The following is a 288,358-nucleotide window of genomic DNA, read 5'->3' on the forward strand; positions in this document are numbered from 1 at the left end:
GAAGCTACAGTCTATTTATGAAGAGGAAGGGAAAAAGAAATGCCTGCGGTGGAAACAAGAGAACTATGACCAGATGAAGAGCGATGGAAAAGCAAGATACACAGCCCTTTTATCCAAAAAACCTCTCCAGACTGTATAGTGGGTAGGTCACAGGCCTTATGTGCGCCTGACCCGAGTTTGATCCTCAGCACCTGCTATGGTCCCCCCAGCCTACCAGGAATGATCCCCGAGCGTGAAGCAACAGTAAGGAAGCCCTGTTACGTGTGGGCCCACACGCCCCAACTGCCGAAAAAACAAAACCAAAAACAAACAAAAAACCTCTCCAGTGCTGGGGAAAGGTGGTGTGGTGAAGACGTCTGCCTTGCATGCAGCTGACTTCAGTTATGGTCCCCCAAGCATTTCCAGGAGCAAGCCTTGAGCAGAGTCAGATGGAGAAACACCCCATCCAACCCTCCCAGGATCTCAGTTCCAGCCTCTCGAAAGGACAAAGGATCCAAATATTCCTCGCCTGCTACCATTTTGGAGATTAAGATTCTTCTATCTGAAGGTATCCATAAAACCCCCTAATTTGGGGCCTGAGCGGTAGAACAGCGAGTAAGGCACTTGCCTTGCAAGCGGCTGACCTGGGTTTGCACCACATATGGCTGAGTCGGACTAGGAGCAGAGCTGGCAGCAGGTCCCCAGCACTACTGGTTGTGACCCTGCAAACCAAACCGAAACAGTGGAAGCCTCTAATTCTCCCCATCCCCCTATTTTTCAGACTGTAAATGACACTACCGATCCCTTCCCGGCTGTCCTTTTCCTGACTTGCAGTACTCTCGACCACTGAGCTGCCTTTTAATTATGCCCGGCCCACTAGAGTTCTTAGCTGAGTATCTGAGGCATTCTTGGCGAACACAAAACTAACTTCCTGGGAAGAAATGCTGCTTCTGCATCAAGTCGTTATTATGCCAGATCTTCCCCCTCCCCCCAATAAAAATTAAAAAAAAAAAACTATCAGGGCAAGGACCTTATCTACTTGGCAATTTTTGAGGATGAATCTGGGTGAAAGAAGCTGGTAAGAATCAGCCCAATTCATTCAACACACAAAGTTGCTGACATACACCTTTACTTGTATAACCATCAAGATTAGAGGGCTCGGGCCTATCCAATAAAGAAAAACGCCTATCTGTTGTCTATTAGTAAACAGAATTTCATAAAATGTAGGCGTCTTGAAAAGTACTGTCCCTCTAAGAAAGACAACAGACTGGTTTTACATGTACAGGAGTGGCAGAAACGAAATTTAGAATGGGAGGAAGGGTGGGAGGGAGGGAGAGAGAGAGGGATCTGGGGAAGGGGCCTAGGGAGGGGAGCTGGGGGGCAGGATAGACAGGACACAGAAGCTTCTCCTGGAAATGTGTCCCAATTCTCAAGTTTAGAGCAATGAATTCCCAGGTGTTCATTACTTTGTTTATGGTATGCCTCAAATTTAACATGAATGATTCATCGCTTGTCAACTTACCAGAATTGACTATACCCTGACCACCCCCTTCTCTCTTTGGTTACCTGGTCATGGAATGAACTTCTAAGAGGCTGGTGAACTAGAAATGATTTAATGAACAAATGCTATCCCCCTTGAGACCCAAGAGAGACTTCTCATTCACCCAAGGGAAGAGACCAAAGCAGGGAGATGAGTTACTGCAACAAGTACTTACTGAGCACCTATTATTTAATCAAGCATTTCAATGTGGGTAAACCAGTGTTACTGACCTTGATTAGTTAAATCTAGGAAAGGAACTGGAATCTCATAGGTGGACATGAAGGTGAGAATAAGATTTATTTTCTAAAGAAATGGCTATCATCTCAGAAACAATAAAGGACAATATAGGTTGTAAGAAATCTAGGCCTTCTAAAGCCTTACGTCGACCACGTGGTCTTTCCCAGAATGATCAGTACTAAAATCGTTGTTACAAAAAAAGGACCTGCAAGTTCTATTTCCGAGCAGGTGTTCTGAAGAAACTGTACCCAAATGCCCCTTGGGATAGAGTAGGCAGAAGACAGAAGCCCTGGAGCAAAGCTGAAGAGGAGAAAGAAAGAACAGAGGCGCAGGTGAAGACTAGGGTCTCAAAGGAAACTTGTGGTTAAGCAGATGCTCCTCTCCCGCAGAACCATCTCCCTGTTTCTAGCTGCACAATTTCCAGTGGTGAAATAAGATATAATTTATAATTATAAATTTGGTCAACTATAAAGTTGGCCAAAAGAGAAGAGACACCCAAGAGTCTATTAATAAAAAAAAAAAAGAGAGAGAATTTCCTTAGGACTCCTCTGCTGTTCCCTGTCTTACGCTTTCCAGTTGGAAATTTCCTGAATAAATGGACCTTGAAATTGATCTTTCAGTCTGATACTCTGGGATGTTTCCCTGCGGGACAGATAGGAAACTTTGTCGCCACTCCCACAATACAGAGCGGATGGGAAGAGCCAAAGCAAAAAAAAAAAAAAAAAAATCTGGGCCAAATAAGAAACAAAGTATCGTGTGTGCGGCGGTTGGTCTGGGGGGGGGGGGGTAAATCCCGAAAAGAGATCGGTTCCCCCCAGCCCGCCAGAAGGCGCATCTCCAGACAGGCCCTAAGAAGGCATGAGGTTTGGATCCCCGTTGATGGGGGAGGCAGCAGCCTGGGCCGCTGTCCAGGAAGATGCCCCGGCGGAGGGTCGCGGGAGCCGGCCAAAGCCCACAGGCGCCCGCGGGAGGGAGGCCCGACGAAAATGGCGTCGGCTCCACCCCGATGGACCCGAACTTCCCAGCTCCGCTCCCGAGCCCGGCGCGGCGATCGCCCGGCGCCGTGGCCGCCAGGCCAGGAGGAAAATAAAGGTCAGTGCGGCCGGGCCGCGGGCAGGATCGGGGAGGCCCAGCCTGCGAGCCGGGAAGCGAGCGGAGCCGCAGCCCCCGGCGCCCCGAGACGTTACCTTTATTCTTGGGCATGGCGGTTGCGGCAGCGGCGGCCTCGCGGCGTGTCTGCTCTTCACTCGCGGAACGGCGGAAACGGCGGCCTGTCCAAGAGGCGCGAGCGACCAAGCACGCGACCACGCGTAACCCAGCAGCGGCGGAGGGACAGCTCGCGTGCGCGGGAGCGTCTGAAGCCCCAGCTCTTCCCAGACCTGCCTCCACTCACGCTCGGCCGGAGGAAATGGCGTCGCGGCTGCTTACGTCACCTTGCCCCGCCTTCCCCTTCCTCTAGCCCGCCCCCTGCCCCGAAGGCGCAGGCGTGGCCGGCCACCGGCCTATGAATGGGGCCAAGGAAGACGCGTTCCTCGCAATTCGCCGGCGTCGGCGCGGGGCGGGGCTTGAGCTGGGCGGAGGGCGGGCGGAGGCGGCGGGCGGGGCCTCTGCGTCAGAGCCCGGCGCTGATTCATCTGAAGTTGGGAACGCCGGCTGCTGTGCGCCGCTGGTGAACGAACCCGCGTCTCAGGCTCCTGCGCTGCATCCTCCTTGACTCAGCTCGCAGCGAACTTTGTTTGGTTTTGAATTTTAACTTTCTTTCTAGACGCTGAGATTTACAATATTGTTGTTACGGTTTCATGTATAAAACGTTCCAGCACTACACCCTCCCCCAAAGTGTTCCCAGGGTGTGCATTTCATTTCGTCATTGTCCCAGTATCCCCCCCCCCCCAACGCCCCACATGGTAAACTTCCTACTGAAGGCCAGTTGTGTTTGTTGCCTTTGGACATTTATCTCCTTACGATTTTTTTTATCCCACCTATGAGGGCGATAACGTAGTCAATCGTTATCGTTTAAATTCGGTCTTTTCTTTCTCGCAGCCACGTTGGGGGTCTGAGGCTTTCTTATAATGTCTTACCAAAGCATAATATTTGTATAATACTTTTCCTTTATGATATTCATCTTCCCTGCCTCACCATAAACTACTAAGCAAAGAATCTATTATTACCAACACTCACAACCCAGTGCCTGACTCTTAGTGACTCAAAAATAGGAAGGGAAGGAGAGGGAAAGACATAACTCAAGTGGCATGGACTGAATCATGTCCTTCCATTTCTTTTCTTCTTTTTTTTTTGCTTTTTGGGTCACACCCGGCGATGCACAGGGGTCACTCCCGGCTCATGCACACAGGAATCACCCCTGGCGGTGCTATCGCTCCAGCACCCCCCATTTCATATTTGAATCTTTTCAGCCCCAGTACATCACAATGTGACTGCATGAGAACACAGGGTCTTTAAAGAAGTAATCAAGGGGCTGGAGAGATAGCACAGCGGGTAGGGCGTTTGCCTTGCACGCGGCCGACCCGGGTTCAAATCCCAGCATCCCATATGGTCCCCTGAGCATGACCATGGGTAATTCCTGAGTGCAAAGCCAGGAGTAACCCCTGTGCATTGCCAGGTGTGACCCAAAAAGCAAAAAAAATAAAATAAAATAAAATAAAGAAGTAATCAAGTTGGAAGGGGGTCCAGTCCATAGGGTGGACCCTAGTTCCAATAGAACAGGTGACCTTTTATAGGGGAAGTCAACTGGTGGAGAGGGGTGCCAGGCAAACATTTCATGTAATGGGTCACTTCAATTTTGCCCACTGAAAAGGTAGCATTGTAGCACTGTCGTCCTGTTGTCCTGTTGTTCATCGATTTGCTTGAGTGGGCACCAGTGATATCTCCACTGTGAGACTTGTTACTGTTTTTGGCATATCGAATACGCCACGGGGAGCTTGCCAGGTCTGCCGTACGGGCGGGATACTCTCGGTAGCTTGCCGGGCTCTCCAAGAGGGAGCTGAAAGGTGTCATATCTCGTCATATTAGATAATGGGTCTTTTGTGGGTGGGAGGAAATAGGAGATAAAAGGCAGGTCCTCAAGCAGGGAACTTCTCTGTCCCCTCACCTATACCGGATGGACAGCACAGCAGCAGAGCTTCACACCCATGTGCACCTGATCATGACCAGAGACTGAAGAAGCGAAAGGAGCTGGGAACTGCTGGCACACAGGCCTAGAAAAGCCCAGTGACAGATCAGAGCAGTCATCCCCAGCAATGGTGACAGGATTCAGGGTTCCAGCTACAGATTTTAAATCAGGAACGTGTACAATCCAGGATTGAGGTTGGTGCATGGACAAGACCAGGCCATCGTGCACTTGAGGTGGGCAGACAGATGGCGGTCCAGGGATAAGATCATGACATCCGAATCTGGACCGGGCCTGGGGGATAGGATGTCATACATGGGTTAAATGAGAGGCCTGGACATTGGGGAGGGATCTGGACCCCTCTACTGAAAACTGTACAATAAACTTGCACTTCTCTGGCAACTGAGTTATGTATGAAAATCTTCATAAAATCCTCAAGGACTTTGAAGCCCAGGAATATCCACCTTTTTTTTTCTTTTTGGGTCACACCCGGCGATGCACAGGGGTTACTCCTGGCTCATGCACTCAGGAATCACTCCTGGCGGTGCTCAGGGGATCATATGGGATGCTGGGAATCGAACCTGGGTCGACCGCGTGCAAGGCAAACGCCCTACCCGCTGTGCTATTGCTCCAGCTCCAGGAATATCCACTTTTGTGGCAACATCCCTGTAAGGAGAGATTAGGGCACACGCGCACCTGGCTTGGGCAAGCAGGTGGCTCTCTACCAGCCAAGGTGAGCCCTATGCAGAAACACTCGGACACCTTGAGCTCAGACCTCTAGCCTCCGGAACTGCAAGAAAATTTATGTTGTTCGAGTCACACTGTGGTATTATGGCAGCCCTTGCAAAGGCATATGGGGACTATGCAGGATGACTTCACCGTTCACAATTTTTTATGGTCTTGTTCTCATATTTATTTTTATTGAGGTTCTGCGATTTATAATACCGCTGTTTCTCATGCACAAAATTCCAATACCACATCCATCACCAGTGCACCCCTCCCTCCCTCCCTCAAGGACCCCAATGCGCCCATCCTTTTCGACATCCCCTCAGTGTCTGCAGGCATCTGTGTTGGAGTGCGAGGGTCTGATTTGGAACTCCCATGCATATCACATGCACCAAGACTGCTTCTGACAGATCTTCTGTCTGGGACCCTGGGGGACATCACTGAGTGTGCCACTTTCAGCACACTGTCGCGTGTGCACGAGCACTCTAAGGTGTGTGAACCCTGGTGAGAGCAATACAAAAATGTCAACAATTTTCTTAAATTTTCTTTTACGGAAATGTTTTTTGGTCATTCTGTCAGTCAATTAGTTGCAACAAGCACTATAAAATAAGTTATTCTGGGCCTGCTATGGAGGCAGGCTTGGAAGGTGGCTGGGAAAATGGAGACAATGGCAGAGGGAAGGTGACAGTGGTGGTGGTATTGGTGTTGGAATATTGAATGCCTATAACGAATCTTCACGAACAGCTTTGTAAATCAGTGTTGCGTGAACGTTCTGCAATCGGAGGCGCTGAGATAGGAACGCGGAAGAAATATTCACTGATTGGAGGACTAAGGCTCGCTCTGGCTCTTAGCAAAGGCAGAGGGCCTCGTGGACCTCCTTTTATTGATCATGGTACTTCTAAAGGGCGCAATATAGTGACGTCACCAAAGGCATCAAAAAATGTTACAGGGAGAACATTGAGACAATGGAAACATATTGTTTCCTTGTATGGGTAGGCCTATAGCCTCGGGAAAAGAATACAGAACTGAGAAGGAAAAGATACAAAACCGAAACTGAAACCTTCTACAGGCACCTGGATTTACATCCCAAAGACAAAGCTGGGCCTGCACCTGAAATCTACAATTTACAATATCAAAGGTCAGGCCTGGCTAACGCCATCTGCATGTCAAAGACCAGCCAGGCTTCTGTGAGAGAAGGAAAAACTGCTCTTTTCAGTATTCTGAAATTATTTTTCTGAAGGCAGCTTGAAAGGGGGAAAATGTTCAGCTTCATCCAAACCAGTCAGGACACACGAGAAATCTCGCCCATTTTCATGGGTCCCTATGTTCCTGTCTGTAGTACGGTACAGTATACATGGGCTCGCCCTGATAGCTCAGTCCAGCCCCAACAAATCAGAGTTTAAATAAAATGGGAAAAAGAAAAAAAATGTGAGCACTGCAGTCAGGAGCATGACCCCTGGAAAGCACAACAAATTTTATTTCATTCCAATAACAGTAAGAAAGGTAAGGAAGAGGGTAAAATTTAAAAAATCTAAAGAGGATAGGGTGTGTAACTCAGTGATATGTCACTTGCCTTCTGTTAGGTTCTGGGTTTGATTCCCTGCACTGCAAAAATAAATAAGTTTACAATGATCTTAAAGTCCCGGGGTTCTCCTATTTGCAGTTTACCCACTTGAGGATGCTAATATAACTGTAGCACTGTACCACTGTCGTCTAGTTCATCGATTTGCTTGAGCAAGCACCAGTAACGTCTCCATTGTGAGACTGTTACTGTCTTTGGCATATCAAATATGCCATGGGTAGCTTGCCAGGCTCTGCCGTGCGGGTGGGATATTCTCAGTAGCTTGCCAGGATCTCCAAAAGGGATGGAGGAATCGAACCCGGGTCATAAAATTTATCTAAATGTTGTTCCAAGGCCAAATGATGATGAACTTGGGCTTTGGGATTAGAGGTATGATTTCAAATTTAATTCTGCAGCAACTTATTTTATTCATTTGGAGAAGTTAGTTAGCCTTTTTTATTAGTCTCAGTTTTCTCATCTGTGAGTTGGAAGTAGAAATAGTACGTAGCACAATGGGTTCTTGCAACAATTAAATTGACCCAATGCCTTAACTGTTCATGGCTCGTGCCTATTATAGGGTAAGCAGACTCCAAATGTTTGTAAGTTCAAATATTTAAAAATCAAAAGCCTCTGTCAAAGGAACGCAACTCAGTGAGCACCTTAGCCAGGCATTTGTGATTGTCGGTCATCCCAACACCAACAACAAACAAGGGAAGGGCAGTGGGTGGGGTGGGAATGATAAAACCAGTAAAGCCCCAGTCAACTACTCAATATAACTCCCAAAGGAGAAAAGACATTGCGTTTTATTTTTCTGTTATCTGATGGATCCCAGGTCTGATGATCAAACTCACTTGGAAGAAAGTAAGTCATGGAATCATACCCAGGCAAAGGGAACAACAACAAGGACCAAGACTGTTAGTGATAGAAACTTGGCATATCCAAGGAACGGCAAGAATGCCACGCAGACAACAGTGCAGCGAGCTGGGGCCAGGGGTGTTCAGGAAGATGAGCTCGGAGAGGTAAGGAAATCCGATTATTTGTTACAATCCTTAGTGGGTTTTGATCCCTCAGGTTTATGCATAGTCTACAGGTGGGTCGAGAGAAAGAATAGAGGTGAGGGGCTGGAGCGATAGCACAGCGGGTAGGGCGTTTGCCTTGCACGTGGCCGACCCGGGTTCGAATCCCAGCATCCCATATGGTCCCCTGAGCACCGCCAGGAGTAACTCCTGAGTGCAGAGCCAGGAGTAACCCCTGTGCATCGCCAGGTGTGTCCCCCCCCCCAAAAAAAAAGAAAAGAAAGAATAGAGGTGAATTCGCTTGCTTTACCTATGGTGGACCCCAGTTTAATCTCGAGCAATAGTTTTCCAGAGTGACACCCCACAAGCGCTGCCAATATGGTTCAAATAAACCAACTAAAAAAAAACTTTGTAGAACTGCAAACACAAGGATGGTAATAGACACCATGCAGTAGTCCACGCAAGATAATGGTGGTCTGGACTAGCATCCAAGGGATAGAACCTCTGATTATTGCTCTGAGAGTGTAAATATTTGGGGCTGGAGAGATAGTACAGGGTTAAGGCACTTGCTTTGCATCCTGCTGACCCTGGTTCAAACCCTGGCATAGTTCCCTGAGCACCACCAAGAGTAGACCCTGAGCACAGCCAGGTGTGACCCCAAAGCCAAAATGTACCTTTAAGAGGGAGAAAAAGGGCATTTTGGAATTAAGTCTAGTTATCGTCTCAAAGATTGTTTCCCTTGTGTCTGGTGATTGCCTTTTGAATCATGAAATTTGGAATTAAGGGTCAGAGAAACTATTTATTTGTTTTTTGGGGCGGTCACACCCGGCAATGCTCAGGCAATGCTCCTGGCTCTGCACTCAGGAATTACTCGGGGCATTGCTGGGGGGACCATGTGGGATGCTAGGGAGTCAACCAGGTCAGCTGTGTGCAGGGCAAACACCCTCCCTGCTGTACCATCACTCCAGACCCCAGAGAAACAGGTGAAGGGCTAATTTTGCATGCCTGGGGCTGAGGTTCAATGCAGGAACTGCCATGTTTTCTCTCTATCCTCACTGCACCAGGAGTGACCCCTGAACTGTCATATGTGGCCCCCAAACAAGTGGATGAGAGAAATAGTACAGCTGGCAGAGCATTTGCTTCGCACATGGCCAACATGGGTTTGATCGCTGGCACTCCATATGGTCCTCTGAGCTGTACCAGGAGTGATCCCTGAGTGCAGACAGGGATCTGAGCACTGTTGGTTGTGGCCCCCAAACAAATGAAAAATCCCCCAAACAGGCATCAGGTGGGATTTGATTAAATTTTACTTGACAGACTCTTTGGGTTACCAGGACTGCACAGAAAAATTATTTTTGCAATTCTTATTAACTTGGGAACATTTTTGTTTTAGCTCTATCAATTGAACTTGATAAACTTATACTTTGCATAAGATGATTTAATAATGGCTAATCATATAATCAAAATAATCTGATAAAGGGACATACATGCATTTATTTGAAACTTTATTATATAAATTTTTGTTTCTTTTAAAGATTACAAAACCTGTTCTTTGACAGGAATACAAGCAATATTGTTCCAGGATTATTCATGGATACATCTGAAAGAGCTTATACATTAATAGTATGATTTGAAAACTTCCCAGATTAGACTCTGAAGGAAAACAATTTAAAGTATTCAGTGATATTTGATCCTTTACAAGCACTTTATAATTATGGCGCAATGCCAAGCATCTGATGCAATTTAACCATCAATAAAAGGTACAATACATATTAACTCATAATATGGTACCTTGGGCTTCTGGCATGCCTTACTACAAAGAAACTAATATAAAGTAAGATCATATATAATAGTAGAAAAATATTTGTGATTTTTTTTCTTTTTTAAAAACAGATTAAGTAGATACCCACCCCATTCCCACCCATGGCCAAAAATGTAAAATAATTACATCCCTTCCTTGTATACCTCCCCTTTTGTTTAGGGTAAGAATTAAGATAAAACTAACACACATACATAATTTTAAGAGTTAAAAACTCACCACCCATAATTATTAAGAATGCTAAGGAATGGCAATACCTTGAAGCTCTTTTAAAATTAAAAAACAAAGCTTTAGATGGTAAACTGCACTTAGAGAAGAACAAACCAAATCCTTTATCCTTATTCCCTTGCTTTGTATCTCAAAGTTCTACTTTAAATACTTGTTTGAAAAAACTCAGTATACAGTTCATTCAGTACTATAGTGATAATAGGAGTAAAGATTTTTCACTTCCATTAGATATTGAACTAATCTACTTAGAGAGGACTATTACAGAGACTCTCTTCTTACATACGTCTACATATATTGTACTCAAGTGGTACATGCTCTAAAAAGAATTTCTTGAGGCTTGCCACCTCTGAACTTAGTCTCTAAAGTTCCTTTCCACTAATCTCTATTCAATGTCATATACTTCACTAGTTGCTCTGGGAGAAGTCATGGACATTTAACAGCTTATCATGCACTTCAAGGTTATATGGCAAAATAATGAGGAAAGTGCCTTAAGAGGTAGGAAGTAGGCTCTCATTCCAACCCTTGGATGCCCTGTTACAAACAGTTTAAAGACTGGAATCAAAGTGGTAAATGTGAGACAAGGCTTAAGAAAATTAAGTGGACTTAGTTACTATAATTCTTTGCGAACACTCAATCACATTAGAACCAGTTACAAGTCACTCGATCACACAGAATACAGCAGTGTCAAAAATACATAAAGCGCACTGTAGATACAAATTCTTCTTGGCCATCCATATTTAGGTATTATCATTCTGTAGATTCTTCACTAGAAAAAGTGGTTAAGAATGGCTCTGTAGAATACCACAGTCCCAAGCAAGTGAAATCTCATTCCTTCATTAACTGGTCTCCACCAATAATCACTTGGGGAGACCAGCAAAATGTAAGCAATCTGGAGGTGAAAAGAGGACTATTTTCATTAATTAAAGTAGAAATACTAAGTGAACTTATCTGTGATTTAAATAAGACTCAAAGTATACATCCAGTTTAAGCTAAGCGACATGAAATTAGACCTTTCAGAGGACAGAACTCTTAAGACTAGATCTAATCTCGCCTGGTTTAAGCACCAAGGGTCAGCCATGGAACTCATTATATTTTGTTAATCACAGACAACAGACCTTTTCTGACCCTTTACATTCCTGAGATATCTGTCCTAAATGCCTCCAGAAATCTCAATGTTCCATTCTAGCATACTATAGAATTATCTCTATAAAATATAAGCAAATGGGTTGCCAAATTTTGGTTATCCATAAAGGCCAGTGAGTAAACTAGCAAAGCCCCGTTGAGATGTATACTGCTTGCTGGCTTTCATGCGGATGAAGCACATCTGTACGGAATCCCCTGATCGTGAATGTTTTTTTCATCCCAGGACGGAGTTACCCCAGCTCCTTTCCTACCCAATCCATTCCAGCCTTTTCGTTTAACCTCTCCCCCTCCTCTCTCCCTCTCCAAGTCTCTTATGCCTGTAAGTACAGGGCAAAGACAACAGACCACCCCCATCTCCCTTGATGGCCCCTAGCCCCAATAGCAACCACTCCCTAAAAAGCCCATGGGAAATGGTTGATCCTGTCCACTCTCTGCAGCGCACCACATTTCAAATGTGGACTCTTGAGCGCATACCTACTCCAGGGTAATTCGCTAAGTAACTTTCCCTATGAGCCAACCGCATAACATCTCAACAATATGCTTTAGAAAACCCACATTTTTGGACTTGGGTGTGAAGAAGTGAATCCATATTCAGTCTGTTCAAATCAAAGGTCTCTTGTAGTTAGAAAGATGACATCTCTATATAAACTAGAAGGAACTTACATGATTTCTATAAAAATATCACAAGGACAAAAAAAACTTACCTTAAGTCAACATAAGCACTTGAAAAGAAGAGAGGATACAGATGGTAGCTTAATCCTTACTTTGCAAGATGTGCTCGGTAATGTTAAATGCAATCTACCGTTTGGGATATTATTTCCAGATTATAAACCAGGAGGTTTGTAAAAGTAAACTGATGTGTTAGTGCTCTCACATGCAAATATCTTTATGACCGAACCGAAACCTCCTGGTAGAAGTCCTGGTAAGCAGCAGCATGGAGAAAGGCCTCACTACCACAACTATGGGGGTCTGGAAGAACGGGATTTAAGAAATCAATAGAAGGTCCTGCTGCACAAGCATTATGTTCAGAGCACACTATTTGCCAAGTTTGTCCACTGGTAAGTCAATGGCAGTAGGAACATTAAGACCACAGATGGAATAAATTATGCTCATGAGGTGCATTTTAGGCCGATAATCTTCAGTTCTCTGAAGAATGAATAATTATAGATTTTCTTCATTGGAACTGGCAGGTGAACTAGACAAAGGAGGCAATTTCTTGGATAGCAATACATTTCGCATTCATATACCAGTAGAGGTACAGGACTGCCCCCAAGAAACAATGCAGGTTTCAAATAACTCAGTTCCTTGTCAGGTGATAATATGAAGGGAAGGCAGCATGGTGTTATATGGAAGGAAAACGGAATGAGAAGCATTTTAGTCTATGTTTTGGATGTCAGGTACTTTATGTGCAGTATGAGAACTGTCCCGGATAGTTTATGAGGATTGAAAGATTACCTCTGGTTCTAAAAGACTGATAGACAATACACTCAAGCAATTATGGATTAACATCGGTGTCCAAACTCTAAAAAGAAATCATTTTTTCTGCCCAAAATTACATTAGTATTTTAAAAGAGACAAATAATTCGTATGGCCAAGGTTTGAAACACTGAAAAGAGAGAAAGGAAATAGCAGCTTTCTTTCCAGGCAGTGGAAAGCAGCTTTGTGGTTAGCATCCATATACTCATGAAGTTACAAAAAAAACTTTCCTTCACCCTAGGTATTCTGAAATCACTCCTTTGATACATTTTATTTAGAAGATAAATTTACATTTGATTTCTATGTAATAATCATTTTTTGTCACAGGCAAAAGTAATGTTATAGATTTCCCCCTCTTTAATTGCACAGAGGAGAAATTAAGGAATAACAAGAGGCTCTAAGAAATTCAGATAAACCATATTCTCTTGGTTTTGTACTTCCAGAGATATCCAGAGCTTATAAAAGGAAAAAAAAAGATTTCTGATGTAAATGGCTTAGTGATAACAGATACATAAAAATTTATTTAATAAAATTGTTTAAGCTACCAAATTATATCTAGATAATGAATACTATAATTTCAGCAGACCTAGTTCCCATCATGAAAATGGATCATTTCTAAAGTTAAAGGAAGCATTATGACTATAAATCATCAACAGGGATTCATAAAACACTCAATACTAGATATTCACTTAGCCTACATTAGCTATGATTTCAGGTTAGAAGAGATTTTATCTGATCAATGCTGTGTTCCCTAGAATAAGATAATTTAAGTCCAATTTTGTATAGCGGCTCATGGCCTTTATTGCATTCAAATTAGAGTTTAATATAGAGCACTGTAAAGAGATAAAATTCATGGTTTACTTTGTTCCCCAGAAGAGCACCCTTTTCTTGAACTATTATTCATAGGCTAAATTATTTTGATCTACTTAAACATAAAATAATCAATGAGACCTCAATGACCAGTTGCTAATTTCGTTCACCAATGACTTCACTATGACTCGTAAAGTCCTTTAAAGCATATTGGTAAAATCCCAATGTATGTGCCAAATACTAAATATAGATACAATTTATGATTAAAAGTGCAAGGACTACTTCCTTAAAGAAAAAGAAACCCGAAGGAGTTGCAAAGTATATGGACTAACTTCACAGGTGTAGTACTCTTGATGTCATGCCACACACATGAACCTTTCTTTGCCAAAACAGCTCTCTAGGGAAGTCTGACAGAGCACCTGACTTTAAGCAACAGACAACAAACCAGTGAAAGAGACATGGGGAAAGATATATACATTTTGGAGGAATTACATTCAACAGCTGTTCCACTATCTGACCACTTTCACGGCTGTCCAACAATACTGTTAATCCAGGTGAACTATTGAACCAGATTTAATCGTCAATTGATTAATAGTAATAGATTGCAAGTTTAAACAAGGCATGTATACATTAAAGAAAGCAGTACAGAAATGTACTGTATATGAACTGTTTACAAAAACATACAAAATGTTGGATGGCACAAGGGATACAGTGCTAATATAAACGGATCGTTTAAGCTAAGTGCTTAACATAAACTGTCCATCCCTATAACTAACAAAGAATATCTCAGGGACATGAAATAGTTCCTATAAAAATAATGCTATATGGTGTAGAGTACTTTATTCAGTGTATTTTAGGTGGTATTCATGTGTTCATTATTTTTCTCATTGATTCAGTGAATACATCTTCATCTTGTTTCCATTTCCGTTTCATCCGAAGCTCCGGGAAAATCTAACTTGCTAACAATCATTTAAAGCGAGAAGAGACGAAAGCGGGAGCAGCAGCAGGAGCAGCAGCATTATGGGTACCAGCTGGGACAGTGTGTGCTTGCAGGTGTCTCTCAGAATGTGCTACCTGTCGCCAGAACTTGTGCTATCAGCTTACACCATGGTACCAATGATCTCACTGAGGTCACTTCACAGGGCTGTGGAGGTGATTTTCTTAATACCTCTTCGCTGAGCAAGAGTCGAGCGGCCGACTGGTTCCAAAACTGGTGACTGATTACGGTTCAAAGCAGAGTAGGTAGCTGCCATGGCACCCTGATGACAGAAAAGGAAGGTCACACAGAAATGACAATGGGTGGACAGTTCCATGCACAAAGAATACAAACTGAAAACCCACCCCCCCCTAATTTGCTCCTTGCCAAATGTATATCGATTTTATTAGATTTATAATGAAAAGAACTGCACTGCTCAAATGCTCTGATTTAACTAACCCTGCAGATGACAATAGGAGAGGCTGAATCACATACAAGAGACAGGGATAGACTCCTAATAAGCAATCCTTGTTTTTTTCCCCACCCAGGAATTTTCCCCCGTGTCAATTCTTTTTTAAAAAAATTTTTGGGGGGTCAATCAATGCTCAGGTGTTACTCTTGGCTCTGCAACCAGGAATTACTCCAGGCAGTGCTTGGGGAACCATATAGGATGCTGGGGATTGAACCCGGGTCAGCCACATGCAAGGCAAATGCCCTACCTGCTGTGCTATTGCTCCGCCCCCGCCACGTCAATCTCTTAATGTGAGACTGCAGGGCTGTGTGCTCTTTGCAAGCCTGTGTTTGGCCACTGCAGATAACCTCTGAGTTGGTTTTATTTGGGGGGTGGGGTTATATGTAAGAAAGAAGAGTGGGAATGAGAAGGAAGCGCCCGGAGACAATCCGACTGAGAAGGGCGGCTCACCTTGACTAGATGCGGGGCATCCTGTCTGTTCAGTTGGTATTGCGGCAGTTGGTCCCAGTGGACAATCCAAGGGTGTCTGAGCACGAGGGCAGCGGTCAGTCTCTGATGCGGGTCCACATGAAGCATCTTGGACACCAGGTCCTGTAATAGGAAAAAGAGTAAGACCAGCTTAACCCTTGGCGGGTTCTTGGTTTTTCTTGTCTTCGGGGTGCTGGGGAGCAAGCCCTGTCCTCCTGCCAGCAAGGCATGCACCAGGAGTCACAGCTCGAGCCCACTAAACCTTTCCATTGATTCCACTGGCTGCATCTTCTACAGCACTCCATACTGTTGGGCGTTCTTTGTTCCTCAGACACAACCCCCACCCTTTGGACTCACAGAAATATTATCCATATGACAATTTATCCAAACAACCCCAACCTTTTCTTTCTCCCTGAGGAACAATATTTTTGGTGTATTGCAAAGATTAAAGTTACCACGTATTATGCATCTGTAAGGACTGTGGCGCTTCCCCCCTTGAATATTCTGGTTTCTATTCATTTCTTTTACCAGCTTGTTTCAAAGTCAATTTTTAATATGCAAGGCTTTTTTTGTGCTGCTGGTTGAAATGCAGAGCCCAATAGCAGGAATTTACTTGGAGAACAGGAGACATAGTGCAAGGTATATGGGGTTTAAGAAGCTTGCCTTGCATCCTTTGACTCTGGTGCAAATCCCCAGTGCCACACAGGACCCCCCCCCCTCCCCGCACATTCCTGAGCACAGTTAGGAATAGCCCCTGAGCAAAATGTAGGAAGGAAGGAAAGAGGGAAGGAAAGAGGGAAGGAAGGAAGGAAGGAAGGAAGGAAGGAAGGAAGGAAGGAAGGAAGGAAGGAAGGAAGGAAGGAAGGAAGGAAGGAAGGAAGGAAAAGAGAAGAGAGAGGGAAAGGGAGAGGGAGAGGGAGAGGGAGAGGGAGAGGGAGAGGGAGAGGGAGAGGGAGAGGGAGGGAGAGGGAGAGGGAGAGGGAGAGGGAGAGGGAGAGGGAGAGGGAGAGGGAGAGGGAGAGGGAGAGGGAGAGGGAGAGGGAGAGGGAGAGGGAGAGGGAGAGGGAGAGGGAGAGGGAGAGGGAGAGGGAGAGGGAGAGGGAGAGGGAGAGGGAGAGGGAGAGGGAGAGGGAGAGGGAGAGGGAGAGGGAGAGGGAGAGGGAGAGGGAGAGGGAGAGGGAGAGGGAGAGGGAGAGGGAGAGGGAGAGGGAGAGGGAGAGGGAGAGGGAGAGGGAGAGGGAGAGGGAGAGGGAGAGGGAGAGGGAGAGGGAGAGGGAGAGGGAGAGGGAGAGGGAGAGGGAGAGGGAGAGGGAGAGGGAGAGGGAGAGGGAGAGGGAGAGGAGAGCAGAGGAGAGCAGAGGAGAGCAGAGAAGTGAAGTTAGTTGGAGGGGCCAGAGACACAATATAGGGTTACTGTGGCCAACCCTCAACCCTGTTCAATCTCGGGTACTGATCGTCCCCTCCCACCTCCTCTCTGGCACTGTGGGCCCTCAGTGCTGGGGTGGCCTGGGGTATGTCCAAGAGCTGCAGGCCCGAGCACTGAGCAGCCTCTCATCCCCCTCCGGCTCCAGCACTGCAGCATGGCTTTGCCGGCCCAGTATCCAGAGGCTCCTGTACTCCTGAACAAGCTTGGGACACTGCCGCCCCCCCAGTCATTTACTTGGCTCAAAGGGACTTCCCCCAATATTAAAGGGTTTGTTTTATTATTATTTTTTAAAACTTAAACAGGGACTCGCAGGTGTCTTAGAAAAATTGAAATACAGAAAAGCTAAAGAATATTCATAATCCGGGGGCTGGAGCGATAGCACAGCGGGTGGGGCGTTTGCCTTGCACGCGGCCGACCCGGGTTCAAATCCCAGCATCCCATATGGTCCCCTGAGCACCGCCAGGAGTAATTCCTGAGTGCAGAGCCAGGAGTAACCCCTGTGCATCGCCAGGTGTGACCCAAAAACCAAAAAAAAAAAAAGAATATTCATAATCCTACTCTTCCAGAGACAAATTCTTCCCTGTGTATGGAATCGAAGATGCCTTAAACTGCTGCACGGTTTTTCACTCTTCTGAACAACACAAATTCAATTTATAAGAGCAACTGGCCACCGACTATTCATTCTAAACCTACGAGCATCCATTAAAGGTCATATTCTGCTAGGTAAAGGGATTTAGTAATGACCAAGACAGCAATGAACTCTGAGCTCAGGAAGCACCCGTCCTACTGAAGAATTTCTAATTACCCAAAGAATTTCTAATTGTCCCAAGTTAACAGGAAGTTCACTGAGGAGCTGAATAAACTCGAGGCAGAGTTGAACAATACAAACACCTGATGTGAGCAGGGCAGAGTGGCTGCCTCTGCTCACATAAGAAGGTGACTCTGAAGGATAAACAAGAGTTGGATCAAAGGAAGAAAGAATGTTTGGGGGAAAGTGTAAGGGAACCCAGGCACAATTCAGGAACTGAAAGGACAACTGCAAGGAGACCGTGGGAGCAGATAAAGTGCCGGAGGTGAGACGGGAGCAGACCAATATGGATTTACTCCGGAGGTGATAAAACACTTAAAGCAATGGCGACAGGTAGGCTACGTTGTATACTTTAGAGAGATCATACTATGTAGAGAAAATGCATTACATGGAGAAAGCCTGGAGACTCAAACTTCCTGGAGACTAGCAAAGCATCAGTACAAGAGCTGGGGCAAGAGGAGCGGGTGTAAGAAAGTGGGCAATATAGGTGGAATGGAGGTATTTGAGAGAAAGAATCAACAGTACCCGATGGCTGAACTGGGGAGATGCTGTAGCTTTATATTTCCTTAGTTTTAGTCATCCCTAAGAGCTAAGAAGAGAATACTTACTGGTACAGAATTAGAAGTTTAAGCCTTTCTAAATTCTGAAAGTAGACCAACGTGCTTGAAATGCATGGAGAGTTGCAAAACTAATGTCTATCATAATTTTAATCTAATCGGTGTGTAAGCACGGCATTTCTACACGAGTCACTCACTTATCACCACTTCCCCTCCTGCTACTACCTTTCAAATAGGCGCTTGGAAGCTTTCTCCTTAAAAGGCTGGTGATCCCTTGAATTCCTCCTCCTGTTCTTTAATCACTGCTAGATAAGCGCCTTCATGCTCATCTCTTAACTTACCAGTGATGATGACAACTCTGAAATGTACCGTCTACCCCAATGACAGTTGGAAGGCAGAGATTAAAGAGAAACCTGACCAGCAAATGCTTGGGGGTACTGATGAGGCAGATTAAGTAAAGGAAAAGTTGGCTGGAAAGATAGGACAGGGGTTAAGGCGCTTGTCTTGTACATGGCCAACCCTGGTTCAATCTCTGATACCACATATAGTATCCCAGAAATGCCAGGAGTTACCTCAAGCACAAAGCCAAGAGTAAGCCCTGAGGACTACTGGGTATGGTTCCAAACCCTAACACTCAACAAAACAGAAACAAGCAAACTAAAGGTGGAGAAAAGAACCAGAGTTCCTCAGTTACTCTCCTTTTCGAGGACTCAAAGCCTTTTGCACCAGAGTAAAATGGTCATAAAGAGGAGAAAAATAGTTTTCAGTACTCCTTGATAAGGATTTTGTAAACTAGAATCCATTGGTGAAACCTTGAAAATTGATTATAAGGAGATGAGAGAACATAAGTTGGAATATCGAGCAGATATTATCTGAATAAATTTTATTAACTTTACCTGAATATTTTATGAGAATGGATACTATATCTGGCTTGAAAATCACTTCCTCCACCAACTAGAATTGTGATTCAAAATCTAACAGAAACTTCAAGAAGGAACACAGGAGCTGAGGAATTAAGGATAAACGTTTGTAGGAAAGCTGGTGTGTCTGAATGGGCTTTATGTGAAGTGGATGCATCTCTTCCATTTGACTGGCTTTTGGGGGACAAACACTGCACCCATAGAATCTAGTACTGTGAAATGCCATGAAAATGTGCCCTTATGCAACACTAATTGAACATATTAAGTGGAAACCAGTCAGACTGGGGCTACTACCACCTATTTTATAGGATTAGGAGGATTAAAGATAACTTAGGAAAAGTACAGTGGGAGACAGTAGACATACAAATCATGAAGACTATTATTCATCATGCTCATTGATCAGAAACATTAGATGTATGGATCATAGGGCCAAATAAGTATCTTCTGGAAAAGGAACAAATTAACTGGCTCATTTCTAAACTAAAGTTAATAACTTCCATTTCAAAGTACCACTTTATTTTGGAGGCCACAACTGGCTGTGCACTCAGGGATCACTCCTGGCGGTGCCAGGGGACTGCATGCGGTGCCAGAATTGAACATGGGTTGGCCACATACAAGGCCACATACAACCCACTGTATTATCTCTCCGGCCCTGCAAAATACTACTTAAAAATTATAATCTTGACATTTATAAAGGAAGTCAGACTTACTTTTGCTTTGTCGGAAACGGAATTCCAGTAACCACCACTGAGTGAGAATTTCCCGCTGCCTATCCGTGCCAGTATTTCCTCTGGGGTATCATCAGGTCCATTTGCAAATGGAGTGTAACTAGTTTATAACAGAATGAAAATACAAATTAGTGACATTTCTTTTTTTGGCTAGTTATCTTTATTTGCAGTGTCAAAAAACCCTATAATTCAGTTAATGTAATACTTCACTGAAATCCATGAAAGTGAGATATGAAGCTAAATATGAAGCTACACAAAGTACTAGATCAAGATAAAACTTATTAAATATTATTTACATGTAACTAATACTAGATTTATTATTATAATAAATTTAAAAATATAGATATTTTAACACGATACATTACAGGATAAAATATTTTAAAGTAAGTGTTCACACCACAGAATGAAGCGCTCATCAAAAACAACCACCAGTATTGGCAAGGATCTGGGGAGAAAGGGACCGTCATTCACTGCTCCTGGGAATGTCCAACTGTCCAGGCTTTTTGAAAGATAATACAGATATTCCTCAAAAAAAAACTAGGAATTGAGCTCACATATGACCCAGAAATTACACTCCTGGGAATATATTCCAAGGGTTCAAAAGCACAATGCAGAAAAGATACCTACACTCCTCCTACGTTCACTGCAACACTACATACAATATCCAAAATATGGTCATAACCCAAATGCCCATAGACAGATGACTGGACAAGGAAACCACGATAGGGGCCGGAGCAACAGTAAAGCGGGTAGGGCATTGCCCACAGCCGACCTGGGTTCAATCCTTGGCATCCCATATGGTCCCCCAAGCACTGCCAGGAGGAACTCCTGAGTGTAGAGCCAGGAGTAACCCCTTGAGCATCACTGGGTGTGAGTCCTCCACAAAAAAGTAAAAAAAAAAAAAAAAGAAAGAAAAAGAAACCAGGATACAGATACACAGTGGAATCCTACTCTGCTCTAAGAGGAAATAAAGTTATGCAATTTGCCAGAATGTGGATTGATCTGGACAGCATCATGTCAAGAGACATGAGCCAGGGGAGAGGAACAGACTCAGAATGATCTCTTTCATATGTGGATATAAAGAAACTTCCTAGGGCAAAGTGAAATGCCAAAAGGCAGTAGAGAGGAAGAGCAGGGAGCTTGCGCTAGGGCAGGAGTGGGATGGGGGAATAAGTTAAGGAAGGAAACACTAGGACAACAGCGGAGGGGCAAAGTGCCTGCCACAGAGGCAGCCTGAGAGTGGGAGGGATACTGGGGACACTGATTGGGTTAGTGGGTACTGGTGAAGGACAGGAATTGGAACAGTGTGCCCCTGAAACTCAATCATTAATATCTCTGTCACTTTGTAATTCACAGTGATTCAATAAATGGTTAAGTATTCATTCCACAGTAATAGTACAAAACCGGTAGGGGAAAAATCGATTTGAGAGAATAAGTAAAATTGTACAATATAAAAGTCCGTACTGATACAGTTATAAATATAGTATTGTAAGATCCTATACATAACATGTAGAAATAATTAAAGAGGAAACAAATTAAAAAAAAACCCTCAAATAATTTAAATAAATACCGATGATTGCATGCTGTGGTCTGCACTCACCCAGTAAGCATTGTATACAGGAGGACACCAAGACTCCATATATCGCAAGCAGCGTCATAGCCTTGTCGTTTTAAAACCTAGGAAGAAAGCTTAGTGTTACCACACCATTGTTTATTAAGGATATAGGAGTAAGCTGTGAACGGAATGATAGTTACCATTATCGGGTTGATAAGACCAACTTCAACAAGACATGATTAAGAAAGAAAATATCAATCCTATTCTAGAGCTTTCTACTATTAATTCACATACCTATTTTAATTTTGGTATCTGATGCATTATTTCTTAAGTGCTACTATGGCACTAAATAGTAGGTTACAAAATAAATCGAATGTACTCAGTACTTTTAGTATCGCTGGGAGAAAAGATATAAGTGTTACTTTTTAAAAATATTATTTTACAGGGTTGGAGCAATAGCACAGCAGGTAGGAGTTTGCCTTGTGCCCGGCCGACCCGGGTTCGATTCCCAGCTTTCCATATGGTCCCCTGAGCACCGCCAGGGGTGATTCCTGAGTGCAGAGCCAGGAGTAACCCCTGTGCATCACCAGGTGTGACCCAAAAAGCAAAAAAAAAAAATTAAAAAATTATTTTATGGGCCAGAGAGATAGTACAGTAGAGCACTTGCCTCATACATGGTGGCTGATCCAGGTTCAATCCCCGGGACCACTTATGGTCCCACCAAGCCCAGTCAGGAGTAAAAGAGCACAGGGCCAGGAGTAAGCCCTGGGCACAATGGAGTGTGGCCCAAAATACAAATAAATAAATAAATACGCATACATATTTAATTTTGGACTGGAGCGATAGCACAGTAGGTAGGGCGTTGCATGTGGCTGAGCTGGGCTCGATTCCTCTGCCCCTCTCAGAGAGCCTGGCAAGCTCCCCGTGGCATATTCAATATGCCAAAAAGAGTAACAATAAGTCTCACACTGAAGACGTTACTGGTGCCCACTCGAGCAAATCAATGAACAATGGGACGACAGTGCTACAGTGGTACAATATATTTACTTTTATAATAAAACGTAAAAAAATTGAGAAGAATCTGAGCAAAGAGGTAGTGGGAATGCAATGTTACAATCCTTTGCTTTATCACTGTGAGTGAAGTCAGTCAGGAGAGCGCTGGGTACAAAATGATCTCTCTCCTTGTGGGACTTAAAGATACACAGCAAGGTAACACCAAAGGGACAATGCCAAGATAATGGGGTGCCGGGATCAAACCCGATAGCCCCAGCTGTACTCTCTGTCCGGCCCTTAGGGGGCATGTAATCTGACTTTTCTTTTATAAAATGTGCTTCAAAGGACAACTGTTAGTTTCTCAGGAAAAAAGCAGCTTGACCAATGTAGTCCTTGAGGATGCCTGGGCCAAGGACCAAGACATTTTAGTTTAGGCGAAACCTGAAAGGTGGTAGGCAAGAAACCAGCAAAGGATAAGGGACCACAGAAACAAGGCAAATACACTAGTTTCAATTTGATTCCACACACCAACAAGCACGATTGTTTCTACAGAAAGACAGAGGTAAAGGCATGAAAAGGATTATGAGTTGTAGTGGACTAATGAGAGAAGAAAATGCCAACATAAGAAAAAATAAGGACACTTTAACTACTTGTCAGTAAGTCTTTAATTAAACAACTATGAGTTATTCAATTAAGCACAGCAAAAGATTTCTAAAACATGCTGAAATACTGCACACAAACTCTAAAACGTACCTCTGGTGCAACAAAATTTGCAGTGTAACAAGGAGTCATGAGAAGACCGTTTTCAGCTCTGAGTTGTTTGGCAAAGCCAAAATCACAGATTCGAATTGATTCTGGATTGCCAGATTCATCCACATAAAGAATGTTGCTAGGTTTCAAGTCTCTGTGAACCACCTAATTGAAACACAAATTAAAGAGTTGCATTAGCAATACATTTCCATTACAGAAAATTTTTTTTTATTCAACAGCTGTCAAGCAATGCACTTAGGAAGATGAGGAGTACTGACCTTTTAATTATCCTACCATTGTAAAATGCTGTTAATATGAGCTTAACTCTAATACCACAGACCTGGAGGACTGAGAGAAGGAAGAAAGAACAGGGTTTCCCTCTGTCCAACAGAGGAAGTGGGTGCAATTAGCAGTAAAATCTGTCTCCAGGATACTCATTCATTCAACAAATATTTAGTGAACACCTGTCATGAGCCAGAGTAATATAGAAGAAGCTGCATTATATGATGTGATGAACAAGTTCCTAAGGTCCTCGGCTTTATATGTTAGGGGCTTACACTGCAGTTGAGAAAGGCAGAGCTCTAACAGGCAAGAGATAATGTGTAAGGGGGGAGAAGGGGGGAGTTCAGGGGACTCTTAGAGAACTCTGATATACGAACCAGGACACAGAGAACACTGAGCAAGTATGAACAGTTGGGTGGGGGGCATCCTAAGTGAAGGAAATGGCATACACAAGATCCAAGACAAGTGCTGACAGGCTCCATGAAACAGGGAAGGGTGTAGAAGATGTAAAACTCTAGACTTTAGGTATTACTGTCTGATATCCAAGTGACAATCTCTCTCTCTCTGCCACACACATTCTTTTGGAGTTACATATTATTTTCTGTTTTTAATCATCTATTTGAATACTTTATCATAACCCTTGTCAACCTTCCCCATTAGACTTAGGTGCTTCTTCCAGCAGCTGCTGAGTCTGTATTCTAATCAGTCACCTCAGCATTAGTCTCTGCTCTTCTTTGCTCCTCCCCACCCAACATTTGCTCCTCGGTCCTATTGCCCTCAGAGACTTGCCTTCATTAAAACCTTTGTTTTGTTCTATTAGTATTTTTCCCTTTCTTTGCAATCTTAATTTTAATTTTTTTGCTTTTTGGGTCACACCCAGTGATGCACAGGGGTTACTCCTGGCTCTTCACTCAGAATTACTCCTGGTGGCGCTTGGGGGACCATGTGGGATGCCAGGGATTGAACCTGGGTCAACTGCGTGCAAGGCAAAAGTGCTACCCGCTATACTATCACTCTGGCCCCCATTGAAGGATTTTCTTTTATATCCAAATACAACTCCAGTCTCTCTGGTTCTGGTTCTGCGCTTGAAACGGGCCCAACTCTCAGCACCAGGGGTGGTTTACCACAAACAGCGCTGCCTTCTGTGTCAGAAGACTTCCCTTCCATTTTTGGTAGAAAATAGAGGAATTTAATTTAAGCAACCTAGAACCTCAGAGCCTGGCAATCTAACTGTGGCGTATTGGACATGCCAAACACAGAAAGAACAAGTCTCACAATGGAGACGTTGCTGGTGCCCACTCAAGCAAATCGATGAACAAGGGGATGACAGTGCTACAGTCTGCTACAGAACGTCAAAGTAGCACCTGAAGCTCAATGGGTATTTATGTAATGGAAGAACGGAAGAAAACTTTTGCTAGTATTTCCCGTTCTCTGTATACAGCAACTTCTGTCATTGTAATTTCATCTCAAACATTAAGGGAAAAGAGGTAAGAAAAAAGGTACGCAGGTAGCATTCTGTATAAATATGTATGTTTATGTATAAAACGTCAAAAAGAACTTACCCCTTGTGCATGAAGATATTCAACGGTTTTAGTTATAGTGAACAGGACAGCACTGGCCTCTCGTTCAGAGAAAAATTTCTGTCTAAGAATTTTATCCAGCAGTTCACCCCCTTTCATAAGTTCTGTCACAACATACACGTATTTTCCATCGTCATACACCTATATAATTCAACACCAAGATGTAAAAAATTATTTGAAATTTTACATATGCCCAGAACAAGGTTTAGTATACTGAACAGAAATTAACCCTCTTTTTGGTTTGTTTTTGAGCACCACACCTGGCTGTGCTCAGAGCTTACACCTGGCTTGATGCTCAAACATCACTCCTGGCAGGGATGGGGTGGGGGGCAGCATCTGTGGTACTGGGGATCATGCAAGGCAAACACCTGAACCCCTGCGCTGTCTCTCCAGTCCAATGAAGAAAAATTAACTCCTTTTATATTCAAGGAATTTTTTACTTATCACAACAAATGGAGATCACTGTCACTGTCATCCCTTTGCTCATCAATTTGCTCGAGTGGGCACCAGTAGCGTGTCCATTGTGAGACTTGTTGTTACTGTTTTTGGAAGATCGAATAGGACACGGGTAGCTTGCCAGGCTTGCCGTGCGGGTGAGATACTCTCGGTAGCTTGCCGGGCTCTCTGAGAGGGGCAGAGGAATCAAACCCAGGTTGGCCTCGTGCAAGGCAAGAGCCCTACCCACTGTGCTATCGCTCTAGCCCAATGGAGGTCAAAAAATTTAAAATAACCATAGACACATAAGATTATTAAAATAGGAACTGATGAGACTTGGTATCAAATATATCCTGCAATTTTCTTCTGTGAAACTTAATTCATGATAATAAAATTCACCATGGACACTGTATATGAAGAGGCATTAAACTTTTGCCCTTAAGTTTTGTTCTTCTTGATCTCGTTTCTATCTATTGATTTTCCTTGCAATTCCAATCACGGAAGTTCTATATTTAAACACATGGTTGAAAAATGGAGTATTCTGTTTTTCATTAAACTGAAAGACAAATTACAGTGTGGGAAGATTAAGTATCAGAGAAAAATTCCATCCCACCACACAGAAGTATACCAGTGAACTCCTAAAGTAGGAATAGAAAACTACAATTTGGAATTGTACTCCAGGCAATTTTGAACTGAAATAACTCCTTTATTAAAGATTAGTCCTTTAAAAAACATTCCAACATCATAGAACTACTGTATACTTTTCTTTAATTTCAAAAGAGGTAGGCAAATTCTGGGGCCCTAAATGAGGAGAAAGCAAGATACACGCCATCCAAGTTTTTATTCTAGCAGGGAGAAACAGACATGGAAATAAGAGGTGAAAGTGTTGGGGATGTTGTACTAAAGTTGTGGAAAATTTTGGAATTTGAAAAGAAGGGGCAAAGTTCTGAAACTAATAGTTAAAATCTTGGCAAGTTTCCAAGTCAAGTCTGAGAAAATGTATTTTATATGCTTCTTTTTTTCATTTACTTGGTTCGAGTTGTTAAAGCATCACTTCAAGTAAGCAGCTTAATGTTTTAATGGGACTAACATTTTCCTTCTAACAACGTACAATGATAAATTCTTCTGTGGGAACTTAAGTTGTGGCTAGGAAGGAGGAGGATAAATTAGGGAATTCGTAAAATGTCGGAGGTATTTGGAAGTTCTCTGGCTTAGCCATAAGATTGCGTGATCTCTCTGGTCTACAGCACCCAGGTAAGGTCTGTGAGCACCATCAACAAGCGACTGAATGCTGCCTGGTGGAGCTGACACCCTCTACCAAGAGCTCTGTTACAATGAAAGCCATGGAGAGCAGAGAGCTGCCAAGACACTCTGTCCCTAGAATGGAGATAGGAAGTGCAGGCTTTGTGGTGTAACAATGTCTCAGTCAAGGCGAGATGTGAGGCAGTTATCCAGGCCAAGGCACTCTACTGAGCTGCATTAGGGAAATTAAGCGTGCCAAGAAACTACGGACATGCTGGAGCATAGTTGGTGCACAGGGTATGTGAAAAAGTGTGACAACTACTATGGCAGAAGGCAGGGACAAGAAGTGTCATGGTTAGGTAAGAGTGTGAGTGCTCCTTGGCAGTACCATAGAAGATGCTTTGGGGAATCCTGGTTATTCCACAATTACTCGTACCCAAATGTTCAAGTACAAATGGACATTAAATATAACGTCTTCAATATATTTTTTTCTTGAGGCAGAAGTGGAAAAAAAATAACACGTAAGCCTATTTTTTTTTTTTTGGTTTGGGGGCCACACCCAGCTGGGCCCAGGGATTACTCCTTGCTCTGTACTCAGGGATCACTCCTGATGGGCTTGAGGGACTATATGGGGTGCTGGGGAACTGAACCCGAGCCAGCCACGCGCAGGGAAAGTGCCCTTCCTTCTGTACTATTGCTCTGCTCTACAACACCTTTTCTTTATAAGTGGAATAATTCTACCTATGTTGGCCTGCTATTTTCTTTTTTGGGCAGAGGGTGTCGCACCATTTCTGGTGGCGCTGAAGCGTAACTCCTGGGTCTGTGCTCTGAGATCACTCCTAATAGTGTTCGGGGAACTATGTTCAGTGGCAGGGATCAAACCAAGCGGGCCATGTGCAATGCAAGTTACCTCTGTACTATCTTCCCAGCCTCCTTTCAATATAATTTTTAATGTAACCATGTCTGCTTCTTTCTACTACCTGATATTTGAACACATTTCAAATATCATGATATTTGAACGGAGTCAAATGGTTAACAATAAAGAATATACTTACATCCTTTAAGGTAATAATGTTTGGGTGCTGTCCATAACGAAGAAGAATTTCAATTTCTTCTGTTGGATCTCTCTTGCTTTTATCAATAATCTAAAAAGAAAATAATTTTTACAAAAATCTCATGAGTTTTAGTATTTAGAGTTCCAGATACTAGCGTTTTCTTTTTGTTTTCTGGGCCACTCCCAGATGTGCTCAGGGCTTATTCCCTGCTCTGCATTCAGGGATCACTCCCCCAGGGCTTGGGTCCCAGGGATGGAAATAGGGTTGGCCATGTGCAAGGCAAGCACCTTACCCACTTCTCTATCTCTCCAGCCCCAACAGGTATTATATTACGTTCATATTGTGTATGTAAGCCATTTATCAACCGGTCTTATTCAAATAGTTGGTGAAATTCAGTCAACTTTAATCCCTATCAAGAGCTAGAATATCACCACCAGCATTTTTTTTATTTAATTAACTTTAATCTCTTTACTAAAATGCTTCAATAGAATATCCCACTAGTACTACTTAGCACTGTCCTCACGTTGTTCATCGATTTGCTTGAGCGGGCACCAGTAACGTCTCCATGGTGAGACTTGTTGCTATTGTTTTTGGCACATAGACTAAGCCACAGGGAGCTTGCCAGGCTCTGCTGTGCAGTCGGGATACTCTCGGTAGTTTGCCAGGCTCTCCGAGAGGGACGGAGGAATCAAATCCGGGTAAATCGCATGCAAGGCAAACGCCCTACTTTCTGTCTTATCGCTCCAATCCACAAGTAGTACTTACTTATAAGAAATTAACCATTAAGTAAAACAAGATTAGTTTATTTTTTTTTGCTTTTTAGGTTACACCTGGCAATGCACAGGGGTTACTCCTGGCTCTGCACTCAGGAATTACTCCTGGCGGTGTTCAGGGGACCATATGGGATGCTGGGAATCGAACCTGGGTCGGCCGCGTGCAAGGCAAATGCTCTACCCACTGTGCTATTGCTCCAGCCCCAAAATAAGATTAATTTTTAAGCTTCACAAAAAGTTTTACGGAGTGGAGTGATAGCATAGTGGGTAGGGCGTTTGGTTGGCATGCTGCCGACACGGGTTTGATTCCTCCGTCCCTCTAAGAGAACCCGGCAAGCTACCGAGAGTATCCCGCCCAGATGGCAGAGCCTGGCAAGCTACCCGTGGCATATTCCATATGCCACAAACAGTAAGAAGTCTCACAATGGAGACGTTACTGGTGCCCGCTTGAGCAAATCAATGAACAATGGCATGAATGGGATGACAGTGCTACAAAAAGCTATACAGAAAACCACACTTAGAATTAAGTTTAACCATTATAATAAAACACGTAAAATACTACTGTAGCTTTCCAATGCCATTTTTTTCTTTTGGGGTCATACTTGGCTGGGTTAAGGCCCACTCATGACTCTGTGTTCAGAGATCACACATAGTGATGGTCAAGGTACCGTACATGGTACCAGGGTCAAATCAGGATGGGATCTGACACCTCCAGCTCTTCTTTCTACATCTGTTGCTTCTTAAAAATACATAATACTTTAATGTGTAAAGCAGGATATTTTTTGATGATAACAAATTTTGCTTTAATTTCATAATAAGGGGAGTCTGAAACAAATTTTGTGACTGTCATATTTTCAATTTAAATTGTAATTACTGTCTGTATGTAATGAGTACCCAAATGTTCCAGCAACCTATGAAAGACCTGGCAACTTTCAATAAGAACCAAATATACTATACAAAATCAATTTATTTGTGAAACAGTTCTGATTTTGAAGAGCAGAGGTAAACAAACATAGGTGTCCAGTGTAATCAACTGCAGATGACAGCATATAATTATCTAAATGGCAGAGGAAATGAATAAACACTTCTCAGGAAAGACAGGAGGATGGCCAATAGGCACATAAAAAAATGCTCGGTATCACTTATCACAGGCGAAATCCAAATCCCAGAGAAATCCAAATCAAGACAACAATGAGATACCATCTCACATCAGTGAGAATGGTGCATATCAAAATTAGTGTTGGCAGGGATGTGGTGAAAAATGAACTCTCATTCACTGCTGATGAAAACGCTCTTTGGACAAACCCTTTGGAAAACTTAGACAAACCCTTCAGTAAACTTAGAATTGAAATGTCATTATGACCCAGCAATTTCACTTTTGGGCATCTACCCCAGAGTATAAAGACACTCTCAGAAGAACATATGCACACCATTACTCATTGTTGCACTCAGTAAAATTCAACCTTGGTGTCTAATGACAGGTGAATGGATTATGAAGATGTGGTATATATACACAAGGGAGTACTATGCAACTGCAAGGAATGAAGCAATAATGCAATTTTCTGCAGCCCGGTTGGAACTGGAAGATATCATGTTGTGTGAAGTAAGCAGAAGAAGAAAGAAAAAAACAGTGATATTACTTATCTGTGATATAGAATATGGCATGAGGAAACAAAGTTGATATGCCTAAATCACCCTCGAACTCAGTGTTTAGAGAGGAGAAGGACAGAGAAGGGAAGAAATAAAGGAGCGGGGGAGAGAAGAGAATGGGAAGTAATGGGAGAACAGGCATCAGGGCTTCAGTTATACTGATGATATAAGTGAGTGATGTAGTTATTTTTCCAAAACACGGACTCAACAAAACTGGAAAAATAAGATCTAAGCTGCAACCACTGAACTCTGCAAATGGCCTGCCAAGCTGACAGGTGGGAGATGGGGTGGGAACTGGGGGAGGGAGGGAATATGGGAACCCTGGTGGAGGGAGTTGATACTGGTGGTGGGACTGGCGTTGAACCATTATATGCCTAAAACTCAACTACCTGGGCTGGATAGAACAGCAGGTAGGGCATTTGCTTTGCCTGGGTTCAATCCCTGAGCACCGCCAGGAGTAATTTCTGAGTGCAGAGCCAGGAGCAACCCATGAGCATCGCCAGGTATGACCCAAAAAGCAAAAAAAAACCCAAACCCAAACCCAAATCCCCTTCAACTACCAACTATTTTATAAATTACAGTTCTTTAATACAAATTTTTAAAAAATCCAAAACAAAAAAATAGGAAAATGGGTGATTAAGAGGAAATATAGAAGACGTGAATTCAAGAGAGATGATCAGGGCCCTAGTCATCTGAGAGTCAGAAGAGGGTTTCAACAGGGGCTATTATTTTTGGCAACATTCTCTCTCTGATCTGCTAATCTGTGCACAGGTTACATTATAAGCACATTTGTGCTTACAGATGTTAGATCTATAGTAATTTCAGCATAATCCTGTTGTGCTAGAACCGATCTAATGAATCCACTTTAAGTCACAAGAGTTTACAAATGGCTTTAAGATATTCTCAAGGGTTTGGTGTCTGTAGTTCAGAGGGGACCTCAGGATACTCCTGCTTTGGTCTGATACACTGAGGCAAGACACATCCTTAAACCGCCTTCATCATTTTATCTTCTTTCATGCAAATAATCTGACAATTTCTATGGACCCCCAGATTTCAGTATAAACAATGAGTAAAAGAGTAAATATAAAAATACATTTCTATGGCTCGTCCGTACAACAGAAAGCCTGTCAAGACACTCATGATTTCTTAACTAAATTAACATCCAAGTTTAAATCAGCAAGAACATTTGTGTGGATATCTTCCTTAATATTTCCTGTGAAAAGATGACATTTTAGATTTATTTTTATTTTGTGGGAGGTCACACCTGGAAGTGAACATGCTCAGGGGTCTATGGTGTTCTAGGGTCACCAGCGAGCCACACCCAGTAGTACTGGGAGGGGATGTGGCACTAGGGATGGAACCTACAGCTTGAGTCACATCCAAACTCCCACATCTACATACACACACAAAAAATTTAAAATAGGGGTTACACTTAGCAGTGCTCAAGGGCCACTAGGGCTATTCCTTGGCCATATTTGGAGGAGCGGAGCAATGCCAGTAATTGCCCTCAAGGACTCCATTTGAGCCATATTCCTGGTCAAATTTTTACACAGTGAAATCATACTAGATCTAGGTATATGACGAGTTAGATGGATGCCATCCTAACTAAACATGAGTTAGCCCTACTTATAAGCTAAGTTTGCTTGCAATGGGAGGTCAGAGGCCACCAATCTAACAGGAAAGACAAAGAACTGAATGAAGTATTCGTTCACATACAACTAAAGATCTGCAAACTGAACTTTATCATATTGTCAGGTGCCTCGGTTTTGTGCCTAGAAAAACTTGCTGTATCTTAGGACATTTGATGAAATGGAAAGAGCTTATGATAAAAAAATATTATAACAGTGGTTCTTTTCTCTTACTGGTTCACAGACCCTTTTATTTATTTATTTTTTAATTGTTTTGGTTCTTGGGCCATATCCAGCAGTCCATGGGGGCTAACCCAGCTTGGTGCTTGGTACACTATGTGGATGCCAGGGACCAAACCTGGGTCTCCTGTATACAAAGCCTGTCCTCAGGCCACTGAGCTCTCTCTCTGGCCCTCAAAGATCCTTACAATATGAAAAATGAATAAACACTATCAGAAAAATGAAAATGTACAAAATCTGGCATATATTTTGAGAAATTCTCAAAGTGAGGAACTTTTTTTTTTTGCTTTTTGGGTCACACCCAGCGATGCTCAGGGGTTACTCCTGGCTTTGCACTCAGGAATTGCTCCTGGCAGTGCTTGGGGGACCATATGGGATGCCAGGGATCGATCGAACCCTGGTCAGCCGAGTGCAAGGCAAACGCCCTACCCGCTGTGCTATCGCTCCGGCCCCAAAGTGAGGAACTTTTTGAGAGCAAAAGTGGCGCTACCATAACTAAAGACAGGCATAAAGTGAAAATGTGAAAAGGGCATGCGTGCTTACAGGGAAATCCAAACTCTATTAGATCCCCAGAGATCACTAGCCAGATATCTGAATTTACCTTGCCTTTTATCACACAGGGCACATTCATCAAGGGGAAAAGATTGCAATTTTGGGGCTAACTCCTGGCTTTGTGCTCAGAAATCACTCCTGGTGGTACTCGGAGGAACATGCGGTGCCAGGGATTGAATCCATGTCTGTTGCATGCGTGATAATTACCGTATCTACTGTACAATCTCTCCAGTCTGAAAGATTGCAATTTTTAACTGGTAATACAAGTTTGAGGAAGAGCTGTTAAACGAAGGATTGTTAGGAAAAAAAGTTTGGAAAAAAACATTTACCTTCACTGCAAACTCCATGTTTGTGGCTTTATGTATACATCTCTTGCACACAGAATAAGACCCAACTCCAATATCTTCTTTGACTTCATATCCATCAGTAAACTGGATGCTGTTTCTGTGCAGCTGCTGTAAATACAAATACAAAGTGAGGAAGAGCTCCATAATTGCGTTGCTGTATTTCAGAATATGGGAATGCACCGAATGCATTCAGCATGCATTCTTATTTTATCTATAAATATAAATGCCTATCAGTAAAAATTGAATATATTAATACTGATTTTCTTTTCTTTTTCTTTGGTGTTGCAGCATTAAATCCAGGTTGCATGCATGCAAAACACGTGCTTTGCTCCTGTGCACATCCTTGGCCCACTGCACACATTCCTCTAGGACAACAGTTATGAATTTTAATAATACATAGCAATCTACATTTTAAAAGCTAATTTCAAAAAAGGAAAAACTGGGTATTTACAACAAATAATGTAGAACTACTTGATAAGGGGCCTGAAGCTTGAAACCTCTGGGGTCGAAGAAAAGACAGAATAAAAACCTGTCTCAGATATACCATTGGTTGGCTATGTAATCTTGAACCTGCATTTCTCACAGGGCCATGGTGAGGATCAAATAAAATCACATATTTGAAGGTGACCTACGTTAACGTTATTTTGGATTATTGAGTAGCTATATCCTCTTGTCTCCACTCTGAAGTCACAGCTTTGACACAACTTCTGCTAAAGAAGCTATTAATGGGTTAAGGACTCATAACATGGAGTCGGACAATGAACACGAAACCAATTCCATAATCAGGCTGAGAGAAACTGTGCTGTCCGTGGCCCTGTTGATAAGTATACTTCTTCTTTTTTTTTTTTTTTGCTTTTTGGGTCACACCCGGCAATGCTCAGGGGTTACTCCTGGCTTTGCACTCAGGAATTACTCCTGGCGGTGCTCAGGGGACCAATGGGATGCTGGGAATCGAACCCGGGTTGGCCTCGTGCAAGGCAAACGCCCTCCCCGCTGTGCTATCGCTCCAGCCCCCTGAGACCCCCATATACTTCTGATTCACCATTCAAACCTGTGTTTGAATTGGTTTTCTGGAAAGCGCAAAGCAAGACGGCTGACTGATGAAAATAAACTTTAGAACACAAGCAGCCGAATTATGAAGCAAAATCAAACACTAATTATACATTAAAAATGATTCACTACTTTGGAAAATATATCTTGTTTCTGACCACTTTTCCTAAAGGCAAAGAATGACACAAGACTTGGAAACTTTGTGATTTGTATTCATTTTGATTTCTTGTTTCTTTTTATGGCAGAGATGACCTGTGGGCAAAAGCTGGTTTAGTACTTGTTGTTCTAAACAAAGTTTTTGTTTTTGTTTGGTTTTATGGGTCATACCTGGCAACACTCAGGGCTTACTCCTGGCTCTGCACTTAGGGATCACTCCTGAAGGTGCTCAGAGGACCATATAGGGTGCCAGGGATCGAACCCGGAGTGTTGCATGCAAGGCAAAGCCTGACCCACTGTACTATCATTCTGGTGCCTCTAAACAAAGTTTTATCAGCACAAGCCACATCCCTTTATTTATACATTATCTATGCTAGCTTTGGTGCTACAGAGGTCAGTTGAATCAAAACAGATATGACATAGTCTACAAGGCCTCAAATATTTAAAAAATAAAACCAGCTCTGAGTGCAGAGCCAGGACTAACCCCTGAGCATTGCCTGGTGTGTCCCAAAAAGCCAAAAAAAAAAAAAAAAAGATCTTACATTGAAGCCTGATACATATCCAAGACTCTGGTGCATGCAACCTTTTTTTTTTTTGTTTTTGTTTTTTTGTTTTTTTGTGTCACACCTGGCGATGCACAGGGGTTACTCCTGGCTCTGCACTCAGGAATTACCCCTGGCCATGCTCAGGGGACCATATGGGATGCTGGGATTTGAACCCGGGTCGGCCGCGTGCAAGGCAAACGCCCTACCCGCTGTGCTATCTCTCCAGCCCATGCAACCTTTTTAAAGCTACTTTAACTAAGCAAACAAATCTACTCTATAATCTCCTCATACTTCGTAAGCAATATTGCACATTTTAAATTTGACTTTCACTCACCTGAACAATTGAATGCACACCCACGGTCTGCATAGCTTGGTTTTCATCATCTGAGGTAATAGCAACAAAACTAAACCCCCGAAAAAGCTGATGTGCATTAGCACTCGGTGGAATGCCAGGTGAATCTGAAAAGAAAGAGCGATTATTAAGAAGGTAATTGCTTTGAAAGGTAATTAAGGGGAAAAAATTAAGGGGAACCATGCGTAACTCTTGTTTCCAGGATACGTCAGTGAGGCACTTAATCAGATTAAATCCTAGCCCCTGAGAGCTCAGAAAATTGCCAACTCATTTGAAGACTATAATAAATCAATGGATTACTGGGTTAGTGTATCTCAGAGATCGAATCCAGGACCTCACACATACAAAATGGTACATCATATTAAATAGTTACGTATGGCAATTTTGGACACAATTTGACTACCATTTTGAATGGTACGCCTAAATAGGAGACTAACAAAGTGATGGTTTTAGGCTGGGGAAAAATAAAGGTCGATCTAAAGAAATTCAGTTTCTGGTGGTCTTCTACTTGATGTCAGAACCTTGAATTATAGATCCCAAGTTAAAAATTATCACATATACATCACATATATTTGATGAACAAAAGTAATTGCCTGAATAAACACAATATGTAATTCTTAAAATATATTTTAGGACATGATATGTATTGTTACTGTAATTCTGTGTTGTCTATTAGCATTAACGAAGACATGCTCTGGCGATATAGTTCATCTTCATTATGAAAGTAACAAAAAATGTTATTAATCAATAGAAACATACAATTAACCATAAAATATTTAAAACATACTATTATAAAGACTAAGAGCAGACAAAAACAAATACTATATGGAAACATCAACTGTAAACTTAAAAATATCAGCTTATTATTTTCAGTACTATATATGTAGAAGTATTATGATTAAGGTTTCTGCTAGAAGAACCTATATGGGCAGAATGCAGTATAAAACCATACGAAATTTTCCCTTGACGAGGCCAAAGAGTAGCATGACTGTACATTTTCAATTTTTTTTTTCTTTTTGGGTCACACCCGGCGATACGAAAGGGTTACTCCTGGCTCTGCACTCAGGAATTACCCCTGGTGGTGCTCAGGGGAACATATGGGATGCTGGGAATCAAACCTGGGTCGGCTGCATGCAAGGCAAACGCCCTACCCGCTGTGCTATTGCTCCAGCCCCACATTTTCAATTTTATGCATATTTCTTCACCCATTGATCTTTGAAAGTTCTAAAATATGAATACCCATTACCATAGATACGGAGTGAGGGATCTGTGTGTGGTGCTTTTCAAGGAGTGCTAGGGGTCTGGAGGTTCCGCCCAGAGACAGATACTCCCTCTGGCTATGTGTTCTGGGCTACCTTTTTGAGCTATTTCTCTGATCTTTGCAGGGACTGTTTGGGGTTATTCTGGACTGCACTTTGGGGGTGCCAGGGATCACTTCTGGTGGGGCACCAAGGCACCATATGAGGTACAGGGATTAAATTCAGTTCGGCCTAGTGCAAAGCAAGCGCCTACCTCTCTGCATAGGCTCTTCCCAAAGCCCCTGGGGAGTTTTAACAGCAAGGCTGCCCTCCACCCAGGATGGCGCCATGCCGGGGATCTAACCAGTGTGTCTCAAGCAAGGTAAGGCCTTCAGAAGCCCTTACTATCTCTCAGGTGCTACAGCAAGTTATCAATGCTTTTTCATATGGAACCCTATGCAAGTACACTTTCTTTTTATTTTACTGAATGCCAAGCCTGATGTATAGTACACCTGAATGAGAGTGTTTGTGACAGTGTGATTTGTAAACTAAGTTTATATTTAATCATTTAGATGATCAGCTACCCAAACCTTTGGAATTTCCTGAGGGTCGTGATAAAGGAGTCTTTACTATGTTAATGAGGTCGTTTTGGGGGGAGGAGGCTCACTTAATGAGGAAATGGTTGCTGGGGAACCATCCCCTTTGGTTAAAAGGTAGAAACCTTTCAGTCCCAAACAACAGAGGATGATTTAGTCAATCATGCCTTTTTAATGATGCCTTCATAAACACCCAAAAGGACAGGGTTCAGAGAGCTGAAGACTTGAGCACTGCACACAAAGCCCAAAGCTTTTCTTACTCTATGCATGTCTTCCACCGGGAGGCCATTTGCATCCTTCACCTCATCCGTTTATAATAAACTGGAAGTCCAGTAAGTAAAATGCTTCTGAGCCCTGCACACAGTTCTAGCAAATTCAATGAAACTAAAGAGGAGGACATGGGAACCTCTGGTTTACGACTGGTCTGAAGCAAAGCAACAAGCGGGAGTCTGAGTCTGTATGTATGCGTGTGTGTAACTGAGTCCTTAGCCTGTGGGTTCTGCATAGTGGGAGAACCAAATTGTATTGTAAGAAACCCAGTCGGTGTTCTGAATGTTGCAGGAGGTGCAGGAAACTGCCCTACCCTCATTGAATTTGGGTACAGAGAACACCTCTCTGAAGTGTTAGAAAAGTGTAATTTTCTACCATGCACCCGGCTGATGAAAGCTTGTGATCAGCAAAGACAAAGGACAAAAGGGTAGGGAATAAGGAACCTTTGCTTCGTGTGTAGTCACATGACCTACCACTCATGGTTTGGATTAGCAGCTGTGCCATGCTCTCAGCTATTAATGGAACAGTCCCAAATGGACTTTAGAGATGGATACTTAAGGAAATGCAAGCTGAAAACAAGATTAACTATGACAGCCAAACTATAAAAGATGTTTGGTTGGACCTTCAAGCAAAAGCATATCAGATTTTTTTTTTTTTGCTTTTTGGGTCACACCCAGCGATGCTCAGGGGTTACTCCTGGCTTTGCACACAGGAATTACTCCTGGCAGTGCTTGGGGGACCATATGGGATGCCGGGGATCGAACCCGGGTCGGCCGCGTGCAAAGCGAAGCCCTATCCTCTGTGCTATCACTCCGGCCCCGAAAGCATATCAGATTTGAGAAGTTTGAGCTTAAGCCACTCGTCTCAAAGCTGCCCTTTACGGTTAAAATTGATCAGGGACAAGAGTAAGGACCATTAAGACTCCTGCTGATCAAGAAAGTGTGTAGGGGAAGGTCACAATCAAGAAACCAATAAATCAGAACGTACAGTGTGTCGGAGGCCCATGTGGGACGCCAGGGATTAAACCTGGGTTGGTTGTGTACAAAGCAAGACCCTCCCCACTGTGCTACTGCTCTGGCCCAAGACTTGTTCTGTTTTGTAGGCTGCCTGGTGAAACGTCACTGAGATGGAAGGGGAATGGCCCATTTGGCAACTGCTTCAGATTTGAATGTTGCAGCGTGGAAGACTACGATTATCGGCCCATAGCTCAGATGGTTGGTTGGACCCAGATACAAAAAGTTCCTGAGGGAATGGCCAGCCTGGTGGACTGGATGAAAGTCACTGTAAGGTTGGTTTACTCGGAGAGGAACAACCCAGAATAATCAGCTGAAGTGCCTTTGTATTCATGCCGCCTGGGACTGGTTTTCTGACAAAACTGTGAATATGTACAACCCGCCAGGTGGTGAGAGATATTGTGGTGACCCATTTCATACGAACACCTTAACCTTAGTGCTACAAAACCAAAAGACTCCCTTAATTTGCTCTTTCAGCTTCCACTCATGGATCCTACAGACACTAAAAAAATATTCTGAGCTAATTAACAAGAGAAAGGGGGGAGACCTTGCCAGGCTCAACTGCCAGACTGAGTTTTCCACGGGACCCTGGAGAAGGGTGGGTGAGCCCAGCACCTGCCCAAATAGAGCCCCGGCAGTCAAAACCCTCCACACCCCACAATCCCCATCATGCTCAAGGCCGGACTCCACTACTCGGGATGAGCCTCATCCAGAAAATGATCTGGTGAAGATCTCAGGTATGCGGGTTTTGTGACTGAAATCTCCAGAATCTCACGGGATCAGGGATGGGCAACCCCGTCGCATCTCCTTGTTCTTCTGGAAGCCTGGGAGTCACGTCCATGAACTGCCTTTGGCGCCAAATAAGTTCCTTAACTGGCCAAGATCCAGAGACTCAACTAAATCTCAAAAGAGATCCGACAAGTTGCAGAGATGCTTCTGGACCCTGTGCCAGGCTCTGTCACCTGAGACACCTAAAGTCACCATCCAGTTAAAAACGTAACATTTGGGGCTGGAGCAACAGCACAGCGGGTAGGGCGTTTGCCTTGCACGCAGCCGACCTGGGTTCGATCCCCAGCATCCCATATGGTCCCCTGTGCATCGCCAGGTGAGACCCAAAAAGAAAAAAAGTAACATTCAAAATTTTTGAATTCCTGGAGTGCATGAGCGCATTTTCAGCTGTGCAACACCTCAAACTCTACACCACTGATAAGCCAGGAGTAGCACACTACATTGAATGGGATGTAAAGTAGAAGGCAACCAATCTCGATTGAGAAAATATAAATAAACAAGGCTTAACCTGTAACAACACGTAAGTAATCTCTTCTACCAGGGCTTAATGACTCCATGCTCAGATACAACAATATTCACACACTTCCTTCTAAGGAAATATTTTTTGATAATTTTAGTGAATTATTCAGGGCCTGTTATAGTGGCAGGCTTGAGGGATCTTTGGGAAAAATGGGAATAATGGTGGGAAGGTGCAATGGTGGTGGGACTGGTATTGGAATACTGAATGTAATAAAGCATGAACTACTTTATAAAAATAAATAAATGCTCATGTTAAGCGAAATGAGTCTGAAAGAGAGGGACACACATAGAAAGAATGCACTCATTTGTGGAATATAAAGTAACAGAATGGGAGACTAACACTCAGGAATAGTAGAGATAAGTAGCAGGAGGATTACTCCACAGCTTAGAAGCTTAGAAGCCGGTCTCGCATGCTGGGGGAAAAGGCAGCTCAGATAGAGAAGGGAACACCAAGTAAAGGGTGCTAGGAGGGCCTGCTTGGGATGGGAGATGAGTGCTCAAAGTAGACTACAAACCGAACACAATGGCCACTCAATACCTCTATTGCAAACCACAACACCCAAAAGGAGAGAGAGAGAGCAAAAGGGACTGCCCTGCCACAGAGGCAGGTTGGGGTGGGGGCGACTGGGTGGGGGTGGTGGGAAGGATGCTGGGACCATTGGTGGTGGAAAATAGGCACTGGTGGAGGGATGGATACCTGATCACTGTATGACTGAAATGCAAGCATGAAAGTTTGTTAAGTCTGTAACTGTACCTCACGGTGATTCACTAATAAAAATTTAAATAAATAAATGAATAAATAAATAAATGCATTTTTAAATAAAGAGAAAGGAGGAGAGACTGATGGGAGTGTTCAGAAAGAACACGGTCACTGATGAGGTTAAAACACAAAGTTTTATAGTGATATAGTACTACTTAAGACTGAGTGGGCCAAAGGGACTTCCTGTTGGTCTACCAACATCAAAGGGACCCCCCAAAAGAATACTCTATTCACCCCTTGCTATAGGATACCTGTGAATAACAAACCTAAAGCTTTATTGATAAATCCCTGACTCTGAGCACAATTACACTAAGAGAATGCTACAATGTAATAGCTCATCGGATTAAAAAATAACTGGAACACTCAAAAACGTATTATAAAAAGAAGTTAAATTTCCTTTGCCTGAAGTTTTATTTAGCATGTATATGTATGTATGTGCATTTATCTCTGTGCTTTCCCATGCATAATTGTCTCATGTGACTGAACCTTTAAACTGTTCTCTCTGGATGCGTGTCATAATTTAGCTAAATTGCAAGATACTCAGCAGTGTCCAGGGTGGACACTGGAGGTGTCCACCTATAGCTGGTGAGGGCTATTCCCTCAAATTAGACACTAGTACTAGAACCTCTTCAGTATTAAAGTATGAGACAGATCATTGTGTGTGTGTGTGTGTTATGCTAATGGTGAAATATACCTTACCATTTCAAAGAACACTTCTCTGTAGTAGTCACTGTTAATGCAATTTTAGACTAACACATAACATAAGCTATGAACAATTTTAAAATTATCACACTTCATATAAAATTTTGGTTATGGGGCTGGAGAGATAGCACAGCAGGTAGGGCGTTTGCCTTGCACGCGGCCAACCCGGGTTCGATTCCCAGCATCCCATATGGTCCCCCGAGCACCGCCGGGAGTAATTGCTGAGAGTATGAGCCAGGAGTAACTCCTGTGCATCGCCGGATGTGACCCAAAATGCAAAAAAAAAAATTCCGGTTATGTTTAGGATTCAAACTTTACAAGTCATTCCAGATCATTATCTAGTATTAGAGTTGTAAAAAGCATTTTTATGTTGAGATTATTTCATGTAATAATAGCTACAGGTAAATAAATGCACAATTAAATTTTCCCAGTTAAATATTATCAAAGTTTCAGACACAATGTAATTTGCTAGAAGATTTTACAAGGATCTTAACTGCTATAAACTGCTGAAAAGTATTTACTAACAAATTACTGTGCCAGGCAGTAGAGACATAAGGCAGCATGGAAGCATGGATATAACTGGAAAAGATTTTATGATAATAAAAAAAATCAGTTTTATATTTGGATTTTCCTATTTTCTCCTTACCTTTGGGAGTTTTTGCAGTAAACTCAGGATCAAAATAGAAAGTATCTTCAGGCCTGCCAGTTGCAGGTTTAAAAGGTGGATGAATTTCTCGTCTGTACAGTTTCTGGAGGTTAAAAAAAAAGAGACTTACACATGTGTAAATCATTGAAAAATAGCCTCCCAAGTAGGTTCTAATACTATACTCACATTCCAGTCTATTGTTGAGAAAAATAAGTGTCTTTTTATTTCTTCAACTCCATCTGGTCCTGCACCTATTAAAATGAAAGATAATGATTAAATGGTCATTTTATTTCAAGGGGAAACATTTATTCTTTGCTTTCAATACATGACTTAATATTTCATAATCCCACAACACAAACATATACATCTTCCCCCCCAAAAAAAAATAAACTGCAAAGCACACAAGAAACAAATTCATTAAAAATTTTTACCTAATCTGTTGGCAGGATTTCGCTTGAAAAGCATCCGTAAAAGACTCTGGGCTTCAGGACTCAAAAACTGAGGCATCCCAAGTTTGGCTCTAAGTAATAAATTCACATAACAGCATTTTACTTTTTAGAGGCATCTACTTTAATTTAAAATTTCAATTAAACTTTACTTGGAGAAGAAGTGTAGACTAACTCCAGTTTAGGTGACGATACAGAGATTCTGCACAGCCTCTGCTTAGTTTCCCAGGTAACAGCAACTCACAGAACTCGAATACAGTATCACAACCAGGACGCAGGTATTGAGACAACCCACCCAGCTTATTATTCAGATGTTCCCCGGTCTTAATCCCACTATTTATATGTATGTGTTTTCTGAGGGGTACTTTTTGGGCCATACCTGGCAATGCTCAGGGGTCACTCCGACTGGGGCTCTGGGGACCACAGACAGTGCCAGAATTCGAAACCTGCTCAGCTGCAAGGTGCAAAGTAAGCACACTACCTGCTGGACTGTCTCTCCAGCACCATGAGGGTATGTATACCTTTATGTGATTTCAATTTTATACGGAAGCTCCTGTATTCAAAAGCTCAGTAAATGCACGTTATGGTTTATCTCGACTGGGATCCCTAACACTGCCCCCTTTATTACTCTTTCCATCTCCCTCCTTGCCTTTGGTCCTAAACAACTCATCTAGTTTTCATTTCTAAAATTTGTTATTTTAAGAGTTTTTCAAAAATTCAACGTATTCATACTATTACCTTCTTTCACTCAGCATAAGTACCACGAGTCACGTAAGTTGTGTATATCAAAGTTGATTTTTAATTGCAAATTTATTTTGCAATCAATTAATTGTAATTCTTACGGTATCACTGTCATCTTGTTGTTCGCGATTTATTCAAGTGGGCACCAGTAACGTCTCCATTAGTCCCAGCCCCGAGATTTTAGCAGCCTCTCCTTACCCGTCTTTCCCAACGATTGGAGGCTCTTTCAAGGGTCAGGGGAATGAGACCTATTATTGTTACTGGTTTTGGCATATCGAATACGCCACAGGGAGCTTGTCAGCCTCTGCCGTGCGGGAATTCTTACTGTACTACAGTTAATTCGTTTATCTGCTGAAGGACATCTAGGCTGAATCCAAATGCGGGCTGCTATGAATAAAGCCGCTCCAATATTTAGCGGCTGACTGTCATGGGGCTGGAGAGAGTACAGTAGGTAGGCTGCCTGCCTTGCCTGTGGCTGGCCAGGTTAAATCCCTGGCATGGTTCCCTGTGGGCATAGAGGAAGGTGAAAACCTTGAGCATGCCTGGATGTAGCTCCCAAAACTAAACAAAACTAAAAAGGACTTTCTGATGAGGGGTTGAGTCAACGGCTGAGTACCCCTTTTCACTTCCTAGAAAGGGCAATCAGGCCAATGACGCCTTGGTGGAATTCCTTTTTTTTTTTCAAAGGCGAATTTAGAAATCCAACATTTAAAACTGTTGAAAGAAAATGTGCTGCATAAGCCTAATTTCTGCTCTTATTCTCTTTAACAGTCCTGCAGGGAAGAACTGGTGAGAAATAGGCCTGGGGAACACCTCAGGCTCTGTGACACACAGTATGGAATCCATTGGCCTAGATGAGCTTAGAGGTCTGTTTCAGCTCTTAATATATAATTTAATTTTTCCCCAGTCTACAAATTAAGGAAATTAAACATTCCGTAAATATGAAAATGAAAACACTGCTGGGAAAAATGACCAGCTGAGAAATTTCTACTTCAAAAATGCATCCATTTATTATTCAGTGTGTTGTTATTGAGGTACACATTGCTTAGTGCTGAGTTGACAGGTAAAGATAACCCTAGTCCATGGCCAAGATGGATATAGGCAATTTTAGTAAAATAATAGACACATTCAGATACATGGAAAAAGTGCTAATGAAAGACATATGGGTAGCTTACTTAACACAAGAGACTGTGAATGGCCTTAAATATAATTTAAAGGTTCAGAATTCATTCTTTTTTGTTTTTTGGCTTTTTGGGTCACACCCGGCAATGCGCAGGGCTGACTCCTCACTCTGTACTCAGGAATCACCCCTGGCGGTGCTCAGGGGACCATATGGGATGCTGGGAATCGAACCCGGGTCAGCCACGTGCAAGGCAAACGCCCTACCCGCTGTGCTATCACTCCAGCAGCCAGAATTCATTCATTTGAATAGTACTCCTCCCAAATTTTATTGAATAACATTAATTTCACTAGGTATTTGCAAGAACAAAAAGTATTTCATGTTCTAACATTTTGACATTGGATTTTAGGCAATTTTTGGCAGATATGTGGAATGTTAAATATTATACGCCCCCTCCCCCATATTCTCTACAGTGACATAGCTTACTACATTACATATACAAGGCTGGGAAGGAAATCTGCACTGCACTGTGGCACTGTCGTCCCGTGGTTCATCGATTTGTTGGAGCGGGCACCAGTAACGTCTCCATTGTGAGACTTGTTGTTACTGTTTTTGGCATATCGAATACTCCACGGGTCGCTTCCCAGGCTCTGCTGTGGGGGTGAGATACTCTCGGTAGCTTGCCAGGCTCTCTGAGAAGGAAATAAGTATTTTTCATATAATTTTTAATTTTTTTGATTGAATCATAGTGGGATACACAGTTACAGAGTTGTTCATGATTGGATTCCAGTCATATCATGTTCCAACACCCATCCTTTCACTGGTGTACATGTCCCACCACCAATGCTCCCAATCTCCCTCCTGTCTGTCGCCCCACCCCCGTCTCTCTGGCAGGAACTTTTCTCTTCTTTTTCTCCACCTGGCCCCCCGCCTGGAAATCAGTATTTTTTAAACATTTATTTTTGATGCTCACATTTCAGAGAATATCTAAAAAACAATGTAAAAACCTAGTGTTTTGGTGAACAAACCCGGAGAAACAGCATTGTTAGGCAACAGGACATAGCAGAAGTCTGTGAACAGTGAGCTAACATGATCAAAGCTATTTTGAGATGGTAACTCCAAGCGTAGCACAAAATAACTTGGAATGGGAAGAAATGACAGGCAGCAGATGTTTCACTTAGGAGCAAGCGTGGGTAGGAGGTCAGCAAGGTTTCAGATCTGTAAGCAGATCCCTGCAGAGGAAAGGCTGGAACACTCGAGTACTTCTGAGGATGAATTTGGTGAATATATGCATATGCAGGAGAGAGCAAGAAATCAAGAATGATTTCGTTTCCCTGATGAGGGAAATAAGGTACATAAAAATGCCACTTCCAGAGAAGTAAGATGAAAAATAGACGAGCAAACAGAGATGTATTTACTTTAAAGATGTCCATCCATGCTTGTCATGGACAGCCATACAGATGAGTAGGCAGAAGTACAGGTCTGGCTTTTGATGTTAAAAGAAACCATTACAATTTTGAGAGTAGATATAGGAAATACTGAGGTCAGCCCAGAAACTGAATGGGAATGGGAAAAAAAGATGCCAGAGATGGAACTCTGGGAAACAAGAACATTTCTAAGGCGGTGAAAAAAATCCTCAACAGGGCCAGAGAGATAATCCAGCAGGAGGGTGCTTGTCTTGCATGCAGCCAACCTAGGTTTGATCCCCCGAATCCCATATGGTTCCCCAAGCACCACTAGGAGTAACTTCTGAATGCAGAGCCAGGAGTAGCCCCAGAGGACTGCCAGGTGTGGCCTACAAACAAACAAACAAACGAACAAACAAACAAACAAAACCTCAGCAAACTGGGCACTGATATAATGAATGCAATTGGCTGAATTATACTGATGATCAAATCCCACGAGCCTTTTTTTGTTTGTTTTTGGCTTTTTGGGTCACACCTGGCGATGCACAGGGGTTACTCTTGGCTCATGCACTCAGGAATTACTCCTGGTGGTGCTCGGGGGACCATATGGGATGCTGGGAATCGAACCCGAGTCGGCTGTGTGCAATGCAAACCCACTGTGCTATTGCTCCAGCCCAAATCCCATGAGTTTTTAATAGTAAAAAAATAACAGTAAAAATGAACACTAAAACCCAACTCACTGGACAACAATGCCACTGGCAGTAATTAAAGTTCTGGCAATGGGAAATAATTTAGAAAAGAAGTAAGCATTTATTAAATTTTTCTTGTTGGAATCTTATTCCAAGGTAACTAAATACTCCTAGGGTAGATGATGGGAAGTTCATTGTTCGGAAAACACCAGCTAATCAATGAGGAAAGAAAATAGCAATTTGAAAATCACAATTTAAAGATCCCTTTTAAAAATGGAATGTCTGTAATAATGATTTTCAATGAATGAAACCATTAGAAGTAAGCCTGAGAGGGAACTTTCTAAGGGAGGATTAGCTGTAACCACAGGAACTCGTCACTGAATGTGCCGCAAGCCTCACGAGCTGATGCAACAGGGCGCAAGGGCATAAGCTCTGAAAGAATCCTGCCAAAAAGTTAACTCAAAACTGGGGAAGGGAGCGAATTCAACAACATCACAAAGACAATAAAGAAGTTTCCACATTCCCAGGGAAAACCTCATTACTATTGCAACCACAGGGACGAGTCACCCAAACTATTTTCTCTCCACTCAGTCGCTGATCAAAGGCAACTTCCCCGTGAGCATACTTGCGCAAACCAGCCAGGAACTGCTGTCCGGCCACGGAGGTCGGGAAACAAGAACAGACTGACTCCCTCGTGCTCGAGTGCTCACCGGGGAGCGCCAGTTCCAGCCAAGAGACTGCATCCACTCTTACAGACGGTGGCAGCTCACCCGAGGCGTTGAAAAGCAGACTTTTCACCTGCACCCTTCCTCCAAACCCTGGATTACTTAAGATCAGTAGTCTACTCCGCTTGGAGTAATAAGCAGGAAAGGCAGAGAAGCAGAAAAAATAATTACGTGCTAGGGAGAGGAGGAGCGTCAGCAAGAATCAAATATTTCCCAGAGACAGCTTCCTTGTTGGTGAGGGGGCTCCCCAGAGGTGACACGCACCCAAGTGGGTTGGAGGAGCAGGAGACCGAATCCAGAGCCCTGTCGACGCCAGTCCTGCACTCCAATCTGTCGAGCTACCTGCCCAGCCCCGGGAAACTGTCTAGAACTGTCCCGTATAAAATGACTCCTGTGCCCTACCGCTTCCTTCACACCTCAGGAGCATGCCATTTCTTCCTTTCCTCATCATATTACTATCTGAAATTAAACTTATTCATATCAATATTAGTTCCTCACCTCCACCGCCTTGTGTGCCCCCCTCCCCCAAGAATGAAAGCTTGGCAATGCCAGAGACTTTGCCAGTCTTTTTCCATGCTCCATACTAAGATGTTCATCATTTGTTGAAGAAATTGTGTGAACAAATGGTCCAGTCACCTTTCTGATACGCTGCCACCGATTTTAGCAACCAGAAGATCACTGATGAGCAAAATAGTAGCAGTTTCCATAGAGTGATGGGGAGGAAAGACAATCAGCCTTGGAATAAAAGCAACCAAATAAATAATAACAGAAAGCAGATTCTTCTTGAAAGTAACTTTGTGTTAGAAAGACACAGGAAGATGGCAAAGAAACATGAAAGGAAGCTGAGTCAAAGAAAGGTTTTTCTCTCTTTGTCCCACTGAGTGACAGATGCCGCTGGCACAGTGCCAGGGCAAGGATGCAATCCAGGGGGTTTTCTCTCAGCACCAGCTACCAAATCCTGGCCCCACTGCCTGGAGGAGGACCTGTGAAAGTGCTAAGGCATTATTGTCTTTGGTGAGAGAGTATCAGTTGAAATGAAGAACTAGAAGGAGATGTGGTGACGAAGGTTCAGTAAATATTAGTTTACGGAGCAAATTATTATGATGAAAAATAAAAAGCCAAATGAAACTCAAAATCCCCCAAACTCAAAACCAAGAAATGATTTACCAAAAAAAGCGAAGCGAAACCTTGCCAAGAAATACATCGCTGCCAGAACCCCTCATCTAATGTAATCACTTTCCCCTTATGTCGCTTCAGGTTTTTGCCATCTAAAAATGGATCCTAGAAACTATGCTTCAGCTTGTCTAATTTTAAACTTTTATATATAGAACCATGTAGTTTTTATTACTCTGTACTGCCTTTGCTCAACATTCTTTTAAGATTTATTCAAGTGGTTGCATATAACTGGTGATTAAAAAAAAATTCTATGACATACTATACCTACGGGCCAAAGGCCTATTCTTTATTATTTTTTTTCTGGGTCACACTCAGTGGTGCTCAGAACGTAATTCTGCTCAGTGCTCAGGTTTTACTTCTGACAGGGCGTAGGGGAACCATGTATGGAGCCAGGGACTGAATCCTGGTCAGTTGCGTGCAAGGCAAGCCCCCTACCCATTGTACTCTCTCTCCAGCCTTCTTATACTGCTCTTAAATTAAGAACTTTCTTGTGTTTAAGGTGCTAGAAATAAGCAAAAAGACTGAGTCCATGTACGGCCCACAAGTCCCAAAGTATTTATAGACAGTTTATCAACCCTTATTGCAATACACTGAATACAGAATAAAGTAATAATCCACTTTACCCATCAGTTTCCAGTTTTAGGTGATTATGAACAACGCTCTTATGAATATCTATGTATTTTTTAAATTTGTTTTGGAGTCACAGCCAGCAGTGCTCAGGGATTACTCCGGCTGAGTTCAGGGATCACTCCTGGCAGGGATACTGGGTGCTGGGGATTGAAGACAGGTCAGCTGTGTGCAAGACAGGTGCCCTACCCGCTGTACTATCACTCTGGCTCCATACTTGTTTCTTTATGTATTTGCGCATAAGTAAGGACTTAGATACAAATAACTTGGGTGCCTAGAAGAGGGAACTATTGGGTGAGCATGTATGTATATACGTATGTATGAAAATGTATATACATATAAAATATAGGTGATCTCCAAAGATAATGCCAAAGGTAATGCCTTTCAAGGTGTGTGTACTTCTTTCAGCTATGTATGCAAGTTGAAATGCTCTACATCCGGAGAGCAACTCCAACTGTCAGACTTTCTACTTTGTGCCGCTATGGTTACTGTGTCACTGTAGTGTTTATGGTACTGGGGATCACACACAGGGTCTGACGAAGGCGAGGCAGGAGCTTTAGCACTGAATCACATTCCCGGCCCCTACTGCATGCTCGTTTTCAGTTTCTGGTGCCCAGAATCAACCTGATGCTTGTGCTCTACCTCTGAGCTACATTTAGTGCTTCCACTGAACTATTTGTGATTTTAATGTGGAATTTCCAATTAATGAGAGCAAATGCCTTTTTGTGTCTACTGGTCATTGGCTATCTTCTTTTGCGGTGTTTTGGTCACTGGCTAGCCTCTTCCGGGAAGTCTCTACATTTCCAACCCGTGTTTCTATTGGTCTTTCTTTAGCTCATTAATTTTTGATATACCTGATATCTAATTCATACAAATTGGCTCCATGCATTAAAAGTAATTTTCTTTCCTGTGTTCTGGGCCACACTTGCCGGTGCTCAGAGGCTACTCCCAGCAGTGCTGGGAGGTGGGGCGGCACACGGTGCTGGGGATTACACCCAGGACTCCCACATGCTAAAGATGCACTCTTGTGCCTATGTGCTGCAAATTTCTAATCGTTGCTCTTAATCGAATCTGTAGACAAGAACGAGTTACTAATTTTTGACCTATTAATAATGTATATTTTCCTTGATGACTAGTGCTTTGTGTCAAAAAGACTACTTTTTCAACTTCACAGTTGAAACTTTTTTTGTCCTTTTACATATATCTATATTACTTAGAAAAGCGTTTTGTGTATAGTGTGAGACAGGATGTTTTGTTTCCTCTGTATGAATAGAGGAGTAGAGGGTGGGGTACCTTAAACACGGTCGACCCGGATTTGAACCCTGGAATCCCATATGGTCCTCTAAGCCCTGCCAGGAGTGATCCCCAAGCGAAGAGCCAGGAGTAAGCTTGAATACAGCCGGGTTGTCTGTACTCGTTCTTATTCCCATCTCTGTGCTCAAGGGCTCCGGGGACCAGATGGGGCAGCAAGCATGGAACCCATTGTGTTGTGTGCAAGGTAAGTCTTACCTGCTCTACTCTCTCTCCAGCCCCCTACTGTAAACAGTATCTTTTAAAAAATCCATTTTGGGGGCTGGAGTGATAGCACAGTGGGTAGGGTGTTTGCCTTGCACGCGGCTGACCTGGGTTCGATTCCCAGCATCCCATATGGTTCCCTGAGCACTGCCAGGAGTGATTCATGAGTGTATGAGCCAGAAGTAACCTCTGTGTGTTGCCGGGTGTGACCCAAAAAGGAAAAAACAAGAAATCCATTTTGGAGCTAGGCATCTCATGGCCTCTGAGCAGCGCTGGGAGCATTACCCAGAGAAGCCCCTAAGAACAGCAAGGTGTGGTCCCGGGAAACCCCACGCCCCAACCAAAGCATACACATAGAACATGAGAGTCTACATAGTGCTCTTTTACTTAGCAACTTTGCTAAGCTCTTGTTTCAAGTATTTATATGAAAATTTTGATTTTCATGGACATAATTATTTTATGCAAACAATGACAATTTTATTTCCCTTTATTCACCTAAATCCTTTTTTGGTGTTTCAATAACGCCCCGTGGTACTCGGCCCCTACTACTCGTGCTGTGCTTGGGGAACCATTTGGGGTTGGCGCTGTGCAAGGCAAGTGCTTCACATGCTGTACTCAATGGTCAGCCCAACCGCAAATACTGTCTGCTTTCCTCAGTCTGCTTGTTAGCACTCCAGGATAATGAGAGTAACAGTAGAATGGGCATCTTGTCATTCCAAATCTCAAAGTAGTAGGTTAAAATGTTTCACTGATAGTATGAAGATAATATATACTCGACATCTATGAAGTTTCTTAGAAGTATTCAAACCACATGTTAATGAATTTCTCCATATTTCTTACATGGAAGCTGACACATAAAACCTAAGTTTTTATTTTGAAGCACTTATTAATTAGTGTCTTTATATTTTAGGTATTGTGGGCATACCAGCATTAATATTTACGGTAGTAAAATAAAAAGTTATTGCACCCCCCCCCCGCCAAAGTCCCTATGTTCCTTCTGGTAAGTTTATTTTCAACTGTCATCACAACATATTCACTAGAGTGTACTTACTTAAGGATCATAGTCATTGTTTCTTTTCTATCTTTTCCCTGGAAAGGCAGTGTACCAGTGAGCATCTCAAACTACAAAAGAGGAAAAATAATCAAAAACCTTAGTCAGATACGTTTAATCTCAAGATTTAAGGTAAGAAAAACATCACCTGAACAAATCTTTAAAAATTGCCATATAAACATACAAGTGATTAATATTTCTACTGGTTCATTACTGAAATTCGTAAAAAAGCACCGCAAACCTTACCATCAACACACCAAAAGACCACCAGTCTGCACTCTGAGTATGACCTCGCCGATTAACTACTTCTGGAGCCATGTACTCCACAGTTCCACAAAAAGAATATGCCTTCTTTTCATGGTCAATAGACTCTTTACTTAGGCCAAAATCTGCAAAGCAACATTGATTTTAGAAATGTACTATAATCATCTGCACACATGAAGCTTAAATTTGAGTCCCAACAATTAATAATGCTGGGGTTTGAACTCGGGGCCTTACACATGTGAAGATATCTCCCTGACCATTTATGTGAACACAATATGCTAATTGGTATCTGTACCATGATTGGTCTTTTCTCCAGGAGTGGGGGAAGTTGGTATCCTACCCAGTGGTGCTCAGGAAATCACTCTCACAGTAGTGCTCGCCAGAACCTGCAGTGCTAGGGATGAAACCCAGGGCTCCGCGCTGCAGAGCACGTACCCCACCCACTGAGTGATCTCCCAGCCCCACCCTCAATCTTAAATGACAGAATAATTTAATGAAATGTGGTGTTTTACCTGTCAACTTGATGTGACCTTCTTCATCAAGAAGTATGCTGAAAGAAGAGTTAGAAATCTTTTCAAACAACTAGAAATTTAAAAATTCTAAAACTGAAATTAGGGTAAAGCATCTGATCACATTTATTCTAAAATATTGCCTTATATTATGATAAAAGAAAAAGCAAAAGAGGAAAACTTTCTGGGGGCTGGGGAGAGTGCTATAGGTGCTCAGGACTTATTCCTGGCTCTGCACTCAGGGATCACTCCTGGCTGGCTTGGGGAACCATATGGGATGCCGCAGATCCATTCCGGGTCAGCGACATTCAAAACAAATGCCTAACCCACTGTACTATCGCCCTGGCCCCGCAAAATTCAGTTTTGCATACACAAATAATATATCCTAAAGACAAAGCCATAAAGTTGTGTAAATGAGAACTGTTAGAAAAAAGAATGAAAACCTATATTCTTCTCAGTTGCTCTTTCAACGCCTTTCTGTAGGTGTGACGCCGCAGGAGACAGAGGGGCCATATAAGTCAGTCAAGCGGATTAGCGCTAGCTCCATCTTGTCCTTTTCAAGGCACCTGGCCCTTTCCTACTGCTTTCGGACATGACCCAAACAATCCTCTTAGCCAAGCACCCCTCCCCTTGCTGTTCCGCCCGGCCTTCACTGCCTGCTGTCTTCCGTCTTTCCGAAAGCAGTGATCCACTACAGCCAAGTTTCCTCACCCTTACTCAGACTGCAGCCTCCCGCGGACCTTATTTCCTTCCTGTAGCCCCACCCTAGAGTTGGACCCCAAGTCGTGATTTTTAGTTGTGGCTCCTTAGACTGCCCCGGGGGGCCCACAAGGGTTTCCATACTACCCCTTTTGGGGGGCCATCTGGGCCACACACAGTGGTGCTCAGGGCATACTCCTGGCGCTGCTTTCAGGGTTCACTCCTGGCAGGCTCTCGGAACAATTTGGGGTTCCAGCAATCAAACTTGGGTCGGCAAGTGCCCCGTCCGCTGTACTATCACTTTGCTCCTGCTTCCCCTGAGAAACACCATATGAGAGTGTGTGGAGAATACAAAAAAGAAATCTATGATGAATGAATCAGGCCTGTCTAAAAGGGGCCAACAAGACATTCTAAATAGTTTAGGTGTCTTTTCCAGGGCAGGAAAGATCATAAGGATTTCTGGAAAACACTGTAGAGGGAAACATAAAGGGTTTTTAGTGATTTTCTTTAGTCCTGTTGCCAGTACATACAAAGCATGTGCTCCAACACCGAGCTACAGGCTCACTGCTGATGGCTTATTAGCTATCAAGAAGGGCAAAGGGAAAAGGCAGCAGGTTTGACTTTAGCAGTTGCCTGGGAGTAATGTCATTAAGGAGTGGGAGAGAAGAGTATTAAGCTGTAAAACAATAACTATTTCTGGATAGGTAATCTAGTATACCGAATCCAAAGTTAGTATTCTGAATTCAAAGTTGAAATAATAAATAATTTCCAAAGCTATACCATAATATAAGCACTTCCTCTGAAATTTTTTTGTTTTGTTTTTGGGCCACAAGTGCTGGGTGCAGGGGACCATCTGGGGTGTCAGGGACTGAAGCTGGGTCACCTGTGTGCAAAGAATTACCCACTATACTTACTCTCTCTCTAGCCCTACATTTCCTTTGAATTTTTTTTTGCTTTTTGGGTCACACCCGGCAATGCACAGGGGTTACTCCTGGCTCTGCACTCAGGAATTACTCCTGGCGGTGCTCAGGGGACCAGATGGTATGCTGGGAATCGAACCCGAGCCGGCCGCGTGCAGGCAAATGCCCTCCCCACTGTGCTTTCGCTCCAGCCCCCACTTCCTTTGAATTTTAACTTAAAAATATAAAAGCCAAATTTTGCTACAATAAAATTTTACTAGGTCAAAAAATACTTCCCAACCCAATCTTTCTTCCATCACTAACCCAACTATGATAACAATAAAGTTCACCACTGAGAGTAATTCAGTAGGGCATATGTTTCAAATGTCTTTTATAATAAGGGACTTACAAAACAAAGATGCTCATCTTGATTATGTTTGATATGAAATGGCGAAACACGCTAAGGGAGTTCTAAATACGGAAAAAAAAACCCAAAGTGCCAACAAACCAAACTGCAAGTCACTTTTGGTAAATCTGAGTAAGGCAAATGCACTGGGGGAGGGTCTTCTAAGCGGTCCTCTGGAGGCTGGGGTCACTGCCAGCAATACGTGAGATCAATATAGGCAATCAACGTGAAAGCCTGGTGATGCAGTGCTGTATGGACCCCGTGGCGCTGGGGGACATCAGTGCCACACTCAGTGGTGCTCACAGGACCATGTAGTGCCAGGGATGGAACCTGGTGCCTTGTGCAATGAAAGGCACGCCTCCCTGACCTCTGAGCTATGTCCCTGGATCCACACATTAACTTTACTGAAAAATTGTTTTTCTTTTAAGGAATATGTGCCTGAATACTTATTCTCATAAAGACTGTATCGTTCTGGGTGATAAGCTAAGTTGGAAAAATGATGAAAAATATCAGAAGTTAATTTGGAAAATACAGAACCATATGAAACTAATCTGAAAACAAAATGTATGAAAAACAATGGCAAACAAAGTCTAAGAATTTCTACATGTGACTTAACAAGATTCAAAAAATGTATTTCTGCTTTCTGCTGTAAGCTATAAGCAAAAATTTGCATATAAACATAATTTCAAATTCTTAATAAAACAACGGTTGCACAGCTATTAATAACAAAAAATCCCCCATTGAAGGGTGCATCTTGTTATTTATTGGGGTTCTGGGTCACATCTCGTGCTGCTCACGTGCACCTTCCAGCTTTGTGCTCAGGAATTGCTCCTGACGGTGCTCAAGGGACCGTATGTGGTAAAGGGGATTGAACCCAAACCTTTTGCATGCAAAACATGCACTCAATTTACTGAACTATCTCTCCACCCTTGAGTTGTACTCTTTTTTTTTTTGCCTTTTTGGGTCACACCTGGGGATACACAGAGATTACTCCTGGCTCATGCACTCAGGCAGGAATTACTCCTGGTGGTGTTCAGGGGTCCATATGGAATGCTGAGAACCGAACCCGGGTCGGCTATGTGCAGGGAAACACCCTACCTGCTGTGCTACCACTCCAGCCCCGAGCTGTGCATTTTAAAGGCTAAAATCTCCGGCATGGTATGTGAATTACATTTCAATTATGTATTAGAACAATTTTCGGGAGAGCAAGGCTTTTGTCTGTATCATTCAAAACAGAAAAACACCACCTAGCACTGAGCAGCAGCACCTCAGACACTGACTCTCAGTGCAGTGCTCGTCCCACCCCCTGCCCAAGAGCACTGCTAGGCAAGCCACAAAAATTCCAAAAGCATAACAACAACAACAACAAAACAGAAAAGGAAATCAACGTCTTGTTCATAGTGAAAGAGAGGAAGCAAAAACAAAGTAAATCACAGAGGTACATCCAATCTAAGTAATACTAATTTCCTGATAATTGCAATGGGCTATTCATTCACCTCACATGTAAAATTTAAAATTCGATGGAGGAGAGAATTTTGTTTCCTCCCAACCTGAAAAAAATTATTTAGAAAGAATAGACAGAAGGGGAAAGAGGCAGAAAATGATAGGAGGAAAACATTAGCTTTATACCATCTCTTATACCCCCCGCAAAAAAAAAAACACCTATAGATTAGAGCAGGAGACAGTCCAGTGGTTAGGGTGCTTAACTTGGAAGCAGCCATCTTGGCTTGAATCCCAGTCCCTATAATGGTACCCCAAGCTGCGCCAGGACTGAGCCCTAACCCTAGAGCCAGGAGTAATAAATGAGTCCTGTGTGACCCAAATACAAAAAAATGAAAGGAAGAAAGGAAAAAGGGATTGAAAAAGTCATTCTAGGAAAAAAAGCCAATGAAGAAATTACAAATGATTAGCAGAGCTAGTGAAGAGAAAAAAATACTTATGTAGGTTCAAGTAACAAATAAAAGATACACTACAAAAATTGATTTGCAATATGTATTAGTTTTCTTCTTAATTTGTAAATATCCCTTACAAATCAAAGTGAATAGAAAAATATACCCAAACCCTATATACCTATGGACATAAATCACAACCCCAATAAAAAAATCAAACCATGCAAATGAAGGAAAACATCATTTTAAAAATTAATAAATTTAAAAGTATGAGAACACAGGCCCTCTAATCCAATGCTTGTGGTATTTCTTCTATGAAGTCATTTTATTTTCTATTAATTTCTAGATAATTATATCATACTATATTCAACTTAGTAGCACAATTTCTTACTTTTCTGGTTTTAAGTCTCTATAGATTATTCCCAGGCTATGGAGATGGTCTAAAGCAAGTGCAAGTTCAGCCAAGTAGAACTTGACATCTTCTTCTGTGAACATCACCTAAAATAAAACAATAATTTTTCTGATTTTATTTTCTTTTAGTGCTGGCGATTTTTACTTTTCAAGTTTTACCCTGGAGTTTAAACAGTAAAAAAAATCCATAAATCTGCTAATTTATATGGTGTTTTAGACAGTTTCCTTGTGAAAGAGATTTGTAAAAATCACCTAATCAGCCAACATAACTATACATTTGCTAAATGTGAATATGCACTGTGTAGGAACTATATTAAGATTTTATCATCATTGCCCCACCATAGTAACGTCTTAAAAATAAAAGTTATTTAAAAAATGCATGCTGAATTTCCATGCTAATTGTTTAAGCGCATCTCATTGAAACATTATTGCTTCTATATAAGCTATAAGCTAAAGAAGCAGGATGGAAGACAAAAACCATTTACCAATGGAAAGTACAATTTTCAGAATAAAATTTAAAAAGAAATCTTTTTGGATCTGATTCTTTAATATACACCTTATGCCACTAGAGAAAATACAACAAACATAATATTGAAATAACATGAAGCTTTAGTTGAAACAGGATGCATATAAAAAGAGTTAAAATAGAGATAAATTATATACCTCTTTGGATAAGCGTGTAAACAAATCTCCTCCCCTGAGAAAATCCAAAATAAGATACAGCTTCCCTTCAGTTTGAAAAGCTGAATGAAGAAACAGAAATTTCCATTTAGATGATCACAGTTTGCTTCTTTAAGCTCACAGGAGGTCTACTAATTCACAAGTGAACATTTTCAGTAAATTAATGATCATATCAAAGATCAACATTGATTTTTACTAATTAGATAGCCACTGATTTCTCTTTCTTTTTCGTGTGGAAATGTAAATGTATTGTTTCTTATTATGGAACCATTACAACGTTTGTTAGACTTCTCTCTTCAGGCAATGGTCTCTCAGGATGTAGTTGTTTTAAAACAAGACCAGAATAATTCCCATCAGAAAAGGGACTTATTTAACCATGAGACAAAATACAAAAACTCTTTCACTTAGCTACACAAAAATTTAGGCTGTTCAACTTCAATTATACATGGTAAGAATCAGTATACCTTTACACACTAAAAATACAGCACAAGTGGCTTTGAGAAAAGGAAGGTGATGAAAATGCCAGAAATCTGGCATAAGGTGCGTCCTTGTTTTGAAGTTGGGCTAACACGATAAAATGCTGCCATATTATTACAAAAGCCATTGGTTATTGTTAACAGTTTATATGGCTGACTCAGAAACGACAACGTTTAAAAGAAACAAAATCTAATGCAAACAAAGCTTCCAAAGTTTGTCTAAGAAGTAATAGCTTTATTTCCATGATTTTATATGTATTTGCTAAACACATACAGACACACAAATATACGTTTCTATATAATAGTATATCTAAATGAACTCAGGAAAGCAGAGGATGAGGTGGGAGGAAGTACACTACTTACCATAATGCAACTTGACAATAAAAGGATGATTAACTTCTACCAAGATATCACGCTCCATTTTTGTCCGAACACGGTCTCGAACTACAGAAAAATGAGAATATGGTTACAATGAGATAATTTTCAGAGACAATTTTAAAACAAAATCATTTTTGGCATCTTTTACTTTTTCCAAACAAGGCATCTCAATAAAATACAAAAGCATTAAATGGTAGAATGGTTTTCTACCATTTCTACTCCTATGAACTCAAGTTGAACAACATTCATTAGATGTATAGGAAATGTGTAGATTTCGTGAAGGACATAAACTAAAGAGTTTATTCTGACAGGAAAAGGAAGGGAAAAAAAAGAAGATACTGTGATATAACTGAACAAACAGATTTTTTTGGGAGTTAAATCTAGATTCATACCTTTGTAATCTTGAGCAAGTGACTTATTTAAATTTTCTCATCATCTCTTAACTCTCATCTATAAAACAGGGATAACATCTCTGTACTTTTGGGGACTGTGTGATCAGATCTGGGATAAGGTTTGCATATCCCGAAACTGGTATATGTTGAATGAGATATCCAACAAAATGGTAACCACAGCACGACAAAATTATGTAGTAGAGAATAATTCCGTTTTACTTGTAGAGGAAGGCCAGTGAGAAGAGGTAGCAGTAGGGTACACATTTAAGAATTTTAGAATGGAATTTAGAAGGCTCAGTGGGAAGAGTGGAGCCTACAGAGTCAAGTTGAGGTATAAAGTATTAGCGCAGGAAAGAACATGGAGGGGGGGCATGTATGACTAGTCGGAAGGAACCAGAGCGTGGAAACAGGTTTACTACCAGGAGTAGAAGAAGTGAAGACCCAGATTCTTGAAAAATTAAAATACCAGGATGAATTTTTTGACCTGATAGGCAAAGCTCTCTTTTACCATTCTCTGAACAATTTTTAAAAATTAATTATTTTGGTTTGGGGGCGCATGGGGTGGTGCTTAGGTGTTATTTTTGCCTCTGTACTCAGGAGTCACTCCCGGGAGCATTCGGGGGACAATATGTGATGCCACAGATAGAATATCAATTGGCCATGTGCAAGGCAAGCACCTTACCCACTGTACTATTGCTCCAACCCCTCTCTAAACAAATTCTATTTGTGAGGCATTAAAGAGATTTTTAAAAAGTGTGTTTTTTTTTCAAGAAGCTCAATCAGGGGGCTGGAGTGATAGCACAGTGGGTAGGGTGTTTTGTTCCTGAGTACATGAGCCAGGAGTAACCCCTGTGCATCGCCGGGTGTGACCCAAAAAGAAAAAAAGAAAAAAAAAGAAGCTCAATCAGGTGGGAATGACAGCAAAGAAATGAGTAGAATATATTCGGATAGTCTTGACTACCTCAATGGATTCACCTCTAAAGGGGAATGGCCATTATTTTTCTTCTTTTGCATAATATAAAAGTTAAATCATAAATGACTTCTATTTTTCTGGCTAGAGTGACTGAATAGCTGTGCCAAAAGTGAAACAGAAAGAATAGGTTGGGGGTGGGGACACAGAAAGATGAGTTCATTTTCTTTTCAATTTTAGGTGACCACAGATTTTAAAAAGACAGAAATAGGACCTCTGGGGGGAATAATTTTTAAAAAGATACAATTCCAGTTCTTTTCCATTCTACTACTTTTCTACCTCTAACTGGATGTGTATTTTGTGCCAGTAACTGAAAATGGGCAAATGAGGAATAGGAACTGATTGCTCTTGATGTCTATGCAGCTGCTCTTTTGACTACTTGCCCAGCTGGTATATTAAATTCAGTATCAATCTCAGATTTCATTATCTTATCCCATCACTACAACTCTGGTGTCTTATATCAAACAGGCCTTTTCTATTATTTATGTGAATAAGGTTCATCATTAGGCCTACTGAAAATTCTGTTCCAGTCTAGCCCAGATCTGCTCTTTCCTCAGTATATACTATTTTGAAATAGGTACCTATTGTCATAAACCTAGATTCCAAATGCCTACTTCTTTCAATAATTTCAAAGCTGACCAAGTTTGTTATTTAAATAACATTCCTCTGCTTAGTAAGCAGCAAAACTATCAATTTATTTACTCTTTTTCTTTTATTATCTTACTGCAATAAGCAAATTCTTTCTTGACTCTTGGAAGTGAAGAACTATAGTTTAATGGTCGTCCAAATAACTGGCTGAATTACTGTTGATCACATTTTTTTCAAAGCTTAGCGATGTCCTGCTTCCTTCTTTATAAAATAAGGGGCCAGAACAAGATGATTTTAAAAATTATTATCTTGTGAGATAGCTTCCTCATCTTATATATAGGTAAGATCTTATTTAGTTGAAAATAAATACTAAGATTCCCTCAAAAAGAAAACCTTCATGTTGTCTAAGGGGGGACTTTGTAGTAATTCTAATATGGTTTATTTTGCTTATGTAAGTATCAGGGGAAAAATATAAATTAGCCCACATTCAGAAATTTAGTTAAGGATAGAATGGTTCAGAAGAAGGAATATATTTTTTTTAAAGTTTATTTATTTCTTTATTTGCTTTTTGGGTCATAGCCAATGATGCACAGGGGTCATCCTGGCTCTGCACTCAGGAACTGCCCCTGGCGGTGCTCAGGGGACCATATGGGATGCTGGGAATCGAACTTGGGTCGGCTGAGTGCAAGGCAAACGCCCTACCCGCTGTGCTATCGCTCCAGCCCCAGAAGAAGGAATATTTTTATTGGCTGAATTATAAAGTTTAAGTAGGATTTGTTAATATGACTAATGCTGGCAAAGGAACTACATTCCTCTGAAATTTCTTATACAGTAATCACTATTTTTTATTTTTGGGGTCACACCCGGCGATGCATGCCCTACCCACTGTGCTATCACTCCAGCCCCAATAATCGCTAAATTTTTAAATCCTCCTTTATTTGAACACGAGACAGAACAAGAAAAAATACTATCAATGTTACCAGGATGATTATTAGACAACTTTTAAGCGATGGCTTACTTTTAGGTCCATAGAACACGTAGGACAAATGTTCTCATAAACTCAATGCAATGCTGTCGACTTCTATTTGACTCTACTTATTACAGAATTTTTAAATGGAAAAAAAACCCTAGTTAAATATGAATGCTTCACCTATTTTCTTTCAAAATCCCATTGAAATTTTTAGAAACAATTATACATAAACTCACGATGACAAAGGATAGGAGAAAAAGAAGACAAGTGATTCACACAGCAGATCAGAGAAACTAAAATCTAAGCTTCGGGGAAATAAGACAATGAGAAAAAAGCAAAGTCGTGCCATACAACCCTTTCCAACCGGATTTTTGGTATTTTACTATTAAACCCAGGAAAAATATAAAAATCCACAAGCATCTGAAGAATGGCTCTAAACATAATCAGTTATAAAAATAAACAGAAAAAGGAATAGATGGAATATAAACAGAAGAAAACTTAAAAATCCAACCACACAATTTAAATCTACTGAGATAGAAAAAGATAATATGCCAATCATGAAATAAGCAACATTAAAAGCAGTGGGGTGGATGGAAGCAGTATCTCCAAATAGTAAACAGCAAACATAAAATGAAAGGAATTAGAGACAGGTAACTAAGAGATAAAAAGGAAAAGCCAATGGCAAAACGTACATTTATATGAATCCTGATTTAATAGCTGCAAAACAAAAAAATCAAGATACAAAAATAGGGACAAAAGAAAATTTGAACACTATATAGCATTTTAAGGCAAAACATAAAGTGTGCTACTTCTGTTAGGATTCTGTAAGAGCTACGTTCTAAACTAGTTATGGAAGAAATTATAAAATGCCTAGGGTTTGCTTCAATATAACACCACAAGGGAAGAAGAATAATTAATGAAAAAGGCATGGTCTTTGGCTGAACAATGGTGAAGCGGAGATTAGTGATGTACAATGCTGAAGCAAACATAAGTGATGTGGGATTTCTCTCTATTCTGTTTCTTTCTGTAAATGTCTGATATTTTCCATTAAAAATAAGCATTTTATGTATACATACAAATATACATTTATATATAGAAATAAAAACTCAGGTCCGTTGTATGCAAGGGAAGTGCTCTACCCACTGCTCTAATGCTGTGGCCCCTATTAAAATTTTTTAACATAGAAAGATTAGGGACAAGAAAAATATAAGAAAATACAAAATATTGTAAAAAGTTCAAAATTCAGTAGAATAACTAGGTAACGGTTAAGGACATTTCTTAGAAAATATTAAAATTAAAGAATAGGGGCCTGAGCGATAGCACAGCGGGTAGGACGAGTTCGCCTTGCACGCGGCTGACCCGGGTTCAATCCCCGGCATCCCATGTGGTCCCCCAAGCACTGCAAGGAGTAATTCCTGAGTGCAGAGCCAGGAGTAACCCCTGAGCATTGCTGGGTGTGACCCCCAAAAAGCAAAAAAAAAAACACCAAATAAAATTAAAGAATAATCTAGAATATATTCAAAGAGTAGCCACTAGAGGATAGAGAAGAAATGTAAAAGACTTTTCCCAAAGTTTTTTGAAGTGTTTTCAGTTGAACTGAGTTTCTAGATTAACAGAGGTTACTTCATATGTAGTGTGATGCATTTTAAAACCTCCAACTAAAGACACACCACGAATAAATTTAAGAGCCCTAGGGATCCAGAATAGAGAGAAAGACTTTCAAAGAGGAAAGCCACTTACACGCAAAAGACTGGGAATCAGAATGGTAATAAACTTGGTAATTGCAACACAAAAAAACAAAAGACAGTGGAAACAATGCATTTAAATATCAGACGGAATTATTTCTGACCTAGAATTTTATGCTTAGCCAAATTACAGGGGAGGCAGAATAAAGGCAATTTCAGATATGCAAGCTGACAAAAAAAATAGCCATCTGTTCATTACTTCTGAGGTAGCTACTGGATTGGTTCCTTCAAAATCAGAAAAGTTAAATGAAGAAAAGGTATATTGTCTCAAATCCAAGAAGCGTAATAGCAACTTCTTTTATAATTAGGCAACTCATAACCTTACTAGTCATGCGATTTCTAGTAGTAAAAATTCACTTTAAAAAAGTTCAAAGTGAGCTGGGGAAATGGCTCAGTTGTAGAGCACTTGCCTTGCGTGCGTGAGGCCCGGCTTTCAATTCCAAGCCCCACCAGAAAACAGTCCAACTTCATAGACAGTAATAGGAACATATTCAGAATATAAGTAGTCAGCCTGAGGCTCTCCAGAGATCTACTGAGACTTTGCAGCGTGTTTATACTACACGAACATTAAACAGCAGCAGCACTTACCTTTCAAAGTGGCCTTCTTCAACACTTTCATGGCATAAAGCTGTCTAGCATCAGAGCCGGAGATTTTTTTGACTAAGAAAACCTGCATTTCAAAAAACACAGTTTACACGGTGTCACCCACCCACTACCCCAGTATTCCATGGCCCCGGCCATTATATCATTTCCTAGCAGAAAGCTCTGGGTGACGAGACAGTTCAACGGACGGGAGCACGCGCTGCGCAGGCCCGAGGCTTCGGTTTCCAAGCGGGTCTGACACGTCCCCCTGAGCAGCCCAGACAAGGGTAACCCGCGAGCAGTGTATGGGGAAGAGTCCCTGAGCATCCACACTGCTAGCTGCTGTTTTCAAGAAATGCCGGTTTTGGAGAGTGGTGTAAAAAACAGCCAAACTGGCCTTATTTCTGGTTCTCTAGTAGGTAACACCAGTTCCCTCATCTAGCCATCCAGATGGCAATTTTCCCCTTTGCCTAAAATACTCATCATCTATTTTCCGGTCACTCGTCAGAATTTTATGATCACAGAAAAAACTCAATTTTTTTCCCAAGGATTACGATACCTAATGAATGGAAACGGTACTTAATTTTAGCAATAAAAATTCGAGGGCCCAAGGGGAGCAAAGAGACAGTACAGAGGGTATGGTCTTTGCCTTGCACACGGCCCACCCAGGGCTCATCCCCAGAGCCTCATATGGTCCCCTGAGTCTGCCAGGAGTCAGCCCTGAATATTGCTGGGTGTAAACCCAACACTCAAACCACTCAGGGATCAAATGGGTAAGCATCTTGCCAAGCTTTCACTGGTTAGAGAGAGAGAGAGAAAGAGAGAGAGAGAGGGAGGGAGAGAGAGAAAACTGGGAATAAAACCACAAAATTTGTAACTACAAGAGATGATGCTTTTAACAGTAATGCCACCCTTTTGTCTTAAAAATGATTTCTTATTAATCTGAACATTGCAAAACTTTTGGGATATAGCTTTATACCTCATTATGTGAACCCCACCACTTCCGGTGCAATCCTACCATCTAAAATACATCTCTACCCCTTCCGTCCACCCATCCTTCCCTCTCCCTCCAATAATCAGAGTTGTCACCAAGTCAGGGTGGGAGCGAGTTTTATTGACTTCTGGGAGTCTGTTCGCATGACTTACATTCTACATACGAAAAAAAAAACATTTGATAATTGTGTTGATTTAGTTACTTCATATATAATCACAAGTTCATCATTTTACAGCAGAATAGTATTCTATTTAGCATATACACCACAGCTTTTTCATTCAGTGATCTTTACATGATTATTTAGTTTGATTTCATGTTTTGGCTATTTTATGTAAAGCTGCTATAAACATAGGGGTGCAAATATACTTTCAAGTTATTTGTTTTCATGGCTTTCAGATAAATGCCTAAGAAGTATTATTGCTGGGTCACAGGATTTTCCAATTTTATGTCTTAAGGTAGGCTGGAGCGATAGCACAGTGGGTAGGGCATTTGCTTTGCACAAAGCTGACTCGGGTTTGATTCCTCCTTTCCTCTCAGAGAGCCCTGCAAGATACTGAGAGTATCTGGCCTGCATGGCAGAGCTTGGCAAACCACCCGTGGCATATTTGATATGCCAAAAACAGTAACAACAAGTCTCACAATGGAGACATTACTGGTGCCCACTCGAACAAATAGATGAGCAGTGGGATGGCAGTGACAGTGATGTTTTAAGGAATCTCCATAGTGATTTCCATAGAGGCTGCATTCAGTTACATTCCCACACCTCCCTTTGTATATATGCCTGGGTAGTAATAATTATTTACCAGTAAGATTTTGAGATACACAGTATATTGTATTTTCCTCCTAATGGATCAAACTATAATTATAAGCAGGGTTGTAACTGGGTGTCAATGAATGAATTATATATTTTTCTTTTTGTTGTTTGCCTTTTCCAAAAGACCAAAAAATATACAAAACAGAAATAAAAACCTTTAAGCTATTTAGCAATTAAAGAAAAGTCTAACATGTTTAACATTTATCATGACTTAGTCACATCCCTGCCACTTCACCCTTTTCCACATCATATTACCGTCTACCTAAGTATGAAGAGCACAATTCTTAGGTATGTTATTAAGCATCCCGATTTTCCAAATACCTTTAATTGCTTTCAAAATATTTTACGGGATTTACGCAAAAAGGAATAAAAACTTGCTCTGTATAATTAACGGTCATGTTACAATATGGCTAATATAAAACTATCAATAAATCCTCTCTATTCATTTTTGACCATTAATTTCATGATCTTTGCAATCAAACCTTTGGACAGACTTGCTAAATGAACCTGAATTTCAACCTTTTGTCTTCTCCATTCTTTCTCAAAAGTATTATTAGTGGCCACAAATGGGAAGAAGAAATGCAATTATCATAAAGAATTAACTTTAGGGTCAGTTTGCAATTATCTGCATTAGTGTGCAAGCTATTAGTACAAAATCAAAACATAATTCATCCAACTGATTCTAGGGCAAGGCAGAGATGCTCATTTTAAGAAATGATGCCAAAGGTAATGGAAAACGACATCGAGTGCAAAACTCCAGAACTTCTGCAAAGATCCTAAATATTTGCTAAATTTCCTAAAATTGCTCCCCCTCACCCACCTGCCTTTGCAGCACCTTTTGGTTATTTTTCCAGTTAGTAGCAGGGAGTCAAACTATGTAGAGAAATTGGTTTTTTTTGGGGGGGGGTTGGGTCACACCCGGAGATGCACAGGGGTTACTCCTGGCTCACGCACTCAGACATTACTCCTGGCGGTGCTCGGGGGACCATATGGGATGCTGGGATTCGAACCCGGGTCGGCCGCGTGCAAGGCAAACGCCCCACCTGCTGTGCTATTGCTCCAGCCCAGAGAGAAACCATTGTTAATCAGGGTGGCTTGTTATAAGGCAGAATGATGCTCAAACATTAAAGGTAATCAAAGATTATTACGATGTTTTTTGAACAGAAATAAGTTTTAAAATGGCAGAGATAATTAGGATTCCCTATCAAGCTTCTTTCTGACATTCTACAAAAAAATTCTCCCGGTGAATTCCAAACTTTCTTCATCCATCTTTGAAAGCACTTTAGCACCTTTTTAGCACTTCCCCAAGTATTTGTAATAGATCAAAGATTATTTCGGAGGTAGACTTACATAAAAAAAAAGGTTTATGGCTACCTAAACTAGGGCGTTTGAGAGCTTAAATAATTTGCTTGACTCACGGTGGAGGTATTAGGACTAATATTGAGAGGCACCCAATCCTCTGCTTCTGCTCAGGTTACTTTAAAAAGTTTTTTTTTAAAAAATGATTGGAGACTTTGTGTTTTGCAATACTGGTAATATTGGTTTGTCATGCACGTAGCTCCAAACCACACCTAGTTCCAGTGTACCGACCTCCCTATCCCAAGGACCCCAAGGACCATTTGCCTGTCGTCTCACCCTTGGCCCGTTGTTGCTTCCTTGCTGTAGATCTTATTAAAGTCCCACATATGAGAGATCTTTCTGTAGCCATCTCCTTCCTTCTGTGACCGACTCCTTTCCCTGGGTAATGTCCAATGTATTTATTTAATAATTTTATGACTGAGGTAACAGTGGTTTACAGGAATGGAAATGTTTTCAAATTTTGTTTTGAGAGCCTTCCAAGTGGAACTCTGGGGGACCAGGGTCCACTCCCAGTTCAGGAGATCATTTATAAGTTTTACAAGCACCATGTTCCTCACCACACCCACTATCAAATTGCTAATACCACTCCACCAGTGTCCATAGGACCCTGCCTATTTATCCCCCAACGTTCCATGGTAACCTCTGTTCTGTCAGCGGAGGCTGAGAGTTAGTTTTTAATAGATATTGACTAGTCCTTTGCTTGCTTGCTTTATGTATGACATCTGGGTGAAATCATCTTGTATTTTCCTTACTTCTTTTAACTTATTTGGCTTAACAAGATCATCCTCAAGATACCACCCGTGTTATAGCAAAATTTAAGATTTCATCTTTTCTTAAAGTTGGGAGTATTCCATTGTATATGTACGCCATTTCTTTGTCCATTCATATCTTGCTGGGCACGAGGTTATTTCCAGTTTGGGGCTATTGTAATTGTTGCTTAATATTGATTTGCCCTTGCTCCTCCCACATGGAGCTTAGGTTTACTGAGTTACTTTCACAACAGTGCTCCTGAGGCACACCCAATTCGATCAGGCACTAATAATCCTATATTGCTTTTTTCCTTCATTTTTGTCCTTTGCATGTTTAGCAATGTTCTTTTTGTATAGACACAGGAAGACAGTTGATGCTATGCTTTTGTAACATGAGAGTTAATTGACTCCGAAGAATATTTACTCCTGGGCAACTATTATATTTACTTGACTTAAGCTTCAGTTTCCCTTACTTCCTAACTCCAAACAATAATAGTGAGTTTTTTGTTGAAATATTGAATGTAATCAAAGTAAAGTGAAAGTAAAGTGAAATTTATCAGTTACATAGGCAGGGTGGAGGATTGGGGAGGTGGGGGGGAGGTATACTGTGATTCTTGGTGGTGGAATATGTACACTGGTGAAGGGATGGGTGTTTGAGCATTGTATAACTGAGACTTAAACCTGAAAGCTTTGTGAGTTTCCACATGGTGATTCAATAAAAACATAAATTAAAAAAAAATAAAAATAAAAAAATTTTTAAAAATGAAAAAAAAAAAAGAAATATAATGGTAGGAGCACGGTCATGGAACAAACTTTGTCATGCCCCAAAAAGAAGTAACTGAGTTAAGGACTCTCCTAGGGTTAGGATAGACTAACCTGGTCAGACGACTGTCGTCTGGGATGTATAGTGAGATATCCCCAGGCGGGAGAAGCAAATCTTTAAGTTTACTGTGTTCATACAAAATGTGTACCCCAACCTTCACAATTTCTATATAACTATACTGTAAGGAGAGGAAAGGAAAAATATCTATACTGTGAGAGGAGTAGGAGAGAGAATGAGGGGAAGAAACAACTACGCTCTAGGAGAATGAAGGGATGAGGATGAGGATGAAAGAAAAGGTCACTGATTACCAGTCTGGGGCCCTGTTTCTGTTTCCCCATTCCTCCATTCCTTTGTCCTTCTGTTGCCGTGGGCCAGCTGGAGGGACGGTTCTCGGCCACCCAACGTATGTGCCCCGCACACCCATGCTTTTTGAACTTACAGTAGTAACACTCAATAAACATGGGTGTGGATACATCTTTTCGAGTCAGTGTTGAGGTCTGGGGATAGACTTCTGTCAATGGAACTGCTCAACCACACAGGAGAGGTAGTTCTACTGTGGTGCTGTCCAGAAAGACTGAATTCAGTGAGTGAGGACTCCCTTTTCTCTTCTTCCCTGCGAGCAGTTGTTTCTGGTCTTTTTTATGTAGGACATTCTCACTGGTGGAGGTGACACTGGAGTGTAGTTTTGATTTACATTTCTCAGGGCACTCTTAATCTGTTCCCTAGGCTGGGCACCAGCCTAGGAGGAGCAGAAGCAGGCGCAGATGTTGGATGTGACCCCACGAGAGCATGTGCCCTTTCGAACTCCCCCATGCAGCTATTCTAGGCTCTGACAGGTCACTCCTGCTTCCCTGGCTTAGAGTGGCGTTTGAGGATGAGTAAGAGAGGAGACGCCCTATTTTTAATGTTTGCTATTTATAGTAAAGTATTTAAGTTACATTTAAAGAAACAAAGGAAGAAGCATGTGAACTTAGGGGAACTAAAATATTATTTTTCCTGAAAGTCTAACACATAGCAAGCAAACATTTGTTTGACTTATGAATAATATTCTGTACTAAACTACAATCTCATCACAGATATATTTGACTAATGTCACTTGCTTCTCAATACTTTCCTATGATTATTTACTCATTCTTTTTTTAAATAATACGCGAGGAATAATATATACAGAACAGGTATAATTCTACCTACAGTCTGTAATTTATATAGGTAGAATAATATGCTAGAATAATATACTAATTGTTCAATGCTAAGACACGGTACAATTCATGGTCCCTGCACTCAAGGAACATTAGTGACAGGAATGAACAATAAATAATTATACAATAAAAAATAAAATGGTGTTGTTATGAATATGGGCACACATGTTCTAAGAGAGTACAGAGGAGAGATGTAATCTAGTTGGGATTTCAGGGAAGACTTAACTTTGAGAGTCTAAGTTAAAAAAAAAGACAAAACAACAACAATAAAAGAAAGGAGCTACCTCTATGAGGAAGGAGTGGTGGTGGGTGGAGTGATTCAAATAGAGGGATTCTGGTGGGAGGGAGACAGGTGCTTAAGGACGGAAAAAGAATACTAACATATCCAGAACATAGGTAGTGAAAAGTATAGAAAATACTGCTGTTGAGGTAGCTAGGGGTTGGAATGAGGTCCTCCTCCTCTTAAAAATTTTCTTTTAGCTAAATCACAGTGAGATTTCCCCTTACAATGCTGTTCATGACTAGGTTTCAGTCGTAGTGTTCCAACACCCATCCTTCCACCAGTGCACACTTCCCAGCACCAGTGTCCCCAATTTCCCTCCTGTCACTGCCCATCCCACCCCTATGGCAGGCCTCTCTCTCTCTTTTTTTTTCTCTCACTCCCCTGCCCCTCCTCCCTCCCTCCTTCCCCTTTTGGGCACTGTGATTTGCAATTCAGGTACTGAAAGGTTGTAGTGTATATGCTTTTGCCTACTTTTAACACTCAGTTCTGGTCCAGCGTGATCATTTCCAACTATTATTGTCATACTGGTTTCTTTTCTATCTTACCTACCCCTCTGCCCCATACACACTTGTGGTAGATTCCTACCACTGACCAGTCCTCCTTGCCCTTGTTTATATCTTAAGAGATTTTTTATCCAAAAAGCAAAGGTAGGCTATTAAAGAGTAAAGAGGCAAAAGGATAAAATGAACAAGAATTGGCTATCATGCAAATACTTGAGGCGACAATAAATTTGTTAAGCCTGAAGGAGCAGCCTCCTTCACCAGGTGGTGACACGAACTGGAGGAGTGGCAGGGGAGAAGAGGACAGGGAGGATTTGAGATTCCTTTACTAAGTCCACAAGATCTGCTGACGGATCAGATAGATTGGCGGCAGATGGTGGAGGAGGAGAAAAAGCTGGGGACTGGAGGCTATGTCAAGAATGCCTTCCAATTTTTTCGCTTATTTTAACTGGTGCTAGTCATAGTAATAGGGAAAAATTCATTAGGGCAGGTTTGGGGGTAAGGGAGTCATCCTGACTTTGGTCTTACCCATCTTAGACTTTAAAGATAAAATATTTTTAAGAATCTAATTTTAAGATGTGCCGTTGAAGCATACCACATGAACAAAATATAAGAGGCTATACATAGAATTCAAAACTCAGAAGCACAATCTAGATTGGAGATAGAAATCTGTTATGTCAGTTGTATGTGGGTTATAATTAAGAGAGTGGGTACGGAAAAAACAATTAATAGGGAATAGAGAGAGAGACAGAGAAAGCAAGCAGGTTAGAATGGAACCTTGAAGAACTTTAACACTTAGGCATTAGAGAAAAGGAAAACATGGGGCTACAAAGGCTGAGAATGAGCACAAGCACATGTGTTAAGTAAACAGAAATGGAATCTTTGTCTGGTGACCTAAAGTCTAAACTTATAACCATTATTTTCGTTGGCTGTTTCATCTATATTTGGGTCAAAGTATAACCTGGGGTTTGAAAGGGGTCAACAGCTGGAACTATTAACTAAGAACTGCTAAATAGTCCCCTTAACACATAAGAGTGCTAAACTTAGGTTTTAAGGGGACTATTTAAGGGATAGTGTTTTGAAGCCTGTAAAAGCATTACGTCTTTTGATGATTCCTCACTGACAGGTGGTAAGGAAGAATTTGTAATGTGAAAAGCTGAAGGCAGGCTGAATTTTTCACTTGATGAGAAATGGACCAAGTAGATTTGTTTTAGTTTGGGACACTTTTGAAACTAAAATAAATATGAACATCACTGACTAAAATACAAGCAGTGCACTCATTTTAAAGACATGTTATATGTTCCCAAACTTTCATTCTCATTAGAAGGTACATACTACCCTCCGTAGTTCCTTGGGAGTACCCATGCACATTCAGCTGGATTAGGGACCCTATGGAGGACTGAGATATGCTGCTAGATCCCCCTCCAGTTCTTCGTGGAGACTCAAAGTGACCAAGCTCATCAAGAGCATATCTTCTGATTCTTCTGATTTTTAATCACTCAACATGTGCACTTTTAAAGAAGTCCTAGGTCATGGAGATAGTATGAATACTGTAACATTTAAAAGGTTTCAATGTACTCTCAGTGATTTTATTCACTTTCTCACGCTTACTTTTTTTTTTTCTTTTTGGATCACACCCGGCGTGTTCAGGGGTTACTCCTGGCTCTGCACTCAGAAATTACTCCTGGCGGTGCTCAGGGGACCATATGGGATGCTGGGAATCGAACCTGGGTTGGCCATGTGCAAGGCAAATGCCCTCCCCCTGTGCTATCGCTCCGGCCCCATTTCCTTTAGTGTTTGGTACTACATTTTTGCTGATGGACTCATTTGAAATAACACCCCAGAACTGAAGTAAATGCTTACTGATAGAAAAGTAAAAACACAGAAAACCAACCATTAGTAGCATTTCATAAAATAGTTCTGTTTCTCATGTGCATGAAATATACATACACACAAATTTCCAAAACAAATATTTTGAAAAGCATGTGTTCATGACTTACCTTACCAAATGATCCCTGCCCCAACACTTTTAAAAGTTCAAACTGGGAAGGATCTGCCTTTTCATGTCCTTCCTTCACATGATGTGTGATTGCAATTTCTTTGATACTGCCTTCTTCCTATTAGGCAAATATAAGGCAGAAAAGAGTTAGAGGCATGTTCTCTCACAACCAAGCAATATAAATTTAGCATATCATATTATATATATCATGCTATATATCCTCAAACCACCTTCATTAATTGACCAAGTAGAACATGCCAGGCAAGTATACTTTCAAGTTAGACTAAAACCAGTCTACCGGGTAGGCCAATTTAACATCTGTGTAACATTAGTACTGAGTATTTCCAAGTCATCATTACCTACTAAGGACTATTAGACTTGTTTCATAAGATGAGGAAAGTAGTAACAAAGAAATATCAAAACACCAGAGTATTGAGTTGTTCTCTGATATGTGGACCTACAAGACAGAACTAACATCTATTTGAAAAACCCTCTTTACTGGAGTGTAGTTGAAAAAAGCACTTCAGGGTAAATATGAAGACTTTAAACCACAGAAAGCTTGTTTGAATAAATATGAAAACTTTCTTTTCTGCTTGAAATACCTAAGATGATGTATTGTCCCAAGGCTACCTGTGATCGGATAGGGGAAAAAAAGAGTCACTCTAAAACTTAAAACCAAAAAAGTCTAAAATTTGGATGGATGATTAGACACAGAAAAACTGTTTCACAAGATGGCCTGATCTCCAGGTTAAGAGGAGAAAATTTAAAGACAATGGACACTTTGGTTTTCTAAAGAAAGGAAGTAGAAAAGAAAGGCTAAAACATAAAAAATTACATAGAACACTTAAAATCAAGGTACTATATACTATACTTCAAAACTCTAGCAATGAAACCAGAAATAAGGAGCATTTTTACCTCTGGGGCATGCAATCTTAGGTGCACAGGTATTACTAACAAGATTCAAAGTTTTATACAAACTGTTCATCACGTTTGTTATTTTTGCATTCCATATAGTTGTTTGAGATCAATTAACATTTTTCCTACACACAGAATATTCACAATAAAGGAATTACACCTAGAGCACCCTTGACCCCAGAATTTAGGGAGAAAAAAAGACAGAGAGAGGAAGAAATCAGGGGGGTAGAGGGGAAGGAAGAAGACGAGAAAGGGAAGTAATGGGAAGAAGGGGGGAGCCTTCAGTTATACTGGGGTTGTAGCAGAGTGGTGCTGCAGCTCCAGATGCAAAACACAGACCATGACATGGAAGACAGGAGATCTAAACTGCAACTACCAGAACGTCACGATGTGCCGGACATGGTGGCTGAGGCTGGAGAAGCATGGGGTGAGGATGGACAATGGAAACAATGGTGGAGGGAAGGGGACACTGGTTTGGTGTTGAAATATTATATGCCTAAAACTCAACTTACCAGTAATTTTGTAGATCAGTATTATTTAATTAAATAAAAAAAATTAAAGAGAGAAACACAGAGATTTCTCAGGAAGATATATCAGGGTATCCAAATAGGCTAACTCTTGAAAATAAGAAATAAAAGGAGAGAAAAGCACTTGTAGAAAGACAAGGAGGAAATCCAGGCTTTCTTTCTATTTGCTTTGAAAAGTAAAGGTTATAAGTATGTATGCAGCTTTATTCTTTTGAACTTATTGAAACTTTGGCAAAAGTAATAAAAACAACCCCATATGGCCGGAATGAAAGTACAGCAGGGAGGGTGCTTGCCTTGCATACAGCCGACCCTAGTTTAATCCCCAGCATCCCATATGATCCCCCCAAGCCCTTCACGTGTAATTCTTGACCGGAAATCCAGGAATATTCCCTGAGCACTGCTGGGTATGGCCCACCAAACAAACCAACCCCCCAAACAAAACAAAAATCAAATGCAACCCATAACATGGTTTTGTCTTTGGTTTTGTAATTTTATATTCATCATCTCTTTTTTTTCCTTTGGTCACACCTGACGATGCACAGGTGTTACTCCTGGCTTTGTACTCAGGAATTACTCCTGGCAGTGCTCGAGGGACCATACGGAATGCTGGGAATTGAACCTGGGTCAGCCGCCTGCAAGGCAAACGCCCTCCCCACTGTGCTATTTTTCCAGCCCCTCATCATCTCTTTTAAGCCTCACAACTATCCTACATAAAAGAACAGAATCAAGTACTAACCACCTCCCCAACCCTTTTCCAAGTGAGATGAACTATGGATAAGGGTTTTTTGTACCTATGTCAGAAAGGAAGGAATAAATACAGTATTTTTAAAAAAACATTCAAAGAAAAATGTAGGTTATTTTAATATTTAGATTAAAACTCAGTGAGTATCTGTGTAACACATACCAGGTATCAAGTCTGTCTGTCAGGTATTTTTGTACCTGTTGGAGAGGGCTAATGAAAATACTGGATATACCCCAGAGAAAGCCAAAACAGTTTAGAATGTTCAGGATCCCCCACACAGCACCATAAATGAGAAAACTTTTCAAAGCTGGTTTGAATGATCAATTTTTGGAGTTTAAAGATATTAGGTAAAGATCACAAGACAGTAACTCATAGACTTAATTTTAATGCTGGGAGAGAGGTACCATCAAATAATCTGAACACAATGAAACACCCCTTCCTGCCACTGCCACTCCGATTCATCCTCTTGATGAACTCAAGGTAGGAAACTCCAGTCATACGAAGAGAGCTAAAATATTCCAAGTTTCCCTAAACAAAATGCACTGACACTTCACCTTGCCACTTGAGGGCATCTATAGTTTCTCTTCCTGCTATTATCTCCAACCTGGGATATTTCCTGTTCTTGAACTGTTTTATTTTAAAAAAATTCACTTCATCAAATGCTTTAATTCACAATATCTTTTATTTCTATTTCCATTTGGACCATGAATTTCTTGTACAGTTTTCTATTTTCCCTGTTTCTAGCAGCCTCCATAGTCCTTGTGAGGGGCAGGTTAATTTCACAATGATTCTTAGGCATCCATTATCCCTTAACCATATTTTCCATTCTTCTGAGATTCCTTCCTTACCCTCCCATTGGGAATGATTGTTCTCTAGGCCTTGCTGCACAGCTTTATCTCAGGATATCTCTTGAGTGCTTTCCTGGTTGCTATCCCCTCCACCCCTCCTCTTCTTTTCCTCTCTCTCTCTTTCCCTCTCCCTCCTTAAGTTACTCCCTGGGAACTTCCTAAGAAAGGTTATGTGGCAGGAAACTCTCTGAACCTCACACATCTGGAAATGCTTTTATTTTGCCTTCCATTTTTGCGTGGTACTGGCCTAGTATCAAATTGCAGAACCAAAAGTCACCTTGCCTCTGAATGTTGTCACCATTGGTCTGTGGCCTTCTCGAACCCAATGCTATTGAGAGGTGGTGCAGCCTAATATACACTTTGGGCTCCCCCCATGCCCGATTTGTTTCTGGAGGCTTGGAGAAATTTCCTGGTACTACTCTGGGGACCCACTGGGGTGCCAGGGATTGAACACAGGTCAGCTGCGTGAGAGGAAAGTACCTTACCTACTGTAAATGGCTCCACCCCCAGAGAACAGAATTCTTTATATCTGTGGGAAATCTAACTTTTCTGTGATAATTACCTTTAATCCATTTTTTTTTTTTTTTTTTTTTTTTTTTTTTGGTTTTTGGGTCACACCCGGCGATGCACAGGGGTTACTCCTGGCTCTTCACTCAGGAATTACCCCTGGCGGTGCTCAGGGGACCATATGGGATGCTGGGATTAGAACCCGGGTCGGCCGCGTGCAAGGCAAACGCCCTACCCGCTGTGCTATCGCTCCAGCCCCACCTTTAATCCATTTTTAAGGGTCTGTCATTTTTGCAATTCCGGTATAAGTTGGAAACTTTATGTCTACAGTTGATTCTTATTTCTTTCTCATATTTTCTGACTATATTCTGAGAAGCTACTTTGATTTTTATCACCACACTCTCATACTGAATTCTGTTATTCTGGTACATCTTATATTAAAGTAAAATTTGATAAAAATCTTCTGCATTAGGGTCTAGAGAGTAATAAGATGTTCTTGGAGGTTAAGAAAAATGATCCATCACTGCCGACGGCCACATTTCCAAAAACTTGACACTGTTTTATTCTCTACACATTCTTCCATTCATTCCAAGTTCAAAGTTTCCTAATCACAGCAGCAAACTATTTTCATCTCACTTATGTATACACATAAAGGCAAAGTATCCTTACTTGGTAGCTTGATGCTTAGACTGTGTTTAAGGTTACCAGTTTTTCTGACTTATGGGGCCATGAGTACTTTAGAAATAATCTGAGGTTCAACTGAGACATATAATTCTAATCTTTGGACAATAGGCAGGAAAGCAGATTATATCTGGAATCCAACCAACATTGTAGTTGCACAGAATAGTATCAAACTTCTGAAGGCGGTGATAACGCAACAACAGATGACATTTGTGAAAACTATGTGTGGAAAACATGTCTTATGTCACTAAATTACCTGTTACTGAAATAAATCTGTCACATGAAAACAGAAGTTTGACAGTTTGTAAAATTATGTTTTTGCCTTTAAGTATACTGTGAAAAAATATATTATTATGGTAAAAAGAACTTTGCCAGTGCAACGTGGCTTAGATATTAAGCTATACCCATTTTAATTTTTAAGGCTCATGTATTTTTACCTTTCTGCCACAGCTGTTATTTTATGTGGCTGTTAATTACCATAAAAGCCTTTTTAAAATTTTAAAATATATTAATTTACAAGTTTCCATTTTAATATAGTCATCTCTGCCGCTTGGGGGAAAGATATCACTGCCACTGTCATTAAAGATATCATGTTAGATCATAGTAAACACAATAGAAAAATGTATTAAATTGGGTAAAAGGGATCAGAAAAACAGAGGTAGGAAGGGAGCTTTACAATTTTAAATGAGTGCCACTTTTATTGTCAAGGTGCTACTTGAACAGAGACTCTAATGTTTGAGGGAATCAAACATCAGAAGAATGAATGTTCCCTGCAACGCGACAAGCCAGTGCAAAGGCCTGAGTGGGAACACACACGGAGACCAGTGTTTGAACTGGTGTGGAGGCCAAGGAAGAGACGGGACTAAAATTCAGATGGCTGCCATGCTCTTGATAGCCTGGTCCCAATGAAAATGTTCTCATCAATGACATATTCTCCTAGTCCCACTCCTTTTTGTTAGAAGGCAATTGAGAGGACAGCCAGGTACTACGCTAGGTATTAGACATACCAAGATAAGGCACATTTGTCCTTTAAGAACTTATCTAGAATTTTAAATAAATCCAAGTTGGGATGATTCTTGTACAAATAAAACAAACTGTTGTTATAAAGAGGCATAAGTAAACACTGTGGAAAATGTCCAGAACAGTTACATTGGACACTACAGAAAAAAGCGCAGAATATTCTTGAACAGGTGATCCTTTCATCACACAGAAAGTCACCTTGTTACTTTCCTCTTAAATAGCCTTTATGGTTCACCTTTTAATGGGATAAAGTTAACTCAATGCTTCCTTTTTACTCTTTGAAAGGGGAAAATACAATTCTGCTTCTTAAAATGCAAAATTGGATGAAACGAACTGATATCAGTGCTATATATTTAAATAATAATAAGGTAATGTGTTAAAATGTAGGAAAATAAGCAGGATGGTATTAATTGATTTTAAAGAATGAGTCAACATTTGGCATTATGCCCTGCCTTGTATACATAATTTCCTTTTTCCTCTCCTCCCTTGAGTCAGGAAGTGTGTTCTTAAGGCATTCGTATTTCCTAATTGTTTTGAATATGAGAATATTATTATTATATTTTGAAGTATATAAATGTTCCTTAGTAAAATCCAGTAAATTTCCCCCTGAACTTATAAATGAAAAGCATAGATGTTATATCTTAAATATATTTCTAAACTAAAGTATCACTCTCTACAAAGAAACTTAAGGTTTATGTTATACAGTAGTTTTAAAGATCAGGATATATAAAATTATCAGACTATGATATATACTTAGATGAGTTCAAATCATAGTGAGAAACCACATTAATTTATTCTAGATTACAAACTAAAACCAATTAACGTTCTTTGCATTTAATAGATGATAAATATGGTTGGCATTTTTCATTTAACCAAATTTGTCAAGATAGTGTTTCAAACCAGTTTCCTGTTTCTATGTTTAAGAAAAGCCCATCGCTAATTCTCTAGACTAACTTTCTCAATCACTACCATAAACATCATGGAGTTTTCTCCCTTTCAGGAATCACAAACAGCACACTTAATTTTCTTTAAGAGTAGCAGAATACCCCAATTCTCATGGTAAAATACCAGAATATCATCCACTAAGCATACTTTAACAAAAGGAGTGCTTTGAAAACTCTGTCTACGCCAAGTTAAATAAAACTACTTGCTTAAAGTTACTTAAATATAGTTGATTGAAAACTTTAAGGTTTTGAAGAAATCGATTTTAACTAAGTTTGATTTTAAGTTGTCTGTTTAAAATAATACATTCTCTGTTAAAATACTCTTCACATTATTGTAATTTCCTAAATATCAGTAAGCTCACAATTTTTTTCATGCCTGGACTAAAACTGTTATCTGTTTTATTATAAAAAAAGACAAACATTAACAAGATTAAAATGACCATAATATTAAAAAACTAATGCAAAAATAAGTTTACGAGATATATAGAGTTGTAAAGTATACCATACACAACTGGCTTACTTTTAGTTCACAGAAATACTATCTTCTACAAGTTCTTCTAAAAGTTGGTTTTGAATTTTGAAAAGCTTCTTAAAATAACAGATAAATGAAGTAATTGTTTAATTAGCGTAATTATACTTGGCTCCAACTAAAACATTTTAGACTTTACAGAAATCAAACAAAGCTTACCTGAATAGAGCGAACACGGAAAGACAAAAACTTGAACATGGCTATGAAACCATGATGGTGATAAAAGAATTTCTGACCGTAAAAAAGTAAGCTAGAAAGGAAAGACCAAGCCCCTGTAAAGTTTTCTCCTACCAGCTGTTCCGGCAATTAGAAAATTTCCTGTCAGGCGGGTCCTGAAAATGCTAGAAAAAGAGGCCTGACAATCTTCCTGTGGTAAAATAAAGGAGAAACGTAATGGTGAGAGCATTAATGTAGTCGCTAGGTAGGGAGGCCAGAACAGGAAACCAAAACAGATTTGCTGATAGCAAAATCCTGTTGAAGTGTTCTTGACTCTTGGTTCCCACCAATTCAGATCATTTCACAACGAGTGAAGAAATGCCAGTATTTCTTAAATATATGATTCTTTAAAAGCAACTGGAATTACTAGCTTGATTAAAACAATATGCCACCAGCGCACATGAAAAATTTCCAAAGGATATCTCGAGAATATTTTAAGGTCATATTAGACTTTGTCATGGGAGTTCCCCAACAATGAGGAAAAATTTAATGACTATGGGTAGACAATGACAAGAATAAACTTCATTGGGCTCTAAGAAGAAAATTATTCTTGTTTTAAATCAAAATAAACTATGTTAAAATTCGCCTTGGCTATAACCATGAATTCTCAACCACTGAAGATTTCAAAGCTCTCAGAGCCCAGATTGTGGCGGCGCGTTAGCAGCTATGGGGATGATGGGGCCGTGGCAGCTCTCGGACCCCGCAACCTCTGGGTGCCACAGCACGAACCTCTCCATAATTTCATAGGAATGCGTGGAAGTGTGAATTCTTTCAAAAGGCACTTTTTTTGAATCATCGTGAAATAGTTGCATAGTTTTGACATTTGAGTTTCAGTTGTATAATAACTGGACACCCATCTCTCCACCAGTACGAATTCTCCACCACCAATATCCCCAGTATAACACCCCCTCCCCCCCTCCCGCCTTTCCAACCCTCCGCCTGCCTCTACGGCAATTTCCTCCATACTCTCTCTCTACTTTTGGGCATTACAGTTTGCAATACAGATACTGAGAGGCCGTCACGTTTGGTCCTTTATCTACCTTTAGCACACATCTCCCATCCTGAAAGATTCCTCCAACCGTCATTGACTTAGTGATCCCTTCTTTATCCCAGCTGCCTTCTCCCCGTATTCATGTGACAGGCTTCCGACCGTGGAGCAATCTTCCTGGCCCTTGTGTCATTGTCCCAAAGGTACTTTTCAAGGCCAGTGTGGCGACTGGAACTGCTGTGGCACCCCAGGTTTCCGCCGTGAGCATTGGCTTGGGTGGCTGGGCCAATCCAGAAACTTGAGGCCGGCAAGGCACCAAGACTAAAAAACCACCGCTCAGGGCACGAACCACCGAGCCCATCCGGGACCCTAATCACCTGCTGTGAGTGGCTGATACCCCCAAATCACCACTCTGTCTCAGGCCAGACTCCAACAACTCAGGAACAAGTCTCCCCAGAAATTAAGTTAGGTATGTGATAGCCACACCCACAAACCACCTCCACCTCAGCCATACAAGCTCATTTGTCAGTCTTGCTTCAGAGACTCTAAATAAAAGCAGAACCCCGGGCAGCCGCTGGGTCCTGCGATGCAAAATGACCACTATGACCCTAGCTGGACTCCACTATCTTGGGACAGATCTCACAGAGAAATTAAGCAGCGGAAAATTCTAATATGTGGGTTTTATGACTGAAACCTCTATGCTTTCACAGAGTCCGGGTGGGCTACCTCTGTCTAGCTCCCTCTACCTCTGGAAGCCTGGCAGTCACATCCACACTCCAAAGCCACCACCCAGTTAAAAAAAAGCCACTCCAGCTGTGCCTTCCCAGTAAGAATACTGAAAACCCTGAACAAACATGATGACCTCTTAGTACCTGTAATACAAACCATAATGGACAGAGAGAGAGAGAGAGAGAGAGAGAGAAAGAAAACAGAAGAAAGGTGCCTGCCATAGACAGGTGGGGAAAGGGTGGTGGTGGTGGTGGTGGAACTGGGGAAACTGGTGGTGGAAATGTACCCTGGTGGAGGGATGGGTGTTAGAACATTGTATGATGGAAACCCAATCATGAACAGCATTTTAATTGAATCTCACAGTGATTCAATTAAAAAAAAAAGATTTCAAGGCTCAAACCTAAAATTCATATTAAGTGATTAAAAAGTAAATTGGTTATGAGTAAACAAAAAGGAACAGTTCCTGGAGAAGCCAACCTGGAAAAGGAAGGGTCCCCATGACTCCATTTTATGCTCTAATAGCACACAGACATACTACTAGTATATTTTTGCTTTAAAATATTTTCTATGGTATGTCAATTTTCAGAACCTGGTCAACGAAATAATGGCACTTATGATCACTGCCCAAAGAAAGAAGCATGGGGAGCTGTGGGAAAAGGCTCGCTGTAAATGCACATTTCATCTATGTGCAATCAACAAAAACCTCAAGTGGTATGAATTTAGCAAACTTGCTTGAGAAACCCTGAGAATGATCAGCTTGTTTCCTGGATGAAGGAACTGTTGTCTTAGTAGGTGCATATTTAATGCTGCTGCTATCTCCAATGGAAGCTCAGTTCAGCACTCCTTTATTTTTAGTTATTTATTTGGGTTTTGGGTCAGAGCTGGAGGTGGATCAATAATTATTCCTGGTGGACTCAGGGGGCCATATATGGTGCCGGGGATCAAACCTGGGTTGGCTGCATGCAAGGTAAGCTCCCTACCCACTGGACTACTGTTCTAGCCCTGGCACTCCTTTATTAAGCAAACATTAATGTACCCATTAGGTGCTTCAGGTACTCTATGAAAGACCTGTTTTCCTGCTATATCAAAAATTTATGGGGCTGGAGCAATAGCACAGCAGTAGGGTGTTTGCCTTGACATGGCCAACTTGGGTTTGATTCCCAGCATCCCATATGGTCCCCTGAGCACCGCCAGAAGTGATTCCTGAGTGCAGAGCCAGGAGTAACCCCTGTGCATCTCCGGGTGTGACCCAAAAAGCAAAATAAATAAATAAATAAATAAATAAAACTTATGGTAATGTTCTATAAATGAACAAGCTAATGGTAATTAAGCAATCGCTAAAAAAAATGGCTCAATTAAAAAGTTCTCCTAAGTAGGAATGGCCGCAGAGATTTTGGTGTTGGGCAACAGTGAGGTTTATACAACAGAAGTATGAAACAACTCTGCTGGAATTTACATAGTATTGTAAATCCGTGATAAATAATTCTTCAAAAAATTTCAGCAAGGAAAGCCCTTAATTTTTTTCAACACACATGAACCCTTTCATTTTCGTAAATGAATCACTTAAGCTTCCTTACAATGCTGCAAAAGGGAAGCAAGGCACTAATACAATATTACAGTCTGAATCTGAGGTGTCCCTTAAGAACAGTCTGAAACAGCAAAAATCATGCTTATGGAACAATTGAAAACGAAACAAAATAGGGAGTCTCCATATAGCAGTCATCAAGTTATACTCCTGAACAGAACAACCAAATAATCATTTTTTGAACTTATTTTTTTGGTTTGGAAGGGCCATACTTGGCAGTGTTCAGCATTTGCTCCTGTCTCTGAGGCCAGAGGTCCCCACAAAAAGGCTCAGGGGGCAATCTGGTGTGCCAGGAATCGAACCTGTGTTGGGCTGTGCAAGGCTGCCCGACCAACTGTACTATCACTCTGGCCTCGTTTTTTGAAATTTGTCTAAATTGGTTTTAGTGACAACTAATGCTCAAGTTAATAATCCACATTATGCTGTTCTGTGAATTTCAATATAACAACTAAGAAAATGATACAATACTTCAGAAACCAAAATCTGAAATAACAATATGGTATCTTAATTAAAAGAAAATGGTACTGCTGTTCAAAAGACCAGTAGAACAACAGAAAGGGATAAATGTGGCACTTAAATAATTGAAGGGGATGTTCAGATATTTGGCTACCTGATATGTGCCCCAAGTACAGCCAGGAGTGATCCCTGTGCTCAGAGCCTGGAGTAAGCCATGAGCATCACTGGGTATGGCCCTAAATCAAAACCACACAAAACCACACAGAAAAGAATATTTTATTTTAAAATTCAAAAACTTCTCCATGCCAAGTATCATTAACAATGAGGATAAGCTGAAGTGATAGGTAGCATTTATGTTACAACTCATCACAGGGCTTTATCCAGATGCTGTCCATCACCTAAGTAAAATGAAAGATAGTAAGGTGCTCTGGCACATCACTTAAAACTATTATTGTTTAAGCACAACTTACTGCTTAGTAAAGAGTTGTTGAACTGAGCTCTCCTTAGAGACAGCGAACTCATCAAATGTGTGCCTTGACTATAGTTCCTGATAGACTGATCTTGAGAATGGGCACTGCACTTATCTTTTTACCGCCATCAAAAGGAGCCTATTAGAGGCCCTCAAATAATGTCTGCCTGAGGAAGTGTGATATGCTGAAACTGGAAACAGATGCTACTTATGCAGCTGTGCATGCATGAAACCAGGAATTATTGTTTATGGATTTCCTTTATAAAAAACCTAAATAATCAACATTTTTTTAAAAATGAAAGAAAGGGAAAAAAGGAAAAAGCCCACCAATTTGATGTTTTTATTTCCAGCCTTTTTTACTGTGTACATACATAAAACTTGGACCATTCTATACTATTATCACTTTTTTTCTGTAAAGGATCAGATATAGATGATTTTGGCTATGGTCATATGCTGTCAATTCTACCACTGCCATTTAAAAAAATGACTGATGTGTTTCACTATCTTAATTTACATAAATAGGTGACAGATCTTGGGTATAGCTTTTTGACACCCACTCTCTAGTATTAAATGATCTTTAATAGGTTATTAATGATTACAGAGGTCTCAACTTTACAAATTCCCTATTGTAGGGAATTTGATATTCCACAACATTTGAATATCCTCATCCTTTGCATAATCACAGTAATTTAGAATTTTACCTCATGTTTTTTTCTAAATTAAAAAAATTTTTTTAAGTGGAGCTGCAGTTCTGGAAGTAGAGTTTCAGCATTTTAAAGATTTTTTTTCTTTTTGGGTCACACCTGGTGATACACAGAGGTTACTCCTGGCTCAGGAATTACTCCTGGCAGGGCTCAGGGGACGATATGGGATGCTGGAAATCGAACCAGGGTCAGCCACGTGCAAGGCAAATGTCTTATCTGTTGTGCTATCCCTCCAGCCCTTAAAGATTTTTTTTACCTTACCATGCCAAATTGTCCTCCGGAATTGTCTATATGATAACAAAGGAACTACATCAAAACCTTGGGAAGGTGAAAACACCAATTAGGCCTTAGTAATTGGGGCTAGATCTAGTCTTGGCCCATTGCTATCTGCATATTAATGCCAATTGGTTTTTAAAATGTTTTATTTTAGGCACCGTGATTTATAATATTGATAACAGCAGGGTTTCATGCATGAACATTTCAACATCATACTTTCCAGTGGAGTGTGAGTTTCCCTCTACCACTGTCCCAACATCAGTGACATGCTTCCTACTGAAGACCAGTTTGTTTCTGTCACCTTTGGATATCTGTTGTTTCCTCACTATGTTTTCTTTATATATCACATACGAGGGAAATCATTCTGCATTTGTTCTTTCCCTCTGACTAACTTCACTCAGCTTGATACTCTCCACATTCATCCATGCAGCAGCAAATTGCATGATTTCTTCCTTTTGTATAGCCAAGGAGCACTCTATTGTGTATAGGTACAACAGTTTCTTTACCTAGTCATGTATACTTGGACACTTGGGTTGGTTCCAGACTTTGGCTATTGTAAATAGTGCTGCAGTGAACATAAGAGTGCAAATATCTTTTGAGTACAGTTTCTGAATTCAGTTTTTGGGAACAAATTCAAAGCAAAATGGAAAGACTGCAGTGGCTAATGTATGGTGAACACCAAGGAAAAAGAGGAAGAAGTAGGTTAGAAGTATATTAAATACAGCCTTACAGATCATCAATAAGTTTGAATTTAGGCTAAATTATCAGTATAATTTTGGGCAACAGCAGCATCATACAACACTCAAACCTGTATGTCCTTTTTGTCTAATTATTTCCTTTCATAGCTGATTCAACAACAAACTCTCACTTGTCTCAAATAAACCTAAAATTAATTTCTTGTTTTTTTTTTCCTCAATATAAATCATGATCACATAATGATTGACATCTTTTTTTTCTTCTTGGGTCACACCCAGTGATGCACAGGGGTTACTCCTGGCTCATGCACTCCTGGCGGTGCTCGGGGGACCATATGGGATGCTGGGAATTGAACCCAAGCTGGCCACATGCAAGGCAAATGCCCTACCCGCTGTGCTATCGCTCTAGCCCCATGAGTGCCATCTTAACTCGTTTCTTTGCTTCCAATTTCCCCTATCCAATCTTTTCTCTTCACTGCAACAGAATAAACTTAAACAGAGATTAGAGTTGCTTATGACTCTGCCACAATGACTTCCTATCACAAAAAAGCAACTTTCTGACTACAGAGCATAGAGTCAGCACTAATAAATGCTATTCTGATCTTTATTTAGGAATAATAAAGGCTACCTTGATCCTGACTTGACTTATTATAAACAAGATGTCAACATTTGGGTTTTAGATATCTGTTACCATATTAAGACCATTTTCTCTGCACTAGAATCTGAATGAATACTTCATCTTATAAAATGTCTTCTAGCATTTATTAATATGGTCACATAACTTTTCTTCTCTTATTTCATATCAGATTATTTGTCCAAATATGCATGCTCTGTTAGGAAAAATCTAATGCCTGAGTCTGATCTCTATTTTTCAGTTTTTGAATTTATAGTTATAAATAAGTTGGTACAGCTTCCTTTTCGTAACTTTCATTATCAGTTTTACGCTAATTTCTTAGAACAAACCAGAGAGCAATTTGAATTTTTACTATGTGACAACTTAAAGATTACAGAATTATCTTTTAAAAAATTTCAAAAGTTTCTCCTATAATACCAGGAGGTGTGGCACTACATGGGAGTTGTATGTGTTGGTCCTTATTCTATAATAACTTAAATTTCTTCACTGTGATTGGTATAATCAATTTTTTAGATTTTCCTATTAAAGCATTTCGATTGTCCTAGAAAAATACATTATTTTGGGAAGACTTTCATACTAGTATTGAGGAATACTATTCTGCTCTTCATATTTAAGTAAAATACCATGTATATCTAAAAGTAGAATAGTATAGCCAATCCTTATCTACCCAGCATTCAGCTTTAACAATTATCAACTTGTGGCCAATCTTGTCTTATACACTCTTTCACTTCCTCCCACTCCCACAATTAATTCTGAAGCAAATCCCAGACATTTTATCATTCCATCTGTAAATATTTCAGTTGTTATGTTTTAATCTCCTTCCTATCTGTGGTTATATCCTGTTTTGCTTTCCTAATGTGCATTTGCCTTTTTTTTCCTGTTTTCTAATTCACTGATTTTGGAATTTATATTTAATTCCTTCCTCTGCTTTTTATAGATTTACTTTGTAGTTCTTTTTCTAGCTCTGTCCTCAGTTTCTTGATTTGAATTTTATCATTATAATAATTTTTAAGGTATGAAAATATCATTTAATATACTATATATGTTTTCTAACAAATATATTCTAAGCACTATGCCTTACATGAAAATATACAATCTCACAACAATGAAATACTCACTTCCATGTTACAGATGAAGAAAGTGTTACTGAGAATAGAAATGAAGGAAGCTGATGTCCGAGTTCACACAGTTTTTAATTGGGAATGACTGTACTCCTGGTGAGAGCAAAATCAGGTAATTCTATCTGGAGGAGGAGTACTTATCTGTATGGCTAATTGCTGGTGTAGTGAAGAAACCAGGCGTGAGGCCGTTTGAGATGACCCTGAAGGGAGACGGCTTAGAAGAATTATAGCAGAGTATCTAAACACTTTTCTATGATATACATTACATGTGTATCAAACCCAATTATCAATCATCTCCATGAACTCATGGTAGCTGACCCCTGCTGGAAAAAGAACAAGCCTAATAATATAACATGCTCTTAATTGATTTCCTTTGGATACAATTTCTATATGGATCGTTCAATTGTAAGGCACTACATACTTTACTACTTCGAGACTATTTAAGTACAGTTGAATTAGAATCCAGCACAATGCAACAGTATGGCCTGTCATACAATGCTATGGTTCTAAGGTTTTCAGAGATAGGTAATATGTTTCATGACCAAGAACCTGAGACGCACAATAGTAGCTTCCTGAGTTCCAATAGCCCTGTTTCAAAGAGAGTCACGCTATGGTCACTTGCACTATCTCAGACGAAATGAAGACAGGGCAAGAGGGCAGCAGCACCCCTGAACAGGTCGGATTTTTTGCAACAAGTAGTAATAATGCCAAGACAGTATCGCTCATTTCCCTGTCCACTTTTTCTGCTTAGCCTGGAGGTTTTACTTATTCACGTTTGTCTAAGATGCTTAAATTAAAAGGCCCATTTAGGTAGAAGGGTTATATCTTTCAATAAGCCAGTATTTCACATTGACTCGATAAATCAGTATTGAGAATAGAACTTAATCAAATCAGTTGCTCCCTTTCCAATTATGGATTAGACGATTAAAAAAAAGTGGATATTCCAGAGTTGAGTAGAGCAGACAAGTAATTTTGGATCGGAGGCACTACATAAAATAGGAAAGCCATGATAAAAAGAAAGGGGAGGGGCTATTATTTTTTTAAAAAGCTCTTCCCGGTGGAGGAAAGAACACCAGGAAGTGGAAAAATAGCTCTGAAAGAGAGCCAAAAATATAGCACAGGGAAACCTTACATGTTTGGAAATCTTGCAGCTCACATGCTCCATTTAATGCCACCATGCAGAGCTAATTATAATGCTACATTATCTTAGAAATATTTTTCCAAGCAGTATACACTTAAATCTAGTATATTCCCCATGCTTTAAGTGCTAAAATGCATATACGCTCAGCCAATGACAGAGCAACAGACAGTTCTCTGCCTAATTAGCCAATAAATGATATTAAAGCACAACTTCACCAACACTCCCTGCCAATGAGCACTCACTTTCTTTGTTGAGAAAGCTCTTCACTATCTATTGACTCTGTGAAGGGATTCTCTTTTTGTAGTTTATTTTGTGTTTGACTCATGATGACTACAGGTATGTAAGAGTGAGCTGGACTCATGGCTATAAACATCATTTTATTTTTAAGATCTTGCCTTGGGCACCATGGCTTACAAGTGTTATTGGTAAGATTTCAAACATAAAATATTCCTGCACTGCACTCTCTGCCAGAGAGTGTCTGCTTCCCGCTATCTCTGTCCAAGGGTTCAAATGCAACTTTGAAGGTAGTTTGAGGGAACAGTCAAAGAAATGGAGGAAATGGAGGTAGTTGGGAACTGATCAAATTCCTTGGATACTTTGAGGACCACTGGACACATCACAGCTGTCTAAGGGTAACGGTTTTGTGTGTAACTTGGAAGAAACTACTGTAGAGGACCACATGCTTTTAGGGCATTAAAAAGAACGGGGAACTGCTGGTACACTCCTTCGGCTTGACCTTCATATGGGTACTGCTCTTGAGACTATCATGCAGTCCTCTGGGCAGCTGAGGAAGAATGGTAAGTCGGGACGTCATCTTCACTTGAGGTATTATATGACACTGTACCTTCCTGCTGTAACAGCAGTCTCTTTCCACAGCCCCACAGGAATAAAGGATACAAACATCAACTCTCTTTAGCAGGGAAAGGAGAATAAAAGAGATTGGCTGGTTGGAGCAAGTTAATCGGTGAGAAATTAAGCTAAAGCATAAATATGGAGAGGAAGCAACTATTCCCAATGGAGGGAGACAATGGACGGGGAGAGTTATCCACTATATTCTGCTACGCGTCCATTTACAGAGATATATTATCTCCTGACTGGAGCAGGTAGGGTGTTTGCCTTGCATGCGGCTGACCCGGGTTCGATTCTTCCATCCCTCTTGGAGAGCCTGGCAAGCTACCCGGGGCATACTGGATACGCCAAATACAGTAACAAGTCTCACAATGGAGACGTTACTGGTGCCCGCTCGACAAACTGATGAACAACGAGACAACAGTGCTACAGGAGAATATATAGTGCTATAGGAGAATATACTTTCTCCTATTATGAAATACATGGTGAAAATGTAAGGTTTTAGCAGTAGGTGCCTAAGCACAGGGAAAGAGTTAAGATATGGGGCGGCAACAGATGGCAGGGCAAAGAACAAAGAAAGCCATGAGGGCTGATGAAAGGAAAGCTATAGCCAGAAAAAAAAGGCTCTTCCTCAAATTGTAATCTAGGGGGTAAGTTTTTTCCTTTGTTTTTTGGGTCACATAAGTAAGTACTCAAGGTGTACTTGTGGTTCTATGCTCAGGGATTACTCCTGGAGGTGCTCACGGGACCACATCGAACCCGGGCTGACTGTGAGCAAGGCAAATGCCCTAACCACTGTACTATCTCATCAGCTCCCCTCAAGGATATGTTTATTAAGAAACATCACAGCTCTTACATCAAGGTCTAAATGAAGATATTTATCTGGAGAAGTCTGTTTCTCCTTTGAGCTATTGCTTTTGTTCAAATTAATTTACCACCTCTGAAACATTTCTACTTTGCTCACCCTTGGTTTTCTTATACCCCCATGAAAATATCTTCACCCAAATGTTTACATTTTCTTCGCAAAACTGAGGTTAATCTTAATCTGACCACATCAGTTACAATTTCCCTACCCCCTTTTTTGGGGAGGTCACACCCGGCGATGCATACTGGTAGTTACTCCTGGCTCTTCACTCAGGAATTACTCCTGGCGGTGCTTGGAGGACCATATGGGATGCTGGGAATTGAACCTGGGTTGGTTGCGTGCAAGGCAAACGCCTGTGCTATTGCTCCAGCACCCTCAATTTTTATTTTAAACTATACCTAGTTTTAAAAACTTTTTTAAAGGCTAAATATTCAAATACTGGTACAAAGTAACCCAGAGCTCTTGGTTAGTTCTTTGTTCCCACTGGCATCTACCTCTATGTGATACACAATAACCTTACATTATTTTCTCAATTCCTCAATTTCAAGCATTATAGCTAGGATTATTACATATGACTCAGATTACAAAATCTGCTTAAGTCAATATTTAGTCTTTGTAATTATAACTGAGCAGATGTTGTTCACTGCTGAGGTAAGGAATGTTAGGAATGTGACTACTGAATGAACTAGTCTCCTAAAGTACCCTTTATGCATCATAACATGAGCGACTTTCTTCTTTATGCCTGTAAATGCTAGATCCTTTGTTGCCTAAATCCCATGTCTCTTTTTCAGTTAATAACTCTCTAGCGTGGCAGGGCCCATCCTTCTAAGAATAGGTGTGTGTTAGAACATATCTTTGTTGCAAATAATTTTCAATAAGCATTTTAAAGGCACTGAACTGTGTCATTTCCAGTGTTGAAATATTTGTTATTCCCATACTGAATCCTTTATGTATGCTATTTTACAATCCAGCTAAAAGCTTTCCTCATCCTTTTTGGGCTGCTATCACAGCTATAGCAAAAACTGAATGGCTTCTAACAAACAACAGAAATTTATGCCTGGTTTCACAGACTGTAGACTGATGCCGTCTCATTGTGTCACGGTATATGGCAGAGGGAGGAAGGAGCCATCTGGGGTCTCTCTCTCTCTCTTTTTAATAAAAGGGCATCAATACAACTGATGAGGACCTTTCCTTAAATAACATGATCTCACAAAGCTTGTACCTACAAGATGGTATTATCACACTGGGGATTAAGACATCAATATCGGAAACTTTGGTACTCTGATATTTTATTATGATCATCCTTCTGGAGAGTATAATTTTTTTCCATCAACAGCCTTTTAGTGGAATGCTTTAATTTGGATATTCATGCTACTCATTTGGAGGAATTTTTCGTATTCTTGTATTCCACATAATCTAAGAGCAAAAATTATCACAGTACCATTATGAAAGGAAAAATATTTCCAATTAAGATGTGTCACACTGGGCTGGATAGTCCAGTGGGTCCATGAGGCCAATCCTGGTTGATTCTGGCATATGGTGACCTGAACCCCACCAGGAGTGTTCCCTGAGTGCAGTCAGGAGTGAGCCCTGAGCACTGCAGGGTGTGGTCCCCCAAAATACGTCACACTGACACAGGAAGAGTGATGGAGGGTCTTGGCATCTTGGTGGTGTGGGTTGCAGTAACTTTGTACGTCAATACTGTATTAACACTATTATAACCATGGTACCTAAACTAACAAATCTCTTTTAACAATTCCTATTAGGTTGGTGTTAGAGTGATTCTCTTTTTCTTCTCTATCTTCTCTCTTCTTCTTTCATTCTGTATGATGGAGGTTTCCTTTAGTGTCTAAATTTCCTACTAAAATTTAAACATTCATATCATAATTTTAATTTCTCAGAATTTCTTCTTTTTCTGATTTTTTTTCTACAGCATCCTATTATTGTTTTAGGGAATCAGGTTTTATTTAAATATTGGGGAATCACACAGCTGTGCTCAGGGCTTACTCCTGGCACTCTGTTCCCTCCTGGTGGTGCTTGGGGAAACATATTCAGTGCTGGGTGTCAAACCTGGGTCGGCCACATGCAAGGCAAAAGTGTATCACATGTTGTGCTGTTTCTCTGGCCCTCAATTCTGTTTTAACTATTCAAAAGATGTTAATAATTGAATTTTTAGTTTTCCTACATTGCCTATTCCTCCAAGGCCTCAATATTTCATATTGGAAGTCTTCCTCAAATATCTCTTGTTTTCTGGCTTTTCACTAATACTCGAGTTTGGCAGTATGAAGTATACTAGATGCTCTGTAGCTTATGAGCTAGCAGGCTTTCTTGGAGGTTAACTAGTCAAGTAGCCAGTTTTTACACTAAAGACCTCCAAATGCCACTGTTGGAGGGTCTTTAATTTGACACCATTCAATTTTTTTCCCAGGAAAAAAGGCTCTATCTACAATCCTGCCTGAAAATACATGGAAATACCCATTGTGGGGATAAGCAATGATACCAATGATGGGTAGATTATTCACATCATCAAAGTAGGAAGCCTTCTGTTGCTATCCCAGAGCCAACACTACTTCCTGGTATACCTGGGGTACCCCAAACTTAGAGCTTCTCTATTTCATTTTTGTCTATGAAATCTCTTCTGTTTTTTCTCTGTGTAGGGCAGGGTCAAGAATGAAGGCTTTCTTTAAGGGTCAGTGCACCAGTGCACAGGATAGAGCACTTGCCTGACCTGAGTTTGTTCCCCAGCACCCGATATGGTCCCCTGGGCACAGGCAGGAGTGATTCATAAGTGCAGAGTAAGGAGTAGTCCCTGAGCACCTCCATGTGTGGCCCATTAGTCCATTTAGTTTTCAGTCCTCTAACTTTGCACTGTATCTGGTAATTGTACTGAACTTTTTTGAGGCTTTAGAGGCTGAAAATAAATAAGGCTTGCTTCCCATTCCTATACACCTTTGAAATCACTGTGATCTCATAAATTCCTCTTTTAAAATTTTAAAAATTTTCTTTTCATATTTAAATGTTGTTCTTCAAATTACCGAAGTCTCACAATTTCAAATACCAAGTTTCTCTTTTATATAAACTTGTTTGTTTGGGGGCCATACCCACTGATGCTCAGAGCTATTCCTGCAATGCTCAGGGGACCATGTGGTACTGAGGACTGAACTAAGCCTTAACCACTACACTCTCCTTCCAGCTCTTATTCAATATATTTTGGGCAAAAATTTCTCAGATGAGAAATGACACAAATAGACTTACTCTCCTATTTTAAACCTGCAAATTTCCTTTATATACATTTATGCCTCCCAAACACCTAGAGTTCTTGCACCGAGAGGACATTTATTAACAACTTGGCAGATATAGTTAGAGTATAGACTAAACTGCTGTATGACAAAAACCCCCAAATGCAAGCACGCACATGGTTAAGTGTCTAACTTCCTCTCATGGATCAGTCTATAACGAGAGAAAAGAAATCTGTGTCCCACAGGAGTACTTGTTTATTAAAGGACCCAGATTTCATTTCATCATTAATTCAATGGAACCTCCACAGAAGAAACAGGCTAATCATTGCACTCTGAATACATGCTACATGAGCTTGGTAGGAGATACTTCTTCAGTCAAGGTGCAGACGAGGCTCTAGCCCGGGCCAAGTCTTTGGTTGCAATCTATGACAAAAGATCTGAGTCAAAGGATTCAGTTAAGCTATGACCAGATCCTCAGCTCACAGAAATGATGAGATAATGTGTTTTAAGTCACTGAGTCTTGAGCAATATGTTGCATCAACTAGGTTAACTAATATAACCTCTAAACTTTTGCTAGTCAGAATAACATTTATTGACCAAATAAAAATGTGCAAATATTATTAAAAAGTTTACAGCTAATACAATATTTGGGATGTAATATTGTTAAATATAATTATTAGACTAATATATTTAAACCCAATTCCTCTAATCTGGAATGATCTACTCAACAGCTTTTTCACCCACATAGTTGCTAATATATTAGTCTTGCACTTTCGCAATCTGTAGAATATAGTTTCCTTTTACTGTTCCTGTTTCTAATGCTGTGTGTATTCTGAGGGAAAGTACAGCCCTGTATCATCACAATGAAAAAATGCTTTAGACTAGAAAAAATATCTGAAAGCTTTCCTTCTAAAAGAATTAATAATTGTTACATAAAAAGCAACTAGATAGTGGCAGGAAAATCAGTATTAATACTGATTTTTTATATATCTGATTAAATGGAAGTATATATTTACTAAATACTAATAAAGCAAAACACCTCAAATGCTTTGAGAGAGGCAGGAGTCTAGACTACAGGGAACCCAGGCAAGAAGCCCTATACTGAGTCCCTGTGCTAGCCAAAGGGTACGGAATTCATGGATTCATTAGACAAAGATACACTTCTTCAAAACCAGCAGGCTATTGAGAACCAGAAATAAAACATGGACTATGTCAGACATGGTCAACAACTGAAGGAGCCCCAAGACTAGTAGGAAATATAGCGAAAAAATAAGCAATGGAATCTAGTGCGCTATTGCTGCTTAGGATACATACATGTAGCTATGGCAGCACAAACTGAAAACACCAAAGGTGGAAAGGAAAATGGAAGCTGTGTCAGAAAGACATTTCAGTGGTACAGGTTTCTAAAACCTGAACCCCAAGGATGGTCAGGATTCTGGGAGAGGGACCACAACGTGTGAAGGCCTAGAAACAGAGTGATTACAGTGTAAGTAGAGGGCAGAGTGTGGCCAAGATGTGAAGAACTACAAAAAAACCTTCATTCTAAAGGGCTTGATAAGTTACAATGCTGTTTGGACTTTATTTAAAAGAAGCACAAAACTATTGAAGGATTTTAAACAAAAGAGTACAGTAATCTCACACTTCTTTAACTGAAAATGTCCATGATGATGTATTTGATTTTTTTCCTTCTGTTTTGGGGCCACAACCAGCAGTACTCAGGGATTACTCCTGACTCTGCACTCAGGGACCACGCCTGATGGGCTTGGGGAACCCTATGCGGTACGAGGGATTGAACCTGGGTCGGCTACATGCAAGGTAAGCTCTTCACCTGCTGGACTATCACCCCATCCCTTATTTATTTGATTTCTGGAAAAAAGTATCCCAAGATATTAAAAATAAAAAACAGGGGCCAAAACGTATCTCAAGGATCTGAAGTATATGCCTCCTGGCATACATGAGGCACCAGGTTTGATATATGGCACCACGTGGTCCCTGGGGTACTACTGGTGTGGCCCCAGGACTAGTGAGTCCAAGCAACATAGGCCAAGGCACTGAAGGCCTACACTGCCAGATCAAATATCCAAGGATCACCAAGAATGGTACTGGGTTACTCCCCATTCTACTGGGAAGGAACCCACAAAAAAGAAATGCACAAATGTGTAAAATTTTATATACTAATAATAAATGTGAATTTTGCATACTAGCAATAACTAGATTGAAGACAGAAGGAAAACTCCATTGACTACAAAAACTATAAAATGTATTATTTTAGTAGTAAATACATAAGGACTTGGTATAAGAAATCATAACATTTTGGTGAAGCCTACAAAAAAATCAGAAAAATGAATATACTTGACTGTGAAGACTTAATGCTAAAATAACTTTCCTCTTGTAATTCTATAAATTTAATGTAGTTCTAACCAAATATTCCCATCAAAGCTTTCAGAGGTACCAAACTATGAAATTCATCTTAAAGACTGTAAAACCACAATAGCAAAAAATAAAAAGGTGTCAGTTTTTGCCGTACCACATATGAAATCACATAACGGAATAATTAAATAATTTATGTGATACCGAAACATTAAGCAATGAAGAAGGGTTTGTCTGTACTGTCCTCAGTGGTATGTTCAAGTTCTATCCCGAGAATCTGCGCAGGTGATCCAATTTGAAAATAAGTTCTTTGCAGACCTGATCAAGTTAAGATAAAGTCATACTGGAGTAAGGTGGGCTCCCTCCCAGTGGCTGGTGTTCTTATAAGAGCAAGTGGGTACAGACACATGCTGCAAGAATGCTGTGAGAAAATGGAGGTGGAAATTAGAGAGAGCTGAGTACAGGGCAAGGAATGCCCAGGATTGCGGCTCTAGGCTTTCCCCCAAGTGTCTTTAATGAGAATGTGGCTCTGTCGACATGTTGATTCCTGCCTTCCAGACAGAAAATAAAGAAAATAAAATTCTGTGGCATATGCCACTTTGTTAGCGTAGTCCCGCAAAACTAACCCAAGGTGTGTTTGTAATTTTTTTTCTTTTTGGGTAACACCTGGCGATGCACAGGGGTTACTCCTGGCTCTGCACTCAGGAATTACTCCTGGCGGTGCTCAGGGGACCATATGGGATGCTGGGAATCGAACCCGGTCGACCGCGTGCAAGGCAAACGCCCTACCCGCTGTGCTATCGCTCCAGCCCCCGTGATTGTAATTTTATGTAAAAAGGGGATCTCCTATGATTAGGAAGAGAATGAGCCTTATTTATTTAATAAATAGGGAATAGAATAGCACACTCTTTGGAAAAGAAAAGTTAGGTATCTAGATTATATCAGATAATAATAAAATTCCAAGTGGATTGCGGATCAAGCACAAAAAAGCAAAAATGTAAAATTTTTATAATCATCATACAGGGAAAGAATTTTCAACAAAACTTGAAACATAGTAGCCTGATCTTACTACTAAAAATGAAAACTTTCAGACACATGTAATGAAAGACAATATCATCAATGTTTAGAAATAGAAAATATTTACAATATATATTAGGAGCTAACGTCCAGATACATCTCTTATTCACAGGAAACGAGGACTCATCAAGTAACCCACAAGAAAATTGGGCAAAGAAATTAAATCAAAGGGCAAAACTGTTCAAAACTATTCAACTTTACTAGGATTCATATAAGACGGTCCCATGAGTTTCCCCTGAGCGCCAAGCTAGCGTACCACCTGAGTAACAGGTCGGGCCCCAAACCAACAACAAGGGTATAGCAGAAGAGGCACTTTTGCACAGTGGCATTTTTACAATTTTTGGTTTGGGAGTCAGTTCGACAATGTTTACTGGAATTTAAACATTCATATTCTACGTTTCAGCACTTTCTTTCCTAAGACTACTTGGTACAGGGCAGAGAGTCTCTTGCCCGCACGCCTGGATGTCTTCCCCGGGGTCCCTCGGAGGGGATGGGCTCCAGCTTCCCTCCCCGCCCCGAGCAGAGCTCCCGGCGGCCCAAGACCACTGGAACCTAGCCACAGTCATGCTCAAGGCCCCTCTCCACACGTTCGGACAGGCCTCACGCATGAAGGTGCCGTCAGAGGAACCCAGGTGTGTGTAATCCCATCAACGGCCAACATCCAGAGACTTCAAAGCAAGCTCCCCAAAGCGCGCAGCCTAGCAAGCTTCTGAGAGTTTCCTGCCCACATGGGACAGCCTTGCAAGCTTCCCATGGTGTATTCATATGCTTTAGCACATGAGATCCAGTAACAAGCTGGATCTCATTCCCCTGACCCTGAAAGAGCCTCCAGTGTGACATCGTTGGGAGGGCCAAGTCGAGAGAGACTTCTAAGATCTCAGGGAAAGGACGAATGGAGAGGTTACTGAGCCCGCTCGAGAAATCGATGATTAATGGGATTTCGTGATCATGATCGTTGACTTGGTACAGAAACACAAGTTCACAAAAACAGAGAGGTGTATTAAATATATGTAGAAAATTTGCTTAAATGCAAAAGCTCAAGTTAAAAAATACATCTATTTTGTAAAACCAGTAATTGTTATATAAAGAACAAAAGATAATAACAGCTTCTAACAATGGTTCTCTTTCAGGGAACAGGGTGACAATTTGTCAATGTATTTGTGAAATATTCCATTACTATTAATGTACCAGATGCTTGTCTAGGTGCTGGAAATCAAGTGATGAACAACAACACACAAAAAAGATGGAGATACGGTGACTGTTCATTATCTAGATTAAACACTTTCGCAAAGTATGACCTTTGATTCTGCCTTTAATAAATCTCTGGTTAATTTAATCTCTGGAGGAGGGACATCTGGACCACAGCTAGAGGTGCACAAGGGCTGAGCACTGGAGATTCTCAGGCATACAGATGCGACGCTGGGGGTCACAAAAAAAAGCGGTGCATGTAAGTCAAGGCACTGACCTCCTGGAATCTCTTTAGAGGGCAGAGATTGGGGGATAGTGGGCCAGACCCAAATGTACTGTTTTCTTTTTTTTGAGGGGGGGAGGCTGTGTTCAGGATTCTTCCTGGCAGTGTTCAGGGTCCATATCCGGTGCCAGGGATAGAATCTGAGTCAGCCATATATAAAGCCAGGGTCTAAATCCCTGAAATATCACTCTGCCCCCCTCCCCTGCTTTGTGTCTGTGTGTGGGTAGGGGTAGTTAAATTTTTAATAAAGCTTACAATACCAATGAAAAACTTTTAAGAATATAAAGTGATTTTTCTGTTGCCCTCTTAAAATCAGTCTTACCATTTTTTTAATGTCACTGACATATTTAAGAATGTATTTTGGTAAAATTAATGTGAAAGCACCAACAAGTTTCTAAACATTATCAAATCATTTCTTTGCTCGGTTTAAAAATAAAAACACTTTAATTTCCTGGAATATGATTTATCTGTACCCCTTATGACAAGCTATTTTACTTACAGTTTGTGGATTAATCTCCTCCTCTCCCATAGGTTCATCCATAATTTGCTGTCCATTCTGTGAAAAGCATAGCAAGTAGAAAGTTACCAAAACGAACCTCCCGATCAAAGGAAATGAAAGCAGACAAAATGAGCAAAAGGAATATTTGTACCCCTAAACACTTCTAATGAAGCTGAGAACCATGGTAGAAGTATGCAGTTGCTAAGGTGCAACAGGTTGTGCTTCAAAATAATAGGTGAATCAATGATTAGAAACTAGAAAAAAAACTATTCCCTGAAAGTAATAGAAAATAATATTACTTTTCCAGGTGAGCCCTTGAGCTGATTTTAATAGTTAAATGCATTACAAATGGTCTTATTTAAACCTCCTCAAAGATCATTTCTAGTACTTTTATGACAAAATGCATTCTAAATTCTGACTCCATTAATAATTAATCAGGGAAACTGATTAATTAGGGAGAAACTAAGTTAAATCTCTACATGAAAATTAATTCCAGATGGATTTAACATTTAAATGTCAAAAATAAAATTATGCAAGTATTAGAGGAAATATAGGTGAATAATACATAAGGGATAAGGATGGTTGAAATAAAGAAAAAATGACACCGAAATCTAAAAAAGTTTAAAACTTTGCTTTCTACACAAAAAAGATAAAAGACAAATTAATTACAAAAAATAAAAACAACATGACAAAGGGTTGCATCCTCAATACATGAAGCACTTTGTTTTACAAACCTGCGAGAAAAAAAAAGTGATGAACCTCAACAGAAATGAACAATAAGAGAAAAAAAAGAATTCGGCCTTAATACTAATCAAAGAAATGCATTTAACTGAGAGATACCTTTTGCCTTTCAAACAGGTAATAGTATAGGAAAAAATAACACCCAGTGCTAATGTGGGTATGGTGAAAAGAACACTCAGGATAATACAACTGGACAAAGTATAATAAATCAGCACAACCTTTCAGGAAGGCAATCTAAGTCTGTATTTAAAAAAAAAGACACATAAGACTTTGAAGTGTTCCAATGTTTCCACATTAAAAAAAATCACTAAGTGTACAAAGATGCACACCTAAGAAGGCTCACCATAACTCCCTCCCCCCAAAACTCCAAATTGGAAATCTAAATTTCTAACAATAGAGAACTATATTATGATACACCCATATAATGGAATACTATGCAGTCGTTTAAAATGATGGTAAAGATGTAAATTTATTGACATGGAGAGACAGTCACATGTAATAAGTGAAAAAGCAGTTTACAAAAACAATATGGATTTTATGATCCCATTTAAAATAAATATATACATGCTTCAATGTATATATTTGTATGGGAAAAACTCTGGAAGTATATACACCAAAATGTTAACAGTGGCTATTTCTGGGTCATGGAATTTTAGGCAATTTATATTCATTTTTGCTTTTTTTTGTATAATGTGTCTAGAATAAATGTATGCTATTTGTGTAATCAAAACATAAGTCAGGGCATGGTATCTTCTTTAGTTCCTTTACTTAAAAAAAGGAATAAATGTCCCTGACCACATACTAATTCAACAAATGTACAAGGCTCTAAGCTAAGCATCTTTAGGACATTATTGGCTGGGAATTAAAGGCAACCCGCTTAACCCACATCGCTCAGAAGACAGCTGTTCTAAGTTTGTGAATTGGCATTTCTCTTTCTATTGTGTGCACTCCTATTTGTCCACACAGTCATCCATTTACTTTCATTCACGCTATGTTCTGGGGGCCAACCTGAAGATTAAAAGTTAACGAAACATGCCCACCCCCACCCCCGCCAAAGATCTTGCAGGTCAACTGACCCCCAAAAGGGTATTTTTCATTTCCACCCTCTACAGGTCACAGTGAAAATAGCAAAAAGCACAGAACGTGTGCCAAAATGTCGAAAGTGGGGCCAAGTATAAAATCTTTTTTCCCCAAGTATAAAATCTTTATGCATTGTTTTCTTTCATTTTTGCTTCGTGGCCCACACCTGGCCGTGCCCAGAGCGTACTCCCCACGAGGCGTGAGACACCATATGGGGTGCTAGGGGTCAAGCCCAGCTAGGCTGCATGTAAGGCGTCTTACTCCGGCACTATCTCTCCAGCCCCAATGCTTTACACTCTGAAGGCAGTTTAGAGCTTACACCACAGCCCACTTCTATGGCAAGGAAAACTCCCAGATACATTTTCCTCCTACAAGTCACAACCGTTTTTTCAACTACTGACTTACTATCCGAAGGGCCCAGACAAACCATAAATTAGCTCTTAGAAACAAAGGCCTTGGAGATAGTCACCAGATTTATGCTCCTATACCACTAGTTTGAAGCCTGGGACAAGTTATTTAAGTTAGCTAAGTTTTACTTTCTTCATATGGAAAGGGATTAAAATTATTCTCACAGAACTGTGACGACTAAATGAGAAATGATGTAAAACACTAAGCACAGTGCCTGGTGCTTAGCAAACAATAATTTTTATTATGTCCAAACTTCAATCCTCCCTCTGAGGCACACCAACCTTAGTGAATGTTACCCTCGTTCATCTAGTAGCCTAGATTTTTAAATTTTTTGTTCAGAGTTCTTTTACTATAACACAGTTCTGTTCAGAAGGCCGCCATTATTAATTTAAACCTCGTAGTCTAACTTGAGCTATACTTGATTTCCCATGGGAATAGAATTTGAGACCCATTCGCTCCTTGTGGTTCTGTGTAGCCAAAGGAATTGCGACTTCTACCTTACTTTTAAGGCAAGCTCATACTGCAGAAAAAGCTAAACTCGGGCTTGAGAAACCACAGACAGAGTCCTAGGTATGTCACTCATAAACTGTGATTCTCAACAATTGAGATTTAGCATAGCCTACCACTTACTCTCTTCAAAATGGGATACTTGCCCAATCTACCCAAAGGGTTACTGTTAGCGGCACAATTGAGGAAACTCCTAACAATACTTTGTAAGCTGAGTTGTACCAAGGCGAATTACAATTAAGGAGAGGGAGTTTCACGAGGATAAACACTCCATAAAGTCCTCTTGAGGGGCTGGAGCAGTAGCACAGCGGTAGGGCATTTGCCTTGCATGCGGCTGACCTGGATTTGATTTCCAGCATCCCATATGGCCCCCTGAGCACCGCCAGGGCTAATTCCTGAGTGCAGAGCCAGGAGTAACCCCTGTGCATCGCTGGGTGTGACCCCAAAAAAGCAAAAATAAACAAACAAATAAATAAATAAATAAATAAATAAAACCACAAAGGCCTCTTGATACTCAAATTTAAAAATGAGGTTTGGTAAGATGGCAAAAGTCAGGGGCTGGAGTGATAGCACAGTAGATAGGGCGTTTGCCTTGCACGCGGCCGACCGGGGTTTGATTCTCAGCATCCCATGTGGTCCCACTAAGGGAACTGTTAATACATGACAACTAACTTGTCTATACTGTACCTACAAAGCTACAGAAAATCAGTGCAAAGCTGTGATTATAAACCACTCTAAGTCTACTCTTTTCTAAGTTAATCAAATTCTTTCAGACATTCCTTTAAGATAAATGAGACCATCCTCGTTTCTGACACTCTTAAACAAGTAGGTATGAAAATGAATACAACTAATGCTTTAACTCTGCTATGATCAAGGCAGAGTAAATGGCAGATTACCTCTTTTATCCTAGATAAAAATTGTATTAATGTAGTTTTTGTATTGTTTTGATACTTGGAGAATACTGACTCATAATACACTTTCTTGTTGATTAAATAAATCCTTTTTAAATTTACTTACATTGCAAGTGAGACCCACATTCTCTATCCTGAACCTGCTGTTATTTAGCCCCATGAATGAAGCCTTATGCTAGGTTTTTTACTAAGCTAGTTCCAGTTCTTATCTTTTGCTTAATTCTCTATAAATCGGATTACAAATCTGCCAAAAAGCCTCTTCAACTATTTTTTAGCTTCACATCATTCATAAATTTTACAATGTGTTTTCTATTATGAATTCATCATTCTGCTAACTAATGGTGATGTAGTAACAAACTCCATAAGAAAATAAAAAGTAAAGCATAACCTAAAGGTATTTAAAAATACATCCTTTGAGGCAAACACATCTGATAACACTTTTGTTAGTTTCACGACTTTCAAATAATTTAGTTGTTAAAGTGGGGAAATATGAAAGCTAATGAGGCTTTTGTAAACTCTGCTCCCCCAAAGCACCTTATTTCAACAAATCTTTTGAATCATTAAATGAGGATTCAAATGCTGTATGTTAGAAATCATCACGAGGGGGTCTGTAGTAAAAGCTTTCCTTTTAGAAGAAAACTATTGACCTCATTGGGTATTAGGCTACATAATGTTTGACTCAACAGTTCTGGTTCTACAGTTCTAAAAGTTTGAGGATTAGTTACTTGTTTCTCTAATTTTAAGAAACAAAACATGTGGTTGGATGTTGATTGGTATTTTGTTTCAATCTTAGCTCTGTCATTTCACTGCTGATGTTATGCTGCACCTAGTCAAGTTACTGAACAGTTTGTGGTTCAATTTCTTCATTTTAAAGATGAATATAATATCCACCTATTTCGTAGGGATATTGTAATTTAAAGGATTCAAGGGACAGTAAGAGCTTAGTAAATGCTACTTCCATACCTCTTTCACCTCAATTGACTATGTTGTATCTACATTTCTACAACTAACTGCCTAAGAAGTAATGCAGTACAGGAAAGTGTTGAATACCTGTTTCGCCACTTACTATAGCCTATTTCCTGTCAAGAAGGGTGGAAGAGATATTCATATGTGATATACTTTAATTACATTAGCTAAGGAATGAACCTGAACAAAAAGAATAGTTTTAAAGTGAGGCTATTGTATTTATCCTCTCATCCTACCATAAGGCCTTCAAGCCAAGAAACAATAGAGTTTGGCAGACTGTACATATGCAAATATTATGTGAAATATTGGAAAAGGTTAGAAATTGCTAATCAAGCTCTGTTAGTCTGAAGTGTGTAAAATGCAAAAATGAGGCTCATCAGAACAAAGCAGATCCAAAGGAGAGTGTTAGTTTGTTTCAGCAGGAACTGCTTTTAAAACAACTTCCCACGCTTTAGCATAAAATTATCACTTAAGCTAACCTTCCAGGTTTAAAGAAGACAAACAATTCAAGTCAATAATTCTGAATCGAGGTTTCAGGATCCCAAATATTTTAAGGAACGTTCTGAAATATTAAAACTTTTGACCAATTTAAAATGCCATTTTTAGCAGCCCTGTTAAACAAGCCGTTTTGTTACACAGGGCATGTTACAACAATGCACATATTTACAGGCTGCTGTTTGACGCCTCCGAAGATAATAGAATTTAAAAAGATGTTCTGAATCCAGCAGGAGATCATTATGTACAAGTATACCAGGTCTAAAAAAAATTGGTCTGTAGAAGCTAACGTGCCACCCTGAAATTATAACAGGACATACTAGCATCTTCCTACCCAGACATGAAATATATTTATGAACATTAGAAGGAAAGAGTTCCTTACAGAGAACTGCCTGAAATAACAGTAAGGGAACAGGAAATAAGGAAAGGTTTGAGAGCCTTAAAATATTAAGGTGGAGACCCAGGATGTAGGCATGACCAAGGACCACACTCAGTTTTTCACTGCCCTCAAGTTCTCACAAGCATCTATCACTTCCAAACTCCCTGATACCAGCAGTGGTTTTCCTGCCCCAAAAGCATATTGAGTAGGAATGCCATGAAGGTGCTGAGGATGAGGCATTAGAAACCTCTCTCAAACAGTTAAGGTAACATCAAATTGTTCAGAATCCAAAGAATCTTCTATGCAATCACATTGAAACAATAAGAAACAAGCATTTTATATTCTTAATAAGGAATGTATATAATCCTTACCAATGTGACAGGATTAAGAATCAGCTCCTCATTTATCCTAAGGAAATATCAGAGATGTGCATAAAGACTTATGTACAGTGATATTCATCATACTCATTATACTGAAAAATAGAAAACAATCTAAATGACCAACAGGGGATGGGTTAAATAAATCATAATACATCTATTCATATGTAGGAATACTATGCAATGGTTAAAATCAGGGCCTCAAAGAAAAAATTAATGATGAAAAATATGCTTGCAATATACTAAATTAAAAAGGATACAAAACTACATAGTATGACCCCAATTTTGCAGCCCCCCTCCCAACATGTGTGCATGTAACTGTTAAAACATATATAAAATATTATCAATAGTTACCTTGGACATAGGATTCTCTTCTTTGTAACTGTATTTTCAAAAATTATATACATTTATTATGTATTGTTTTTTATAAATAGATAACACAATAAATGCAATTTAAAAAATTCATCTATTTCTAGCTAAGGTGCTTTTAACACCTACTTTGCTATGCCTCTAGCATCTAAAAGCCTGCAAGAACAAGACTGTTCTATTTTCTAGACTATGGGAGGTCTGATCTCTGGTTATAGCTACATTTTTAAGTTGAAGAGGACCCTTTCAGAGCTTTTTTTTTTCTGGTCCTATGGTTGTGGCCTCAGAAAATACTTTTTAGGCCTGAATCCATCTCATGTTTGTAAAGTGTACCCCTAAGGGAAATCCTGCTTATGAAACAAGAGTATGTCAAGATAAGAATAAAGAAATGAAAACACAGTAGCCAAAATTAAATCTGCATTGTGAACAGCAAGTATTAGAACTGACACTGCAGAAAACGGAATCCATGCCACAAAGGACACACTTGAATAAATGAAAAAAAAAAGAATTCAAAAACTATGGAGGACAGACAGAGAAATAATCTATGAATAACAGATGTTCCTAAAGGAAAAAAAAACAGAGCAGTTTAATCAATCAAAAGTATAAGAAAACTTTCCAGTTCTGAAAAAAATACCTGAGACTGGAGACTGAGAAGGTTCAACAGAGATCATCAACACCAAGACATATCCTGGCAAATGTTTTTAAATTTCAAGGATAAAGATATAATCCTACAAGCATACAAGCAGAAAAAAACAGGTTATTTTTAAAGAAACTAAAAGCAGATTGACCTCAGATTTCTCCTCCGTAACAATAAAATGCCAGAAGACAGTGAAATAATGACTTACAGAGTAGAAAAGAAAACTTATGAGCTAAGAATTTTATATCTTGTCCCAAGTGTTTCGTATGAAAAGGACATAGGAAATTATTCTTAGATCTGCAGAGGCTTACACAATCTCACCATCCTGTTAGTATCTTATTTCATAAATTATTCAAAAGTATCTTCTAGAGACCATTGAAAGAGAATCAAAATAAGAACTCAAGAATATTCAGATAGGAAAGAACTGGTGAAGTATACTAATACCAACTTATGTATAGAAATAACAGAGTAAAATATTTAACCGTACTACTAAAAGCAAAAGGATCAGTAATGAAGAACAAATAACTGCTATAAGTTTATTAATAATACAAAACTTTAAACTGTTATAGATAAGATTTTCACCGATGGCTAAATTACTGTGGACTCAATTACAGAGGTAATAGAAGAAGGGAGAAGAGACTCTAAATTCTGTCATCCCTAAAAGGATATTTAAAAACTTATTTTAGAAATTAGCTAATAATGTAAACTTGGGGATATCTTAAAAATGCAGTAACCAAAACCGGAATTTGCTTATGTACTGCAGTTCAAATCACTGGAGAAAATAATATAACTAGCAAATATCATGAATAGCACTTTATATAGGCATCACATTCAACTGTAATAATATGAGGCGAAATAATTACCCCTATTTTACAGATAAGGAAAGCAAGATTCAGCAAAGTTAATTAGTGAATGGCAGATACAGTATTCAAACCCAAGTATTTCCACCTCCATAATTCTTTCTTCAACCAAATTTTTCTAAGTGGCGATGGTATGGTGCTTAAAGTCTCTGCTTAAGAAATGCAAATGTATCTGAATTTATATACCTAAGGTTAGCTTCAAAATGATTAAATGGACTAAGGAGAACAGTGCGTGCAGCTGTATACATGTATGTGTGTTGGGTGGGGGTTGATGATTCTTGGGACTGGGTTATGGAAACATACTAAGATATTGCTCTCACCACTCAGATCTTGTGTCTGAAGTACTTGATAAAAATGATTGCATACTGGGTTATATTTGAAATTTAAAAACCAAATATTGACTATTTTACACAGAATCCCCCAAAAAAAAGGTAAAGAACAGGGTCTATGAAAAAAAGGGAGTATAATACTTCAGCAAAAAATAAAAGATGAGACAGAAAAACTGAAGTCAACTAAAAAGGTCTTTTAATTTTTGACTAGAAATACAATCAGTACTTAAGTATATATTACAATAATAATTGTCATCATTTTGAACTCTTATTACATACCAGACAAGTGTTAAGCGCTATAAATCATCTTTGATATGTCTAACAGTTCTGTGAGGTGAGTCTGCTAATTTACGAATGAGGAAAACAAGCCAAAATATGCATGCCAATCTTTTTAAAGCACTGTATCCTCAATCTCTAGCAAAATGGCTAGCAGATAGTAGGCACTCAATAAAAATTTGCTGAATGGGGGGGGGGGGCTGGAGCGATAGCACAGCGGGTAGGACGTTTGCCTTGCACACAGCTGACCTTGGTTTGATTCCCAGCATCCCATATGGTCCCCTGAGCACTGCCAGGAGTAATTCCTGAGTGCAAAGCCAGGAGTACCTCTGTGCATTGCCAGGTGTGACCCAAAAAGAAAAAAAAATTGCTGAATGAGAAGAGTCCAGTATCTTGCCAAAAGATAAACAGAATTGGGTTTTGTTTACTAAACAGATTATAAATCAAATTATAACCGATTATAAATGTAATCCCTTATGACTTTTTATCATGTTTATATATTTAATAATCATGCTTCATAAAAGCAAAGATCCTTATGTCCTACGTTTGTTTTTATGCTCTCTACAGCTAGCACATTATTTTTTTCAAAGAAGTCATTCAAAGTAATGAATGCAAAATAGTACTGAACAGTTAACCACAGACTAATCTAACCACAAGCCACATAAACAGATACTTTTGGAACTATAACATGAACTAAATGGAAATAAAATTGAAGAGGAAGTTCTAAGATATTAATATGAAATAGAATACTGAACAAAATAAGGACTAAACATTTGAAGAATTTATATTATGCTTGGTAGTCAATGAATTTTATAAGATGAAAATATAATTATTTTCTAATAGCTATGAAAAGTTAAAAAGACAGACCTCAGTGATAAAGTAAACCAAATATTTTTTTCCAGAAAGGAGTAACAAAGTTATTATTTTTCTTGGTCACAAACTCAGAGTAGTAAAGCAAGATTCTTAACAGCAGGGAATCATATAGTTCATATTTTCTGATTATGAAAAAAATGAATAAGCAAAAAACCCCAATTTCCAGAAATTAAGGTTGTTCTAAATACTGGTTCCCATATATTAGTGAGCTCTGTCACTTATGGAATGACTCTTACTCAAGACAGTGTTGATCATTTTACATATCCTTATTTAAATCCAATCACTAGTAAACAAAAAAAAAGTGTTATTACTTATAGAAGGTAAGAACTAAGTTGAGAATTAACTTGTCCAATATTAGAGAGCTTTTAATTTGTAGAAAAGATAATTAGACCCCAAGTCTAAACTCCAAACCTGTGATATAAAAATGCTATTATATTACTCTTAGAAATAATATCTAGTCAGTTAGACACACTCATTTTAATCCTTTTATAAGGTACTTTTTATTTTAATAAAGCTTTGAAATAAAAGGTAAGGAAAACTAAGATTTTTGCTTAACACATATTCCAAGAGTGCCTATTTGTTAAATATACTACTTTAAGAAGGGAATCACTCAAGTTTTCTAACAAACCACTGATAAGATATATTCCAAACTATATAATCTCCGCAAAAGAACCTTATTCATATTCTCAATAAGGCAAGTTAAAAGAAACTACAAAATTAGGTAAAGAAGGGAATATAAGATGAACATGACCGCCAGGAGTAATTCCTGAGTGCATGAGCCAGGAGTGACCCCTGTGCATCGCCGGGTGTGACCCAAAAAAGCAAAGGGGCTGGAGTGATAGCACAGCGGGTAGGGCGTTTGTCTTGCACGCGGCCGACCCAGGTTTGATTCCTAGCATCCCATACGGTCCCCCAGCACTGCCAGGAGTAATTCCTGAGTGCAGAGCCAGGAGTAACCCCTGTGCACTGCTGGGTGTGACCCAAAAAGCAAAAAGGCAAAAAAAAAAGATGAACATGATCTGTCACTAAATTTATTTCTAAAAATCAGCATGACCTAAGACTGGTAACAGTTCCTATGGAAACTTGGATTTGAAGTCTGCCACTAACTGTGGGCAAGTCCCTAATCCTCTCTGAGCTGTGGTTTCTTCATGCATGCATAAAAAATATAGATATCAAGAGTTCTTGCAGATAGAAAATGCTGTAATCCTGTGATTTTAAGATTAGTTTTTTAAGCTAATTGGGGTTATTACACCTGAGATAACCAATTATTTAAAACAATTTTAATGTTATTTTTAATTCCTTCTTCCTTGTCTGCATCCAAATTATAATTTTATCTCAATTCTTCACTGCTGTCTCTGTATTCAAGTGTAAACAAGGATAATGCCAGAGAAAACCAAAAAGAGTATAAATAGGGCCAGGGAGAAAGCTCCAAGGGTTGGAGCACATGCTTTGTATGCCAGAGGCCTGGGTTCAATCCCCAGCACCTGCAAAGGTCCCCAGCAAAACTGCAGGGTGTGGCTCAAAAGCAAAACCCCCCCAAACCCCAGGGTAACTGGGGCTTTCTGAAATAGAAATAAAATTAGCAAAACACTTCTTTTCTACAGTTTAAGAACCTAACCCAATTTAATTTCGACAATCTGTTCTTATTTTACTAGTAGAAAAAAATCAGTATGAGAACTTTCATTTAACGCGCCAAGTCAAAATCCAATTCCTGTCTCCCTAATACAAACTCCAACTTTCAGTGCTCGCTGGAGCTGGTAGTTTATTTCCCAAAGGTGCCTCATGACTAGAATTACCTAAGATTCCTGTTAATGATACATTACTTGGGGCCTTACCGTAAAATGAAACTGAATCAGAATTTCCAAAAGCCTCATGGCTCCGTATCTCAGTTTCTAAAAAGACACCTCAGATGCCTCCTGTGATCAGACAAACCCAGGGCACTGCAGAGTACACGGGCTTTGGAGCCAGATGTATCAGGTTTCAAAATCTGGCTTTGCCCTTTATTTATCACTGTGACTTTGGACAAAGGACTTAACATGAATCTGTTTTCAAATACAGAGGATTTGAATATTAGGGTATTTTTTTTTTAAATTGAATCAGGGTGAGATAGTTACAAAGCTGTTGATGGTCAGGTTTCTGTCTTACAGTGTTCCAACACCCATCCCTCCAGCAGTGGACATTTCGAATACCAGTGGTGCTGGAGGAAGCAGTCAAGCTCAGTAGGTCTATGATGTTGGCTGTCCAGTAACTGTTACCTTCCCTTTCTTCCTGCTCATCTTACCAGAGTAACTGACAACTTATTTAAAGATTCTTAGGAAGAAGTCTAATGATTTTTTTCTGGTTTCCAGAGGCTTTATGAAGCCCTCACCTTTCTTTGCTCTAACGACTAGAGGAAAATTACTAGAACCCATCTCCTCATCTGTAAAATTACCCAAATCTATCCCTTCATTTGTGCTTAACTTTTCTGAACTGAATCCAATATACGTGATTGATCATGTAACTCTTAATGATTACTTAATAGGGGCTGGAGTGATAGCACAGCAGGTAGGTTGTTTGCCTTGCACGAGGCCAACCTGGGTTCGATTCCCAGCATCCCATATGGTCCCCTGAGCACCGCCAGGGGTAATTCCTGAGTGCATGAGCCAGGAGTGACCCCTGTGCATCGCCAGGTGTGACCCAAAAAGCAAAAAAAGAATCACATAAAATATTTAAACATATGTATACATTCTTACACCCTCATGAATAGAAATGGCAGCATTAAAAGTTTACAAGTGACATGAGACAGAATGTGACTTGTTCAAATACAAAATATATCAGAGCTTAAAATCCAAGCAGAATTATTTTTTATTTTAAGTACTGGCTATATTTTAACATTAAGTGTTCTAGATAATCTTGAATTTACTTAGGAAAAAAACAATCCAAAGTACATATTCTAAAAAATTATGCAAGGCTTACTTCTGAAAATAATCAGAAATATAGTTTCTAATTAGTCCAGTGATCAATTCTATTTTTTTATTTACTTTTTTACTTAGGTATCATAGTGTACAATACTATTGAAATTATTTTACAGCTGCAGAGCTACTATGCCAATACCTCCAACAGTGCCCATGATTTTCTGTTTTAATCATTTTCTTATTGTTCTGGGGCTACAGAGTGGCGCAGGGCTCACTGTTGGTGGAGCTGGGCTTCAAACTGGGGTTGGCCCTGCACAACGGGAGCACTGGACTCCTGTACTATCTTGCAATCCTCATGATTAGTTCTCACCATTGATTTTTAAAAAATAATCTGGAGAGGGAGTTTGCGGCCACATCCAACTGTGCTCTAGGCTTACTCCTGGCTCTGCGCTCAGGGATCACTCCTGTCCATGCTTGCAGGATCATACCTGGTGCCAGGATTGAATCCAGGTCAGTCGCATGCCAGGCAAGTGCTGACCTGCTGTGAGTTTCCGGCCCTTCACTAGTTATATTTATCTCTGCGTTGGACATATGTGTTGTTGTGTGTATGTATATATAAATATAACATATCTAGTGTACAGGGAGCATTGGTGATCAAACCCAGGCCCTCACATATGAAAGACAAGTGCTGTGCCACTGAGCTGAGCTAAGTCCCTGAACTTCACGAATATATTTTTGGGGGGATGGGGAGCACACGTAACGATTCCCAGGGCTTACACTTGGCTCGGCATTCACTAATTGCTCCTGAGGCTTGGGGGAACATACAGTGCTGGGGATCAAACCCAAGTTGACCAAGTACATGGCAAGTGCACTACCACAGTGCTCTCTCTCTGGCCCAGTGTATATATATTTTATGCGACTCTGAATGTTTTTTCCATTTTTATTTTGAACTAGGAACACTAGGTATTGTTGAAAATATTTTGTACAGTACCATCTCATGAGATTATTACTAAATTAACAAACTTTTCAAGTAGGTTACTTAGATTAATGTAAATGGGTATTTCTCAAAATGGTGATACGGCCCCCAGGGGGCGCTGGAGCGGCAGAGGCTGGAGTACAATTGGGATGGGGGGTATTTTGTTCTCTTAGAGAAGGTAGATTTCTAGGGAGAGGGGCACTCAGTAATTTTTCTGAAAAAGAGGGTCATTAAACCAACTAAGTCTGGGAGGCTCAGAGCTAAATAGATTATAAAATCTACAAATACTACTCTTTTATCTTCCTTTTTGAATACTCAGAATTTCTTGTCTACCTGCACTGCTAACTTCTCTCTGAATGGAAAAACGGAGGTGAAAACAGCAGAATGACACCATCTACAACTGGTCTGCAACACTGGATACTATTTCGAGATTTTTTTAAAGTAACACTAAAACAAGCTCTGCTATTCCTATTTTACTAGATGTTTTTTTTTTCTTAATTTGATTTGAAACTAGACATGGAAATTGAGCCCTCTTAAATTTTAAGCTTTTTTGACAGTAAGTTAATAACAAAGAGATCAGTTCCTAAATTGTTCACCCAGTGGATATATCTTAATTGTTTCATTTTGTGGCCACACCCAGCATTGCTCGAGTCTCTCCTGGCTCTGCACTCAAGAAATTTTTCTGGCAGTGCTCAGGGGTCCATATGGGATGTGGGGAAACCGGTGGCCTCTGTGCAACAAAAGTGCCCTACCTGCTCTACTACTGCTCCGGCGCCCAGCTAATACGTCTTACAAAACGCACACGAGTCCCTGAGTCTATCCCCCTGGTTTAGCACAGGTAGGATTCTGTCCTTTTATAATGACACTCTCTCTCATCGTCCCCCTAGCAACAACTATTCTCCATTTCTATAATGCTGTCATTTCAAGAGTATTACTTAATTGGAATTATACAGTATATAATCCTTTTTCTCACTCAGCAAGTCTTCTAGTGATTCATCCCAGTTTTGCATATATCAATAATTTTATTCCTTTTTGTTGTTCAGTAGTATTTCATCGTGTGGGTGTACCAAGGCTTGTTTAACTGTTCATACTGAAGGAGATTTGGTTCATTTTTAAATGCTGCAAATAAAGCTAAGAACATTCATGTGTGGACTTATTTGTGAATAGGTGCTTTAAAGTTTTTTTTCTTTCTGGAATGCTCGGAACTGTGACTGCTGCTTTAAAGACACAGACAATGGGCCAGGGAGATGGCTCAAAGGGCTGGATGGTACGTTCTGCATCCTGGAACCTTGGCGTTGCTCCCCATCACTGCAAGGCTCCCAAGCAGAGCTGCAGCATTTCATGTTCTTACCAACGGTGAATGGGAGATTAGCTTTGCCTACACTATCTCCAACATTTGGTATTCACACCACTTATTTTGACTGTCCTATTAAGGGTTTAGCAATATACTGTGGACTTAATTTTCATTTCCTTGATAAACACGTTGAACATCTTTCCACAAGCTGATTTATTTTTCTCTCTCTTTGAAAATGTCTGTTCATCTCTTTCGCTCATTTTCTAATTGGGTTGTTGCTGCTGTTCTTGTTCTAAAGTTCTTTATATAGTCTATATTTAAGTCCTGTCTCAATATAGGTATGCAAATATTTTCTTTTCATTCCCATAACAAGGTTTTTCATAGAACAAAGGTTTTGAATTCTGATGTACAGTATACTATTTTTTCTTTTATGGATTGGTCTTTTGGTATCTGGGTCTGAGAACTCTCCTCTTAGCCCATGGTACTGAAGAATTTGTCCGATGTCCAATTCTGAGGTTTAAAGTTTTATACTTGTTATTTAAACGTATGCCCCACTGTAAATTAATTTTTTATAACCTGTGATATTTACATTGAGCTTCATTCTTTTACTTATAATGTCAAATTGCTGCCAAGCACAACTGATAAAAAAGATTATCCATACTTCCTCTATTTTGCATCTTTGATAAAATCAGTTGGTCATATTTGAATGAATCTTCTTCTGGGTTATTATTGTGTTCCACCAATGTTTTCCCTATCACTTTGATCACTAAGGTTAAATATAAATTTTAAAAGCAAATAAAACAACTTCTTGTACATTATTCTTATCCTTAGTTTAGTTTATTTTCCTTTACATAGAAGTTTTTGAGTTACCTAGTATTAAATTTACAGAAGAACATGGGGCCAGAGAGACAGTACAGGGGTTAAGGTGTCTGTCTTGCCTGTAGTCAATACCAATTTGATACCTGGTGCTGTATGAATATGTATATATATGTGTACATGTATCTATCTATATCTGTATACACAACACATATATACACACACATATGTATAGTCCCCTGAGCACCAACAGGGTTAGCCCCGAATATCAGGGTATGGTGCCATGCCCAAAAATAAGTTAAAAAGGAATACTATTGTTTAATCATAGTAGTAGGATTGTACTGATTATGTTGAATCATAGTAGTACAGTTGTACTACTATACACAATCTAAGAAGGCAATATCTTTCTAATTGTTCATTTTAGATGTCTTTAATCATTTAAAAATTCATCTTACAAACTCTGTATTTTAGATTTATGCCATATCTATTTATACCTACTTTCAAGTAATTAACAGTTCACTTTTCACAATTCATTACTAGTAAAAATAATATTCTTGTGTGCTAGTTTTACATTTTATCACTGCCAAACTGTCAGTTTCATGTATATTTTTCATAATTTTCAACCAGATACCACCATACTGTTTGCAAATAAGAACAATTTTATTTCTTGCTTTCCAATCTGTATGCTTTCTATATATATATTTTTGGTTTTGGGGTCGCACCTGGCGATGCACAGGGGATACTCCTGGCTCTGCACTCAGAAATTACTCCTGTTGGTGCTCGGGGGACCATATGGGATGCTGGGAATCGAACCTGGGTTGGCTACGTGCAAGGTTAACGCCCTACCCGCAGTGCTATCGCTCCAGCCCCTGCTTTCTATTTCTTTCTCTTGATTAGGACACTGGTAAGAGCTTCCAGGATTATATTACACAGCAACAGTGAGAGTGGACATCAGTGCCTTGCTGCTAAACTGAACAGGAAAGCATTCAGTCTTGCACCATTAAATATGATGTTAGCAGTGGGATTCTGATTAATGTTCATCATGAAGCTGAGAAAGTTCCCTTCATCCTTAATTTTCTGAATTTTTATAGATGATTATTCAATGTGTTGTATGTCTCACTGTTAGTGTTTTTCTTCTAAATATGGACTACAACCGATTACTTTTGAATACTGAACCAGTTTTACAACCCTGAACTAAAACCATTTAGATACAGAATATGGTTTATCATATGCTGCTGGATTTGTTTTGTTAATATTTTATTGAGGATTCTGTGCCTCTGTTCTTGAGAGATAATGGCCTGTAGACTTATGTACTATATTTGGGCTTTGATATCAGGTGTTTTATGATACCGGCTTCATAAAATGAGTTTTAAAGTGTTTTGTATTTTCTGATATAGATTCTGTAGAATTCACGTCATTCTTATTTCTTTATTTCAAGTATGCTCTATATATTCCTTTATTTCCCTTCTGCTTAATTTTATTCTTTCAGTTCATATAGTCAAATTTTCCTACTTTTCTTCATCTGAGATTGTCTTGACTGTACCTTCATTCCTGATGTATATTTTAACTGAATACAGAGTTCGAGATTGGCAGCTTTTCAGTAATAGCAGTTAACAAATTGTGTGCTATTTCTTTCCAGGCTCCATGGCCTAATGTGAGATCTATTGTTATTTCAATCATTGTTTCTTTATAAGTTATAGTGCATTTTCTCTGGCTGCCCTCCAGATTCACTCTATACTTTTCAAAAGCTTAAAATTGTTTGCAATTGTGGTAAACTATACGATAAAAGTTACCATCTTAACCATTTCACAGTGTACTGTTCAGAGTGGTAAAGATATTCAAATTGTTGTGTAACCAATTTGTAAGCTCTTTATCTTGCAAAATTGAAATTCTATATGAACTAAACAACTCATTTCCAAAGATCTGATTTTGATGTACCTAGGTGTAGATTTCTTTGCGATTATCTTATCTGTCATCGGCTTCTGGAAATTGTTTACATTTTTTGCCAAATTTGAGGAAATTGAAGTAATTTTTCTTCAGGTCCACCATTCTTTTATCCAGGACTCTGAAGACATGATTGTTAAGTGTTAAGTCTTTTGTTAACGTTCCCCAGGCTGGTTGAACTCTTATTTTTCCAAGTTACTTTTTCTGTTGTTCAGATTGCTCTATTTTCAGCACTTACTCTTTCCGGTCGTGTCCATTCTTCTATTGAGCCCACGTAGAAAGTTTATGTTAGTGTATTCTTCATGTTTCTGCTTTATATCTTCACTGAGACTTTTTTCATTTGTTTCAAGCAAGTTGGTTTGCTCACTAAAGCATTTTTACAATGGCCGCTTTAAAATCCTTATCTGAAAACATTAACACTGAAGCAGTGTGTTACTATCTGTTGATCAATTTTTCTCATTCATGCTGCGAATTTTCTTTTGAGGACGAAATTATCTGACTGCATAATGAGTATCTTGAATACCACAAGACTCTGTATGGTACTTAATCTCTTTTCAGTAGGCAGCTGCCCTGAGGTCAGTGTAAGAGCAATTTGTGTGTGAGTACGCATGTTCTGGGCTTTGTCAACACCACCCTGGCAAAAGTGGACCAGGGATTCAGGCTTTTTCCCTATCCCGGCAGACTGGTGGGATTGGAGTTCAGGTCACTCCTAATCTCAACACAAGTGGGTGTCAGCCCAGCATCCTGATCAGTTTTGCTGACAATCAGGAGGAAACTACAGCGTCGACTCACAGATAAAGCAGAAGGCCCAGTCGACAAGAGGAGAGGGAAGAGGGGAAAGAGGAGTACCCTCTGGGTACCACTTTATTATACCTGTAGATGGCATTGGAGATGGAGTCTCAGTTCCCTATTGGGTTGCACTGATTTAAGGGGAGAAGCACTGCTGGCTTGTCCACCCTCCAAGAATCATCTGCTGTCTAGACGATGGGTGGAGTGCAGGGACTTGGCTCCTCACAGAAACAGGGCAGGAGGCGGCTCAGCGGGGGGGGGGGAACTAGCCTTGCTTTACACCCCCTTACTAAGTCTCGTTGCTTCCAGGATCAAGTGGAGGCTTGACTGACGGACCCTGCCCCAACGAGTGCCTTCTGTGAGGGTGGGAAGGAGTGAAGGGTGATCAGATACCTGGTTACACATGCCCAAAGCACCCAGCAGGGGGAATCCAAGTGCTGTCTGCTTTTGTTAGCTAGGGAAAGAGAAATTAGGTCCCTGATTTGCTCAGCCAACACCCTTGAGGGGGAAATCTGATCCAGGCTTCGGGCTGCTTTGGGGTGGGATAGGGGTTTTCTATTGCCATTTTTTTTTAGGATGGGATGAGTCCAACCAAAAAGATGTACTGTTTTTTTAAGGCTACACTTTCTCCCAATAATTGGTTAAAAATGACAGGTCTCTCTTGTAATCCTTTCTGTCTGTTCTTGCAGATGCTTTCACGTTGGAAGATTTTATAGCACCCTCTCTACAGTACATGGATGCAGTAAGAAAACCTCGGGTACTGTGTCATTTTTTCAATGTCAGGATCTACAGAATCTGCCTTGTTTTCATCCTTCAGACTGTTCTTGTGCTTATTTGCTGTGTTATGTCTTAGATGTTTTAGTTACAAAGCATCTATCTGGAGGAATATGGTTCTTCCACCTTGACAGGAAGAATCAAAAGGCTCCTTCAAATGATTCTTTTGATGAAAATCCACATATTTTCTATTTTCTTCCTCCCGGGAGGCAAACTCAGCAATGCTGGCAATCTAATCCCCAATGTGTGCAGTACCAAGGACTGAACCTACATGCTTCAGCCCACTGAGCACTCTTCCTGGCCCTATTTTCTTGTGTGTTAAAGGCAGCATTATCAGGTGCTAAGGTAGTAACATTTAGTTTCTAGTTGTCCACATTACAGTTAAACAGGTACTATGGGAAATTTCGGAACATTATAGATAATAATAATATTCCCTTCTGAGATCTACTTGCATCTATTTATATCACTCCTGGCTAAACAAGTTTGTTCCACATTATTCAAATGCCTGTCATCCTAGTACTTTTAGACTATAATATTCCAAAGAATACAATTCTATTTTATTCATCATCATCTAACACAAGATCATGCACATTCATAACAGCCGTGTGGGGGGAGGATAGCTTTAAAATTCATTTATGAGCTTTGATTTTTAATAATCTAAGATAATTTATTTTTAACTTGAGTCTAACATTTATCTCCTTAATAAGCCTCCCTTATTGCGATCGACAGTTATTCTTGAATTATATTAACCACGAGTAGGAACCCCGAGGAAAAGGCAAATGGGTTGTTTTACACCTTTATTTCTTTAAATAAAAATACCTGTACATCTCACATCAATATCTTAGAATTCAAATATTCAATTGAATATCTTCAATTGAAGATATTCCTGGGGAAAAACTGGTTTATCTGTAGACATTTAATTTTACCTTTTGTTTTTAGTCGACCCTTCCATAGATCTTTGTTTTGGTCGACCTTCAATTTCTATACTCTTGCTTTAAGAAGCTAGATAGGGCTGGAGTGATAGGACAGCAGATAAGGTACTTGCCTTGCACGCAGCCCTTCCAGGTTTGATCCCTGGCACTACATTTGGTAGCCCAAGCCCACCAGGGAAGTGGTCTCTGAGTGCAGAGCCAGGACTAAGCTCTGAGCACAGCCAGGGGTGCCCACCTGACCCCTACAATTCTGAAACAAAAATACAAAAAGTAACAGCTAGAAAATACTATGAAATTGGTGATGTTTTAAGGAAAATGCCATTACTTGCATCTTTGCTTTCTATAGTTAAACTTTAGCTCCTTGTGTTCCTTTAGGAGCTCTGCTCTGGCTGGGAGAAGGGGTAGGCCAAGCGATAAAGTTTTCTAAGGTATGTCACAGAACCCAGAGGTCAATCAATCCAGTTGGAAAACCACTGTACTAGGAAAAGGTTTGTGTTTATCACATCAAAAAAAAAAAGAGAGAAACATTTTAAAGAATGTATTAAAACTTGGTTTCCTGATAAGAGTTATGTATAACATAATATGGGTAAATATCTTCTGTAATAGCACCAGAGTAAAACAGCATTTTAAGTACCCAAAATAGTAACAAAATAAGCACAAGAAAATTATGTATACAAATATACAATAAGTACATGAAAAGATCTTTTAACATCCTTAATTATTAGCAAAATGCAAATCAAAACCATAATGAGATGCCACTTCACACACAGAGAATAGCTATAATGGCTGTAAAGATAATAACACGCATTGGCAAGGATGCAGAGGAACTGGAATCCTCATACGGTGGGAATGTAGTACAGCACAAACAAGTTGAAAAACAATTTGGCAGTTCTACAAAATGTTAAACATAGTCTCACTATATGGCATGGCAATTCTATTCCTAGGTACATACTCAAAGAATTAAAAACAAATGCTCAGATAAAAATGTGTAAACAAATGTGCACAGCAGCATTATTAATAGCCAAAAATACAGAAATACCCCAAATGCCCATCATCTAATAGATAAATAAAATGTACTATATCCATACAATGGAATATTAGCAATAAAAGAATGAAGCACTGGTATATGCTACTACATGGATGACCCCTGAAAACAAGTGAATAATGCCATACACAAAGGCCACATATTTTGTGATTTCATTAACATGAAATGTCCAGAATATATAGCAACATAAAGAAAATTATTGGTTATCATGGGGCTGGGGATAAAGGGTCTGGGGACTGACCGCTAAAAAGTATGGGATTTTCTTTTTTCATTTCAAAGACAATGAGAAGGCTTTTATTTTTTATTTATTTATTTATTTTTTAATTTTTTTATTTTTTGCTTTTTGGGTCACACCTGGCAATGCACAGGGATTACTCCTGGCTCTGCACTCAGGAATCACCCCTGGCAGTGCTCAGAGGACCATATGGGATGCTGGGAATTGAACCCGGGTCAGCCGCATGCAAGGCAAACGCCCTACCCGCTGTACTATTGCTCCAGCCCTAAGTATGGGATTTTCTTTTTGGATGATGAAAACGGTTTTGAATTAAGTAGCGATGGTGGCTGCAAAACCTTGTGAATATACTGAAAACCACTGAATTGTCTATGTATTTCACAAAAATAAATTGTATGGTATATAAATTTTATCTGAATTTTAAAAGTGATTTATTAGAGATATTTGATCTAACAGTTTATAAACCCAAAGGGAAAGAGAAGCAGTAACTGTAACTTCCCTTTACATTTCATTTTCTTAAACTGTAGTAACATGACAGGTAAAGTTTTCCAGTTGAGCCAGATTCTCTTTTTTGGAACTTAGTGTCAAATAGGTTTTTCAGAAAAGAAGCAAACATAAAAAGGTAATTATTCAATAAAGTGCAATTATAAAACAGAGCACATCTCTTCAAGTACACACCCAGGAGTTTCTATCTGATGAGCTTGTAGCAGCTAAGCAGTCCCCCTTTCCCAAATAGAGCTAATTTTTGTTTCAAATGTCTGTTTTTAAGATAGCTGTTTGGAAACTGCCAAACATTTTCCCATACAAAAAGCCTACTGAACCTCAACTGTACTTGGTGAGTAATTTTAACTTTCCCCTTTGGTGTGGGGAGCCAGGGGGCTGGGGTAATGAACCCCTAATCAGTGCTGCTCATGGGGTTGAGGGTCCAGAGGCCATTCCTGGTTCTGAGGGCCACCAGGACTACACCTAAGTGGGAGCAAATTTGGGGTCTTGAGCATGAATGCAGGTGCACCAGCCCTCTGACATATTTCCCTGGCCCCGAATATTACTTTGCCAACTCTACCTACGTATCAAGGAGTTAAATATTGTCTCAATTACAAACAATAATTGTAGTTCATGTCAGGATCACATTTGCTGCCTAGGTTCTGCTGTGAGAAGAGAGTTTCATGTCATACACGTGTGAGAAAGCACCTGTCTTTCTAGATTATCAATTCTTAACCCCTTCCTATGCACTCTTGTGCACGCACACACGTGCGCCTCCCCCCCTGCAAACCACTTGGGTCCTTTTCCCCTATAAGAGATTTCATCTAGACATCTGGAGTCTCTCACCTATGTGTTCTTCTCAACTCAAACAGTCTAGTGGAAAGTCTAAATTTCTGCAATCTGGGTTTGCATTCTCCTCTACTAGCTGTACAACCATAAACGAGTTAATCACCATAGGTTTCAGTTTCCTCTTTCCAAATCTCTAAGTTGAGACCATTATGTCAAACTCATTGGATTTGATTGAAATCAAGAGCCTAGTGAGAGAGGAGAGGACATTCAGGAAATGTTAGTCTATCTTATTTTCATATGCAAAACAAAGAATAGTGAACTTAAAATATTTCCTCATCATTTAAAACTGTCCTGAAGTTGTTCCTTTAAAGACTAATTTTATTTTCAGACTTACAAACTAAACTAAACTAAATACGTATATTAATTTATTTTGGATTTGACTACTCTGTCAAATAAGGATCTGAAAGTAACAGAGGGCAGAAATAAAGTATATTTGACCTTTAAAAGGTAGGATGGTTCTTTCAGATTTTGTATTTATGATAGATTTGGCACAGAGATAGCACTGATTAAAGTTATATTAGAGCTGAAAAAAAAAGTGCAGGGATAGAGCTACTTGTCTGGCATGTGGTCAAGCCTGGTTTGATCCCAGGAATTGCATAGGGTCCTCTGAGCATCACCATGAGTGACCCAAGTGCAGAGCCACAAGGAAGTCTTAAGCACCACTATATGTCAAAAAAAAAGAAAAAAAGTTATATTGAAATGTGACTGAATGGTAAAATTAATGTTACTGAAATCAACCGTGCTATATACAATTGCTCTATTAATGTATGACCTGGAGTTGATCTGCCTTAATGGGTCTCAATTTTCCTATATAAACAGGGTTGGGCTGAATTAGTCTCAGCTCTAAAATTGTCAGATTTTTAAAAATTCTTTCCCATTCCAATCCATTTTCCAAGTGGATTTCCCCTAAAGCCTATGTGTTATCACCTAAATACTCCTATGAAACAAATTATACAAAGTAGAGAACAGTGATTTGTGAAGCATATACTACCTAGGACAGCTTATCAAAATCTCCAGGGAGGAGACAAACATGATAAACTCAATTAGATATAGTTTAAAAAGGCACACATTAATATATTCCTGATCTACAATAAATATTAGTCTTATCAATTCCAAATTTCTAAATTACAAATAATAGAAGGCAGAGTTGAAAAGCAATGATGTAGGAAAATGGATCAAACTATTCTAAATCTATAAGCTAGAGTGGCACTGTTCAATGTGGCAAACAAAAGCTATAGTCTATTATTTAATTCTGCTTTTTCAGTTTTATTTTTTTGGTAGTGTAAAGAACTGAACCCAGGTCCTCCTACATGCAAGCTCTATTCCTGAGCCACATCCCTGCCCCCCTACAGGTTAGTATTTAAAAATAAACAAATTTTGGGGCTGGAGCGATAGCACAGCAGGTAGGGCGTTTGCCTTGCACGCGGCCGACCCGGGTTCGATCCCCAGCATCCCATATGGTCCCCTGAGCACCGCCAGGAGTAACTCCTGAGTGCAAAGCCAGGAGTAACCCCTGTGCATCGCTGGGTGAGACCCAAAAAGCAAAAAAAAAAAAAAAAAAAATAAACAAATTTTAACAGATTAAAATGAAATCTAAAATTCAGCTCCTTAGCCACACCAGCAACATTTCAAATAGCACTAATGGCTAGTGCTGATATGGAAGGTGTGTCTTCTTTGAAGTGAATCTTCCTATTTTAAACTGTTTTCATGTAGACTCCTCTGCTCCTAAATGTTAAGAACTCAAGTAACATTTGGAATAACAGGTTTTTAGTATAGCTCCTACAAGATTTCTGGAGTAAATATTTATTTTTAAAACACTGCACCTGATATGCACTTAAATCTAGTAATGTCAGGAATGATCTTTTGCTTCAGGCTATCAGCTGACATCTCTTTCTAACACATATCAAATGGCTTGAACCAAGTTTCCTCTAACCAAGTTTTGTGGACCAAAGGATTAGCACCAACCTCACTGAAAAGTAGATGACCAGGTCAGATGAGAAGAGATCATTACATGGAAAATTATCAAAATCAGTTTATATGATGGGTAAAGCATAACTAGTTTTTAAGCTATGTACGAATCATTAAGATAGGAAATTCTGGCCTAACATATTCCTGTGAATTCAAATTGCTTTACTTCTATTTATACTACTAGAGAATGGCAACATAAAAGTCCTTTGGAACTTACACATAAATTTAGGGTTTCTAATATTCAGGAAACTTGCTCTATATCATGGCAGGGGGTGGGGGGAGGAGGAAGGAGAACAAGCTAGACACTTGCAGACTCAAGCCCAAAAGACAATACAGAGACTTGACTCCAGGTGGGGCAGTAGGCTAAGTTTTCCCTATTACAGCTGCCTGTTCTGTAGTTCATTCAAATTCCGTTCTGGCTAACACCTTCAAAAGTGGAAGAAAGATTCTGGCAATTAAGCCATTTTGTTATAGTGTGTTGAGGCGTAAAGAAAAAAAAATCACTGTTTATTTGTAGGTAAGATACCTATTAAGCAAGTATTTCTCACCCCAGTGGTATGTATGTGCAATGGGCAGAGATCAGAATAAAGGTGAGTATGTCATGTTACAGTACTTGACAAGCAGTCAGTAAAAAGGCTAAATTTGTTTGTGAGATGAAGAGTTTCCAAGTTAGAAATGGCTGCCATCAAAATATTAATGCTATCTATTTGGTTTCTAGTAACTGAAAGAAACAACTGACTTAAAAAGGAGGACAGAAAGAGGTAAGCGATTGAGAACAAGACAATTTAAAGAATTTATTTTAAACTGCGAAGATTAAACATAAGCTACAGAGTAAGTCAATGTGTAGAAGTCATTCAGTTAAAGGCAATTACCTTGATGTTAAAGTAAAATATGACCATTAATTTGCAGAGCAGTAAATAAAATTTTTGCTTATGCAAAAGTTTCATTTAAATTATACTTAAATTTAACCCATTTTTAGTAAGATAGAAAACTGTTTTCCAATTTAGAAACATTTTAGTTCACAATGAAACAAAAACTTTTGACAGTTAAAAAAGCTTAGATTCAGTTAAACCTAACAGCTCATTTCCAGGCAATAATGGATCACGTTACTTCAGTTAGCAGAATTTCCAAACCATGTTCTGCAGAACACTTGTGCCCTTGATACATTAAAAGAGGGTTCATGGAAAACAAGGGTAGGGGATCGATCTGACATCAAATCCCAAATGCTGTGGGCTATATTATCCTTTGTGCAGATTGACCATGCACAAGATCTTAAAAGATCTAAGGCGGCCAGAGAGACAGAGCTCAAAACACCACCAGGAGTCACGGCAGAGCACTGCCAGGTGCGGGCCCCCAAACAGATAAAAAACAAATGAAATTTCTAAGAAGGTATGCAATAAAACACTGGTTAGCTCTTGTTTAACCCCACATTCCCCTAATCCATTTGATTTTGCTTTGCTTCCCCCATCACCACACCAACCTTTTGGGGAGGGGAATACAATTGTTATGGCAGAGATACACCTTGAATATTTCAAGACACTCTCAGATTAAAAAATTATATGTACTATTTGATATGCCTGAAGTATCACTACGACACAACAAACCAAGCCCAAAGGAATTTATTTGTAAACAAAACAAAACAACCCCCAAACAGTTACTCATGGCAGTTACTGTTTACTCAAAACAATCTGTTCCGGGATGGGATGTATGGCTCAGGGGCAGAACAAAATGTGAGACCCTGGGTTTGATCCTGGGCATCAAATTTTAAAAAATTATAAGAAACAAAAATGTGCTTAAGAGTAAGGAAGGCTTCTGTATTACTTTTTGTCCTTAAAAATGGCATTAGGGTCAGAGTGATAGTACAGAGGGTAGGGCGTTTGCTTTGCATGCGGCAGACCTGGGTTCGATTTTGGCAGCCCGTTTGGTTCCCCAAGCACCGCCAGGAGTAATTCTGGAGTGCAGAGCCAGGAATAATCCCTGAGCACTGCAGGGTGCTACCCAAAAAGAAACAAATGACATTAACAGGGGCTGGAAAGATAGCATAGCAGGGAGGGCGCTTGCCTTGCACACAGGACCAAGCTGGGTTCAATCCCAGGCACCCCATATAGTTTCCTGTGTCCACCCAGGAGTGATCCCTGCATGCAAAGCCAGGAGTAAGACTTGAACAGTCAGGTGTGGCCCAAGAAACTAAACAAAAATGATATTAATAGGACCAGTTGTGTGGTGGTAGAAAGTCCATCTTGCTTGCATGTGTGAAGTCCTGGTTTTGATACCTGGTACTACAAAAAATAACTAACAGAAACAGCACTGAAACTAAAATAGAAAAAAGATGTGCATTTAGTTTTGGACACTAGTCAAAATTCTACAATTTCTGTTGTTGACTTTAAAACGATATTTTTCTATAAAGTCCCTGTTTAACAAGAGAAACATGTCATTTCTTTTCTTTTTGGGGGGTCAGGGATTCAACCCAGGGACATGTGAAGCAAGAAATCAACCAACACATATTTTTTAAGTAATTGTTCTTGATTCTGAAAGTTACCCCAGAGGAAAAGCACAGAACTTCCTTCAACAGTTCTGTAGGACAATGATTAAAACTATGTTAGTTATTAAACATGTAAATGACAAACTGAAGCAATTAATTACTTTAGATATATTAATTCTCACACCCTGAGTAAATATTACTTTCATCCTTATTTTACATATTAGAACACTGAAGCATAGATATGATAAATAGCCTACATAATACTACAAAGTTATTAAGTGGTGAGCCAGGATTTAAGCCCACATCTTTATGGTTCCAAAGCTTATGTTAGCACTTCTTCCACACATCAAAATTATCCCACAAAGAGCCTTCCATATTTTAAGCATATAAGCAAAACTGAAATATTTAACTGGAAGTAATGAATGCATTTGCTTAAAATAGGCCAAATGTATTAATAGCTATGTTCTATACAGACGATTTTATCCTGAAGATGTTTTATCATATATATGTGTGTGTGCTTTGCTAGCACATTTTACTTAACAGCTAAGATTTATACTTTTTAAAATTACTTTTGAACTAAAAATTAATTTCTTTATAGGGGGCCCTCCTAGTGCTGCCCAGGACAGGGATGGGCGGCAGCGGAGCTCAAACCCGCGGCCTCACGTATGCCAGGCACTGCTCTACCACTTGAGCCACAGCCCTGTCCCAAAGAGTTATTTTATCTTTGTTTTTAATTGTTGTTTTATCTTTGCTTGATACTATTTGGTATTAAATCAATAAACCAGAATATATGAGTCATGCTACTTGATTCTGATTGATGATATAGTAAACTGTTAATTTCAAAAATACAATGATGGGGTGGGGAAAAAAAGATATCTGGCACCAACTATTAAAATACAGTTGCTTGCTTTATCTTTTATGTGAACTGGAATGTATAATGTTTTTATTTTCTCAACTGCAGTCCAAGGCTATAAAAGTTGTTAAAGTGGCCCCTAATTAAAAAAAATTAAAAAGCACATGAACATCCAAGTAGTAACCATACTCATACTCGAGCAAGAGACTACCAAGATGCTAGTTACTACCTTACAATGTAATTTGATCCACTGAGTCTAAAGCGTTCAATCTGCACTGGGCGAAATGGACCACTTGATGTCACCCATCATTCACAGCCTGCAGATGGCAAGTCCCTGAGCACGTAACTCTAGAGTAAATCTTATTAACGAACACAGTGGCATAATTTTGTTAGTAGATGACAAATTTTAAAAAATCTTTAGAACAATTCTTCAATTCACACTTCTGATAAATGATCTGCACTACTTTTAGTCATTCTATAATTTGCTAAATGTTACAGACTTTGCTAAGAATCCCAATATTTTGAACATCCCAATCCCGGCATCCCTTCTGCATGAAAATGTACATAAATGTACATAAAAGATGTGATTTACACAAACGTACTAAAGGAAAAGTCTCCCTAAATTCCTTTCTCTTTATCTTAAAATTTAAGTGAACATAAATGAAGCTGCACACATTTTTTTGGATCAATTCTCAGGTTGCCAAAACAAAACAAAATTTCCTAAATTTTTGTTTAACAAAACTGACATTCTGTATCATAAGCACGGAAAACATGAAGTGTCCAGTATTGTGTCACGATTACTTGACAGCTGACACGGAACAATACCTGTCCTCTCCTCAGATCTTCACTTGGGAAAAAGAAAAAAACCTGGAAGATGGGTAAAAGTGAAACAGGAAAACGAGAAGAAACTTAATAAAACATTTCTTCAAAATCAATTATCATACTTTAATAGAATTTTCCCTTATAGATGAAATATAGGATAACGAGATAATAGAAATATTCTAGAACCCCATACGGCTGCACAGTCACTGTTGTTCTCCAACACAAGAATCTTATTTTTTATATACAGAAAAGATTTGCAGTTATTTTTCATACATGATTGGTACTTGAATTCAAGGAGGCCTTTTAATATGACACAATTTTTTAAAGACAAAGTAACAGATTTTATTTTTGAAATTTCTTTGTATCCAGGTTTACAATCCTTTATTCGATACTGAAATGGAATTATCTCACTTCAGATTAGGCATATGAGCCAGTAAATGTTCCTGACACTAGTGGTGAGGAATTTGTAAAATCAAACAAGACACATTTCATCAATAACCATCTCCTAAACTGTCAAATGTTCAGAAACGGACTAGCATGTTGTTTTGAATCTTGTACAAACCTTGGCTTTGCGTACAAGTCCTTCCTTTATTATCCTAAGCTTGCTTCTGCAACACACTGACACTGGCGTGCACCACCAGTGGTGCACACTTGAATGTGGTTTAATTAACACAAATTGCAGTGCAGTGCCAGCGTCAAGTCACCATGTTAAACATTCGACCTATCATACTATGACCCACGTTTCAGCTCAGTGCAGAGATTTTTTATTTGTTTTGAGCACCATGACACCAATCTGAGGACTTAAAGCAGCAACTTATGGTGAAGTTCTTAGGTGTCTTAAGATTGTTCATATTTCAGTGCTGGGTGAAAATGAAAACAGATAATACTGATAGTCACCCCATTCCTGACATTCATAATTCATTCAGACCCATCTACTGGGTCCATGAACTGTATATGCCAGCTACAGTGCTGAGGATATAGAGAAAACAAAGTCTCTGCTTTCAAGAAAGGGTTCACATTCTACTGGGAACCACACCACAGAAGCAAATTCCAATACAGATCAACTCTGGAATCTTTTAGCCCGTTAAATTTTGCAATGCATTTACTCAAATGACTACTTCAAAAACTCTATCTCTTTCAAAAAGATTTTACTGTGGTAAAGTACAATTACTCTCTGATAAGAACCTACTGGGGAGAAGGCATAATCGTCATAATGTTAAGCCCGGGTACTAAACTTCTGAATGCAAATTACCCACCCTTCCCTTCTTAATGCAATTTTTCTAAATTTGTACAGATCTTCTTAAGCAGCTGAACTACCAAAGGCAACAAAATAGCTAAAGGCAATTTGTTAAAATCTAGTTTTAATAAATTTGGGCAATGCTGCTTCCGTTTGACATACGTTGTGTCAGACTATCAAAAAATTCTTTGAAAATGGCAAACTGTGGAATCCTTGCTGCCAGGTTCTGGAAAACATGACAGCTACTGAAATAACTAAGCTTTAACAAATGAGACCTCATAATATCCTCATTGTTTCTGAAAAATACATGATTTCTAACTACTGACTTATTTATTTATACCCTGAATTTCTGCACAAAGGATTGGGATCATTTACCCTAAGACAAAGCAAAACACACGAATTATCCTCTAGGTTTTGAATCATGGCTCTGCCATTTACTTTTTATAATCTTTGTGCCCATAATTTCTGAGATTTTTTTCTGAGATTCTGTAATAAGTGAATATGTGACAATGGGGACCAGAACCCTCATCTGTTGGTTCACAAGAGGGACACCAAGAAGTAGCATGTAGCACAGTATCTGGCATATAGTAAGTACTAAATAAGTATCAGGTTTGTGTCTTCTTTATCCAAATGTATGCTATATAGAAAAAGGATAAGGTGGAATTTAAATTAATTTTTAACACATCGATTCATGCCAAAACTCTATGTGGACTGATTCTGAGTTGCAAATGCTAACGTTTGCATCTGAAAAATCAAGCTCAAAACAAATTCAATTTCTTTCCACAAGGCCAACACTTTGAGGGCATATTTCATTAATCTTTCAGCTATGTTACTTAACGTAAAAATTTTTGTTTAGGGAAAAATAGTTCTCTGGCATACTTTCATTTTAAAAAATCCACTCAAGGGTAATTAACCATTCTAAATTTGACTTTCCTATAGATGTGTAATATTAGGCTGGCTAACAATTTTTCAATGAAAATCTCCTAATTCCGCCAGTCTTCAAAAGCACGATTTCCTTAAAAAAAAATTTATTTTTTTGAGCAAACACACTAATCCTTTCTACAGCGTTTAGTTTTAAAGAAATGATCCGAATGGCAAAAGACTAAAGCACCAATCGTAGGCACGATCACAACTTTGCTGGCGTTAGGGAAAGCAAGTGAACATTTTGCTACAGCTGCAGAGGTGACTGTGGGGGGGGGGGGGGAAAGAAATTGCAAAGTGCTTTGAACTGATCCCCTCCCCCCTCCTTTATACCCAAGAATGCAAGTGTCCTGCATCTCTGATCGAACTGAGCCTCGTCCCACTGACGTAACCAGTAACCCAATCCACCTCTCACACTGCGGAGGCCGGCGGGGCAGCGGCAGCCGCCAAGTCCACCACTCATCCGAGCCTGCCCAGTTCCACCCCCGCGTTTCAGTCATGCTTTCCAGAAATGGGGTCACTCACTAACTATTACACACATGCAGCCTAGCATCCTGCAATCCCCTAAAGTCCGCTGCCGGGAGGAGAAGAGCAGCAAAAAAAAAAAAAAAAGTCAAGAAGGAAGAAGCACAGACGCGCCACCATCAGGAATTGATTTTCCACTCCCGAGCGGAGCGGCGCGTGGATGCCCGGGAACGGGTCTTGTCTCGATCATTTTCGCAGACCCGGGAGTCGGTGCCGGGACAGAAGCGGCGGCGAGGAGCTCGGGGTGGGGGGCTCCGCTGGGTCCGCGGGGATCCCATGTGGCCGCGTTAGGGCAGACTGTCGGAGTCGGGGGCGCGCGGCTGCGGACGGGTAGCCAGATGCCGGGCGCGGAGCGGCGCAGAGAGCGTTTTCGGGCGCCCGCCGATCTCCCTGCCTATCACTCTCTCACCTCAGCGGGCAGGAAACTCAAGTTACACTCGCAGGGACCCGGTCCTCAAGCTTAGCGACCTCAGAAACTGCGGGGAGGCGGGGGGGGGGGGGGATTGCTGCGGGCGGGCGGACGGACCTCAGGCTTCCACTTTTTCCTTTGCAGAAACCGCTGCGGCAGGTTGGGGTGGCGGGGGTGGGGGGGCAAGAGGAAGGTTTTTTTTCTTCTTCTTCTTCTTCTCGGTGTCCCCGCACCCCCTAAGTCTCTAAGTCCCCCAGACCTCCAGCCCCGGGCCGGTCCGGCCCCCGCGCGCGCCCGTCTTCCCGCAGCAACTCCCTCCCCGGGCCGGACTCGGGAATTCCTGCTCCCCAAGTCGACCCGATCCCCGGCGCCCCTCTGTCCGCCCGCCCCCCTCCAGGTCTCCGGGAGGTCCAGGGAAGCCCCCGAGCGGGCAGGGTCAAACTTCCCAAGTCCTCGCCGGCCCCCGCGCCGCCTCCCGCTCCCCCCACCCCCCCCCACGCAAAGTTGATCAAAAAAAAAAAAACCCGGGTCCTCGCCAAAGCCCCGGCGCCCGCTCCGGAGCCCACGCGCCGCCACACCAGCAGCCCCCGAGCGAGCGGGGGGCGCGGGGAGCCAGGGCAGGGGAGTCCCCCCCCCGGGCCAACCCCAACTGCCCCCGCGGAGGGCAGCGCCCCGAGCGCGGAGTGTCCGCGGGCGGGGAGGGGGCGCGCCGGCCCCGGGCGCCCCGCGGCACTCACCTCCGTGCTGTCGGACGGGCTCTCCACAGCCATCTTCTGCCACGGGTCCGCCAGCTGTGCCAGCGGCATCTTCCCCCCCGGCCCGCCGCCTTTACCGCCTCCTCCCTCCCCGCCCGCTCGCGGCCGGCCCCGCTCCGTCGCCGCCCGAGCCCCACGGCAGCGGCAGTGGCAGTGGCAGGAGCGGCGGCAGCAGGCGCAGGAGCGGCGGCGGCTTGCCCGGGAGAGGGCTCGGCGCCGACAGCGACCCTGGAAGCCCGCGCGCCCGGCTGGAGACGCCCGCGCGTCGAGCGAGAGCCTCGCGCCGCTGCCAGGCACCGGGGCTCGCCCCTTTCTTCCTCGCCTCCTTCCGCCGCCGGGACTACAGCTCCGCCCCCCCCTCCCTCCCCTGCCGGTTCCCGCGCCCGCTCCCAGCAGAACAGCCGCGGCCGCGCGCTCCCCCACTTCCGCTCACAACATGGCGCCTAAGCGATACCTGTCTCTCCCGGCGAGGCTGGGCCGCCGCCACCACCGCCGCGCGCACCCGGGGGCGGGGCCTGGGAAGACGCGCTCCTGGGCCGCGCCGCTTGGCCCCGCCCCCCTCCCGCGCCCCGGCCCCGGCGCCTGGGCCTCGCCTACTTTCAGGAAGGGCGAGCCCGGGAGATCTGGGGGCGTCGGCGGAGAGGGAAGGCGAGGGGCGAAAGGCTGGGAGCTCTCGGCTCTCCCGGCTCGGCGGGGCTCCGAGGCTCCTGGGCGATGTTAGAGAAAAGTGCTCCCTTCCCAGCGCCGGGCGGGACATGCGCCAGGCATCAGGGGCTGCGGTCCCGTGCCAGGAACTTGGGAGGGGGCGTGGGATAGCTGCTCGGCCGGACTCCTCCCGGGGTCCCCTGAGCGCGCGGTGCTCGTGGTGCCCTCCCTTAGAGTCCCGAGACACCCAGTCTCTCCAGAGTCACTGGGCAGTTAGTTATCTGCCCCCCCCCCGCGGCCCCCCGCGTCTCTCAAAACGGGACACAGAAGCGACTTTGCCGGGATCTCCCTAAGAACTCGACCCTTGGTGTGATACCACGATCTCCCAGTTGACGCTCTTGCACTTAATATTAAACACTCGAGATTCATGTGTTCTGCAGGGGTCACCGCCCCCTCCCCAGCCCCAGGTCCTTGGAGCCCCTGGACTTTGGTCGCGACTCCCGATGCGACCCCCTCCCCCCCACTCCCCGCTCCTTGCTCCCTGGACCTTCATGATGGGAAAAACCAGTCCCCCTTCCGAGAGGGCAGGGACTGGGGGGGGGGGACTGTTTGAAAACATCCTCAGGCGAGAGCCCGCCTGGGATCCGGCTCCTCAGTTGACTTTCAATAAAAGATTAGATTAAAAATTCAGGGAGGCTGTGGGAGGAGGGCGACGAGGGAGGGGTTCTGACTCCTCCTCCCGCCCAAGATGGGGAAGCCCGGGGAGGAGGAAATCCAATCCCCGGGCAGGCTGGCGGCTCCCGGGACCCGGGGAGCTGGTGGGAGCGGCCCCGGGCGTCTGGAACGGGTCCCGGGAGGCTTGGACCCCGCCGTCCCTGCGCCAGGTGCCGCGCGGGACCGGGGCCGCCGGGGCCGAATCGGGTAGAAGTGGCCGGGCGGAGTGGAAAGCTACTGCAGTCTCTGGCTCGGCGCCCTTCGGCGAGCAGCGTGCAAGTGCAGGGAAACCTCCGGGCTCGCTCGTGCCCTTCATCCCTCGGGCCGGCGGCCCCGGCTGCCCGGTCCTCCCACGCCCCACACCACAGCGCGTCCCCTGCCGCGCGCCCAGCGCCCGCCTTTGAACAGCTTCCTTTCATCCTCCGGGGCCCCGGCCACCTGGGGAGCGCTCCCCCTGCCCCCCTAGCGCAGGTGTGAGCTGGAGATTAGAGCCCCACGGCCCGGCCGCCCGGTCTGCATCAGCGGCGCGAGGTTCCTCGCTGGGCTGCAGAGAGGCAGGTGTTGGGCTCTGGCTACCGCCCCCCCCCCCCATCTGGGTCCCATTGGCTCCTGCTGGAGGCCCGGGAGCCTCGTGGCCACCTGAAGAGGCTCCATCTGTTTAGGGAGCCCGGGCAGGCGCCGGAAATCCTCACTACGTGCCCTCTCCCGCAGCCTTCGCTCCTGGGGACGGCTCGGGGTTGAGCAACATCTGGGCAGGCTCAGCGGGGTCTCGGAGGGGTGGGAGGTGCAGAGTACTCAAGTCCCCAACCGACTTGATGCAAGTGCTGCAAAAGCCAAACGCAGATCGTTTGGCGGCCCCGGCTCCCTGAATTCTGGCGTCAAACACAGCTAGCCTCAATTTGGAGAGGAGTTGTGCTGTTGTTTGAAATTCACACGGAGTTTATCTTTCATTGGGACTGCAACGTGACAACACCCTTGCTTGTAGCAAAAAGTTGGTCAACTTGGTTAAAGATAAATTATCACCTCCACGCGCTGACCAATTAATCCAGGTTTTTTTTTTTAAAGCCCTTTCCTTAAAAACGATTTTTAAAAAGACAACGAGTTTTTCACGCTGAAAACTAGAGGAATAAATTTTAAAGCAAAATGAAAAGATCTGCAAAGTAATGTTAACAGTAATCACGTTGCACGAATGAAGCAGTAAACCAAGTGTTAGCTATGGGCTGAAGTCCCACTAGTACAGCTGTCTTGCACTTGGGATAGACTTGATAAGTATTGGTGAATTGACTTAGAAAAACAGGATTTTTTCCTTTGTTTCCCCCTCCCCACAAAGAAAAGTGATGCTTCAGTTAACAATGAATGCGACCCCTACTCCACATCCTACTTCTTTTCGCCCCTCCCAGTAAACAAAATTAAATTCAAGATCCAACAGTGGTGTAACAGTTCTCTGTGTTCTCAAATGAGGTGGGGGTGGGGAGCTGGCGAGATATGGTTCTTGTGGGTGACAGCAAAGGGAGTTACTGAAAAGTAGAAGCTGATAGTGCCCATCAAATAATCACTGCCCTGTTCGGGCTAATATGACAGCCTTTAGCTGCACATGATTATTGAACACTTAAAATTCAACCCCAAATTTACTGGTTATATTTGAGGTGTGCTCTAAGAATAAACTTCACAGTCAATTTCAAAAGACATGACCCGGCAACACTACGACTCCTTGGCATCTGCCCTCAAAGCACAGAAACATCAATCCAAAGGGATATGTTCAGTGCTTATCTTAGTCAAGATAAGGAAACAACCCCAAAACGCCCAACTGCAAATGAATGCATCAAGAAGTTGTGGTATATATAGATGGCGAATACCATGGGGCTGAGAGGACAGACAAAATCATGCAATTTGCTACTACATGGATGGGATTATGAGATAGCATGCTGAGTGAACTAAGTCAGAAGGAAAGGGCTAGATACAGTGATCTCTCCTCATATGCAGGGTTAAAGATACACAGTCTTAGATCAACAAATGGTCAAAGATAGCAGAACTGGAGAGTTTGTCCACAGAGCAGAGCAGAGCAGGGTGTTGAATAGGAGGGGCCTTTGGGAACTTGATGGAGCAAAGTGGGTACTTTGATGGCAGGTGTGGTGTTAGGATGATGTCAGCATGAAACCATCATTAGCAGCATTGTAAATCCCAGTACCTTGATAAAGATTTTTTTTAAAAGAGAGTGCAACCTTTTAAATAATTGTATGTTGGCTGCATGGTACAATTCTATTTTAAATATATTTAAATGTTTCATTAAAATCAATTTGCTTTGTTTCTTTTTCGTTTTTCTTATGTGGCTATGAAATACATACTTAACATCTAAGGTTTACTTGTTAGACTTGGCATTATAGCTCTGTAGGACAGTGCTGATTTAGAACATTCCTTTAACCTTGAGCTTTTATGTATCCTACAAGTCCTTTACTGTTAAGTGATAGCCTCACAACGCACTGTCCTTTGGAGTTCTTGCAAAATCAAGGGCTGATTCCATTACCTCCCGATTCCAGGCCTCCCCTCCTTCACATGAATCTCTGTCAGAACCAAAATATTGGAAAGTTATTATTTGAAACTGCAGAAGAGTCAAATAGCAAACCTCAGTCAAAAATCTGGACTAGGCTTCCAAGAAATCATTCCGAAGGTATGAGAGGACAACCAGATTTAACCTCCTTTGTCCACAACAATTTCCGCTATAATTATAACCTTTGTATACAAGTTTAAATGGGCATTTACTTAACAAAATAGCATTTGTTCAAAAAATGGAGTTACATCAGTTTGAAAATGCTACAAGATGACTATGTGGTTCATGGTACAACAAACTTCACATATTTCCAAACTTCACAGCTCAATTACATGGGGACTTATCAGTACTGTACCCATAAAAAAGCAGGTTTCATCAGCAGCAATCTGAAAAAACATTTTCCATTCACACTATCTGAAGCATATTTCTTTTTCATTAAAGAGGCCAAGTAATCATTAAAAACGTTTAACTAGTTCTTTCCAGAGAGAAGGCCATAGGCTCAAGATTCAGAAAGTAAAAAAAGACACACAATGATTCATCTTTCATGTATAGGAATTCCACTTATTCTTTGAAATTCCTTAAGTAGAAATTTGAATGATCTTTTCTTGCTTGACAGTCATCTGCCTGATTGTTGTCCATTTGTTTTGCGACACCTGGTGTTTGGGGGCTACTCCCAACTCCCCTCTTTACAATCAAATCTGGCCTCTGGCATGTAAAGCATGCGCTCAGCCCTGGAGCTATCTTTCTGGCTAACAGTCTTAAAACTGATACACCTCTTAAGAAGACAAAAGAAATTACCCCATCTATTTCACCCTCTTCTCCCAGACAACTCAAATTTTGGAAAATGTCTTGTCTGGGTTCCCTTCCAGTTATAAAGTTTAGTGATCCTAGAGTCGTATAGGATGAAATATCTATAAAGAACTAAGGGGAAGACAGCCTAAAGTACAAATCCTTACAATGCTTTCTCTTTTGCAGGGACAGTGGCTCTCCAGTAGTGCTCAGGAGACGTGAAGCCTAATCACAGTGATACTTAGCTGGGCTGGTTGGTTTAACGCTCTGCTCAGCAGTGCAGCACTGTTGAGGCCTGGGGTGCTGGGAGCTACTAAGACTAAATCTGAGAGTAGAAAGAAGGGAAACCATGAAATGCCAAGTATCAAGCTTGGTCTTTGGCCCCTGAGCTCTCTTCCTGGCCCTGCAAAGCTTTCTTTAACGTTATGCTCAGTAAGGGAATATGGGATAAGAGGTAGGCCTGTGTGTCAACTGCAGGTTCCTTCATATCTCTAAGTTTTTACTTGTAGGTCTAAAAATAGGGTCTGGCACATAGTAATTGCTCAATAAATATTTTCAAAGTAATTTTGATTTCCTCATCTGAAGACAGATAGCAATACCTACCTTAAAGAATGATTGGGAAGATGAGATAGAAAAACTGTCTTGTAAAGCACAGTGCCTGTCACATAGGAAGCCATCAATGGAACCATTGTTGTCAGGTTTAAAACGGGTGTATTCCTGCATAAATAATGTAATCCAAACACTTGACTCTCAAAGTTCTTTCTTTCCATTTGTTGTGTGAGTATTTTATTGTGGTATAATCAATTTCTTTAGGGCACTCTTGTATCACACGCACATAAAAAGATGGTGTGAGTAATTTCCTGTGGAATTCAAATAAAAGAGCATGTAGGGTAACTTACTGTTTTGTTTTTCAAGCCACATATGTTGAAATGCAAATGATTACAGGTCAGTTGCCTCACAGGCTATGATCAAAACTTTGTTTATGTAATGCTCAAAAGAAACTAACAAATGTATGATTCAAAGTTAACATTACCTGACTCATACTTGCAGTAGAGCTGCTGGGAGGAACAGGGAAGTATGGAAGAAAGGTCTGTGTCACACATGCTTTAATGTTTTCTTCTTTTATTGGTTTCCAAAATGTTTAATCCTTAGAGGTGTCATTTTGTTTCAGACTTGTTTGAAGGGAGAGAATTATGGGGCTTTGGGACTTGACAAGGAACTAAGAAGTCATTGGTAGAGCTTTCATAAGCTATAGTTTCCCTTCAGTTTTCATTTTACTAGAACAAAAAAGACCCACTAAATATTCTTGTTGATAAACACTAATTCATAAGAGGGAGATAATACATTAAAATTTCATTTTCAAACTGATATTAAAAACGGCTGCTTCCACATTAACAAAAAAATCACAGTATAAAGTATCCCTTCAGAGGATAAACATTCCTGTTTTATAACTATCAATTTAGTTAGGTTGGTTAGAGCAGTGGTTCTCAAATTCTTTCAGTCCACAAACCAATTTGAAGCAAAATCCCAAAGACCACCAGTCTCTACTTATTATTATGGTGAGGGGGAATAGCAAAATTTATGAAATTGTTATTTCATAAGCATGGTTGTTATTGGGCCTGTGCTTTAAGACACTTTATTACTTTGTATTTGTACCATTATCTGTAGATTTGTCTGCAGCTAGAAAAGATATTTTAACAATATCTACTTTTTTTATTGACTTGCATTTAGGCCAGTCCATAAGCAGACTTCAACTGGGAATTACTTTGGGGAAAGCTGTGGAATTTGATGGCGCTCTATTCCTTTACCATCAGCTGAACTTAAATGATTAGGCCTGGGAAATCTTCAGCGTTAATGACAAATATTGTGTGAAGGAGGCAGTGTCAAATCAGGCCTGCTGCTGGGAAAACTTGCTATAGATTAATAATGTAATATTTGTAAGTAAAATATATTTCCATCAAACAACACGATTATTGTATTAGCAAATTGTTTCTAAATCATGTTCTGGTAACTAGTAAAATAAAAACTGTGTGAAATATAAATGTTAATGAATTGTTAAAAAGAAATCAAATTTAAATAACTTGTGATTGCCTGCTAAATCAGGAATGAATTCTAGTAATTAAATACAATTTTTAAAAGCGCACCTAATAAAACTATCTGCAAACGATGAGGTCAAATGTAAATAAGAATAAACCAATAGGAACTCGAATTGGAATTTTTGGCTCTTTTCAATTTTGTATAATGATGGTGATGTTAATAGTTACAGTTGGACATTTATTGCATACATACAATATATCAGGCACCACTGTAACTGTGTCACGTACCCGAATCACTCTTTAATCATCATCTCATGGTAAGAATACTAAATATTTATTAATAGCCATTAACAACTATTGACTCCTCACAAATTATTAACTGGTTTACATCCATTAGGTTTCATTCTGCCAGTGTTTATTTCTAGCAAAGATTAGTGTTTGATGGAGAATAAATGTTTTTCATTATAATTTAAAAGTTCAGGAAAATGTACCATAAAATACAAACATGCACTTCAGGGGTATTTTCATTAAAGATATCTGTATGTCATATATTTTTGTCTGTTTTGTGGATCACACCTAGAAGTGTGGTGGGACACCCCAATCTCAATGCTTGGGGTGGTCCTGGTGGTGCTCAGCGATCAAATCAGGGTCCCTACATGCAAAGCATGCATTCTAACCTTTTGCACCACCTCCCTGATTCTGTCATGCTGCTTTTTATTCTTTAGTGCATTTCACCTTGGAGGAGACAGCAAGAGTCTCTCTGTGAATGTCATTTTGAGAAAGTGAAAATAACTTTCAGTTTCTCCAAAGAGCAAGGCAGGGTTTGAAAGAATGCTCAAAGAGATCACTTTCAAATGAAAACTTTCTTTTCATAAGTCATCCTGGATCTTTAGATCACTGTTATGGGTTGAATTTTGTGCCCCCTCCCCTGCCAAAGATAAGTTGAAATCCTAACCCCCACCTCTTCAGAATGTGTTGCGACCTTATTTGGAAACAAGGTTGTTGTAGATAAAATTAGTTAAGATGAGGTCATACTGGAGTACAGTGAGCCTCAAATCCAATATGACTGGTGACCTTATAAGAAGATGGTCATGTGAAGACCGAGACACAGGCTTGGAATGAAGCATCTACATACAAGCCAAGGAACACCAAAGATTGCTGGCAAACCCCCAGAAGCAGAGTGAAAAAGAGGCAGGGAAGGATTCCTCGACAGGTTTTAGAGGGAGCACATTAGCCCTTGGGCAGTGGACATTAAATATCTCTTGTTTTAAGCCACCTAGCTTGCAGTACTTTACTTTGGCAGCCCTAACAAACTAATATAAACACAGAGAACGTTTTTGCTTATACACACGCGGAACATTTTTCATCTCTGAAACACTATATCTACTATTAGGAACTTCCTAAAATAGTAGGTACATCTCTGTAAGCAACAGGGAAAAAAGCAACCACGCAGAGGTATTTGTAATATGCATTTTTAAAAAACGAGGTAGGAATAGAGCCTAGAATTTAATTTCTTTGAGTTAAACACAATGCTAACAAAATAATCCCTGATTTTAACATATAGATCTCTAAAATCCAGATGATCTTATATGAGCAATTATTCCCAGTAGAGTATTGTAAGTTTTCACTATGATTTATTAGGCTGAAATTAAAAAAAATTATACTGTAGCTTCCTAAATCTTTCCCTCTATCTCTCAGTTCTGTGTTAGGAAAGTTTTATTTTTTCATTTAGAAAGTAACCTCTACTTTTCTTGTAATTCTCTAGATGGTTTGTGGTATGAGTATTTAGTTCATCAGATTTGAAACCTAGTGTCCATCCTGTTACCCTTCAGTACACCCTCTCTCCCACCTACTTATTTGACAGCTATATTTTGTTGATTCTGCTTTCTGAACTGGATGCTGTCAAAGTTTCCTACATTCCCTCCCAGCATCCGCCCCAGAATTCAGGTTCTTATCATCCCTGCCCTGAATTATGGCAGCTCCATTTAGAACCCTAAAGACTACCCATTCTCCATACCTTGACCAAAGAGTGCTTAAAATGAAAATCTCATCATGCTCATCTACTGCTTAAAACCCACAATGGCTTTCCAGAGTTCCAGATAAAATTCAAGCCACTAATAGCAATTAAAGAGAAATACTTAAGATGAGGTCATACTTGAGTACTGGATCTAATATAAATGGTGACCATGATATCTTTTTTGTTATAAACTCTATTTCAGCCAACATATAATTTTGGTTAATGTAAGAAAAGTTCTTTACAGAATTATTCCAGCTGATAAATGAGTGACAAACCTAGAAAAGCACCATTTCAAAACCCATACATAATGGAAAAATAGGTTTAGGCAATGATTGTAAATGAAAGAAGCCATGAGATGGAATATGGATGTAGAGCATGACATTAGAAGAATTAGGTTATCCCACCTGAACCCAGTGATTAATATTAGCTTCCATGCAGCCGACTTCGGTTTGATCTCTGATATAGCACATGGTCTCTCGAGCACTGCCAGGAGTGATCTCTGAGCACCACCAGCTATGACCCAAGAACCAAACAAAAAAAAAGAAGTGGGACAACCAAATACTATAAGCTTCTTGTGTCATGAAATAGAAAGCACGCAGTATTATTTCCTATGACGTACTCATTCCAAAAATCTGAAGTGGAATTCAATTAAGCCTCTAGAGCTTCACTGTCCAATATGGTAGCCATTTATCACATGTAGATATTTTTTTTTGTTTTTTTTCTTGGGTCACACCTGGCGATGCACAGGGGCTACTCCTGGCTCTGCACTCAGGAATTACTCCTGGCGGTGCTCAGGGGACCATATGGGATGCTGGGACCTGAACCCGGGTCTGCCGCGTGCAAGGCAAACGCCCTACCTGCTATGCTATCACTCCAGCCCCCACATGCAGATATTTTAATTAAGTAAAGTTAGATTATAATTTAAAGATCAGTTCCTCAGCTCTACTATCCACATTTTTTACTAATTTTTATTCATGTACCATTGGTTTACAGTTATGTAAGTATTGATAGTACAGCTTCAAACTTTAATAAGTATATTGGTTTCATGGGACCCACTACCAAAGTTCCAGTGCCATTTCTATTATCAGACTGACCCTCTCTGTTAGTTCTTCCCATCAACCTTTTCCTTCTAAAATGATTACCATCATGTTTATTTCTTCATGCGGAAGAGTTATCTTGGTTGGGAATACCACTAACCATAAGTCAAGTGTCGCTTTTCACATATGGCTAGTGACTGTGCATTTAGTACATATTATATAACATTTCCATTAGGGCTGAGAGTTCCATTGGACACCACAGCTCTAGACCAAACCTGTTTTTGGTGAAAAGGAGATTTAGAGTAAGAAATGAAATGATGCCAGAAGCCAGTACATAAACAAACATAATGAAAGTGAAATAATCTTGAGATTTTGTTGATCTGTTTTCTGCAGTGAAATGTATAAAAGGGTAGAGGGTAGCACTTAATATTGACAGAGAAAAAACAGATGTAACGTGCAGGACTTGTAGGACTTACATCCTGATTTGAATTAGCTTAATACGCCCGCACGGCAAAGCCTGGCAAGCTACCCGTGGTATATTTGATATGTCAAAAACAGTAACAAGTCTCACAATGGAGACATTACTGGTGCCCGCTCGAGCAAATTGATGAACAATGGGAAGATAGTGCTACAGTGCTATTATATTTTTTAGACGATCACAAAAGCTTATGGGCAGAAGTTTGCTGTATTTTCAGATTTTACTAAATTTAAAATGCATTTACTTATTGGGGGGGAGGTGCAGACCACATCTGCTGGTGCTCCAGGGCTGTTATTGTGGAGTCACTCTTGGCTGTACTCTGGGGACCATGTCGTGCCTGGAGAGGGACTGGGAGAGACTACATGCAAGGAAAGGACCCTGAATTTCTCTATGGGCCAAGATTTTAGTGAGATTTGGTGTCTCATTGGGCTCTTGAGGTACGTCCATTTTCCTGACTCTACCATCTCCAGTCAAGAAGGACCCCAGGTCTGACGAGAAGACATCCGCTATAATGAGTTAGCAAGCAGAACAAGGCAGAGCTGGGTAAAAGTGGACATCTGGAATGGCAGGGGGATGGTCTGATCTCGAGCAGCAAAAGGACAGTTGACAGCAAACAAATCTCCGAGTACAGCGGAACTTTAGAACCAATCGAATTAGGCCCACTCACAGCAATGTCGCTGAGAGAAAGCTGGAATCAGGGTTCTGTGAAAGTGGGGCCGAGGGGTAGACTGTACTATTATTAGGAAATAATAAATTTGACATGAAGTCAGAAAATCAGAATTGAGGTCCGGGACCTGAAAAATGATGGCAAGTCTGGGGCTGGATATTCTACCATATGATAAGCCTGAGTAATTGAACGAATTCTAGAATCTTGGAGAGAAAAGGGCCATGAAAGCAGATTGCTCTTCTCTTTCCTCTGCTGAGGAAAAGCTAAATTCTAGAAAACTTGGAAGATGGAAGAGTAGAATACCATTCTGAAATCCCACTCGCTCAATTGATTTTCATGAATTCTGGATGGGGCAAAATTTTTTTTTCTATTTTCTCCCCCAAATGTGAGTCACATTCAAAGTCCCATTAAAAATTCTTGATTATTATTATTTAAAAAGTTTTTTATAGCAGATTTAGTGCTCAGGCATTGCTCCCAAAGGTGCTCAGAGGACCATGTAGTGCCAGAGATCAAACCTGGGCTATCTGAATGCAAAGGGTGCACTGCAGCCGCTTGAGCTATCTCTGGACATAAAATGTTTTTGTTGTTTGTTTTTGGCTCATCCTGGTGATGCTCAGGGCTTACTCCTGACTCTGTACTCAGAATCACTTCTGGCAGGGCTCAGGGGACCAGATGGGGTACCTGGGATCGAACCCAATTTGGCTATGTGCAAGGCAATCACCCTACCCATTGTACTAACTCTCTAGCCCTGGCAAGCATTTTGTTTTTAATGATGATAACAAATGAGTAACATAAATTTTACTATGTTATCAATTTTGTTTGTTTGTTTTTTTGTTTATTTTGGGGTCACATAAGGCAGTGCTCAGGGATTACTCCTGGCTCTGCGCTCAGGGATCACTCCTGGTGTGCTCATGGGAACATCTGGGGCACCAGGGGTCAAACCTGGCCCCATGCAAAGCAAACACCCTACCTACTGTACTTATTCTGGACCGATACTATCCATTTGTAAGTGCATAGTTTAGTAATAATAAGTATACTCACATCATTGTGTGACTGACTCCAGAACTTTCTCATCTTCTAAAATGGAAACTCTATTCATTAAACAACTACCACCCCCCCGTTCTTGCTTGCCATTGCCATTCTACTTTCTGTTTCTATGAAGTTCTCTTTTTTAGATATCTTATATAAGGAGACTCATACAGTAATTATATTTTTGACTGGTTTATTTCACATAGCACAAAGTCTCCAGTGTTTATCCATGTTGTAGCTTGTATAGATTTCTCTACTTTTAAAAGTTGAATTATATCCCATGTGTATCTATACTTCGTTTTTTTATCTATTCCTCTGTTTAGGGTTGTTTCTGCTTACTGATTACTCTAACTAATGCTGCTGTAACCTGGGTATGCAAATACAAAGCTCTTTGACACTGTGGCAGATTAAGAAATGACCAAGAGTTATTCCCCTTCTTGTATCCCCTTTGTGATATGTCATTACGATTTCTCCCAGCAAAAAATAGAATTTCTCTACTATTTGAATCTGGCACAGCCTAATGACTAGTTTTGCCTAATAGAATGAGATGGATGGAATGTGTTACTCATTTCAAGTCTGAGCCTTAAGATTCTTACACACTTTTGCGTGTTCTCTTGGAATACCGGTGAAGAGGCCTGCGTTTAACTGCTTTTTTGTTCACTGACCAACAACTGCATTGAGAAGGGAAAAGCTTACCCTTGCCTCCCTCCCTCCATATTCTCAGGCTTGGCCACTCTGTGTTTCCTGTGGCCTGAGAGCGTCTGTGTTAGACGATTAAGGGATGAGAGAACATGGGGAGCAGAAATGAGCCATCTCAGCTGAGGTCTAAAAGACGTGCATTATATATAATGGATAGATAGCAATTACTGTGTCATACTCATAAAGTTTGAATGGTGAGTTTTATAAAAATCCATTTCAACATAATTCCAACAACTGTCAGCAAAGGTAACCTGGCAGCTGATGGCAGATACAAGTGAGCCCACAAAAGAACAGTATAAATGTCCAGGGAAAATTGCTAACCAATAGAATTATGAGCCAAATAAATAATTGTAATCAAGCATTTTTTGATCTGCTGTGCAGCAATATATAACTAATGGATCATATTCCTTTTTAACTCTATTATTCCTTGGAAATCTAATCCAACTACACAAGAACTTCTATAATATATATTGAGTGACTCCAATTCCCTCTCCCCAGCCTTGAATCTGATATTCTTAATTAAGACCTGATATATTTAAGACCTCTGTCTTGAAATTGTAAATCCATATTATATACCCCATCTGGACATTACATGAACATTTCAAAATCAAAATTTCCCGAACTGAATTTTTTAATCCAACATCTAAGTGCTATGTTATCTATTGATACTTCTATTTTCTTTTGGCAGTGCTACCATTTTAAAACCATACTTGAGAAACCAGAGCTATAGTATAGCAGGTCGGGTGCTTACCTTGCCTGTAGCCAAGCCAGATTCGATCTCCATCATCCCATATGACCCCTTGAGCACTCCCAGGAGTAATACCTGAATGGAGGAGTAACCTCTGAGCATCACCAGGTGTGGCCCTCAAACCAAAACATGAAGAACCCACATTTGAAACATCAGTGGCTCCTCTGATTCATCTCACTTTTTCCAAAATCAGGTGATCTTTTTAAAAGCATCTTTGCTTTTGCCATCTTAATTCTCTTTGTGTCTATAGAACTACTTACCCATCAGATCTTCTTTGCTGTTTTCCAATCTCTGGCTTCTGCATCCTCAAATTAATCTCACACTGATTTTAGATTCATTCTTTTAAAATGCAGATTGATGAATTCACTCTGCAGCTTTATTCATTTTAAGTATGCTTTACTTATTTCTGCCTATTCAACATCTGGGTCACTGCCATTGATTATCACATTGATTCCTTATTTTTCTCCTGAGTATGGGTCATGTTTTTGTATTTTTAATGCCCAAAATTTTTAGATTGCTTGCTAAGTTTTGTAAATGACACATTTAAAAGATTCTGGAATCTGTTCCTCCAAAGGAGCTTTTTCTTTCTTTATGTAAGCAGTCAACTTGGCTCAGCTCATATTTTTAATGATCTTCCCCAGAGTGGGCTACTGCTAGGTTGCTTAGTCCAGTTTTTCTTTTGTTCCCTCACCTGGGATTTTTGAATTTTCTCATGTGTCTGTGTATGAGAGAGAGAGAGAAAGAGAGAGAGAAAGAGAGCGAGAGAGAGCGAGAAAGAGAGATTCTGGCATCAGCCAGAGATTTAGGCAAAGCTAATACACAATTTGAAGTACTCCCTTTATATCTCTCTTTTCAGAGGATTTCCGCACCAAAACTTACTCCATACCCTGTCCTCTGATTCTTTTGATGGAAGTGGTGAGCCCACCACCAAGATTACTCACTCCAAGTTTACTCGCAATGGTACTCAGAACTATAAGCAGTGCCAGAGGTTTTAGCCGGGGTGAGCCTGATCAGCACTTGAACCTCTGTACTAGCTCTCTGTACCCCTATAATTCTTTATATTACAAAAGCACCAGTATTATTCTCCCTTCACACCCCTTTTTTGTTGCAGTGTTTGCACACTTGGTTGTACTTACTGGAGTTTGCACACTTGGTTATGGTGCTGGCACACTTAATTATGCAGTTATGATGCTTGCATATACTTGGTTATAGTGTGCCAGAGACTGCTCACTTAGTTGTGGCAAACAGCTCACTGGCTGGGATCACCTTTGGGCATGTGGGGCAGTGCTAAGGACCAAATTTGTAGTCTCACATTTTCAACGCTGGCAGTCTAGCCCTGAGCTATCTACAGCATTATCTGCCCAGTTTGGTGACGACTGGGACTCGCCTTTCAGGCAAAAAAGCTGTCAAATATGGAGAACTCTCACAGAGCGGAGATGCTGTCCTTCAAGTGTCAGCCCTCTCCAGTATCTGTCTGCTTTTCTTCTCTATTATCTCCAGGTAGGATTAAACAGAGTCTTGTTCAGAGTTTTAAGTTTCTGTCTAGCTGTGTAGAGAAGGACAGTCACAAAGGAGCCACTTGGACATTATCAGGAGTAGAATCATTACAAGGATCAGCTGATGCCCCAGTGAAATCTGTGGGGGTAAATCTAGAGTTTAGCATCCACTGTGAACTCTCCCTAGGGCCAGACAAATAGTACAGAAGGTAAGGTGCTCGTCTTGCATGCAACCAACCCCAGTTCAATACACAGCACTACATATGGTCCCAGGTACTGCTAAGGGTCACTCCTGAACACAAAGCCAGAAATATGCCCTGAGCATTGCCAGGTATCCCCCTCTCCAAGAATTACCTATGATACCTGCTTCTGCTCAACACTTATTTCTGTCTGAACTTCTGTTTACTTTCTTTCTTCCTGTTAAGTGCCCGTCTCATCGCTGCCTGTTATTTCCTTCTGCACATGTGTTCTTCCAGGATCAGCCAGAGTTACAGGAAAAATTTAAAGACAAACCAAAAGCATTCCCTGTTCTTTGCTTTTTAGAGATTTCCATTCTGAATCTTGTTCCAAATTCAACTTTTTAGTACCTCTAGGAAATAGTGGCCCCCGATTTGTATATGTAACTGTAAACTTGATATCTCCATTTGAATATCCAACAGGTACCTTAAGCTTAAATGTGGTCAAGTGATAATTCTTTTTTTTTTATTCTAAGGTTTGTTTATTTTTATTAAACAAACAAAGTAATATTTTTATTAGCCACATCCAATGTTCTCAGACATGTTAGTTTTAATACACAGTTTTAATTATTAGCTTCAATTAAGCTTAATAATTTTAGTATTGGCTCAATTAGTTTTTCTTATCTAATTACTTTTCTTGGGCCTCTGTAACAAACCACCATAGATTTAAGTGACTGAACACAGAAGAAATATCTTTCTTTAGAGCTCTGGAGGCCTGAAGCCCAAACTCTAGATGTTGGCAAATTTTTTTTTCTTCTACACATTTTTAATAACATCCCATGCCACTCTCCTGGCATCCTGGGGTGGCTGGCCTTCTTTGTTCTTCCTGGGTACCTACTTGCATCACTCCCTCTTTGCTGCTGTCAAGGTGATAATTCTTGCTTCTTTCTCCTTTTACTCCCATTCCCACTTCTTGATTCAGTAAGTCACCACTCATAAGTCAAAGTCTACGAGTCACCTTTACTTTTCCCACACTCCCCTTACTCTGCATGGGTAACACGACAAGATGTCCTTTGACTCTATCTTCACAGTTGATACTGAATCTCTCCACTTTTCTTCAGGCACTTGTTACTGCTGGAATTTAAGATTCCAGGTTCTCTCACCTGGACTCTTCCAGTTGCCTCTTTAGAGGTGTCCATGCTCCCACTCTAATATCCTTACTCTCACTTTTCCACCCTGTAGCACAATGATTTTTTTAAATGCCAACCAGACCATATTACCGTCTTGCTCAACCTTTCAGTGATTTCACAAAGCTCTAAGAGTAAAGCCCAAAGTCCTTGCTAAGGACGACATGGTCTTTCAAGACTTAACCCTCCCCACCTTATTTCAACTCCCATCACTGTTCCCTTTCCTTGAACACTCGGTTCACATTATCCCTATTTCTATGTTTTGACCAGCCAAGCTCTTTTCCCTTTCCTGAAACACTCTACTCTCAACTTATTATTTACTTATTGTCTGTGCTCCATGTTGGATTTCGCAGGAGTTATTCCTGGCTCTGCACTCAGGAATTACTCCTGGCGGTGCTCAGGGAGACCATATGGGATGCTGGGAATCAAACCCGGGTTGGCTGCGTGCAAGGCAAACACCCTACCCACTGTGCCATTGCTCAAGAAGCTAATTGAGAATCCATATCTTTTCCCCCAGAAAACCTTTCCTGTACCTCTCTGGTGGCAATTTACTTTTTCTTGAATTTTCCTTTTATTTATTTTATTTGTTTTTTTTTTTGGGGGGGGGTGGTGAGTCCTGACTCTGCACTCAGAGAACACACTTGGCAGGGCTCAGGGAACCCTATGAGGTTCCAGGGATAGAAACTGGGTCACCCAGTCAAGACAAGTGCCTTATCCACTGTATTCTCTCTTTGGCCCCTGTTCTTGAATTTATGCTCTCTATTTAAGCACCTAAAACTTCCTATCTCGTGTTATAGACATTTGGGTATGTTGATTTTTGTTTGTTTGTTTGTTTTTGCTTGGTGGTCACACCCAGTGGTACTCAGGGCTTACTTTGGCTCTGTACTCAGAGATGATTCCTATTGGTACTGGGAGACCATCTGGGGGGCTGGGGACTGAACCTGGGTCTACAGCGTGCAAAGCAAGTACCCTACCTGCTATCCTATCACATTGGTCCATCCAAATATGTGTTTTGTCTTCCCAAATCAACTTTGGTACCACAATGGACAGAATCCTTGACTAATTAATTTGAACATTCACCATATGAGCTATTACAGGGCTTTGCTCAGAGTGACACTGATAAAAAAATGTTGAGTGTGTGAACAAATAACCAAATCCACTCTTCATTTCTATTGAAGGGAAATATTATTGATGTTTGAAAAGTGTCAACAGAGCTTGGGAGTATGCCTCAGTGGGAGAGCGCCTGCTTTATGTGTTTGATTCCAGCCCACCTACATCACAGAATGCAGTTCCTGGTGGCACTGCTGGTACAATGCCCAGCACTAAGGTGTACACCCCCCAGTGAGCACCATGGCTAAGAGTATGATCCCTGAAAATTACAACAAATGGAAGGGAATGAGAAGTTTTTATAAAGTGCCAACAATCATCATAGGCTATTCAATTCCTATGAAATTAATGAAGCACAATTCACTGAAGTCTACTTTATGAAATGTTTTAAAGCATTTCTCAGTGTTTAAGTGCTTATTAGAAATTGTGGAAACTGTTGAAGTGTTCTGATTGAGGTACATTTGAACAATACTACCTGAAATGTTCACTTAACCAGTGTATCTAAATGTTCTCAAAACTTGCCAATGAATCATGACTAATTCAGCTAGCAGAATGCTGTGGGTATGTGCTATATAATAGTTAGGTAGCAACTATGGGGTCACGCTCACAATGTTTTAATGGTGAGTTTTTATCAAAATCCATTTCTGTATAATCTAGTTGCTAAAATGGAAAAGTTTTCACTTTAATTACACAAATCTCAGGCCCGGGCCTCAAATTGACTGCTTTTTATGATCTTGCCTTCCTGCAGGCTCCATTATACTTATTCTTTCTAGATTTCCAGTCCTTGTTGCTGAACTCTGCTTTTTACGGGTTCTATTTCAAGCTTATACTTAGGATCTAACCTCATCCACCATGCCCATCTATGTCATAACAACTTCTCCTCAGAGAGAAATGTTTTTGGATATATTTTTTCATCTAGTGGAATTATTCACAGTTTTATTGTTAAGGTCTGATGATCAGTTTTGATCTTTAAATATATTTTTCATTAATTTCTTTCAGGGAAAGACAAATGTTTTTAATTGTGGTTTGTTTATTTGGTGTGATAATTACTTATTGACATTTTATCTACTTTTGTGTTTTGCATGTTATTCTTTCATTTTTTTGGGTGCAATCCAGATGAGTTTTAATAAATTGAAAAAAGAAATTGGAGCATTGCCAACCTGGTAAAAGTTATGATTGAAAACTGTGTGACCAAAGAAAAAGAAATCCAAAGTTCAGATGCTTCTAATCCTGAGTTGCAAAAGACATTGCTCATAAATGACACTGTGGAACAAAGTATTAAATAATTCAAGACCATTGATGTCATTACTATCTGAACAAAAACATTTGACTAAAGATGAATAATCCTTTTTGTCTTCAAGCTATTTGATATTGGAAAATTTCCACTTCTTATACAAAATTTTAATTTTTTAATTGTTTTAGTGGGTAAGTCTTTGGAATAATGGACATGAGTCTAATTAATATGAAATGAAGCCACAGTTTTGACATTTTATGCTTATACTAGGGGAGGCTTATCAGTTAGGGCGCTTTTGGCTGCAGAGAGCTGAAGATCCAAGTGGAAGTAATATAAGAGGAAACCAGTTATCTTATATCAGAAGAGGTCTAAGAGTAGAGTGATTATGAGGTTAATAAATTCAGAGGCTTGACAATATTATTCAAGTTCTACTATTTTCATAGTTTTGCTTTATCATTCTCTGAATTTGGTCCCCAACCTTTTTGCACCAGAATTGCAAGATATTCACAACAGTTCCAACTGCCATATGTAGACAACAGAAATTGATTTCCCCATAGATCTGTTGGCTAAAGTCCACAATCAGTTGTCAGCAGCTTTGGTTCCTTCTTTAAGTTCTGGGGGGAAGCTCTGGCTCATGCTTCTCTTCTAGTTTCTGTTGGCGGCCAGTATTCCTTGGTATTCACTGGCTTTTAGCTGCATCCCTACCACCACGGCCTATGCCTTAACACAGTCTCCTCCCCTGGGGGGTCTCTGTATCTCCACATGCCCTCCTCATAAGGATGGCAGTTACTGGCTCATGGTTTTCCTACTCCGGTATGACCTCATGTTAAGTGATTTTCATATTCAAATATCCCAAATCTAAATAAGCTCAATTTTAAAGCTTTGGGTGGACATGAATTTTAGCTTCAACTTGGTGTTGGATGTTTTCTAGACCTAGGGGGCCCTTAGAATTTAATGGAAAAGAAAAGTAATTTCTTCTAAAGAAAGTTAGTAGCTTGTTGAAGGAATACATGAAGAACAAGAATAAGATAATACATTTTGTTTGTTATTAAAATTATATTCCTCAAACGTGACAGTTTAACACATTTTTATTTATACAACTTTGCTAATCCTGATATTTTATTGTTAAGGGCTCCTTTTATGTTATCTGATTACATTATAGGTGTTGGACAATCTTTGAATAGCATTCTTGCTCACACATGCATGTACACACACACATATATATACATGCAAAGAAATAGGTATACTGTAGGTACAAGATAGCTTGCACTGCAGTGAAAGATTAAGACTGGAAAATATAAAATTGTGAAGTTTCAAGATTGTTGTGTTAAAAGAAAACAAAAACAGAAGAAAATCCAGATTGTATAGTATATAACAAAGAAGAATTCTGAATTCAATATAATTTCCCAAAGTATGCCCAGTCAGTAAAATTCTTGAGCAATCTTTGAGAAAGCAATATTTCTCAAGACTTTTTCTTCCATAAATATAAATTTAAAGAAACCTATTCTAAAATATATCTGGCAATGTTATTATTCTACTTTCAAAGGTTTGGGTCTGTGATTTTAATAAGCTGCCTCTCAGAATAGAAACTGACAGTAATTTGTCACATTCTAATAGAAAATTGGTGTATGCAGGCTACTTTTCAGCATTATAGGAGGAACAGGAAAGATGATAAGGGACAAATGACTAGTCAATTTCCTATAAAACTCTTTTCTAGTCTTAGTGACAAATATTATCATAGATGTCACATTCTTCTTCCATCCAAAGTCTAGAGAAATTGGTAAATTGTCACAAATTTGAAAACACCTTATTTGTTCTCTTATGTAAGAATAACCACATTATTGGATATGCCAAAAACAGTAACAACAAGTCTCACGATGGAAACGTTACTGGTGCCACTCGAGCAGATTGATGAGCAACGGGATGACAGTGAGACAGTGATTCCACCATTCTATTGTAAGCCTTATGAAAATAGGACCCGAGCCAGTCTTATTTATTTTTGTGTTCCTAGAAACTAGCACAGTGATCGGCAAAGGGAAGCAATTAAAAATTAGTTGAAGTTAGTGGAATTAAAAATTAGTAGAAAAGGTCTTAATAAAAAACTTTATTGTGAAATATTGGGCTAGAGCGATAGCACAGCGGGTAGGGTGTTTGCCTTCCACACAGCTGACCCGGGTTCGATTCCTCCGCCTCTCTTGGAGAGCCCGGTAAGCTACTGAGAGTACCTTACCCGCACAGCAGAGCCTGGCAAGCTACCCGTGTCGTATTCGATATACCAAAAACAGTAACAATGAAGATGTTACTGGTGCCTGCTCGAGCAGATCGATGAACAATGGAACGACAGTGCTACAGTGCTACAGTACTACTGTGAAATATTAAGTGAAATTTTTCAGGTATCTTATTAGAAATGTTGATGTTTTTAATGATGTATGTGGTTGATACAAATCCTCAATAACCATTCTGCCTATGCTTTGTTGGTGCCATGGCCACTCAGAATAAAGGCTACATGTTTTCTATTCTTCTTTGCAGCTCTATATGATTTATAGGATATTAGCAGAACTGAGGGATAGAAGTTTACAGGCCTCTTACTTAAATGGTGGTCTGGAGCGATAGCACAGCAGGTAGGGCATTTGCCTTGCACGATGCCTACCCGTGTTCGATTCCTCCGCCCCTCTCGGAGAGCCTGGCAAGCTATCGAGGGTATCCCACCTGCATGGCAGAGCTTGGCACGAATACCCGTGGCGTATTCGATATGCCAGAAACAATAACAAATCTCACAATGGGACGTTACTGCTGCCCGCTCGAGCACATTGATAAATAACGGACTGCACTGCTACTTAAAAGGACAGATGGGGTTTTCTTGTTGCCTCATCTTACCATCCCTTTCCTATATCTCTGCCTAAAGCATAGGTTTGATGACCGGAACACTAGTCTTTATTCCAGACTATGAAAATGAGGGGCACTATTGGCTAAAAGGCATGAATCACCCTAGGGTTACAAGGAGATGAGACCTGAGGACTAAGCAGGGAAGCTTTACCAACCTTGGATTGCTAATTCTGAATTTTTACGTGAGAGAAATTTTGTTTGTTTTTGTTTGGGGCCACACCTGGCAGTGCTCAGGGACTATTCTTGACTCTGTGCTCAGAAATGACCCCTGGTAGTTCTCAAGGGACCATAGGTGGTGCCGGGGATTTGAAGCAAGTTGCAGCCACCACAGACTCACGTAAGAGAGCCAGTAAACAACCTCCTGTGCTGTCTGTCCAGCCAGATAAATAGAATTTTATTTACAGAAATCACATATTTAGTTGAAGCTTACTGCTCTCATTCGACAGTTGGTCTAAAACATATACCCAGGGAGGTCTAAAACATATACCCAGAATGTAGAATGGAGATATACCCAGGTCTAAAATTTGGTTCATTCTGGATCTTTCTTTCCTATTCCAATTGCCTAGTTAGTGATATACATCCAAACAGAATGAAACTTGATTCTTACTTTTCTGTTGACTTTAGTTATAATATGCAGCTATTATCTGTCACTAATGCTTCTTTCATATCAACTGATCCCTTAGCTATCTGCTTGAAAATTGCAGAATTTGTTCCTGTTTGGAAGGCCATAAAATTGAGCAAACATAGATGGATTATATGGCAATTCTTGAATATACCTTAGGAAATTTTAGGTTACTACAAAAAATTGCTACTTATTCTATCAAATTTGTATGTCAAATTTATTAGCAAGACGTTTTTGTGGGACCCATAATAAAAGTTGAATAAGAAGATCATGAGAGTTGATGCAATTTCTAGAAGGTAATATTTCATAATGAAGTCCAGGCATTGGGAGAAATCCTTAGTTATAAACTGCATTAAGAGTTATTAAGGACAGAGGCAGGGATTTTTCTAGCTGAGTTCTGGTTCTCACTTTGAAATAGCTCATGCTCCATTACTTAGTAGTATAAATCTTGGAACTATCATTTCCAGGCATTAACAAATTACACACATTATGATGATTTTATTTCTAACCAAAGTCATGATTGGTGCCTCCCATTACACAAAACTGAGTAATAATAATGTATAGCTGAAATATCGATGAAACACTGCTGAGAAATTGACTATGGAATTTGTTTGGCATGATAAAGTTATTAATTCCAGTAATTTATAATTTGTGGGAAGTTAATTGTATTTTCTTTAAGTAATTATGGATTATAGAATCATAGAGGGCAATATATGTTTATGTGCCCATCATGACTGCTTGATAATTTTATAGGATTTATGGATTTATACCCCCAAACCAGTATTCAAGGAATCAGACATCCATTGGGATTATCTTCTTAGTACTTTTATTCTGGAAACTGCCTTTCCCTGCAATTAGGTATCATAGGAGCCCTATTGATGACACAAGAATTCAGCTGTGGCTGTATTTGATTAGTTAGCAGATGATAACTTGACCCTAGTCAAGTCAACCAGGGCCTAAGCTGAACTTTGTAAAATGCCTAAATTTTTCGAAAGGGAAAGGAACAAGAAGGTTGATCTCATTTCAGATACTTGCAAAGTGAATCCATAAGCCTCTGAAGCAGTTGTTATCCATCATTTACAGTCCATGGAGAAAACTCCTAGCAAAGGGATGGGGGAGATATTTGACAAGCAGAGAGAAAATAGAATTAACCGAGTATGTCTCTTATTCTAGTAGTTTCTAAAGCTCCAGTCAATCAATTCTGTCAATTTTTTACTTTGGAATCCATGACAAATATTTACTCCTACTTCTTTCTGCTTGAACAAATTTAGTTTGAGTGTTTTTCACTTGTAATAATTACTTATTACATGTAAACATATGTGCAACTGTCAACATCAGAGGATTCACCAGAGGTTAAGAACTCTGCTAATTTAGTTTAAAGTAGTATTAAAGTAACAAAGTTAAAGTAGTGTACTTATAATTCAATAGATTTTGCTAACTGGGCATGAACTGTCTATTCAATGAAGTAAATCAAACACTCATATTTATAAAAAATATATTAACAGGTTAGATTTTATAAAAGATCTGTTAACGGGTTAGATTTTTGCATGTATTTACACGTACACATGTGCAAAAATAGAACTTTGCTTTATGGTAACAATACTACCACCTAGAATTTTCTCTAGTTCAGATTTCTATATCCAAACTACTAAAGATTTTTAGAAGTTTTAAGTGCTTTCAATGTTAGCGTGTTGATTTTCCTTTCGAATATAAAATGAGAAGGAAAAGAAATGACAGCATGCCATTTTATTTCCTCCTGCTCTAGGAAGCAATCAGGTTCCAACAAACCATAAAATAAAATTGATAGGAGTCCAGTTTGTGAACCTGAATGGAATTTTATTAATTTATAGAGGGGTGTGCACTTTTCTAGTGATTTGAATCATGCTGTATTCCCTTTGAGACATTGCCTTCCTGATAGAACTAGAAACCGTCTTATTTATCAGAAACTCATGATCCAGATGGAATTACAGAGAGGAAAAAACAATGAGAATTGATATGGTATACAGCTTTACTAGATTATAATAAACTACTCTTCTATAAAACTGAATGGAAAAGGTAATGGAGACATTCTCGATATTTTATTCACTGCACTGACAACATTTTTTATCGTGCTATTTGCCTGGATGTATTATTGAATTTTATGAATTTTCATCAGAAACATTGTTGCCTCTTTGGTTCTTGACTGATTTACTATTTATGTCGTTCCTGGCTTCTGTCTTAACCTCTCGGGCCTGGAGCTCTTTATTACTCTCCAGGCCCAGCAGGTTTGACCAGGAGAGGTTCTAGAGAAAGCTGAACATCTCCACTTCCCATAATAAGAATAAATCTATTACACCTGAAAGAAAAATATGGGATGAGAATTTATGCAAATTGTAGGATCACTACCTGGGAATAAACTTTGAAGCCTTATTTTAAGAGGAGAGACTGCACTCCTGGAGGATGAAGAAGCGTTCTCCGGCCAAGCCTGCTCCTATTTCATTAGGAGGCACCCCCTGTTATAAATAGGTAAGTGCGACCGAGTCGCCGTGCTGAGAGATACCACCTTTTTATTATGTTTGCAATAAAGTGGGAGCCATACACCGCATTTCATCAAAGAGATTCTGTCAAAATATGGAGGCTCCCCACATTTCCTGCTCTGCTTTAACATATTCAGGCCTCCTTTCTTACTGTGCTCTTGATCTCATGAAAGCTATTGTGTTTCCAAAGGAAAGAACTTACACTCTTTAGAAATGTACAAGGGTTGTGACATTTGTAGCCAGGGGCTGACATTTAGAGAGGTTTATTCAAAACATGTCTCTCAAAATTAGCATAAGGAAAAACAGTCAGAGAAAAGTGGCCATTTACATACTTCAGGATTTCACTTTAGACAAGCAGGAAATAAATTAATTGAAATTAAAAGTGCCTGTACCAGCTTTTGTGATTGAATCATCTTAGAAGCCGATTCTCCAGCTCTAGCCAGGCTTTTAGATTACTGGGGCCCCAGCTTGTTCTGTTTGTTTGATTTGGGGCCAGCCCTGAGCCTGGCTTGGGACTTGTGGGTCACACCCAGTAGAATTCACGGGCCCGTGAAGTGCCAGGAATTGAACCCGGACCTCCCATGTGCAACAGATATTTTCGCCCTTCTGATCCTTTCGGCTACCATGTTGATGGAGACCCCTAGAAAGATCAGGACTCAGAATTATTTCTTTTTTTTTTTTTTTTTTTTTTTTTTTTAGGACTCAGAATTTCTAAGCTGACAAAGTCCTGATGCAAAAGGACTGTAGACTGCTTCGAGATCATTTGTTATTCAGCAACAGATAAGTGATACAGCCATAAAGCACTATGTAATCATGCCCAAGTTTACTTCTCTGAGTGAATCTTCTATTACTGTTCCCGTTGTTTACTGTTGCCTACCAGGGTGATCTTTTTACCACTTATTGATTCACTAAACATACCATCATTTCGGCCAGTGCTCTCTTCCCTTTCACCTGGAGAGCTATCGCCCCAGCTCTCTATAGAATTTACCCCTTCAGCTAACTTGTGTAGAAATAGGAAGTTACATATTTCTGAAAAAATCAATACCTCCCCCTCTTCTAGTAATAAGTAACTAGAAAATAAAGTTAAAAAATATACACCATTCATAACACTGAAAACACACAGGAGATTCATAACGCAAAGCAAATATGAAAGGTTCAGAACTGCCATGAAAAGGCTATAAACTTGAATTGAAGGTCATAAAACATGATCTGACCAAATGGAAAGACACTTCAAATTGGTTGTTTTTTTATGTTTTTGGGACACACCCAGTGATGCTCAGGGGTTATTCCTGGCTCTGCATTCAGGAATGACTCCTGGAGGCGCTTGAGGGACGTCCATATGGGATGCCAGCAATTGAACCCAGTTCAGTTGTGTGCAAGGCAAGCGCCCTACCCACTGTACTATGTTTCCAGGCCCCGACACTTCAAATCTTGAAGGAGGCAATATGAAAACTTTATTTTTTCCAAATCATTCTATTAAGTCTAGTTAGCACGTTGCTGGTGAATTTTAATGCTCTCTTTTAAATAATAGAATTGTTTACTATTTATGGAAGATCTGTTTTACTTGGGAGGAAAACATATGTGAGAAACATCAAGGCAATTATTGAAATATCAAACTAAAAGGTACACCATTTTTCCCAGATTAAAAACAAATTATGGGACCCAATAAATATGATAATTGAATAATAAATAGCTTAATAGAAGAAAGTAGAGTGCAGAAAAATCTTTCAGCATATATGAAAATTTAATAATGGCAAGTAATTGTGGGAAAGAATAGAGACATGTTTGGCAACAGAAAATTGCAGTGAAAGCAAAGAATTAAGTGAGGGAATTTTTTAATTTTAATTTTTTTAACTTTTTAATTGAATCCCTGTGAGATAGACCCTTACAAAGCTGTTCATTATTAGATTTCAATCATACACTCTTCCAACACCCATCCCTCCACCAGTGTACATTTCCCAGCACCAGTGTCCCCAGGTTCCCTCCCATCACCCCCTACCCTCCACCTCCTGCCTGCCTCTATGGCAGGTACTTTTCTTCTCTCTCTTTCTCTCTCTCTCCTTCTCTTTCTCTTTTTCTTGTCTCTCTTTCTCTGTCTCTCATCTCTCTTTCTGTCTCTCTCTGAGAGGGAATTTTATAAAAGAGAATAATGAAGAAGAGAGTCCTGTAAGATATAGACAATTATTAGAGAAGACAAAGTCATTGAACTGTGAGAGAATTGTAGGAGCAACAAACTGTGGAAAATACAAGAAACCTTGAGACGGTCAAAGAACCAAGGACAAAACTAGAGAGTAGTAGTAGAAAATGGAGAAATGTGGGTGAGAATGGAAAATTGTGAGAGAAAATGGGGATTTGTGGTAGAGACAAAGAATTCTGGGAGATGAAAGAATTCTGGGAGAGTTATGAAGAAACAATGTGGGAGGCAGAAGGAAGTGTGGGAGGGACAGAAATTTTGAAAGAGACGAAGAATTGTGGAAGTGAGAGAAAATTGAGATTTACCAGATAGTGTGGGAGTGAATTGGAAATTGTTACAATAATAGAAAAGATTCAGACAGAACTGTATGAAAAACAAGGATTTGAGTGATAAGAAGTATGAGCAGGCCAGGGAGGTATGGGCTCCGTGGTATAGTGTATGACCCTCATGTGTGAGGCCTGGCACCAATCCCTGGCACCACTAAAAACAAATAAACAGACAAATAAGAGAATTATGAGAAAAGGAATTGCGAATGAAATCAGGTAAGTGAGCAAAACAATAAACTATGTATGAACACAGCGACTTATGGGAATAGGGGGGAGATTATAGAAAGAAAAGGGAGGAATAGGTTGGAGGGGCAGGACAGCAGCTGTTGTGCTTGATTTGCATGTGGCTGACCCAGGTTCAATTCCCAGCACTGCGTCACCTGGAGTGATCCCTGAATACAGGGTCGGAGCAAGTCCTGAACAGCTAGGTGCGGCCTGACCACTGCACTACCAAGAAGGAAAAAGAGAAGGGAGGAATATAGGAATGGGATAAACTAAAAGACGTGATAGGCATAATTGAAGGGTGAATCTGGAAGAAAATAAAATTTGATCTTCTCCTTTATATATATAAATTCATTTAATCTAGATAAATGATTCTATGTTTAAAATAAAATAATAAACTTCCTAGAAACTACATAAAGCAGGTTAGTAGACTTGGATCTTAACCAAAATTGAGTTGAGGTATGTTTGACTTTATAGAACTATAACACTGTCTTCCCATTGTTTTGGGACGATTTGCTTGAGCGGGCACCCGTAACGTCTCCATTGTGAAACTTGTTGTTACTATTTTTGGCATATCAAATACGCCACGGGGAGCTTGCCAGGCTCTGCCGTGTAGGCTGTATACTCTTGGTAGCTTACCGGGCTCTCTGAGAGGGACGGAGGAATTGAACCCGGGTCTGCCTCGTGCAAGGCAAACGCCCTACCTGCTGTGCCTAACTCAGGGTCTGGAGGTATCTCTACAGCTTGCTGATCTTGGAAGCTGTAGAGATGCCTCCAGACCCCATGCCAGGCTGAACTTCATATCTGGGGCACCCCTGAGGGGAGGGGTGGGTGAGTCCCACCACCCACCCTAACAGATCCCCTGGCAGCCGAAAACCTCCAGAACCCAATCACTGCCATGCTCACGGTCAATCTCCACAGGGACAGATGAACCACATCCATGAATGAATCTGTTGAAAGATTTAGGTATGTGGGTTTTGTGACCAAAATCTCCAGACTCTCAAGGAGTCAGTATGGGTGACCTCCCCCCAGCCCCCTATTCTTCTGGGAACCTGGTGTCATGTCCACGAACTGCCTCTGGCACCAATAAGCTTATTAACTGGCCATAATCCAGAGACTTGTAAATAAATCTCAGAAGAGATCAGCAAGCTGCAGAGATGCCTCAGATCCTAAAGTCACCCTACAGTTAAAAATTTAACTCCAGCTGCATCATCTTATGTAACATTTTAGAATTCTATCTCATACTCTATACCACTGATATACCAGGAGTGGCACACATTGGTTAGGATGTAAGGTAGAATGCAACCAATCTCAATGAAAAAAACATTAGCGCATAAGGCTCAACTTGTAACATGTTAGTAATCTCTTATGCAAGGGCTCAATATCTTCAGGGTGAGATACAACAATTTTCACGTACATTCTTCTAATGAAACATTCTTGATAACTTTTAGAGAATTATTCACAACAAGCAATGCAAAATAAACTATTTAGGGCCTGCTATTGGGACAGGCTTGGGTGGTGGTTGGGTAAATTCAAAATACTGGTGGTAGGTAAGATGTAATGGTGGTGGGATTGGTGTTGGAATATTGAATGTAATAAATTATTGTGAACAACCTTATAAAATAAAGTGAAATTTAAATTAAATTAAATTAAATATATAAATACACACATGTATATATAAATATATAAATAAATGTATATATATATATATATATATATATATATATATAGGTGCTGGTGTGACAGTATAGAGAGTAAGGTGTTTGCCTTGCACATGACCTATCAGGTTCAATCCCTGGCATCTCATATGGTTCCCTGAGGCCATCAGGAGTTTGATGGAGTTATCTCTAGCAGAGAGCCAGGAATAAATCCTGAGCAATGCTGGGTGTGCTATAATAATAAACAAAAAGCTATAATATATAATAGTGTGCTATTATTAAATAGTTAGTACATATTAAATAAATAGTACATATTTATTATTATAGCTTGGGCTAGAGTGATAGCACAGCTGTAAGGCATTCGCCTTTCATGCAGCCTACCCGTGTTCGATTCCTCCACCCCTCTCGGAGAGCCCTGCAAGCTACCGAGAGTATCGCACCCGCACGCAGAGCCTGGCAAGCTACCCGTGGCATATTTGATATGCCAAAAACAGTAACAACAAGTCTCACAATGAGAGACATTACTGTTGCCCGCTTGAGCAAATCGATGAGCAATGGGATGACAGTGACAGTTATAGCTTAGGTAGTTTGTTTAAAATAGTGTTATTGTGAAGGGTTTATACTGGGGGCTACATGCAGCAGTTTTCAGGGTCTATTTCTAGCTCTGTGCTTAGCAGTGACCCCTGGTCATGCTTGCGGACCCTACACAGTACCTGAGATTTGAACCTGGTTTGACTGGATACAAGGCAAGTTCCATCACCCTTACTATCTTTCCAGCCTCAAGGAAAAATTTTAATTGGATAATTGAAAACCATCTTGAGATCTGTGTGTGTATCTTTTTGGGTCACATCAGGCAACACTCAGGGGTTACAACTGGTGCTTGGGGGACCATATGGGATGCCGGGGATCAAACCCAGGTTGGCCCAGTGTAAGGCAAACATCCTACCACTGTACTGTCACTCTTGCTCCAGTATAAGTTTATATTTTGTATAGCTTAACAATGTTATTTATAGAATATCACTTGTATCACTTGTCAGTTCGTTGATCTTCGATCTGCAGGTGCCAGTAACGTCTCCATTTGTCCCTGTCGCGTGCTAATGTAGCCCAATGGCGTCTGCTCGCTCCAGGAACACCAAGAGCCTCAAACCGTTCATTCAGGGTTTTGACAAAGAAGTCTGACCATCTCGTTGGTGGGTGGCCAAGCGGTATTTTGACGTCCCGTGGAATCCAGTTGGTGACAGCTCTAGTCCAGCGGTCGTCTCTGAATCGCATTATGTGTCCAGCCCACCTGATTGTTGATGCCTTGGCTAACAAGACAGTGTCCCTGATTCTTGATCATCGACAGAGGTTGGAACTCTGGATTCCTTCTCTCACTTGAGTGGAATGTGATATTCCAAGCATAGCTCTTTCGAGTCCTCTTTGAGATACCTAAATAGCGTTCTCATCCTGTTTTCATAGGGTCCAGGTCTCTAAGGCGTATGTTAGTGCAGGAAGAACGGTGGAGTCGAAAAGATGTGCTCAGAGCTGGAGATTCTTCGTCCTTTTAATCACTTCTTCGATGCTCTTGAAGGCATTCCACCCCCTATCTTCCTCCTGCGCAGTTCAAGTGCTAGGTTATTTGTCATGTTGAGTTCTCGACCTAGGTACACATGACTGCTGCATTCAGAGACATTCGTTCCGTTGAGGGCAAATGGAACATCAGGAACTAGTCCATTTGTCATTGTCTTTGTGATGGAGGTTTTTAGGGAGGCCTCTAATCACCCGTACTGATATTCCCATGGTTCACACCATCTTTTACCCCATCAAATATGGTGTGGTAATTATGGAAAATGAGTATTAAGCGGCCGCACAGTCTGGAACGCGGCCTTGAGTGTGGCGGTGGCTGGGTACTGGAGGTAGAGTAGGACATCTTTGTACAGTAGGACATTTAAATATAATTATCTAAAAAAATTCAGTCATATATTTTATATATGAATATTATATATATTTTAAACTTTCTACATTTCTGCTTTATTCTTAATTTTTCAATAGGAAAAACAGGACAAAGTATAAATCTTCATGATCAACATGTCAAAAGATGGTCTTGGTGAAAGTAAATGAAAATCAAGATAGTAATAACACATTTAGTAGGACTGGAGTGAAAGCACAGCGGTAGGGTGTTTGCCTTGCACGCAGCTGACCGGGTTCGATTCCTCCATCCCTCTCAGAGAGCCTGGCAAGCTACCAAGACGTTACTGGTGCCCGTTCAAGCAAATCAATGAGCAATGAGACGACAGTGCGATAGTGCTACAGTGCAATAACACATTGCCCCAAATCCACAAAATTTAAAAGGATGTAATGTAAAACTGAATTTCAGTAGTGATCATAATGTAGTATACAGCTTTCAAAATATAAAGCTGCACAATTGGAAACTTAAACAAAAAACAAAACAAAACAAAATGCAAACTCTCAGGTTATGAGAAACAAAATGGTGGCTATAGGAGGGAAGGTGATTGGAGAGAGGGAAAATAAGGTAAAGGGGGGACAATTGTATAACTGGGGGATAGAAACTAGAGTTTTAGCATAGAATATTAAGTAACATAAGCAGGAATTGCCTTATAATGTTAGATACTTAAAACCTATATGATGTTATTAACCAATGTTGTCTCAGTGACATTTTAAAAAGTATCTCTCTTATTGCTGGTTGGATGCAGAGGAAAGGGCACTCTCATTCATTGCTGGAGGAAATTTGACCTGCTACAGCTTTTGCAAGACAATCTGGCAGCATCTATTAAAATTAAAAATACCCATGCCATTTGACCTAGTCATCTCAGAGTAACATTCAACTCTTAGAAATTCAGAATTAAAACTGTGAACATATATTCTTGACTTGTAGTGATGAAGGTGATTATAAAAGCAAAAGTCCCTTAATAGGGAGTGTCTGAATAAAGTTTGGGACATAAACCAGTGGAATATGGTGCAAGCTTAAAAGTGAACCAACTGACTAAAATTTCCACATAGTATTTTTCTTCCTATGCTGCCAGGGATAGAACCCAGGACCTCACTCATACAAGGCAAGTGTGCAACCACAGAGCTGGTGGTGTTCTATCTCTAGCCCACCAAGTGGTATTTTGGAATGAAAAAATCAAGATGCAGAAAAAGCATGGATGACATAGTCCCATCTTTCTAAAACACTGACCAAAATACCCTTTTAAATATATATGTGCCTGTGTGTGTATAAATAAATTATAAGCCTGCAGAAAAATGCATGTATAGACACTAAATCATTGTCATGGTTATTTGAATGAAGGAATATATATATGCCCGTATATATTTATATGCGTACATATATATGTATGACAGAGACAGAGAAAGGAGATCAAAACAGAAAAGATAAAGGGAAAATATTGTATTTAGAATCCAAATGTATGTGATGTAACCACATTTATGCATTTTTGAAAAATTGTATGTGTGAAGGAGAAAGGTAAAATGGAAAAAAAATTAATGTGAACACCAGATTTTAAAAGAGTAATGTTCTGAGTTCAGGGCATAATTTGAAAACATTTTTGTAAGTTGAATTTCTGCCATGAAATTCTTTTCATTTTTCTTGTTTCCCTTTCCTCTCTTACTATAAGCCAGACCAGAAAAAATGTAGTAATGCAATAGTTCTGACTGAGTTCTAGTTATCCTAAAATTTCCTAAGAAAGAGAATTACATTTGCTAATGTGTGCTGAAATTTTCCACCGAGTTGCCTTTTGGCAGAGAACAATAAATTATTATTTTGCACTTTGATTTTAATGTATTCTTTTAAAACTTTAATTTATTTTTAATATGTTCCTGCTCAGATGAACTATTAACATCTCTTAGTCAAATCAATTAGTGTCTTGTTTTGCTCTTTCAATTAATTAGTCTTGCCTGGAAACAGGTGACATATTCAACTGAAGAGGGTAACTAAGAGGGCTTAATAGATAAACAATTATTTCCCAAAGCATAGGTAGGCATTAAGAAACGCATGAAGGGATAGTGCATTTCTCTGAAGTAACAATATTAAGAAGCTGTTACGAGCTTGCTTGCTACATCTGGAGGTACAAGTGAGCTCTTCAGCAGAGCAGGGGGCTATTAGCCAGAGCTGAGGGAATAAACACCCCAATTCCTTGCTCTTTCTACCCCCTAACCTACTAATCCTTTCTTTATATTCTTCAAACCCAATTGGAAGTCAGAATACAAGGGAGGTCATTAATAAAGTCCATATGGGTCAGCCTTAAGGGGCACAGAACTGGGTGGAGAAGGGAGGGAGTGGAGAAATGAGGGGGCAAAGATGTCACCACACTCTTCACAGAAATTTCTTATGATAATTTGATGGTTGGTAAAGGTGGATTATAATATTTAATTCATGGCTTCCAATAGCTCATCACTCTTACTGTATCACTGTCATACCGACGTTCATTGATTTGCTCGAGCAGGCACCAGTAATGTCTCCATTGTGAGACCTGTTGTTACTGTTTTTGGCATGTCGAATGCGCCATGGGTAGCTTATGAGAGAGGGGCAGAGGCTCTCAGAGAGAGGCGGAGCAATCGAAACCGGGTCAGCATCGTGCAAGGCAAACACCCTACCCCCGTGCTTTCACTCCAGCCCCAATATCCCATAGAACATGGTTTTATACTGATGGCAACCCATATCTGAAAAACTTAGTATGAAGCCGTGTGACACTTATGCAGCTTAATCACATTACTTAGATGCCACCCAAAGCACAGCAGAGAAGCACCTGAGCTGAAGACCGAGGACAAACAAACTCTAATAGAACTTGGGAAGGAAAGTAGGTGATTTTTTTAAAATTCTTTTATTGATTCACCATGTGGAAAGTTACAAAGCTTTCAGGTTAAAGTCTCAGTTATACAATGCTCAAACACCCATCCCTAAAGTAGGTGAATTTTTAAAACGTTTTCTTAAGGAAGAATAAAAAGTTAAGAAAATAGGGGCTGAGGGTCAGAAGGAAAATTTAAGGCTTCCCAGCCTTTCAGGTCAAATCCTTTTCCTGGGCTGATATTGTTGGTCCCTTTTCAGGATGGAGGCAGATTTCTGTTCCTTATGGCTAGTGCGCCCAAACCCTGCAATATTATAGGGCCCAATGTCACATCTCCTGAACTTCAACCCACTTCTCCATCCTTCCAGTTATACTTCCTGGCACTGGGTGAAGACAGGCATGGAAGGAAAAGAGAGTATCCCAGAGCACCCCAGCTCTCTTTAAGAGTCTCTCAGAATCTAGCCCATCTACAAATTCACTGTCAGCATTGCAAGAACACTGCACACCCAATGGGGAAGATGCAGAGAATCCCGAGTTTAATGAATGAAAACAATAACACAGAACAGACAGTAGTGATGGTATAGGTAGCAGAGCACAATAAATTATGAGTCAAAATGAGAAAACGACAGGGGCTGGAGTGATCTACAGTGAGTAGAACACTTGCCTTGTGCGCAGCTCTCTTGGGGTTGATTCTTGGCATTCCATACGGTACCCCCAACATATGGTCCACCAGGAGTAATTCCCGAGTGCAGAACCAGGAGGAAGCCTAGAGCATGGATGGGTGTGGCCCCCCAAACAAAATGTAACAACAACAAAAGAGAAAATTACAATCAGAAGTAACAAATGAAAAGGTGGTAGATGATGTGAAAAAACCAATAGAAGGTCTGAGCAGATTAATAACAGCTGAGGAAAAGATCAAGGAGCTCTGAGATGAGATGGAGGAAACCTCTAGAAAACAACAGGAGATAGAAAAAAGTCTGAAAAGAAATGAGGTCTATAGGATAAGTTCAAGAGGAACAATATAAAAGTTCTTGGAGTTCCTGAGGAAAAGGAAGGCAAATTTGATGAAGAACCAATAGTTAAAGGAATCATAGATAAGAATTTTCCAGAGGAGGGGCTGGAGTGATAGCACAGCGTGTAGGGCATTTGCCTTGCACGCGACCGACCCGGGTTCGATTCCCAGCATCCCTTGTGATCCCCTGAGCGCCGCCAGGATTGATTCCTGATTGCATGAGCCAGGAGTAACCCCTGAGCATCGCCGAGTGTGACCCAAAAAACAAAAAAATAAGAATTTTCCAGAGGAAATAGAAACATACAGATCCATGAGGCCTGAAGGATCCCAGTAAAAATAGGCTCAAAGAGGAAAACACCCAGACACCGTGTGCTCAGAATGCCAAAAACCATACACAGAGCCAGAATATTGAAAGCAGCAAGATCAAACAAGGAACTAACATACAAAGAAAGCCTACAAAGTTCACAGCAGACTATCAAATGTGTCTCCATAAGCCAGAAGAGAATGCAAGGATATAGTGAAAAAAGCTCAATGAAATAAACATCTCACCATGAATACTCTATCTAGCTGGATTATCATTCAGAATTGCAGGAACAATGCAGTGCTTCAGGAACAGGCAACATCTTAGGAATTTGTAGTCTTGACACCAGTTTTGCAAAAAGCATTAAAAGAACCCCTTTATTTAAAAAATGTCTCTAGCAGCTGTATTCAGAATAGACAACTTTTGTAAGCAACTAAGATGTTGTTTGGTAAGTGAATGAAAGAATAAACTGATAAATATATTAATAGTGCTAGAAGAAATAATATACCCAACCACAAAACAATAAGAAACATATAAAAGACAGGACAACCTTCCCAGAACGTGGCACTGACTACAGTACTAACTCATGGTGCATATGACCGCCCTCTACTAGAAAAAGGAAGGTCTGTTTACTGCTAGCTGGCTACGGAATCTTAGACATTTTAAATAATGAATGAAAGTTTCATTTATATTGACTGTTTCATGTCTAATCAAGTATTTTTATCCACGGAGGTTTTTATCATAGCTTTGTACTTAATAATTCAGATACTTAAGCAGTATTTATAATATAATATTTTATAACAGAGCCAATATTACCTTTCATAAGATAAAATACATATTTTCCTCAAATTTTTTTCTAAATTCTCTTAATTCTCACTAATTTTACATTTTTAGAATTTACATATTTCATACAACATTGAAATGCATTAGAATATAATTATTGATACTATTATTGTTAATGGATATAGCCCTAAAAAGAAAGAAATGGTTTTTGGAAACTTTTACTTTATCAACTTGTCATTGATTTACAATTTTGAATAATTTCAGGAGATTAGTTCTATTCATCTATATGTGTGTAGGTGTCACCACCTCCACAATAAAACAAAAAGATCTTTCCCATATGTGGGATAAAAAAGAAACGCAGCAAGAGAACAACAAATGGTCAATGTCACTGGAACTGAAAATTTCGGCTACAGAACTGGGTTTCCATGGGATTGTGTGGGTTGGGTCCTTGGGACACTGGTGGAGGGAAACAGGCTCTCCGGTGATGGGTGTGATAGTGGAATGATGAATGCATAAAAGTATGATTAACAGTATTGTAAATCCTAGTACCTCAATAAAAATAGTTTAAAATGAAATTGGAATAAAGCAGAAGAGAAATTTAATACATTTAATAATTTTGCCTAAAGCAGGTGTGTTAGATATATGTACTCAATACATATACCAAGGATCATTTGCCCAGGAGTTAGAATACTTGGTTCTGGATCCCAGCTAATACTTAGATCTGTCACTTCAGGTAGATCATTTCCTTGTTCTGAGCTTATTCCATTTGTTGTATAGGAAAGGTATAGGACTGAAGAGCTCAGCATGTTTTAAGTTCTGCATTGCATGATGCAATTACTTCACCCAATCAAAAAGTCTTAAGAATGACTTGGTTAGGTCAGGAGGATTGGTCCACCGTTGGAAACCTGCTTCAAGTGCTGGGGGAGGAGGCAGTTGGAATAGAGAAGTACCACCATGACAAGGACACTTGGATAAGAGTGATCATCTATGTGCTGAAAACAGGTAAAGGAACAAACATGGTAACTTCTCAATATCTGTATTGCAAACCATAATGCCCTAAAGGAAGAAGAAGAGAGGGAGGGAGAGAGAGAGAAAGAGAGAGAGAAAGAGAGAGGAAGAAGGAGAGAGGGACAGAGACAGGGACAGGGAGAGTTAGAGAGGGCGGAGAGGAGGAGGGGGGAGAGAGACAGAGACAGAGATAGAGACAGAGACAGAGACAGAGAGAGGAAACTGCCTGCCATAGAGAGAGGCTGGGGAGAGGGTGACGGGAGGGAAACTAGGGACACTGGTGATGGGAAATGTACACTGATGGTGGGATGTGTGTTGGAACACTGTATGACTGAAATCCAACCATGATCAGTTTTGTAATTCTGTATCTCATGGTGATTAAATTAAAAAAATACATAAGGCAACTTTAAAAAGAAGAATGACTTGGTTAAAAACATAAAGCTGAGTTAGAAAAACTTCCAAAATATCCAGAATTAAAATATCCAAAATATCCATAATTATAATTATGGGGGCTGAAGCGATAGTACAGCAGGTAGGGCGTTTGACTTGCATGCAGCCGACCTGGGTCTATTCCCAGTATTTCATATGGTCCCCCGAGCACCACCAGGAGTAATTCCTGAGTGCAGAGCCAGAAGTAACCCTGAGAATCACCAGGTGTTGCCCAAAAAGCAAAAAAAAATTATGATCCCACGCCTCCTCTAATTTTCCCCTTGGAATGTCTCACCATAGAATCCAATGGACAACTAAAGGACCAAGAGGTCAATGAATATTAAGTTAAAAGCATTGTGTTCTTAAGGAACAATGCTATTAGATATAGATAATGAAGTATGTTAGGAAGGGACAGCAAAAATCAGGGGATAATCTGACTTCAGTATACTGTATGATAGCTGAAAGCAATTCTATTAAGCACTTGTTGTGTCACACAGGAAAGAAATGTCAATTCAAAGAAGAAACCATGGCCTACTATGATCTATTGCTCCCATGCCCATTTAGTAAGGGTAATAGCTCTTTCAGAGTTTTACCTGAATTATATGATTGGGTATAAAAACTAGAGTAATTTTGATGTGGAATAAGAAAGTGGCAAGGGAAGTCACAGCTTCTATTTTTCTCTACCTCTAATATTCAAGTGCATCAAATGATATGTCCTTGGGGCATTTTATAAATTTGTTCTCATGACGGGATAAAAAATATCATTGATCTGAGGCTGGAGAGAGAACTCAAAGAACTGGCCATATGCTGTGTATGCAGGAGCCTTACACCTTAGCATCACCCCAAAACTAAAGAGTGTTCTTCGAGAATTGCCAGTGTGATCTAGAGGCAAACAAACAAAAATCATTGATATCGATAGCAAATCTCTTTTGTTTCTTTGGAATTGGCACTTCCTAATTTCAGAGTATGATAAATTTAGGTCACTTGATTAACTCATATTAACAATAAGAAAAAGGAGTGGGTAACTCAAACAGGGAAAATATGGAAGTGGTTGGTATTATTTGTCAATTATGAATAACTTTACTATAGAGCTATATAGCTCTCAGAGTGGGAAATATTTAGAATTCAAGAAGTGAATACTATGTTATCATCTGTCAATGTGGCGTGGAGTAATATGTTATATATTAGGCTATGATGACCTGTTACTTATGTTGCACTGGAGAAGATTATGAAAGGTTAGACCCAAGATATGGTCAAGACTAAGGCAGTGGGGTTGCCTCTCAAATAAAATATTAGACTTCAGTTCTGTATATATGGAAGAATCTGCCAATAACACTGAGGCTGATTCAAATATTGCACCCAGATTCTAGGGTACAGGAAAGGGGGTAGAGTTTGAAGAATTTATATCCCTATGCCTTTAAAGTAACTCTGGCAAATTCAGAAACTCTGGTTTAAAACATGTAACTGTACTGCACTTCAAACTGTTAAAAAATGGCACTTACATTTCTCCCCTAAATCATCCATGAGGTTCAACATATTACCTTAAGCAATTCAGGTGAACTCTTCAAAATGTCCTTTTAGTTATTCATTGGGAAATATTTAAGTACTCTGCCCCAACTATGAAACCTGAAGGTTGCAAGAACTCAAAAGCAACACACAGTCCACACTGAATCCCAGTGCATTAGGAGTGTACCAACAGTCACTGAGGAATAACTGTCACAATTCTCTCCACTCAAAATACATTTTCTTGAGCGTGATTTACCTTTCATTTCAAAGATTTGTACATAATTTGTCCTGGTGGTTCTTATTTTAAAATGTGAATTACAAAAGCACCTCCAAAAGCTCCTTTTTGTTCCTTAATAAAACACATTTAGTAGCAGAGATGTTCCCTGTCTTCAGTTCAATCAGCACAAAATAGTGTGAATAATTCCATCACGTCTCACACTGTTCATGCTTTACTACTCAATAATTCCACTTTACATGAAGTATAATGGAGCCTCTTAAGAAATGATTGCAGTATCATGCTAAAGAGGTGGCAAATTCAGTTGCTGCTATTTCTACAAATGTTCCATGGGGCTGGAGCGATAGCACAGCGGGTAGGGCATTTGCCTTGCACACGGCCAACACAGGTTCAATTCTTCTGCCCCTCTCAAAGAGCCTGGCAAGCTACTGAGAGTATCCCACCTGAATGGCAGAGCCTGGCAAGCTCCCCGTGGCATATTCTATATGCCAAAAACAGTAACAAGTCTCACAATGGAGATGTTACTGGTGCCCACTCGAGCAAATCGATGAGCAACTGGATGACAAGTGATACAAGTTGTTCCATGGTCTATGCATTTAATTTTATTTCAATCTTCATTATTTCTGTAAACACATTCTGGAAGCAAGTAAAAACATAATAAACAAATAAAATAATAGACAATTTGCTCCTGGAGTAAGTTATATGCCAGTAGATTTATGTTGTTCATAATTTAAGTCAAATGTTTATACTTAGCCATTATTCTATATTAAAAACATAATCTGAGTTTTCTCACCCTTCACTGGATTCTGTAAGATAAATTAGCAGTTGTGTTTGAAAAGATCTTTTGTAAATAACAGTAGTAGAATTGCTAAGAAATATATATCCCAAGTAAATCTATTGAGATGCTAGCATGTTTCCTATTTAATTTGTTTGATTTGAACTCGTATTTCTATGGAAGAATGTGGAATGATAAGGTAATTCCCAAGAAAGTGCATGTAATTATCGATTTGCAGTGTTATTTATGGAGAAACCACCATCGAGATGCGTTTATGTGTAGAGTTGTCTTGAGATCTGATTAGAAAGTCACCTCAATTACAGCTGTCATAAATGGGTTACTTACTTGTTTACACTGAAGTTTTTGTTTCCCTGAACCTCAAAGAATTGATAAGGCCCTTTCACTTTTTTCTAAGTTCAGACTTACTCTAGTTTTAAATATATTTTCCCCTATGAAAATTGAGTCTTTAATTTTGTGTATACATTTTTGTTCTTGAAAAAGCAATATGTATGCATTGCAAGGTAATTTTAGTAATAACTTTGTTATTTGTTATCTTTCAAATCATCTTATATGAAGGTTTATAGTGATTATCTCTTTCACCTGTACCCAGATTGTGGGAATCACGTAAAACAGTCCAAATTTTTTGTATTCTGGGATTTAAAAAAGAGGCTGACATTTGTAATAATTAGGATGAATGTGACATTAAAAACACAGAATTATAATTGTCCTACTATGACCATTTTGATTTATTTAGGACATTTATTAAAGGTCAGAGAAATGTCTGCTTCTAGGTGTTAGTGGAACAAACTATTGCTGATTTGAAATTCAAAAGATATTTGAATATGGCAATGACATCATATCCACTCTGCAATACGTTTGGTGTTCTGCCATTCTCCCTACCCTGTCCTCACCTTAGATTATAAAAACAACATATAGCATCTAAGTGTTAAAAGGCACAACATTTCCAATACCACTATCATTTCTATAGACTTTTATATTCTTTGTCTGCACACGTTCTTATTTTTAAATGTAGTAGCAGCCATAGTAGCTATACAATCTTATATTCTGCTTTTAAATGTCAGTTCTCTTGAAAAGAGATCTGGAATTTCTATTAGGAGACTGAAAAATAGGACTAAGGAAGCTATGTCATTCTCGCTGAAAAGAAATAAAAATGGTGGGTGGGGGCAACATGTGCTGGTTGTGTGAATTTCAAGAATTTCAAAAGTGATGTAATATTTACCTCAGATTTTCTTAACCAGAGACTTGAACTCAACCATCTTGGTTGGAATAGGGTATAGAATGTAATTAGACTACAATTTGTGAATGAAAGTAGAGCAGAATTTTCTTTCTGCCAGATTGTTAATTAAATGCCACAGAAGACATGCATATTTAATTTTAGCCATGTAAAGAATGTGCAATACTTGGTAGGCAAGAGTTTCGGCCAGGAAAGAAATGATTATATATTTAGATCATTTGGCTACCCTTGTTAATTTATTATCCTTTGACGTAACTCAAGTGTAGAGATGGGAAAGCTCTTTGATTTGATCCAGACACAGGGTTTTGCCAGGCCAAAAGGCAGGGTAGTTGAGTTTATAGGCAAAAGAATGCTTGAAATGAAGTGCTGTGAGTCTGAGAGGCGGCAGAGGAAAGGAGATGGAGGTGGAAGGAGGCTGACAGATGAAGGCAAAATAGGAGATAATCAACGGGCTAAGGTCTCTGTAGTACAAACAGATATAACGGTACAAAGCAGAGCAACAGAACTGGGAGGGTAAAGGGTTGTGTACAGCAGTCTTGCTAAAATTGAAATAAAACAAAGAAAATCTGAAATGCAACTGAGTTGATCTATTTTAAAAGTCTTTGTTGTCATTTCATTTTCATGTTGTAAAACATTAGGACCAGAACAGTGAAAAGGGCATGAGAAATTAAAATACATTCAATGACTCACTAATTCACTCAGCAGATACTTATGCGTGCCCTTCCGATATACCAGGCACAAATGTAGGGGGTGGGATAGAGTAGTGAACAAAGAAGGAAATATTTTGGTGGTTTGGAATTTGTACTCTGTAACAGAGTACAAATTCCAAATCGGATTGAGAGTCAGATTGACACTCGAGATGAATAAAATATCAAGCATTAATCACACTAAAAATTATAGCCAGGCCATAGAAGATTCCAAGCCTTGGAGCTAACTTAAAATAGAGAAGTGAAAAGGGAAGATGGGAAAGGGGGGCACAAAAGAAATGATGGAGGAAGCCAAGTCACCATCTGAGGATTCCTAGGTATAAATAAGAACAGCGAGTGGAAAGCTCTTATGAGGAGATTATGCTTGCCAGGTCTATCCTTAACATTGTGAGACCCAAGACAACAGTACAAATGGCCATCCACGTCCTCTCCCTAAAGGTTGGAAGTTATAAAGCATATTCTACCATGCAAACTTAACAAATATACCTCAGTATTGGTCTGAAACATCAGGTTTAGATTTGGAAATCTTGGATTCTTCACAGCCCTGCACTAGATGTGGTGGTACTGGGGAGCCTGCCATTCATTTCTGGTTCTAGTCAGAGGTCAAGCTCTCATTGTTCCTTTTAAATTTTTTTTTTTTAAAATTTATTGAATCACCATGAAATAGTTACAAGCTTTCATGTTTGAGTTATAATCTCACAATGATCAAACACCCATCTCTCCACCAGTGCACATTCCCAACCACCATTATCCCGGGTATACCCCCCTTCCCCCCCCCCCCCGCCTCCATGGCAGACAATATTCCCCATACTCTCTCTCTCTGTAATTTTGGGCAATATAGCTTGCAACACAGACACTGAGAGGTCATCATGTTTGGTCCATTATCTACTTTTGGCATGCATCTCCCATCCCAACTGGCTCCTCCAGCCATCATTTTCTTAGTGATCCTTTCTTTATTCCATCTTCCTTTCTCCCCTCTGCTCATGAAGCAGTCCTCCAGCTATTGGGCAATCCCCCTGGCCCTTGTATCTACCGTCCTTGGGTGTCAGCCTCATGTGATGTTATTTTATACTCCAAAAATGAGTGCAGTCCTTCTATGTCTGTCCCTCTCTGTCTGACTCATTTCACTTAGCATGATACTCTCCATGTTTATCCATTTATAAGCAAATTTTATGACTTCATCTCTCCTGATGATCGCTCCTGGCAGAGAGTCTCTTGCCTGCATGCCTGGCTGTCTTCCCCGGGGCCCCTCGGAGGGGATGGGCTCTAGCTTCCTTCCCAACCCCGAGCAGAGCTCCCGGCAGCCAAAGACCACTGGAACCTAGCTACAGCCATGCTGGAGGCCCCTCTCCACATGTTCGGACAGGCCTCATGCATGAAGGTACCAGCAGAAGAACCCAGGTGTGTATAATCTCATCAACGGCCAACATCCAGAGAGAGACTTAAAAGCAAGCTCCCAGAAGCGATATCTTGTAGCCTACTTCTCCCTCTGGGAGAAACTGGAAATCTTCTGAGAGTTTCCTGCCCACATGGGACAGCCTTGCAAGCTTCCCATGGTGAATTCATATGCTAAAGCCAGTAACAAGCTGGATCTCATTCCCCTGACCCTGAAAGAGCCTCCAGTGCGACATTGTTGGGAGGGCTGAGTCGAGAGAGACTTCTAAGATCTCAGGGAAAGGACAAATGGAGAGGTTACTGAGCCCGCTCGAGAAATCGACCATTAACAGGATTTCGTGATTCGTGATTCATCTCTCCTAACATCTGCATAGTATTCCATTGTGTAGATGTCCCAAAGTTTCTTTAACCAGTCATTTGTTTTAGGGCATTCGGGTTGTTTCCATATTTTGGCTATTGTGAACAGTGCTGCAATGAATATATAGATACAGATGTCATTTCTACTGTGCTCTTTTGCATCCTCGGGATATATTCCCTGAAGTGGTATTGCGGTGTCATATGGAAGCTCAATTTCTAGTTTTTGAAGGACTGTCCATATTGTTTTCCAGAAAGACTGGACCAGTCGGCATTCCCACCAACAGTGAAGGAAGCTCTCATCATTCTTTTCCAAACAGAAGATCCTTCACCACCACAGGAGCCTTGCACAAAGTGAGCTGACATCTCCTGCCCGTGTGTCCAAGCTCTGGGTGCACAGCTGTCCTCTGATGACATCTGGAACGAAGGATGCTTCCATCCCAGACACTGTTCAGCTGGGAAAAGGAACCCTGGATGCCCTTGGAATCCAACTCTTGGTAATCTGAGTCCTGGGCCACCAAAATGTGGCTTAGCTGGGGCACAAGGTCTGGATGAGTATAGCCCACTGATTCCATTTACACTGCCCTGTGGGTAGAGGGTCAGACAGAACAACTCCCTCAAAATAATGAGGTTCAGGGCAGAGGCCCCTTTTATCAGAGTGCAAGGGAAGCCTTCTGGCATTTCACCCTTGAATGGGAACAGGAGTCTGTTCCCTATATCCTCAGGATTTGAACTGTGATGGAGAGATATGAAACTTCTGTCACGTGGAGGTTCTATAAAAAGTAAAGGAAGGAAGAAACAGAAACCAAAATGTATGGAGCATCTGTACCAAGCCTCGCTGCATGAGACATTTTGCTTGCGTGATCTAATTTAATTTTCCAAATAACCCCGGAAGTAGGCTTTATACTTTCCTGTGTACACTTAGGAAGTCACTTCCTTGCCCAGAATCATTCGGCTGATTATCCAGGGAACTTTTCTCAAATCTGTATGCTTTCCATCACATTGCCTTTGAAAGATATTCTCAGAGAAATGCCTCACTTGTAAGAAGAGTGAAGATCAGGAAGGAAAATAAAATCCCACACTGCTCAAAAAGGAAAAGAGAACTCCAGGGCTCCATAATCCAGGGAGAATTCTACCCTGAGGTCTGTAGTGCTCTTGGGAATCCATAAGAACAATTTGTGAATTTATGGTCTTTAGATCTTTAGGTATGGGGGAAAGCTATATTTAATAAAATGCATGAATCATGCACATTTATATAATTTTAAGTGATTTTTGTAATTTCAGACTCCCAAATAACTACCATTCTAATCAAAGAATTTCCTCTAGACGTGGCCCACATTTTAGAAATTTTTCATGCTTCACTCCAGCAAACTCTTCTTACTCTATGCCAGTCGTTCTAATTTCGATCACTATGGATTTGTTTTTAACTGGTTTAGAGTTCCATGTAAATAGAATCATAGAGTACAAATTCTTCTTATCTGGCTTTTCATTTTTACTCAGCAAATACATTTTTTTGATATTCATTCATATTTTGGATAAAAGGAGTTCTCTCCTTTATATTGCTAGTTATTAATCCATTGTATGATTATACCACTGTTTGTTTCTCCACTCTCTTACTCATGGTGGGTATTTGCACTGCTTTATGTTTGGGGCTATTATAAATAAAAGTTATAAAAATTGCGTATGTCTTTTTGGTTAATGTATGCATTCATTTATCTAGGATCTAAACCTAGAACCTAGGAGAACTGCTGCCTCATATGGTAGATGTAGGCGCCACTTTTCAAAAAACTGCCATACTTTTCTAAAGTGGCTATACCATTTGACACACTCATAAGTAATGTATAAAAGTTCTGGTTTACATTCTTGTTTAAATACTTTGATAAAAATATTTGACTTCAAAATATGCAAAGATAAAATGTTGAGATTTGATAGGCATATATATACCATTCAGAATTAATGCATTATTAACAAGTGTGTTTATTAATTATCTTATAATTGCTTCAGAACTTAATAAATAAAATCTTATAGATATACCTGAAGACACTTTCTCCTTTGCCTTCCCCCTTCTTAGAAATCAGCATCATCCTGAAGTTGGTACATATCTTCCCACATCTATTTTTAAATATACAAAACAACATATGAACCATTTCAATATTTCACCAAGTTTATAAAAAATGGCATATTTTCCTATGGTAAGTCTGGCATGATAAATCATTTTATTATTTCAATTTAATCCTTGAAATATTAAACTTCTTATTTACTATTTATTGATTCCAACGCATAATCAGTTTACATCTGCCATTCATGGAAATAGGGAACATTAATTTTATTTAACTTTTAAGTTGACAAGGGGGGTATTTTCAAAGATCAAAATCCTTGAAGGGGAAAGTAATGAAAATTTGGTGGTTGCACTGATTGTGGTGGTGGTGAGGTGTTGCAGAGTTAATACAACCCTCCCATATTCCAGACCAGGAAACTGAATCTCATACAGTCTGTGATTTGTTTGGTTTTTAGAGCTAAGGAAGGTGAGGACAGCAGCAGGGCCAGGTGTTCCGATACCCATTCTGTGATTCTCTTCTTCACTATGTCAGGCAGCTTCCGTGATACCGAGGACCATGAGAGATGGAGAAGGAAGAAGAAAATGTGATGTGGAGGCGGGAGGAAGGAAAAACTTCATAAAAACAAGACAGCAGAATTGTGGTATTTTAAGGAAGAGGTCTGCCCTTCATATGAATGATTCTTGGATTTTGGTGTATATTTTTGGTAGCAGTATGCGGTGAGTCACTAACAAAGAGCTTAAGACAGATGAGTTAACATAAATGGACCAAAATAAGCTGTGGTCTCTAGGCTGAGCAGCTGTTGGACAAACCTGCCAATATTTTATTTCCCAGGGACACTTGCAGCAGATTAAAGTGAGCGGGCAGGGAGCACCACGTTAGAGAATTCCATATCCTTCCGAGTTGCCTATGTCTGAGATGTGGATCTCTAAGGGTAGAGGGGGGAACTCTACTGTTGGTTGAGACTTCAGTTTGTGGAAGAGGGTAGCTTGGTTGTCGGCAGCAGCAGGCTGTGCCAACGAAGGGATACTGCACCGCCAACCTGAGCTTTCAGCCCAGACTCTGCAATGAGGAATGCAGCGAAGGGCGACTCCTGTAGCTTCTCTGAGGTTCTATGTTTCATCATCATCATCATCTTCTTCTTCTTAAATTTTTTTTTTTTTACTTTTTGGATCACACCCAGCGATGCACACGAGTTACTCCTGACTTTGCACATTTGCACTCAGGAATTACTCCTGGCGGTGCTCAGGGGACCACAGGGGATGCTGGAAATCAAACCCGGGTCGGCCGCATGCAAGGCAAATGCCCTACCCGCTGTGCTATCGCTCCAGCCCCACGTTTCATCTTCTGAATGAGGAGCTTGCAAAAAGTGGCCTTGCTGAGCTCTTTCAAGTAAAAAAAAAACCTGGATAGTTAACATTTATTGTTTGGGCCAGGCACCTTGGATTTACAGATGGATTTCATCCCCTCCATTAAGCGTCAAGGTTGTTTCAACAGTTGAGCGTTTAGCAGGTAAAGACATAGAAGCTTCAAAGGATAACAAATCTGCCCTAGGTGATGGAGCCAGCCACAGACTCAGGGAGGAAGAGAGACCTGGTTTCTTAATCCTACTGGAGGCAGGAACTTAGGAAGAGCTGCCTTCACATCTTTCTTCTTCTCTACAAGTTTGTCTGTTCCAAATCATTTCGCTTCTTTTGCACAATGGTGATGTTCAGGGCCATAATGGGAGCCCTTTGCTGCGCCCACACACCACATGGCAGTGGAGATAGTAAATCAAATTCAGAACACACACCTCACACAGGACAGAAACTGCGGAGCTGAGCAGGGCATTTTGATTCACAAGATTATCATCATTGTGTTTTTTTAATGTTCTTTCTACTCGGCAATCTGTACTTGGTGTTCCTGCTGATGTCAGTGGCAGAGATGTTTCATGAGGAGACACCCTGTTTGGAAAGACAATTTAGTAACCTCTCTATCATGACTTAAAATGATTCGGCCCCGGCAGCACTGATAATGGTGACAGGTTTTTTGTTCTTTTTCATCAGTGGCACACAATTGAATCACCTTCTTGTACGCCCCCCCTTTCCTTTGAAGACATTATATGTAGAAAGAGCATTTGATACAGAATAAAACAGACCATAATGTTTTTTTTTTAATTTTTGTTTTGTTTAAGATCTGTTGAGCATGATTTTGTCTAACTTGTTCCGGGTAGATCTTTAGCTAGTGACAATAGTTTTAAAAATCTGTGAGGAAAATCCTGGACCTCAGATTACAAAACTAAGAAAGCTGAGATAACCAAGTAGTGGGGGAAGGGACTTAAGGGCAGGAAGAATAGATGGACTATGGGTCTGCAGCAATAGCATAGTGGGTAGCGCATTTGCATTGCACGAGGCCGACCCAGGTTCGATTCCCAGCATCCCATATGGTCCCATGAGCACCGCCAGGAATAATTCCTGAGTGCAGAGCCAGGAGTAAGGCCTGTTCATTGCTGGGTGTGACACCCCCTCCCCCCAAAAAAAGAATAGATGGACTAGAAGTAACATAAGGACAGTTGTAAAAAGTCTTGATGGTGGTGAAGGTGCAGTAACTTTGTACACCAAACCCAGAAATGTTGACACTACTGTAACCATGTTACCTGATACACAATAAAAGTTTAAAAATTCTCCAAGGATATTTATGACCAAAACCATATTTTCATGTTTTTTTTATTTCTACTAATATCAAAATAGAAAATGACATGATATCTAATTATTTTAATAAAAAAGACCCTCTGCTTTGATGTTTTAAGACAGCAATACAGAACTTGGGAGGACAAGGAATATATACCCAGTAGTCTAAATCAAAGTCAAGTCATAAAACATGGCAGATAGCATGAATGGCCTTGATTTTTCACTTATTTTTATAGCCACATCCTATACTACATGAACTTGAGATTTCTTAAAGAGGCAGGATCTATTTTCCCTCCCCTTAAATCTGAGCTGCCCCTTTAACTTCTTGTCAATCGAATATGGTGGAAATTTCAAGTTTTACGTTCCAAGAATATGGTCAGTTCCAAGTCTAGGCCTCAAGAGACACTGAGTATTTTCACTGTTTTGTTTTTCTATGTTTGCCACGAAGTATGCCCCAGTCATGCTGCTGACAGATGTGAGTTGTCAACTCAACAGTGCTGAGTTGCTTCAATCTCTGCAGCTGAGGCTATCCTAGATCAGCTAAGTAAGTCCAACTGAGACCAGAAGTACTGTCCTTTTCAGACCAATGTAAGTGGCCTATCTATAGATGAGTGAATTAAATAAATTTTACTGTTTAAAGGCACCAAATTTGGTGGGGCGATATCCAGATATACAGTTGCTGGCGATGACTAATAACTGGTACAGAAAGTGTGACTTTATTTTTTTTGTTCTTTTTGGGTCACACCCAGCGATGCTCAGGGGTCACTCCTGGCTCTGCACTCAGGAATTACCCCGGGCTGTGCTCAGGGGACCATATGGGATGCTGGGAATCGAACCCGGGTCAGCTGCGTGCAAGGCAAATGCCCTACCCGCTGTGCTATCACTCCAGCCCCAGAAAGTGTGACTTTAGATGCCTGAAAGCATCCAGGAAATACCAAAAGATTGGAAGCATTGCAGTGATTAACAGGAACTAAACTCAGATCTAACACAATACTGTGATCTCTCAAAATCAGAAAGGCTATTATGAATCCCCTTCCAATTCTCACTGCACATTTTATACTGCCTATTATTCACAGGGCACTTGACTATGTAGAATGCTCGAAGACTAAAGCACAAGAAAAGCAAAAGTAAGTAATAGCCATCTATAGAGCCTGGCCATGGGAATGAAGGTGGTCAAACGGCTGATGAGTATTAGGGTAGGGGAGAAGAGTGAATTTAAGGAGCTGTTTTTAGGGCCAAGAGTCCAAGAGAACAATGATAACAGGAAGACCTTAACAGTCTAGATAAAGAGAAAGATTTTAAATTTTGGTAATGAAAGAAATTATCTATATTAGATGTGTACATGTGACTAACATTTAGATAGAAAACAGGTAAAAACAAATGCAAAAAAGGATAGCCAATCTATCAGTATATCTCCACCTCATATTTCCCAATTCTCAGAAGCCAGTATCTCATCTCTGTCCCCTAAGGTTTTTCTCTCCCCCCCTCAAAATTGTGGAAGGTCCCGTAAAGGCCGAATCACGAATCATGAAATCGCATTAATCACCGATTTCTCAGTAACATCTCATTTCATCCTTTCCCTGAGATCTTAGAGGTCCATCTCGACTCGGCCCTCCCAACGATGTTGCACTGGGGGCTCTTCAGGGTAAGGGGAATGAGATCCAGCTTGTTACTGGATTTTGCATATGAATGGGAAGCTTGCAAGGCTGTCCCATGTGGGCAGGAAACTCTCAGAAGATTGCCAGTTTCTCCCAGAGGGAGAAGTAGGCTACAAAATATCACTTCTGGGAGCTTGCTTTTAAGTCTCTCTCTGGATGTTGGCCGTTGATGGGATTACACACACCTGGGTTCTTCTGCCAGTACCTTCATGCATGAGGCCTGCCCGAACGTGTGGAGAGGGGCCTCTAGCATGGCTGTAGCTAGGTTCCAGTGGTCTTTGGCCGCTGGGAGCTCTGCTCGGGGTGGGGAGGGAAGCTGGAGCCCACCCCTTCTGAGGGCCTGTAAAGGCCAAAGTGATGAAAACTTAACATCTATCCCCACAGCCTTGCCAGAAGCAATCCTCAGACATGTAAGTAGGTACATAAAACACCCCATTCTCACAGCTCTCAGTGGGAGGGATGTCAAATGGCATACATTATTTTTATACTTTTACTATGATTTGTCCACAGAATTAAGCTCTAGTTAGAGTTACCTATTGTGGCAGCTGGCTTTACAAAAACCTCTTTTTTGATTTTGGGTTTGGGCCACACTTGGACCTGCTCAGGGGTTAGTAGTACTGGCTCTGTACTCAGAGATTATTCCTATTCTTATTGAGCTGGAGAGATAGTACAGTGGGTAAGGTGCTTGCCTTGTACATGGTCGACCTGGATTCAATCCCTGGCTTCCCATATGGTCCCTCAAGGCCTGCCAGGAGTGATCCCTGAGCACAGCAATCATTCCTAGTGAGGCTTTGGGACCATCTGGGGATCAAATCTGGGTTAGCCACATGGAAGGCAAACCCTTACCTGCTGTGCTATCACTCTAGCCTCCTTCCTCTCCTCCTTCCTCTCCTCCCCTCCCCTGCCCTCCTCTCCCCTTCCCGTCCCTTCTTCTTTCCACACTACCCATGCACTGAAAGTCTAATAGTCTTTTTTCTATGCCTCTTCCTGCCCTGTCTGACGGTCTCTGCTATTGCTGCCCTCCACCTGAACTAGTTTTCTCCTGACATGCACACTGACTTCTTGATAGCCTGGGCTCAGGTGAAATTCTGAGAGGCCCTGTGTGGTCACCAAATCTAATGTAGTGCCATGATCTGCATTTTTTGATTTAACTTTTGATGTCACTTCTCCTCATATGTATTTTGGGGGCCACAACCATCAATGTTCAGGGTTTATTCCTGGCTCTGAACTTAGGGATCACTCCTGATTGTGCTCAGGGGACCATATGAGATGCTGGAGATTGAACCTCGGTCAACCACATACAAGGCAAACACCTTACTATTGCTTTGGCCCTGAGCAGTATATATTAAACCCAGAAATGACCCAGAAATTCAATTCTAGGCATATATAGTTCAGAAGGGCTGGAGCGATAGCACAGTGGGTAGGGCATTTTTGCCTTGCATGCAGCCGATCCAGGCTCGATTCCTCCGTTCCTCTCGGAGCGTCTGGCGAGCTACTAAGAGTATTCCTCCCACACGGCAGAGCCTGGCAAGCTACCTGTGGTGTATTCAATATGCCATAAACAGTATCAACAAGTCTGGTGACCACTCGAGCAAATCGATGAGCAGCGGGATGATAGTGACAGTGACAGTGATATAGCTCAGAACAATGAGGATTTATAATTATCAAAAGCCATATGGAAAAATATTTATTATAGCTTTATTCATAAGAGCCTCAAACTGGAACCAAATGAACTGTCCATCAATAGGAGAATAGATAAATGAATTTTTGATTAGTCAATGGCACTTTTTACAGCAGAATGCCACACAGCAATGAATTACATACACGTGGACAAATTCCACAGAAAGTATGACGAAGCCAAGGCATAAAAGAATATACTGTATGATTCTACTTTTATGACATTCATGAATAGCTAACACAAATCTACGGTGGAAGAAGTTTGAATAGGGGTTTCCTCAGAGTAGGAAGAAGCTGTGAGGGGGTCTGCAGGGATGGAAACAGTCTCTCTAGATATGGGTGGTGACTACATGCCTATGTACATATGTTAAAGTCATTGAGTTTATACTTAAGGTTTTTTTTGTGTGTGTATGTATGTATGCCATATAGGGAAATATAACTAAGAGTTAAAAATAAATAGGTTCCCTGGGAACTGGTCTACCGAACTAAACCAAGCATGGCTGGGGGGCTGGGGGTAGTAGTATGAGGTGGCAGACACTAAGATCATGGTGAAGGAAAGTGAACCCTGGCTGAAAGTGTGGTGTTGGAACATTTAATGTATATAATTCGTATCAAGAACAATATTGTAAATCACAGTGCCTACAGTTAAAAACAAATATATACAAACATTAAAGCCAGAAAATAAATTGAGCAGGTTCCATGAAAACAAGGACATTTTCTGACTTCAGCACCACTGCCTTACACGCGGGATTCCATTAGCGAGCACTTAGCTGAGCAAATGAATGAATGTGGATTTGCATTTAAAACAAGTTAAACCAACAATTAAGTTTGATTGAATATCTATTTTCTATGTCACTTCACTCATCAAAGGTGAATCAGCTTAAGGAGAAATTCACAAACTGATTATACAAAATGGCAGGAAGGAATAGATGCTATAAAAATAGACGCCAAACAAAGTGGTGAGCAGGGCTAGAAGGAGACATTTCAAACGCCACTTCAGGGAAGTGAGATTTAATCTGGCCCTGGAAGTATTTCTGCAGATAGGACTGGGTGGGAGAGGAAACGAAGAAGTGGGTGGGGTGGGGGCGGGTGGCAGGGAACAGAGCCTTGGAGACAGGAAGCCCAGGCACATTGGTAAATGGAGAAACCAGAAATGGTTGAATCAGGGCTGGGGAATCATGGAGTGACGCTGAGCATCAGGCTGGGGCCTTTTCTGAAAGGGGCTGAATTACTTTGCAAGGAGTTTGTTCTACACCTGCAGTGGTACAATTTCAAAGGTTTTTTGTTTTTTTTTTTTTCTTTTTGGGTCACACCCTGCGGTGCTCAGGGGTTACTCCTGGCTCTGCACTCAGGAATTACTACTGACGGTGCTCAGGGGACCATATGGATGCTGGGAATCAAACCCGGGTCGGCCGCGTGTAAGGCAAACACCCTACCTGGTGCTATCGCTCCAACCCCAATTTCAAAGGTTTTAAAGAGGAAAGGTAATTTGGAAGAGAGGAATCTTACGTTTCCCACATTAATATTTAAAAGATGTCTCTAAACATAAAAATCGAAAATGTTCAATGATAAAGGACACAAACTGATATGATCACTGCTATCATTTTCACAGGTCAACTCTGAGATACTTTTGAGAAACGAACATGTAGCTCACAAATCATAAAATGTATCATTAAATGTATAAATCTCAAGGGCTAGAGAGATAGTACAGGGAATACAGGGCTTGCCTTGCCAGGAGTCATGCCTGAGCAGAGCCAGGAATAGCCCCTGAGCACTGCAGGGTGAGTTATTTATCCCCAAATACATAAAACATTGCACATTGACCCCATTAAAAAATTAAGTGTAAACTTCAGTGGGATTTAGTATACTCACAAGTTGTGCAAGTATCAACAGTGTCTGATTCCAGAACATTTTCATCACCCCCCAAAAGAAAACCCCCATACCCATTAGCAGTCGCTCCCCTCCCCCTCTCTTGCTAACCCCTGAAAACCACTAATCTGCTTTCTGTCTCTATGGATTTTCCCAGAGACACTCTCTATGTGTAGATTGTGCACGCCCCTCTCCCCATTAGCAGTCATTTTCCTTCTCCCTCACCCACACAAATGGATTTGTGCATACCGCATCATAAGCTGTGATGGATTTTGAGCATGGGAACACATCAGATTAGTCTTTGATGGCAGGGCAAGGAATGGGAAAAATAAGGTTGGGGGCAGTTCACTGTGCCTCTGGCTTGCGGAGGTGAAATCTCGCATGCATGAACCAGAACACCGGGTTTTCTAGTGGATGCCTGTAGGGCGCTTTCAAGAATCCCCCTTCAGGACCTAGACACTCTTTAGCTAAGTTGCTATAACTGTTTAAGGGTTTTTTTGGATCTTTCCCTAATCTGAAGAAAGTGTGTTAGCCTCAAATCAATCTCTTTTGTTTCTGCTGCATACATCCAGTGATTGGTCAATGGGCTCAGACACCTTCTCCAGTCTCTGAGGGTGCTAGCCAACTGTAGAGCTCACCAAAAACGGAGATTGATTGCAACGTATTGCAACTTATTGCAACTCAACTCCTCCTGCCCAATCCTTTGGTCCTTGCTTCTCCACAGGTGTTGTTCCTAATAAACTTTCTGCACTCAAATCTCTGTCCCATAGTCTGTCTTCCGGGAGACCCAGCCTGTGACAGTAGGATGAGAGTAGAGCTGACGTATGTGCTTTGTGAAGAAACGGACTGGACCAAGCTTGGTGCTGAGTTAGAGATGTGGGTAAGAAGGGTAGAAGAATTTTTTAAAGAGAAGCAGTATAGACATACACATAATTTGCACATTAAATTTATATAAACCCATGCATTATTTATATGTAAATATGTAATACTTCCTCAGGCACTTAATGTCTATTTTGACCCAGAAACACTTCTGGCAGCGGGAGATGCAAGATAAATTATATATGGTTCTTTTGTACCATGAACCCACGATGTTTAGGGGAAGACAGAGAGTGAACAATGAATTCTAATACAATGTACTGCCCACAATGGTAAATGTCAGGAAAAATTAAGAATGAAGCACTAAGGGATTGGAGTTGCTGCTGAGGTTCTAAGCTATGTCCTCAGAGATGGCGAAGTCACCCCGTGACATGGAGTCTGCAGATGAGACTGCGATTAAAAGCTAAATATTAAGGCTAATATATTCTCTTCCTAAAGAGTTGGGAATAGGGATTTTGAACTCCCTAGAAAGGTCATGAATTTAGGTGCTATCTATAGAGAAATGATATGTAAAACATTGGAACTATATGACATTGTCAGGGGAGATCATGTAAGATGAAAACTAGAGAAAGATCTGCAGCAGATCTGACTAATATCTAAACTCAGGTTGCCTCTCCCCATGCCAACACCTGTAACACCCATGGCCGACACAACAAAGTTAATTGACCAGATCGTCTCAGAATCCTTCTTAACGCGTAAGCTTTCAGGCAGCCGTAACTAGTAAATTGACTTACTATTCCTGCTTTCTTCTCAAAGGCTTGCTATAATGATCTCAAACAACTGTGTGCCTCCAAAGAAGAGTTTGCTGCTTTGTTTCCTAGGTACAGAGATAACAGCCGAGAAACCAGGGAAAGTCCCAGGAGGGAGGACACACAAAAGGAAGAAGACTGTTTTAAGGAGGAAATTATAACATTTGCTAAACATGAGGGTAAGCTGATGACTTGAAGAGATAGTGAGATTTGAAGAAGGGAGATAGTGATGCCCTTCAGAGAGTGACTTCACTAGGATGTGTGCAAGAGAAGTGAGATGATGGAAGTTGGAATAGAGAATGGGAGGTATTTCCCATGCTCACCTGTAAATGCACTGTGTTGGGCCCAACTCAGGAACTCACTGCCCTTTTGAGGACTCATCCCACAGTCATTGCCTCAGGAAGTGCACTCTGGCTTCCTAGGAGCATGACTGTAGGAGTTATCTGACACGGAAAGGGGCTCATTTTCATGTTCCTTTCATAGGGACTCAGTATTCACAGCGCAGTCTGTACTGTTGGCATCGTGAACAAGCACGTGTGACTCAGCCTGAGGACTTTCTCTGGTCACTGGAGCATACTTGCTTATTTGCCAGAAATGCCAGAGAGTTAATTTCCCAGAGAGCGGTCCTTAGTCACTGGATAGTAGTTGATGGATAAATAAATATAACAGCTTCTTCAACTTCCAGGCAGGTAAATGGGGTGGAGGGCTGTTTTATAGTCTTCTGACAGTTTACTAGCAGCAGTGAGCCTGAAGTGCCCAAAGTATGCTTATTAATGCTCCTTTCCTGTTTCACTTCTTTCACCTACTGGTGTTCTGAGACCACCTCTCACCTAAACTGCTAGAACCCACATCCGTGTTTCAGAGTTGGCTTTTGTGGGGAACCAAGAGCTCACCAACTCATTTCCTCTTCCAGGGCATGCAGAACAACTGCATATTCCACTGAAGATTGGTCAACTGCATGTGACTAAGCTCTGACACATGTGCAGAAATGTTGTACGTCACATCAACTCCAGGACTGGCCTCAAAACTCCTGCTATGCTCATCCCTCTTAGTCTTTCTTTTCCATGGAGACTTTGGAGGCCACATGTAAGACAAAAGTTGCTTGGATTCCTGAGTTCATCTATTACAGGAGAACTACTAAGGGGCTTCCCTTCTTGACCCAGATAAGTACATGAATGACTTACTTAGAAACGGAACTTTACTATGTTAAATTGCTGAGTTAGTTTTTTGTGTTGTTACAGTGCTAGCATAATTGCTGGGCCCTCTCCGTATGGTGTTACTCAATTCTACAAAATTGATGTAATCTTTCCTATTTTAAAATTTTCCATTCTCTATAGGGAAGGCTTCTACATAGGATGATGTGTAAAGCCGAAAGCCAGATAGTATTGTACCACCGTGATAAATCACCATGATAAAAAAAATAAACTTTTTTTGTGGGGGGACATACATTTATTTAGTGATGCCCAGGGGTTGTTCCTAGCTCTGTACTCAGAAATTATTCCTGGTGGTGCTTGGAGGACCATGTGGGATGCACGGGATTGAACCTGGTTTGACCATGTGCAAGGAAAGCATCCTTCTCACTGTACTATCTCTCCAGCCCCAAATCAATAAACTCTTAATTAAACAATTTTCATTCCCTCCGCATGGAATGGAAACATGGAAACAGCCACGTGTTAAAGGCAAGACATACGATTATCTGATTAAAGTGTTCACTCAGTTGTGAACAATAAGTACCAAATTAGCTCCCAAAGAGAGTTCTGTTTTCAATGGATTTCTCCTTGGTAGGATCTTGGAGACTTATTGGTGTCTTTGCATAAAAGGCAAAGGCCTCTTCCAGTTTTATCTGTGCTATTCAGAGACAGACACCACTTCTAAGACTGTTAATCTCTGACATCTGCAATAGAGTTCAAACTCCTTAGCCTGACATTTCCAGGTTTACCCACTTACCCAATCTACATTCCTCATCTGATCTTTGTCCCTTCCTATGAAATGTCTCCATTCACACTACTCACATGATGGGAGCAGCATGTTTTCCTACTGGTCACCTGGACTGTCCATTCCACATTTCTGCTTTTTTCCAGAGCCAGTCTCCATTCCCAGGCCTAACTCAGATTCTCTCTCTGTTTGAAAATCCTAAAAACCCATTTTGCTTTTCTTTGCTACTACTCATTTTACTGTCTGGATTGACTGCTTAAGATCATTTCTATTTTTTAATGTGTTGACGTATTTTTCAATGTGTAGTCCTTATGGACTAGTATTTAGAGAAATCAATCAACTATTGCTCTTTCTAATCCCTGTCGCTTTTATCAGGTGCAGGGACAAGATTATTGAAGACAGAAACAGAAAGATTGCTAGAGCTACAGACAGATTGGTAAATGGACAGACAAGGGATGAGCACTGTAGCATTGTCGTCCCATTGTTCATCGATTTGCTTGAGCGGGCACCAGTAATGTCTCCATTGTCAGACTTGTTACTGTTTTTGGCATATCGAATACGCCATGGGTAGCTTGCCAGGCTCTGCTGTGTGGGCGGGATACTCTCGGTAGCTTGCCGGGCTCTCCGAAAGGGACAGAGGACTTGAACCCGGGTTGGCCGTGAGCAAGGCAAATGCCCTACCCGCTGTGCTATCGCTCCAGCCCCACAAGGCATTAGAATACAGCAAATTGGACTTAAATATCACAAAGGCAGAGACTTGTTTATACATGATTTTTTAAAAAAATGGTTATTTGAAAATAATTTCAAATGTACAGAACGGAAATAAATAGAAATAGTATAAATAGCACCTATAAATGCTTTATGTACACTTACTTAATCACTTGCTACATGAATTTCACCTTATTTTCTCTATTCTCTTTACTTACAAGTCTATTCTCTGTCATATATCATTTACTCTCCACATACACTGCACACATGCGCACACACACACACACACGTTTGTGTGTGTATGTGTGGTATTATTCTGAGCCACATGAGAGTGAGTTACACATTTCATAAGCCTTTAGCCTGAAATACTCCAGTGTGTATTTTCTAAGAGTAGAGACAATTGATAAACTTCCAGCAAGTTTATATTGTTAAATTTGTATCTAAAATTTGCTCTCCTTCCAATTTTGTCAATTGACTCAGTAATGTCCTTTCTGGCATTTCTCATCTAAGATAGGTCCCAGTAGAGGGTCAGATCTTGCATTTAGCTATCAAGTCTCCTTTGCATGCCTTAATTTCCACATCTTTTTTTTTATGACACTGCCATTGCTCAAGTTAACCCTGGTTCTTTGATTTTTTTTCTAATTAATTTTTGATATTGGGGATGGAACTCAGGGCCTCATATATGTAAAGTATGTTCCCTACCAGTGAGCTAAGTCACTCACTCTTCACCTTTCTAAAATTAGAACATTGAAATTAAAAAAATATCTGGTAGGTTTGGCAGGCTATTTTCTACACATACATATGGATAAATGTAGTTATAATTATTCCCAGCGCAGGACTCTACACTTCTATCCCCTTTTATTTGCATCCAGAACTTATAATCACTGGCAGTATTATTAACGGGGCTGTACAGGAACCTTTGTTATATTTTATTTACAGTGCTTTCCTCCTCACTTAAGTGGAGTTGGAGTAGAAGAGGAAATTGCAAATCTCTTTGTCCTCCAGCTTCTGCTGGACTGCAGGCTGCATGGGAGGAAAAGTCAATAGAGGAAGTGAGAGAGTAAACTGAGAAGTTGAAATCAAAGTGGTGGGCCACTGAGCCTATGCTGTGGTGTTTCCCTTCTCTGAAGTCAAAGCGTTTTTACAGACAGCATTCAACCATAGTTAAATAAAATTCGTATGTTGTAGAAAAGGAAGGCATTAGTAATTTCCGCTGTCTCTGAGTGGAAACAGAGACACTGACAGACTTGTGTCGCTGGCTTTTCTGCTTTGTGTCTGAAAGGCAAGGAATCACGGAAAGCGAACTGATAAAGGAGGGCAGCTGAGCAGGAGATCTGAGCCAATTCATTACCATCGCTGCCGAGTAGTCATTAGTACAGTAGATTGCAACCTCTCTCAGTATTGCTATTTGTAAAATGAGGGTTTGGGCTACACCAAGTTGCTCTAAGTTTCCTTAAGTGATTGAAAAATTCGATACTCATTTGTGGGACATAAAAAAATCCCATAGTATGAGACTAACACCAAAGGGCAGTAGAAACAAAGGGCAGGACATATGGCCCATGGAATGGTCCATTGTTGAAAGCCTGTCTCAAGGGCTAGGGGGAGGGCAGTTGGGACAGAGAAGGAACTATTATGACAATGATGGTTGGAAGAGATCACTCTGGATGGATAATGTGTGCTGAAAGTGGGAAAAGGACCAAAAGGATATCTCTCAGTACCTGTATTGCAAACCATAGTGCCCAAATGGAGACAGAGACAGATACAGAGAGAGATAAAGATAGAGAAAGAGAGAGAGAGAGAAACAAGGAAAGTGCTTGCTATAGAGACAGGTTGGGGGTGGGCAGGAGGATGTTGGTAGTGGAAATGTACATTGATGGAGGGATGGGTGTAGGAACATTATATGACTGGAACTCTGTCATGAAGGCTGTGTAACTGTATCTCACAGTGATTCAATAAAAAAGAAAAATAAAAATGCAGTGATTATGAATACAGAAAGAATTCAGTGCTCATGCATGGAGTGCTGAGTATGTTTTGGAACCGGGGCTAAGATGAGTGAGACCTTGTCTTTGCTAGCTGTCACACTCAGCATGAGTAGCGGTAGAGGGAAGGCATGTAGGTAAAGAATTGTCCAAGGTATAATGCTGTTACCAAGGAGACGATAAGTCCCTTTCCCTGGGTAATGGATTGTTTCATAAATGAAATGAAGATGGTGGTTAAACTGAGTCTTGAAAGCAGGAACAAGGCATTTTGGGCAGGAGAATGGATGTTTGTGTACTGGCCATACTGACGACTTGCTGGAACACAATATGCCAGAGGTAAATTAAGGGTAGTGAGGCTAAATCAGTAGCTAAGCCAGCTTGAAGCAAGCATAGGCAAGAAGACCTGAAGCAAGGAGATCATTGGGTAGCCCAACGCAGAAAATAAAGGATTGAGTGGCAGTGAGACCATGAAGCAGGGCGGTGGTTAGAGATATAGTTAGGAGAAAGAATTGAGAAAGTTAATCAACTGAGTATGGGACTGAGGGAGAGGAAGAGAGACTCTCACAGGACCACCACGTTTCTGCTTTGCACAATGGGCTGGCTTCTGGTGTAGGCAGAAGCCTTCAAGGAAGAGCAAGTTTGGGAGATTTATGGCAAGCCTAGGCTGAATCCCTGACAACACGCACGCACAAGCACACACACACATACACACCACAAAGTATATTTATTTTGAGGTGTGTGTGAGACACGCAAATGGAAATTTCCAACCAGCAATTTTATAGATCTGGAACTCAGGAGAAATCTGGGCTGGAGACAGATCTCATGGTTAGGCAGTTAGGCTAACCATTAAACTGTTAGGCAGTCTGATGATCGGGCAGCCCCTTTTGGCAAGGCTGACTCAGGAGTTTTGTTGTCTTATTACTCCTGGATTCTTTTAGTTTGTGTATGTGTCACAGAATCTTTCCAAGCAGTGCTCTCAGAGCTTCCATCTCTCTGGTGTGGGGTATTGAACCCAAGTATCTAACTGCTGTATTCTCTCCCAGTGCCTAAAACTGGAATAGTATTTGCTGAGATCTTCCAAGTTGAATGATACTGTAAAAATAACCTTGATCCTGTTTCTCTTTCTTTCTAAACCATTGTGTAGACTTGTGAGAGTTTGACATTGAAAGTGACCAGTCGGGGGGCTAGAGCACAGCGGGTAGGGCGTTTGCCTTGCACACAGTTGACCCGGGTTCGATTCCCAGCATCCCATATGATTCCCTGAGCACTGCCAGGGGTAATTCCTGAGTGCATGAGCCAGGAGTAACTCCTGTGCATTGCCGGGTGTGACATAAAAAAATGTCAGGGCTAGGACGAATGGAGACATTACTGAGACCGCTCGAGAAATTCGACGATCAACGGGATGATGATGATGATGATGATGATGATGATGATGATGATGATGATGATGATGATGATGACCGTCAGTGTAATGTGCCCTCATGAACGCTGAGGAATATTCCAACTAGTCAGTGTGAGAACTGGAAGAAAACCTGGAGTCTTTGACTCACAGTGGGAGTTATGCTAATCATGATGTGAACCCCTGCTACTGACTGATGTGGGGTTTACCTGGGAGGGTGGGACAAAAGCAAGAAATGATCTTGACAATGTCAAACTAGCAGGAAATCAGGGTTTCTCATGTATGTTTTAAATATATAATAAATTAAGCATATGTACCTAGAGCACACAATTTATTTCTTATCCTTTTTCACTTCCTTGCTTGTGTTGTTGCAATGGCCTGGGGGACACACACATGCTGGCGATGACACACCTTTGGTTGTGGTGCTCGCTGGGGATGACAGCCCTTGGTTGTTCGCTGCACTGTGGCTGGAATTGCTTGAGGCTCCGGAGATCACAAACGACTGATCTGCCAGAATCAAGTTCAACACGGTGGCTGCCCTGGGTATTGAACTTAGGACCTTACATGTGCCTGCAGGCATTCTAATGCACTGAGTTATTCTTTTGGGCCCTTATGATCATTAATTGTCTGCTTGGTGAAGTGTAAAGCACTCTGCCCTTAACCATATCATCTCAACTTGTATGCCTTCTAGTACTTCAAATTCTCATCTTTGGGTGAGAAAAGATAACCCTATAGCATCTATAATAGCATTAATGCAACGATACATCAAGCATGCCAGCACTCAGAAAGCCATCAGTAGATGTGACTTTGCTGGGAAGGCCAGATATTCAGAATAGAAGAAGACTCTAGTATTCACTGGGCAAGGCAACCCCAGGCCCAAACATGACGACAGAGTCTATGGACTCTGATCTCAGGTACAAAGATGGTTGAGAGAGAAAATTTGGGTAATGTTGAGGGGTTTTACCCCCATTTTCTCCCAAAGCACCTACTAATACTTACAAGATAATATAAAGATTAGGAGCAGTTCCCTCTCATTTCTCTTTCTTTACGTAGTGATTTAAGCAGCCTGAAAACTGCAATATGTCCCCAGTCAGAGAACCCAGGACTGTGCTATTAAATTCATGTTGCTATTCAGAAACAACTTTTATAATCGGATAAGGCCATCTGGCACTCACCTAGTCCTATGGTCCAGGTTGGGTCTCTAAAATTCTTGTTGGACTTTTGCCGTGCCTGGACAGTGGGTCTTAATAATTTTCCATTTATGTTTTCTTATAGGTTTTCTGTAGTAGGCTTAGTCATGCCCAACAGTAGATTTAATTTACATTTCCTATTTTTCCTTCTATTCCTACTTTCTCTCTTGCCATTTTTTTAAAGAAAGAACTTTATTTTTCAGAGCAGATTTATTATAGTCACAGAAAAAAATCAATCAGATAGTATACCTAATAATCATATGCCTCCCTTCCCCTATTTTCCAGTTTCTCTTAATATTAACATCGTGCATTACCAGATATGTTTATTATAATTCATTAACCAATACTGATAAACAGATCAATTAGTAACCAATGACATAAAGAAACCCATCTTTTTTTTTTTCATGGGGGGGCTTTTTGGGTCACACCTGGCTATCTTTATTCAGATTTCCTTAACTTTCCTGACTCTGTTCTTTTTTCCCGGGTCCCAGCCAGCCCACCCACTTGATGCTGTATTGTCACACGTGAGGTCCCCCTTCCCCTTTCTCAGACTTGCCCTTTTTGTGATGATCCCTGAAGTCCTGAGGTCAGCTGTTTTGCCAGCTGCCCCCAACCCCCATTGGGATTTATCTGATATTTTTCTCATGATTGGAGTGATGGGTTTAGGGGAGGAAAATTACATAGGTGAAGTGTTACCATTTTCATCACATCTGATCAATGCTACCTGTCATCAACATGATGAACAATCGACCACGTTTAATTATTATTTTTAATATTATGGTGAGGATTTAACTCAGGACTTCACACAAGCAAGGCATGTGCTCTACCACATTCTTGAACTGATGGACTTCATTTGATGTTAAACCATCAAACCTTGGCTAAAGCAGTGTTTGCAAACTTATTCTTCCCTTTCCCGATTATTCTCTTTGGAGGGAAACCTCCTCATTTAGGATGCATAGCTGCAAATTTCGAATTCTGCTTCTTGAAATATTTGTTTCTTGGGGCTGGAGGGATAGCACAGCAGGCATGGCGTTTGCCTTGCACGCAGCCAACCCGGGTTTGATTCCCAGCATCCCATATGGTCCCCTGAGCACCGCCAGGAGTGATTCCTGAGTGCAGAGCCAGGAGTAACCCCTGCGCATTGCTAGGTGTGACCCAAAAAGCAAAAAAAATATTTGTATCTTCTCCCACATTTCTAATTTTTTCATATATTTATATTACTATGGACTCATGAATATTTACTTAATAATTTGGATTATATTCAATACTATATTATTGTGTTGTCCAAACCATTATATTCTGGACCATTGGGAGCTCTTTCCATTGGTTTCTTGGATCTACCCTTCCTTCCTTCTTTCTTTCTTCTCTTCTGGCAGTATCAACCTTATTTACAAGATAATTACTAACATATCACCCAACCAAAATGCTCTGTGAGCTTACTGGACTGCAGGCAGAAAGGACTTGAGAATGAGCAGAACTTAGTTGTGTCTTCCAAGAATTCTCAGTGGCAATGGAAGAGGGGAGGAGACATTGGAGAAAAGAGGCAAAGATCTGACAGGTGAATGGCAGAAGTGGAAGCTCAGGATGCCTGTTTCAGTTATAGGTCCACTTTTCCCTGCCTCTCTCCAGCATTTCTGATGGAGTCTCTTAGGAGAACTACATGCCGCACCCCAGACTAGCTTCTCTTTCTTCCCTTGGTCTCAGCTCAATCATTGCACTTTTCTAGGTGAGACATTAAAAAAAAAGCATGATACACACCACAGGTAAGCACTGATGATCAGATATACTGTTATGGAACATACAGAAGATGACTCCTCATTTAAAAAAGGAGCAGTCTTTAACCCTTTGCAGCTTCCTTATGTTTGGAAGGACTTGTGGTCACAGAAACTAGGAAGAGGAAGTGAGGAAGATTTGTAAAAGGAGGAATTTGATTTTAGTTTCTCCCAACCTGCAGCCTTATGAAAGGTTGGGGTTCCAAGGATCTGCTCTCTCAGCCCCCAGCTTCATATTTCCAAAGCTTGGCTCATAGCCAACCTTTAGTTAATCGACATCTGAGCAGTAATTATCTTTAGATTGCCTACTATATGTTCTGCCACTCAGTGTTATGCGATCATGTAATAAAATCCATGCCCTAGTGCATTAACTAACCTTTTGAAAAAAACCTTTCAATATCATCTCCCCCTTCTTCCCCCTTCACAAAGAGCTGGCAAAAAGCTCCTGGACTTGAGTGCTAAATGTCGAACCATTAAAAACGCTGGTGAAAGCTATGAAGTCATCAAGTATTGACCTGAGAGAACATTTAGCACCATCTGATTTCTCCATCCTGACATCAACATGAAACGGACCTTACATGCCAATGAATCACTTTCCCTATTTAAGTTCACAGGGTTTGTCTAAAATAGCTCCCCTGATACAAAGTGGAAATTTAGCCTAGGGATTATAATGGTGAGTGGTAGACTCAAGTATTATGTTTTAACCATAAGAAAAGGAGGACTGACTAAAATTGGATTTTTTGGTGGGGGAGGAGTGATAGGGTAGAAGGCACTTTTTTTTGTCTTTTTGGGTCACAACCGGTGATGCACAGGGGTTACTCCTGGTTCTGCATTCAGGAATTACCCCTGGTGGTGCTCAGAGGACCATATGGGATGCTGGGAATTGAACCTGGGTCGGTTGCAAGGCATGCAAGGCAAATGCCCTATCCACTGCGCTATTGTTCTAACCCAGAAGGCACTTTTTATTTGTGGAAGCCATTAGGAAATTAGAAATCTAATCCTGTTCCACATTTCTTAATACTCTAAATTCTCCAATGGTAGTGAAAGGTTATAGATCAAAAAGTAGTGTTCTGCTCTTACTCAGATATGTTGATTTAATTAGTGTAATAGATGATTATAAAGTGAAGGAACAATTTGAGGGAAAAATGAGAGGGACTAATGAGACTGAAGGTTTGTTCAGGGTTAATCACAGGAATGCAAGTGGTTCATTCTGAAATTTCCATGGTATTTGATAATATCTTTAGCATTCAAGTTAGACCAGAATTGATGACCTCTGAAACAGCCTAACATGAGATTACAACACATGCGTGTACACACCACAGTGTATCTGTACAGTCTCACACGGATTTGAAGGAACTGGATATTAAGACAAGTGTGAAGAAGATGGTATGGGAAAAAGCAAAAAAAAATTGTTGGATGGCCTTATGCTTATCTTCTATGTGTCTTCATTCATATCACATATCTTCTTAGAATATCATCTTTAGTAGACTTTAACTGAACAAGGGAAACACCCTTTAAACAGTTCAACAGTCACGTATCTATGGTAGTGCCCCCAGTCTGAAATTTAGTCTGGAGCGTCCATTTTATCCTATTGGCTGGAATTTGTTCCTGACTAAAATTTCTTGGTGAACATCAGATAATTTTGTTAAGATTCTAACCTGTCCCACCCGCTTCCAGACTTGTCCCTGGTCTTTTGTGACTGCAGATGCTGGTTCCTCCTAGAAGGATAAAATCAAGATGTCATCACTATTATTAATTTTCCCAGAGCCCTTTGTCCCTGGGTTATGACTCATTACATTATCAGAAAATTTCGATTGTTGGATCAAGCTGGAAAGACTCTGGAACACTGTGATACAGATTGCGGGTCATGTTCTTTGAGATGAACCATACAGACTACTGAGGATTTTTAGACATGCTCTACTAATCTCTGGGTACGCTATTTCAAGATCCAAGCATACTTTGCTACTTAGGCTGCTTGAATTTTGAAAATAGAAAGCTTTCAAAAGCAACAATAACAAATGTAAGCTCCGTCCAGCAATATTCATCTTTTCTTCCCATTGGTCTTTCCCAAACTCTTTGAAAAGTGCCTGGCACAGTAGGCATTCAATCTAACTTTGTTGAATGGGTAAATGATATGATGTTGACAATGAAGAAAAGGAATATGGCATATCACATAGGGAGCTTTTCAATTAGTTCAAATATGTATGTAATATAAATGGAAGGGGAACTAGCCATAACTGTTTAATGAAGAATTTCAACTCAGTAGGGACAGAAACATGAAAGTGTTTTATTTAGCTTTAATCTCTGCTTCCAACTGTGCTCTTTCTTTTTTCCTTTCCCATTTTCTTAATAACATCTTGGGCAGATTCCATAACTTTCTGGTCACTTTAATTGTTAGAAGTCCAGTCTAGTTTAAAATTTCAATATTAACTTTGATCTCAGTCTCATTTCATCTTCTTGTCCAAACCTAAGGTTAAGCTGTGTTGAAGTGGCCCAGTCTAGTTCTAAAATATATCATCTGCCCTCTTCAAGGCCTAGCTCACCAAGCATGTTGGCAGGGGAAGTTATAAGAAGAAAAGGGAAAAGTCTCTTTTATTTATTTACTTATTTTTTTGCTTTTTGGATCACACCCAGTGATGCACTGGGGTAACTCCTGGCTCTGCACTCAGGAATCACCCCTGGAGGTGCTCAGGGGACCATATGGGATGCTGGAAATCGAACCCAGGTCGGCTGCATGCAAGGCAAATGCCCTACCCGCTGTGCAATTGCTCCAGCCCCGGGACAAGGCTCTTTTAAACTTATTGACTGCTACTGCTGGTCATTATTGGTTGTTATGGTTTCTCTGGTGCACACTGCCAGACCTCTCAACCTTGCTGGAGGCCGACTTCTAAATGCTAACATTTTTTTCTTTTTGGGTCACACCCAAATGCACAGGGGTTACTCCTGGTTCTGCACTCAGGAATTACTCCTAAAGGTGCTCAGGGGACCATATAGGATGCTGGGTATTGAACCCGGGTCGGCCGTATGCAAGGCAAATGCCCTACCCGCTGTGTTATCACTCCAGCCCCTAAATGCTGACATTTTTTTTTATAGCACATGGTGAGCTACTTAGGGAAGTGGTTCTCAGAGAGCCATTTTTTGTCCTGTGAGATCAAGACTGTGTTCATATTAATACCAAAAATATTGTTTATCTTTTGCACTGTTAGAATGATAGTGCCAAAGCAATGGTAAGTAAAACACCCTATGCCTTAGTACAAATTAAAGAAGTGGCACCAAACTGTACTAGTAGTCATGGTACTCTTCATTGTTGTCACTATTGGCAACAGAGCAGAGCAAGACAGAATCAATTTCAATTGGGAATGTCATTGATTAAACAATAAAAACTACATACTATGTTCAATCTTGACCATAAAGTACATGCCTTTTAAATATTCTATGATATAAAATGGGAACAATGCATACAGCACTTTGGTTGCATACAGAATATGAGAGTTGTCTGGAAAAAATATGCATAGACTGACTTGTGAGCTGAACTAGTAATTTATTTTCACAGAAAAACATTTTCACCTGGAATAATGTCTGACAGACAAAGTATGATAATTTAGACTTGGGTATTTGGTAACTATTTTCCTGTAAATGATTGACATAAGTAATCCTGCCTCATTTACAGAAAACAACTAAAGGAATTTGTCATAAGTATAAAATTTGAAGTTTCAAGCCAAAATCAAAATTTTGCAAAGGTTGTGTTCAACATAACCAGCATAAAAGCTTTCCAGTTGTTAAAATTTTTCCAGAATGCTGAATGGTAAGATGGGCGGTGATGCTAGAAAATTCTCCAAGATGGCAGACTGAGTGTTGGGGCTGTGGGGGGAAGAGTGGGAGAAGGAGCCTGTGAACACTGGTGGAAGGAAGATAAAACTGCTGGCAGGACCAGTGATGGAACACTGGATATCTAAAACCCAACTATGAATAGCTTTGTAAATCATGATGCTTTTATAAAATAAAATTTAGAAAAAAATGTAAAACACTTATTTTATTTAAAACTTAAGTCACAGTGATATACAGAATTGTTCATAATAGAGTTTAAGGCATATAATTTTGCAGCACCTGTCCCATCACCAGTACGATCTTATCCCCATCAATGTTCCAGGTTCCTCTCCAGCCGCTAGTCTGCCTCCTTGGAAAGCACATTTTAAATTCATCAATTGTAATTTGTGTGTCTTATTGGCAGTGTCACTAGCTCACCTATACACGACCAATGTACTAGGGGCTCCCCGGCCACCATTACATGTTCTCAACATCATTATTTCGAATTTTCCCACCACCACTCAAGTCTGCCCCAAAGGTAGATGATAATTTATTTATTATTACTTGTTATGAAAAATTGACTAAAAATGATCTAAAAAAGTTTCCTTAAAAAAAGTTTCCTTAAAACTTTGGTACATCTATACAATGGAATACTATGCAGCTGTTAGAAAAAGGAGGTCAAGAATTTTGTAGTTAAGTGGATGGGCATGAAAAGTTTCATGCTGAGTGAAATGAGTCAGAAAGAGAGAGACAGACATAGAAAGATTGCACTCATCTATGGTATATAGAATAACAGAGTGGGAGACTAACACCCAAGAACCGTAGAAATAAGTACCAGGAGGTTGAATCCATGGCTTCGAGGCTGGCCTCACGTTCCGGGGAAAGGTCAACTCAGAGAAGCGATCACCAACTACATTGTAGTCGAAGGCCATGTGGGGGAAGGGAGTTGTGGGCTGAATGAGGGCTAGAGACTGAGCACAGCGGCCACTCAACACCTTTATTGCAAACCACAACAGCTAATTAGAGAGAGAGAACAGAAGGGAATGCCTTGCCACAGTGGCAGGGTGGGGTGGGGGGGAGATGGGATTGGGGAGGGTGGGAGGGACGCTGGGTTTACGGGTGGTGGAGAATGGGCACTGGTGAAGGGATGGGTTCCCGAACTTTGTATGAGGGAAGTATAAGCACAAAAGTGTATAAATCTGTAATGTACCCTCACGGTGATTCTCTAATTAAAAATAAATAAATTAAAAAAATTAAAAAAAAGTTTCCTTAGAGGAAAGTGTGTGAAAATTGTATCTCATCTTGGAGCCATTAAGCTTCGGTACTAGAGCTCATTAGTATGTTGTTAGAGATATATGTGAACGTACATATGTTCATATATATATTATTCAAGATTGGTTGTCTTCTACCTTACACCCCATCAAATGTGGTGTGCTACTCTTGGTATATTAGTGGAACAATTTTATGATATGTTGTGTGACTGCTTTTGCAGCCACATGTTCCTGGAATTCTAAAATTTTTTCATAGGGTGCTAGAATTGGAGTCAACTTTTTTTAACTGGATGGTTATTTGGAGGTCTGGATGCATCTCTGTAGCATGTTGCTCTTTCAAGATTTATTTGTGAATTAAAACAGCATGGTACTGGAACAAAGGCAGACCCGCAGACCAATGGAACAGGGTGGAATATCCCTACACACAACCCCAAATGTATGATCATCTAATCTTTGATAAGGGAGCAAGAGATGTGAAGTGGAGCAAGGAAAGCCTCTTTAACAAATGGTGCTGGCACAACTGGACAACCACATGCAAAAGAATGGCCTTAGACATCGACCTGACACCATGCACAAAAGTCAGATCAAAATGGATTAAAGACCTCAACATAATACCACAAACCATAAGGTACATTGAAGACAAGGTCGGCAAAACCCTCCACGATATTGAAGATAAAGGTATCTTCAAAGATGACACAGAACTAAGCAATCTAGTAGAAACAGAGATCAACAAATGGGACTACATTAAACTAAAAAGCTTCTGCACTGCAAAAGATAGAGTGACCAAAATACAAAGACTATCTACAGAATGGGAAAGGATATTTACACAATACCCATCAGATAAGGGGTTGATGTCAATGGTGTATAAAGCACTGGTTGAACTCTACAAGAAGAAAACATCCAACCCCATTAGAAAATGGGGTGAAGAAATGAACAGAAACTTTCCCAAGGAAGAGATACGAATGGCCAAAAGGCACATGAAAAAAATGCTCTACATCACTAATCATCAGAGAGTTGCAGATCAAAACAATCATGAGATACCACCTCACACCACAGAGACTAGCACACATCCAAAAGAACAAAAGCAACCGTTGTTGGAGAGGATGTGGGGAGAAAGGGACCCTTCTACACTGCTGGTGGGAATGCTGACTAGTTCAGCCCTTTTGGAAAACTATGGACGATTCTCAAAAAACTAGAGGTTGAGCTTCCATTTGACCCAGCAATACCACTGCTGGGAATATATCCCAGAAAAGCCAAAAAGTATAGTCGAAATGACATCTGCATTTATATGTTCACCGCAGCACTGTTTACAATAGCCAGAATCTGGAAAAAACCCGAGTGCACTAGAACAGATGACTGGCTGAAGAAACTTTGGTACATCTATACAATGGAATACTATGCAGCTGTTAGAAAAAATGAGGTCATGAACTCTGCATATAAGTGGATCGGCATGGAAAGTATCATGCTAAGTGAAATGAGTCAGAAAGAGAGAGACAGACATAGAAAGATTGCGCTCATATGTGGAATATAGAATAATAGAATAGGAGTCTAATACCCAAGAATAGTAGAAATAAGTACCAGGAGGCTGTCTCCATGGCTTGGAGGCTGGTCTCTCATTCTGGGCAACTCAGAGAAGGGAACACCAAGTAAAATGTGGTCGGAGGTCATGCAGGGGAAGGGTGACGCGTGCCGAATGTAGACTAGAGACTGAACACAATGGCCACTCAACACCTTTATTGCAAACCACAACACCTAATCAGAGAGAGAGAACAAAAGGGAATACCCTGCCATAGTGGCAGTGTGGGGTGGGGGGAGATGGGACTGGGGAGGGTGGGAGGGATGCTGGGTTTACTGGTGGTGGAGAATGGGCACTGGTGAAGGGATGGGCTCTCGAACTTTGTATGGGGAAAACATGAGCACAAAAATGTAAAAATCTGTAACTGTACCCTCACAGTGATTCACTAATAAAAAAAAACCAAACCAAACCAAACAAAAAAATATTTATTTGTGAGTCTGGATCATGGATGTTAATGGGCTTAAATTTGTCCAGAGGCAGTTCGTGGGCGTGACTGCCAGGAAAGCAGAAGTGCAGGGAGATGGGGGTAGGGGGGCATTTCTGACTCCAGAAGCCTGGAGATTTCAGTCACAAGTCCTGCATACCTGTTTTTTTCAGCAGATTCAATCTCATGCATAGGGGGCTTGGGGCAATCCTGTGAAGGTTGACCATAAATGTGATGATTGTTCTGGAGGTTTATGGCTGCAGGGGTTCTTTTGGGGCAGGTGGAGGGATACACCTGCCCCCCTCTCCTATGTGCCTGGATGAGATCTGTCTGGCATGGGGTGGGGAGACATCTCTGCAGTGTGTTGCTCTCTTCTGAGATTCACTTGTGAGCCTCTCATCCAAATTTTTTTCTCCTTACTTACTTCACTTAAAATGACATCCTGCAGTTTTATTCAAGTTGCTGTAAATGATTGCATCAAGTTGCAGCATGGTTTCATTATTACTTGTAGCTGCATAGTATTCCATTGTGTATATATACTATACCTTTATTTATCAACTCATCCATTGATGGACACCTTGGTTGATTCCATAGCATTGCTATCGTGTTAAGTGCTGCAATGAATAATGGTATGCATAAGTTCTTTTGTATAAACATTTTTGTTTCTTGGGTGTAGAAACCAAGAAGTAAAATTGCTGGGTCTTATAGTACCTCTATTCTTATGTTTCTGATAAATATCCATGCTATATTCCATAGGAGTTGAACCAGGCAACATTTCCACCTAGCAGTGGATGACAGTTGAAAGTAACTTTTTTCACCAAATCTCACCAACAAAAATTTTTTTGACATGTGCCATTGTCACTGATATAAGATGATATTACATTGCTCTGGAATTTCCTGATAATAAGTGATGATGAGCATTTTTTCATGTGCCTACTGTCCATCCATCTGTCTCCATCAGAGAAGTGTTTGTTCATTTCCTCTCCCTATTTTTGTTAGGGTTTTTAAATTTTTTGTTTTTGGTCTTTGTGAGTGCTTTACACATGTCTTGATTATATCCTTTGTCTTATGTGTTGAGTGTAATATTCTCTTCCACTCAGTTGGGCATATTGTAACTTTAGCTCATATTTCTTTGCCATGCAGTTTTTTTAATATGGTGTAGTCCCATCTGTTTATTTTTGCTTCTGTCATCTCTGACAATGGAATTATATCATTGAAAAGCCTTTTGAGATCTAAATCTTGGAGTGTTCTGCCTATATTTTCCTCAGTATATTTAATGGATTCTGTTCTGAACTAAAGTCTTTGATCCACTTTGAGTTGACTTGTGTGTAAGATATATCATATTGATCCAACTTATTTTTTTCTTGGTCACAACCAGTAGTGCTCAGAGCTTACTCATTGTTCTATGCTGAGGGATCATTCCTGGTAGGGCTTGGTGGACCATATGGGGTTCCAGGAATTGAACCCAAATCAGCCATGTACAAGGCAAATGCCCTAGGTGCTTTATTATTGCTCTGCCCCTCTCCCCCAGCTTCATTTTTAAACATGCAGTTATCCATTTTTCCCATCACCATTTGTTGAAGAGGATACACGTACTCAATTTCATATACCAGGTTCATTTATTAAAAATTAGTTAGCCATAGATCTGGGGATTTGTCTGTGGGTATTCAATCCTAACCCATTGGCTGGTAAGTCTGCCTTGTTATAGTACCATGCTGTTTTGATTACCATAGTTTTATAGCATAGGTTCTGGTTAGGTAATTTGATACCTCCCAATTTCTTATTTCTCACTATGGCTTTGGCTATTTGGGGTTTTATGGTTCTCTACAAACTGTATTATTGACCATTCTAAGACTTGAAGATTGTTATTGAAATTTGGACAGAGATTGTACTGAATCTATATAATCATTTAGGTAGAATGATTGTTTTGACAATATTGATCCTACCAATCCAGGAAATACAGTGTAGAGTTGACTTGTTTGGGGGTTATACATTGCAGTGCACAGAGATTAAACCCAGCTTTTTCATAGTGCTCACGGGTCATTCCCTGGCAGTTCTATAGGGACCATGTGTTGCCAGATATCAAACTTAGGCCTCCTGCATGCAAAGCATATACTCCAGCCTGTTGAACTCCCTCTGATGCAGAAAAAGTGAATTTTTTGAATTATATAATGGAATGTGCTAACATTTAGAGCATCTGTGTAGATTACTAAACCAGTATTTTCAAATTATAATGCATAATTTAACACAATTATATTTGGGTAAGAGATCCATTTAAAGTACAAGATAGACTAATGGATTTTAGAATAATAAATTGTTAAAGGTTCATTTTTTATGTTTTCAGATTCCATACTGCAATTAACCTTTAAAAACTATCTCTTATAAGTCTTAGCATAGCATTAAAGTAGAAAATTTGTAATTATCTGAAAGGTTATTAAAATATTCCTCTCTTTACCAACCACATACCAACCACATACCAACCAGATAGATCATCTTCATGTTCTTTAATAAAACAAATACATTGCAGCAGATTCAAAGTAGAAGCAGATTGAGAATCCGGCTGTCATCTGAGATTTAAAAAAATGTAAAATAGTGCCATTAGCTCAGTTTTTATTTGGGGAAATATATGATAGTTATTTTTCATCAAATGTTACTATGCTAACATGCAATGGACTTGATTGTTAATTTTAAATCAACTCATCAATACACATTGTATTTCCCAGTGTATTTACTGAAAATGGTAAATGGAAATAAATATAATATAAAAACACTTGGGAACCTCAATAATTTTTGAAGACTGCAAAGAATTCAAGAACTGGTGATTTTGAGCTGTCATTCCAAACTGATCCATATGCCAGTAAAATCGGAATCACCTGGGATTTTGTTTAAAAGGCAAAGTCCCATCCCAGACTAGTGGAATTAGAACTTACATTTGAACAACTTGCTCAGATGGACCATGCTGAGAGCACAGTAAAGTGCTGTAGGCATGGGGGGTGAAGGGGGCGCTTTCCACTAGAAGGGTTCTTGATGGAATAGATTTGGTTGAGCTTTATTTTCTTCCTCCTCTCTCAGCAGCTGCCATTGGATGGATGCCACATGTCCCTAGTTGCCTTCACCTAGTAGATAGCCTTCTTGCTCAAGCCCAGAGCTCAAGCCCAAAGAGTTCTTGCTCAATGTCTTCTTGTCCTGGGGGAAAAGTACTTTGGGCCTTGCAAATCTATCATGCAGACATATTCATTGCAAGCCTTCTTTATTGTCATCCCAAGGTGATGTCATAATCATTCCAATATTCATTCTGCTCTATGCATTCTGCACATACGGGCTAGGAGGAGGCACCCAGTTCCTTGCTTACATATTCCCCCAAACTCCCAACATTCCCCTAATCTGATGCATACATTAGGGTGAGCCTGGAGAGTCTCTTTCAGAAAATATCCAGCTAGTGTGTGTATGTGTATGTGCTGGGTGGGGAGGCAGTAACGCTGCTTATTTTTGGTTTTGGTCCATACCCTAAAGTGCTCAGGTCTTACTCCTTGTTCTGTGCTCAAGAATAATTCCTGGTGGGGCTTGGAGGACCATGTGTTTTCCTGGGAATTAAATCTGGGTTAGCAGTGTGCAAGGGAAACACTTCACCTGCTGTACTCTCTGGTTGCTTTTCATCTTCTATTTGGTAACAGCTTTACAGAGATATCATAGAGTTTGCCCATTTAAAGTATACAATTTGCTTATTTGAATATATTCACAGTTGTGAAACATTGCCACAATCAAAATCACCTTAAAAAGAACCCTATGCTGTTTACACATCATCCCACAAATTTACCTCCCAAATCCTCACCCTGTAAGAAATCAACCACTGATGTACTTTCTGTCTCAATGTATTTGCTTGTTATGACTATGGTATATAAATAATTACTACACTTTTGTAACTGGCTTCTTTCACTTATTTTCAAGGTCCATACATGCAATATATGTGTTTGTACTTCATTTTTATGTCTGAGTAGTATTCCATTGTAGGACAATACCACACTTAACTTCTCCACTTGTGGGCATTTAGCTTAGTACCATGTTTAATTAATTTATTTTTTGATGGACATTTAGCTTACTTCTACTTTTTTATATTATAAATAATACTGCTGTGATCTTTTGGGCTCACATTTTGTGTAATCATCTCATGAGTGTATACCTAGAAGTGGAATTGCTAAATTATAAGGTAACTTGATATTCAACCTTCTGAGGGACTGTAATACTTTCCCAAGATGCCTGTACCAGTTTTCATTCCCACCAATAGATACATGAGATTAACAATTTCTCCCCTACCTTGCTTATACTAATTCTCATCTGCTTTTTATCATTCTGGCCAAGCTGTGTGAAGTGATAAGTTGCTTTGATTTTGCATTCCATGCAGTCACTTCATCTGGCCTAGAGGGAAGTGATGGAGCACCTCACTAATTGTGCTACACTCCCACACCAGTTAACCTCTGAATTTTGCAACTCCCCCAGTATTCAGAGTTTGGAGAAAATTGTGCTTCCCTGTCCCATCTATCCCCACCTGTTAAAGTCTGAGTATTGGCAGGAATAGGGCCTGTTTTGTCAAGTGACTCGTACAAAAGTACAGGACTCTGTTTCGAACGTGGAGCTATTTATCACTTCTCCGTCCTTGGCATTTGGTTTAAGGTCCTATACAACATTCTTTTCTTTATAAAACCACAAATACAAACCTATAAAATCATTATCAGAACTAGTTTAACCCCAAATGAATTGATGTTTGGAACCCCCCCCACAAAGCAGCCATCACTTTCGGGGGTAGGTCTTTCAATTTATACTTGACTCAAAGGATACAAACAGGATTAGCCTGACAGTTTTGGTCTGATGGGTTCATATTGATGGAAAATAGAATAAATGTAAAATAGTCAGAATACATTTGGTCAAGAGGAATTGATGGCAGAGATAAGTGAGGACATCATATGAGACCCACAAGCTTCTAAAAATGAATTTACATCTTCTGACACAGAAAAATGACAATATGAGAGAATTTAGAGGAACACAGATGAAATTGCTGAGCCACTGCTGGTAATTTGGAGGAACTGTGGGGAAGAGGAGATATCAAAGACTGGCAAAGGGAAAATGTCTGAATTTCCCAAAACTCTAACCTCAGACTGGAAATTGAATTCATTCAAAATTCTAGAATGAATTATTAAATTGAGTGGTTTATGGCTACTTGGACAAAAAAGAGGGGGTGTCTAGCAAGCTGTATAGATTCACTAAGTGATACCCAGTGGGTCCTCAGATAGCCACTGCTCTAGCAGAGTAGGGAATCTTCTGGCACTGAGCCTCTACAACAGGATTTTTGTCCTGTTTATCACAGTGTTTCCACAAAAGAAATCAATTTCCGGATGAGAGGGAAAATTACAAACTGAATGAAAAACCAATGTGGATAGTGTGCATATGAAATGACTGAATAATCTACAAAGAGAAAGTTAACAATCACTTAATATCAAGTCAGAAGCTGATCTCTAGTAATAACAGCAACAATAGCAATTATAATAATGATCGTGATGGTAATAATAGCTCGTATTTATCAAATTCTTACCATGTGCCAGCATTGCTTGAACTACGGCTGGAGCAATAGATAGCACAACGGGTAGGGCGTTTGCCTTGCATGCAACCACCTGGGTTTGATTCCTCTGCCTTTCTTGGAGAGCCCAGCAAGCTACCGAGGGTATCTCGCCTGCACGGCAGAGCCTGGCAAGCTACCCATGGTGTATTTGAAATGTCAAAAAACAGTAACAACAAGTCTCACAATGGAGACGTTACTAGTGCCCGCTCGAGCAAATCGATGAGCAAAGGAATGACAGTGACAGTGACTTTACTTGTATTAACCTATCGAATTATGACAATCACTCCATAATATTATCAGTAGAAATTATCACTATAGCCAGGTTTATGGATTGGAAAGTTAGGAGTAGTGCACTTAAATCACTTGTCTCAGGCCAAACAGCAGGGGAATGGAACTGGCACTTAAATCTGTCTCCTACCAAACATGCTCAGTCTTGTTGAGGATGTGTGTGTGTGTGTTGAAGGATAGATTCAGGATTTGACTCTAGAAATCCTGGTCTCAGAAAATAGTATATATTTTTTCAATATTAGTTTACTATTGCCCCCCCTGTGCCTAGCTGTCTTCACCTAGGCCCCTCAGAGAGGCTGGATTGCCTTTCCCTCCCTTCCCCAAGCAGAGCCTTGACAGTTGAAGACCTCTGGAACCCAGCCACATCCATGCTCAAGGCCACTCTCCACACATTCAGACAAGCCTCAAGCATGAAGGGACTGGCAGAGGAATCCAGATGTGTGGGACCCAGGGCTGAGATCTCCAAGCCTGCTCGGATTGGGACTGGGTCTTCTCCAGCCAGACCCCCCATTTTCCAGTAGCTTGGCAGCCACACCCACAAATGGCCCCCAGCACCGTGTAATCCCACCAACAGCCAACATCCAGAGACTATAAGACCAAGCTCCCAGGAGCACAAGGCCGCTTTGCAACTGCATGACATGTAATAGCCTTGTTCTCCCTCTTCAAGAACCTGAGAAGCTACCAAGAGCCTATCGCCCTTATGCGAGTGCCTTGCAAGCTGCCCATGGTGTGTTCATATCCCAAAATATAGTAAAATATATATGCATACCTCTCGGAGAGCCTGGCAAGCTACCAAGAGTATCCCGCCTGCACGGCAGAGACTGGCAAGCTACCTGTGGCATATTCAATATGCCAAAAACAGTAACGATAGGTCTCATTCCCCTGACCCTGAATGAGCCTCCAATCTTTGGGAAAGATGAGTAAGGAGAGGCTGCTAAAATCTCAGGGCTGAGTGTAATAGACACATTACTGGTGCCTGCTCGAGTTAATCGATGCACAATGGGATGACAGTGATACAGTGATAGTTTACTATTTATGGCATGTGATTAAAAACAATTGGGGGTGGAGTTAGAAAGGCAGTACAGGAGTTAAGGTCCCTCTTGCATGCAGGCTGGTTCAATTCTCAGCACTGCATATGGTCCCCTGAGCACTGTCAGGAGTTGTTCCTGAGCACAGAACCAGAAATAAGCCTTGAGCATGGCCAGGCCTGGCTGTAAAAAAACAGTAACAAATATTGGGGTATAAGTAGGTAAGCAGAAGCAGCCAACATAGGTTTAACCTTGGGGAATGAATGTCAAAATATCATGCTTCATCCCAATTTCCAACATGGACTTGACCGTGGAAGTTCAGGTCTTGAGGAAAAAAAACCACTGTAGGAACAGCAAAAGTAGGTGTGTGAACTTAGCATGCTCCCTTTTTTCCAGGAACCCTCATTTTTGGTTTGAACAGTGAGAATCCTTGCGATTGGATTACAACTTTTTATCATCTGCATTTTATGACATTTCTACAGTAAACCCCCCCCCTTTTTTTTCTCATTTTGTAGCTTTATTGAGTCATCAGCTTAATTCTCATCCACATTGAGTGTCTGCAGATTTTTGAAAGTGGTGACGGACACATAGGTAACCAGTGTGTAAAGTTTGTTTGGTGAATCTTCGTCCTTGTTACGCTTTCTGGACAAACGTACACAGATCTGGTATGGGACATTCCTGATGCCCTTGGCCCAGACGGCCCTGTTGAGCCTCGTGTCGATGCGCACGTCGGGGGTGCCCATCTCCTTCATGGCAAACTTGTGGATCTCCTTGAGGGCCCGGGGCGCGCGCTTCTTGAAGCCCACGTCGTGGATGCGCTTGTGGATGTTGATGGTGTACTCGCGCGTCACCACCTCCTTGATGGCCGAGCGGCCCTTCTTTTTCTCGCCGCCCTTCTGAGCGGGCACCATACTGCTGGCCGGCTGAGCAGAAAGGAAGACGCGGGGGCTTGTGGCCTGTTTTTGTATTTTAAAAAATAAATGAATAAACTAGATAAATTCCTTGGGCTTTCCAACACGCCCAGGTTCTGGATGCATTTCAGAAGGAAGGAAAGACTGGGGCAGTCTGTAGCAGTTCTACTCTGAACGTTGGTTCTGTTTGTCCCTGTCTTTCCTCCCAGAAGAAAGTTCTTCCCCAGGTCAATTCAGCAACCACTTCCCACCTTTAGGGCTTCCACTCGCTAGAGGATATGCTTACCTTCTTTGGGAGCCCAGTCAAATCATATACCACTGCTTCTTAGGCAATCATTTATAACTTCCACGTTTTTGTGTTTTATTTTTGCTTTTTGGTTTTGGGGGCCACACCCAGTTTTGCTGAGGGTTTACTCTTGGCTGTGTGCCCAGGCATCTCTCCTGGTGGGCTCAGGGGACCATATGGGATAATGGCGATCAAAACCAGGCCTGCCACTTGCAAGGCAAGTGTCATAACCACTTCTGTACTATTTCTCTGGTCCCATTCTTTTTTGTTTTTCTTTTTGGGTCACACCTGGTGATGCACAGGGGTTACTCCTGGTTCTGCACTCAGGAATTACTCCTGGCGGTGCTCAGGGGACCATATGGGATGTTGGGAATCGAACCCCGGTTGGCCGCGTGCAAGGCAAATGCCCTACCCGCTGTGCTATTGCTCCAGCCCCCCATTATACATTCTTTTTCCAGCCCCCCATTATACATTCTTTAATACGTAATTTTGAAGACATATTACAATCATAATATTTTCCCTTTAGTTCACATTTAAGCCTATTTGTTTTGTAAGTTGATTTATTGGTTTATCATGTTATGAAATTTCAGGGATTTAGTTTCATGCTTTTACATATATCATGCTAATGTCCAATGGTGTCACAACAACAACAACAACAATAAAAACCCTTTACTTCTTCCTAGCCCCTCTCCCTTTTCCCTTCTCCTCTCTGAAAATCACCATAGTTTTGTTTTCGGGAGTTTGGAAGACATTCCCAGCAGTGCTCAGGGCTTATGCCTGTCTCTGTGCTCAGGGATCAGTCCTGTTCGAGCTTGGAGGACCATATGGGATGCGCGGGATCAAACTCCGGGTCAGTCACGTGCAAAGCAAGCATCCTACTCACTGTACTATCTATAGAGACTTTTATTAGGACTTTTCAGACGATAATGTGCTGAGGACTCACCTTGGGATCTTATCAAAAACCAGATCTTGAGCAAGTAGGTCTGGATAGGGGTTTGGGATTCTGCCATCCCAGGAAGCTACCACAAGAAATGCTGATACCACTGTTGATGGACATAGTTTCAGTACTGAGACTCCACATCACCTTTCAGAGCGCTGACCTTGTTAGTAGCTCAAAAATCCTTAGTACATGTAAATTGATCCAGACTTGTCTTTTCTAAAAGACCATTAGTGATGAGTTACCAGGTACTGTGAAGCACTCTAAAATAGGGTAGTGAATGAGGTGGGGAACGGGATACTTTCTTTGTAATTCAGGGCAAGGTTTGGCTGACCTTCCACTTTGTTATTTGAGGCCTCACAGATGGGTGGGCTCATTTGAAAAATTAAAATATTACTATCACATAAGTGGCCCAGACAGGGCTTAACTCTCATCACAAAGAGGGAAGGAGAAGCAAGGTAGAAACTCATTACCTGCATCAAAACGTGGCAGAGGGACATGGAGGAGGCAAGAAAGAACCAACTCTTCTCAATCTATATGTACTGATGAATCAATATCTCCTTTCTTTCTAATACTAGCTTTTCTACTTTCTAATATTAGATCTAAATCTGATTTTTCTGTTTTTTTCCCTAATCTCATCCTTTGAAAACTTAGTTGGGGTATATTTTTATTCCCAACCTCTAAGTAAAAATAATTAAATAAATAAATGAAAAGAAATGGACCATGTAAAACAATCTAAAGTCTGGAGAAATCACACCAGAAATGAAGGCCTCATAAGATCATCCATTGCTCAATTTTCTCATTTGGGTGGGGCGGTGGGTGTGCCCTCCTCGCTCCTGCTGATGCTCGGCCAACTAGGCCAGATGGCTCAATGCAAGTGCTTGAGGATGCAGCACTGCTTGGGTCCTGTGGTGCTGGGAACCACCAGGGCTACCCTGGCAATGCTTAGGGGCCTCCAGGGTCACGTAGAGCAGTGTTTGGGGGCTACCACAGTTGCATCCAGCAATTCTCAGGAGCCACCAAGTCTATATCTAGTGGTGCTCAAAGGTCCAGGCAGCAGCAGGGATCAAACTAGAGTCAGGTGCATGTGCTCTTAATGCCTATACGATCTCCTTGCCCTTCCTAGACTCTTTTCAAGCGAACCCATTTTCTAGTGAGAGTCACTGTTACTGTCACTGTCATCCTGTTGCTCATTGATTTGTTCGAGCGGGCACCAGTAATGTCTCTCATTGTGAGACTTATTATTACTGTTTTTGGCATATCCAATAAGCCACGGGTAGCTTGCCAGGCTCTGCCGTGCGGGTGCGATACTCTCGGTAGCTTGCCGGGCTCTCCGAGAGGGGCAGAGGAATCGAACACGGGTCAGCCACATGAAAGGCGAACGCCCTACCATTGTGCAATCACTACAGCCCACCTAGTGAGAGTCGGGAGGGAAATTAAAAATGTATAGCCAAAGTTTGAAGCTCTCTCTGGTTGATTTTTATTTTTTACTTGTTTGTGTGTGGGGAGGGGGACACGATTCATCAGTCGTGTACCAAGATGAGTATTAATATATGCCTAAGTTTTCATTGATATCACTAATTCGTATTTCCTATCAATAGTCTTAACAGTTCTTGTTAGGGCATTTATGAAGCCAGCAATCTCCACAATGGCAAAATGCAGACCTTTGATGCTATAGTATCTTCCCAACAAGCTGGTATTTTAATATCCTTTTGCCTTATGAGATCAATTTGTACTCTGGTGCAGAGATTTCTGTAAAAGGTCAGTCCTGATATTGGAAGAGAACATTTAATCAAAAATAGTATGTAAAAGATAATGCAGAGATGATATCAAATAATAACCTTTATTCTCTCTGACATAAACCAACTATTAACAAGAATATTGAAGCACAAAGCTATTGTGTGTTGAGTCATGTTTAGAGAATTCATATTAGCTATAAAGTAGCTGTTATACAGAATGTTACAATGTAATACTATTGTGTTATATTTAGAGAATTAATATTATCCACGGGAAAAATAACTTACTTTTTTATACTAGTTAAGTTAGAAAATGATCTGGTTTCTTTCAAGACAATGCCTCATTCAGTTATTATTCATACTCCTGGATAAAATTGCCATAAAATTTAAAAGGTATCTCATTTAGGTTCAGCTGAATTATACTTTATTTTAGAAGAAAAAGCAAGATCTTTCTGACCTGCATTTTCTATTGTGAGGTTAACATTTTGTTTTTAATAATAAGTGCTGCTGATATAAAACCAGGTAAAAATATTTGTACACACCCACTTTATAAAATTTTATTATTAAAAATAGGATTAAGAATCGAGAATGTAGAACAAAATAGCACTGATTTTAGTATGAACTAATGGGAACCAGTATTGCATATTTTCTTTTTTTTTTTTTTGCTTTTTGGGTCACACCTGGCGATGCACAGGGGTTACTCCTGGCTCTGCACTCAGGAATCACTCCTGGCGGTGCTCAGGGGACCATATGGGATGCTGGGAATAGAACCTGGGTCGGCCACGAGCAAGGCAAACGCCCTACCCGCTGTGCTATTGCTCCAGCCCCCAGTATTGCATATTTTCTTAGGATTTTTTCCCCTTTAGGTTAAGGGCCACTCCTGGTGGTGCTCAGGGCTTACTCCTGGCTCTCTACTCAGGGGTCACTTCAGGTGGTTCTTGGGGAACCATATGGAGCGCCAGAGATCAAATCAGGTTTGGCTGCATGAAGTGCAAGCACCTTGCCCATGTACTATCTCTCCAGCACCTCTCTTAAGAATTTTGCAAAACCATAATTCCCAAAAATAGAGAGAAAGAAGGAAAGTGCCTGCCACAGAGACAAGGGTTGAGATGGAGTGCGGGTGGTGGGAGGGATACTGGGAACATTGGTGGTGGAAAATGCACACTGGTGGAGGGATGGGTGTTCAATCAATGTATGACTGAAACTCAATCATGAAAGCTTTGAAACTGTATCTCACAGTGATTCAATTAAAAAATTAAAAAAACTTCCAATACTATATTAAAGAGAAGTGGTGAGAGTGGGCATCCTTGTCTTGTCCCGGATCTTAGAGGAAAAGCCCTTAGTTTTTCTCCATTGATGATAATGCTTGCCCTAGGTTCGTGGTAGATGGCTTTGACTATCTTGAGAAAAGTTCCTCCAAAACCCATTTTGGTGAGAGTTTTTATCATGAATGGGTGTTGGATCTTGTCAAATGCTTTCTCTGCAGCTATTGATATGATCATATGGTTTTTATCTTTACTTTTGTTGATGTGATGGATTATGTTGATTGATTTCCGAATGTTAAACCATCCTTGCATCCCCGGGATGAATCCCACTTGGTCATGGTGTATGATCTTTTTGATGAGTTGTTGGATTCTATTTGCTAGTATTTTGTTGAGGATCTTTGCATCGGTGTTCATCAAGGATATTGGTGTATAGTTTTCTTCGTTAGTGGTGTCTTTGTTTGCTTTTGGTATTAGGGAGATATGTGCCTCGTAGAAACTGTTCGGAAGGGTTCCTGTCTTTTCAATTTCCTGGAAAAGCTTAAGGAGAACTGGCAACAAGTCTTCTTTAAATGTTTGGAAGAATTCGCCAGCAGGCAAGAAAAAGATATTAAGGGGATTCAGATCGGAAAGGAAGAAGTCAAGCTCTCACTATTCGCAGACGATATGATGCTATACCTAGAGAAAACTAAAAGCTCTACTAAGAAACTCTTAGAAACAATTGACCTATACAGTAAAGTCGCAGGCTATAAAATCAATACCCAAAAATCCATGGCCTTCCTATATGCAAACAATGAGACAGAGGAAAGGGACATGAAAAAAGCAATCCCGTTCACAATTGTGCCCCAGAAAATCAAATATCTTGGAATCAGCTTAACTAAATAAGTAAAGGACCTCTACAAAGAAAACTATAAAATGCTACTCCATGAAATAAAAGAGGACATGAGGAAATGGAAACATATCCCCTGCTCATGGATAGGGAGAATAAACATTGTCAAAATGGCAATACTCCCAAAAGCATTATACAGATTTAACGAGATCCCTATAGGGATACCCATGGCATTCTTCAAAGAAACGGAGCAAGCAATCCTGAAATTTATATGGAACAATAAACGCCCACGGATAGCTAAAACAATTCTTGGGAAAAAGATGGTGGGAGGCATCACCCTCCCCAACCTTAAACTCTACTACAAAGCGGTAACAATTAAAACAGCATGGTACTGGAACAAAGGCAGAGCTGCAGACCAATGGAACAGGGTGGAATATCCCCACACACAACCTCAAATGTATGATCATCTAATCTTTGATAAGGGAGCAAGAGATGTGAAGTGGAACAAGGAAAGCCTCTTTAACAAATGGTGCTGGCACAACTGGACAACCACATGCAAAAGAATGGGCTTAGACATCGACCTGACACCATGCACAAAAGTCAGATCAATATGGATTAAAGACCTCAACATAAGACTACAAACCATAAGGTACATTGAAGACAAGGTGGGCAAAACCCTCCACGATATTGAAGATAAAGGTATCTTCAAAGATGACATGGAACTAAGCAATCTAGTAAAAACAGAGATCACCAAATGGGACTACATTAAACTAAAAAGCTTCTGCACTGCAAAAGATACAGTGACCAGAATACAAAGACTATCCACAGAATGGGAAAGGATATTTACACAATACCCATCAGATAAGGGGTTGATATCAATGGTATATAAAGCACTGGTTGAACTCTACAAGAAGAAAACATCCAACCCCATCAAAAAATGGGGCGAAGAAATGAACAGAAACTTTCCCAAGGAAGAGATACGAATGGCCAAAAGGCACATGAAAAAGTGCTCTGCATCACTAATCATCAGAGAGATGCAGATCAAAAGAACCACCATGGGGGAAACATGAGCACAAAAATGTATAAATCTGTAACTGTACCCTCACATTGACTCTCTAATTAAAAATAAACTAATACAAAATTTTTAAAAAAGACCAGCCTGACTTATCTTATAAAATTAAAATAATACTAAAATACTAAATACTACTAATTAAAATATTAAATACTAAAATACCAAACTAAACTAAAAATTTGTTCTTTGAAAAAAGAAGGACCAAGATTAATCACCATGCAGTTCCATTTCATGTTTAGGGCTATGATTAAAAAATTCCATAGTTTTTTTAAAAAAAAGAAAGACTAGAGTTAGGGGCTAGAGCGATAGAACAGTGGGTAAGGCTGTGCATGGCTGTGTAAGCGCCTTAAACGAGGCCGACCCGGGTTTGTTTCCCGGCATCCTATATGGTCCCCTGAGCACTGCCATTAGTAATTCCTGAGTGCATGAGCCAGGAGTAACCCCTGTGTATCGCCGGGTGTGACCCAAAAAGAAAAAAAATTCCATAGCTTAAAATTTAAAAAAATTAGAATTCTGAAAGATGACAGGCAGGTGATTCCTACTTGAATATGTCACATTGCTGTAAAAGATAAGCTATATGGCCTCATTCTGGCCGCAAGCTAACTTCCTAGAGCTGACTGCCCCAAGATTCTTCCTGACTCAGCTTTTCCAAACAGCTCTTTGTCGATTTCCATCTGTGCTTTCCTATCCAGGTGCAGAAGCCTGCTTGGCACATGAGTTCGCCATAGTAGTAGTATTTTGTACTCTGGGATAACAGTTCCTCACTGCATGTGTGTGCCTCTATGTGTGTATACAACAAATGAGACACATTTAGCTACATGATTTCCTCTCCATTTCTACTCACTTGTCATGTCATATATTGTGAGTTAACCAAGTAAGGCAGTGGTCCAGAGTTGCCTTCCATCCTCCCCAGACCTCCCCAGCAGAGAGAAGAAGAGCCAGAGAGATGGGGGGAACCAGAGCCTGATGGTGAAAATGGCCTGTTTAATGCAGAGTTGTTAGCATATTGAAAGAACATCTGAGAGGAGGTCTAGCACCTAGGTGTGATTGATCATTTGCTTCTGGAAATTTACATAGATCATTTACATAGGAAGTCATTAGCATAGGAAATTCTCTTGGGGAGATTAATGCAAGGAGACATTCTGTCTCCTGTGGGCACCTACATTGCTCTTTTATCTTTCCCTCTAGTTGTATATGTTACCAATACTTGCAGTTGTTTGGATAAAAACAGTAAGAAACAAAGATCCCAACACTTGGTTCTCTGACCTCTGAGAGCAAGCAAAGCTTTTACTATAAATCCCAGACTAAGTCTCCTCAGGCCACTTCAGCCTGTTCTTTCCCATAGGGGTCATGTCTCTTAAGTCATAACAGCTTGCATCAAGACCAAGCAATTTTATGCATCAAGCTTGCATAAAATCAAGCTTGCATTTATGCTTTCTAGGCTGCTCCATTTTGATGCTGGGGTAGCTTTGCCACTTGCCCTGGATCCATCCCAGTCCCACTGCAGGACCTCTCTTTTGGGATGTTAGGAACTACAGCAACTGAAGCCTGAGCCAAGTAATTATGACCTAGTTGCAAGACTGCCACATGAGCTGGGGGAGAAGTCAGCTGGAATAGAGAAGGGATCACTAAGTCAATAATGGTTGGAGGGATCATTCAGGATAGGAGTTGTGTGCTGAAAGTAGATAAAGGACCAAATGTGATAGCCTATCATTATCTATATTGCAAACCATAATGCCCCAAAGTAGAGAGAATATGGGGGAAATTGTCTGCCAGAGAGGCAGGGGGAGTGTTGGGAAGGGGTGGAGGAAACATTGGTGGTGAAAAATGTGCACTGGTGGAGGGATGGGTGTTCCATCATTGTATGACTGAAACTCAAACATGAAAACTTTATAACTGTATTTCACCATGCTTCAATAAAAATCACTGTATCACTGTCATTCCGTTGTTCATCGATTTACTCAAGCAGGCACCAGTAAAGTCTCTATTCCTTCCAGCCCTGAGATTTTAGCAGCCTCTCCTTACTCGTCTTTCCCAACTATTAGAGGCTCTTTCATGGTCAAGGGAATGAGACCTATTGTTACTGTTTTTGGCATATCGAATACGCCATGGGTAGCTTGCCAGGCTCTGCCCATGCGGGCAGGATACTCTCGGTAGCTTGCTGGGCTCTCCAAGAGGTAGGTCACATGGCCAACCCAAGTTTGACACCTCCTCCCCTCTCGGAGAGCCCGGCAAGCTACTGAGAGTATGGAGCCCACGCGGCAGAGCCTGGCAAGTTACCCGTGTGTATTGGATATGCCAAAAACAATAACAATAAGTCTCTCAATGAGAGACATTACTGGTGCCCGCTCGAACAAATCAATGAGCAACTCTTTATGATTTGTTGCCTACTGTCTGAACTCCATCAAATATGGTGTGGTAATTATGGAAAATGGGTAGGTAGGAAGTGTCTTTTAATGTGTTCGGAAAGTGCAGCATGGCAGGGGTTGGGTAGAGGAGGTCGGTTGCTGGGGCTGGGTCCCTTGGGGCAGAGAGAGTTCTAACCCTCTGGGGCACCCAGAGTGAAAAAAGCCTGCCTGTTTTTTATTTTTTATTCAATAAAAATAAATTAAATAATTATGACCAATGCCCAGGAGCAGATATATTTCAGAGTCCATCAACTCTCAAATATTAGGAGCATAGCGTCAATGGTCTTTCTGTGTTTAACCAAAGATCTTAACTCTCCAGTAAAATATAAAAAGGCTATAGGGGAACTAGAAAAGCAAGTACAAATACACAGCACTTCAAATACAAAGCAGTACAAATACAAAGTTTAGAATTACCAGAAAGTTTTGGTTTATAGGTAATCAAGACTTACTCGGGGAACTGTGCCAATGAGAGGTAAAATACAAAGGAAAGGTCAAAGATAAACTTTAAATTAGGGATGCTAGCAATAAGCTTCTCTGGAAGGAGGAAAAGGGGCAATTCACCAATGAAGCCTAAAACACTTAGGGTTGATATCCAACAATGTATAGCTTAGCCATCTGGTATTGGCCCCATCTCCTGCCCAGGTTTCCATCAGTATAACCAGAGCCTTAAAATACTACTATAAAATCCTACAATCAGGACACGTGGGTAATTCCAATGTTGAATTACAAAAGCTGAACAGCCCATTAATACAACATAGATCCGAATATTATTCACCACCACCCCACCCCCAAAACAATCCCATTGTCTGGGACATAGGGGCCACTGAGTAAGTGTGAATGGAATAAATCCACTGCTGCCTCATGATACCAGGATTTCTAGACAGGGTTGAAGAATGGAATACATGAAGTCATTAAATTGTAAAGACTCCTAGTTTAATGTACCTCAGGGCTCAAAATATTTTGCTTGTGGAACAGATTCACAGTCTATATTGCATTTTCACAACCATTATTTGATTTAAGAAGACATTCTACTCTATTCTATTTTCCATAGAACCTAAAAGTAATTTTAAAAAATATAAGTGCAGGGACTGGAGCAATAGTTCTGTGGGTAGGGTGTTTGCCTGGCACACAGCTAACCTGGTTTCATCCCCGGCATCACATATGGTTCACTGAGCTTGCCAGGAGTGATCCCAGAGTACAGAGCCAGGAGTAATCCCTGAGCACTGCTGTGTGTGGCCCTAAAGCAAACCAAAATATATGAGTCTAAACTTTGCATTCTCCTGCTTGAATTGTGTTAGGACTGATTGACTTCAGAACAGATTTTAAACTTATTCATAGGGAATGCTTGGTTTTTTTAGATGCAATCTCTGTTCCTCCCATTATGTGTTCCTTTCCCCCTTAAATACACAGAACCCCAGAAATATAGAAGTCCCTGCTATACCCAAATTTATATAAGCGTCATCTCTGCTTTCTAGGCCATGCTCTGGCCTACAATACACCCTCACATACTTGGACACAGTATCCATCCACCCAGTAGGGCTCCAATGGGTCTTTGGCATTGGTGACAGAGGTATGTAACACTATTGCCAAAGGGTGCTGGGACAGGACAAATGTTTAGAGCATCTATACATAATATGGCAGAGGTGTAGGAATTATTGGATATAGATTTAATCTGGGAAACAGACAAGATGGAAGCAGTTGTTTGAGGCTAAGAGAATAAATCTGCTTCTTTATACTGAAACCCACAGGAAGTTAAGATGGGATGAGGGAACAACTCGTACATATTGTTTTAATTTAGTTTTCCTCAGAAGCAGACCATGAGACAAGAACTTGAGTGAAAGCAGTTTATGTAGTGTAAGTGGTTTCAGGAAGCACACTGGTAAGGAAAGTAGGAAGTAAGAGAGAAGGAAAAGAACTCAGTGGAGGCTGGTATTGATGGATACCATATTGCTGCAGACAATAATTCATCTGGAAAGCAATTAAAGACCATGTAAAATATACTTTGTAGTTCCAATAAAGAGGTAAGGATGCAGTGAATGTTTTCACCAGTTCCAATAAGTCTTCAGTTGAGGCTGTTTCTAGTGTATGGGGTCATTACCCACACACAGGCTGAGAAGGCTCCAATGGTCCAAGAAAGGTCCAAGAAAGTCATGGGTGTTGTAGCTGAGAATCATTGGATTGGGATGTAATAAAATTTGTATGTAATAGTAAATTTCAAGGGGACACAGGCAAGCATCTGATATCCTCTGCTGCACATGTGTGCTTGATGGTCAGAGTCCAGACAGGTAAAATCAAGAGGGCACCAATCCCAAGCCATGTTCAGGAAAGTGACCAGGACCAGGAGTCAAAGGGTGGTTTCCTGGTGAAGATCATGAGCCAGCCAGCAAGAGAATAATTGTCATCTAGGTCTGAGTCCCTTCTCTATTTCTCTTAAGTGTGGATCTCTGACCAAATGACTGTACCCCGTCTATATGTCAATTTCCTTGCAAGTGAAACAGAAACATCTGGCTCACCTACTTTCAGACTGTAGAGAGGAACAAGGACAATTGTTCACAGAAAGCTCTGACAAACCTGTGCAATGCCATAGATTTGTCCAAAGGAACAAGAAGAGGAACAAATTAGGAAGTTTAATTTTGAAGTGATTTTCTTTCTCTGGCTAAGGGCTTCGAATGACTTGTCTGAAGGCAAATACTGACTTTGAACAGAGTATAATCATCAGACTGGGGTGGAGTCTGTGGACAGGCCACCGGAAGCAAGGTGATGATCTTTAGGATGGTTACTGAGGCCAGAAAGTTGCATGACAGTGTTTGAAAGGTGACATCAGTTGCCTTGAGGAAGATTGCTGGGGTGATGTGGGAGAGGATTTCAGATTCTAAAATAAAGACTTGAACCCTGAAAGGAGTGCATGCGATCTGCGCACTCTCACTTTTCACTTAAATTTTCCAGATGAATCACTCTAAGTGCACTTCTTAAACAAGACATCAACTGGATATGAGCTTTTCCCTGAAGTGTAGGTCAGACTTTTGGTTGCCAGGGGAAAGCTGAGGGTGGGACTAATCAGTCACACGTCTGCTGAGATAATCACTGCAGCAGCTCTTGCTGCGTGTAATTGCTCCTAGTGCAAGTGTGAACTGTCACAAAGAGAAAATAATAGGGTTGTCCCGGGATCTTGGGGATGGCTGCCATTTCCACCATGATGGTTAATGTCTTTTTCCTCAAGGGAGCTTGATAATGGTATAATTTTCCGTGAACACTGTTTAATGGAAGACATTTTGTGAGAGTTTTGCAAAAATATAAAAGATTAACTTGATGGTCTCGCCTGTACACTGGGATTTTCTAAATGTGGTTCAATAGTACCTTTGAGAAAATGAGTAAATTAACAAGGAAAGGTGTTGCCTGTGAGAACAAAGAGAATGTAATAACATCGCTTACTCAAGCCAGCTAAGATACAAATATCATAGAGGGTTATCTGGGAAGGCACTAATTCTGGGAACAGGAAGGATATAAGTAGTATTTTACAAATAATCGCTTTAAATAGAATGTCACCCACTTCTGCAGATCTCCCTTTCTGCTTATGCAAAATTCCTTTTCACTCCTCACTTTCTCTTTGCCTGCTGTTTTTCCATCATTTACTAGTTTCCCCCATTTTGTTGCTGACTGGTAAATTACCATTGACATTTGGCTTATTTTCAAACAGACTGGAGTCTGCCAAAGGATGATGCAGCAACTTGTAATCAAAAGTTGGAACTCCAGGCATCTATGCTGGACTTATGAGCAGTAAGAGCTTCCAAACAACAAAATGTTATTTTGCTGAAAACCAGTGCTTTTTCTTCGTTAGCACTGCTTATATGCCTCGAGGATCGCAAAGAAATAAATCTGTGTGAGTTTACATAGATCTCCCAAGTTCCTGTCAACCAATGTTTGCTTTCTATTAGCCCCATCCTTCTCTGTTTTCTGATAGCTGGGTCCTTAGAGGAATGCTTGGATTTAGCCAAACTCCTTAGAGCCTCTTCTCTCAGCCCTTTCTTGAGTACACGGAAGGACTCCTCTGACATCCTTTTACATCTGTTAGCTTAGTGATTGCATCACAAGAAAGACCACAGAAGTTTCCTTGAATGTTTCTTTTACTTCGCATTAAATAATGTAGTCTTATTCCAAAGATCTTAGTCACTTACTTGTTTCTGTGGCTTCTCTCTCAAGTTACATCAACTTCTCTAAGACCCACTTATTAATTTATTTGGTCAAGAAGTATAATCAGTAGTTTCAAAGAAACAATCACTGTGGATACAATGAGCATATTGTATGCCTCTTGCGCTGTTCTCTCTGGAGTCTGACAGTGCTGCAGTTTTCAGTTATTAAAACAAACTCTTGGAGACCTTGTCTCTTCATCTGCCCTCTGCTTTCCTCTCTGTTTGATCTATTGCTATAGTTCCCTTTGCTCTCTATTCTCCAGTTTACGGAATTATCTTCAGTGCCCTAAATTTGCCATAGCCTCTGTTTTAGTTCAATTGCAGACAATAAATAGAAACCACCTGTAGCTATTACGGTAATGCTAGCTGATATAACAATAAACTCCAAAGACTCCCCATGGCCTAACAAGATAGAAATCTATATATCACTATTATGAACTCCAAAATGGGTGTTGTGGTGTTGTAGGGAGCCGTTTAAAGTGATCATTCAGAACTCAGACTCTTCCTTTCTTGTGATGATGTGCCTCAGTATTCTCTGTGTACAGGCACCATAGAGACAAAAGGCTGAAGGAAGATTCCCTTCCTGAGAGGTTTTTATGGGTGGGAACTGGAACTGGGGCATCACTTTATGCGCACTGCTAGAACTGATAGATGGCAACATCACTGCAAGGAAGCCTGAGAAATGTAGTCCTGCTCTGTGCCAGGAAGCAGTTTGAAGAGGAACTAGTCAGATGTGGCCTCTGGAGGAATAAGCCAAACTCTGCATGACTTAAGTAGGAGAAGCTTCACTGAGAGGAGTTTGGGTAGGTCACAAAGTTACTACAGGATGTTGGGAACCTGGTTCAGACACTCAGTTGAAGATCACACCTCAATGAGAGACTCTTCTTGTTTGCAGTGAACACTGGCTGTCTGAGCTTGTGTCACCACATCAGTGCCATTGGACCGTGGATGCTGCCACTTCTGCCCTGGACACTGGGTACGCTGCCATTGTTCCAACTGTTGTGACCACGAAGCAAAATGGCTTCTCCAACATCCCTGCTTCTTTGTTTCACTAACTCCTAACTCCAAGTTTGGGAAGAGTGAAATTGTTGGAGTAGTCTCACTCAGACTGGCAAGTAATGCAAAATAATGTATCAGGACAGTCTCCACCTTGAGGCATCTTCTTCCCCATCACCAGAGTTACTGCTTTTAAAAATTAAATTGCACAACTTGGTATACCATACCAGATAATCGCCAAGGTCCTTTTTTGCCTTCGAGAGACTATGATTTGCTCCTTATCTATAGCTAACTACTTTTTCAATGGGGGATTTATTCTCCAGGGCAGGGCTATTACAAAAAATAGGGACATATTTCTTGGTTCATTTACTTCTCAATTTTATGCTACCAATTTTTGTTCCAAACTAGAATGGGAGTGCAGAATCCACATTTCTTCAGAGCAGCGACTGCATCAACTTAATGTCTCAGTATTACGAGACAGCCATAGGGCTGTGTCAAAGATATTTACTTGTTTTTACTCTCATAATTACTCTGGTTTTAGCAAGATGGGTGTGATTTCTCAGACACCCTATTACGGTTGGGACTATGAAACTGCCTTTCAAAATTGTTGAAAGTAACTCAGTGTATCTGCAGTATGATAACATTAATCCTGGCTTGACATAAATGCTAGCTTTGTGGATTCACACTCCGTAAAACAAGTGTATTTGAGCCTGAAGAAAATGCCAGTGTTCAGATAGTTTTGACTTTATTTTGTCTCTCTTGGTCTGTAATAATCGTGTTTAATTTCGACGCATTTAGACAGCTTGAAAGCCAAAATGCTTTGTTATAGTAAAATAACTTGAAAGTACAACTTTAATGATTTGGTGAAGAACTGTGTAATCCAGAGGGGGGAATTTTAGTCCTGTGCACTGTCATTTAATTTTATCAAAAATGTGAAAAAATGGTCATATTTCTACTAGGTCTTCAGGGGAGGATAAAGTAATTTGGTTTTGAAATTTTGAATTTGGTAAGGATTGTTAACTTTCATTTTTTCCAGTGTTCCATTGAATTGTTTTAGGATTTATGTGAAAAAAGGTGACCCTGATGTAGAAGTATGGAGAATTCAGTCCTGAATTCTCTATCTCTGCTATGGAGATTCACAGTGCATCTTAAAAGCACTGAGGAGTTCTATTTAATTTTGTAACATGATTCTTAAATTTGATCATCAAATTGTTTTTACAAAAACATGTTAACCCTTATTTGAGCATTTCCCACATAAGCTTGTATCATTATCAGTCATTGGCAGGAGTGAAGAAAGTAGCAAACAGTCATGGATTGTTAAACTGTGTATGGTTTTCAGAGCTTGAACTTACATTTTCATTTTGCTTCATCCTCCAACAAAGATAGTTGCTTCACTTCCTTTAAGTGAAAAATGGTAGACAGGCAACACGGGTGATTGGAGTGCCTTAAAACAACTCCGCAACCAGGTTTAAACTTACTCCATGACTGGAGGGAAGGTGTGGATCTCACTTCTTTTCATTTTCTGCAGCTATTGAGTCAGCCTGGGATGATGGGAAGTTTGCTTTCATTGTAACACTCAATAGCTGGTTGTGAAAAATGTCTGCTATGATAAGGCTGTCCCCATCTTGCGCATGCGCTTCTGGGTCTTACAGGTTGGACTCATGTCTGTGCCCACACTCTTGTACCTAGTGTCGCAAAGTAAGAAGAGAAAGAACACATAGCCGCCCAAAACAATGCTGTTTGCACGAAGACTGGTTTGCAGGAAATAGTTAAGAAATAGTCAAAAGTTTAGGTGTGGTGAAAATGGAGGGACTTACTGTGAGTCTACGCCACCAGTATCTTCTCTAAGTCTCTCATCGAGGTTGTCTTCTTGCTGATCCTGTGGCAAATGTATGGATTCAGCCTGAGTGCAGTTTACATTTGTATACAACTCCCCTGCTCCATGAGGTTGAGTGCTTCCTCTCTTATCCCACAGAGGAAAGCATCTTCATCCTCTTCATGCTGGTAGTGTCTTTGGTGTCTCTTGCTTTGAGCATCATAGGGCTCTTCTGTATCTCATTCAAGAAGTATAAGGACCAAATGCGGGGCTGGGAGAGCAGATTTGACCTCCGTGCATCTAGTGAGCAGAACACTGCCAGTAGATCACCAGCTCATCCTCTCTGCACTCATTGCCCTCCAAGGACTCAGAAAGAGTTCTTCTGGCTGCAGTAATGAAGGGGATGAGTAGAGTTGTTCTACTCACAGTAAATAATAAGATCCAATGGGTCAGGCAGGAAGCATAGCCTCCTACTCATATGCACTTTTTATTTCTCTGACAATAAACAGAATTCTAAAAATCCAGCCATTAGACACTAATTATTGTAGACCAGCATCTATTCCATGGAGCCAGCGTCATGCCAGTAGCAGCCATGCCAGCCACAGCTGTGCCTGTAGCAGCCTAGACATGCTTGAAGGCACTGCAGTTCAGAATAGATGGTAAAGAATAGGAAGGCGAAGTACCAGGTGAAGGTAGTACTGAGCAAGCACAAGCTCATGTTTTGGCATGACAAAGGCCTTAGACTATCAGAGTTCTTTTATGCTGTGTGGGGTAAGAGAGTAAAGAAAGGGAATTAACTAACATCTTTGGAGAGCCTGGCAAGCGACTGAGAGTATCTCGCCTGCACGGCAGAGCCTGGCAAGCTACCCGTGGAATATTTGATATGCCAAAAACAGTAACAACAATTCTCACAATGGAGATCTTACTGGTGCCCGCTCAAGTCAATCAATGAGCGACGGCATGACAGTGATACAGTGATGTTAACTTAGTGAGATATTGAAAGGTTCCATACAGTTTGGGAAACTCGTTTATCATTGTCTCCTAACCTCTTCACACTATTTTTGCCAGACAAATGGTGATCATCCAGGCTTTGTTTGATGGTTACCTTGACAAATTCAAAGATAGAATTAAACAGATCTTTAATCCAGTGAGCAACTCAGTGAATTTCAACATTACATCAGGGACCTTCAAGGGGAGAACTCACTGAAATATTAAGTTAGAAATGAATAATTTGATGAGCTAAGACATATTAAACAATTTATCTGTATAACTGTCATCAAACAACCTTACCATCAACTACCATTCTTAGAAACTCAATCCTGAGACATTCTGAATATTAGGGACTCAAGGCTTCATCCCATTTATTTTCTTTCTGATTCCTTTTGTTGCTGTTGACGTCTGGGGAACATACACTTGGTGTCAGTGCTTGCCAGGGCTCTCTCATGTTAGCAGAGGTGCTTGTATATACTTAGTCGCAGTGCTCACAGGAGAGCACACACTTGTGGCACCAGGGATTCCAATGGTAAGCTACTAGTATGGCATTCTGTTATGGAGGCTGAGTCAGGGATCAAATTCAGGGACTTCACACCTTTAGGGCTCTCCCACTGAGCCAAATTCCTGGCCCCTTCGGATTATTTACTTTTAGGCTTACTGTATTTTGGTTTTACTAAACTGTACAGCATTTAGCTAGAGTTGATGTGTATCGGTGATGTGCTAAATATTATGTTACTAGTGCCAAATAGAAACTTTCTGTGTGAGTCAGGAGGAGGCATTTTCACAAACCTGTAGCCATTACCTCTCACATTTGCAAATGGAAAATATGGTGTGACTGGACTGTTTTTGCTTTGGGACCAATCCATCTTCCCAGTTCTGGGACACATATTAGACCTGGCTAATCAATATAATCTTCTTCCCTGATGACAGGGATTGACTTATCAATGAGAAAGCGACCCAAGATAAGCCAGTGAAACTTAACTCTGCAATTCTGTGTTGGGAAACAATTGTCTTGCATTTCTCCACTTAGAAGCGAGACATTTGTTCTGCAGTATTTTCTAAAGAGGTTTATGTAGTCTCAATAATCTTGGAAGATTGAGGTAAGTCTCGCCTCGGAGCAAAGAACAGTCATGCTTACTGTCTGGTATAATAAAGATATGTTTTTCCTTCTCTTGTAGAAATATGTCATTTGTTTAAGTCCAAAAACTATCTCTTTTTCCATATGGCAGAATTCTACTAGAAACACAATTTATTAAAAATATTTTACCTGGGATGTCATATTTGAGACCAGTTTGTTTTCAGGAACTAAGGCTGATCTAACAGTCAACAAGGAAAATACAGGTTGATGGAACTCAATGTAGTCTACTAAGAGAGTAATGAAAGTTACCCCTTGACAGACTCACAACCCCAGGACATTTTGGGGACTTCAAAAAGGAGAAATTTACCCAATATAGGTATTCTCAGCATGGCTTCAGAGCTCAGAGACTCTATTAAGAGCTCAATCAGATTCCTTAGAGTAAAATTCAGTGAATCTGACTAGAACAGTCTATACAGTTATCTCTATTCTTATTATACTTTTGTAATAAGAGGTGATGTTTTCTCAGAACTAGACCTCACTGCAAATGAATTCATCTTACAGCGATTATTTGGTGCAATTGAAGTGAGGAGGACAAGGAAAACATGCTTCAGTAATATAACTTGCTGTAGAAATCAGATTAGAAGGTCTCTTACTCCTTTTAGAGGGTTTGACTTTCTCCCTTCACACTGAAGGGAAAAACACACATTTCAATGGATCAACAAATTTGCTGATCTCTAGCTAAGGTTTTCAAAATGAACCATTCCAGGTTTTTATCCTTGATTTGAAATTTGAAGGAGTAAGACTTTTTCTGGAGGCAAGCAAGCTGGATAAGGAGAAATTGATTTCAATTACAGCAAGATCACATAGTGACTCTGCAGGTACAATCTTCATGACTGCTGCTGCTTTTCTGAATATGCGATGACAATGGGGACACAGCAACTCAGGAGAACCTGTCATTTGAAAATACTTCAAGTCTGACATCATTTCCATTAGCTGCCCTCAGAGTTCCAGACTGGATTTTCAGGCAGCTTCAATCTTTAACTCCCTGCCCCTCCCTATAAAAATGTCCATCATTGTGTGATTTAACTTTGGGACAAACTTAAGACTTGAGTCTGGTTCTGTGAGATAACTGAACAAGTCAGCATCTCAAATTCTGAGTCATGGAACTTCTTGAGTTCCAAAGTCAGAATTGTAGGGGAACAAAACCCTAAAAACATCTTTTTTTTTGCAAAAGTTTTATTTCATCAGAAGAGTTCTGAAGGCTGGGCATGGGTTGTCTTTAATTTTGTTGTTGTTGTTGTTAGATTTGAGAGTTTTTTTTTGTGGGGGCATATCTGGCATTGCTTAAGGCTTTCTCCTGACTCTGCACACAGGGACTGCCCCTGGCGGGCTCAGGGGACCTTATGAGGTGCAGAGGGTTAAACCCAAGTTGGCCCGTGCAAGGCAAATACCCTACCTGCTGTACCATCTCTCTAGCACCCAGGTTGTCTTTGAAAGAGATATATACATGGGGATTTCTTTCTGCATGGGCATCTGCCTTGCTGTGCAGGAAAACTGAATCTTCTTAAGTCTTTTTAGTGGAGAAGGTAGAGCTTAAATCTGAATCTAACAGTCATACCTTTGTTCACCGTGACTTCTCTGGTTACTTCCCTAACTCTGGAAACCTCCCCTCTCCCTGCACCCTACCCAACCTCTCATCTTAGCTGAGTTATTTAAGATACTGTAAGCCACGTGGGTGAGTTACTCAGCCTTACCGGGTCTCTCCTGAATATCTGGAAGTATACATGTTATTATTAAACTTCATTTTGCCTCTTTCTCTTATAAAAAAAGATAAATCTTCCCCTCCAGATTATTATAAAAGGTTTAGGTTTATGAAGTTCAAGTCTTCTTTCCCATAATGTCACCTGGTCCTCTTTGCATTGCTCTGTGGATCTTGGGGAACCAGCATAGAAATACTCATACTTCAACTACTGCTATTGCTATGAGTAATAAACTAGCCTTTATCTCTGACTTAAGACTGCTATGTCTTGTCCCAGCATACAAAGAGCTGGCAGTTGCTAAATTGTTTGCTAGAAGGGAAAATCTCAGCTCCTGCACAGTCCTTAACTCTTCAGTTCTCTTGTTTTCCTGCTAAAAGTTTTTGACAGAGTATACATTTAACCATATTGGCAGCCATCTTGCTACCACAAGAAGTGAACTTGCATGCCTTGGAATGGAACCAACACAGGGGAAACATAACATAAAAATGGGAGATTCAGCAGACCATTGTTACAGCTGCCACTTTTTAATCAACCACAATGTGTCAGTGGTATTAGGTACTGTTTTCCCATTTGTTATTGAATCTTTGGAACCTTAAGAATTTGGTATTTTATCCATATAAAAGAGGTAACTGAATAGCACCAGTTAGGTACTTTTTTGGTAAAAAAATTTTAATGCAATAAAAGTAACTGCAGATACACAATATACTTTATAAGTGTGAGTACATGTATATTAATGCTTGAAACCTCAGTTTTACTATTTTGTTTGGGGGCCATGAACAGTGGTGCTCTGGGACTACTCTTGGTTCTGTCTTGGGGATTTTGGGGACCATGTGGTGCTGGGGATCAAATATGGGTCTCCTGCATGCAAAACATCTGCTTCGATCATTAACCCCTCTTCCCAACCTCAAGCATAAGTTTCTTAAAATAATTTATTCCGTGCAGGAGTGATAGTACAGTGAGTAGGGTGCTTGCCTTGCATGTAGCCAACCTGGGTTCTATTCACAGCAAACCATTGGTCCCCATAAGCTTGACAGCAGAGTCAGAAGTAAGCCCTGAGCACTGCCAGTGTGGTAACCAAACCAAACCAAAAGAACATATCCCATTTGGTGTGCCATAGAGTTTGATACTTACTACTCTGTCTTACTTTGTTTTTAAAGACTGATTTGACCCCTACATTAATATCATGATCCATACTAATAGATGGGAATCCAGTGTAAAGAACATTTTAGGTTTAAAAGTATTTTAGTTATTGTTCTTTGAAACAAGTAGAAGAAATGAAACCAGTGATATGCATCAGAAAAAAGTAGCAACAGCAAAAATGATTGGGAAAAAGGAGGTTGGGTGGGAAAATTTGAGAATGAATGGTCCAGGAGAGTGAAACATTTCAGGACCTTTGGCTTAAGACAGAATGTTCTGAATTTACTTACTTACCTGCCTACAATACAGAATTTCCTTGCCTACAGTTCAGAAACTGCGATGAGAGTCAATAGAAATGTTGTGTTCAGAAATGAATAATCAAATTATGGTATTGAAAGAAGAAAACAAAGAAAAGAAACTCTCAGAAAGAGGCGGTCTGGGGATGCTGATGATGCATTGCATCCTGAGATTTGAGGTCTATTTTGACCGTGGTACTGAGGGAGGGAATGCAGGGAGGGAGGAGAGAGATGAAGGTTGGTGGAGCAGCTAAGCCACTCAGAGCCCAGGGGGAAGTCCTTCTCAATACCACTATCTTCTTGGAGAGGCACAATTGAATCCTAAACAGCTTGACAGGCTGGAGCTCAAGCTGAGCCCAGGTAACTTTTGCTTCACAAGCCCATTAGGCAGTTTTAGAGATCTGGGGCTTTCAAGGTGGAGTGGCTATAGAACAATAGGCTTTTTAAAAGGCAGTAGAAAGAAATAGAAATATTCCCATTATTTAAAAAATTTGAACTTTTCTACTGAAACATTAAAGGGTGGGAGTAGAAAATGGTTTGCAAGGTTTATATTTATTCTGTACTTATTTTTAAAAAACACACTAATGAGTAATATTTTTTTATTAGTTTATTTTTAATTAGAGAGTCATCGTGAGGGTACAGTTACAGATCCATACATCTTTGTGCTCATGTTTCCCCCATACAAAGTTCGATAACCCATCCCTTCACCAGTGCCCATTCTCCACCACCAGTAAACCCAACATCCCTCCCCCCCGTCCCCAGTCCCATCTCCCCCCACCCCACACTGCCACTATGGCAGGGTATTCCCTTTTGTTCTCTCTCTCTGATTAGGTGTTGTGGTTTGCAATAAAGGTGTTGAGTGGCCATTGTGTTCAGTCTCTAGTCTATATTCGGCCCGCATCACCCTTCCCCTGCATGACCTCCGACCACATTTTACTTGGTGGTCCCTTCCCTGAGTTACCCAGAATGAGAGACCAGCCTCCAAGCCATGGAGACAACCTCCTGGTACTTATTTCTACTATTCTTGGGCGTTAGTCTTATAGTCTATTATTCTATATTCCACAGATGAGTGCAATCTTTCTATGTCTGTCTCTCTCTTTCTGACTCATTTCACTTAGCATGATACTTTCCATGTTGATCCACTTATATGCAAACGTCATGACCTCATTTTTTCTAACAGCTGCATAGTATTCCATTGTATAGATGTACCAGAGTTTCTTCAACCAGTCATCTGTTCTAGGGCACTCGGGTTTTTTCCAGATTCTGGCTATTGTAAACAGTGCTGCGATGAACATATAAGAGCATATGTCACTTCAACTATACTTTTTGGCTTTTCTGGGATATATTCCCAGCAGTGGTATTGCTGGGTCGAATGGGAGCTCAACCTCTAGTTTTTTGAGAATCGTCCATATTGTTTTCCAAAAGGGCTGAACTAGCCGGCATTCCCACCAGCAGTGTAGAAGGGTCCCTTTCTCCCCACATCCTCTCCAACAGTGGTTGCTTTTGTTCTTTTGGATGTGTGCTAGTCTCTGTGTTGTGAGGTGGTATCTTGTGGTTGTTTTGATCTGCATCTCTCTGACGATTAGTGATGTAGAGCACTTTTTCATGTGCCTTTTGTCCATTCGTATCTCTTCCTTGGGAAAGTTTCTGTTCATTTCTTCGCCCCATTTTTTGATGGGGTTGGATGTTTTCTTCTTGTAGAGTTCAACCAGTGCTTTATACACCATTGATATTAACCCCTTATCTGATGGGTATTGTGTAAATATCCTTTCCCATTCTGTAGATAGTCTTTGTATTCTGGTCACTGTATCTTTTGTGGTGCAGAAGCTTTTTAGTTTAATGTAGTCCCATTTGGTGATCTCTGTTTTTACTAGATTGCTTAGTTCCATGTCATCTTTGAAGATACCTTTATCTTCAATATCGTAAAGGGTTTTGCCGACCTTGTCTTCAATGTACCTTATGGTTTGTGGTCTTATGTTGAGGTCTTTAATCCATTTTAATCGGACTTTTGTGCATGGTGTCAGGTCGAGTTCTAAGCCCATTTTTTTGCATGTGGTTGTCCAGTTGTGCCAGCACCATTTGTTAAAGAGACTTTCCTTGCTCCACTTCACATCTCTTGCTCCCTTATCAAAGATTCGATGATCATACATTTGGGGTTGTGTGTAGGGATATTCCACCCTGTTCCATTGGTCTGCAGCTCTGCCTTTGTTCCTGTACCATGCTGTTTTAATTGTTACCGCTTTGTAGTAGAGTTTAAGGTTGGGGAGGGTGATGCCTCCCACCATCTTTTTCCCAAGAATTGTTTTAGCTATCCGTGGGCGTTTATTGTTCCATATAAATTTCAGGATTGCTTGCTCCGTTTCTTTGAAGAATGCCATGGGTATCCCTATAGGGATCTTGCTAAATCTGTATAATGCTTTTGGGAATATTGCCATTTTGACAATGTTTATTCTCCCTATCCATGAGCAGGGGATATGTTTCCATTTCCTCATGTCCTCTTTTATTTCATGGAGTAGCGTTTTATAGTTTTCTTTGTAGAGGTCCTTTACTTCTTTAGTTAAGCTGATTCCAAGGTATTTGATTTTCTGGGTCACAATTGTGAATGGGATTGCTTTTTTCATGTCCCTTTCCTCTGTCTAATTGTTTGCATATAGGAAGGCCATGGATTTTTGGGTATTGATTTTATAGCCTGCGACTTTACTGTATAGGTCAATTGTTTCTAAGAGTTTCTTAGTAGAGCTTTTAGGTTTCTCTAGGTATAGCATCATATCGTCTGCGAATAGTGAGAGCTTGATTTCTTCCTTTCCGATCTGAATCCCCTTAATATCTTTTTCTTGCCTGATAGCTATTGCTAATACTTCCAATACTATATTAAAGAGAAGTGGTGGGAGTGAGCATCCTTGTCTTGTCCCCGATCTTAGAGGAAAGGCCCTTAGTTTTTCTCCATTGATGATAATGCTTGCCCTAGGTTCGTGGTAGATGGCTTTGACTATCTTGAGAAAAGTTCCTCCAAAACCCATTTTGGTGAGAGTTTTTATCATGAATGGGTGTTGGATCTTGTCAAATGCTTTCTCTGCATCTATTGATATGATCATATGGTTTTTATCTTTACTTTTGTTGATGTCATCGATTAATGAGTAATATTTTAAGCCCTAATGCTATCAATCATTTTATTTTTATTTATTTATTTATTTATTTATTTATTTATTTATTTATTTATTTATTTATTGCTTTTTGGGTCACACCCAGGAATGCACAGGGGTCACTCCTGGATCATGCACTCAGGAATCACCCCTGGCGGTGCTCAGGGGACCAAATGGGATGCTGGGATTTGAACCCGGTCGGCCGCGTGCAAGGCAAACGCCCTACCCGCTGTGCTATTACTCCAGCCCCTCTTTTTATTTTTTTTTGAGTCACACCTGGCGATGCACAGGGTTTACTCCTGGCTCTGCACTCAGGAATCACTCCTGGCGGTGCTCAGGGGACCATATGGGATGCTGGGAATCAAACCTGGGTCGACTGCGTGCAAGGCAAATGCCCTACCTGCTGTGCTACCGCTCCAGTCTCATCAATTCTTTATTTAACCTATTCCCCCTAATACTAAATTTCATTTTTAACTTTGACCAAGCTACCTTAAACCCTAACCCTGTAAGCCTAGTCCTAACCCTAACTCTAGCCTAAGCCTAACAGTAATCTGTACACTAGAATAGACCTAAACTTACAATTACTCTAAATTTAATATTCACCCTAAAAAATATTTTCAACTTTGACCACAGCCAAATCTAAACCCTAATCTAAACCTGAACACTAAACCTAACCATAACCCTAACCTTAATCCTAAAACTAATCATAATCCTAAAACATGGACCTAACCCCACTGATTGCCCTAAATTAAACTTTTGCCTAAAACTATCATTTTCAACTTCAACCACAGCGAAACCTAAACCCTAATCCTATACCTAACCCGAACCATAACTGTAATCCTAACCCATATACTAAGTCTAACCCTAACATAGTGTAATGCTATAATTACATTAAATGAAAGACGCACCCTAAAATATTTATTTTCAACTTTGACCATAGACAAACCTAAAGCCTAACTCTAACCTGAGCACTAACCCTGACTCTAACTTTCTTACTCAATGTAGCATAGGTCTAACCCTACTAATCATCCAAAATTCGACATTCAAAATAATACTTTCATTTCAAACTGAGACCATAGTGAAACCTAAAACCCTTCCCCTTACCTGAATACTAACCGTAACCCTAAGAATAACCCTAATACAATCCTTATGTAGTACTGACCTAACCCTACATATTACTCTACATTTCACGTTCACCCTAATACTAATTTCCATTTTCAACTATGATAATGCACTGTAGCACTGTCGTCCCACTGTTCATCGATTTGCTCGAGTCTAAATCTTAAATGTAACATGAACACCAACCTTAATCCTTACCCTAATTCTAACTTTAACCCTAACACTAATACTAATCCTTAACTCAGCATAGGTCTAATCCTAAAATCACCCTAATTTTAACATTTACTGATACACTAATTTTCATTTTTAATTTTGACCATAGCCATTCTTAAACCCTAATCTAAACCATAACTCTAACTCTAAACTTAGACCTAATCTTAACACTTATCCTAGCATAGGCTAACCCTACCAATTACTCTCAATTTAATATTTACCCTAAAACTTTCAATTTTACCTTCAACCGTAGCTAAACCTAAACCTTAACCCTAACTTAACCTTAAGCCCAACCATAGCACTTATTATTACTTTAACTGAAACCTTACTCTAATACTAACCCTTTCCCTACATAAATCAAACTTTACCAATTACAATAAATTTAATATTAACTTCAGTAATTTCATTTTCAATGTTGTACATTGCCAAATCTAAATTCTAACCCTACTCTTACTCTAAATTTAACTTGAACCCTAACTCTAACCCTACACTCTAGCATAGGTATAACCCAATTAATTACCCTAAATTTAGCATTTATCCTAATACTAACCTCTATTTTCACATCCATCATATCCAAACATAAGTCCTAATTTTAATATAAATGATAATCCTAACCCTAATACTAGCCCTTACCCTAGCATAGACCTAAACCTGCCAATTTCCCTAATATTTACCCATAGTACTATCATTTTCACATTCAACCTTAGCCAAACCTAAATTCTAACACTAAACTGAAAGCTAACCCTAAACTTAACTGTCATTCTAACCCTAACCCTAAAATTAACCCTTAGCCTAGTATAAGCTAAACCCTACCAATTTCCCTAAATTTAACATCCACCCAAATAATTTCAGTTTTAACTTTGATCATAACCAAACTTAAGCCCTAGCTCTAACATCAACCTTAACTCTAACCATCACCCTAATACTAAGCCCTTACTCTAGTATAGTCCTATCCCCACGTTTAGCATTTATCCTAATATTAAATTAAATTTTTAAATGAGAAATAATTTAAAAGGGAAGACCCTTGGGTTCAAGTGGCACATTTTTCTATAATGAACTACAATTATGATACAGTTTCCCTGCTCTCTGAGAGTGGAACATTCCTATTTGGTATAATTTAGCAGGTTATTTTTGGACCTGGCACTGTTCAAAATTTTTTCCATATGAATTAGTGGTAACAGGATTTCAAGACCCCAAAAATAACCTATCAAATCTTGCCAAACAGGAGTACTCTGCGTTTGGAAAGCAGGAAAACCCTTTTACTCTGCTCACCCAAATCCATGCTTTCCTGCCCAACCTTGCGCTGTCGCACTGTCGTCTTGTTGTTCATTGATTTGCTCGAGCGGGCACCAGTAACATCTCCATTGTGAGACTTGTTGTTACTGTTTTTGGCATATTGAATACGCCACGGGGAGCTTGCCAGGTTCTGTCATGCGGGCGGGACACTCTCGGTAGCTTGCTGGGCTCTCTTAGAGGGATGGAAGAATTGAACCTGGGTTGGCCGCATGCAAGGCAAACGCCTTATCCGCTGTGCTATCGCTCCAGTCTGGCCCAGATATATAGCACCTAATTTCAGATGTGAACAATATCTTGTCTCCATTGCCACACCATTGCCTCATCTATAAAGTGAAGATTGAGAAAATTATCTGCATCACTTAACATCAAGAACATGTAAATCAAAGCAATGATGAGATATCATTTCCCACCAGTAACACTGCCACACATCACCAGAACAAGCACAACTGTATTGGCTTGGGTGTGGGGGGAATGGCACCCTTTCACTGTTGGTGGGAATATTGACTGTTCCAGCCTTCTGGGAGAACAATATGGATGCTTCTCAAAAACCAAGAGTTAACACTCTATTAAAACTCAGGAATTCCACTTTCTTACATCTGCCCAAGGGCCCCAAAACTCTATTCTGAAAAGATATTTGCACTGTTATGCTCATTGCAGCACTATTCATAATAGTCAAAAATGTAGAAACTACACAGTGTCTAAGAATAGATTACTGAATAAAGAAACTCTGGCACATTTGTACAATGAAATACTACTCGACTTTAAGGAAAGAGGAAATCATGCAATTTGCTGCTATGTGGATGGGTCTGGAGAGTATCAAGCTAAGTGAAGTTAGTCAGAAGGATACAAAGAAATACTGAATGATCTCTCTCCTCTGGGGATATAAAGCAACATAGTCGAGTTGGGGAATAAAAAATGCCCCAAAGCAACAGAAATTGAGAGTTGATTTTCAGCAGGAAGCCTTTGGGGGGTGATACGATGGGGGAGGTACTGAGACCGTGGTAGAGGGACGCAAGTACTCTGATATAGGGTATGGAAAGTTTCATGCATGAAACACTACCTTTAACAGTGTCTATTTTATATATTAAAAAAAAGTATTGGGGTTGGAGTGATAGCACAGTGGGTTCGAGTCCCAGCATCCCATATGGTCCCCTAAGCACTGCCAGGAGTAATTCCTGAGTGCAGAGCCAGGAGTAACCCCTGAACATCACCAGGTGTGACCCAAAAAGCCAAAAATAACCCCCCAAAAGAACAGTATTGTAAATCAATGTGCCTAAAGCAAGATAATTTTTTTAAAGAATAGTACTGGGGCTGGAGCGATAGCACAGTGGGTAGGGCGTTTGCCTTGCACGCGGCTGACCTGGTTTCGATTCCCAGCATCCCATATGGTCCCCTGAGCAGCGCCACAAGTAATTCCTGAGTGCAGAGCCAGAAATAACCCCTGTGTATAGCTGGGTGTGACCAAAAAAAAAAAAGCGGAAAAAAAAGAATATTACCATTTGGGGGCTGGAAAGATAGCACAGTGGGTAGGGCATTTGCCTTGCACGTGGCTGACCAGGTTTCGATTCCCAGCATCCCATAGGTCCCCAGAGCACTTTCAGGAGTAGTTCCTGAGTGCAGAACAAGGAGTGACCCCTGTGCATTGCCGGGTGTGACACAAAAAGAAAAAAAGTAGTACTATTTCATAGGCTGGGGGTGCTAAATGAGTAGTCACATTGAAGGAGAAGAGTTCTCAATTTCTATTACATTGGATCATTCCTTATTCCCCTACTATGTATCTTTATATCCTACATAGGAAAGACATCATTCAGTGTTCCTCTGTCTCTTTCTCCTTTAGAACTGTAGCTCACATATGTGAGGCCTTGTTGCACAGTAGCTTTTATTATAACTGCTACTGTTTTTATTTGAGGGGTGACAGTGGGTGAAATAAGGAAGGAGGAGGAGGAAGGAAAATAGCTAAGGAGTTTGTGGAGTCTGGAAAATAATCCTACCACATTCCAGCTTGCTTGGTATTTTTTTAATTTATCCCTCATTCAAAAGAGAAAAACAAGAAGAAAATATAACTTTAGGCAATCTTTTGATAATTTTCATCAGATCAGTATTCTAACTGGAGGCTTGAAGCTGTTTTTTTCTCTTATTAATATTCTTAAGTCTATATATCTAAACTATAGAGCCAACTATACTGTAAGTATGAAAACCAACTATCTTTGAAGGTGGCTTTATATCTTCTGATTTCTGAGAGTCTCAGAACAGAGAGTTCTAAAATATATTTAGATATGGCTCTCCTGAATGATTCTGACTCTACAGCCAAAAAGAAAAATCTCACATAGCTTAAACAATGTGAAACAGATACTTCTTTAGACTTTACTTAAAAGAAGAATTGACTTCTAAAGTATATAAGATCACATTCACCCATTCTTTAGCTTACTTCTTAATAGCTTATGTTAATACAAATGAGTGCCACTAATTAAAATATAAGCCATTTTTTTCCTGGCATCACACCCCTTGGCCTTGTTTTCTTCCCCCTGAGGTTTGTGTTTCTCCAGCTCTACTCTTAGGTCAAGAGGGCAGGGGCAGGTTTGGGGAGAGAAGGGTTAGAGGGTAATAGGGGCATTTCTGGAGCTCATTATCATTGCCTGCAGCTCTACTTCTGGGAAAGATGCTCATTTTGCTAATCTATTAGAGGAATAACAGAGCCCTGCTCACCCAACCACGCCCATTACATTCTACAAGGGATCTTAGAGGATTGCCTCTTTAATGCTATTTAGGAGATGATCTGGGGACCAACAATGGAAGAATCTGAGCTGGGAACAAGTCCTTCTATCTTGTGAAGGATGAAAAATACTTGCTCGTTCTTATTAGACCATGCTATTATTTTTTTATGGCACCAAAAGCGTCACACCAAAAGCATAAATCAATAGTGGCACTAGATCAAACTTAAAAGGTTTTGCTCAGGGCCAGGTCATTGGTACAGTACACTGCATACCTTGCATACCTGAGATTTGGGATTGATCTTCAGAACTATAAAAAAAAACACTTTGTTCAGAGAAAGAAACCACAAAATGAATAGGCAATCTAAAGGATGGGAGAAAGTTTTTGCAAAGTACATGAGATACAAGGTTGACATCTAAAATATACAAAGAACATATATTATAACTCAACAAAAAGAAAATCCTACAGACAGTTCAATTAAAAATGAGCAGAAGGGGCTGGAGCGATAGCACAGTGGGTAGGGCGTTTGCCTTGCACGCGGCCGACCCGGGTTCGAATCCCAGCATCCCATATGGTCCCCTGAGTACTGCCAGGAGTAATTCCTGAGTGTAGAACCAGGAGAAACCCCTGTGCATCGCCGGGTGTGACCCAAAAAGCAAAAAAAAAAAAAGAGCAGAAAATGAAACAGGCATTGTTTTCTAACGAGGAACCAAGAGCATATGGATATATAAGGCCCCTCTCCACACATTCGGACAGGCCTCACGCATGAAGGTACCGGCAGAGGAACCCAGGTGTGTGTAATCCCATCAATGGCCAACATCCAGAGACTTAAAAGCAAGCTCCCAGAAGAGAGCAATGCAGAGAGTCTCTTGCCCGCATGCCTGGCTGTCTTCCCCGGGGCCCCTCGGAGGGGATGGGCTCCAGCTTCCCTCCCCACCCCAAGCAGAGCTCCCGGTGGCCAAAGACCACCGGAACCTAGCTACAGCCATGCTCGAGGCCCGTCTCCACATTTTCGGACAGACCTCACGAATGAAGGTACCGTCAGAGGAACCCAGATGTGTATAATCCCATCAACGGCCAACATCCAGAGACTTCAAAGCAAGCTCCCAGAAGCGCTCGGCCAACCTACTTATCCCTCTGGGAGAAACTGGCAAGCTTCTGAGAGTTTCCTGCCCACATGGGACAGCCTTGCAAGCTTCCCATGGTGTATTCATATGCTAAATCCAGTAACAAGCTGGATCTCATTCCCCTGACCCTTAAAGAGCCTCCAGTGGGACATCATTGGGAGGGCCGAGTCGAGAGACTTCTAAGATTTCAGGGAAAGGATGAATTGAGCGGTTACTGAGCCCGCTCGAGAAATCGACAATTAACAGGATTTCATGATTCGTGATTCGTGATATGGACAGATGCTCAATATTACTAATACCAGGGAAATGCAAGTAAAAATCATAGTGAGACAATGAGATCAGATCTCTCACCGGTTAGGTGATGCCTCTCACCTGTGTGCATGGTTGGTGGTATTGTGAATTGCTATAGCTATTAAGAATAACAGCATAGGGGCTGGAGCGATAGCATAGCGGGTAGGGTGTTTGCCTTGCACGCGGCCAACCCAGGTTTGATTCCCAGCATCCCATATGGTCCCTTGAGCACCGCCACAGGTAATTCCTGAGCGCAGAGCCAGGAGTAACCCCTGTGCGTTGCCAGGTGTGGCCCAAAAAGCAAAAAAAAAAATAACAATATGATGCTTATTGGGAATTAAAAATAGATCTACCATATGATACAGCACATCCACTTATGGTTATTTATCTGAAGAAAACTAAAACAATAACTTGAAAAGACATATGCACTCTTATGGTCATGCAGCATTATTTACTAAAACGCAAAGCTATCTAAGTGTACAATGACATATGAGTAGATAGACATGGCATATTTATAATCCAATATATATATGATATTCAGCCATGAGAAACGAGGATATCCTGCTATTTTTGACAATATGAACGGACTCTGAGCACTTCTTAGTGAGATCTCAATGAAAAATTAATGATAAGAACTTTAAAAAGCCAAACTTAAAAAACTGGAATAAAATGCCTATTATTAGGGGTATACAGTGGGGGTCAGGACAGGACTGACATTGCCTACGGCAAAAAAATTACAAAAGAGAGGATCTGAGTGATAGTACAGCAGGTGGGGCGTTTGCCTTACACATTGCTGATCCTGGTTCCATCCCTGGCACCCCATAAAGCCCCCCCAAGCCCACCAGGAGTGATCTCTGAGCAGAGAGTCAGGGGAAAGTCACGCACACCACTGGGTGTGGCCCAAGAATGAAAAATGTGCCTAAATGCCTAGTGCTGTGTTTAGTGAATATAGACAACAACAGACTGTTATAATGATCAGACTTGAAAAGAAACTGGAACTCAATTGTTCCAACAACTAAAAAGATAGAATAATTATGCAAAAAAGAAAGGATAATTATGCAATATGATTAGGGTACCAATTGTCACTATAATGTCAATCATATTACAATATATAAATACATCAAATTAGCATGCTGTACACCTTAAATTTATGCCACTATATGTCAAATAGATTTCAATTTTGAAAAGAATTAAAACAGAGATGAACAATGATATCATTAGCATTTATAATACCACTTGAGAATGTTCAAAAGTTTTCATTTCAAGATGCTTTCACTTGCTTAAAAATAACTAAGGACTCCAAATAACTATTATTTATATGTTAGTACCTTCAATATATACCATATAAATATCAAAGCAGATATTTAAAATTATTTACTATCCCATTTTAGAGTTAAGTTATCATAAATAATCTCTAAAACAACTGTTATCTTTTTCCTTTTTTTGCTTTTTGGGTCACACCCAACAGTGCTTAGGGGTTACTCCTGGCTCTGCACTCAGAAATTACTCCTGTCAGTGCTTGGGGGACCATGTGTGATTCTGGGGATTGAACCCAGGTTGACCTCATGCAAGGCAAATACCTTACCCGCTGTCCTATTGCTCTGGCCCCAAAACAACTACTTTCTAACGAATACAATGTAGTGAGAAGTTTGCACTATATTCACCTTACTGCAATTATTTTGCTTTTTGGTTTGACAGACAATATATGACCTTACCATATCTGTCTGCTTCTGTGAAATCACACATCATGTAGTTAGTTTTTCAAAAACTCCTCTGTAAATTGGGAGAAAGTTTAAAAGATAAATAATGCTTCATACTATTATAAAAATTGGTCTGACTTCAAAGGTTCTTGAGAGGATCATTAGGTAGTTAGTTCTGTGCTCTCCTTTGAAAATTGCTGACATTGATGATATCATTTTTTAAAGTGAACTCAGGCAGATAAAAGTGATAGCAGAGAGGCTGGGAAGATAGCTCAAGGGGCTGAGCACAAGTTTTGCATGCAGGAGGCCAGGATTTGATTCTGGCACTAGAACCATGAAGTGTGGAGAAATGCATAAGAGAGGAATAGCTCTCTTCCTATTCCTAACCCAAAATTAAAACAAAGCAAAAAAGTCATAGAAGAACTAAAGGATAGTCAAAAAGGAAAAACCCGTTTCTGTACAATTTAAGAAGTTATTTTTCCTTTCTATGTGCCTTTGAGAAACAAGAGTTTGAATAAAACAATTATAAGGAAAACATCTAGACCAGTGCTGTCCATCAGGACTTCCTGCAGTGATGATAATACTCATATTTGTGTTGTCCCATATTATAACCACAAGCCACAAGTAGCTATTGAGCACTTGAAATGTGGCTAGTGAGATGAAGGAACGAAAAATGCTCTCCTTGCAGTGAAATTGATTTAAATTGAAACCAAAACAGCCACATGTAGCTAGTGGCTACCATATTGGACAGAACAGCTCTGTCTAGTTCTAGCCACTCCATCAAAGACACAAGAAGTACTGGGGTTAAAAGGAACACCTAGTAGAGAATGTTGGGAGGACCCACTCGGGTTGAAAGCTGCGTGCCAAAAATAGACTATAGACTGAACATGATGGCCGCTCAATTTGCTATTGCAAACTACAACATCCAACAGGAGAGAGAACAAAAGGGAATGCCCTGCCGCAGAGGCAGGGTTGGGTGGTGGGTATTGGGGTGGGGGTGGTGGGAGGGATACTGGGAACATTGGTGGAGGAGAATGGGCACTGGTGGAGGGATGTAAACAAAATGCAAACATGAAAGTTCATAAGTTGGTAACTCTACCTCATGGTGATTCACCAATAAAAATTAAAAAAAAAAAGAGAGAGACACACCGTTTCATTTTGGAAGGAACACTCCAAGTGGAAGGAAGCTTCCTTTCTCAAGTAACATTAAGGACATGGTCAAAGAATTTAAAATGAGGGGCTGGAGCGATAGCACAGCGGGTAGGGCATTTGCCTTGCACGCGGCCGACCAGGGTTTGATTCCCAGCATCCCATATGGTCCCCTGACCACTGCCAGAAGTAATTCCTGAGTGCAGAGCCAGGAGTAACCCCTGTGGATTGCCAGGTGTGACCCAAAAAGAAAAAAAAAGTTAAGTAAGAAAAATAGTGGGAGAACATGGGCTGGAGATGCTGCTCAGTAATAAAGTACATGCTTAAAAAAATTAAAAAGAGTTTAAAATGAGGCAACAGAGAGCGTTTCTAGGAGTCTGTCATCAACAAATGCATTTATGATGGTTAAAACAAAAGGATCTTCTCTAGCTGACTATTCTTGCACAGAGCCAGCATTTCTCAAGGTGCACTGCTTTGCCAGTCAGAGGTATATTGTCACATGAGACGATGGAACTCTGTCAGGGATGCCAGGATCATGAAATCCCCAGAGGGTGGTCATTACCCCTATAGGCTGTGCTCCTAGATAGGGTTAGGACCAAGTATGATTACTTGGTCATTTGACTTCTGACATTGGTTTCGGTGAGATGTGTAAGGGAGAAAAATAGCTAGTATATATAGTCTTGATAAATGGTTATGAACTCACTAATGGCTCAGAAAATAATCATTGTTTCTTGGGAAGGAGAAGCCTGGAAAGTAAAACATAGATCTGGAGTTTGTACATTGCTTCTGAAGTTCTTGGGCTGTGAATGGCCCAATACTGGGGTTCCAGAATAAGGGTCCTAGGCTGGGAGGGAATGTTCCCAGGACAAGGTGGTATGCATTATCCTAAGGCATTCTCTGAGAGTAGGGCTCAGTTTTCTCACCGACCAAATGAATAGCTTGGGAGGATAATGATGACCTGCACTCAACCAATTCTGAGAACTGTTTCTCTACATCACAGTGCCACCAATTCATCAAAAATATATCCCACCAGATCTGCAGAAGTCTCTTTAGAAAAGCACAAAGTTGATAGGTGGGTCATTAGAAAGGAATAATAGAAGTTCTTCTGTTTGAACATAAGTCAAGCCCTCCCGTGACTCTTGTAGACAATGTGAGTTGGATAACTGCCCTGTAGTTTTATGCAGTGTAGACAAAACAAGTAATTCAAAAAATATCTTGTCCTATTTGTATATGTAATAATTACCCTTAATCTAGATTGTGATGGAATAAAATCAAAATGCCTGTAACTGATGGGAAGGTAGAGGAAGTACACTGAGTAGAGGAGTCAAAAGAAAACAAATGAGTACCAGTGTTGGTTATACAGGGGAAAGGAGAAGCTAGAGGATGGTGGTTCTCAAATTATGGTCCCCGGACCTGGGAACTTGTTAGAAATGATCTTTCTCCCTGACTTTTCCTTCCCTGAATCAGAATTTTTGGGACTGGGATCCAGTGTCGTGTTTTGGTAGAAGTTTTTCAATGGCTTCTGCTATATACTAAAGTTTAAGAACCCCTGAAATGGTAGATGCTCTGGTCACTCACACCCCTGTTTTCAGGCTGTGCACTCTGCTTGTTACCTATTCACATCTGGTCCCATTTGTGGAAATTTGTGATTTATTGAACATGATGACCCTGAGAAATAATAGTTTCTGCTCTACCCAAGACTCAGAGTTTGATGTTGGTGAATAAAAAGGTGACACTTTAGTCTTCAGGGATAAAATAACAGTGCAAATTATGGTCTGAACTTTATCCGAGATGACATCCTTACTTAATTCTCTTGTTCTACTCTGTTCACCCAACTCTGTGATAGACTTCTCTTGAAAGCAGTTCCTCACTCAATTCTATAGACATCCAATTCCCTGCATTAGGCTCTACTTAGAGGCAAAAGAGGTGGCTCTCAGCAGCAGAGGATAGGAGAAAGGTACCCATGAGAGAAATAAATATGCTGAGAATATTAGACTTAGATATGTAAGACTCAATCTTAGATCTTAGTTTTTAAAAAGGTATTTTCTAATAGTTATACATTTAAATGCTTCAAAAATCAGGAAGTATATAATGGTGCATGGTGAAAAGCCTCTACCTATTGTCTGGCTCTTCAGAGGTTCACTCTTCATAGGCCACTACTGCTGATAATTACTTTGCATTATTTCAGGGATTTTAAAACGCATATAAAGGCAAATAATTATTTAGGGCACTTCTCCCATCCTGTTTGACCAAACGATAGATTTCTATCCCCAGTGCTCGACAACCTTACTTTCCCCACACTACCTCTATATTTTGGAGTGCTTTTCATATTGGTACAAAGAGTGCATCTTCACTTAAATTCCAAAGAGGTACACGATTCCCTTGTAGGAGGAAAATATCAGTATTTAGCACTGCCCCTATTCATGGCCCCTTAGGTTTACAAATTTGTTTCAATTGAACTTTATTAAATAACTGGACTACTGAATATCACCTATAAGTGTGACTCACCACAATGTGAATGGTCAGGTGTTCAAGAGGGATGTACAGGTTAAAGGGCTGGGGTTTTATTACAGGGAAATCTCACCATTTACAAAACCCTGATGCCTTAAACGGTTGACAAAAATGCATATAAATTTGGAGGTGACAATTTTCTTTTAGAAATGCTTCATTTAATAAGAGGCTTACCTTATTATACATGTTCCTTTAGATGGAAGTAGCTTAGTCTTAAAAATATGACTTAATCTTATAAAGATTTAAATTACCTTTATCTTTGCAGGAACATAACATCTAGTATTTTAAAAAGGCAAGCAGTATGACATTGTCTTATTTTTGTCATATACAATATTTGGAATTCGCAACAACCATTTAAATATCACTATCATGGAGTGAAATTTAGTGAATGGTTACAGTGAATGGTATTGGCTAGAGTTTGGCAATGCCATTGCTAAATATACTTTTCTGTCAACTTTAAAAATTGAAATTTACTCTGGAGTGACCTTTGTGGAAAGACGTAGTTTACCTCTTATAATTTGCTTTGGGAAGATATTTTTTGGCTTGACATTATAGATATTTCACTTAGAAACTGAAATATGTTTTTAACGGCCTTTATCAGTTTTCTCTTACAAATTAGGATTTTATTTGGAAGTTGGGACTGTCTTTACATATTTATTTATTTGAATCACTGTATGATATATGGTTACAAAGTTGTTTCTGATTGAGCTTCAGTCATGCAATGTTCCAACACCCTCCCTTCACCAGTGCTCTTTTCCCATTACTAACGTTCTACTACCAGATTTCCTCTCACCTGTCCCTGCTGCCCTGCCCCATACCCTGCCTCTGTGGAAGACACTTTTCTTTCTCTCTCTCTCTCTGTCTCTCATTTTCTTTGTAGGCACTGTGGTTTTCAATACTGTTACTGAAAGGATATCATGCACATCATTTTACCTCCTTTCAGCACCCAGATTTTGTCCAGAGTGATCATTTTCAACTATCATTATCATAGTGGTCCCTTCTGTGTCCTAACTGTACTCCCCAAACCCTTGTGCAAGCTTCCTATCATGGACTAATATCCTGGCCCTCTTTCTATTGTTTTGGGCATATATATATATATATATATATATATATATATGGAGAGAGAGAGATGTAAATGAATGTAATCATTCTATTTGCCCTCTCCCTCTGACTGATTTCACTCAGCATAATACTCTACATGTCTATTAATGTATAAGCAAATTTCATGACTTCATTTTATCCAACAGCTGCGTAGTGTTCCATTGTGTAGATGTGCCTTTGTTTCTTTATCCACTCATTTGTTCTCAGGCACTTAGGTTGTTTCTAGATTCTCGCTATTGTGAATAATGCTGCAGTGAACATAGGAGTGAAGATATATTTTCTGCAGTGTGTTTTTGGAACACTAGGACATATTCCCAGGAGCAATATTGCTGGGTTGAATGCATGTTCCATTTTTTATCTTTTTGAGGAATATCTATATAGTTTTCCAGAAATTCTGGGCCAATCGGCATTCCGACAACAATAAATGAGAGTCCCTTTCTCCCCACTTCCAGGCCAGGCCAGCACTGGTTGATCCATTTTGATATATGCCAGTCTCTGTGGCATGAAGTATCTCATTGTTGTTTTGATTTGCCTCTCCCTGATAATTAAACTAAGAAGCTTCTGCACTTCAGAGGAAATCATGACCAGAATACAAATACAAATTTTTCCACAGAATGGAAAAATTAACCCAACACTCATCTGAGAAGGGGTTAATATCCAAGATATATAAGGCATTGGTATAACTTTACAAGAAAAAAATTAAAAAAAACCCTTAAATGGGGAAAAGAGATGAACAGAAACTCACTCAAGGAAGAAATATAAATAACCAGAAGACACATGAAAAAGTGCTCTACATCACTAAGTTAGGAGTTTTAAACTAAAACAACTCAGATTTTATTCAAGAAGAGAGAAATGATCCTGAATATGCAAACAATTAATTTTCTAGCTATGAAAAAAATTTAATTTTCCAACTGCTGAGGAGAGCCTAATTAAATTAGAGCTACTCCTGTGACACTGAGTCATTTTCTAAACATTTTTCCACTTTTGATATATTAGACCCTTATGGTATAAATTAAGTTTTCAGTTCCAAAACTTGTTGTTTTAGTTCACTTAAAGTAACACTTTGCTGTTAATTTCCACCAATGTTTCACCTAAACAGATTGCAAATACAGAAAAGTGTTACCAATACTGTTTCCTCAGAGCAAGGAAGTTGTAAAATATTAATTGAATAGAAGAATTAGTTCTTTATAAATATATGGGCCTTCACTTATCTTAGAGATCCCTGGCTCTACATATTACACCTTGAAAATGCTGCTTGGATATACGCAGGTAAGCATTTGTTGAGGTAAGAAAGAAATGTATAATCTTAAGAGGGGCATGATAGAGGATAAAATGAGAGAAGAGGAGGTGACAGAAGAGGAGAGAAGAGGAGGGGAGAGGAGAGGAGGGGAGAGGAGGGGAGAGGACTCATTACATCACAGAGGAATTTCAACTAAAGGGGCATTTGCAGACGAGCCCACAGAAATGACAGACAGCAAAGAGTCACTTTTCTGAACAGAATTTTGTGGGAAAACATGGAAAACAGGGAAAGCATTTCATGTTTTATCCATGTGCTCGGTTGTGCCAATATTGGCTGAATGTTGCATAACAACACAGTAGCTGTACTTACCGCAGCTGTCGTTTAAGGAATGTGGCAGATTTGCTCAACTTAAAAATTCTTCCAGCAAAAATTCCATTTTTATGTTAGGAATTTTACTTAGGAATTAGGGGGAAAACTCAAACGCCAAGCTGAATGTTACTGGTCCTGTGATTGGTCTTCCTGCTAGTGAAGTGAGGAGAGAGCGCACAGCTGGGTGCAATACCCTGGGCTGGGAAGCCTTGGGGAGGGGGAACTAGGGGTGGCACCCAGGTTTGCAGTATGTGAAGAAATTGAGTTACAGGGGGAGGGGTTCATCCCAAATCCTAAGAAGTACGATAACAAAGGTATTGGCTCAGCAAGAACTTCGGAAGTCAGTGGTAGACAAGTGAGCGTGGAGAAAGTTTGGAACCCAAATGCTCTTTTCCTCTCAGGCACTTGGGTGATGCAAAACTTGCATCTGACCTTCCTTTCTTTTTCTCCCCAGCTCACCAGTTGACCTGGAGTAGAACTCCAAAAATCTACGAGTTCAACCATCTGGAATGTTAAGAGGCAGCATCTTGATAAGAGGGGTTTGGATTAAATGCCAGAAACAGGACTGCTTTTTCATGGCTTTTTCATGGTTCCCCCATCTATTAACTTAAAAAATAATGCAAAATGCACACAACATACATTTCCTATTTTCAGGAAACGTAAGTGTATACCTTTAAGGCTATTTCTGGAGATGCACAACCAGCATCAACGAACCACCTCAACAAAGCCTTCCTCTTCCCAAATGGTAACTCTGTCCCCCTTGAACTCCAACACTACATTCCATCTGTCTCCTTACCCGAGCCACCATCCTTCCTCAATTCCTCTCTATGGAGTTGACTATCCAGGTTACCTCATTTAAGTGGCCTCAACATATTTTCTGAGTACAAATATCCATTCACAATGTATTTGTTCTGTATTTGCTGACTGGGGACTTGGAATTGGATTTGCGTGTAGACACTGCTGATGAGGACAGACAGAAGAGTTGTCTGTCCAGCTGCGCAGAGGCTGCCAATTCGCTAACAAGATGCAAGAGTCTCTGCACTGCAGCAGGGCAGGGAAGAGGAAGCTGCCATCTTAGATGAGTTTAGGGTGGGTTTAGATGAGTCTCTGCATTTCAGCTCCCCACTGGTAGGCAGAGGGAGTGGAATTTGAAAAGCTGTTTAATGAGGGAATGAATGGTGAGGGCCTTGGGCCAGGCAAACATGATTAGTCACAGAGCTCGGAGCCTAGGTTATTTATGCTCTGCACAAACCCAGGGTTTGTGAGTGGGATGGATTGCTTACTGGGAAGCTGAGTAAATTTGACCAGGAGGCCTAAACCCAGGGGGAAATTGGTCTCTTTATGAGCTCCATTGACAGTGAATAGAAACGTGGGCTAAATTCCAATTTGTTTCCTAGCAAAAGATATACATAAATATCAAGAGAACTTCCTTGTTTTCAGAAAGAGGAAAGAGTCAAAGTTATTATAAGTATAGAAGACACATGAAAAGGAGATGAGCGGTTTTGAGGATGTGATAAAAATATCTTGGTAGGCAGTTCGATGGAAGTGTAAAAGGATACTCTGAAATCTTTCCTGGCTGCAAGGGCGAAGAGGAGTGAATTACATTCTCCAGAAAGGTTGTGGGTGTGATTATATTCGCGGCTCTGCTGGGCTTGGACACTGGACCAAGTCACAACACAAACCTTAGAAATAGCATGTTTACTTTTGCCAGAATCACGACTAACTCATCTTTCTTAAATGCCAATATTAAGTGTAGATTCAGACATGCAAGCAAATATTTGAGTGGATGAGGGAATAATGTATATACTTGAGAACTTTTAAAAAGTCTCCAGATTAAAAAAAAAATCCTATGCATTTTAGCACACATCCACAAATCCCCTCTTCCTGGCAGTTCTCACATCTCTTTGCTGTTTGCTTTAATGAGGGATCTTAAAAGAAAAATGTAAACTCTTCTTTAGAAGCTGAATTGCTAGACGTGGTACTTCTCATTTTTCAAGCAGAGTCTATGTGCAGGAATGTTGATCTATTGATATATATAATAAAATAAACACTTAAAAATGAACAGAAACATCAAGATGAATCTTTCACACTTCTAGTTTCTTGTAGCAGTTTGATTACTATTATTTAATATGTTCTTGCCCTTTTAATAAAAATAGCATATATGCATTGTCCAAAATTGAGGAACTATAGATAGTTGTAAGAACAGCAAAAGCAAACCAAAAAAAAAAATAAAACCCTTCTACTAATTCACTACCCAGAGAGTAGTTACATTCTGAGGTCCCTTTTCTAGATTAAAAAAATTTATTGAATCACTGTGAGATAGTTACAAGCTTTCATGTTTGGGTTACAATCTCACAATGATCAAACACCTACCCTTCCACCAGTGCACATTCCCCACCAGCAATATCCCTGGTATACCCCCCTTTTCCCACCCTCCCCCTGCCTCCATGGCAGACAATATTCCCCATACTCTCTACTTTTGAGCATTATGGCTTGGAACACAGACACTGAGAGGTCATCATGTTTGGTCCATTGTCTAACCTCGGCACTCATCTCCCATCCCGACTGATTGCTCCAGCCATCATTTTCTTAGTGATCCCTTCTCTATGCCATCTGCCTTCTCCCCTCTGCTCATAAGTCATTAAACATACACGGTGAAGAGATATTGCTTTCTTTTTCCACTGGACATGTTCTCATGAGCACTTTTTATTGGCTGTTAAAGATTTGTCAGATATGGCTGTATCAGAAGTGACTCTTTAGTGAGCTTTATTTTCGCAACTTTGACTTTCTTCTGAGGTCAGAATTCCTGGAACTGGGAATGAACAGTTTTTAAAGTTGTTAAAATATTTTACAATCTTTTCCCCCTCAATTACACTCTCACCAGCAGGTGTAAGAGTGTGTGTTAGTCTTAACCTGAAAAGACAATGAGCACAAGTATTTGATAACAAACATTTCCATTTTGGAAGTGTAAAATGTTTATCTCAGATTTAAATTTGCATTTTGTTTCATTGCTAGTTAAACTAAAGACCTTCAGGGGCTGTAGCAATAGCACAGTGGGTAGGATGTTTGCCTTGCACGTGGCCAATCTGGGTTCGATTCCCAGCATCCCATATGGTCCCCCGAGCACTTGAGCACCGCCAGAGGTAATTCCTGAGTGCAGAGCCAGGAGTAACCCCTGTGCATAGCCGGGTGTGACCAAAAAAGAAAAAACAAACAAACACTAAAAACCTTCAATAAGCTAATGAGTTATTTGTGTTTTTCCTGAAAACTGAATTTTCCCCATGACCTTTGTTCACTTTGCCCCAATAAGTTTGCATTTTGGGGGACCATACCAGTGGAATTCAGGGATTACTCCTGGTTCAGTGCTCAGAGGTCACTTTTGGCTGTGCCTGGAGAACCGTGTCATGCCAGAGATTGAAATAGAACTCTCATACACAAGGCAGATGATCAGTGCTTTGAGTTATAACCCTGATCTTGTTTTCTTTTTTAATGTTTCTTTGTTTTTGTTTTGCACTGAAAAATAGTCCTCTGTAAATATAGTCCTCTGTCATCAGTAGTAACCAACAGAAGCCTCTATAGGAAAATAAATGTTCCTAATTGCAATTCCAGGGAGGATTTTTATAAGGCAAATTTGAATCTTATTGAAGGAACAAAATTAATGGAAAGCTTGTGACATTTATGTTTAGGAAGATAATACTGTATAGATATAAGTCCTGTCTCTGTTAGGCTATATGCTCATTCAGTGTAGTTAAAAGCAAAACCTTTATAGAATATTTTTGAGGAACTCAAAAGCAACCACTTCTTCTTTTTTTTTGGTTTTTGGGCCACATCCGGCTTCAAATCCAGCAGTCCTCAGGAATTTTTCCTGGCTCTGTGCTCAGGGATCATTCCTGGCTCTGCTCTCAGGGATCACTCCTGACTCTGCTCTCAGGAGACCATATGAGATGCCAGGGATCAAACTCAGGTAGGCTGTGTGCCAGGCAAGCATCTTACCCACTAAAGTATCTCTCTGATCCCTAACATCTACTTCTTCAATATGAAACAATGAAAGTGCACAAAAACTTCAATAATTTTGAAAACCGCAGGAGATTGTAGTGGGGAGAACAGACAAACCCATTCCTGTCCCATCTTATGACAGGAAGAATACATCAATTAAAAATGTATAAAATATATAAAATATAACCATAAAATATAATCCCATCATATGCCCAAGTTATGGCAGTTTAGAGGAAATTATTTTGGCATGCCAACAGACCAACTAATCTATGAAATAGAATATAGACCCCCCCCCTAAAACTGTCATTGATATATAAAATTACCTCTTCTACAAATCAATTGGGAAGGATCAACTATATCCAATAAATGGTGTTGAGGCAATTGGCTTTTCATATGGAAAAAAAGTTAAAATTAGATTTCTACATCATATCCAAAATAAATTCTGCTATTTAATGTCCTAAAGGTTAAAATAACAACAGCAACAACAGCAAAACAGTTCTCTAAAAGAGAAGCAAATGCAGAAGGGTCTGATGACTTCGTGCACGTAGGAATCATCTGTTGCTAGGACACCGAAGTCCTTTTCCAGACTCCCTCTTTCCTCTCCTGCCTCCATCCATTCTCCACAGTCCACACTGCGAAATTGGGAGCAAAATTAGGTCCCTTTCCTGTCTCTCTTCAGTGGTCCCTGTCCCGCTATATCTCTCTCTTCATTTCCTCTCTCTTGTTCCTGCTCAGTGACCTCCAGTCCCACTGGCCTATTTGCTAATTGTTCCTCAAACACTTCTAACACCTGCTATTTCAGTGCCGCTTGACTGGATTTTCCTTCTGCTTGGCTCCTCTATAATTTTCCCTGTTAGGTGCATGACTTATTCCCTTAGTTCACTGGAGTCTCTGCTCAGAGTGTCATCTCTTGCCTGTATGTACCAGCTAAAGCAGTACCCTTTGCCACTCTTTTTTTTTTCTTTTTGGGTCACACCCGGCAATGCACAGGGGTTACTCCTGGCTCTGCACTCAGGAATTACTCCTGGAGGTGCTCAGGGGACCATACAGGATGCTGGGAATTGAACCCGGGTTGGCCGCGTACAAGGCAAACGCCCTACCCGCTGTGCTATTGCTCCAGCCACCCCCCCCCTTGCCACTCTTGACACTCATCCTGGTTACTTTTCTTCATAGAATTTTCTTTCCCTGACAGTAAACCCCATCTTTATGTAAGTTCCACAAGGGAAAGAATCTTGCTGCATTATTTATTATTATAAGAGTGGAACAAAGAACAAGTAGAAACTTAGTAATCACTTGTTCAATGAATGAATGAATGAATGACTCTTGGGTTAAATTCCTTCCTTCCCTCCTCCCTTTCTTCCTCCTTCCCTCCCTCATTTCTTTCCTTCCTTTTATTTCCCCAATCTCTATTCTTCTTCCCTTTCTTCCTTTCAATAGGATATGAAAGTAAAAACCATAAGGAGAAGATCAGTGAAATTTGTATATCAAAATGTGAAGTATCTTCTTGGCATATGATATGATAAAAATAATATGATGATGGATCAGAGAGTTACTACAAGGGATAAAAACACTAGGAAAAGGAAAAAAATTCCAGGATATGTTCACGACTTGGAAGAACTAATGTCAGACCCGTCACTGTACCTAAAATATCATATAGACGCAGTGCAATTCCTATGAAAATTTCATTGACATTCTTCAAGGACTTAGAAAAATCATTATTTTTCTTTGGAATCATAAAACACTATAAACTCATTCTGAGAAAAAAATAAGTTGGGAGAGTTCACATTTCTCTAATTTAAACTGTATTACAAAGCCATAGCAATCAATGGAACTGAAATAAGGAGACAGACCACTGGATTAGAATTGAGAGTCCAAAGAGAAACCCTCAGATCTTTGGATAGCTAATTTAAGACAAAGGAGCTGGGTGCATGAAGTGGAGCAAGAAAAGGTTCTTCAACAAATGGTGATGGAAAAACTTGATAGCCACATGCAAATAAAGAAGAAAGAAAAGTATAAGCAATAAAAGAACAGCTGGATCTGTATCACACACCATATACAAAAGTCTATTTAAAGTGGAATAAATACCTCAAGATGAGACCAGAATACATAGAATACATTGAGGAAAATATAGTCAGAATGTTCCATGATCTGGAACCAAAGGTATTTTCAATGATAGGGATTCCATTGGCAAAGATAACACAAACAAAAACAATCATACAAGACTACATCAAATTGAAATGTTTTTGCATGGGCTACAGAGATAGTATGGGGGTAGGTGGTTGCCTTGCATGTCACCAACTGTGGTTCAATCTGTGGCACTGCATATCACACCCTGAGCAGCACTAGGAGTGATGCCTGGTCACAGAACCAGGAGTCAGCCCTCTGCACAGCCAAGTGTTGCCGAAAGTCCACCCTCCAAAGAAAACAGAAGTTTTTGCATGACAAAAGAAACTTTTGCTTTGCATGAAAAAAGATAAAATTAAGACACCCTACCAAATAGAAGAAGCTATGAACACATCAGGTAGTGGACCTGTGTAGGATAACATAGCCTCAGGTAGCTTAGGTTTATTGGGTTTCTCCGTTACAGTGCTCCTATTCCTCTTTGTTTATTTTTTTTATTTATCTTTTTTTGTTTATTTTTCTTAGTGTTCTGTTTACTTCTAAACATTGTTTTTCTCTTCTCCTTGAGTCCTTTGCATAGTTTATTCAGAGCATTGTCCTTTTTGTATGGACACAGGAAGACTTAACAAATGTTATGCTTTTGTAACCTGGAAGTCATTTGACTCTACATGATATTTTCCTCCTGGGCATCTGTTCTCTCGACCTAAGCCTCAGCTCCCCTTACTTCCTAGCACCCCCAAAAGCAGGGTCCTGCCGAGGGATGAGACGACCCAGGGCAAGCGGTGAGTTGTGTGCTACCCTGGCATCGATATGGGCCTGGCCAAGGTGCCTAATGCTTAACTATAAGTTAAGAGCTTGGTCATGGACAAATGCTGCCATGATCCAAACAGTGATAACTAGATTTGGACCCTGCTAGGGTTAGGAGTGATTAATCTGGCCTGAGTACTGTGGTCTGAGTCTGTGGCAAGATGTTGCCAGGAGAGCTGCCTTGCAAGCCTCAATGTATCTCTTGCTATGTATGTCCATACAAAAATAACTAGTATTAAGATGTTAATAAGTGTTTGGACTAAGGAAAGGAAAAACCTTAAGAGTCAGGAAGGGCTTTGGAATGCTGTGCCCTCAGGAAGGGCTTTCTTATGTTGATTTTGCTACCTGGCTGGGTGTAGAGGGCAAGGTGGGAGAGACAAGTAGGAGGAGAGATGAGAGAAAGGAGAAAGGAGAGGCCGGAGCTGGGAGTGCGGGGTAGATGGGAAAGATGGAAGATTGAATAAACGGTAACTAATCAGCAACCAGCTTGGTCCTCGTTCTTCCCTTGCCGGTCCTTGGCCAACGGCTGTCCCAATTCAGCCCATACCCAGCAGTTCCAGAGCACCGAACACGGGCGGTGAGACAGAGCCGCCAGGAGAGCCCGCGAGTGCACACGCCCGTCGGCGTGCCTTAGTTTTTTACAGACCTGTATAATCATAATATAATTATGAATAATTATATTCAGGATATAAAAAATTTTCACAAATCTCAGCAACAAAAAAACTAATAACCGCGTCAAAAAATGGAAAGAAGAGCTGAATAGACACATCTACAAAGAGGACATTTATAAGATGGCCAATAAGTATATGAATACCTGCTCATCATCACTTATTATTGGTAAACCCAAACCAAAATGACAGTGAAGTGGGGCTGGAGTGATAGTACAGCTGAAAGGGCACTTGCTTTGCATGTGACCGACCTGGGTTCATGCATCAGCACTCCATATGGTTCCTCGAGCCTTGCTAAGAGTGATTCTGAGCACAGAGCCAGGATTAAGTCCCTGTGCACCACTGGGTATGGGTCTCCCCTTTCCTCTCCCCCCAAAAAAAACCAAAGTAAATAATAAAATAAATAAAATAACAATGAGGTATCACATCAGTGAGAATGGCATATATCAAAAAGAATAGAAACCAGTGTTGAGGGGCTGGAGCAATAGCTCAGCGGGTAGGGTGATTGCCTTGCACGTGGCCGACCCGGGTTCGATTCCCAGCATCCCATATGGTCCCCTGAGCACCGCCAGGGGTGATTCCTGAGTGCAGAGCCAGGAGTAACCCCTGTGCATTGCCGGGTGTGACCCAAAAAGCAAAAAAAAAAAAAGAAACCAGGGTTGACAGGAATGTGGTTAAAAAAAATAACACCACTGCTGGTGGAAGTGTTGTCAGTTTCATATAAATTTTACAATCAGATCATCAAGTTCTACCAAAAAATTAAGCTGGACTTTCTTCTTGCTGCTCTACCACTCCAGGTGATGCCTGCCTCTGCCTAGCATCACTACATCACTGGGCCTAATATGAATGGGAGGCAGAGCCCGTCCCTTCCGTCTAGGTCCCAGCAGCCTCCGTACTCAACCTTTACCACACTGAGGTCCCATATCATAGCTACTGAAGCACATGGCCATGAAGGTCCCACAACAACTTTACTCAACAAAGCCCATGCTGCTCACAGTTATGCTTCCTGTGATTTGGTGAGGACAGGTAGAGAAGAGCAAGAGCGACCTCCAGCCCAGCATCTTCCAGGGGGTCTAGATATAAAGACTCACACCCAGCACAGCAAGAGCACTCTATTGCCAATGGGGAAAACATGGAGAAGCCCATCAAGCTCAAGGACTGAAAACAATATCGCCAAAGACATAAGCAACACCAACCAGCTTAGTAAAATCTTCAGACAATGGCTTTACTGTCACCACAATTAAGATGTTCAATGAGCACAAAGAAAAGATAGCAAAGGGGCTGGAGCGGTAGTACAGCAGGTAGGGCATTTGCCTTGCACGCGGCTGACCCGGGTTTGATTCCCAGCATCCCATATGGTCTCCCGAGCAACACCAGGAGTAATTTCTGAGTGCATGAGCCAGGAGTAACCCCTGTGCATCGCCAGGTGTGACCCCCCCAAAAAAAAAGAAAAAAAGAAAAGATGATACAAATAGCAAATCACAAGAAGGTCTAAGAGTCAAAATGAAAATAAAAATTACTACAATCAGAAATGATGGAAATGAAGACCCTGGTAACAGATATCAGAAACTCAACAGAAGCTCTGAACTGTAGAATAAGAGCAGCTGAACAAAAGATCAAGGAGCCCCAAGATGAGAAGGAAGAAACCCCCAGGAAATAGCAGAAGGTGGAAATAGCCTGAAAAGAAATGAACAGCATACCAGAGAACTATGGGATGAGTTCAAAAGGAACAATATAAGAATCATCAGAGTCCCTAAGAACAGAAAGACAAATGTGATAAAGAAACAGTAGTAAAATCATCAATAATACTTTCCCACAGTTGGGGCCAGAGTGGTAGTACAGCATGTAGTGCATTTTCTTTTTGCTTTTTGGGTCACACCCGGGGATGCACAGGGGTCACTCCTGGCTCTGCACTCAGGAATTAACCCTGGCGGTGCTCAGGGGACCATATGGGATGCTGGGAATCGAACCTGGGTCGGCCACGTGCAAGGCAAACGCCTTACCTGCTGTGCTATCACTCCAGCCCCGCATGTAGCACATTTGCCTTGCATGTAGCCAATCCGGATTCAATCCTCAGCATCCCATGTGGTCCCCTGAGCATCACCAAGAGTAATTCCTAAGTGCAGAGCCAGGAGTAACCCATAAACATTGCTGGGTATGACCCAAACGCAAAAAATAAAAAATTAAATTTAAATAAAAAATTTAAAAGAATGTCCTACAGTTGAGGAATATAGGCATAAAGATCCAAGAGACCCAAAGGGTCCCAGTGAAAATAGACCGAGGTAGGAAATCTCCAAGACAAGTTGTACCCAAAATGGCAAAAGCTAAAGATAGATACAGAATATTGAACATAGCAAGCTTACAAAGAAAAGTCCATAAAATTTACAGTGGATCTATCATATGAGATTCTACAAAACAGAGGAGTATGGAAGGGTATAGTACAAAAACTCAATGACATACCAATAATACTCTACCCAATTAGATTATCATTAAGATTTGAATGATACAGAGCTTCATGGACAGGTAGTAGCTTAGGTAATTCATACCCTTGAAACCAGTTTTGCAGGAAGCATTAAAAGAGCTTCTTTAAAAGACAGGAGACATTTCCCAACATGTGGCATTGAGTATGGCATTCCTTCTACTGGATTAAGATTTTTAAAAAGTAACAAATCACCACAAATTTAATTTTATTGATTATTTTATGATGATTCCATTTGCCATTCTTTTTGTTGGAGCAATTAACATGAAATAAATTTGCTATATACCTGCCAAGGGGGCAGACTGGTGGTGGGAGGAACCTGGGGTCATTGGTGGAGGGAAAAGGACTGGTGGTGGGATTGGTGTTGGAACATTGTATGCCTGCAACAACTCTATTATGAATAACTTTGTAAACCATGGTATCTTCATAAAAACAACAACAAAAATTTTTAATGCACCTGTTCAGGTGGCATGCTGGGATCTGGGAGTGAAACTACGGTCACTAGTAGCACTGTAGCATTGTTGTCCCATTGTTCATCAATTTGCTCGAGTAGGCACCAGTAACGTCTCCATTGTGAGACTTGTTGTTACTGTTTTTGGCAATTCCAATACGCCACGGGGAGCTTTCCAGGCTCTGCTGTGCAGGTGGGATACTCTCGGTAGCTTGCGGGGCTCTCCAAGAAGGAGGGAGGAATCAAACCTGGGTTGGCCGCGTTCAAGGCAAATGCCCTACCTGTGGGGCTATCGCTATCGCTCTGGTGTGTGTGTGTGTGGGGGGTCACTAGTAAAGGAAGAAAACACTGGCGGTAGGATTTTTGGTGGCACATTGCACTCCTAAAACTACTATAACTCTGTAATTATGATACTTTATGAAACAATTTTATTATTTCTTGCACTGCACCTGTTGGTGCTCAGAGGTTACTCCTGATTCTGTGCTCAGGAATCACTTCTGGAGGGCTCTGTGGTCCATGTGGGATACTGATGATTGACCTGGATCAGCTGTCTGCAAGGCAAGCACTTTACCTGCTGTACTAACTCTCTGGCCCCCTTAATAAAAATAAATTGTAAGTAAAAAACAAGTTTGCTGAAGTTGTGATTTCATTAAATGTATATGTAAACCAAGAGAGAATTGCATCTTGGCAAAACCAAGTCTTTCAATTCATGAGTATCTTTTACCATCTACTTAGTTCATTTTCATTTTCATTTTCAGTTTTATAGTTTTTAGTATATGCTTATTATATGATTTAGCTAAATTATTCCTTATTGTTCCATATTTCTGATGCTATTACAAAAATTTTTTAATTGTCGATTGCTCATTGCAGGTACAGAAAAATATCTCTCAAAAATATTTTTAATTAAGGCATTTCATAACATGATTTACAAAATTGTTCATAATAGGGTTTCAGGCATACAATGCTCCCTCTAACACCAATCCCACTGCCAGTGTGATCTTTCTTCCATCAATGTTCCCAAGTTCTCTCCAACTGCCCAGCTTACTTCCTTAGCAGGCACATTATTTTTGTTTATTTGGAGGCCACACCCTGAAGTGCTCAGGGCTCATTACTGGCTCATGTTCAGGGATTACTCCTGGCTCGGGGGACCATATGAGGTGTTGGGATCAAACCAAGGTTGGCTGAGTGCAAGGCAAACCGTACAGTTTCCTGCTGTACTATCCCTCTTGTCCAGAAAGCACATTTTTAAGTTTATGTAGTTTGGATCTCCCACTTGCAATGCTGTTGCTCTCTGTTTTAAATATGTGCATTTGAGGCTGGAGCAATAGCACAGCAGGTAGGGCATTTGCCTGGCATGCGGCCGACCCAGGTTCGATTCCCAGCGTCCCATATGGTCCCCTGAGCACCGCCAGGAGTAATTCCTGAGTGCAGAGGCAGGAATAATCCCTCTACATCTCCAGGTGTGACCCAAAAAGCAAAAAAAATGTGCATATAACTTTACACCACCTATATTCTAGAGGTCCTTCCTTCATGACCCTATTACCTTCCTTCCACTTCTTACTCCCCTCCCCCCCTTAAATTCTTTTGTTGTTTTTGTTTTGGGGTCACATCTGGTGGTGTTCATCCCCCTTTATTTCTTTCCTTCCCTGTCCTTCTCACTTCTGTAATCTAGGGTCCAGGGTAGTAAATCTTGGTATACCCCCTTTGACACCTTGCATTCCCAAGGTGTCTTCTTCTGACTTATTTCACTTAATACAATATCCTTCAGTAGTCTCCAAGTTGCATGTTCATTGTTCCTTGGAGCTGCATAGTATTCCATATATGTATATCACGATCATGATCACGAAATCACATTGATCCTCGAGTTCCTCGAGCGGTCTCAGTAACCTCTCCATTCGTCCTATCCCTGAGATTGTAGAAGCCTCTCTCTTCTCGGCCTTCCCAACGATGCCGCATTGGAGGCTCTTTCAGGGTCAGGGGAATGAGATTCAGCTGGTTACTAGCTTTGGCATATGGATACACCATGGGAAGCTTGAGAGGCTGTCCCGTGTGGGCAGGAAGCTCTCAGTAGCTAAGGCATCTGGGAACTTGCTTTTAAGTCTCTGGATGTTGGCCGTTGATGGGATTACACACAACCTGGGTTCCCTGCCGGTACCTTCATGTGTGAGGCTTGTTTGAACGTGTGGAGAAGGGCCTTGAGCATGGCAGTGGCTAGGTTCTGGTGGTCTTCGGCCAGGAGCTCTGCTCGGGGTGGGGAGGGAAGCTGGAGCCGATCCCCTCCGAAGGGCCACGGGGAAGACAGCCAGGCATGCAGGCAAGAGACATATATGGAATATATACATATATTCCATATATGTGTATGTATATGTATGTATATATGTGTGTATATATACATGTGTATATATATATATATATATATATATATATATATATATGGTCGCACCCACAAACTGCCCCCAGCGCCGTGTAATCCCATCAATGGCCAAGATCCAGAGATAATAAAACAAAGCTCCTGGAAGTGAACTCTTATTGTCTAGTTCTTTCTTTCGGAGAACCCGGCAAGCTACTGAGAGTATCCTGCCCTCATGGCAGAGCCTGGCAAGCTCTCCGTGGCATATTTAATATGCCAAAAACAGTAACAATGATGGGTCTCATTCCCCTGACCCTGAAAGAGCCTCCAATGTGGCACCCTTGAGAAGGACAAGTCAAGAGAGGCTGCTAACATCTCAGGGCTAGGACGAATGGAGATGTTACTGGCTCCCGCTTGAGTAAATCGATGAACAACGGGATGACAGTGATACAGTGATAAGTGACATATGTAAGATAATATGTGTGTGTGTATATATATATCATTCCATTATCCACTCATGTCTTTGAATACCTAGGTTGTTTCTATATACTAGCTATTGTGCTAAGTGCTGCAATGAATAATGGTGTGCATATGTCCTTTTGTATAAATGTATGTGTTGGCTGGGATGTGGTGAAAAAGGAACTCTTCTCCACTGCTGGTGGCAATACTGTCTGGTTTAACCCCTTTGGAACACAGTATGGAGATTTCTCAGAAGACTTAATCAAGCAATTCTACAATTTATTTTTTGTACACATCTGTACATCCTGTGACCTTACTTAACTCATTTATTAGTTGTAATAACTTTTGTGCAGAGCTTTTAGGATTTTTTCTACATATAATCATGTTATCTGTAAATGAACATAGTTTTACTTTTTTCTTGACAATAATTGCCTTATATTGTTTTCTTATTTTATTTCACTGGCTAGAATGTTCAGTACAATTTTGATTAGTAGTGGTAAGGGTAGATATTCTTGTTTTGGCCTAGGCCACAGTGGGTAAAGCATTTAATCTTTCCTATGATGTCTGAAGGGAAATAGGTTCTACATAGACTTCCATTAGCAGGTTAATAAAGTCCTCTTTTATTCCTAGACTGATGAGAAATTTATAAATTTATTAAATTATAAATGGGTACTGAATTTTGTCAAAAGTGTTTTCTTCAACCACTGAGATGGATTTCTCACCTTTATATCTTAATTGTAGCATAGATTTTAATAGTGAAAAATTGGAAACAACTTAAATGTGCTTCAATAAGTTAATCGTGCTCATTCAAGGAAATAGTATGCACCATTTGGGATTATATCAATATGGATAGAACTCAAATATTCCATGCATAGTGAATAAAAGAGGACCATGATTGAGAGAGAGAGAAAGAGAGAAAGAGATTTAGGATTGCCACATCTGGGGATGAAATAAAGGAAATAGTTGAAAGTTTTTAGTACTTAGAGGATTGGACTAAGGACTCCATGGGACTTTAAGTGAAACCTCTGAGGTTAGTAGGGGCTGACTGGCTCATACTGGTGTCTGCGCTTAGAGGAAGCATGATGAACTAGTTCCGGGAGTATTGGAAAAACTGCAGTCTGCAATCTGCTGCTACTACTGGCATGAATCACGACTGTTGGGGTGAAGAAATGTTACTAATTTAATGCTGACAGGTACAGAAAATAAATAGAAAGAAACAATAACTTTTCTCTCTTTCTGGACTTTTAATTTTCTTCTCGAATCCTCTGTTGGCAGAAAATGTAGAGAATACCAGTCGAAGAAGAAACCTGGCTTACATTCTCAGACCTAGTGTCGTAAGTGGCCTCTGGACGGCAGAGCTTGAACTGAGGGGAAAATGACTTAATAACTGAGAGTTTCTGTGTCTTTGGGAAATTGTGTGTCTTTGGGAAACTAGGTCTTGCTTCTCCAAGGGGGTTAAGTATACCTTTTCCCCAGCACTGGAAATTAGAGCAAGGCCTAGGTCATCTGAGGGGACTTTGTTTCTTGAGTGCAACACCAAGACTCATTCAGTAACTGTTAACTTCTTTTATTTATTTATTTATTTATTTATTTATTTATTTATTTATTTATTTATTTTTTGCTTTTTAGGTCACACCCAGCAATGCACAGGGGTCACTCCTGGCTCATGCACTCATGAATCACCCCTGGCGGTGCTCAGGGGACCATATGGGATGCTGGGATTTGAACCCGGGTCGGCCGCGTGCAAGGCAAACGCCCTACCCGCTGTGCTATCACTCCAGCCCCTGTTAACTTCTTTTTTAAAAAATTTTATTTTCATAAAGTTGGTCACAATAACAGATTACATTAAATATTTCTACACCAGTCCTACCATCATTACACCTTTATTTCGAATTTTCCCGCCTCCACTCAAACCTGCTGAACAGGCAGATGCTAGATAATTTATTTTGTATTGCTTGTTATGAATAGCATAGGATGTCACACGGCCACACCTAGAATTCTAAAATTTTAGATAATTAGGGTCTGGATAAATCTCTGCAGTGAGCTGCTCGGTTCGAAGATTCTTTTTTGTGTCTTTGGATCATGGCCGTTAAGAAACCAGAGGCAGTTCGTGGGCATGACCTCCAGGGTACCATAGGGATGAGGAGATGAGAAAGACCAGCCCATTCCCAGTCCCTTGAGGCCTGGTGTTTGCGTCACTATCCTGTGTACATGGACTTCTCATTGGGTTCTGGAAGTTGGCAGTTGCCAGGATTCTTGGGGGGCAGGTGGGAATATAACGCCTGCTCCCATCTAAGGCATCTTGGTGAAATCGACCTGATACAAGGTCCAAAGACAGCTCTGTAGTGAGCTGCTCGGTTCTGAGATTCTCTTGTGTGTCTCAAAAATTTCATAAGATTGGAAAAAACACAGGGTCCAGAGGGATGAGGGAAGATAATACCAGCCTGTCACCTCAAAAGACTGTTCTTTTGCCAAGATATGGCTCTTCCTCCTATTTTTCAATTGCCCTTGCAGGTGCCTTGTGGTATGAGACTTTCCCCACATTTCTATGTTCAAATGATCCAATGATTGCTTTTTGCATTCAAACTGATACAAAGGTATGCATGTGAAAAATTAACAAATGACTAGATACAAAAATATTAACAACTGTTAATTCTGCATGGTAGAGCAATAGTTTTACATTTTTCTTTGCATTTTTAGAACTTTTAAGTTTTCCAAAAATATCAATAAGAACAAACTTGTGAAATCTTAAAAACACATGTAAAAATTATTCTTAAATCCCACAAAATAAATCAGATAACCCACATATTTTCTGACATTCAAGAAAGATGATGGTAATGGGTCCAGAAAGACCAAATGAAAACAAGCCCTTAGATTCAGCCATCAGAGCGGAGGCTAGGAGAGTGGGTATGAGGGAATGGAGTGCAATGGACTGTGATGCAGAATAGTTATACTTTTGTGTTGGGTATGGCTGTAATATATTTTGAATAGGTATGAAATTGTAGACATAAAACATCTGTTTTGTAAACCAACACTAACTTAATAGAAATAAATTAAAATGAAAAGCTCTTAAAAATGATTTTTTAAAATGCTACTAACTCACAAATATATCTGAAAATTAGCTGGTAGATATGAGAGGTAAATATTTTTTCAGTAGAATTTTTCAGGGTGTAATTCCCAGTCCCACTTGCCGAGTCATGCTAGCATGTTAGGTCTTGAAAGTTGTTAGGCATTTTCGGGCTGGAGAGATAGTACAGTGGGTAGGGTACCTTGTCTTGCATGCCACCAACCTGGGTTCAATCCCATATGGTCTCCTCGGCCAGCAGGAGTGATTCCTGAGTGCAGAGCCAGAAGTGTCCCTTGAGCACTGCTGGGTGTCACCAAACAAATGACTGGCTAAAAAACTTTGGTACATCTACACAATGGAATACTATGCAGCTGTTAGAAAGCATGAAGTCATGAAATTTGCATATAAGTGGATCAACATGGAAAGTATCATGTTGAGTGAAATGAGTCAGAAAGAAAGAGACAGACACAGAAAGATTGCATTCATATGTGAAATATAAAGTAGCAGAGAGGTACGAGCTAGCAATGATGCAACCTCTGGCAGAAAGCCCTCTGGAGTTAGTCACTAAAATACTAAAATACAGAAATCTAGAACCTCGCGGCCGCCACTGTGGCCACACAACCTCATATCTCTTCATTCTCAGCAATGGAAAACAAATTATCAAATGCTTCCTTTCCAGCAGGTCTGACTCTGGGGGTGGGGGAACTCCAAACAATAATAGTGAGTTTTTTTGTTTGTATGTAATCAAAGTAAAGAGAGAGTAAAGTGAAATTTATCAGCTACACAGGCGGGGTGGGGGGCTGGAGGGCAGGGGGGTGTGGGGGGAGGTTTACCGTGGTTCTTGGTGGTGGAATATATGCACTGGTGAAGGGATGGGTGTTTGAACATTATGTAACTGAGACTTAAGCCTGAAAGCTTTGTAACTTTCCACATGGTAATTCAATTAAAAAAAAAAGAACCAAACAAAAAAAAAACAGAAAGTATGAAAGAACCAAAAAGGGAAAGTTATTAGGCATTTTAGTATTATTTTCTGATGCTTAAAAATTTCCTAGTAGGGCTGTAAAGAGTACAATCAGTGGGGCATTAGCCTTACACAAAATTGACCCAGGTTTGATCCCCAGTATTCCACATGGCCCCCTGAGCACTACCAAGAGTGAACCCTAAGCATCACAAGGTATGGTCCAAACAACCCTCCCCCAAAATCTTAATAATAAAGCATAAATTTTATTTTTTACTTATTATTATTGTTTGGACAAGCTACATTAATACCAGCCAAAGCTATTCACCATTTTAAGCCTCAGATTTCAATGATGCATTTCCATACTCTCCTGAGGCATGTTGGGCTGTCCAGGAAGCAAGCTCTGAGATGGTTTTGTGAGTCACTTGTCATCCCGTTGCTCATCGATTTGCTCGAGCGGGCACCAGTAACGTCTCTATTGTGAGACTTGTTACTGTTTTTGGCATATCGAATAAGCCACCGGTAGCTTGCCAGGCTCTGCTGTGCGGGCGAGGTACTCTCAGTAGTTTCCTGGGCTCTTTGAGAGGAACAGAGGAATTGAACCTGGGTCAGCCATGTGCAAGGCAAACGCCCTACCCACTGTGCTATCATTCCAGCCCTAGGTTTTGTGAGTAAGGTGTTTATTAAGTGTGCTCTTGGAATCAACATCTGTGAAGGAAACAGAAGGGGAAGGAAGCAAGAGGGATCTAGGAAGAAGTTGCCCTGCAAAGAAGGCCCAGTGTTAGCTAGGCCACTCCCATAGGGAGCAGTGTCACTATAATGGCGCATGAACGTGGATCTGTTTGGCCACATAGGACAAACCTTTATATTTCTACCTTTTCAGCATGAGGGAATGAAGTCCTGAAAATGATGTGCCTCTGTCAAGTGACCTCTGTGAGGAGCTGGAGAGATAGCACAGCGGGTAGAGCATTTGCCTTGCACGCGGCCAACCTGGGTTCGATTCCCAGCATCCCATATGCTCCCCTGAGCACCGCCAGGAGTAATTCCTGAGAGCCAGGAGTAATCCCTGTGCATCGCCGGGTGTTATTAAAAAAAAAAAGAGTGTGGGGGGAGGGGGCTCTGTGAGGCTGAACTGGGCCCGGAAGCAGCTGATTGCTCTCCTGCAAGCTGGGGAGAAAGGCCTTCCCTGCATGCTCTCTGAGGCCACCATTTTATGTGTCAGGCCTGTGCTGAGGCACGTTCACATACATTTGTTTTATCACATGAGTCTCACAGCACTCTGAGGTACAGGTTGTGTTTTGCTTTTTACACATGAGGGAACTTGGCCTGTGTTTTTCCTCATGAAAACTCAGCATGGGGTAATATTTCACAGGTGGCCAACTACTTGGAGCAGCCTACCCACGTATGTAGAGGAAGACTGCCTTCTCTTCCACGAAAAGTGTCAAAGATTTGAACTGGATGTTCTACTTTTAATTTCCTTTTATGTCCCAGGGTATCTCCTTAGTATCTCTCTCTCTCTCTCTCTTTCTCTCTCATTTTACTTAAAATCCCATTGCCTGTGCCCCTTTAATGCTAATATAGCAAGAGATTTTGCTCTCTTATGTAGTTGGTCCCATGCCCCTTGCCAGCAAGAAGCAGTTAAAGAAGACAGACCTTCATTCATGTGTCCCTGAAAGATTTAAGGGGTAAAATCTCTAGGAGGAATGTTGCAGGCAGATGGAGGGGGGCTGGTAATGAGTTTTGGGGAAATAATTAAAAGGAAGAAAATGCCTAACCCTGAAGTAGGCTCAAAGCATCAGGACCACACATCTTTGATATGCAAATCCTGAGCTCTTTGCAGATAGAGAAAATGAGGCCAACCATATGCAGAAACTGAGGTACAATGCAGACAAGGGTGGACCCCTCATAAAAGGAGACTCTAAATGTCATGATAAGAATATGAAAGGACCATCAAGAGCCCAAGGTTTTCCCTGTGACAATACCCCAATTAATTTTATGTACCCAGAGAACTCCAGACCAAGACAATTTGGAGAATTGTATGCAATCTCACAAAAGCCATTCTCTGCTTTTTTCCATTCTGGGGAAACCCATGCTCTCTTTCAAATACCTATCTTTCTTTTTCTCTCCTCTCACATTCCTCTAATAAATTTCTTTCAGTAAAAACTAGTTTGCTTTACTAAAAAAGGATGTCTGAGTTGAAACCAGCCTAGTGAGAGCTGTAATGAATTCTCAGTTCTACTTTCCTGCTATGTTTTCTGCAGTGAGGTGAGTGCCTTGACCCAATAGGTGCAAATAGGATCGTAGGGAAGAATCGATATCTACTTCTCTGACTTGTTGCCCCAGAATTGCTTCCCTGCCCTTCATTGAATTTCTCTTTAGTCAGCAACTGGATGCCCCAGTCACAGAGAAGAGAGGTGACTCAATTTGTTATCTGATGATCCAGAAACTCATACCAGCAGGGTGGTGCTTTAGTATCATCAAAAAAAGGTGAATTGTACCTATTGGAACTTTGGGAAAAAGTAGTAAACACAGTTTTCAATGTGATCCATACTATAGAGAGACCAAATCATCAACAAACTCCCCACCAGATACAAACTAGTTAAAAATGAGGTGGCATGGAGTAGAAGAGACGACCAGGATGAATTTCTGTGGTCAATGTGTTGGTTGAAGACAGATCAAGGTCCCTAATTTCTTTCTCTGTAAAAAAAGTTCATCAAAGTTTTACCAAGATTCAAAGTTTCTTCAGGGAATCACTTAAAAGAGAGGCAGGAAAGAAAAGAAAGGCAAAACACTGGGAAAGACACACTTTAAAAGTAGGAGAAGGGGCCAGAGCAATAGTACAGCAAGTAGGGCATTTGCTTTGCACGCGGCTGATCCAGGTTCGATCCCTGGCATCCCACTTGGTCACCCGAGCACAGCCAGGAAAAATTCCTGAGTGGAGAGCCAGGAGGAATCCCTGACCATAGCTGTGTGTGATCCAAAAAGCAATATATATATATATACATATATATATATACACATATATATAGTTGGAGAAAAGTGGAGCTAAAGAGATAGTACAGTGGTTACGGCATTTGCCTTTGACTGACCCGCACCAGGAGTAATTTCTGACCACAGAGCCTGGAGTACCTGAGTACCCCTAGGTATTCAATACCCCAAAAAAAGAGTAGTACAAAAGTATAGAGCAAGCAGTAAGGGATTGTGTTCTAAGGTTTTCTTAGTTTGGTTCATTCAATCATGAAACTGTGAGAGCAGTCATATTAAGAATTAGTGGTCATGTGAGCTAATAGAAAGAATGGAGGATTACTCAGTATTTCAGAAAATTAAGACTCAGAGTCAATTTTCAGTTGGTGTTATACAATTGAGTCTTGAGATGGAGATCTTTACTGTTGGAAAGGGTAACACCATTTCACAATGAAACGAGATTCTGGAGAATTTGGTATCTTGTAGAAAGAATTCTAAATTTTAGATATAGCAGATTATGGTCCCTGTTTTCTAAAAACACCTGTTGCTCCCCAACCCCAAACAAAAGAATAATTAAGAGGAACAGAAAGTACAAAAGGTGAAATTAATTTTAAAATGATACAAAGATCAGTCTTAGAGGTTCTCTGCTACAATCATTCAAAGAATATGTAGGCGTCCATCTTTTACTTGGAAAAATAACATGAGTTCAACGACATTGGTACAGCTACTTAATTTCAGATTCCAGCTCCCAATTTACTAGCTATGGGTTGTCTTTGGCACTTTGCTCTTTGAACCTTAGCTGATTTCAGTTGTAGAGATTATATTCACACCTATAATTTTGTATGTTGAAAATAGCTCAATAGACTCTCACATTGGACCAAAATGTAAAACTATTGGAAGAATATCTATCTGAAACAAATGCCCTCACTTTAATATGCGTTCTGAAAAAGGCTCTCAGAGTATCACAAAGGTACTAAATGGGGATGTTTGGCTAATGTAACTAAAGTCAACTACAAACTCAATTTTGGGGATTTTAGCGCAGGGAAGAGATGCCAAGATTTGAAAGTCTCTATTCAAGTCGTCCTGCCATTTTATACCAGAAATCCAGTTTCATTACTGTTTCTTATTGCTTTCAATAGTGCACTAATGACTCTGTCCTCTGAGAATGAATAGACAAAATTCTGTCTAGCTTGTTATGTAGAAAAGCACCTTATTTTATAAGTATTTCAAGTGTTTACATTGTAAGCAGATATACAAGCAGCAGGATAGTCGTTCAATTCTCTTAGAAAAAAATAATCAAATGGCCTAACTGAGAAAGAAAACAGCCCTCACTGTCTTTACTGTTTGTGATTTTTTTAAAAAAGTGAAGCAACAAGGTTTTTATTTTGAGAGAGAACACACTCAACCTTCTCCAGAGGGGGAGAAAAGCCTAGAGCATACATGTCAGGTGGAGATTCGGATGAATCTCCAAGAAACTGCACCATAAAGTAAAAGAAAGGAGTTACAAGCCATGGGTCAAGGCAGACAAGTCTCCAAGTTGTAGAATGCTACTGTTTGCGCTTTAATTATTATTTTGGGAAAACACCTGGCCATGCTCAGGGCTTACTCCTGGCTCTGATGGCTCCTGAAGAGGCTGCAGTGACCTAGGAGTGCCGGGGATTGGGCCCTCTGGCTGGACTCAAGGAAAGTGTCTTAGCTGCTGTGCTATCTCCCTGGCCCTATTTGTGCTTTTCAAAAATGGCTTTCTGGCATTATTAGTTGGTTGACTCAAAGTGTTACTTTATCCTATGGGCAATTAACCAACTCCTCTCTAATTTAAGAAAAACATTTCAATAAATATTTATGAACTATAGACATCTATGCATATATACTTTTCCCCCTTACGGCCATTTTAGTTCGTTAATTTTATAGCATCTTATCCTGTTCTGAATTATCATAACCGAATGTTTCTCTGATTTTCAGGCAAATTTCTTTCTCCTTGTTGTTTAGCTAATTTTCCCTGTGTAAATATACACACTAAGACTATGCATATGAATAAAATACCATGATATCTATCATTCTACCTCAAATGAATACAGTGCTGCAGCTATTATCCTTTCAGTACTTGGTCAAGATCTAATAAATTATTAAAATATGCCTCTGAGTAACTGTACTTGATATCTCTCAATTCTTGCACAAAAGTTTGTGCATTTGGTTCTAGGAACTTTTCCCAGACTCTTTCAGGGCTTATCTGTTTGTACTGAAAACAAAATTATTATTCATATAATTATCTGCCCTCATGCCCACCCCCCACAGCTCATAAAAGATTAGAAGCAGTAAATTCTAAGGACTGTTTTGGTTTGTAGGGGGTTTTGTTTGCTTTGCTTTGTTTTGGGTACTAAGGATTGAACTCAGGATTTCATACATATGAGGTGTGTGCTTTACTGCTGAGCCGAATTCCAGCCTAGAAGTGTGAGGGGGCAAGTACTCATACCACGGTGGGGGTGGGGAGGAGCAGGGCTGTGGGGTGTATGTTATTGCCAATAGCTTATGGGGAGCAAGAGGACATAGGAAGCAATCACAAGGACTAAAATGGCATGGAAGGCTGGCATCATTTAGCATAGGGGCAAATAGGCTTTGAGGGCATCCAAAGATGAACAGTATCTTTGTTACTGAGAAGGGAACAAGTATTAGAATTCAGAATTCTTTTCAAATTACAAATCAATAAAGTAAGGTCAGAGAATGCCTAGAGGTAGGAAATGCAAGTGTGGGGGCTGGGGATATGACTCAACTGGTAGAGCAGCTGCTTTGCATGTGTGAAGCCCTGGCTCCATCCCCAGCACCGTGCTGCATCCTGCTGACCTGTGAGCACCACAGGACCGGGCTCCCTCCCCCATGGATGTAAAAGAAGACAAGTACAAAATAAGATTTCCAAATACTTCCGTTTTAATATAAGAGAAAAAAATGAAGCCTACCGAGACCCCAGGATATGGGGTGGGGGGAAGAAGGGAAGAAGTTGAGGATGAAGGAAGAAGATGAGAAAAGGAAGTCATGGGGAGGAGGGGTCAGGGCTCTTCATTATAGCGGTGATGTGGGAGAGTGGTATAGCTGCGCAGCCAATGCACAGACTCAACAACACTGAAAAAAACAGGACATCTAAAAGACAACCACTGAATGCTAAATGTGCCCGGTCAAGATGGCAGGATGGGGTGAGGGGTGTGGTTGGCAGCAGGAGGGAGCATAGGAGCACTGGTGGGAGGAAATGCACACTGGTGGTGGGGTTAGTGTTGGAGTAGTGTGTGCCTAAGACTCGACTAGCGATAACTTTGTAAATCACAGTTGTTTAATGAAATAAAAAGAGAAAAGAATCGGGTTTAATGAGATACGATTTGCAGAGTTAAATACATGCTTTTTAAGGAGAGAGCTCTATGAATTGGGAGAAAGACGTGCAGTTACGTAACTGATAGTATGTAGCCTGTGAAGTCTGGCTTCTTTCACTTGGCATAATGAGATTCAGCTATGTGAACTGATTAAAATTTAAAAAAATGTTTTGTGCTGAAAACTGGAAGAACTTGCTCATCTAAGGTTTTCTGATAACAGATTTGCTCTCCAGATAATACAAAAACAGTGAGTTCTCTTAAAGTAAATCCATACTGTGGAAAAACAGGTAACAGCCTTCACCAGTGATGGGGAGAGTAAATAGTTATAAACATTCTTCACCACGTTTTTCTCACCTCTCTTCTCTTCTCAAATAAATGCAACAGAAAACCTATGGTACAGTAGTTTTTAATAGTCAATAGGTTCCCTGTCCTTTCTTCATTTGATTTCCTTTCTCTTTTTCTCTTCAGTACTCTCTCTTCGAACTGCTTTATATGTTAGCCAAGGTGAGTAATTATGATAAGAGTTACTAATTATTACCCCAACTTCCTTGACGTCTAAGAGGTGCTATACAAATCTTACTCTTTTTCTACATCTCAGAGATTTAGTCACCTGATGAAAGTTTGTCCAAAGAGAAAGGGAGTGAACAATTTTGGCCTTTCTTATGGAGGTTTTTACACACACAGGAGTAAGGTCTATTTTCAGATGCCCACTGAAGTCAGGCTTCTTCGCAGTTGCCCTTGTTGATGAGGGTGGGGGGGACGGCAGGCAGCCATGTTTGTACCATGTTTGCACTGGAGAACCTTTGGCCTCTGATGATTAGTTTGGGAATGGACGCCTGATCTGGGGCAACTAATCAGAAGCTAGACTGACTTAATCAGACCATCTCTCTGGAGAACTGAAGCACAAGAATTCCGGGGGACTCTGGTAGACTCTTCAAAGGTCATTTAAAGGCGCCTCTCAAAAGTGGTGGTTGAGAGAAATTAAGAGCCTGAGCCAGACTTGCTGAGAGAACTGTGGGGCCTAGGAGAGGCCCCAGTATGATTCTCTGTTCCCGACATGCTAGCCGGGGCCTCCATATGGCCTGGCAAGACTGTACTTCCTCCTTGGATGTCTGCCCATGTGACTGCCTGTTATATCTTTCCAGTCCCTACTTCCACTTTACTCACGCAAAGACGATTGGCTCCCCAGCTCACGGTAAACAAACAATATCTGGTAAGGCAATTACCTTACTGAAAAAAAAATTTTCACTGATAGAGTCCTCATGGAACACTTTCAAATTGCAGTGCAGTAAGTCTATTTGCTTCTTACTCCTACTGCAACCAATTATCACAAATTTAGTGGTTTAATTTATTATTTATGCAAATTAATTTTCATAAGGTTCTCTACAAGTCAGATATCCAGTTTCACGGAGCTAAATTCAAGATGTTGGCATGGTTACATTCTTTTTAAAGGCTCTTTCCTTCCTAACCTTTTTGAATGTTTAGAGGTCGCTGGCATTGCCTTGGGGGTATCTCCTTCCTTTCCTTACATCACCCTAACCTCTTGCTTCTGTCATCACATCTACTCTGTTTTAGCTTTCTTGCCTTCTCTTCTAAGCATCCTTATGATTACACTTAAGACCCACTCAAATAATTAGGGATTATCTCTTAACCTTAATATCCTTAGTTTAATCATATCTGCAAAGTCCCTTTTACCATTTAAGGTAATATTCATAGGTCCAGGGAATTAGGATGTGGATAACCACAATTCAGCCTATATATATATATATATATGAGAATATATATATATAGCCTATATATATTTAGGAGAATATATATATTCTCCTAAAGTCATGGTATATTAGGAGGAGGAAGAATGTCCTATTGTAGTGTGTGAAGTCAAATGAAAAATGGAGGAAGAATTAAGGAAAAACCCAGGTAAAAGCTTGTCCCTTACAGTTACATAACTGTCCCTTACACTTTACATAACCAAAGGCCTGAAGGGGGACATGGAAGGGTACTGTTCTCACAACAGAAGTGAAGTGGCAGAGATCTTGAAGGCAGGCTGTGATAAACTAAAGATAAGCACTGTGTACCTTAAAGCAAACATTAAAATAACAAAACAAAGAGTTTTAGGCAGTAAGAAAACAAGGGCATAGAGTGAAACCATAAAATTCCCCCTAAAAGAAATCAGAAAAAAGGAAAGAAACAAAAAATGGGCAAGCAGAAAAACAGTAGCAAGAAAGTAGATTTAAATCCAACCATATCAATATTACATGTGGCCTAAATACTTAAGTTGTCAGGCAGAAATAATTAGATTGGATTTAAAGGGCAAACTCTAATTAACAGAGATAGCTTATAATCAGTTTCATTGAATTGTAATGATTTTTGGGGGGATATTTTCTTTCAAATATGGTTAAGCAAAAAGATACAGCTTGAAGAGAAATATTTTTGTTCTTTAGTGAAGTCAAACAGTTTTATTTAAATAAGATATGGGAGAGGAAAGAGTTGCATGTTCATGAGAGAAGCCAGTATTGAAGAGTACCTCTTATGTGTGCTTTGTGTTGATGTTCCACCCCTAAGATAAGTTATAGGGGTATATTAATTTTTATATATGGGCTGTAGTGATAGCACAGCGGGTTTGCCTTGCACGCGGCCGACCCAGGCTCGATTCCTCCATCCCTCTCAGAGAGCCCAGCAAGTTACTGAGAGTATCCCGCCTGCTATCACTACAGCCCATATAAAAAATTAATCTACCAGTGCTGTATTCAATATGCCAAAAACAGTAACAACAAAAGTCTCAAAATGGAGACGTTACTGGGGCCCGGTTGAGCAAATTGATGAGCAATGGGATGACACTGATACAGTGATACAGTGACGATTTGTTAATTTTTTAAATTTTTTTGAGTTTTGCGGTCACATCCAGCAGTACTCAGGAGATTATGGCAGTGCAGCAGATTGAATTGGAATTTGCCTTATACAAAGCAAACATCTTAACTCCTGTACTATCTCTCTGACCTCAAAAAATTATTTTAAGAACCCTAAAATAGCTAAAGAAACAAGTAAATGTTCAATAAGAATATTAAGAGAGTGTGCTAGCTCAATACATTTTATGGACTTTATTACATCCTTTGAGTTAACAAATGTTTACATTTCTATAAATAATAATATATAATCACATATAACAATATTCCTCAATCCCAATATAAATAAAGAACCAAAATGAAGGAGAAAAAATTGTGTAAGGAAAAAAAATCTGAAAATAACTATTACCTGAAAATATCTATTCTTCTACCAGTCTCAGCTAGAAAGTGAACATTTATTAAATAGTCCAAATTATTGCTCCTAGATTATTATGGCAATTTAAACTTTTTGACCACTGAATGTTTTATAAGGAAATTTTAGTTGTTACAGGCAGGTAGACAGGGGGTCCTGGGAAGGTATGTTGGGGAAACCTAACCCTGCCCAAAGGCCAGGAGTCCTTTGACACAAAGGACCAGGAAAGCCTTTGAGATGCAGAATTCCAGGCCAAGTTCAAGGCGGTTTTCTGAGAGGAGGGGTGTCTGGACCCCCTGGGTCCAGTGAGAGACTCCACCCAGGAACAAAGGTCAGGCAAAGAATATCAAAGAAAACCATCAACTGCTCCCAACAGCGGGTGGCTCCCCTTTGAAAACTACCCTAGCAACTGACTGGGGTGGGGAACAGTTTGGGAAAAGTGTGTATACGTTAACTTGCCAGAGGAAGATTTGTGTGCATGCTGAGTTAACATCCTGATTTTACCTATATATATATATATATTTATTTAAATTCTGGGGCTCCACCGGATGCTGCTGCTGGCTCACTTCTGGTTCTGTACTCAGGAGTGACTCTTGGAGTTGCTCTGGGAACCACATGGGGAGCCAGGGATAGAACCTGGGTTAGGTGTGTGCAAGACAAGCACCTTGCCCTCTGTACTATACCTCAAGTCTCCTGATTTATTTTCTTTAAGCTCACAAGTTTTTGTGTTTTTTTTTTTTTTGCCTTTTGGGTCACACTGGGTGATGAACGGGGATTACTACTGGCTCTGCACTAAGGAATTACTCCTGGCCTGGTGGTGCTCAGGGGACCATATGGGATGCTGGGAATCAAACCCGACTCGGCCACGTGCAAGGCAAATGCCCTAGCACAGAGGGTAGGGTGTTTGCCTTGCACGAGGCCGACCCAGGCTCAATTCCTCTGTCCCTCTTGGAGAGCTTATCTAGAGTATCCCGCCTGCATGGCAGAGCCTGGCAAGCTACCTTTGGCATATTCAATATGCTAAAAACAGTAACAAATCTCCCAATGGAGACATTACTGGTGCTCGCTCGAGCAAACCAATGAACAACAGGACTACAGTGCTACAGTGCTACCAAGCTCAAAAGTTTGAGACCATGGGACCAGGGGACCAGGGATGTGGCTCAAAGTTGTTTTTTTTTTTTTGCTTTTTGGGTCACACCCAGCAATGCTCAGGGGTTACTCCTGGCTTTGCACTCAGGAATTACTCCTGGCGGTGCTCAGGGGACCATATGGGATGCCGGGGATCAAACCCGGGTCGGCCGTGTGCAAGGCAAACACCCTACCCGCTGTGCTATCACTCTGGCCCCGGATGTGGCTCAAAGTTAAAGCACATGTCTTGCATGCATTAGACATAGATTTGATTTTCTATAAACAAATTATAAATGTTAATTCTATGATGGCGAATTACTTTCACTAAAAACTCAATTTTAGCATGCAGACATTTGACATTCAGGTAAAATGTATTTGGTTGATTATGATGTAGGCATTTGTGCATAACCTGTTTCACAGTTTAAATATAATATGAATATGATGCTCTGTTTAATATTCTTTTATAGTGTATCTTTAAGTAACTGTATAAAATATTTAGACAGTGTCATAATTTAGTTATTCCCTTATTATTGGCCATTCAGCTTTTTTCAAATTTCTGAGTGATTATAAATATGCTTAATGCCTAGTACAATATACCCTGAACTTTTTCTCTGAATTTTCCCTTTCTCAGAAACCTGTGTTAATTTGCACTCCCACAGCTAATGTATAAGAGTACCATTTTCCTAATCCTTGCCAACGCTGAGTTATTCATTTTATAATTTCTGACAATTTGATAGGCAAAATTGGCATCTCATTATTAATTCAATTTGCAACCTCTTCTGTTATTTGGTTTGATTTCTTCTATTCTGACATTTCTGTTTAGTTCCTTTTCCAGGTGCCCAATGAATATTTGTATTTCCCATGTTTATTTGTAAGAGCTCCCTGTTTACATAGTAAGGATAACAACATTTGTTTGTTAAAAATGTGAAATGACTTAGAGATGCCTTCGATATTCTCATGTGCTAAGTTACTTGATGGGCTCAGATAGAGTGGGTGGAGAGGGAATGCGAGGGTGTTTACTGGGAACATTACTGGTGGGGAGTGTGTGAGAGTGAGCGGAAATTCAGTTCATCCTCTATACACCTCCAGACTGATTCTCCTAAAATAATACTGTCAACATGCCTTCTTCTCAAAATCCCCCATTTATCTTTGTCAGCCATCTAGCAGAGCATAATTTTACCAACCAGGCAGAAATCTTTCTCTGTATTTGGCTCCAAATACTTATTTTCAAATTGTGTCCAATCTAAACCAACTCCGTCTAGACTAGTATAATGTGTTAAGTTTGGAGAGTATGAAGATGACAAAATTTCTATCTTCAACTTGCTCCGAAATGAGATGGAAGGAACAAATAAACAGAAGATTACAGTTTAAGATAGAAACATCAAATTAGAATCCTGTAAAGTACATTATGGAAGTATGGAGGGTGAATAGCTTGATTGAAAGGGAAAGCTCACAGAATCTTGAGATGAGGAATTCCAGGTCAAGTTCAAGGAGGCTTTTTTTTTTTAGGAGGGGTGTCTGGATGCCCTGGGGTCCAATGAGAGGCTCCACCCAGAAACAAAATTCAGGCAAAGAGTATCAAAGAAAAACATCAAGAGCTGGGGGGGGGGCAGAATGTGCGGGGCTCCTTCTTGACAACTACCCTAGCAACTAACTGGGGTGGGGGTCAGTTTGGGAAAAATGTGTTTAAATGAACTTGCCAGAGGAAGACTTATGTGCATGCTGAGTTAAAGTCCTGCTTTTATTTATATATCTTTTTATTTAAATTTTGGGGCTATAAAGGTCACACAATATCAGACCAGAGGAGGGTGAAGATATTCATTTTCATGAGTGGATAGTTGTCAATCAACCAAAGAAAGGTCAAGAGGGAGGAGGGAAGGTTTTTTTTTTCTTTTTGAGTCACACAGGGGTCACTCCTGGCTCTGCACTCAGGAATTACCCCTGACGATGCTCAGGGGACCATGTGGAATGCTGGGAATTGAACCTGGGTTGGCCACATGCAAGGCAAACACTTACCCGCTGTGCTATTGCCCCAGCCCCAGGAAGTTCTAAAAGACGAAAATCAGATGAGATTCAGATTGTGTTCAGCCAAGGAATGGAAGGTGAAGAAATCAAAGATGTGGTGTGCAAGATCCAGAGAGCCTGTTTCATCCAGGGGATTGAATCTTAACTTTTGAGTAGTGGGTAAAGAGTAACTGAAGAACTAAATAGAGAACTGATTTGGTTAGGGTCAGAAAGACCATCCTACTACACCCTGGTGAGTCAATCAGGGGCAGAATACTGACAATGACTCCGAGTAACAGTTGGCCTGAGACTGTGTACATTGACAACTGCTGTTCTGGGGCTTTGCCTAGGGTAGTGTTTTTTTCTTGGGTTTTTCATTTAAAAATTATTATTACAGAACACTAAAATGAGTCAGGATAGGTCTGGCCGTTCACCATCTTGTACTTTCAGTTTCTGCCATAGTTTTGTTTAATAGTGAGAAGCATATTTCCTAAGCAGACATCTCACCCCATTGTGGGGTGAAATCTGGAATATCAGTGGTAGCCCATCTCTTTCTTCTTGATTCTTTCCAATATTCAGGATAGCAAACACTGGCCTTTCAATGAAGGGAAAGGTAGAATGCTTCCCAATATAACCAAGTGGGTGTAGCTATTAGGCAATAGGGGGATTAAAGCCCTTTAAATCCAGGTGGTGCTGGGAAAAATATTTGAAGCTACTGTCCCCTGCTAGCTTCTTTCTGTGTCAGCCAGTTGCTATGACAGCTTGCTGTAGCCTGAGACACAGGCCACCTGTTGGTAGTGTCAGAGGGAAATGTGGGACATCACAGGTCAGATGCATATGAAGTATATTCAGAAAACAAAGGGGGTGTGCTGCTGCTATAGCATACACTTCTCTTGCTATAGGGGATTTATTGTTTATTATATAACATAAACTTACCAGATTCCCCCATGTATTATATTGTTTGCTAAAGCTTAGGGTTTTGTTTCTTTTTTTTTTGCAGTAAAATATTTTGCTATCAGTGAGTAGAAAAATTCACATTTTAATCTTGCTCAAGTGATTGATTTTGGATATATAACTTGCACAAAGTCTTTTTACACCTTCATTATCCACCAGAGAGGCCATAGAGATGTCACTGACCATATGGAAAACAGAAGCCCTACAGCTGCTGAAGAAGCATTATTATCTGCTTCAAAAGGGAGTTTCCTCTTGCAAAGCCTGCCTGGAGATGGAGATTTACCAATGCAGCTGCGGACAGTATGTTCTGACTGCTCCTGACATTTGTGGGCCCTGGGCAAGAGGACAAATGAAGGCCCACATTCCATTAGGTTTAAATATTTACAAGTTATAAATCAAGCTAGCAAACTGTTAAATAAAATATGTTCTATGCTCCCACCTTGACAAAATACTTTCATTATGACAAAAAATAATGTGTAAAGCATTGGTTTTTATGTAGTGTTGGCAAACACTCAAAGATGATTGACCTTAAATATTGAACATGTCTGAGTGTTGTCTTGACGGGCTCGCGAAGGTTAGATGAGTAATGCGAGAAAAGTAATATGTAATCTATGAATGTTTATACGCTAATACCATCAAATTGCTTTTCCCTTCATTTCAACAAAATCACTAATTGTATTTTTGCCATTGAGATTTCAAGGTCTGTATATTCTTTGACATCAAAGACATAAAGAATCAAAAGATAAAGTCTAGCTAGATTTAAATGCATAAGATTTGAATATGTGTTACCCAAATACATAAGTTAAAATAAGTTTAAAATATAAAAAGCTAAGTTACTACTCATGTTTTCAAAGGTGATGTTTTTCTCCTAACGCATTTATAATTATCAATCAAAATTGAAAGAGACCAATTTAATGTCAAATTTAAAAATAAAAAATAATGGCAAAAATTTCTGTCTAAATCTGAAGTGAAAATTGAAATTCAAGTGCATTAAGGAATTTTATAAAAATTGAGCTGCTCACAATTCAGGAGCTCATTGTCTAGCTGGCAATTTCAAGACTGTAGCAGTACCTATCCCTGCTATAGCTAGATTTACATACATTTGAAAATACATAAAAATATATGCATATATGGATGGACATTGGTATATATACAAATTTAAAAATAATATGCATCATTTTAGATGCATAGGAACAACATTTTAGATACATACCAGTCACCTTTGGAAGCAAGAAGTGGAATGTAAAGAAAAGCAAAGCAATGGAAGCTCAAAACTAACAGGAAATGATACTTGGTTGCGCATAACTCTGTTGCATTCTTGCTAACTGCAGGGAAATATTTGACAAGTTAATTAATTTGCTTTTTCTATTATGTAAATCCCTCCACCGCTCAGCTCATCCTTGCACTGAGAAAAGGCTTCTGCCTCTGATCTCAGGGATAGCATGTGGAGAGCATTCCTTTTAGATTCTAGAACACTGGAAGAGAGTTGGGGAAAGGAATTTCTGAGATTTCAAAGGTTTCAGCCTCAAGAGTGGGTGCTAAAAGCTTTGGTTCATACTCCACAGCCCTGAGTTTTGGATTTCAAATGACATGAGTTTTTAACTGTACCATTCAAGGGGTATGCTTGTGATACACAAGACCCCTTAAAGCTTGGGGCCCAAAGATGAGGTCCTTTTTGTTTATATCTAGTGTCATTTAGATATCACTTTGTACAGCATGTATTATTATTTAGATCAAACCACTGAACCTAAGTCCAGGTTTTCTTGTGCACACACAAAGCAAAGCAATATCTGTATTGTCTTCATCAGAAGGTGAGAGTTCACAAGTAGTTGAACACTACCAGTCATTGGTGCTATAAGATGCTTTGCATAAAAAAATTAGTTCTTTCCAGTTATAGCCTGATATTGCAGTTAATTCATGAAATGAAATAAAATGTCTGCAACTCATTCAAAAGTATAGTGTGCAATACATACTGTTTCTGTTGGTAAATTCATTGACAAATCATTTTATTTTTTTTTTTATTTTTATTTTTTTTTTTTTTGCTTTTTGGGTCACACCCAGCGATGCTCAGGGGTTACTCCTGGCTTTGCACTCAGGAATTGCTCCTGGCAGTGCTTGGGGGACCATATGGGACCCCGAACCCAGGTCGGCCGCGTGCAAGGCAAACGCCCTACCCGCTGTGCTATTGCTCCGGCCCCTGACAAATCATTTTAAAAGCTCAAAATCTGAAGATAAAAATTAGCTGCTTAGTGTAAAATGATTAAAAGATAAAGTTTTGGGGTCGGAGATATAGTACAGCAGGGAAGGTGCATGCCTTGAATGCAGCTGAACCGGGTTCGATTCCCAGCATCCCATATACACCCCTGAGCACTGTTGGATATGGCCCAAAATCTAAAGGGAAAAAGATGATCAGGTTTGGTGCAGCACAACATCACAGTGAAAACAATAAAATTTAGAAATCCACAGACTCAAAATATATCTAGAACTAGCCCAGGTGCATACATAATTTATAGGTGTGTACAAACAAGCTGTAATATTCTACCAAAATAGCTAGTTTAGCTGTCATCAAATTTTACAAATGTTTCTATTTATGTAATATTAGAGTAGCTGAAATACAAAGGTTCTTTCTGAATAACAGAATGAGCTGATTTTAAAGATAATTAGCATGACAGTATGTCCTTTATCTTTTGTTCTCACAATCATCAAGAGAATTTTTTGAAATGTTTGAGAGGTTGAAGAACAATTTTGCAATTAAATATAATTATCCTACATTGGTGTTGATCTTTTTGCAGGCGTGGGGAAGGGGGATTGGACACAACCATCAGTGCTCAGGGATTATTCCTGGCTCTATGCTCAGGGCTCACTCCTGGAATTGCCCCATGGGACCTTCTGTAGGGCTGGGATCAAACCTGGGTTGCCATGTGCAAGGCAAGTAAGTGTCTTGCCCACTGTAGTGCCTATATAGCCCTACGTTTTTGTGAGTCCTCTAAATATTGCTTCATTATTGCTTCAAAACCATTTGGATCTCTTTCAATGAAGTTACTCAAAGAATTTCCATATTTGAAGATTTTAGAAAAATAAAATATGCAACGGCTGGAGCGATAGCACAGCAGGTAGGGCGTTAGCCTTGCGCGCAGCCGACTCAGGTTCGAGTCCTCCAACCCTCTCCGAGAGCCCAGCAAGCTACCAAGAGTATCTCGCCAGCACGGCAGAGCCTGGCAAGCTACTCGTGGTGTATTCATATATCAGAAACAGTAACAACAAGTCTCACAATGGAGATGTTACTGGTGCCCACTTGAGCAAATCGATGAGCAACGATGACAAATGACAAGTGACAAAATATGCAAAAGAAGTTTCCAAACCAGAAAAACATTAAGATTTATCTCTTCAAAACAAGAGGAAAGCAAAACAAACAGGTGGAGCTCAGATTCCTGCTTAAAATTCTTCAGTGATTTCCCAATGGCTCTTTATTACCTAAGAATTTAGACAGAAATCCTTTAAAGCCCAAACAACAGACTTGACAAACAGTCTTGGAAAAAAACAGATTCTCAAGTTAAGGAAAGAGTTTATGGGGCACGGTTATACAAGGTAGAAATGTGGTTACCAAGAAGCAAAGAATTAGAGTAGGCATATGTGTGGGGGACTGGCTAGTAAGGCAGTATTGTCAGCAAAAGTTCATTCAAAGGTGACAATCAAGTGACCTAGTGTAGAATTGGGGTGGTCTGGAAAGCAACTCTGGGAGTGAGGTGACAGGCAGTTGGTCAGATCAGGGACTCCTGCTTATGCTTACACTTTTTTTGAATGTCGAAAACCAGGGCTAGGGTCAGGCCATAGAGCTGTCAAGGGCACAAAATTTAAGATGGCATTCACTCACAGATGTGTGCAATTATGCCTGAGCGCCAGCAGTGAGTGCCTCCTTAAAGGTCGCATACCATGTGCTTGTGCTTCTCTTTCCTCATTCTAGCTCAGGTTCTGCGTAAAACATTTCTCTATTCCTTAACAAGAATGATGAAACCTAGTTGGACATCACAGCCATCTAGGAACTTTTCTTGAGTTATTATTTCTTTTTCTTTTTCTTTTTTTTGAGGGAGGACATTCTCTCAGTGGTGCTTGGGAGATCAGGCCTGGAAATTCTTCATGCAAAATATGTACTTCAGCTCTTTGAGTCATCTTCCAGGCCCTTGAGATAATCCTTTAATGCAGATTTTAAAATGCATATTCTTTTATTTGGGTAAATTTGAAATTGAATCACTGTGAGATAGACCCTTATAAACCTGTTCATGATTAGATTTCAGTCACACAGTATTCCAACACCCATCCCTCCACCAGCGTATATTTTCCAGCGCCAGTGTCCCCAGGTTCCCTCCCATCACCCCACCCCCACCCTCAGCCTGCCTCTATGGCATTGGCTTTTGTTATAGCCCTATTCTTATAGCTCTATTTCAAACTTATTGAATTTGAAATGATCTCTGATGGTAGAAGCAAAATAAAATTGTGCATTAAAGAAAATGACAAGTGGGTAAGATGTACAGTGGATAAGATGTACAGTGGGTAAGATGCTGCCTTGGATGCAGTCAATCTGAGTTTAATCCCCAGCAATGCATATGGGCCCCTAAGCTGTCAGGAATGATCCTTGAGCACATAGCCAGGAAGTTCTGATCACAGTCAGGTGGAAGAAAGGAGAGGAAAGGTTAGGAGAGGACAAGAAAGGGGAGGGGAGGAGGAGTGGAAGGGAAGGGAAGGGGGAAAGGGGAGGGAAAGGGAGGAAAGGGGAGGGAAGAGGAGGGAAGGATAGGGAAGGGGAGGGAAGAGACACGTGATTCTGGTGCTTGAATTCTATAGGATATAATGACTTTTAGAACTTAGGTACTGTTCCTTCACATGCTTTACCTTTGATGCTTGATCTTGGTAGGTAACTGGGTAAAGAATATTAAACACTCCTCTTTGTCGTATGTGTTGTGAACCAACTGTAAAACTAGATTCAGGATCTATTTATATAAAGAATAGCATCATTTGTTATAGGAGAAATCACAAAGGAAATTTCACAATATTCGAAATTAAATGTACCCAAAATTGTGGAGTGCAGATAAACAGTGTCTAGATGAAAATTGATGGCATTATTTTTTTTTCTTTTTGGGTCACACCTGGCGATGCACAGCTGTTACTCCTGGCTCTGCACTCAGGAATCACCCCTGGCCATGCTCAGGGGACCATATAGGATGCTGGGATTTGAACCCGGGTCGGCCACGTGCAAGGCAAACGCCTTACCCGCTGTGCTATTGCTCCAGCCCCAATGCCATTAATTTTTTAAGCTAATGTCTGAATGCGCAAAGCTGTGCAGAGAAGTGATAAAGGAAGACCTCAAAGAGAGAAGAGCAGCAGTGTTGGCCGATACGGGAAAAGTATTCACAACACTCTTCAGTCCTTCACCAATTACAAGACCAAGATGACTGCCCTCTGACGTCCTGATGGATCTATCACGTCTTCCAGAAGGGCAATGGAGAGGATTTTTCACAACTTCTACATGGATCTCTTCGACAGCCATGTCCACCTGCGCACATACCAAATTCTGCAGGATGGATATGTCGTTCCCAACGTCCTCCCTTCCGAAATCCAACACACCATTTCATCGGTAAAGATGCGTACAGCACCCAGTCCAGGTCCAGACAAGGTCAGACCCAAACACCTGAAGAATCTGCCACCAGTGTTCATCAATACATTGGCTCGGCTCTTCACTCGCTACCTGTCCTTATGCAAGGTTCTGTCCCAGTGGAAAACCAGCAGGACCGTCCTGTTGTACAAGAAGGGAGACATCCACGACATCAGCAACTATCACCTAATCTGCCTGTTATCCGTCATCTACAAGTTGTTCACTCGAGTCATCCTGAATAGAATAGGCAGAACACTAGATGAAGGACAACCAAGAGAGCAAGCCAGGTTCGGAAAAAGGATTCAGCATGATAGACCATATCCACACAGTGACCAAACTCATTGAAGTTTTGCGAGAGTTCAAGATGCCACTCTGTCTAACGTTCATCGATTTAAAGAAGGCCTTTGATCCTGTTGAGACTGAAGCGGTCATTGAAGCCCTAGTCAAGCAGGGTGTTCAAACTCAGTACATCAAGATCCTCTTCCAGCTGTATTACGGATTCACCACCAGGATCTTACCATTCTACAGGGAAGTGATCACCAATGTCAAGAAAGGGGTTCGGCAAGAGCTTCACTAAAACTCTTCAGTGCCACCCTTGAGAACATCATGCAACATCTGAAATGGGAAGGAATGAGAGTGAAGATAGACAGTCAGCAACTATACCACCTACACTTCACTGATGACATCGTTCTAATAACACCAAACATTTGCCAAATGGCACAAATGCTGGCCAACGAGTGTGGAAAGGTCGGACTGCATCTGAATCTCACCAAAACAATGTTCATGAAAAATGAACTAGTCCCTGAAGCTCCATTTGCTCTCAATGGAATGAACATCTCCGAATACAGCAGCTATGTGTACCTGGGTTGAGAACTCAACATGAGGAACGATTTGGCGCCAGAACTGTGCAGGAGGAAGAGAGCAGCCTGGACCGCCTTCAAGAGCGTCAAAGAAGTGGTTAAGAGGACGAAGAACCTTCGGCTCCGGGCACATTTTTTTTTTTTTGCTTTTTAGGTCACACCCGGCAATGCACAGGGGTTCCTCGTTCCTCCTGGCTCTGCACTTAGGAATTACTCCTGATGGTGCTCAGGGGACTATATGGGATGCTGGGAATCGAACCCGGGTCGGCGACGTGCAAGGCAAAGGACTGGGCACATCTTTTTGACTCCACCATTCTTCCTGCACTAACATATGCCTCAGAGACCTGTGCCCTACGAAAACAAGATGAGAATGCTCTTCGGGTATCCCAAAGAAGAATCGAAAGAGTTGTGCTTGGAGTATCACGTTTCACTCAAGTGAGAGAAGGAATCCGGAGTTCCGACCTCAGTCGACAATCAAGAATCAGGGATGCTGTCTCATTTGCCAAGGCATCAAAAATCAGATGGGCCAGACATGTAATGTGATTTAGAGACGGCCACTGGACTAGAGCTGTTATGGACTGGATTCCACGGGACGTCAAAAGACTGAGTGGCTGCCCACCTATGAGATGGTCAGGCTTCTTCGCTAAAACCCTGAACGAAAGGTTTGAGTCTCTTTGTGTTCTTAGAGAGAGCAGATACCATTGGGCTACACTAGCATGCAACAGGGATGAATGGAAACATTACTGGCGCCCGCTCGAGCAAACCAAAGATCAACGGATGACAAGTGAAGTAATACAATAATTTTTTTTTAGAAAAAAGATTTCTCAGTCAATAGGCTAAATTTCTGTCTCATGATACTAGTTAAAGAAGAGCAAGTTAAATCTAATGCAATTTGAAAGGAAATAATAAAAGAATATAAATCAATAAAACAAAACAGAAAAATGAGAAAAGATAAAATTAAAAGTCTGATTTATTAAAAGAACAATAAAATTTATAAACCTCTTGCCAAATGAATCAGTAAAAAAAAGAGAAGATGTGAATTTTCAGTTCCAATAAAATAAAAAGACATTACTAAAGAGTGTACTGACATTAGAAGGACAATATGAAAATACTGTAGGGAGCTATATACCAATAAAAGCAATAAATTTGGTGAAAAAAATTAAGAGGCACAAATTACCAAAATTTCAAGAGGATTAATTAGGGAAACTTTATAGCTGTGGGCAAATTAGTTTAATAGTGAACCTTCTCCTCTTTAAGGACTTTACTGCTTAATTCTACTGGCCACTTAAAGCAATGCTGTCTTTGTGATCCAAACCCATCAGTCAAAGGAGAAAAACAAAAATGTTGTCAATTCATTTTTTGAGGTATTATCCTGATACTAAAGCCACATGCTTAATAAAAAATAAAACTATAGAGTAATATCCATCATAAACATAATTAACAAAAATACGTAAAATATTAGCAAATCAAATACAGGAGCATATGAAAATGATGTTGTACAGTGAAGAAATGTAGTTTATACTAGGAATATGATGCTGATTTAACATTTGAACACTATTTAACATTTGAACACCATTGATGTAATTTACCATATTAATAGAAATTAAAAAAATAAATTAAAACAATAAGATATCATCTCACACCAGGATGACTAGCACACATGATATCAAAGCAAAACAATCAGCATTGGTAGAGATGTGAGGAAATAGGAACCCTCATCCACTGCTCATGGGAATGTCAACTGGTTAAACCCCTTTGGAAAATATTGTGAACACTTCTCAAAAAAAACTAAAGTTGAGCTTCTATATGACTCAGAAATTCGACTTCTTGGAATCTAGCCTAAGGACTCAAAAACTTTATCCGGAAAAGACATCTGTGGGGCTGGAGAGATAGTACAGTGGGTAGGGTATTTGGTTTGCACACAGTTGACCCAAAGAGGTCTCCAAAAGAGGAATTAAAAGAGTTATGCTTGGAGTATCACATCTCACTCAAGTGAGAGAAGGAATCCGTAGTTCTGACCTCTGTGGACAATTGAGATTCAGGGACGCTGCCTCGTTTGCCAACGTGTCAAAAATCAGATGGGCCGGACATGTAATGCGATTTGGAGATGACTGCTGGACTAGAGCTGTTACCAACTGGATTCTATGGGACGTCAAACGAATGCCTGGCCACCCACCTACGAGATGGTCTGACTTCTTTGTCAAGACCCTGAACGGTTTGATGCTCTTCGTATTCCTGGAGTGAGCAGACACCACTGGGTTACACTAGCACGCGACAGGGATGAACAGAGACGTTACTGGTGCCCGCTCGAGCAAATTGATGAGCAATGGGAAGACAAGTGATACAGTTGACCCGGGTTCAATTCCCGCACCCTCTATCGTCCCCTGAGTACCACCAGGAATGATTCTTGAATGCAGAGGCAGGAGTAAGTCCTGAACATCAATGGGTGTGCCACACACCCCACCCCGGCCCAAACACAAAAGACATCTGTGCTCCTAAGCTCATTGTAGCACTATTCACAATAGCCAAAATCTGATAACAATCCAAGTGTTTAAGAACAAATGGTAGATAGACACAATGGAACAGTACTCGGCTATAAGAAAATTTGCTGCCACATTGATAGGTCTGGAGAACATTGTGCTGAATGAAGTTTTCCAGATGAAGAAGGACAGATACAGAACGATCTCTCTTCTACATGGACTATAAGGAGACATAGTAAGGAAATAGCAAATGTCCAAAGGCAAAAGAACCCGGGAATTTGTTGACAGAACTGAGTTTGGGGAATGCTGGATAGTGGGACAATTGTGGTGAAGGGAAGCAGACACTCTGGTGGAGGGTGTGGTGTGGCAACATTATACCCCTGAAACCTACCAGTAACAGTAATGGAAATCATAGTTCTTAAAATAAAATAAAATAAAAT

The 288,358-nt window shown here is 40.5% G+C and overlaps 3 protein-coding genes and 1 non-coding gene across 9 annotated transcripts in view; all 4 read right to left on the bottom strand.

Moving 5' to 3' along the window:
- The window catches only part of EIF1AX (eukaryotic translation initiation factor 1A X-linked), a 21,306-nt gene extending 18,128 nt beyond the window's left edge, over positions 1–3,178 (bottom strand). Inside the window, exon 1 of the mRNA XM_055120811.1 lies at positions 2,944–3,178. Within this exon, the coding sequence (XP_054976786.1) occupies positions 2,944–2,959 (16 nt within the window). The 5' untranslated portion in view covers positions 2,960–3,178. The remainder of the gene's footprint in view (positions 1–2,943) is intronic.
- A 6,479-nt stretch (positions 3,179–9,657) lies between these two features.
- RPS6KA3 (ribosomal protein S6 kinase A3) lies at positions 9,658–130,603 on the bottom strand. 6 transcript variants are annotated; one of them, XM_055121583.1, is made up of 24 exons: positions 130,564–130,594; positions 104,769–104,862; positions 103,763–103,799; positions 97,905–97,961; positions 71,809–71,925; positions 63,094–63,175; positions 57,826–57,906; positions 56,969–57,048; positions 56,286–56,392; positions 52,005–52,042; positions 51,475–51,617; positions 51,229–51,299; positions 42,164–42,252; positions 41,919–41,983; positions 41,733–41,835; positions 35,182–35,306; positions 33,079–33,204; positions 27,907–27,996; positions 25,157–25,315; positions 23,316–23,477; positions 21,615–21,691; positions 19,997–20,114; positions 15,558–15,698; positions 9,658–14,918 (listed from the first exon to the last, which is right to left on the bottom strand). In XM_055121583.1, the coding sequence occupies exons 4-24, from the start codon at positions 97,944–97,946 to the stop codon at positions 14,796–14,798; spliced, it is 2,139 nt and encodes a 712-aa protein (XP_054977558.1). In that variant the 5' UTR covers positions 97,947–97,961; positions 103,763–103,799; positions 104,769–104,862; positions 130,564–130,594; the 3' UTR covers positions 9,658–14,795. The 6 variants fall into 6 exon arrangements, with proteins under 6 accessions (XP_054977558.1, XP_054977555.1, XP_054977557.1 ...); XM_055121580.1 differs by lacking the exon at positions 130,564–130,594 and adding an exon at positions 130,092–130,361; XM_055121582.1 differs by lacking the exon at positions 130,564–130,594 and adding an exon at positions 130,092–130,361 and having other exon boundaries at positions 103,763–103,863.
- LOC129400700 (small nucleolar RNA SNORA30/SNORA37 family) lies at positions 47,727–47,857 on the bottom strand. Its single transcript, XR_008627886.1, has one exon. It is a non-coding gene; the product is annotated as a small nucleolar RNA SNORA30/SNORA37 family (small nucleolar RNA).
- Positions 130,604–208,746: 78,143 nt separating the features above from the next.
- On the bottom strand, positions 208,747–209,173 carry LOC101544700 (60S ribosomal protein L31-like). Its single transcript, XM_055122267.1, has one exon. The coding sequence runs from the start codon at positions 209,139–209,141 to the stop codon at positions 208,764–208,766; it is 378 nt and encodes a 125-aa protein (XP_054978242.1). The 5' UTR covers positions 209,142–209,173; the 3' UTR covers positions 208,747–208,763.
- Between the last annotated feature and the right edge of the window lie 79,185 nt (positions 209,174–288,358).

Source organism: Sorex araneus, chromosome X (assembly GCF_027595985.1).
Source record: "Sorex araneus isolate mSorAra2 chromosome X, mSorAra2.pri, whole genome shotgun sequence".
NCBI lineage: Eukaryota > Metazoa > Chordata > Mammalia > Eulipotyphla > Soricidae > Sorex > Sorex araneus.

What these genes read in the sequence shown, in the direction of transcription:
- LOC101544700 (XM_055122267.1), bottom strand. Translation starts at nt 209,141, where the DNA reads ATGGTGCCCGCTCAGAAGGGCGGCGAGAAAAAGAAGGGCCGCTCGGCC.
- RPS6KA3 (XM_004612235.3), bottom strand. Translation starts at nt 130,160, where the DNA reads ATGCCGCTGGCACAGCTGGCGGACCCGTGGCAGAAGATGGCTGTGGAG. An exon ending in AAATCCTGCCAACAGATTAG is followed by an intron (nt 41,984 to 42,163) that starts GTAAAAATTTTT and finishes TCATTTTAATAG; the next exon opens with GTGCAGGACCAGATGGAGTT. An exon ending in CCGTTTCCGACAAAGCAAAA is followed by an intron (nt 15,699 to 19,996) that starts GTAAGTCTGACT and finishes TTCCTATTACAG; the next exon opens with GACCTGGTGTCCAAGATGCT.